This window comes from Fringilla coelebs (genome assembly GCF_963513975.1).
Source record: "Fringilla coelebs genome assembly, chromosome: 4".
NCBI lineage: Eukaryota > Metazoa > Chordata > Aves > Passeriformes > Fringillidae > Fringilla > Fringilla coelebs.
Window position 1 is genome coordinate 57,598,223 of NC_140032.1, and position 228,713 is coordinate 57,826,935.

The 228,713-nt window shown below is 42.0% G+C and overlaps 5 protein-coding genes across 8 annotated transcripts; 3 read left to right on the plus strand and 2 right to left on the minus strand.

Annotated features, from left to right (window-relative positions):
- The first annotated feature begins 14,370 nt into the window (after positions 1-14,370).
- Positions 14,371-20,323, plus strand: LSM6 (LSM6 homolog, U6 small nuclear RNA and mRNA degradation associated). The gene is made up of 4 exons (XM_084205235.1): positions 14,371-14,418; positions 15,361-15,473; positions 18,492-18,605; positions 20,121-20,323. The coding sequence occupies exons 2-4, from the start codon at positions 15,380-15,382 to the stop codon at positions 20,153-20,155; spliced, it is 243 nt and encodes an 80-aa protein (XP_084061361.1). The 5' UTR covers positions 14,371-14,418; positions 15,361-15,379; the 3' UTR covers positions 20,156-20,323.
- An 8,039-nt stretch (positions 20,324-28,362) lies between these two features.
- On the plus strand, positions 28,363-35,721 carry REELD1 (reeler domain containing 1; the record flags this gene model as incomplete). The annotated part of the gene is made up of 6 exons (XM_084204022.1): positions 28,363-28,582; positions 29,377-29,599; positions 31,224-31,375; positions 32,107-32,392; positions 33,055-33,118; positions 35,128-35,721. 6 exons carry the CDS (start codon positions 28,363-28,365, stop codon positions 35,719-35,721), a joined length of 1,539 nt encoding a protein of 512 aa, XP_084060148.1.
- A 6,500-nt stretch (positions 35,722-42,221) lies between these two features.
- LOC311152719 (acrosin-like) lies at positions 42,222-45,220 on the minus strand (the record flags this gene model as incomplete). The annotated part of the gene is made up of 6 exons (XM_084204023.1): positions 42,222-42,375; positions 42,733-43,226; positions 43,708-43,853; positions 44,087-44,352; positions 44,727-44,933; positions 45,150-45,220. The coding sequence occupies 6 exons, from the start codon at positions 45,218-45,220 to the stop codon at positions 42,222-42,224; spliced, it is 1,338 nt and encodes a 445-aa protein (XP_084060149.1).
- Positions 45,221-52,533: 7,313 nt separating this feature from the next.
- Positions 52,534-192,169, minus strand: SLC10A7 (solute carrier family 10 member 7). Of its 4 annotated transcripts, XM_084205183.1 has the most exons (12): positions 192,052-192,169; positions 188,543-188,625; positions 184,589-184,725; positions 180,323-180,398; positions 145,855-145,893; positions 100,596-100,631; positions 89,627-89,710; positions 79,232-79,397; positions 76,275-76,326; positions 74,674-74,747; positions 59,344-59,489; positions 52,534-56,082 (listed from the first exon to the last, which is right to left on the minus strand). In XM_084205183.1, the coding sequence occupies exons 1-12, from the start codon at positions 192,149-192,151 to the stop codon at positions 56,038-56,040; spliced, it is 1,038 nt and encodes a 345-aa protein (XP_084061309.1). In that variant the 5' UTR covers positions 192,152-192,169; the 3' UTR covers positions 52,534-56,037. The 4 variants fall into 4 exon arrangements, with proteins under 4 accessions (XP_084061309.1, XP_084061310.1, XP_084061311.1 ...); XM_084205184.1 differs by lacking the exons at positions 188,543-188,625; positions 192,052-192,169 and adding an exon at positions 186,240-186,332; XM_084205185.1 differs by lacking the exons at positions 52,534-56,082; positions 59,344-59,489; positions 74,674-74,747; positions 76,275-76,326; positions 79,232-79,397 and adding an exon at positions 83,092-83,596.
- A 27,171-nt stretch (positions 192,170-219,340) lies between these two features.
- Positions 219,341-221,034, plus strand: POU4F2 (POU class 4 homeobox 2; the record flags this gene model as incomplete). Its single annotated transcript, XM_084205230.1, has 2 exons — positions 219,341-219,640; positions 220,093-221,034. 2 exons carry the CDS (start codon positions 219,341-219,343, stop codon positions 221,032-221,034), a joined length of 1,242 nt encoding a protein of 413 aa, XP_084061356.1.
- Between the last annotated feature and the right edge of the window lie 7,679 nt (positions 221,035-228,713).

Genomic DNA, 228,713 nt, shown 5'->3' on the forward strand with positions numbered 1-228,713 from the left:
CTGACCTCGGGCCCACAGCCTGGACAGGAGGCGTGCTCATCCTTGATGTCAGTCATGCTGTCCCGCAGGCAGCTCAAAGGCATGTTCTTTTCTCGGATCTGAATGATTAAGAAAGGCACCTGAAATACAGCTATTGCTGCCACTGCACTCTAGAAATGTAGCAATGTAATGCAACCCTTTCATGCACCAGAAACTATTCTATCACTAGAAAAAAATGTAGGTGCATTTATTCAAACATCTAAAATCAATCATCAGCTACCAGGAATAGATCATGTCTGAAAAGCTATTGCTTATCCTCCTCAGTTTCAGTAGTGAGTTCACTGGAGGTCTGTCTCTAACGTGCCTAAGTGGAATGGGAGGGTCAGAATGAAGAGGTTTACAGCATCAGCATATTTTTCTTGCTGTGAACCTCCCTCCACCAATTGAAACTTCTTTCCAGTTTTCTCAGCTGGCTTTTGGGCTCCATATGGATCTTTTGCAGCCCTCTCCATTGTACTATACGCAAAAAGATGACTGACACTTCCCAGATATTTTAATTTAATAAAACACATGGTTATTAATGATACTTAATTATGGAAGATATAATTGAAATTATATTAGCTCTAGAAAAATGCACACATATAAAACCAGGGCAACATTTAACACCGACACACTACTAGTCCATTTTTGTTAGCGTATCAATAGGACATTGACTGATGGGTCTGCACTGGCCTGCTCTCCAGGCACTGCCACACTTGTGCTGTGGCTGCTGCTGTAATTTCAATCTATACACAAGGGAGGGACTCAAATGATTTCAGAGGGTGCAGAGGGGCTCATTCATTAGTCTGGCCTCATAAAAACTTACTCTAGTGCAAACATTGAACTGGCTACACCTATTTTAATGCAATTAAAAGACTGCATAAATCAATGTCACAACAAGTATTCCCCTTTAGACACCCACTAATGATCTTAGCTCTTAGGAGAGAGCTTTGCTTTCCTTTCCTGACTGTTAGGTCACCACATCTGGTTGGCCTTTCAGAGGCAACAGAAGTCAGATCCTGGATAGCCAAGTACTACAAGTACAGGTACCCTCTGGCATCACCAAGCCACTGCAGCTTTGGAAGCTGTTCAACAGACTTGCTTCTCTCCACGCTCCTGGCAGAGCAGGTGTGCTGGTGTTGGCTTCAGGAGCTCAATTTTTTCCAAAGTTAGATAATATGGTCTATGTTATTGGTTTGTGCTGGAAACAATGCTGATAATACAAGGATGTTTTTGTTATTGCTGACAGGGCTTACACAGAGCCAAGGCCTTTTCTGCCTCTCACCCCACCCCAGCAGCGAGGGGCTGGCGGTGCACAAGGAGCTGGGAGGGAACACAGCTGGGACAGGTGATTCCAACTGACCCAAGAGATATCCCATAACATATGGAGTCATGCTCAGCATGTAAAATTATGAAAGAAAGAATCAGAGGGGCATGGTCCCAAGTCCCCATTACATGTGATGGAACCCGGATTTCCTGGGCATGGCCAAACACCTGCCTGTCCTTGGGAAGTAGTCAATGAATTCCATGTTTGGCTTTGCTTGGACCTGTGGCTTTTGCTTTACTTATTAAACTGCTTTTATCTCAACCCATGAATTTTCTCACTCTTACCCTTCCAATTTTCTCCCCCATCACACCAGGGAGTAGGGCTGAGTTTCTGCTGGGGTTACACAACAGCAAGCACTGCTGACAATTTCTGTATCTCACTGCTGTACTGCCTTAAAGATCACTGCTATTGTTACTGTAGCGAAGAGGCCCTGGCACTGCCTCCAAGCCCTTTACAATGACAATATATGTCCCATTATGCACTTTCTACAAAACAGGAATCACAAAATGTTTAGGTGGCTTATCCAGGATACAAAGCAACATCAAAGTGGTAATTCTTATGTAACTCTTGGGGAAAGGAGCATATTTGACTGAATGATGATGTCTCCCAACCATAAATTATAATACTTGGATTCAGCACTTTCAAATCTTTGAGCTGCTTGGTCTCTGACTGATGACTAATGAAATAAACTGCTTTTATCCTCCAAAACCCGATGAGAAATGTGGTATATTTCAAGCCTATTTTAGGAGGGAGCCTGTTGTGGAACAGATAAAAAGGTGGTGGTTCCCAGGAAACTTTTCATTATAAGCCTAACCAGGTAATTTTCTGGAGACACGCACATGATATTAAAAATAGAAATGCCAAGGAAACTGAGACTGGCAGCATCACACCATGCAGAAGAGGGCTAGGTTAAATTCACACATCCCCATCCACAACCAAGAGCCCCCCACAAAGCCCCATGGGCTGTACATGAGGCAGGGCAGGGCTGCTGAGGTTTGGAAGGAGGTCTGTCACACAGACAGGTGGATCCCAAAGCACGGATCACTCCAGCTTCATTCCTTCCCTCTTCACCAGCAGCACCCCAATCTGCCATTCAGAGAGGTGAACAAGGGAAGGGCACAAAGTCCACTGGGCACCTTCATAAGGTTTATGTTTATCTGAACACGGTTTCTATCATTGTTTTATAGTCTGAAGCATGTCAACAGGAGATAAAGAGGAAAGATGACTGAGGAATTAAATTATCTGTAGTGCTGAGCAAGCCTTTTTCAGCCCACTGTGGTTTAAATTTGTCACCTGACATGATAAAGTAGAAGAGGTTATGTCACACTTCAGCTCAAGATGCAGCTGCCTGGGAAGGCCTAACATCCCTCATTAAAGGGGACAGTGCTTGACCCAGCACTGAGGTTAATACTGAAGTATTCCCCTGGAGCCAGGACTGTGGGGCCTCATTACCACCACACTCTGTTGCTCTAAACACGGGCACCCTAATTGATAAACAGAATCAGTCTGTTTCACACCTCAGAGACAAGCAGCTAGAATTTGAGAGGGCTATCTGGTAGGCAAATAGGGCTTTTTTTTTTTTTCTTGTGTGCATTATGTGTCGGCAGAACTTTAATCAATCTTCATGTGATGCCAATAGTTCACAGACAGAGCTGCAGTGCTTGAAGGAAATAGGTTATCTTTTCCCACTGTGAGCTGCTAGGTCTGAGGAGTGCTTGATGCAAGTCTAAAGAAACTGCACACTCTGAATTTGAAAGGATCATTAACCAGGAAAAATTAACAAAATACTTAGAAATGACTGAGCTTGGCTGGCCAGTTTTCCAGCAATGACCTTTAATTCTCCATAAAGAGAAGGTTCTTTAAAAAATCAAGCATTCTCACCAATCTCGTTAATTAAACAGAATGTTACCACATGTGGGGAAGGAATCCAAAACCAGTTTGGGTAGAAGACAAAAATTGCAGTTATAACCCAGTCTTTAATTTAAAGAAAAAATAAATATTTAAGCATATGGCATAATATTTCATGAACCTGTGAGAGTAGTGTAAATATATAATTGCACTAAACATATATAAATATTGCACTAAACATTATAAATAAAAATAAACTGGGAATGAATTTTTTTTTCCCTAAAAATTTTTATCAGAATACTGAGCATATACATATATATATTTAGGGAGAGACACTAGTTACAACACTAGCCAAGTGTTGTAACTTGTAAGCCATATTAAGTTATTTATACGAGACTCACACTGATTAGTGCAGCTTATCTAGGTACATCTGACTGTCCTGGTCTAGCAAGGATGTTGTCTGACTGTCCAGGCCAAGAGCAAATTAAACCATAGGCACTGCCAAGATAAGATGCCAGCACTGGATTCTCTTGGTGGCTTACTGTCTCTAGAGGTGAAATCTGGAAAGTAAATATTAAAAAATTGAAGCTTTGGTACAGGCAAACCATGGGGTTTCTGTTGAAAATAAGTGGCTGCCAGCCTGTTGATCCTATTGATTATTTATAGGCACAGGTACAAACTGAGTGCCCCGTTCCCTTAATGTCTTCAGAAGGACAACAGGAATACAGTAAAAGAAGCAATTGAAATTGGCTTATTTACAACCATTGCCCTTAAACCCGACAGAGCAAAAAGATAGGGTCTGGAGGTCCTGTCCCAAATCTGATATCTCCACATTAGTACATCAGTTAGCGGTGTTCTGTAGTGGTTCACCATGGCTAGTGTTCATAAAGAAGTTGTGTTTGTAGAATTTAATTTCTATTGAGATTATTTAAGAGATTACATGATAACTTTCAAAACTTCACGTAGGACATGATCTACTGCTGAACTGTAAAAAATAAGTCCTGCTTCTGACTGTACCCTCACACTGCCATGGCATCCTGCTGCTAATACTTACAGTGCTAAATCTAAGTTTAGGCTTGAAGAATTAGATCATACTTCCTTTTCCCTTTCATCACACTAGAAGGTGTGTCCTCATTACCTGAGTACTTGGTTAAATATCTCCTGGCTGTTCTCTTTCATCAGCAGGAAATGATGAGCTCCTGGTACAATACACAATTATTTAAAAATTGTATTGTCATAGCATCTAATGGTCCCTTGCACTTGGCACAGGACAAGCACGTTGCAGAGGCAAAGAAAATTGCCCAAATAATTTTCAATTCAGTTATGAATAAAGATACAATAGAGGGCTACATCATGGAAAACACAAACAAATGAGACTGGTCAATGTAAAACAGAAGATTGAAAAATGTTGTTTTGATGTAGCTGTTCTTCCACAATTCAGTCTTCCAAAAATGTTTAAAATAGCTAAAATCCCTTAATTTCTTCCCTAATAATACTTTCCCAGGTGACCATATGCCACAGGGAAGCTGCATGATCACAAATGGGAAAAATACCAAAGATTGTAAGGAGAATGAGTCATGAAGCAGCAAGACATGTTCTAAAAATATTTACAAACCCTTAGTTAGAAGGAAGAACAAAAAAGGCTGCTGCAAATAGCACTTCTTGGACAACAGGATTCTTTGTATGGACAAACAGCACATGTAACATAACAAATGGCAAGCTTTTCATGCGAGACCAGTTTTTGAAGAGCTTATGAATGTCTCTCTCCTGAATTTCTTCTTCAATTTCTGCTTAAACTATCCTGAGTCTTACATATGGAGAAGGAAGAAGCTTAATCGGGGCAACTGTAAGCCTTTCATCAATTCAATTATCCAGTAAAGGGCTCACTCGTTGAACTCAGCCATAAAATGTTAGAGTGGCAGCGCTGCTCCTGTCTATCAGCTTGTGTCCCTGAATTCTTTGCACCCTTAGGGATGTTTTATCTTTTGAGAAATGTGACAGTCTGCCTTTGGAGACTGGCCTCGGCGCAGCTCCATAACCAATATATTGACAGATATAAGGCAGCGTGGAAAGCGAAGCAGTTCATGGCTTGTGTCTGTCAAGCTGCTTTCCTCTCCAGACATAGGACCTTTAAAAGTTATTACAGGCCCTTTCAAACCATTACCTTATATTATTGACATCAGATTGATTTTTATAGGGATCTATGGATCTACAGCAGTATCACATTGTATCTCATTTCCCAGTATTTTTACTTTTTGGAAAATATAATTAAAACATTATCATAACTCTAAGCATAGAGAGGGCTTATCTTCAAAAGGTACTTCTGCTGTTGGAATAACAGGCTTAAAACGGGGTGAAGAATTCACTGATACTGCCAGTATTTCTGACATTTTCTACAGAAATGTAACTTGATTTTTTCTATATGTAAACTTGAATTTGCAGTTTCTCTTCCCTCCATTTTGAAGAGGGAGGAAGGGAGACCGCTGTTTCAAAGTAAATGAAAACCAATCACATCACCCCTAAGAATATACTAATCTATAAAAATTAAATTCAAAAGAACACAGGACTAGCAGTGGGATATTACAGGCATCCTCATGAGGTCAATCATAATTTCTGATTTTGCAGGACACAGATACACACAGCTGTATTGACATGAGTGCATCATGTTGGGAATAACACTGTACTAATTGTTCAATGCTGTGATTTCCTCCTTGTTTTACCTTACCTGACTGTCACTGTTTCTGTGCCCCAGCACCCTGGTTAAGAGAACATGATGGTTCAGAGGCTCCTGAAAACCATTTTCATTTAAAATCAGGATTTCTGCAAAGATAATAGAAAACATCATAATTACTTCTTATGTTGTTCTTTTCCTCCTTATTGCAATCCCTTTAAGATCAAACTGCCAAAATACCAAAGCCCATAGTATCCAAAGTTGATTTTCTGAAATTTTAGTTTGGAGGAAGCAACTGTCTTGAGGAGATACTGTATCTATATATATGACAATGTATTTTAATTTCCTGTCTTTAATCAAAGTCACCAGCCCAATGCTAACACAATGTACTTACTGGACCTTGAGATTTCTTGCTATTTTATGGCCTTTTAATCTTATGCTCTTGTATATGATGTTTAAGAACAGTGCATCTTCAGAATGACATGGTAAAAGCCTTCAGTCAGGAGCTGGGAGTGCATTTAAGAAATGCACATTTTAGATCAGCCTTTAAAATAATTGGCAAATATTTCCTAGACAAAGTAGTAAATTCTCTGGTCTAATGTAGAATGAAATAGGTTTTTGGTACTGGGCTCCTGTCCTTTCTCTCAATGAAATAATCATGTGTCCAGGTAATGGTGGACTATATTGCTGTCAATATCACTTTCAAGTTATTAGGTCCAATCAATGCTGGATAAAAGGAAAAAGGGTGGTCAACAGGCAATCTGGCTTTCAGTTTAACACTCCCTTGAGGATTTTCATTATCCTTTCCTTTTCTGTTCTCAAGGTTAGCTCAAGCTAGACTATTTGTAGCTTCAGCTTCCTGGAGATAATGCACATCCACAATAGCCTTGCTCCTCCAACGTCAGAGTGCCCTTCCACCTGAGTAAGCAGAGTCCTGTCTTTTTTCTATTATTTGTGACCTTTTCCTGGGTTAAAAGGTGACTCCTGAAGCAGACAGGTTTCACTTCTTATGGTGATTGCAGTGCAAAAAGCACGCTTCTACCTTGTTAGAAGTGACATCACTGTACATTAAAGACATCATATCTCCTTTCATATTAAAATGCCTGTCAGTTCTGCTGCTCACAGGCTGTAAATCTGCCACTGTATCCTGTGCTTGGGAGCTTTCATTATGAAAATATGGAAGATAAGCACTCTGCTTTACTGTCAAAAGGAAGAAGTAGTCTGGTAGTAATGAGGTTGCTTTAAAAATAAATACACAATTCCTTAAACACAGATTTCTTGATGTGGGGCAATTTTCAAAAGTAATCTTTTTATCTGAATTCCTAAAAAAAATCAAGCTTAATATATAGTATGAGTAAAGCATGCACATACAGTCCTGTAGAATTTATTAATGCATAGATAATGTACAGCACTTGTTCATGCAGTAAATCATTAGATTTTCCTTTGACTTTGGCCCTCCAGCCTTGAGAGAAATGACATACTAGAATTTAACCTGTTTTCCATCTTTATATAATATAGATACAAAAAGACTTGTATGCCCTGCAAGACAGTGACAACATTCAGCTCTTGTGCACTTGACTGTAGAAAATACAGTCAGTAGAATAATACCTCCTAAACAGCAAAGGAAAATATAAATAATTATTGATCATTTTTTCCCATGGCATCATTAGGATCTTAATAATACCTTCCTACTACATAAAGTTTTCATCCATTGATCTGAAAGCACTTTAGATATATCATTCTTGTTGTTTGACAGAGGAGAAGGTGAGGCACAGAGAAGTGAGATGAGCTGCCTCAACATTTGAGAGCAGCTCAGCAGCAGAAGTGAGAACAGATTCTCCCTCTCTGGACTAACTTGTCCCACACTTGACTTGCTCGTTTCCAAATTTCAAACTGGTAATTTGCACTGTTTGTTGGTGTAACCCTGAGGTGTTTACACAGCATGTGATTATTCATTTATTATTCATTGTTCAGGAAAGGGATAAATTATCACAGATATTTCTTTGTTATTACAAAAAAAAATTTTAAAATCTCCTTATCCATTTTGTGCAAGACCACTAATTCATTGTTATTCCCCATTTCCACCAGAATTCCCTCCAGCTGAGGAAACTTCAGCATGTGAGCATAGCATGTGTATTTTCACATTTCATCTTCCAAATTATATCCTCCATTGTTGATACTCTGTTTGAGGAGCCAAAATGAGCAGTTTAAGAGTTATTTATGGGTGATGATGCCTTTCACCTCCCAGGCATTGATTTTAATGTCCAAACCCTACATCCAGAGACAGGAATATATATTTAGGTGGTCCTGTGTGCATTATGTGAAATCAATTGGTAATGTCAGTCCCAAACAGAGAAGCAGGTGAAAGCCATGGGGGAAAATAACCCCAGATAAATACAGAAATACATGTATAAATACCCAATAAAATACATAAATAAAAACAGAAAAAGGGAAAAAAAGAAAGGATATCATTTGAATGAGGAAGGTGAATGCACAGGAAAAATGTAGTAGCTGAGGAGGTGACACGGTTGGGACATGGTCTGATGAGGCAGGACCAGAGGATTGCACACGTCATGGAGGAAACCAAGAACATGTGCCACTAAATGGAGTGGAAGCAAAATGAAGCAAGAACCAAAGAAAAGCAGTGTGAATGCAGTGTGCTTCTTCACCTTCCACTTTCTCCTGGAACCAGAGAGGATTTTCTTCCTCTTTGTAGCATGAAACCCTCTGCTATGGAGCAAAGCAGAGAGAGTAATGAGTGCTGTAGTTCTTTAATGATCCAAGTCATAAGGATTTATAACCCGTTTTACAGCAATGTTGCCAACACCTTCCTGGCCACAATAGCCTGCAAGGACTGATCAGGCTTCTATATCATCTGTCTTCTGCTCACAAGGGGCTTTTGAACCTTTGCAGTTCCACTGTCACAAATCCTGTCTAAGCTGAGAGATTTTGTAGCATCCTCCACTGTTTCCAACATCCATGCAGGTCCAGCAGCAGCAGCAAGAGTGAGATTTCTAATGCCAGGTGGTCTGGATGGCTACAGGCACTTTATGCTACTGCCCTCTCAATTTTCCAGGTAAGATCAGGTGAGTGAGAAAAAATGGGTGTTGTTTTTTGCCCTAAAGCTCCTACAATTCCTGGGAGTGGTGGAGCTGCACTGATGGCACAGATGGCAGTTTTGCCTGAAAGGTGTGAACCAGACTGTGGAACAGTGAGTCAGTTGCCCTGCATCATTCCCCTCTCCCAGAAGATAGCATTCCTCCAAACCTGTTATTGCAGATCTGGAAGAGTTAGTACCTAACCTTCAATATTGTTTTATGTAATTTTTACAGGAATATATTTTTTCTTGTAAAAGCAGACAAGACTAAAGTATAGAGGAATAATTTTTGGCATGTGTGAACACCAGGGAATCAGATCTGAACAGTGTGTTTCAGGTTACACTACCTCAGAAACTGCAGGCCCTGGGGACTGGGTCACAGGCAGCCACACCAGATTGACAGATCTCTATTTATAGATAGAATCTTTATTTTCACTAGTGTATCCATTGAATTTATATTAGAGTTCAAAAGACAAGAGAGTTGTAAAATGTGTTCTGTGAAAAATAAACTTTTGACTTAATATGGAACTTTATGCTATTGTTCTATGCCTAGCAAAACAGTTTATTTCATATAGATATAGCCTTCTAGTCTTCCCTTTTGATTTTATCCATTTTTGTTGTTACATTACAAAATAACTGCATTCTCCTTCATTCCCTTCACAAAATAATGACTTTTTAGTCAATAGCCAGAAATTTGGGCCTATTGGAAAACACCAGCCCACAAATGCTCTAGGAGTGGCCTAACATTGACATTAAATTGCATTTTATTTCTAAAGAAGTCAAGCTCTCCTGTTAGTAAATGGTGATGGTAACATAACCCCCATTATTCTACATGCTTAATGTGGCTGAACACACTTTAACCTTCCTTTTTCACTGAAATTCAGGACAAGGTATGTATTATCACCACACTACAAATCTGACTCATGCTTACCTCATATCCCCAAGTAAGCATCAGAAGCATTTCTAGGGAGCTGGGAACCAATTTGCAGAAGTTTTGCACCAGAGGATCTGTTTAAAGTTGCTACTTCAAGGCCTTTCTGTGCTTAATCTTGATACCAGTGTTTTCAACCTGAAGTATTGAATCAGCTTCATCAAACTGGATGTGGGGAAGTTTACATGGAAATATCATCTGGAACTGATACTCCACAAGCAAAAAATATAGAATGTGTTTTTACCCTGATGTGAATATTCTATAGAGTCTAAGCACAAAAGACGTTGCTCCAACTCCATCATATTTTAGGAAAAAAATCTAGCTAAGTGGTACAAAAAAGGAATTAAGTGGGGCTTCCAGCCTTTGCTTAATAGAAAGCACAAACCTGACATGATCTGTCACACTATATTTTAACTGGACGGAAAGCAGGAGAGACAAATGTGTGACAAAAGGTCATTGTGTCACTTATGCCATACAGGAGGAGATGAACATCCCAAGGTGGTGAGCACAGTGTGAGAAGTTGAAGACAACAGAATTTTCTTAGGCTCTTCTATCTAAAATCCATAGCTCAAACCCAATACTTTTTTGAGTAAGGTTCCATTCAAAAATACATTAACTTTTTAGTTGAGAACATGGAAGGAAATCAGTTCTGATGATCCTAGCACAGCATGGGAAATAATGCTGGATAACTAAGCCTCAGTTTAAGGAGAAAAACATCTTTGAAATTTTACTGTATAGGCACAGACAATCACTCACATGCTGAGAGGCTTGAACTCTCCCATCTAAATGCATGCAAAGGGGAACATCAGACTTCTTAATGCTCAAGGAAAAGCCAGGCCCTTGGGAAGCCAAGCACTCCCAGGAACTCAGAGGGGGTTAAGTGAACTCTGAAAGCTTCTGAGGCTCTTCCTTTCCTTTTTATGGAACTGAAAGTGCAGGAGACAGAGAGAAAGCCTCAGGCTGAGTTCTTACACTATTCTCTCCAGCTCCCTGGAACAACTGCTCACAGTTCCTTGTCCACCAGGAAGTTTGCAGAGGAGGAAAAAGAGGTTCCAATACCTCCTTTCTTTCTCTTGCTGCTTCATGCACCCTTCAATTCCTTTTCCTATTCCTCACACTCAAAACATCAGAAGAAGACAGTTCTAAGAAGCATAAATCACAGTGAAAGAACATAGCTCCAGAAGGAAGGCCTGAAGAAGCACCTGAGACCTCAGGTGTATTTTCAATAACTTACAGAGGCATCCTAAGTAATTAGCAAAACTTCTGCTGGCTTCAGTGAGTGCAGAAATTTTGCCTTCCACCCCTCAAACCCCAGAAATGCAGTATCATGTTCACTTGAGGGTCCTCAGGAAACCCTGTAATAGCAGTGCTTGAATTGCAGAGCTTCTCCACCTCAATGCTATTTCATGGAGGCCGGTACCTCCTTCTACCTCCCCATTCTCAGAGGTTCTGAACAAGAAAATTTCCCTGGATTTAGAACTTGATCTTGGCGTCTTACTTCATTGCATAATTTTAAAAAATGCTTTTCCCCTTTTTTCTAACCTAAGAAGGCACCAAAGTTAATTGCTGAAATCATGTAATATGCTGTGATTTGGGCAAGAATGGATTTGTTCTCTCTGACACAAGTTTCGGGTGAGAACTGTTTAAAGATTGAGGCTTTTATTCATCTACTGGGTGTTGCTGGGGATTGTTCAGGCTGAATGCAAAATGTGCCACAGACATTCTTTTGTCATCTGGATTGTTGTTGATCTGCACTTTACTTATATAAATGATGTGCAATTCACAGGAAAAGGAGAAACTGGACACTCCTTCTGACCCATTCTGTGTTCTGTAACCATCTCACTCTGAAAATGCTTTTATTTCAAGTAGCTGGGAGAGAAAAACCTTCCTAACTTTGAAGTGGGTTTTACTGCATTGATAGGAGAAAGAGAGATGAGTGAGAGTGAAATCCCATTTCATTTTTAAAGTTAACTGTAAAGTTTTAATTAGGTCCTCTGAACAAGGATTCTGTGATGCTTTATGTTTGAGAGTTAGCAATAGCATACAATCCACAGACTTCCATCCTAAAGTTCAGTTGACAAAGGCCAACACAACTCTTTACTTTGTAACTCTGTAACCATTTATGTTTGAGGTGAAGATGTTAATATGGAAATTTTGTGAGCTGGGAACGACTACGAACTCTATCATTGTAATTTATGACCTTTCATCTGAGGCCAAATGTAAAGGCAATTGCAATTGTTCTATATCTCAAGGCCAGCACATAGCAGATGTGTGAAATTTGGAGTGCTAGACATAAACTTTTATTACCAAATTATAAATAATTTCTATCACTTACAATGTTCACCTTTCAAGTTCATCTTGATTAAAACACAAGGGCAGTATCTCGCTGATTTCCATGAGTTATACAGCTGAAAAAACTCTACCATGGTACGCTAGGAAAAGATAAAGCAATGCAGAATTTAAAACAATCTACTGAGAGCCAGGTATGCAACGTTTTAGATCAAAATACTTTTTCATCTAGAGGACAAGCAAACAAGAGGTAATAATTAGCCAATGACATCTGAATTCTATTTTCACTCTTGGAGATTTTGAATCCTTAAGGAGTCCATTTAAGGCTAATTTACCTCTAGGAACAGCACATGAGACTGCTTTGAGACCTCTGGCAAACCAAGGAAAATTACCCAAGATTTGGGTTCATGACTTGGTCTCAAAGTATGGAAGAAGGGAGCTAAGGATACAGAACTCACCAATCTCAATGCCCATGATTCAAATCTGATGTGTTTGTGAGGTTCACAGGCTGTGAAGCAGGAAAGCACAAGGATTTTGTTGACTGACAGCAGACAATCAAAGTATCCACACACATAGAAACTGTAATTAAGTGTAAGCCTCAGCTAGCTAGAAAGCAGCCTATTGAGCAGAAGGCAAAACAGCTCATCAGTTTTTGATGGCTTGGGAAAAAAAAAAATACAAGCTCTGAAGGCAAACTTGTAAGAAATAAAACAAAGAGGAAGGCTCACAAAACCAAGTGTCCCTGGTTGGATTTGCAAAATTGCCATGCAAATTTACCAGCCCAGACATGAAAGTTTTATTTGCCCAATCTTTATACTGGAGATTGATAACAATGAAAACAGGAATATTCCCTTATCAAAGCATTACTCACTGAAGCCAGGGAAGCCAAATAAAACTTTGCAAGTCTGCTCCCTGGAGTAACTATTTTATGCTCCTTTTCTGCTTCAAATACTAGATATAATCAAGCACAGTTGGATGCTCCTGATTAACATGACGGTTGCCTGGAAACACAGGCACAGTGTGGCCAAACTGCGGCCAAACTTCCCTGTCCCTGCCTGGGCTTGAACTCTGGGACAGGCAGGTGAGTAAGGTCAGGTTTGCAGCTCTTGCCTCTTAAAAGCCTTTTAGTCTAAGAATTGGAGAAAAAATTGTTACTGGACACGGGTTCAAAAAGAGAAGATAAACAACTCTAGAAAGAAGCAAGAATACAAATCTGTGCTCTGAAAAGCCACGGTACATTTTCCCTGTATCATGAGAATTGAGAGGTTTGACAAGATACTAAATCAATACTGGACAGATAAAAAAACCCAACAAAACAGCCCAGAAGCTTTCACAGATGATTAACTCTTGTCACAGTACTAAATCCTAAACACAGCAAGACAAAAAAAAAAAAAAAAAAAAAAAAAAAAAAAAGAAGAAAGAAAAAAAGAAGTATTTTCCAGACATCAGGGGATAGCTGGGGGAAAGGAGGAAAAACAAGTGAGATGACAGAGAGAAGTAGAAGAGTAGAAGGTGAGTTCAGTTTCTTCTCGTGCCAAGCTATTCCCAGGTGACTTAAAAAAAAAAAATCTCTTATGTTTCTATGTTTACTGATTCCTCTGTGAAATGACCTTCAGCACTTTCCTGTCTTGTTCTGGACCAGGACGCCTGTGAGGTGCTCACTGTGTCTCCGATAAGGACAACATCATTTGGGAATTAACAGGCTCTCATTGGAATAGAATACAATAATGAGTAGCGTATGGGACATCGGGAAGAATTCCATCGCAGGAAGGCTGATTAGACATGGGAATGTGGAGGTGGTGGAGTCCCCACCCCTGGAGGTGTTTAAGGAAAACCTGGATGAGGCCCTCGGCGGATGGTCTGGCTGACCGGGCGGGGTTGGCTAATAGGCTGGACCCGATGATCTCTGAGGCCTTTCCCAATTTATCTGATTCTGTGGGGATTTTTTTTCGACAAAACATCCTGTAAGATTTTTTTTCCACAAGACATCCTGTAAGATTTCTCTCCGATGGGGTGTTATTTTGTGTGGAATCCCAAGCAAACCATAAAAAACCCGCGCACCTCCGTGACGGGGTGGGGGCCCATCCTCGGCGAGGCCCCGGGCAGGAGGGGCGCGTCCTCAGCCACGGGCCCGCCCCGCGTTCGGGCGCTGCGCGGGCTGTCCCGCCCGGCCGCCGTAGCGGGGCGGGGCGGCGGCAGGCGGGGCGCGGCGGGCCGGGCGCGGGAAGCGCCGGGAGGTGAGTGCGGGGCCGGCCCGGGGCCGGGCGGGGGCTGCCCGGGGGCTCCCCGGTCATGGAGCCGCGCTCTCCGGACGGAACCTCCCCCAGGGCGCTGGGGCCGGGCTGGAACGCGAGGGTTCCGCACGGGGGGAGCGGCTCTAAAGGCGTGCGTGGTCCGGGAAGGGGACGCAGCCCTGGGGCGCCGGCATGGCTGGTGGCGGTGGGTGTTGGTGGGGAGACACTGGGGATCCCTGGATTCACGGCAGGAATTGCCCCTTGCGATTTGCCCCAGGAAGCAGCGAAACGAAGTCGGCAGCGTGCGGGTGTTTTCCGCCTTTGCTTAAAACGCAGAACAAAGCGATGTTAGAGCAGAAGTCAAGCACTGAGAGCGGGTCTTGTACCAAACTGGGTGCGCCTGCTGCGTTTTTAAATCGCAGCATCTTTCCTCTGTAATTTAATCACGAGCCTTAACTTAGTCTGTTTTATTATCTGAAGGCATGCTTTTAAATTTATGCTTTTCTTCTGTTTGTGAGCTGAGGTCAAAACTACTCTTGCTGTTCTCGCACAGACTTCCGTGTATAGAGCGTGGATGGGTTGCTCCGTCCGCCCCTAAAGACATGAAACACCTATTTAGGCTTAGCCCGCTAAAAGCATTTTAGCAAAAGGTTTTAGGGTTGATGAGGCCTTTGGCACTGTTGAAATTTCAAAGATACACAGTGTGGCAAACAAGGATTCTCAATAATGCTTTCAGAAGTAGTAAAAATGCCAAAGGGAAGGTTGAATGCAATGGCTTTAGGAGCTCTGTCTCCCCACCTCAACTCCTAAAGTTTTGCTTTCATCTCCTTCAGTATTTTCTCCTACTGAAAGTATTACAAATCAGGGGTCTGCCTGTCTCTGCTGAGTATTTAAAACAATGTGGAGGCATGTCTCTTATCCGAATGTTTTCTCTTCACTTCTAAGCTTACCAGGGAAGATCAAGATGAGTCTACGGAAGCAAACCCCCAGTGACTTCCTAAAGCAAATCATTGGAAGGCCAGTAGTTGTAAAATTAAATTCTGGAGTTGATTATCGAGGTAAGTTCTCCATCTGTCTCTCACAGTGAGTAAAGTAATTCATTGAGGAGGCTGGAATAGATGCATTGATTTTGAAAAGAAAAGCAATGTGATCTAGAATCATGGAGTATGAGACTAGAGATCTCAGAATGGTAACAGTAAAAATGGAAAATCAATTCTGGAGAAAGTGATAAAAAGGGGGGTGACAACAGTAGATTTAGAGATCTAAATCATTAGTGTCCTTGGTCACCAGTGATTAAACTGGAGGATTCTGAGTTTCTAAACTGATACTTGGAAAGATTGTCTGGAAATTACAACTCCTGAAATGGCAGAAACCCCCCTTGTTGGAACTACAGTTTTCTTCACCTTTTTTTTCTCTATTTAGGTAATACAGATCTTGATCCAGGAAAGCTCCAGAGTAAACTCTGCTGTCAGTCATAATAGAATTCTTACACGATGTAAAGCATTCTTGACATTCTTGGTTAAACAACTGCCTAGATCTGTGTAGGATCAAGGCTCACAGAGATACAGGAAAAGTTTAGTGTAGCTTTTGCCAAGTCTATCAGTATACCTTCGTGTATATAGGATTACAGTTTTTTTTAAACCAGTAAATTAAACTTCTCTGTGCAGTGAAATGTCCTGGTCCTGCTCCCATTAAGCTAACAGTATCAACCTGACCAATTTTTTTAGCAGTATCCAAACTCAGTCAAAACTAATCATGTATCTTCTGCTGTGGTCAATTTAGAAGTTTTATTCTGTACTGACTTAAGCATTATGGTTTTTCAACAGACCTTTTCTTCAGAGAGGTTTACTTCAAGTGGCTTAGCTTGACACTTGTGGGAGGACACTTGTTTGTGCTGTGACAAGGAATCCTTGTGCTAGGACAGTTTTAAATTGTTCACTGACAGAGCAAGCAGTGATTTCTTACTCCTTCCTGTTTCTCTGCAGTGTTGCTCGGCTGACAAAATTTGCAGTCTCTCATTTCTTTGAGAACCACATTGAGCACTTCAGGTGGGGTTGGGGGCTTAAAAAGTTTGCTGCCTCTTTGTAAATTCTTCAGTGCAGGAGAATGTAGAGAGAGCTCGTTAAAGTCAATTAAAGCAAGTCCTCATTTACCTGAGGGTACACACGCGGCAGGGCCAAACCAGATTTGGGTTTTGCTGCGCTCCCTGTTTTCATTGAGAGCATTGCTACCCCTCCCTTGGTAAGATCCATTTGTAAGTGCTGTAGATGAACCACTCAGCTTACCCCTCAGCAGAGCTAGTTTAACTTGCCTACAGTCTGGCACCACATTAATTGAACAAGAGGTCCCTGTACTTTATTTATCACTGGATTTCCCCCACCCCTTCCCTCCCTTATTTCCCTCACTCTGATCTTGTGACAGAAAATGCATGTAGTGTTTTTGTTTGAAAAATATGCATTTAGTTTGTTTTCTGCAAAAGTGTGACCAGCATTTGTAAAAGCCAAACATTTCCAAAACAGCATCTCAGACTGTTGCTGCAGATCTGCCCAGATTCTCCCCCAGGCTGTTGCTGATAGTTTTGTTGCCTCCACACCAGCACCAATGTGGCCCCGTGCAAGTGACTGAACTGTCTTCAGCCATTGCCAAGTGCTGCAAATGTCCAAGTCAGGGAGCCCAGGGAAATGATCAGGGGTACATTAATGTATGGTTTCTGCGTGTAAATATGGATATGTACGTTAAAGCATCTTTACATACAGATAAAGCAGGTAAATTGCTAGCCAGGATGGGCAGTGATAATAGTTGATGTCATTAGTGGTGTAAGAGTAAACACAAAGAAAAGTAGGAAGGGAATGAAACAACCATGAATGCATTCTAGGAGCAAGAGAGTTTGAAAATACTACATTTATGGCCTACTGAGTTGTACGTAGCTGAGGTAAATCCACATGGTCCGGTTTTAATTTTGTACAAACATATTTTTGTTTTCTGTTCCTGTGTGGATACCTCAGGATTACTAGAGTGGAAAAGAATCCCGACTTTAGTTTTGAGTCTTTTTGGTGCATTTAGTGGCACTTTGTGAGCAGTTTTTCTGTGTCTGTGGAAACAGAGGAGAGAAAAACAGGAAGGAAAATAATAACCTTTAAGCCATGACAAGTTGGCAGAAGAAGTTGAATTCCTGAGTATTAACTAGAAGATCCTGCAGTAACATTTCTGAAAAATGAGAGTGTGTCCTGAGTTTTCTCCCTCTTCCTAATTACAGCTAATATATTATATTTCATGTCTTACTGCTAGGTAAATAGCTAGATGTTTTTCAAACAGAGGAAAAAGTTATTTCAGTAGTATTGTCTGTGCAAGGGTAAAGTCAGGAAAACCCACATGCAAGAGGAAGATAAAGGAACTTGTAAAAAGCTGTATTACCTCTGTTCTACTAAAATGTATATATTCCTGATCCAAAAAATCATCTAATATTGCAAATGAAAGATTTTTTTTTTTCTTTAATTGCATTATCAAAACAGTGTAATTTTTTTTGTGGGAAGATTTCAGTGGCCTTTGTTGAAAAATGTGTAGAGTTTTGTTGACATCAAAACAGAGACTTGCAGACAGTGTTCTCCTAGCTCTGTAAACATGAAGACAAATATGTGTATGCTGTCCTGTATTAAAAGGGTTGTTTTTCAGCTATATCCTTCACAAGTTTTGTGACAACTCAGTTTACATAGCTTTATCCCTAGGTTATCCAGTTACACTTAATGCCCCAGGTGTTTCTTGGTGTGGGCTTAAAACACAAGTGAGAAGGGACAGCATAAACTTTCAAAATGGAAATTGTCCATCTTTTGAAATAATGCCTTAATAACTTCTTTTTTTTTACTCCCACAACTCTTACACCAACTGATAACATTGCTACCAGAGTGCCTGGGATTCCTTTCTCCAGCTGAATTCTTTGAAGACATCTGTCTTAGTTTGGGTTCTTAGTTTGTTATAAGGATACAGAGTGGGCTTTTTTCCTGGACTATTCAAACACATTTTTGTTTATTTTAAAATAAGTCCAAGCTGAATCTCTTTTAAACTGCCACTGTTTTCAGGTGTCCTGGCTTGCCTGGATGGATATATGAACATAGCTCTGGAGCAGACTGAGGAATATGTAAATGGACAGTTAAAGAACAAGTATGGGGATGCATTTATCCGAGGAAATAATGGTAATTCCTACTCCTTCTCTTACTACACATTAAAAAATTGTGTTTTGATAGTCTTAATTTGAGGGGTGGCTGAGGTGTAAGTAAGCTGCTTGTAAGCCTAAAACTAATATTCTTTCTTGGAAATCTTTACAATATTTGCTTTTCACAGTTTCACTTTCCAGGGTCTGTGCTTTTCTGCATTCCTGTGGTCCTTTTTTCCTTGAACTTTAAGTTCATTTAGAGAAGCATGCTCTTTTCTTGCCTTATTGGAGCTTATTTTCTACTGTTTGACTGGCTTACTCTTTTGCACTTACTGCTTGCTTAGATAGCCTCTGCACCATAAGAGTTTGTGTTTTTAGGCAAGCTACTGCATAAATTTATGCTACAGTGCAGATATTACAGTGACACAAATATTTTCTGGTTAAGCAGTTTTCTAGGATGCTTATCCTTAGTCCTGGAGGCTATTTTCATCTTTTGAGTAAAGATTTTACCACCAGTCAAAAAAATCACTCATGCTTTAATATTGAGCCTTTGAATATCCAAGTGCAGTAGGTGGATTTTAGTGCACTTCAAGGACAATCCCAGGCTCCTGAAATGAGTCTCTGGTATCAGGCTGTAATAACAGGACATGCCAGGGAGAAGAGTATCTAAAAATAGAAAAGGTTCACAAGTCGGAGGTGAAGAGACTTGTAGAGGAGGTAAATGAAGCAGAGTTTCACCAAGTTGCTTGTGAAGAAAATGGAGCTCAGCAAGGAGGGATGGAATAAAAAGACGCAAGGACCAAACCCCATGTTAGAAAAAGAGTCAAAGAGAGTGTGGCACCAGTGTAAAAGAGCATTTTGGGTGGAGAAATAATCCTTGAAACGAGGCCGACCCTTGCTTTTTGCAAGGCATTTGGACTATTATGCTAAGGACTGGAGTGACATTTCAGCTGGAGGATCAATTAAGGAAGTAATCTGTTATGAAAATTAAAACAAGGGGATGAGAGGCAGAAGGCTCAAGAACAGGCTGAACAGAGAACTGAAGACATGTGGCAGGTTTAGGAGTACAGTATCATTTTATGTTGTGACTGGATCTGTTCTGGGGATATCATCAGCCAAGCCAAGAGGAAGATGTCTCTTCCTTCATAACTAATCGTAGCTAGCTTTGCCTTAAGTGCTTGGGATTTCCAGCTTTTATTGAAAGATCACAGCATTAGTGTCTGACACCTGTAATTCTGCTGCTGAGGAACTCTCTAATGCTCCCCTCAGTAATACTGCAGGGCACTGCCTTTGTTCCTGCTCTGTTCAGCTGCATCTGCTGGAGCATAGTTGGGCTATGAATAAAATAAATACTGAACCAAAGTAATACATAATATTTAGAGCTAATGGCATTTCTTGAAACTTGGACTTAAAGGTTGCCTGGCTTTGTTCATGCTGAATGGGATCTCTTACAGTGTCAATTTATATGCCATGGAAATTAGATGTTTAAATAAAAAGGCTTCTGCATGTAATTTACCAGGGCCCTCTTCTGTGTGCCACTTTCTCTTTTTCACAGTGTTGTACATAAGCACCCAGAAGAGGAGGATGTGAAGATGCCAGAAGGAAGCTGTTTTTTTGTACTTGTGAGCCTCTTTGAAGTGATGAGCCCTATTTGATTTGTAGTTCAAAATCCACAGGTGAAATACACAAGTGTTTAAGTATTTTTTTAAAATAAATGTAAATGTGAGTGTAAACTGCCTGAATGCTTCTGTTTCAAAGCGTTGCTTTGTTCCATTGTACAAAAGAAAAATAAAAAGGAAGCTTGTAATAGTGCTGCAAGACTAATTTGAAGCAACAGCTCATTTAATTATACTAACAGTTACAAAAGTACTGATTGAAAGGTAAGCAGGCATAGAGTAATTGCAAATCAGAGCTCTGTATTAATGGCAAAATAGTAGTTTAACTGATGGTGGGAAGGGAAATGCTAATGGTTTGGTGCCAATGACCTGTCCCTTTTGGAAAACACAGGGTCAGCTTTAAATGCCAGGCTAGTAAGAGGCATCGGCTAAAAAGTTCAGCTGTCCAAAAAATCTTGAATTGTGGATTGAATCAAGGAATGTAACAGTGACACTTCAACAGTTAGGGGTGGGGAAAGAATTGAATCAAATGGAAGAAAAGCCTTAAGGGTGAAAGAAAGCTTTGTGCCAGCTGAGGAAGTCAGTCAGAGGTGAAGAGCTCTCAGTTGGTATGTCAGTACAGCCTAGTAGCTACTTCACCTCCTGCCTGTGTACCCCCCACCCTTCCTCTGCTTGGGGTGACCTTTTTCTTGTGCTTCTCTACCAAACACAATGGACTTCTTCAGTAAAAAGCAATTTTAACTAATACCTAAATCTACTCCTGAAAATACACTAGGAATCTGAAAGCTTTTATAAACATGCCACATGTGTCCTCTCCAGGCAGTTGCTTCTTTCTCCCATCCATTCCCCCCACAACCTGGTACCATCTCTATATTCCCTTTGTCTAGCCAGGAATGAGAAGTGCATTAGAGTATGGGGTATGCATTTGGGAGGGGGAACCTCTGAGCTGACGGCAGAGAGGGAACTTGTTTTTGTGTATTTTGCAACAATGCTCCCAGATAATCAAAGCACAGTGAATAAAAGCAGCTCAATTTTACATGGATACTTATTCTAATTTATAAATGTATCTTCTCCTTTTATATGCAGTCAGCCAAGAAGAAACCCAAATCAACTCTGAGAATTCAGATACTCCTTCACCTGAGTGATCCTGTGCTTAACATCACACACTCAGAATGTTTTCTTGTTCTTCATGATGAAGTTATAAGTTAGGCTAATGTACCTCTTGGTGAGGTTATTGAACCATTTTTTTACATGAGCTTTCTGAAGCCTGGCTTTATTCTTTGGACAGTTTATAATTCCTCCAGGAACAAAAATACTTGTAGTTGTGGATGGATTAACACAAGACAACTGTGTGAATATAGCATTGTCCCATTCTTCCAAGTACCAGTAGCTGTGATGCAAGCAGGAAATAGTAACATTCCAGTTATCAAACAGAGAGAATGTGAACTGCAAATTTTAATTTTACTGGTTTTTAAGATGAAGAAATCTAATTATTTTGCAGTCAGTAGTTAACCTTTCCACATTAAGCACTTCAGAAGCCATGATAGAACACACAAATAGAGTTGCTACTGTACAATATGCTTCAATAATTTATCATTTTCTGACAAGGGTTGAAAAAGGTCCAGGATATAAGACAAATCACCAACTTGCTCTTCTGTAAGTGACTTTTTTAAAAAATGAAGATGTACCTCCAAGTGGGGCATGCAATTTTTCATTTGCCTTGTCATCTATATGTAGCTGGCAGGTAACTGTCTGCTTTCAGTCCTGGAGACTGTCTAGATTTTGTTGTTTGGTTTTTTGTTTTTGTTTTAATATAGGACTAATTTTTTTTCCCTCTCCACCTTTCTCTCTTCACACAGCTACCCGTGTATAGCAACACATTTTGCAGACTTTGATTTAATGTCAAAAGTTTGCATCGTTAACTTTTTAACTATGGTTCAGTTTCTACAAATCTAGTTATAGAACATTTTCCAGTTGTAATCTGCTACTCCTGGTGATCTAATCACATAGTAAACTCTATGTAAATATAAATACTATGTAGTTTACATGCCAAGGGGTTTTTTAATGTATTCTAGGTCATGAAGTCATTCTTACTATGTGAGGTAGAGAGGAAGATTTGCATTGAAGGTCAGCTGTTGTAATTCATATTTAAATTTCAAAAGTAGCAAAAGAAATGAAGCATTTACTTCCTACAATCACTGGCTTCTAGTTTATTTTACAAATTCTCCATGTGACATCATTTACCATATCCTGATGCTCTTGCCCCAATACCTGTGTATAAAAGTTTCACTTGGGGATCGAGCTCATTGAGATCAGAACTGACCATGAAACATAGGTTAATACCTTGAACAACCTGCAAGCATGTGTCCATTACTTTACTTAGAAGAATGTACCCAAAATAAAGTAATCCAAAACTAACCAAATTTACTGAATTTCAAAGTCTGAAGCTGCACTCATGTTGATAGTCAGTACTTTTATGCAATGAGATCACAGTGTGAAACGATGGCCATTCAACCACTACCCCCACCCTCAGCAACACATTCAGTTCACAGACACTCTGTAAAGAGCAGTAACTGTAAATTTGCTGCACAAATTTCTTGCACTGGAAAAGCCAAACTGAGCCACATCTCCTTAAACAACAGCCTGACTGGGAGCAGCAGTACAGCATACCTCATGGAAACTAGAGAAAGCCTGGAAGAAGGAGAAGGAGGCAAGCCAGGTCTCTACCAAAGCCTGGAGTGCCCTGGAGTTGCCCTATATAAAGGAGCAGAGCATGCTAGGAAGGTTTTGTTTTAAAGATGTATACCCTGATGACCACTCACTTTTATGATTAGTTTCCACCTGTTCCCTGATGACCACTCACTTTTATGTTTAGTTTCCACCTGGTTCCTAGTTCAAAGGGAATCTAATACAAACTATGTTCAACATCATTCATTTTTCTTTCTATCTTTTTTGTGATGTTATGATGACAAAACAGCTACTGAGAGCCCTTCTGGGTATGACTTAGCCACTAGTTCCTCAGGCTTTTTCACAGCTCTAAAAACCAGCAGTGCCCCATAGCTGTGTTGTTCCTGGGAGATAAGAAAGCATGAAAGTGTTTGCAAAGTGACAGCCTTGCAAACAAGGCTGTTTGTGTGTGACTGATGGTGCCAGAGCAATGCCTGATCTTTCATATCCCAGCTCACAGCCATGGCCCGCTCAAGCCCTGTGTTGGTTTTGAAAACAAGCAAGCTTTGGAGTCAGCAGTTTCAAACTCTCAGATTCCTGTGCCAAACTGTTCTCCAAGGCCTGAAATCCAATGGGAGGGAGCATTTCCTGGGCTGCTGTATTGACCCTGAGTGAGGGACCCTCAATCACAGGGTCCCTCTGCCAGGTCACCCTAATGGAGCTCACAGGCAGCTCCCACTCAGTGCCATGATCACACCACCTGCCTGGCCTCCCTTGTCTAACAGAGGAGCAACAAGAGATCATCCTTTAGAACAGAGGGTTGGTTTTGTGTATGGAATTTATAAAATAGCTCCAGTGGTGAAAAGGGAGAGCAGCTCTCCATGGATGGTTTGCATCTGCTCTGTGCAGCGCACTGTGGGAAAATCCATGTGGGCTCTGACTGATGCTCTGTGCATGTGAGGAGCCCAGCATCTGAGGGCATGTTCATTTTACCTGCTGTCTATATTCCTCATCTCACTCAGTCTTATTAAAGCAATCATTAAGCTATTTGTCACTAGGCCTTACCTCTCTTTTTCTCTCTTCCCTCCCCTCAATCCCTGCTCTAGAGCAGAACAGCTGCCCAGGTTGCAGTAGTTACCAAATAAAATAAAGGGTTATTTTGGTTTGAATTTTTAAGGGAAAGAGGCTCACAATGCATGCATGTGTATGTGCCAATTTGTTCCCAGCAGTGACATTTTAGTCACTGTCACACTTCAGGAAGTGACAGAAGAACAGCAAGAAGAGTCAGCTGGCTAAAAGGGGAAGGACCTGCCAGAACTTTTGCCAACCCTAGTTTTGCCTAACTACTATCAGAAAAACATTCTGGTCTCCCCAAACACAAGCACAGATGTGCACAGGTCAACCCCCTTGAGATGCTAGTTTGGAGATAGTTTTCCATTCTCCCTGTAGGACTACCATGGGTTTTTAAATACTCATCTCACAGTGGACGCTGCTCTTTGTTTTAAAGATGACTTGAAATAGTCTTAAATAAGGTGGTGCTGCCAGCTCTGCTGGTTTCATGATCAGTTCCTTGTGATCTGAACTCAACTGTTGCCACCTGCAAGCTCTCTACTTGATCAACCTGCCCACTCGAACTTTGTTCACAGGACTCAGGTGGCTGCCAGGTGACCAGGAGGAACTTCTAACTCATTAAAACCCTTATTATCATGCAGCAGCAAAATATTTCCCAACCTGTCAATGAAGCAACCAGCTTGCTCTGGAGTATCAGCTCTGAGTTTCTTATGTCCATGCCCATATTACATACCAATCTCCACTGCACCTACTCCACGTCTGCTGGCCCTGTTGTGCCTGGTGCTGTGGAGATGTAGAAGCAGCCAGCAAGAAGAATAGAGTTTCTGCACCAGAGAACCTGCAATGTTATGGGGTTTATAATCCTTCTGTGCACTTATCAGTGACATGTCAAGTTATATGGTTTATACTTTATCTTAATTGTCAAGTCATTACAGAGCATGCACAGTCGTCCTAGTGTTATTTCAAATTCCCAGCTGTGGTCTGTGGGGTTCTTTTCTTCTAGAAATCCAGTACACAAACGCTGCTGGGAAAACGATAAGCAGGGTGTAAGTTGTCTGATGTCCCCTTCTCCTGAGAGCTCCCTGCTAATGAAGACGTTTGTGACAAGAAGAAGCAAACCTCTCTCCAGTTCCAGCAGTGCCACGTGGTCTGTCTGGGCCCCATGGTCAGAGCTGAGCGCGGCTGAGCTCAAGTGACTCCAGCAGGTCACAGCTCTGGCCAGAGAAGGCTGAGGCAATGCTGTCCTGGTGGGTGATGCAACCCAAGGCTCTGAGAGGGCTGTATTTCTTCCTGGAAACATCTGCCTGTCACTTGGCATTTGAATGAGCAGTTGGAAGCTGCTGGTAGGTGCTCGTGTCACGGTAATGACTGTGACAGGCTTTTTCCATCTCTGAGGAGGAGATGGTTGTGACATTTGCTTTGACTGTGGCTTTGAAGCCATGGAGTTCCTCTGGTTGAGAGCAGGCAGTGAGGATAAATGCTGTGTAAGGCTGTATTTCAGATCAGCCCAGCAATTAACACTGTCCAGGCAGTGCCATCTGACTAGTGCTTCTGAACCTGTGAACAGCAGCATGCCCTGCCCTGCCCTGTCAGAAGCTGCAGCAGCCTTGGAAGTGAGTATGGACAGTTCAGTCCTGCCCTACACCCTCTGCTGTTACACTTGGTTTGGATCTGTTTGAGCCTCTTCTCCCCACAGCTCTGCATGGTGCTCCAGGGAACACCAAACACTGCTGTTTCAGGGTCTGCACTTGGCCGCTTTTCCCTCTTTTCCAGGTGTGAGTCAGTGGAGAAATGGCCCTCACTGATTTTAGGAATAAGTTATGAAGAGAAAACCATAAGAGACTAGCTGGTTTCAGGAAAGGATTAGTCATCAATACAGCATACAGGTATTCTCTTTTGTGTATGAAGGATGGGCAATTACAAGCTGGAACAGAATCAAGAATGCAAACTTGTCCTCCCTCCCCCTGAACTCTGCTCTGCTTCCCCAGAGTAAAGGAAAGAAAACTACAAGACTTACATTATATCTTGAAATTCAGTGATTTTAAGGCATCTTTCAAATGCAGAGGAGAGCAGGCTGATGAGAACCCAGTACCACCAGTTTCCATACTTTCCAACCAGTTTGACCACTGAGAGCTGGGCTGTCAGCAGCAGAACCTCAGTGGCAGCCTGGCATTTTGTGTCTCTTCCAAAAGACAGGCTGCAGAGCAGGGCAGGCTGATGGGAACAGTGCTAATAAGTGAAGCTTCTGCAAACTTGTCCCCAGTTTTTGGGGGTTGCCCTAGGCAGAGGTCACCAGGATGCCCCCTCTGGACAGCCTCACACAATGGTCAGTTCCCAAGCAGGATCACAGATAAGGCAGGACTGGCAGGAATGAGCCACTGGCAGGGGGCAGGGTGAGCCTGGTGATGGAGGCCAGGTCATCAGCGAGCCCTGACCACCAGAGCAGTCTGCAGTGATGGGGGACAGGATCAGCTCTGCCACCGACTGCCAGCACTGCTGCAGCAAAGCTCAGGCAAGGAGCAAGGCTGACAGCCTGGATATGAATACAGCTCATGTGCCAGGGGACAGTCACACTTCTCACATGTTTGGTCCCCTGTGCCAGCTTCGGGGGATTTGTGTGATGTTGATGGCTCCTTCTGGCAAGGCTGGCACATGGGGTGAACCTTGCCAGCCTTTGTAGCAAAATTCTGCTTTTACTGCCAAAATTAATCCCATGTAAGCATAAGAGACAGGGCACACTGCTGGGGGCACATGGAGGGAGCTGATGTCGTTTGGCTTTGTTTTGCTTCAGCATGAAAGAGGGGATGTGTCTGTGGAGAGGGTAATAGGGGAGAAAAAGTCCCATCATCCTGCACCTCTGCAAAGGAGTTTCAGGGTGTCCTACACAAACCCCATGATTTGCTGCGTCTCCCCCTCCCTTCCCTGCTAGTTGCCTTTGTTTTCATTGAAGAAACTTGGACATTTGACACACATACACACACACACACCAAAAAAAAAAAAAAAAAGAAAGAAAAAAAGAAAAAAAAAAGAAAAAAAAAGAAAAAAAGGGGTAGAATGTGAAGAAAAACCTGATATGATTAAAGCAGGATTTGGGCACTGGCAGAGTGCTGCCGTGGGTGGTGGGTATTAGCAGTAACAGCTGCTGAGCTTCTCATTAGAGGAGCAGGCGAGGAAGGTCCCTGAAAGGATGGGTCTTCGCAGGCTGGCAGGGCAGTGGTGGCAGCGAGCCCGGCAGCGAACGTGTCCCAAGGTAAGCGCCGGCACCGGCAGCCTGAGCCCGGGCAGCCCCGGGGAGCAGCGCTGCTCCCCCGCGGGGATGGGCACAGCAGGGCGGGATGGGAAACGCCGCAGCCGGGGCAACACCCAAGGGAAAGAGCTGCTGCTGGGGGCTACTTCCATGAGCTCCTGCGAGAAATCTTATCCTGCAAGGACTGTTTAGGTGTGCCCAGAAGGGAGGCTGGCTCCATGAAGAGGAGACATCCTGCTGCTGGTCCAGCAGGGCTGGGAGAGTTAGCAAAGGCTCCCGTGATTCTCACGAGCATCTTCTGGCACACGACTGGTTGGAGTGGCAGGATGCTTGGCTGTGGAAGGTTAAACTGCATCTATCTGCGTGCTGCTTTAGGCTGGGCATGAATTGTTCTGCTTGCAGTGGTGCTTCTTTAGTCGGCTGGCAAGTTTCAGAGGTGTTTGAGGGGGAGGTGTAAGCTAGACCTCCTCAGCCTCTATTGCCTCTGATTTATTTACATTTACTCATTGACTTAGTATAATGACATCTAAGGCAGGCATGTTGAAAAGAAGATGGTAAAAAGTGCTACATTAAAATCAGAAGCACCTGCTTTGTGAGACCCATTACAATAAATGCCACACACTTATCCTTCATCTTCACTTTGAAAAGTGCATTTTGAAAAAGCAGAATGGCACAATACTCTGTTCAATCTGGAAATGCGTTTTGTGCTGTCACCGCAGGGATGAGGCTCTGTGTTGGCAGGCAGGGACAGGCTCTGCCCTGGGCATCAGCCCCATATGTGACAGGGCCTGCAGCAGCTCTGCAGGCCCAAAAGGCAGATATTTCCCCTATTGATCAGGCTGCACACTTGGGCTGGGAGTGGTGGAGGGTGCTGAGTGTGGCTGTACAGAGCCTCCTCTGCCTTCTAAAACCCACAAGACCTTTTAGAGCAAATCTTTTCTGGCTGCACCCTCCATGGGCAACTTCACAAGAAATACATCCTCTTGTGGGGGGCTCTTCCCTCTCCCAGCCTGAGCAGTTCACTTCAGAATGTAAATGCTGTGGTTCCCAAAGTGGCTTCAAAGTGCCACAGAGATCACTTATTCCCTTTTGTTTAAAGACAGCGGTGAGGGTGGCTCTGGAGAGCAGATAAATCAGTGGCACCATTTGGGAAGCCACTGCTTTGAAGTGAACTCTACATTGTTTCCTGCCGCAGGATGGAGGATGGTGGGAGAGTCCACACTGCCATTGTTGGCTGGGCCTGCACGACCCTGTGCTTGGTCTCCTACGCGGCCGCCTTCTCGCAGGGCGCCAGCCTTTCCGCCTGCAGCGACATGATGCCCAGGCACCTGAGGGTGCAGCTGCACAACTCCAACAGCAACTACGTCACTGTGCACACCAACATGTCCTTCTTCTTCCCGGGAGACAAGGTGCCAGGTAAGGAACAGCTTCTCACTCCTGCATCTGAAAAATACACAGTGACTTCTCTCAAGCTGTGCAAAGAATCTCTGTGAGGGCTGGGAAGAGGGCTAACTGCTCTGAGTGAGCTACAACACCTCTCTTGTCATGAGGACGTATTTACAGAGGAATTCTGTTTGCAGCACAGGGGCTTTGGGTTGGATTCATTTATCTCAACTGTGTCTCAACCATACCAGACACACCTCATTACATGCAATGGCTCATGAGAGGCACCTCCAGTGCATAAAGTCACCTTCCCAGCCCCCCTGCACCACTCAAAGAGGTCTGGGTGACTCATCTGACTCTTGGGCATGGTTGGCAGCATTTCACATCCCTGGCATTGCTGCTCCTCAGGCAGATGCAGACAGAGCTGAGGCACTATTCCTCAGCTTGGCCACTTGCCCGTTCATCCCTGTGCAAAACAAAATCCCTTTGAGAGCAGAACACAAGCCTTTGCTCACATACAGAGCGGTGTCCAAACCTCCTTCCTTAAAAATGGCTGCATGCTGCCTGGTCCAATGTGGGTAACAGCTCGTCATCAAGGAGGGATGGAGGGGAAGTCTCCGGCAAATCCTGTGTGCAGTTACACATTGCAAAACCAAAGGTATCTGGCCTTCTGTAGCTTGCATGTCCAAGACAGACTGTGAGGACAAAGACAGTAAGGTGTTGTCAGTAGTGCTGCCCAAGGTTTTCTCTGGGAACTCCATTGCAGGCAATTCACTCCATAACAGCAAGACAAATCCCTCTGTGTCCCGTGTTTTGTCTTCCAAAAGTGACAGTAAGAAGCACCCGGGATTACATGGGCTTTATGCTGCAAGCTCGCAAAGTGTCCAACAACGAAATCGCTGGCACGTTCATCTTCCTGCCTCCCGGTTCCAAGCTGCTGACTTGTTTTGAAGATGGTGACACTGTCACACACTCAGACAAGTCACTGAAGAGAAACCTGTCCTTCGTATGGAAAGCACCAGACCAACCCATTGGAGACATCAAGTTTTAGTAAGGACGTGCTGGTTCCTAACCAGAATTTGTGTCTTCTCAGTTACAGGCTGTCCAGCACAGTGGTTTATATATCTTGAACCCAATATAGCTGAATCCTTACCAAATGCTGCTACAGTATCCCAGCAGGTACATAAAGCACCATTAACATCTGCTGCATAGTGCTGCCTTTTATTTACATGGTCACTGTTTTCTCAGAATAGATACACTGGAAGATGACAGCTTAAGCATTTTAGGAAACAGAAATATTAAGGCATGAAGAGACAACTGTGACCATGTTGCTTGTCTTTGTAAATAATACAGCCCATAGGACTTCCTGGCTACAGGATAATCTTGTATATCACTTCCTAAAACAAAAAAAGACCCAAAAAAAGTAGTTTTAAAAAAAAGTTGAATGTAAACAGAGTTACTCACAACAGAAAGAGAGTGAGCACTGTGTCAAAACTTGACATCTCTGTTTTGCACCAAAGTCCCAAACTGTCCAAGTAGCTTGGTTCTGATTTGGAATGAAATTAAACATCTTCTAACTGACTGCCTTAGAGGAAGCACAGCAGCTTTTCATTTCAAAAGATATTAAATTGTTATATTTCAAATTTACAAAGTCACTTAGAAACTGCTTGGCCAGATCCTTGGCTGCTTCCCAAAATCTAAGTGTCCTGCTGAGTGTTGTGGCTTGAGCATCTCATCGTGATTCAAGAAAAATTCATTGAAACAGAAATATTGCTGCTTGGAATTTCCATATTTTGGCCATTGCTTTATATCAGAAAATACTATTACAGTTTAAAGGAATACTATTAAACTCACAAAACCCCCCAAATAAACACAAACAAATTCCAAGAAGACCTAGTCCTAGCCACCCACTCTGATATTTCCTTCAAGTCTGGCCTTTTACCCTCCAAGCTGATAGCTGATAGACTCTTCCTTTTTACCCTGTCAGAGCATCAGGAAAAATGCCTTTTTAGGCTTAAAAATGCCTTTTAAGTGTCATCTGGCACAGGAAAACCCAGGTTGGTTTCCCCTTAGATAATTCTGAGAAGCAGCTGAGCAATCTGAGCTGAAATTTTCCCAAAATCTCCAGCTTAAATAAGGCTCTCGGGGTGCAGTTAAAGGTTGGCCAAAACAGTTTTGGCACCTGACAAAATCAGAGGATTAGGCAGGCTCAAATATCAGAGGGCTGAGAAGAGAGACTTTTTCTACCCCTTACCTATTCTGCTGTTTGTACAAGTTACATTGGCTTGTTTTAATTAATAAATACCACTGTTGTTTCCTTGCCTACAGAAGATTGTAAGCAGAGCTAGTCCAAGTTTTACAAATGTACTTCTATCAACATGATGAATGTAATACAACTTTTTTAAAGTGTTTTTTGGTTTTTTTTAAGTTCCCACACATTTTTAGGCTGAACTTTAAAATTCTTTATGGAGTGATGATTCTTCACTCCAAATCTTTCTTATGGGACCTGGTACCTTTTATTTGTAATAGAAAAGGTATGCCAGGCTAATCCTTTAAAATACTTCTGCATTGGTTCTCTCTTCAGATTAAAGCAGTCTTTGTGATTAGCTAAACAGTCAGATGTTTTATTAATGCTATAGAGCCAGTGAATTCTTGCCTGATTATGTTTTAACAGCATCTCCATAGTCCAGTCATACTTTGTTTACTGGGCAAAGATTGAATCTGCTGTTGTGGCTCAGGGAGGGCAAAACAAGACTCTTGCTGACAAGAAGCCTGATGCCACAGTCCCCACGCCCCTGCAGGGACCAGCTGACCCTCACCCCACAGGTATGGTGAGCAAACCTTGTTGTTTCTTACCAACACCCCCTGCAGAGTAGTTTTACAGCTCAGTCTGTGCAAGTGTCCAACACAAGTGGCCCAAACAAGCTGGGGGAGACCCATTTAATCCCTGTGTCTGTCAAGGAGATCAGTGATGGCCATGGTGAACTCCTTGAAGGTGTGGGTCAGTATTTGAGGAGTCAGTTCCAAGGAGGGCACCAGAAAGTTAAATGGGGTTGCTAGATCTTATGATTTCAATGCAAATCTTAAAATACTTTGCCTAAAATCGCAGCTCTTGAAGAGAAGGAAGTGCAATCAGCAATGTTGCCTAAACAGAGGAACATATTTGTCTCTAAATGTGATTATTGCCCTCCAGTTATATATTTAGTTGTATTTATGCAGCCTCTGGCCAGTAAGATGCTCCAAGAATTTACTTTTACCTAAATCAAATGTATTTCTCAGCATTTTGGGCATGCCACCAAGGCTGAGTTTAAATTTTTTTACTTGATCATTAAAAAAAAATGGCCCACTAATTATTATTTTACTTGACCAGTACATAGACAGCAAGCTTTAATTTCCATGTGGGTTCCCTCTTAAAAAAAAGTGACATGAAAATAAAAGAGTCACTGTTACAAACCTTCCTGGCAAACCTTGGCATGGAGTGGGATTTGAAATAAACAAACAGAAGAAAATAGACTTCTGCTCCTCTCTCCCTGATTTTTGTCTCCCTGCTGGCCAAGGTCCCATCTCTCCTGCAGCTTCCACTGGCTCCCTGCTGCCTGCCAGCCCCACTGGCATCGTGGCAACACCAGCACCAGAGCCAGGTTTTGGTGTGCGGTCGGAGACTCGTCCCGTTGCTGAGCCAAAGCAGCTGGCCCGGACTCTGCGGGCTGTGTCCGGCAGGAGTGTCCGGTCCAGAGGCCGGGGGCTGGAGCCGTCCCTTCCCACCCAAGATTTTGGACTGATGGATGCCTTGCAAGGTTCCCTCTCCCAGGACAATGCCTCCAGCGACAGCACCTTCAATGGGTAAATCTAGGCGGTGGGAAAAGCTGTTTCTCCAGTCCTTGCGGGGAAGGAAAATAGTAATAGCTTCCCTGCAGATGAAATGTAAATGTAGGAAGGTGCCTGCATGTAGGAAGGTGTCTGGGGAAGGTGAGAGGGTGTTTGTTTGCTGAGATTTTGAGAAATAATCCTTTGGATATTGCACATGACAGACAGTAACAAGGGGAAAATCCCAAACTCCTAAGAGCCCAACGATGCGTTGCTCAGCACAGCGGCGGGGCTGGCCAGGTGCTGGAAAGATGTGATAAAACCCATCGACTTCTATAACATTGTTCTGAAAGTGCATACAACTATTCAGTGAAACAGTGAACTTAGCAGACCTATTTCTCCATTTGCAAGGAAAAGGGGAAAAAAAAAAGGATGCAAAGCAATTATGAAATTTGGCCTTGAGTATGTCTGCTCAGAAATTTTAGAAGGTTTGGGCTGCATAAGCTTTCATGCAACATTTCATATTGTGAAAATGATGGGGATTGGAATTTCAATGATCAGGCATAATTCAAAATACAGATTGTATAATCCACATTGACTGCACGCATCCCAAAACCGCTCTAAGGAGCAGCACTTCTTGGTGGTGCGAGCCACAGGTGTCACTTGCTAACCCTGCCTTTCCTCTGTCCATATTTCAGAGCAGGAAGCATTGCCAGTGCTGCCACCCTACACTTGTGTTTGATGTGTACAGGCAACAGGAAGGTAAGCACCAGGGCTGGGGAGGACACCCTAGCAGCCCATGTAGGTGTCATAAGTGGCTGAAACTACACTGAGACTGTTGAAAGTTTTAGATTTTTTTCCTTAACTGGAAATTGGGGGTTATGCCTCTTTCTAGTTTGTTTTTTTTTTTTTCTTTTGAGCCCACTGTCTGGGTTTTTAAGAGGCCCACTGTAAAAACAATTGCTTTCCCTTATGTAGATGTGACTACAGGCTGCTGGAAATGTGTGTGCTTAGAGATACAGGACACAGAGTTAACAGGGTAAGTCCACTATGCAGGTGATGGAGATAAGAAAAATACAAGGAGAAGAAAGAATAGATCTGGTATCCAAAATGCCAAAGGAGAAAGAGAAATAATCTCACAGAAAATAAAAGAGAAAGGGGATGTACAGCACAGAATGAGCCAGAAATATTTAGGAAGGAGCAGAGGACAGAGAACAAGTAAAGGAGAGATGCGTACCATGAGCACCTGGCATAGCCATGGAGAGAAGTGGAGAACTGGCAGTAGAGGGAAACCAAAGGGAAGGATGAGCTATTGCACAAGGTAGGATCAAAAGAGCATAATGAAACAAAACCACTGAGAAATTAGGCAAGAGTGGGGAGAAGTATGAAAAGAAAGGAGAAATGAGCTGAGATAGGGCAAGGACTTAAGAGGCAGTTCCATTTTCTATCCCAAAGTCCCAAGTCCTGCAACATATCCTTACAGTATGGTGTTTGCACTTTAAGGACAAGTGATCCATACACATGCAGTCCTAACTTTGCCAGCCTGCTACTTTATAGTTTGCTGTTCAGCCACTGGAAGTCTTCTATTTACTACTGTATTTTAATAGCACCTCCAGAAACCATCCCTTCCACAAAGGACGCTCTGACCCTCCACTGCTTTGCTTCACAGCTTGCCAGGGCTCCTACCTCAGCTTTGTGCTCCTGTCACACTGTCTTCCCAGGAAGCTTTAGAAATCACTAATGATGGTAGAGGGTGAGAGTTTCTCTGGTGTAATTAATGGATGTGTGAAAAAGCCTTCTGGGCTGGACAGGCTGGAGAAGTGCCAGCTACTGAGGGCCAGATCCAAATCTCAGTGGAGCCAAATTAAAAACTCCAGTACATTTTGCAGGTTTTGGATGGGGGCTCAGGTGCATAGTGGGAATGGAAGAATTCATTGGGGGCCTCCTAAATTGCATGCTTGTTTCCCAGTTAGTCTTGGATGATACTTGCAGCAAAGCCTGAGCTGCAGAACTGGCATAGAGCAGCTGGCATTTTGCGACAGTTAAAATAAGGTGCATGGAACCAGACAGTGCCCAGAAACAGGCCCAGGCAAGAGCTGACATTCCCACTAAAATGGGTGGTTAAGCAACACAGAGGGGCAGAAAACTGGCTGTGTAAACTGAGAAAGCAAGACAGGCTTTGGGGAAGTTTATAGGTTGTATGTGAATGCCCCAAAACTGCTGATGGCAAAGGCCTCCCAAGTCTCCCATGTGTCCACTCTGTAGCCTCACAAGGGGAATACTAAATCCCAGTGGGTCCATGTGAGCCTACACATGCAGCTTGGCTGGGAAAATCACACCTGCCCTTTCAGCATGACCCTGGTGCCACTCAAGGTGGGAATTGTTTATTAAGTGATATTATTTTGTGATAATGATGCCTGTGAAAAATACCACCACCACAACAGGAACTGCAGACATTTAGTTTGAGAAAGCAGTGACCTTCCTCTCCACCTGTGTCCTTCACCTTTGCCCCTCCAACCCACACTGCCTTTGCCCCTGGGACCAACTCAGGTGCCTTGTTCCTCCCAAGGCAATTCTGGTATGGAGGGTTGCATTGGTTTCATTTTCTAAAAGCTACTTAGTAAACAGGGAATAGCGAAGAGTTAATCCAAAGCCAGAGGGACACAAGGGCATCAGAAACAGAGTTGAAGTGTTACATGAGGTAGGTAGTGAGAACCTAATCAGCCCCCTTTTCTCTCACTGCACATTTTGGCATGTTTTTGCTTTCAAAGGGCAGTACTGAGAGCGGGAACATCTTGAAAGCCTCCCTACATGTGACAGCGTCTCCCTCTACCCTGCATGAACACACTCACCTGGGCAGCGTTGCTGCAACCACAGCCTGGCTTGGTGATGCCAGCACTGCTGGCAATTTGTCCTCGGCCTCAAGGCAAATGGCAGGAAGAGAGTTGGCACTGCAGCCAGAGGGGACAGGCACAAGGGCTGAGGAGGACAGTGATGAGCAGGAGGCAGCTGGGAATACCGTGCCATGGGTGACCAGACCAGCTCCCGAATCTGCTGTTCCCGGGGTAGGGGAAGGCTCTGGCAGAGGAACCCGACTCCTTGCAGCCCAACTTGGCATCCTCCTGGTCTGCACGGCCGCCCTGGGGCTGCTGCTGGCAGCTGCCATGCGCTGTGTCTGTGCCCAGCACTGCCACAAGCGGGCCGAGGTGTCCTTCAGCGAGCCCGACGCCGACATCATCACCATCATGGAAAACGGGGCGGTGATGCGCTTCCGAAAGCTCCGGGACAACAGCTTCGTGCTGGTGCCAGCCGAGTGCAACTGGGTCAGCCCCTCGAGCAGCGCGAAGAAGACTGCGGTGGTTTAGTCCCTCTTCGTGCTGCCATACAGGCAAACAAACCCAAAGCAGCCGGTTCAAGCAGAGGTGTTAGGCAAAAGTATCTAAACCACAGCTGCTGAGAAAATTGAAGCTGATAGATTGCTCAATGTGTTACACTTACTGCAATTAATATTGTATATCTGCTCATTAGCTGTCACTGTGGCAATGACATACACTTCTTCTGTTGCCTTAAGGGTGTAGCCAAAAATAGAAATTCTTTCTCTGCACTGTGGTATTGACTCCTGTTTAATCTCAGAAAAAAAGTTTCTAGTGTTATATTTCTTTCTAGGAACTACAAACCCAACCATTCTCATTTAAGACCTTACAGGTTTGACTCCGTGCACTTGGTATCCCTCGGATGACAAATATTTGCCACAAGATTTCAAGTTGCAATCTGAAAATAAAAAGCAATAACTCATTAGTGAAGAACATTGATCCCAAGAATGCTGAATTGATCCATGGAGTGAAACACAGGATGGCAGACACCAGCTTTTGGGGGAGAAACATGCCTCCTCATCAGGTGCAAATGGAAGAAAATCTTTCCTGTCCATTTGCACCTGATGAAGAAGCTTGTTGAAGCCTGACAGCCAACATTTATTTAGTCTTTTACTTTGAGTCAGCTCAGTGACACTGAGCAGAAACACAGACTGAGAAGTACCCTTCCCAGGTCACTTTGGAGATGCCCTGCAAAGGCTGCATAGGAATTTAACAGCATCCTTGTGTTCTGAGTTTGTGCAAACTTCTCTCTGACCCTGTGGTTTTCTACAGAAGACCCCTAAAGCAGCTCTTGGAAAACGGCATGGTCCTGGACACCTCCTAAGAAGGAGAGGTGACAACAGCAAGGGTAAAGTTTTATTTTACTGCAGCTTTAAAAGAGCCAGAAATAGACCTGATAATGATTCTCTTGAGATGTACATTTGAGAGCCTTTCAGAGAGCAGGAATTAACCCCTCTGGTGTCCTTTTCTAGAGTGGATCAGCTCAGAGCTGATCATTCCCAAGCCATGTAGTGGGGGACAAACTTACATTTTGGTGCTGCAGCCCAATTCACAGCCCACAGCAATCCCCCTGAACAAGGCAGATAATGACAGGACTCTAATGGTTCACCCAGCCTTCTGGTGACAACTTCCCCTCTGTCAGGAGGGCCCTGTGGCCATCTCCAGCTATTGCCCCTCTCCACGCTGGATAGTCAGTCAAGCCCTGCTCTCACATCCTCCCTTGCCTCACCACTGACTTCAGAGGAGACAGGTGGGACATGAGTTTTCCTGCTCCGGCTCCAGCCTGATGCACAGAGTGCAGCTTTTACTAACCGTGCCTTCCATTACCATTCAGAAAGAGCTGGTTTCTGACCATACTGCTGCACTGTGATTTGTGCTGCACACATGGACAAGGTTTTAACAACTCCACTTCTGGGCCTGGGCAAAAGAAATGAGTAAGAAAAGAAGTGTACTCACAAATGCAGCTTGCAGAGATGAGCTTGATGCTCTTAACCAGGGCACTTTGACGAGAAGGGCAACTGCACCATAGCCCTTTGCTGCAGAGGAAACAAGAGTAGTGCTGTAATTGAAAAGACAAAGTTTGGTTTAGGACTCAGAAGAATGCCAGGTGAATGGTTTTATATTCACTAATTGAGCTTATGCCCTACCTACTAATAAGTCTCCAGGTTTTTAAGCACACATCTAGACACTTACAATGGCATTCCTCTCCTGTGTATGTGCCTTAGAAAGAAATCATGTTTCTGTAACCCAGTGTAGCTGAACTGTGTAGTGACTAAAACAGACTGCATTCAAGTCATTGTTAATGCAGCCAAAAAAAATCCTAATTAACTGAGAAAATAGGTCAACAAACTCTTAAATATTTAAAGAACTATCACATATTATTTTAAAAAGTTTCTTATGATGGCATAGCTCTTTATAAATAAATTACAAATACCTGTGGCCTCTTTCACTGTTTCTCTAGGATTAATGTTACCAGACTGCTCTGGCTGTAAAACCAGAACCTTCCTCTCCTCAGGTCTTTCCCCACAACCCAGCACTGCTTCTTTCTAGGCTGACTAGAGCAAGGGAAGGCCTCATGGAGGTGTTTGACTGGGAGAGTGGCACTTCAACACCATTCTGCCTTCTGCCAAACTCTGTTAAATTAACTTTTGTTAAATTGATGTGCTCCAGTATTATTAGTAGTATGACCAGTAATGGTGAGCTCTGAGGGATACAGCTCCTCTGAATTAGTAATGAGTTTTGCTACTTTGCAGCTCTCTTGGCTGAGACCTAAAGTGCCTGTGTCTTTTTCTTGACTTCTGAATGATGTTCTGTTTGTTGTAGCTGCCATGACAGGAGGAATGGAGGTCTTATCTCTTCTTAATGCTGTTAAAAACACGAGCACTGGTTCATTTTTTACAAGGCACACCATTCAAACATCCCCATTCTTAACTGACTTGCCTTATATGGAAATTAGTCTGTGCTCATGCTTGTAACAGATTTCTGAGAAAAAATTGTCAGAATTAGGAAAACAAAGCCACAAACCATTCTAATATTTATTGAAGAGACAAGGAAAAGTCTTGCCTTATTTCCCTCTCTAGGTGCATGACTGGGCTGGTCACAGACATTCTGCTGGAACTGGGGATTTCAGTTCCTCTAGGGCAGCTCAGCCTGCAGCCACCTGTGGGCCACACCAGGCTGGCATCCCTCAGTGAAGTGACATGGTTTGGGGTGAGAAGTACTGAAAGCAGCTAATGCACACCTATCCTGAGCCTATCTCCCCACCAGCCAAACATGCATCAAACATAGTTTTGGCAGTAAAAATGTCTATGGCTATTGCAATGCTTGAGCTATACTTACTCAAGAAAAAAAAAAATTAGAAATAACAAAATGTAATGTGGAGAGCTTGCACTAAGCAAGACAGCTGATCCAAAGCTTGGACGTCACAGACATTTCCAGCATTGGTTGAATTGTCACTAGTATGCAAAAAAAGCCAGACATGCACCAATTTGGCCAGCTCCAAGAAGGGTGACAAGACTCATAGGAGAAGCCCCAGGGCCCTTTTGGCCCAGCAGTCATGGTCAGCAGGGATGTGTGAGCTCAGGCCCTCCCAGATCAGTGTGGGGTGCAGCCCGAGGCATTTCAGAGATCTGGCTGGCTGACTTGGACAGCCCTTTTGGCACAGTTTCTGCAAATAGTCAGGAGCACAAAACCAAGGAAGGCAAAGCAGCAAGGTCAGGAACCCAGAGAGTAAAACATTCAGCACATACATGTGTTATTTATTCACTCAGATTTAAATAATAATGACAAATGCCTGTAAAAAGGCAACAAGCAAAGGAGAAGATCCAAAAATTTCTGCAACGTTCAGCTCCAAAAAGACAGCTGCTTAGCAGCAAAAGCAAACGACAAAGCAGCAGCCTGACCTGCAAAGCTGGTGAACAGCAGAACAGACCTCTCACTTCTCCTGGCAAGCTGGATCCTTTCACTGCCCCTGCCAGGCCCTTAAGGCTCATTGTGTCTGGATGGCTCTACAGGCCCCCCTTCCTTCCTTTGCCTTCCCTTCTCTCTCCTGCCAGCTTGTCCAAGGCTAGGAGAAGGCAGAGAAGGACTTGGGGAGTCAAAACTTGCCCTGGACCAGGAGCTGCTCAGAGATCTCTCCCAGCCCCTTCCTCCCACGGAACTGCTTCTCCTCCACAGGTCTTGTCTCGGCAGCCCTCCTTCCTCATTAGTGTGCGTGTGACTCTCTCAATAAAACATTTTGCTACATGATGTATGAAGGACCGTGTCTCAAACCACATTTTACTGTATATTTAAGTGCATGTTTTGCTGATTTACTACTGTTCTAGAGAACGTCTCTCTCCCCGAGCAGGGCAGGCCCGTAACGGATACATCAGCTCTGACTAATGATTATTAGTACATCCCAAGGTTATGTCCCACAATCAAATAATGTGTAGGAGGGAAGAGAGACTCCAGCTTGCTCGGCTGAGGACAAAGATCACAGATAGTCTCTTTCAATCTTCAGATTGCAATATCCATTACAGATTGCCACCTTCTAATGTCAAAGTATAATTTGTTGTTGAGAAAATGTGTTGCTGTTCCAAAGGTGAGTCAAAGATCAGCCTGGCTGTATATCAGCGCATGTTGATGTACATTAAGAACTGACGGCCAGGTACCAAGGACATCGGGCAGCTGGTGCAGAGGGAACGGCAGCAGACGTGACTTGCTGATCCTTCCTGTGCAAACACACGGCCCGGAGTGGGAAAATATTTAACCCGGTCGAAGTGAGGTGTCACCAGTAATTGCCAGTGTCTAAGGCAGCACCGACGCGACGTGTCAGAGGCAGCGGCTGCCTGCAGCGGTGGCTGCCCGCGCGGCTCGGGACAGGAATCGTGCAGTAACCGCGCTCCCGGGCGGATCCGTGCGGGCACACGGGGCCGCGGGATCCATCCCCAGGCATTCCCCGGGACAGCGCCGCGCTCCCGCCGGCCGCCGCCAGGGGGCAGCGTTGTCGCGGCGATGGCGGCCCCGCGCCCCGGGCCCGTCCCGGCGCGGAGGGGAGCGCTCGGGCGGGCGGAGGGTTTGTAATGCTTCCCTGCACTTATCAGTGACATTTCAGCTTAAGTGGTTTATACGCTATCTTAGTTATCAAGCCACTATAGAGCATGCACCGTTATCCCCAGTGCTATTTTAAATTCCCAACTGCAGTTTGTGGGGATTTTTTCTTCTAGAAATCCAGTACACAAACGCTGCTGGGAAAACAATAAGCAGGGTGTAAGTTGTCTGATGTCCCCTTCTCCTGAGAGCTCCCTGCTAATGAAGACGTTTGTGACAAGAAGAAGCAAACCTCTCTCCAGTTCCAGCAGTGCCACGTGGTCTGTCTGGGCCCCATGGTCAGAGCTGAGCGCGGCTGAGCTCAAGTGACTCCAGCAGGTCACAGCTCTGGCCAGAGAAGGCTGAGGCAATGCTGTCCTGGTGGGTGATGCAACCCAAGGCTCTGAGAGGGCTGTATTTCTTCCTGGAAACATCTGCCTGTCACTTGGCATTTGAATGAGCAGTTGGAAGCTGCTGGTAGGTGCTCGTGTCACGGTAATGACTGTGACAGGCTTTTTCCATCTCTGAGGAGGAGATGGTTGTGACATTTGCTTTGACTGTGGCTTTGAAGCCATGGAGTTCCTCAGGTTGAGAAGAATTTCTTCCTAATATCTATTCTAAACTTACGTTCACTTTAAAGCCATTCTTCCTTGTCCTATTACTACTTGCCCTTGTAAAAAAGTCCCTCTCCAGCTTTATTTTAGCCCCTCTATTTGGAGGGGCTCCCAGAACTTCCTGTTAACAGCTTCCAAGAAAACACCCTGTGTGGCATCAGGTTCTCTTTGGGAGGTTCACTGCCACCCCACTCTCTGCAGCTGCTTACCAGAAGCTCCTTCCCAAAAACACCCCCAGAGCACGTGCAGGAAACGTGGATGTGGCACAGTCCATGCTGGCCACGTCAGCCAAAGCAACACCCTCTGGGAGGCTCCCTGGCCTTGATGTCTACAAGGACTAGTGCTGTTCTGGGTCCATGCTGACATGGGCAGTTGTGGCACCTGGAATGTGAGACCAAGTATGCAGCTTGTGTCTGTGAGACCAGCTCCTTGATCCTCATTTCTCCCTATCTGCCATGCTTACACATCCCCCTCATCTTCCTTGACTCCTCTCTGACCTTCTCTCCTCCCTGCTATCTTTTCCCCCTCAATCCAAGGTGTGTCCCATCTGTGAACAGACTTGGTGTTGTAGGTGCTGTTAACTAGCTCACCTTGGCCTTCCAGGGCAGTACAGATGCAGTTTCTTGGGTCCTTCTGCTCCTACCAGGTTCTCCTCCCCAGAATGACCCCAACTCTTCCTTTAAACATCTCTAAGTGTGGCCACCTCCAACATCAATTTCCCTTTGCTACCTTGGAAATCTTGCTCTTCCTTAGGGCACTGTAGCTCCTTTCAGCTTCTCCCTGTCTTTGTAACAGTCAGAAATTTTTCAGGAGCTTCCCAGGTCTGCTCCATTAGCTCAGGCTTTTGCCAGGCCCTAGAGTCACCAGCTTGTATGCCTCAATGTGTCCCTCCCCAAGGTGTCTGCATGTGGCATTGTCTCCTGTCCTCTTCCTAGCCTTGATGTGTCAGTCTTCTCCATCCTGTGGTGGCTCTGAGCACTCTTCTGTCTGACCAGACACAGTTCCAGCCCTTTAGAGTGACTCCCTTTGTGCCCAAGTCGTCTGAGGCAGCCTCATGTTGCAGGTCCTGGGCAAGGAAGTCCTTGCCTTGCCCAGGAAACGAAATTGGACTGAAAGCATGGTTAACCACAAACACAGGCAACTTTATTTCAGCAACTAAATCAACATTAGCACTTGCATACATGTAGAGGAGCAACGTGGGCAGGAGCAGGCCTTCGGCACTGAGGCAGCCTTTGGATCAGCAGGCATTGCCTCAGCAGAAAACAGTCACAGTCCCATGCAACCTGCACTGGATCCTGTCCATTCTGCTCAAACTGGAATCCCTCGTAGGTTCTTCAGGAGCTCCTGCATCTGAGTGAAGAATTCTATCAGCTTCTTAAGTGGAAGTGGGCAGCTCTTAATCTCTTCCACTGGTGTCGGTATCGAACTTGGCTTTGGAGTGGGCAGTGTTGTTGGCAACGGCCTTGGAGGGGGCGGTGCTGTTGTCCATGGCGTTGGAGGCGGCGGTGCCGTTGTCCATGGCCTTGGAGGCGGCGGTGCTGTTGTCCATGGCGTTGGAGGCGGCGGTGCCGTTGTCCATGGCCTTGGAGGCGGCGGTGCCGTTGTCCATGGCCTTGGAGGGGGCGGTGCTGTTGTCCATGGCGTTGGAGGCGGCGGTGCCGTTGTCCATGGCCTTGGAGGCGGCGGTGCCGTTGTCCATGGCCTTGGAGGCGGCGGTGCCGTTGTCCATGGCCTTGGAGGTGGCGGTGCTGTTGTCCATGGCCTTGGAGGTGGCGGTGCTGTTGTCCATGGCCTTGGAGGCGGCGGCGCTGTTGTTGGCCATGGGTTTGGAGCGGGCGGTGCTGTTGTCCATGGCCTTGGAGGCGGCGGCGCTGTTGTCCATGGCCTTGGAGGCGGCGGTGCCGTTGTCCATGGCCTTGGAGGAGGCGGTGCTGTTGTCCATGGCGTTGGAGGCGGTGGTGCCGTTGTCCATGGCCTTGGAGGAGGCGGTGCCGTTGTCCATGGCCTTGGAGGAGGCGGTGTTGTTGGCCATGGGTTCTGGACGGGAGGTGGTCTTGTCCATGGTTTCTGAGTGGGCCATGGGGCATTTGTCCAGGCTGGTGAGGCGCTTGTATATTGACCCCATGCCCGAGAAGCCTCTACTTGTGGAAGCAGTTCCATCTGGAGCAGAATCCAATCATAGAAGTGCTGAACAGAAGTGTATATTCCAGGCCGTTTTGCTCTGGCACAGCCTCTTCCCCAGCTGGTCACTCCAACAACCCAGAAGAAGTCAGCGTTGTTGTCTTTGCACATGAGTGGACCCCCACTGTCACCCTGCAGAGAAGCAGAGAGGATTAAGGTGGTGTTGGGTGGCCCCTGTCAGCAGTGGTGCTGACTCCTTCTCTCTCACAGCCCTTGCCAGAGCTGTATTCTCAGCTGAGCAAGGCTCTGCTCAGGTGCTAGAACCCCCAGAAGCTTGTGTGGGAGTGGTTTGGGAGCCTATGAAGTCAGGCTCTCTCTCAGCTCTGCACAATGATCCTGGATGTGCAGAGGGCAGCTGTTCCAGCATTGGCATCTGGATGTCTCGACTGCAAAGAGCACTAGGAGCAGGGCTTTCTGGGCAGAGTGCCAGGCCTCTGGGGCAAGGGAGGTCCTGGGCTAGGCCCTGCACATGGGGAATGGGTGGGAAGCCCCAGCAAAGGTGGGGAGCCAGGGCTGAGAGAGTGGCCAGGGAAAGCAGGGGCTGGGCTGTGTTGGGGAGATGCTGCTTGTGCTGCTGCGGGCTGAGTGACTTGTCACTGAGTGACGCTCTTACCTGGCAAGTGTCGATGCCACCCTCCGGGTAGCCAGCACACAAGTTGTGGCTATGGATGTCCCCCTGGTACCACTCACTGCTGTTACAGACCTGGACATTGATCAAGTGGACCTTGGCCTCCTGCAGGACATCACTTGATTTTTGAGCTGTGAGCACAGAAAGGAAGGAGGACCCATCAGCTTGCTGCCCCTTTGCCCATCTGGAGGTGATCCCCTTCCCTAGGGTTTGGCTGTGCCTCTACAGAGGAGCTGGAGCTCTCTGTCCCTGCTGTCTGCTTTTAGGGAGTGGGCAGCCTTATTCTGGCTTTGGCCTCTGCTGTCAGGAAGCCTAACCCATCTTCCCAGTGTATTGAGCTTGCCCTCCATTTTTGGAAACTCACATCTCGCAGTGGTGGCCCCCCAGCCAGCGACGTAACAGGTTTCCAGCAGTCCCACGTTCAGCATGGCATTGGGCACACACACCAGCTGGATGTAGGAGTTGCACTGGACAGGCTCGTCCAGTTCCAGCAGCGCGATGTCGTTGCTCTGGTCGCCAGGACCGTAATCCTTGTGAACCACCAGCCGCTTAATCAGGCGCACCTGGGCCTCAGGGCCCGGCTCAGTCAGCTGGGTGGCCCCGATCAGCAGGCGCATGGCGCTGATGTTCCTGAAGGCACGTGGAGAGAGGGGTGAGAGGGAGCAGAGCCTGGAGCTGTGGCAGCCCAGCAGTGACCAGCCTTCTGCCCAACAGTAGCCCGGCAGTGACCAGCCTTCTGCTTCTCAAGGCAAAGGGGAAAGCGGCACTATGGAGGCAGTGACTGCTTTAGCACGCCTCAGACTCTGGGAATGCCAGCTGGAGGCTGCTAGGAATTAGTGGCATGTGCCCAGCCTTCTCCTGAGCAATTTCTCAGCTGGGCATTGCGTTGCCCAGGCACTGGGCACACTGCAAAGAAATGAGATGGGAGAAGCGTATGGCACTTGCTGACAGGGCACCTGCTGATGTTGTGGGGCCATCCATCCCTGTTTCCTGCTCCTGCTTACCTGGACTCGGCAAAGCAGTGGGCTGCCGTGAGGACCCACTTTGTGCTGATGAGGGACCCTCCGCACAGATGCCCCGTGCCTGAAACCAAGGGATCTTGGATGCTGACAAGCCAGGGCCAGGCCCCTGCCTCGGCACTTTTGCCACCCACGACGCGTGTCAGGCCTCGTTCCTCATCGGAAGTCAAGGGCCGGATCCCGCAGGTCCCTCTGCAAGTAGAAAGTCATTTCCATCTGCTCCATGGCTTGCTGCTGCTCCAGCAGACGCTCCCCACGAGGTGTGGGGACAGCACGCCAGGGAAGGCCACAAGGAACTGAGGCTTCCCCGTGGGGTTCAGGGAGCTGCGGCCTGGCCACGGGGCAGGCCGTCTCCAGGGAGCCCCCAAGTGCCGCCCAAGCTCCCTCCCCGAGCCCGGGGCCACTTACTCGCAGGTGTTCCAGGCGCCCTGCACAGGCCCGCACGTGGCCAGCAGCGCGAGCAGGCACAGCAGCAGCATGGCTGCCCGTGGCTCGTGCCAGCTGCAGGAGAAGATCTCCGTGTGCCAGCACAGCCGCAGTGCTCACAGTGCCAGTGGCACCCTCAGCCCTGGGCTGATGTCACAGAGCAGCCGTTCCATGTTCCGGGCCCTGCAGCCTCTGGCACTGGAGCAACATGGAGCCATAGAATGGTTTGGGTCGGAATGGACCCAACAATCATCCAGTTCCAGCCCCTGCCACGGGCAGGGACACCTCACACCAGCTGCTGCTCAAAGCCCCATCCAGCTGGGCCTTTTCTAGGGATGGGCAGCCACATCTTCTCTGGGCAACCTGTGGCTGTGCCTCACCACCCTCACAGTCGAAAATTTCTTCCTGATATCTATTTTAAACCTGCTCTGTTTCAGCTTGAAACCATTCCCTCTTGTTCTATTGCCACTTGTCCGTATAGAAAATCTCTCTCCAGCTTTTTTGTAGGCACCTCTTCTTGCAGGATGAGGGTGGGCAGGCCCTGGGGCACAGGGAAGCACAGATCCATTTGTCAGCAAGATGGACAATTTTGCTTTCATTCTTTAAAATATGACAATTTGACTGCATTTTTCTATCATGTAGTACCTAAGTAAAAGTCACTTTGGTCATGTATGTGTGGTATTTTGGCCTGTGATTCTAAAATGGAAAATACCTGAGTCCCTGCTCTTCAGGATGACTTCTCAGCCACAGTCAGCACTCTCTCTGAAGGACTGTGAAGTACTAAGTGCTGCCTATAAAGAACAAGGCATAGAGAAAAAACTGATGAAAGCACATGGTGTTAGGAAGCATTGAGATATATCTGATAGAATCTAGCTTTGCTTTCCATGCCAGCCCATATAGACTGAAAACCTCCTGAAGATCCTTAACCAAACAAACAAAAAAGAAAATACGTCATCAAAATAGTATCTAAATATTAACCTGCTGACTGATACAGATGTATACAATTAATATGTGTACATACACATATTATTCTAGTTACACAGTGCTTTCTACCCCTTTTTCTGTTTTCAGACAGAGCAAGGAAAAGACACACACAAAGAAGAAAAAATAAGAAACTTGAAAAAGAGTGAAAATCTGTATTTGCAAACCAAATTAAATTTTTGGACACCTCAGTGTTTAAGCACTTTCTTTTCAAGCTTATTAAAAGTGTCCAATTTTCACAGAGTACCTGTCCTCCCAGAGTGATGGTTACCTGATGTGTCAGTGCCAGCTGAGCATCTGCCATCATTTCTTATTTCAGGAAATATAGCCCCCATGTGCTTACACTTCTTCAGACTGTCAGTCTCTTTTAAGGAGTTGGTGAAAGGTTTGTATTTGCATTGGTTTTACTTATCTGAGTTGTTTTCCCATTCTTATGCTCACCCTTTTTCTCAGTGAGAGGTTGAATTTCTGGTGTAATGATACCCATCCACATAAAAATGAGGGCTCAATACATTTTAAAAGGGAGAGTCATTTAATCATTGATGAAGGTACAACATTCTGAGAAAGTCTTAAAACCACCAGAGGTCACACATGGGTTTCTTCCTTCCCCTTTTCCTCTTCCAGCTTTTTAAAAAAATTTGTTTGTTTGCCAGTACAGCTGGATTTTTGATACAAAAAGGTAGCTAAATATCATGTATGGAAAATACTGAAAAATAACTGTATTCAGTCTTTGAGCAGACCTAGTGATTCTAAACACATATTTTCTTGTGAAAATTAATGGTGTGCCCAGAATATGAAATTGTGCTAGTTTGCAAGACTTGACAAATTTATAATGGATTATTTCAGTGACAAACAGGAGAAATTAAAAGGATGTGGGTGTTTGTTTTGTTGTTTTGGGGGATTTTTTTTTGTTTGGTTGGTTTTGGGTTGTGGGGTGGTTAGGGGTTTGGTGGTGGTTTGGGGTTTTTTTGGGTGTTTTTTGGTTGTTTTTCCCTTTAAGATGGAAACAGCAATGAACACATTTGGAGAAATCTCATACAATGTTAATTGAGAAATATCAGCTAGAACCACAACTTCTGCTGGCACAAGGGTCACCTAGAAAGTTCTCTTTTTGATGAAGATACTGAAGAGATAAATATTTGAATGGGATATATGTCTCATGCTGATTTGAAATTTACTAGAGAAATACAGACTTTGGATAAACTACATTGCTCTTGTCTTCTAATTTCAGCCAGTAGCAGCATCCTCTGTGTGTGGGTACAAACACTGGGATCTAGGACAGATGTTAAGTACACATTAGTATTTGTTAATTCATACAGTTTTGTGGTATTATGTCTTGCAATTAGCTGAGACATATTTCAACTCCAATTCCCATACAACAACAACAAAAAATAATGAAGGGTACTTAAAAAGTAGTGGAAGTGGGTGATCAGACTTTTCCATTAATTAGGAAAAAATCAGATGATGGAATGTGTGCTGCAGAAGCACCAGTGATTGCACAAAATAAGCTGAAATCAACAAAGAGCTAATTAAGTTAACATAATAATTACCTACAATGTATTCTTGAAAGATAGGAGGGGCACAAAATATCCACAACTTCCAGAACAGAGGGAACTGAAATAGTGGAAGATGGAGTATTTCAGAACCTGACTAGGGCCCTGGGCCATGACTGACACACAGGCAGATACACAGACACAAAGGGTGTCCAAGTTGAAGATGATCAAGTCCACTGTCAGCTCTGGCTTCTCAGGAGGCTTGGGGTGCTCCATAATACTGGGGAGGGATGAATAACTGAGGCACTCATTAACACAAAGCAGTTACCTCCAGTCTCCAGGTGTGCTCGAGTTCCCTAGAAACTAGGAATCCACACTTCCCAAGAATCCATGCCTGCCAGCCCTCTCATTTCCCAAACTGCAAGAAACCAAACAATAATAAGGCCCAGGACAACCATCAGCCCAAATTTTTCAGTTCAAGTCAAAGGACTGATTTGACTTTTGATTTTTAAAGGACAACTATCATGGCTTTTAAGAAATAATCTGCAGAAGAGATGAATAGCACACTTAGGATCTGCATGATTTATTTGGCAAAGCCTATTAGTTCCTTCTGGAGAAAATCAATAATAATTCTTATCTGTTTGTCAGTGGGAATTTAATGTAGGCTAAAAAGTCACTGAGAGTTTTATTCAGATGGAAGTCTGCTTAAAACAGAACAAAAATATGAGTTTGAGAAAAATGCTTAATAAAGTCTTCTTTAAATGAAAACTACTGAAGACTTGACTGTTCATCAGAAGAATATTACTTAACTTCCTCAGCATTGCCGAACCAAAATCTGGCAGCAAGTTTTAAAATGGAGCCTTTTTCTCTTTCTTTACAGTCACAATTTATAACAGCTGAATTACTGGCTATAAATACTCTTTTCTTTCTACTAATGCTTCTGGGATTATTCAGAGCAATATTTTGTTACTAAGAAAATAAGCTCCTAAACTGAGGCTTCTGGAAAAATAAAACACATTCAAAGAAGCATCTATTCAAAGACTATCACTGTGCCATCTTTACAGACTAAATTTTATATTTCACTAGCATTAAAAAATATTGAAATTTCTCACTAAATTTATTTTTTAAACATGGTAAGCTGCTGCTTGCCATAAACCGGAGCATATTTATGCATATACCAAAATCAAGGTTCTTATTCAATTGAAATATAAAAATTCAAATGGGATGAGTTAGCAGAGGGAGTTTGCTGTTGAAAGCAGAGAGTTAGATAAGCAAAATACATTCCTAAAAATATGTGATCAAATTATGGAACATAGAGGATAATGATTTAATATACATAGTGGTACACATGGAGGAGTTTTTCCTCACATACTATGCACCTTACTTTAAAACAAAACAAAAAAAATCCCTACCAAAAATCATCTGAAAAACTGATACCAGCAAGATCTGAATTTTGTTGGGTTTTTTGATACTGCCCTGATAGATAATTACCATGAGATTATTTGGGACACTGATATGTGATAGTGCAGGTACATACAGCTCTTTCTGCCTTTTATAATCCGAGGGGTTACACTGTTTGTGTGACAAACAGGCAACCCTGAGCGCAAACGCAAGTCGGGCTCCGCTGACTGCGGCGCTTCTGTTCTGCTCCCTGACTCACACAAAATCTCACATATCACAATTCCCCTAGGTTTTTACACCTGCAGAGGCCAGAGGGAGGAGGTTTGTGAGCACAGGACAGCGCAGTACTGTGGGATTTGGCTCTGGCTCCGGGGGAGATCCATGCGCGATGCTCACAGCCAGCCGGACTGGAAAGATACAGGCTTCTCACATTAACACTCCGTGAGCTGCAGCAAACAGAGTTACCAGATTAGCTGGCTCAAATTGTGTCATACTCTTATTTTTAGCACCCTATTATGCCTCTGGGATATATTTTATTTATCAGGGAATTGGACCAGATAAACAGATGTTGTAGCTGTTTTCTAAAAGAGGGCTTTATGCAACTCGCTGTGAGGTACCTGAAAGACTATGCTTTGGGGAAGGGGCACAGTGAATGTGTGAGGCAAATATAGTAGTCTTGAGCCACTTCTGGGAAATGAGTTAATTTTTCAGGCAAACAGAGACCTAAAATAGACCAAAAAAGGGGTTTTTTTAATTTTTAGAAAGAAAAATAGAGGTTCTCCCCAACATTTCTCTAATTTGAAGCAATATTAGGAAACAGAACAAGCAAGAATTTGCTGGAGAACTCGGCAAAATATGTCAAATGCAGTTTGGGATTGCCCAGAGGACTGACAGTGACTTTAATGGATCCAGCAGTGAGCTTCAGGTCTGCATCATGTGGGTGTTCCCTTCCAGGGGAGCTGCGAGTCCCAATAAAGAACGTAAGAACCGTAATTTGCATGGGTTAAGTTGTTCCGTGTCAGCACAAAAAGCTGAGTTCTGCTTCCACAAGCATCATCTTGGAAAGCTGCCCTGGTTTCTTGGCTACAGCACAGGGTCTCTAAGAGAGCTTGGAGAACAGATGAGAGCATCATCTTTATGATGACACCAGGTTCAGTTAGGGACAGCTAACTGGGAGAAGCTAAAATAAAAAAAAAAGGGGAAAAAGACATTTTATCACTTACTTCATCAAGCACTGTTGACAAGAAGTGGCAAAACTACACAGGGAAGGCACTGGGAAATAAAACAATTTTGTGACATCTTGGGTATGGGCTGTACAGCAGAGAAAGGATAGAAACAGGGAAGGACTACAGTCACAATGCTAAAGAACAGAGGGAGCACAGAGCTGCAAAAGCTTTTGTCAATAGAATTTCATACCCAATTATTGTCACAGGAGTATCAAATTTTATTTCCTGCATTTCTCCTGGCAGAATACCAGTTCTTACATGACCTCCATGATACTTTCAATCCTATCAATGAAATTGTCTTTCCTTCAATTTCTTTTCAGTTTCATTCTTTCCTTCAATTGACTTTCCTTTCCATTTTCTTCCCTTTCCAGACAGCTGATTTCCCTTAGAAGTTGGAATTGTTTCATAAGAAAACTCACCATAAATAGTAAGTTTTCTCTTACAGAGATGAACCAGCACCAATACGCTAACATCTGCAAGTCTTTGATTTTGTGACTATTATACTAGATGTAGTCCTCCCACACAGGATGCCATCCAGAGGCTCTTTTCCTTTTTCTTACCTGGGTGACAAATGGTTGTGCCAGGTGGCAGTTTTGAACCCAGGCAAAGAGCAGATGAGATGTCAGAGCACTGGATCCTTAGAAGATGCACGGCCTCTTCCGTGGGCTGCAGCTGCTGGCTGTGGGTGTCCCTTGGAGCATGGGTCACAATCTGTTCCCAATCTCACGCCTGTTTCTGGCTGGGGCTAGCAACACAGTCAAAGTTCATCTGAACCTCCCAGGCAGCCCAAGAATTCACAGGTTATTTTGTTACTTAACAAATCCAGGTGTTCCTAGCAGCTCAGCAGGGCTCAGTTCTGTTTAATAATTCCAAAAGCCTTTGATTTACCTGCCCTCCCTGCCCCTGACTATGATCAGAAGGGTAGGTGGCAGGGAGCAAAGCCTGATTCAGCAGCAGATATTGCTCATTTTCTTGCCACTCTATAGGTCACTGGCTGGCAGAAATCTCTGTGCAAATGCATCTAAAAATATTTTGAAAACTTGGCCTCCACTGATGAGAAAATTAAGTGGTGACTCATGCTGCCATCAGCTCCCGAGTCGATTACTGCAGTTTGGGGGACTGAGAAGCTGATGCTCCACCGAGACTGCAATTTGCTTAGGGGAGCAGCCGAGAGGCGTCATTGGCATTCATTGTTTCCAACACCTCTCCCTTGTCCTTTTAATCACTTAGAAATTTAATTTCACTTCTCACTGAAGATCTCACTCCACCTTTCTGGCAAGAGGAACAATCCAGAGGCTGCTTTCATGACCTCTGCTGCAGCTTTAGATGCCGGCACAAAGCAGACTTGCCTGGAGCAACGCCTCCAACCTGCATTTCCCAGCATTGCTTTCTCTAGTCCTTCACAGCTTGTCCATGCAACTCCAGAAGATTCCTTACCATCCTGCAGGGTGCTCTCTGTTGAATGAGAATTTTACAGGAACAGGACACATCAACTTGGAGGAATTTAAGTCAAAGTGCCTCCTCATAGAAGCTGCAGTCTAATGATCACAAGCAATAGTGTGGTTGAAGCAAGAAAATGGCAAAGAGGAGACCACGTCCCTCATCCCTCTCCTGACACTGTTCTGACAGGATGCTGTAAGTTTTGGTCTGGGAGACTGGGGCTGCCCCATGGAAATAGGGACAAAAGGTATTTGGTTTGTAAGATGCTGGAAAGGGCAGGCCATCAAATCTAAAGCAAAATACTCTTCATTTAGTCTCATCATGTGCTACATTATCCCCGAGCTTTGTTAGAACGATGGCAGGGCACTTCAAACAGCTTCCCTGGGGAGACTGCTCTGCAGCTTAACAACCTTGCACTGGAGATGTGCAAGTGTAACCAAGGGCAGAATTTAGTCTCTTGTCTATTTAACGTGTTTGCTAGGGACTGCCTGTGTTCCTGGCACTTTATAATAATAGCAATATAAATGCATTTGGATTATAACCAAATGGAGAAACTATGATTTAGCCCTTTACTGTGTTGTAATTCCCAAATGCATCAACATCTATTTAAGTGCAAAACAGTCTACAGTTTACAAATACAAAGCTGCGATTGTCTGCTTTAAGGGTTCTGTAGGAGATTATGATTCAATACAAAACACAATTCAGTGTCTGAAATTTCATTTTTAATGGCAGAATAACATCAAAAAAAGTAGTTCTTTTTCCATATGCAGTCTTGCAAAAAAAAATTTATCCCAGGGACTTGGCCCTTTCTAGTCATTTCTACATATATAACTGCTCATCTCTTATGCACGTATGCACTCGCACATAAATCAATGTGCTTGCAGACAGACCATATTTCATCTTGCCTTCTAACCTCCTGCTGTCAAGATATTTCCACAAAAAATGTAACAAATAAAACTAACAGCTCCTTTTTCCTTGACTGCCAGAGTAACGTAGGGGACTACTTCTGTACAACCAAGCTCCTTCTGCTCTGTGAACAAGAACAACTGCGCAGCTTCTGCTGAGACTGCTTTTCTACCACATAACCTGCTCACACTAACTAAAGGATCAACAAGAAAAAACACAACCACATCTTTGATTTTAACTACAGGAAAAATTGTTTATCTTGATAAGTTACTGGAGTTATCAAAAGCTTCTCAATTTAATGCACAGAAAGGGAAATAAAATGTTTCATTAATTCAGCAGAAAGTGCTAACATTGCCCGTGACCTCTGAAGTGCTGTTTTATTGTTTGGGTGGGTTATTCTCCTCTGCTATCACTGGATGGGATTATAGAGATGCAGAAATAGAAAGTGTTGATGATCAAGAGAATCTTCATGTTGTAACATGGGCAAAATTCTCATTTGCCACCAGTTTTGCCTGATTATGTTTAATATCAGTTATATTTAAAGTTATATTTAAAAGAGTTGTTCGAACCCTTTACTGAAAAACTCTTTAGGTTCAATGAATTAATTTTCAATTGATGACAGTTAGCAGCATTCTGAGGACTTTCTTTCCCCGAGTTCATAAAATATTTCCAGACAGTTAATGGGCTTTTGTTTTAAAAAACAAGCAAAAAGTTTAAAAGCGCACCCACAAAAGAATAAAACAGACAACAGAGGTAAAAATGTGACCTAAAGGATAAATAACTTTATCTTGTTTTCCTTTTAACAAAACTGAATTCAAAACCATTCTGTTTATTAAAGACATATAGCAAGTCATAAAACAAACATCTTAACAGTTTTAACAGAATTGATGTACACAATTCCGTTTCATTAAGTATGAATTTAAAATATGTATTTCAGTTTAGCTTGATATTCCCTTTAGACCAACACCTCCAACACTCATACACAATATTTAAGCTGCCCCAAAGCAATCAACAAGGACTTTGTAAAGAGACTAACAAAACTACATTGTAAAACAATTTGAAATAGTCTTAAATGTTGGAAAAAAAAAAAACAAAAACCAAAGGGTGTGTTCAATGGAATCTAAGCAAGTTGTTGGAAGTACTGAAAGGCAGAGATTCAGTACACAGAGGTAGCTCAGTAAGGGTACTTGCAGTGTTCTGATTATTAAGCGTTGACACAACCACAGTCAGCTACTGTCTGCTTGAACTCCTGCTATGTATTTTGAAAGGGAACACTGCCTCTGGGCCTGTTGTCTCACCATTCAAAACCAACAGAAAGAGTCATTGATTTCAGTTGGACTAGGATTAAGTCTTTATATTCTCTGGAAATTCAGGTTTATGGAAGTAGAACATAAAGAAACTGTCCTGAGTCTGATCGCTGTCCCCTGCTACAAGCGGTTTTTAAACCCAGAGGAATTTTTTCCCATATGGAACCAGTTACCACTTAGAATGCTTAAGGAAGTGGAACCTTGAATTTGGCCCAGGAACTCTCCATTTCCTAGCAGGCCTCTTGGTGGATCTGCCTGTGCTGCACTGATCAAACTGTGAGCTCACTGCCCACTGCCCAGTGGGAAGAGAGCAGAGCCCTGGGGACATGGGCAGTGGACAGTGTCCCTCAGCCCTCTCGCCTACTCAGCAGGGAGAGCTTGATCCCTCCTCCAGGGAAGGAAAGAATTCAGCATGTGCCACATCCCATAACTTTGTCACATGGTCCTTTTATTGGTGTGCCAGTTCTGAGCAGGGTGATGCTGTCAGCTCCCTGCAGTTTCTCACACAGATGGCAACAGGGAATGGCCATCAGATAAAGCACTGAGGATTGATACCAGATTACTTTTCTCCTGTTGTTCACAGGACTGGAAGTAACAGACTAGGTAAACCAAGCACATTTTTTGTTTTTCAGTAAGGCAAAAGGATATGAATTTCACATGCCTATTGTCACATAGAAGATCTTCAGCTTGTGTAAAGGCTTACAGCCCTATCAGAGCTCTGAAAATCTACATTTGCTACAGACTTGCTGCGAGGTGTTTGCACTCAGCCACACCTTTAGCTGCAATGTTAACCATGACACACATGGAAGCTCTGCATTTATATCGATCCCACATTGACCTATTCCTTTCCTTACTTAATATTTTAATGCACAATTGCCAGCACAGTTTTTGCAGAGGGGCACACACCCCAGTCTGAACTAGAGCATGTTTCTGAAATCTTCATCTCCCAGACAAGATGTAGTGCTGGCTGCATGTTTAAATATATGCCTGCATTCCTTCCTCTTCAACACCTAGAAATAGTATCTTGTATTCTTTTTTTACCTAAGTTTATTAGAAAGAGTAATATTATTTTTTAAAAAGTTGTGATTGATTGTCAAATGAGCTAAGATAGCATTTCTGTTACTATAAGGATCCTTTTAATTAGCAAAAAAAAAAAAAAAAAATTGTAAACTTTCTTGTCCTCATAAGCTACTATTCATTACCAATGCAGTAATAGAGAAAACATAGCTTGGCTTACTACAATAAAGGCTCTGTTTCAGCATCCTAAATTCTCTGTGCAGGTTTCTGTGCATTGCACAGGGGGAAGGAGAAGAAAAAAGGAAAACCAAAAATTCATGTTCTTTAGGGGTAAATGATAAAAAGATCTCCTAGCTGCAAACACAAATACTTCACTCATAACCCAAGCACCAGACCATTTCTTTGAAGAAGCTTATGAGGCATTTAAGATATACAATGGCACAATATCATACAATGGAATTGAAAGAATTTTCTTGAGATACCATTAACTTTGAAGGAATGTCTAGACAACTGTGTCAACAAATGCAAATAATTCATGCTTTTCAGCTTCTATCCATTGGATGGCCCCATGCTGAGTATACACAAACTCAGAAGAAAAAGGCATGTCACAGTCATATGACTAGGGAGTGTAACAGAGTCACACAGAAATTCAAGTCAATCTCAGAAAAAAACCTTCAGAAAGCTCTTCCCCCAGAGAAGAGCTGGTAAGCCAGCAGTGGGGTAGGCTCCTGGTCATTTTGGCTAGTTTAAAACAGAGACTTGCTGCTGGTGCACCCTGGCTTCAAAGCAGGGGCAATAGAAGAACCAGCTGTCAGTCATGACCGTTCACTCAGTTAGAAAAATAAACTAATGGACTCCAAAATACTGTACAACCTCTTGCAGCAACCAACAAAGTGGCTTCTGAAAACAATGCTTTTGCCAAAAATGCATCTGTAAGGCACTTAACAGGTATCTTTTAATATATATATATATATATAGATATATATAAAAAAATAAAATATGCACTAAAGCAACATTCACAAAACCCAGCTGTGTCAATTGTCCGTGTGTACAGTATAGTACATATATACATTCACTGGGACACAGGCCATCTCCACAGTTATACCTTCACGGGTGCTTTGGGCTGCCTGGTTAATTTCAGTGCCTGTGAACAGGAAACAAAACAGTCATTTTTTTATACCCTTAAAAGATAAGCAACAGCACAACAGCCCATTTCTAAAGGGCAACAAAACACGGCGTGTACTTCTGAGTGGCTGAGAGAGGAGTCAGTGTGCAGCTGACAGGCTCTGGGCTCTGAGATGATGCTTGTGTCTCATGGCCCATCACAACCTCCTCTAACATGGAGAGCCTTAACAGAGGAACCACAAGGACCATGGCTACAGTGCCAGTGAAGGAAGCAGAGATGGGTCTCAGATGCCTTTTACAAAGTGACCATTTGGACCCCACTCAAATCACTGGTGGCACAGATAGAAGAGCTTCAGACCCACTTAAGGAAAGACAGTGAAGAAAATGTGAGCCAACACCTTTGTGTCCCTGACCTCCTTCCACATGGCAAAAGCCTGCTCAGAGGATAATCACTGCTGCAGTGGTGGATGTCATGCACCTTTGATGTTTTTACCCTCCTTTCTGAGAAAAGGTAAGAAATAGCCAAAGTCCATCAGTCCAGAGGCGATCTTATGCCAGGGGACATCTGACATCTTTGTAGCTCCATTGTTGCTGAGGAAGAAAGAAACCTCTTTCTTTTTTGATGGCAGGGTCCAGCTCTGTGTTCCTCACAGGGCTGGCCAATTATGGAGGCTGAGCTATTTATTCAGTGTGTGACAAAAGTTCAGCCCAGTACTCATGCTTCCAGTTTGGCAGGAAGCAGCCTTTCTAAGTAAGGAGAGAAAAGTAATAGGCTCAGAAAGCATTAGGTTTTCAGCTGCTCCTGTGCAGCAGTGTGGGCACTGGGAAGGATGCTGGCTCTTGATATGTTCAGCAGCAAAAAAAGCTCTGTGCCTTCTTAGGTGGGACAAGTTGGCCCAGGTGAGAGGAATTTAGACAAATTAGCAAATTCCTGAGATTTGGAACCTCTGTTTTTCTGAAGGAAGTCTTTTGGGTGAATAGCCCTGACAGACTGGCATTTGTCTGAGTTCTTGTTTCCAGCAGGTTGGCTAAACAAGCAATTTTCAGTCTGAGAGATGCCTGATGGGGCTTCTTATTGTAGATATTAACCTTTAATATTGTACACTTAAAGCTTGTAAGCACTGCTTGAAAATCACTCCAGCACAAATGTAAACCCTTAAAAAAACCCCAAACCTTTAAAAATAAATGGGATATATTCCCCTCAGAAACGCCAGCATTTAACTATTGTTAAATCCAGCCCTTTGAGATTAGTCTTTTGGATATTATTCAGCAAGAGACTTTGGAGAGAGAGACATCATTCCACACTTTGTTTGAGGAAACAATTTTTTAACTTTGTAGTTTGGCAGATTCTGCTGCCATATTTACAAAGTAGAAATACCTTAGTGTAGATGAACCTCTAAATATTTAAATTCAATTTCATACAACCCGATCACATGTACTATCATAATTAAGTAAGAATGTCACTGCAGTTGAGTACTGTGACTGGATAACTGCCTCCCCCTGCAAGAGAGATGCCAAAATGAAGCCAAGGTGTTTGTAGAAAATAAACATCAAGGGTGATGATGACATGTTTATTTTCAAAGCAGGAGACCATTATCCAGTCGCAACATTCACTTCTATTATACTTTTTGCAACTGTACCAGACCCAATCTCATTGATTTTTTCAAAGAGTAATTAAAATAACATTTGTGAATAATACAGAAGACCAACTGAAGAAACTGCAGCAACAGAACAACAATCCCCCAAAGTGGTTCTGCAGTGGCATTACAGTCTGCTTAGCACAGGAGGTTTATTTGATGCTTAATGAATAAGAAACTAGTGCTGGTGAACTGTAAATCTCTCCAGTACTGGTTGACTGTTCTGATGCTCTGTTTAAAGGCTGTTTTAATTTGCAGCAGCTGACAGCAGCCCCTTAAGGCCATTACTGCCCTGAGAATCAGGGAGGTCTGGATGAGCTCCAGCCCCACTCTGAAGATGCTGAAAAGAAGTCAGCATTGCAGGGATTGTTCTGTCACCAGCAGCATAAACTTTAGGCTGTCTTCTACAGGAATAGCATGGAATTTTCTTTATACCACCTGTAAAATCTCCTGATAATTTCTGATGAAAAGAAAAACCATCATTTTCAGACTGATGGATAATTGCTACTGGATTCTCAGATTTTCATTTTCAGATACTCAGGTTATTTTATATTAATCAGGTTTGATTTCTGAACGCAGTTTCTGAAAACGGAGAGTTTTCCTGCTTTTTACAGTTCAGATAACACATGAAAATCACTGATTTGGGATTTTAGCATTCAAGATAGCAAGGTTACTTCAGTGGTGTGAAGCTGTAAAATGACAGCCACTGGGTTTTGCTGCAAATTGGAAATATGAGTGTTAGCAATAAAATTTCTCCACTGCTAAGTGGAGAATGCAGGGTGCTGATGGAGCTGAGCTTCTCACAGTAGTTCTAAACCATCACTGAAAATGGCTGCCAAAGGTTGCTTCAGTTGCTGCAGCTTCTTGATCTTTATTATCTCAGAACATTAAAAGACAGCATTAAATTCGATTTCATGGACTAGCTTTTTGCAGGGTGGTTATTCTGAGAACCTGACTAAAACCACTGCAATCATTTCACATAGATGACAGAATGGCTGTCAGATATCAATACCTTCAATTTGTACTGAAATAAGCATAATTTGAATCAGTGATGTTGATTCCAAACCCTCTAGGTTATAGTCTATAATCCTACAAGTTATCCCATGCCTTAATTTTGGCATGAAATGGGATGACCCAGACTGCTGTAGACTTCTTGCTATTGTAAAGGGTGACACAAATAGGGGGGAAGGGGGGGGAAAAAGTTTTCATCCTGCTTCAATCCAGTTCAGAAAGTGTCCTTATTTTACCTCATTTCCCCAGCTCCCATGCCAGCCAACATATCTTTGTCACTTCTCCATAAAGGAGATCCAAAGCTGTGATTATTAGTCAGCTAATGGGTGGAGACATTCTTATGGGGCATATTCTGAATTCATAATTTGAATGAATTTGTAACTTGAATTAACTGCAGAGGTCTAACTTCATGCTTTGAACTTTGTTTCAGAGTCTCTTCAATCTCCTTTTCAAGCGGGATAAAGTTCTGCACTTTTATTTTGATACTGCTGTGATTATCGCTGTTATAGAGGAAGCAAGGAAATGGAAAAATCCCAACCACAGAAGGAACCCCAGGAGTTTAGGACATGTGTTTTGGTATTTTTCCCCTCACAGTACACTTGCCATTATAAATCAAATCCAGCAATCCTTACCTTTTGCCTAGAAACCATCCAGGATTTTATTGTTGGTACCAACAGACTGCCAAGAAGGATCTGAGCAGGATGATAGATGAGCAAAGGGACGGAAATTAAGGACAGGTATTCATAACCTGCAAATACTATCTTCAGCATGGGAATCCCTGCAGGCAGAAAAACAGGAGACAGACTCTCACCTCAGACTTTGAGCTCTAGATAAAAGCAAAGCATTTTATGTTGCACTGACATTTCATTAAAAAAAAAAAAAAGAAATCCCAAAATGAGCTGAAATGTTTCATATATTAAAAATCCAACCCAAATGAGCAAGAACATGAATACAAAAAATACATGGCAGAGAAAGTTCTGTGGCAGAAAGGGTAGAGTAGGAAATTCCATAAAAGATCTTTTCTAATGATGCTAATATTGCAGTAAATAAAAACTGCCACTTAAAACTTGATATACAATACATTCTGCTATAGCATAATGTTCAGTTGCTGACCACAGTTTCTGTACTGCTTCTTTACTACTTCCTCTCACTGGGAGGTTCTGTGTTCATGGGATTGTCTTCCATCCAACCTGCCCAACTCCTGCTTGTAACCTTCGCAACCATTCTTTGGCTGTTCTCCACTGGAGGAGGGTCATGATTTGCTTGTACATTCCCTCCAGTTGGTGAGCATCCATATGAGAGCCTTCTCTGCTTTGACTGATCCATGAGACAGAAAAGATTTAGTCAGCTGGGTGAGCAATATGAAGTGATCCTGCCCACAAAGAGTTAGGCAGCAGCTGGAGTACAGTGCTAGTTCCTGGAAGAAGTGAGTGCTAAGACCTAGAGATGGGCTGTTTTTTCCAAGAGCTGGAATTTGCACTCAGCAGCGCTAATTCTATCAGATATCTCCAAGTCTTCCTGCTTGATGATGTGATATGTAAAAACATGGCTTTTTCACTTCTGCAGTAATGAAATAAATTATGCCTTTGCTACCATGCTCCACAAAGTGCAGGTGTGGACAAAACCCGCAACCAGTTCTGTCTTGCCTGACCAGATATTTGCACAGCTGCCAACAGGAGCAGCTGTGATTCCTCAGGAGCCTCCTGTGAATGCACCTTTATTTCCTCTCTCATCTTGAGTGTCACTCTAGGAGTCCTCTGCCAGCACCAACCTTGATGTGAAGCAGACTGCACACGGTTTTCACAGAGCTCACAGTGTCTAACAGAATCACTTGGTTTGGGTTGGAAGGGACCTCAAAGACCATGTTGTTCCAGCCCCCTGCCACAGGGACACCTTCCACCAGACCAGGTTGCTCCAATCCCCATCCAGCCTGGCTCTGCCTTTTCTCCTTTCCCAGCAATGACAAAACAGTGAGCATTGTGCCACATAATCTCCATTTCCATTTGGCTTCAGATCAGCCAAAGCTGTCATATTTATGGAAACTTGTCTTTATATCTTCGATGAACTCCCATTTTCAACATCATTTCAGGCTTCCTTTAATAACCTTGACCCCTCCCTATGTGAGCAAACAGCTTATTTGTTGAATAATACCACTTCACCAGTGCCCCACTCTTGCTGACGTGTCTGGGCTCGCTGAAATCTTCAGAATGTTTCACAGCACCATTTCTTGTAATTATTATTATTATTAACCTAATCCCATTACACCACTAAAAATCTCGTGCCTATGCTAGTAGCCTTTACCTATGTGTATATTTGCAGGGATGGATTAAATCAAATAAATAAATGCTTGCATGCTTTATTTCAGTATTATAATTGCCTTCAAAACAACATTATGGACCTATCACACAATTGCTTATGATTAACACTAATTTCTGGGGCTTGGGAATAAATAGTATTTAGATAGAAATTAAATGGGCATTTGCATTATATTAAGGCATGTAATTTACCTCAAATGCCCACCATACTGTTTTTTCTAAACAGATAAAGTTTTATTGCCTGTTTCCACATCCCAAACTGACCCTCGTGGGTCCTTTTCTATTTTCTAATCACAGAAAAATACACTAGAGTCCCAAGCTATGAACATGATGTATTTCTGTTCGTAAGACAGTACCTGGTGTTTTGGTAGTGCAATTTCATCCACAGATCCAAAAACATTTTAGAAAGCTGAAGAGGGCTCCTACAGAGAATCAGAAACACTACAATGACTAGCCTAAGATCACACAGAAGCTAATGGCAGAGACGTGAACAGAATGCATCCAAAGTGACTGAGACATGCTTTAGATAACTGTACATTTTCTGAAAGAAATAAAAGAAATTCCAGCTTAAAAGGTAAATTCTCTAGAGGAAAACTATTTCTGTAAACTAGGAAAAGAAAATTAAAGTTGTCAAATATAAATACAAAATGCTATAATTAGCGTGACAATATAATTAGATCACTGGGTAGAAAGAGGTTCTTAATTCACAGCTCGTTTAAATACATGTCACAACAACAGGTTCCTGGAAGCTACTAATGTGCAATTAAAGTTCCTATTATTTACCAGGAAATGCTAACTGATGAAAAGAAGAAATAATCATTTTTGCAGGTAAGGACTAGTCTAATGGAAAGAAAAGAAACCCAACCTTGTTGCCTTTTCATGCACTTTCTGATCTTTATAATTCTGACTTTGCCAGTATGCAACCCTCCCAGAAAATATTTCGTGACAGAGATCCCCATAGTGTAGTCCCAAACACTTGTGCCAGTAACATTACCGCAAAGCTAAACAGCATGTGTTATTTATTTTTTAAAATACCATCTAAACTTTTTAGTAGCAATATGTAGTAGCTGCAAGCATCAGTATGACTGCTAATGTTTTCCAAATATATAAAACCCATGCAAATTTCTAATTAGAGAAAACATGCTCTAATAGTTACTTCTACCTCTTTTAAAATCAAACACAAAAACAACTACATTTTTCTCATATATTTATATATATATATGTATATAAATATACATATATAAACACTTGTGAGAAAAACAAACACTGAAGGCTTATGCCAAAAACACCCATTCATGCTGCTGTGGTTTATGGAGTTGCAAACTTCCAGCAATCTGGTTCAATTCTCTGCCAAAGACCCTCACTCACTAAATATCATGAGACCTGAATAACAAAGTTATCTTCTGTGCTTTGGGGCTAAGTTGGTCAGCTTTGCTCAAAGTGGGGCTTTAACAAGCTTCCCATCTTTCTCCAAAGATAGGAATGGGATAAGACAGCAGCACACCTGACTAGAACTACAGAGAGCTGCAGCAGAAGGGAGAAAAACCAAAGATTGTTCTACAGGTATCCCTTTCAAACAAGATCATTGGTATTCCCAGCTTTTCACCCCAAATTTCCCTCTTCCCCTTTGTTTGGGTATGTTTCTCCTACCAGTGCTCCCCCAAGTTCCCATGTTCCTCCTTGCTCTTTGGCTCTTGGTGTTCAGAGGCTCTTTTTCTGTTTGTGTTTTCTCCCTTCCTCCTTTTCCCTCCTCCACTCCCATGCTTTCAACCTCCAAGGGTTTGCTTCCCAAGACCTTTGATTCTACTCATTGCAGCCATGTAAGTTTTGGGTACTTCCACTAAAATCACTCAGCTCCACTAAGGGCAGGGGCACCAGCATCACAGTCCCACTGCAGCTGAGAGAAGACAGGTCTGTAGCAGGCAGCACATTGCAGTTTTCTCCCTTTTTTGTGTCCTCACTCAGCTCTTTTTTTCCACATTAAGCACTTTGCAAACCTGAGGAAAGCAAAGGAAACACTGCTTATCCTTGACCTTCAACAGCAGCAAGGAAGAGTGAGAGCACTGCTCTTGCAGCACAGGAAAGCCCTCTTTGCTCCCCATTGCTCCAGGGTGTTCCAGCTTGGCTCCAAGGCTGTAGATTATCAGCCCTGGCCAAAGGCCACTGCCTCTCTAATAACCTGCTCAACTGAAAGCTACTTAATCCTTCCCCCAGTTTGCACCCACTATAGCCTCCCACATGCTCCCCTTTCCCCTTTGCTATTTTCACATTTCCTAAAAGGCCCATGAAAATATTATGCTGCACTTCACTACATTTAGTTAACTGTAAAATAATAATAATAAAAAACCCTAAAAGATTTGAAGGTATTTTAAAGATAATTTAAATATAGGACTCTTTTCATCTAGCTATCACTGCAGTAATATAAATGAAGCAAATTAATTTTAATGCTCCAAGGTTCTGATTCTGTGTCACTGTCACTGACAGGATCCAACTAGACTTTATGAGATGGCATTTGACTTTATGGAAGTGAGCACTATGCACGCATTTACAATTTTACAGGGACTTTAAGCTGTCATGCTGAAAAATGTTTATAAAACATTAATCAAAAAATGCCTCTTTAATACAATGCATTGTCTGAAAGATGTTAGAAGGCACATATTGTAAATGGATTCTTTTTCTGACTAAAGTAATTTCTACCAAAAGCCTTTCCCCACTGCTATACAAGTACACAGTGTGGAGAGATAAAGAGCACTTTCTCAGCACATTACTACCTGATCCAAACACTTGGGAAATCACTAATGTACAGCATGCCATATTTCCATGTCACACATGACACATTTGTCTAAAATTACCCAACAGAGTTTGACATTGCAGCATATTCCTTAGCAGAGCTTTCAACTGACATCTGCCAAGTAAGAACTTCAAGTAGGAGCTTTCTTCTTCTAACAAGCAAGTAAGAGTTTTCTTTTATCCTATACCCATGATGGAAATGATAAAACAATAAGTACTGGAAATCAGGGGGGTGTTTTTCTATTTTAATATGTTTATTTTATGCTTGCTGGATGTGTAAGCTCCCCTTAAAGCACTGTTTCATCATTTGCTGTTTTCTATCACATTGCAATGGGTTCAGAGAACTTAATAGAACATTTTTATTACCACCAAAACACAGGCCATTATCTCTCACACCCAAAGCAGAATTATTCCTAGTGCTCTACTTCCATACATCACTGTATAGGTTTTTTCCCTTCAATGTCTTCATAACAAACAATTTATCCTAAACCTTTATTGCCTACATTACTGAAACACATTCCACATCACAAAACGCTGCAGCATTTCTTCTCAGGAAAAGAGATTTGGGGCAAAACAGAGAGGTCATCCTAGGGCTATGGAACCATTATGGAACCATTACAGGAATCAGAATGCCAAAGAACCCTCACAAAGAGGCACTGGAAATACTTGGAAGAAAAGCTTTAGCCTCTGAATTTTTCCCTCTCCCTTGTACTTGTGAATGCATTTCAGAACCCTCAATTGCTACAATCTTCAAGTGCAATACACAAAATGAATCAAGTGCATGATAGCAGCTTCTCTGATGCTCTCCACACCACTCTCTTACTGAAGGATCCTCTCAGGGATTGATGTGAAAGGAACATTTTTGGTCCAACAGCTATTTTTTTCTTCATCTGAGAAAAGGCCTGTAAAGAGGGGCTTATATTGTGCTGAACCTCTCCCAGGCTGACAGAGCAGGGAGGGTCTGAATTTATGCTGCAAAGACAGAGCCAAATGAGCACCTGAAATTTGACTGCTGAGTTTCAGAACAGCTCTGCTTGGAGCCCAGTGACTGCATGGTGGGAAGGGCTGGTAAGATTCAGCCAGTGCCCAGTTTAGAGGATTAGAAGAGAGTTGTTCATGCAGAGAGCTGCCAGAACAGCAAGATACTGCTCATCTCACTTGAAAACTTTCTTAAGGGTTTCCCTGTTTCTTCCCAGGCAAATCATTGCTGTGGTTAGTTTTGAACAGACAAAGTCACACACTATGCCTGTCCTCAGTGAAGCCAAACCAGGGATAGAAGTTTCTTGCCCTTGTTCAGACTGTGCTATGACATACTGAGATCATGATAGAAAAAGATGCTTTTGACAAATTAACTGGATTCCTTTTCCTACATCCGAGCCCTCTCCAAAGCACACCCTAATTCAAGTTAAATGCTTTTCCCTAAGGACCAGTTTCTTTCAGGTATGGGAATAGCTCAATGATACCTGACAATCTCTAACAATGCAAATATTTGTTGGTTACTGAGTTCCCATTCCAGCCAAAGAAGGCACCTTCCAATGTAATATGAGATCACATTACATTGCAGGGAGAATTCTGCCCTTTTGCCCACATACATGCTGTATAAAGAAGACTCATGCCTAAAATATTCTCAGGGAAAAAAAAAAGAATTTTTTTCAGTATGTTTTCATATTTCAGGTCAGTGACAAGTGTAATGGAAAGCAAAAACCAGGCTCATGGAGTGGTACAAATAAAAATCCGAGGGGGAGATTACACAAGGGACTGTGGGATGTTAAGTGACACTGGAAGAACTGCAGGGGGAAACTGCAAAATGGAGGCTGTCCTCGCTCAGCTTGGAGGTATGGACCCTAGTCTTCAAAACCATTTCCCTCTCTTTGGGAAAGAACAATCCCCTTGCATTACATTAAATGATTTACCTCTTTGCAGGGTTAGAATTACTGGGACGGCTCTGCTCTTAATCAGTGATGTGGCCACATACTAGCCATACACTTCTGTGGGATGCAAAAATTTATGCTATAAGAGACTGGACTGGTACAATATTTAAGTAAAGTAGGAAGAGAAATTAATGAGAAAGAGGATTTTCCTTTTGCTGTAACTTTAACAAGAATTTAAAAAAAAAAAAGAAGAAAATTAACGTGCTTTGAATGCTTTTGCTCATTCTTTTTCTTCAGGTAGCTGGCCCACTATACTCATAGAGAAATCAGGAATTCATGTGCAATGTAAGTACAGCTACCAGGGAACAGCACATCTTGATACCATCAAAGTTTTAGGGAAATAAAATTGCAAAAGCTGGGAGGAAGAGAAAGAAAGTACAGTTTGTCTGTTTCTGTGGCTTCAATGGGTGCATTCAGATTGGAAGTGATGTTTAATGAACAGCATAAGCAATCTTACCAGCTGCTAACAATGCAACATTTAACACCAACAACTGAAGACTGGTGCCTGAGACTCCCGAACACCTCCACCTGGCTGACAATATGGTGGTAGGAATTAGTTAACAGGGAATTCAGGAATGATTTGAACACCCTAAGTCATTTTTCATATGTGCCTTATTCTTAATTTGGCACCACAATGGGGATGTAGCAATGCTGTAAGCCCACACTCACATTTCAGAGCTTTTTTTTATTGCCTGGTTATCAGCTCACTCTTCATACACACACCCCCTACTCAAAGCACAGGCAGCAAATTGATAATTAATTACAAATTTGCTATCAATAACTAAGCTACAAAGTTAAAATTAATAGCATTTAAAACCCTTTTTAGAGGTTTAGTACAGGAAACCTACTAATGAAAGGAATTCTAGACAAAGAGATGGACAAAGCAACCTAAACCCACAAAGCTGAGATTTGATTAATTTGATTCTTTCCTTGAACACTACTGCCTTTCCACACACAGCTGAGGCTAAGATTTCACAGTATTAAAGTTTTGATTATATCTACACATATTATTTTAAAAACCCCATTAAAATTATATTTTATAGTTTTTCTTATTAATTTTGTAAAGAAAGGCAGGAAAAGTTTATGTTCCAACCTGTTTCATACTATCTTTTCATGAGATTTTTTAAAGCTTTTTCTCTACCTGGAACCTTGATGCAAAGGAAAACATGATACACAAATTCATTATAAATAGTAAACCAGGAAAACCCTTCTTTTCCTAAAGGAAAAATCTATAATTTTTCCTTTATTCATCTAATTTCTGTAGCCAAAAAAAGAATACATGAGGCTGGAAAATCTTACTGCTCCATTTGGGAAGGCATTTTGAGAAAACAGCTCCCTACACCCTGAAATCCTATGGGAAACAATCTCCTATTGTAAAACTCTGTGGATAGGGTTATGTGCTCCAATGGTCATGGCAGCTTTTAGAGCTGGATCCCTGCTCCAGACTCCCAAACTCTCCTGCAATAGGAGATTTCCAGATTTCACTGCTGCTGTTGATTTCTCACATCTTTGCACCCACTGCTTTAGAAGTGTCTGGAGTCAGCAGCTCAGACTGGCTGCCAGAAGGTGCACTGAGAGAGCAAATGTAGATACAACTCTCTCAGGGAGACTCAACATCATCTTCAATAGTCACCAGCTTTAGTATGGGTGACACTCGTAGCCTCTGCCAGCTTGAGGTAAAAAAAAAACCAACTTGAGTCATGTCCAAACATGGATCTTCCCAAGGGTAACCTGTCAACTGTCTGCTGAATATAATGCAGTTTCTTAAAGCAGATAAATTAACTTTAACTGTTTTAGGTGGGGAGGGAGAGCTCCTGTGTCATTATCATTTTACAGACGGATATGTGTGTTTACTTTTTTTTATTTCATTATAAAGAGGTATGAGCTTGCTGTCATTAAAAACCTGCAATCTGGTTTTTAGTGTCTGATCCAATTACATGTGCTTCTGGAAAGACACACAACCAAATAAATAATTGGAGAGGTGCAACTCTGAAATGACAATTGTTATTCATTGATCCCTTTCTGCAAGTCGAGATTGAGAGATGTAAACTTCAAGTGAATGAGATCTCCTGGGAGAGATTCTTCAGTTCAAACACAGTAAACAACTGTTGTCCTCTGATGCACATTTTAGTACTGCTGCAGGCAAACTTTCTAAATATTAATAAAAAACCTATACAGATGAAAAGGAAGCCCTGGGAGCTGGTACAGAATTTCTTGCCACATTCTAGGTCTAATCAAAGAAACATATGCTTCGGGTCAGAAAGGAAAGGAGATTCCCTAATTTGCTGTAGTATTTCCCTTCTAGAATCACAGAGAGGTCAAATTTGACTAAATTGCAACAGATTAAGTGTACTAGATTGTGATAGCTGTGGTTAAAAAAACCAAGGGAGAGCCAGGTATTCTGTGCCCAAAAGCCACCATGACTCACTGGATTATGCCATTTCCTACTGTCAGACTGGCCTGCCAGCACATTTCCCTCTGCAAAGTTCAGACCCAGGGGTGCCCTGCTCTGAAGGAGGCAAACAGGGGCCAGCCACATATGAGTAATGAGAGAAGATAAGATTGATGCTCTGACACAGACAATCTCAGTGACCACAGCCTACCCAAAACTGTCAGTTTGACTTCCTGGGCAAGATAGTGATTGGTGTGTGCAAGCAGGAGACACTCACCCTATCCCCAGTTACAGAAATCTTCTGCTTATATTTCAGTTTGCTAATGTTCTGATACAGATAACACATCTGTATAAAATCTTGTATTATATATATCCAGATATACATGGTTTTGCAGCTGTACTGGAAATAGGTAACAGCCTTTCCCAGGCATTTTTGAGGTCTGCAGAGGGAGAAACCATGACAGGTACTTGGTGATAACCTGACTGATAACACTGGTGAGTAAGAACCAAATGTTGGCTCTAGAAGACTGCCAGGCTAAGAAATGTGACTCACCTGCCTACAAAAGAAAGATGCTAACATGAGAAAAGTGCAGTAGATCAAGATGCTTCTGTTCTCACCACTGTCATCTCATGTAACACAAATCCCTTGGTTCTTATTTTTCCAGAGAGAGAATTACAGAGCTGAGGAAAAAGCCCAAACAATAACCTGCTGTTCCTTCCAAGCAAATGCTGGGCAAAGACTGAAGTGATGAGAAAAATATTTCATTTTGGCCCAAAGAATCACCAAAACTTAAAAAACTTAAACTTATCAAAACTTAAAAAAGCTTCTAGCAGTCACTAAGCCCACTCCTGAGGAATCTCAGAAGCAGAAATGGGAGAGTTCCTAACTCTGGGCAGCAGTGAAGGGTCCAGACACAGCCTTTAGAAGACATTCATTCTTTGAAGCATTCTCCTGCCATCAGCTTCCCTTCTGCCCCACGGGACAGCACCCACCAGTTCCAGGCAGAGGAGTAGCTGAATCATTTTTACTTACATCACCCTATCAGACACCTGGGGAAGGAATGAGACTAAAAGCCTGTAAAAGTTATAAATGCAAATTCAATCACTACCAACACCAAGAGGTATGACAGGATGTAGTAAAGTCTCCTGTCCAACACTCATGGGAAAATTCTGAAGATAAAAAACAGCATCAAAAGTCTTACTCTTGAAAACTTTAGAGAGCAATTAACCAGGATTATTTTCTATATCTTTATGTGAAAGGCAGAGGACCTTGATGAATAACTGCCTTAGAGGAAAGTTCTCTGCCAGGAGCAGAGAAAAACCACTACACTCCAAAAATACCAGAGAATAGCCTCAATACTCGCTTAGGGCAACACACATGACTTTGCCTTCTTACCTATTCTATTAGAATGATTAAGAAATGCCTCCTTTTTAAAATCACCCACCTCTTATCTTAGCACCAGTTAGAACATTTTAGCATTTTTCCATTTAAAGGAGAAAGGTGATTATCACCACACAATAAAAAGAATCAACAATGGATTAGTACAGCATCTCAATATATTATTTATCCTGAAAAACCTTATCAGGTGATATCTGTAGAAAGCATGACAGAAAACTATAGATACCTGGGAGCAGATTGGAGCTATCTGTCAGCATGATGCCCTCTGTCCCACTGTGCAGCTGGGCAGCTCGGGGGAAGGCACAGGCTGATTAATCCACAGCCTGGATGATCCCCTCGCAGACATTCCCCTCTGAATCTACTGGTGCACCACAGCAGACTTTTAAGAATTGTTCAAGTACAGGCCATTGCTCACTTTACTTGAGCAGTAAGAGGCTGAGTATTTAAAAAATAAATTTGAATTAAATTAAAACAAGACAAAAGTAAGTTGGTGGTTTGGCTTTTATTTCTAGAATGAACTCTATTATTGCCTGAAAGTACTTGGTAGGCTGGAAACTTTGATTGTATTACTTGAAGGGCCTCATGGTGAGAGAACTGCTACATTGCTGAATCCAAATGAGGAAAAATACATCCTCCATCACAAATGACATCCCAATCTTATTATTAGGTACTGTTTTGTTTTATCAATCTGCTGTTAATCATACCTCCAATATTAATGTTTGCCCTTGTGGCAGCCAAAATAGGTAACGGTCCTTTAATTTTTGCTGATAAAATAATTTTACACAGTAAATACCAAGAATTAAAGCAAACATATATTTTTTGACAATCCTGAATTTTCCTTTCAGAGTTGTAACTTCTAGCCAGCAATTCTCTCTCTGAAAAAAATCAAATAATGTTCTGCATTTGGCTGCAACTTTTGTGTAAGTGCAAGCAACAACTGTAGTATTTTTTTAAATGAGCCACAGTGATAGCTTTGCACTTCCTTGAGGCCTCTTCTCTTCTCACAGAATGAACTCCAGGGAATGGCATCATGTCGGGCTTTCCAGATGGATTATGTGAAGCCATAGCTCAATGTCATTTTCAATAGCAAGGCTCATAATTAAAGGTCAAATAGTCACTTCATCTGCAATCAATCAATAGAAGAAGTACTAATACTAAGTACTAATCAATCAATGGCAAATGCACTAATAAAAGCCATGCATCAAATGTCTGCATATGTGTGTGCTCACATGTACCATGCATATATGTGAGCAGGGAGAAGGAGCGAAAGGGAACAATGTGGGGGTGAAAATGCCAGAGGCCATTGTGGGTACTATATTTATCTTGGCTTCCTTGCAAGTTTATATCCTGCTTCACTCTTTAGGTGAAATGCAAATAAACATTGGTTTTTCTGCATGTGTGATGCCCTTTATTGAAAACCCTGCTGAAGCACCCACCTCCATGCAGAGGTACTGGCTTGTTCTCCCGACTAAAGAACACAAAGGCACCTACCCTGTGTAATTTGTCCTTACACAAACACACCCTGCACTCTGATCTTTGAGACAAAAAGTGTGTCAACTGCTCTGTCTACAAAATAAGACCCAGCATATGGGAACAGCACTCATCTCCGTGCAGAGCAAGCACTTACTCATGGATGCAACAGTGGAAGTGGCAGTTGGCCTCATGAGCATGCACTGCATGGGAATTAGTTGGTTTCATAATATGGTGTGGGAGAAAGTGACTTACAAAAGTCTTCTCATGCCTCTCCTATTACCACTTCTAAAGCTTTAAAGCTGTCAGCTCTTCTCCCACTTTAGTTGGTGGCATTCTCAGCTCCCCAGGGAACGGGCCAGACATACCTATTTGGAGTTTCACCTGCCAAGCTGAGAGAAATCAGTTTCAAAGTGAAAGTACAAGTGTTGGGGGTCATTTATACACTACCACTGGAATCTTGAAGACAAACAAAGCAGAGCTCCACAACAGATGTGAAATGAGAGCGTGAGCCGTGTTTGTGCTTTCAGGCATCGCAGCGACAGAGGGGGAAGGAAAAACTCTCTCTACCATAAGCGAGCAGAAGATCTCTCGTTGCATGATTTGTTATAAACACCTAAGGACAAGCAGAAATGTGCCAGAACAGCAAAAGAGTAAGGGCCAAAATGCTTGTGTTTGTCTCGTTTCTGCTAAGACCAGGGTGGACAGGGAAAGATTTAAGTGTCATTCAGAAACAGCTAATCCTTTAAAACAAATTAGACCTACTCTGCTCCAACCTTCAGTGAAGGAAAAAGTGCTGCCTGCTCTGGTTAACATATCTGTTTGCATCATCAGCTCAGGCACATGCCTCATCACACCCTGGCTTTGTAAAACCCAATACTCCTTATTTTCACAGAGATTTGTTTTTATACAGCTCTACATTATCTGGAACTGCTACTAACACCAAACAGAATAAAATATCAATGGTCCCAAACTCGGCCAGCTGGAATCTGATACACAGCAGGCACACTTGGACACCCATGGAGCAGGGGTGCACACAAGACCAGCAGATACTTCAGGCTTACCAAGGACAGGCTTCCAGGGGATTGCCAAAAGGAGCATTTCCCCATTCCTCTCCCAGGATGACTGGAAAGCAGTCTCCCCAAAGCTGACAGACAGAACAGCCCACAGCCGAGAAACAGCTCCACAGTACCATGTTCCACTATCTACCTGTTCACTTCAACCTGCACACTTAGACATGGGATATCTGGACTAGGGGAAAAAGGTATTTATGGCTGGGGAGAAGCTGCAGGAGTCCTTGAAGTCAAGCTGTCCAAAGCATTTTTGCCGGTGTACTCGGGCAAAGAAAGCTGCAGAATACCAAAGCTGGCTCATGACGCTATGCTAATACAAGCAGCAACTTGGAATTGGGAAAATGTGAGCCAAAAGGTCAAGGGAGCTAGGAACCTCAAACTAAGTTTTTCTAAAAAAGAAAAGAGCATAAAAAATTGAGAGGGTAGTAGCAGAAGAAAAGTGAACTGACTCAGCTGTGTGCACAGAGTCAGGTCAAGACAGGCTGCATAAGGATGCTTGGTAGAATGAGTAACAGAAACAAACAGTCCTCATATTTTGGGGGGTGATGGCAAGCCCCTTTAGGACTTAAATATTTAAAAAGGCTTTGTGCTTATTTTCTTAGTGTCATGGCAAGTTGGCAGAAATATGCAACAGAGCATATATTAAACTATTCTCTCTGGGGAGAGAAGGGGAAACTCACACATTTGTGCTGTTAAATACAACCAGCTTGCCCAGCTTTTCTTCTGTAGTATCACAGTTGTGCCCTAAGTTCATACACTTCCAAACAGAAAGCACAGCAGTGTGTTATGACTTATGTGTGCAGTTGCTTCATACAAATACAAGAGTAACTGTCCTGAATACAAGCTCATTTATTAGTCCAAGCTCAGTTTCATAGAACATTTGGCTGGAAAAGACCAATGTCATTTAATCTATGTTCTGCTCCAAGGCAGGATCAACTCCAGCTATTAAATTCCCATCTGAGGCTTGTCTACAATGATAGGAGATTGAAGACATCAATAGGCAACATATTCCAAAGCTGAACTGTTTTACACTAGACAGGTTTCCCTGATTGTTAGCTTAAATCATCATCACTGTAACAAAGTCCTTCCCTTTACAAAGTCCACTGTGACAGAGTTACTTTCTTCCTTCTTTGCATCAACCTTTTATGCATTTGAAGATCACTGCAGTACTTCAGTTATCTTCCCTCAACAATCCCAACTGCCTCAATCTACCTCTGGGGGTCACGTTTTTGAGGTCTATGATCATTCATGGCACTCTCTTCTCATTTCTTTTCAGTTAGTCCACATAATTTTTGAATTGTGGAGCCCAAAACATTATGCAAATATCAAAAGCCATAACACTGTCAAGCCACACAACTTTTGCTGCTTTCCTGCAACCCACAGGACCCTGTGTGAAAGGAAGGCCGGTTAGTTTAGTATGCTATGTATTTGAAAAAGCTATGGCACTGTTATTCATTTCCTTGTTCTTCCTACACTTTAAAAATAATTTATTTAATGACTTGGTTCAGTTGTTTTCTACACAAGGAAGTTAAAACTCACTGATCTATAATTTCTCGTCCCCTCCTCATTTCCACTGTAAAAAGAGACATTTTGTTTGACTTTTCCTTGTCTTCCAGGAACTCCTCCACTTCCCACAGACTTTCAAAGGCATTTGCTATCAGTTCTGCAGCACAGGCCTGGCTGAAGCAAAGAACCCTGAGGTGAGTTTTGCTCTATCAAACCAAGCTGGAAAACATCTAAATCCCAACTTGTTCTTCCCCTGTTTCAGGCTGAGCTCTTACCTTTGTCATTGACACTAGCTGTGTTCCTCTTTCACAGATACATTCTCGAAAAGAGTCAGATATTCAGTCATATATGCTTTACCAAACATCTGCTTTTGTGATCTGAAAACAATCCAGTTGTGTCCCTGACTGAGCATAATGGATGAAGCAGCAGCAAGTGGCTGTAAGCATTTCTGATTTAACAGTATTTTCTGAATATCCATCAGAACATTCTATTATCACTACTGGGTCATAAGTGACAAATACCTCTGTGATGTTTTGATATATGAATGCCAAGAAATAAAGCTATCCAAAGTATCTGCAAACTTCAACACATACATTTTGCTCATGTTAAGCAAAAGAGTATTGTCTGTTTGTGATTTCTGAATACATTATGTCCTTTGATTTTCCCTCGAACATCCCAGCTTTTAGATGTAAGATTTTACTGTCAAACTGGGCAGATACACCTAGCCATCTCTTCAGAAACAAACCTGAAATTTTAGCTGGTTTCCAACTTTTAGCAAATTGGATTAGGCAACAGAAGAGAATAAGAACAAAAAGAAAAATACAGCTTTCCACAATCAGGTGGTCTTACTGTAAAACCACTAAAATCTCAGCTGAGAAGATTGTGTTCTCTGCCCTGTAGGAAGCATTAATTTCATCTGTGAAAGAGTATTAGTCTACTATTAGTATCACACTGGTAGCAGTATTTGTCACACTAAACCCAAAACCATTTAAGCAGAAAAACCAGCAACTAAACCAATTTTTTTTTCAACACAGCAAGGCATGAATCTTACTGTTGATTTGCTCACAAGCTTATCTCCTGACTTACCCAGGGTGAGGGATTTGTGTGTGGAACAGAAAACGATAGCCACTGTGTCTGCTGGTGTGAAAGTAGAGTTATTCCTACAAAACAAAAGAGATTTAATAACCTCTGATAGCAAAAACCTTCTTAAAACAGCATCTATCAAAATTATTACTTTGAGGATCCATATACACGTTCACATCACTTTGATCAGTCTGGTGACAGAAATAATTCCACACATAAATGAACAGCAGTGCTTGATTTATTTTTTTTTTTTAGCAGAATTGTTTCTCTATTGTGGCAAGGTCTCTAATGAATACACTCCCATGTGAAGGATAGAAATTTTGAAGACCTGGTGTGTAGGATACAACTTTATTCCAGCCAAGTTTATTTTGTCAAACATGCAAAAATGTCACAGCAGAAGCCACTTGCCTCCACAAAATAAGAGAAAACGACCTATTATATCTTTTTCTAGTATGGAACAGTAACAAAATGCTCACTTTGGACAATATATTGAGTCTATACTAAGGAGTTAGCTTCCACTACAGAGATAAACCACATCTAAGGGTTTAAACACTGGGACTAAGGCCAGGAGGGGTGGGAAAATGGCATCTATATATATATAGAGAGAGAGATGACTGGCCAATGGATCACTCTTTGCTCCAAATCAGGAGTAATTCTATGAGATTCTAAATATTTACCATACAGAGTTGGTTACTGCTTAAGGTATTTTAGATTTCACAGCTGGGTCATATTTTCCCCCCAGGTTAGGTCTAGCAGTTCAGAAGTTATTCAAAAATGCCTTTTAAGGCTAGGATATGATCTTGTCACAGAGAAATTTTTTTATGGCTCTAAAAAAAATCTTAAGTAGCTCTAAGACACTGTACCCTTCTTTGTGATTCTCCCTTATGGCTATTGTTTAATTTATACAAAGCATATGCTTGGAATCTGCTGTACTGTGGCACTCCCCTTTCAGCAGAGTGCTGCTGAACAAATACTCCAGTAAGCCTAAGTGAGAGGACAACTGTGGCTACTCCAACCAGCACCAGTGATGCCCTGAGCCACTGGCTAACACTATTCTTACAGTACTAGTTTTTGAGAAGTGAATGTACAATTGCCCTTCCTGGTTGAGACTTTAAAAAAGAACCAAAAAAAAAAGCTCTACCAAACATCTGTTCAGGACAGCTGTCTTTTAAGAATCACCATATAAATGTAGCAAATTTGACATATATAGAGGGGAGTGAATTGCCAGCACAGCAAATGTATCTTGAGATGTAAAAAGTCAAACTGAGTTCTCTCTCTCATATGTCATCAGCATGTCTGCAGGGCAAATTATACCTTCAGTGACATCTGTGCTAATACATTTTTTTCAGTGGATGAGGTATAGCAGTGATTGATTGAGATTTAACAACGCTGTAATTAGCACACAAGAAAGGACAGAATTCAGGTCCTGCTCTCTTAGCCTAACTCTAACAGAGCAAATGCAGTAAGGACAATAGGAAATACCAAAATGAGGTCACCCCTATTCAGAAACCTGCCTTTACACATTTGCATAAACTTTATCACCCAAACCAAAGATACTGCACAAAAGAAATAGTCAAAGATTGGGATTCAGCACATCCATTTACCTTGTGGAGAAGAGGAAAGTCAAAAACATGAAGCTCATCTGAACAGAAAATACTGAAAGAGAAACAAGCTAAAATTAGACCACAATTATAATTACTGTGTCCATGCCTTTTGTTCCCATACTGCAGGGCAGAAATGAGGCTGGACCAAGTCTATCCAGAGAAACCCACTGCCAGACAACCTTTAAAGACTGCCTGGAAGAACAACAGATCATTATATCCAAGGCAGCCAGAATTATGGTTATGGCTGCACAAGTTCTTCTTGGGGTAGATCCTCTGAATCAAGTATTTCTTGACACAATGAATGGCAGGAAACAGTGCATATGCTGCACATCTCTTTGCATGAGTTTTGCTTATTGGGTTGATAACATAAAATATGTCAGACATGCTCTGCTTGCTGGGCATCTAGACTTGCTATTTTACAGGAGAAAGTGTGTAAGGATGGTCCAAATAAATATTCTCAGCCCTGGGTACATTAATCATGATCATTCATGGGGAGAGGAAGAGAAGAGCATCATAGATGTTTGAATTCTCTTTGAGACAAAGGCTAATTCCTGGGCTGGGCAGTGTGTGTCAGACATTTCCTTCAAGCTCAGTCAGCTCTGTAAGTGCAGGTAGTTGTGAGCATCCCAAGGGGAGCTCTTCTCTCTGCCAGTTCTGCTGACACCCCAGGGGCTCTGGGGGGCACAGAGCCCACCCCTGGACTGCAGAGATACAATGAGCAGCCAGTGGCTTCCATGAGTAGCATCAGCCCAGAGCATGGGGAATCCCCACAAGGCTGAAAGAGAGACCCCGTGACCTGCACAGGCCTTTTCTGAGTTTGTGGGTTTTGGGGGAAAGGCTTTTACTTGCAGCAGGATCTGGGGTGGGTCCTCTCCCCACTCCTTGCAAAATTTGTGAATGCTGTAAGGCTGACATGCCCCATAGGGCAGTGCAAGTCAAGACAATGCATTTGATTTTCACCCCAGTTACAACTGGAAAACATGGCAGGGATATTAGCTACACCAGTGACATTTTCTATTCTCCTACATACATTTCCTAGAATGTATAAATGTCACCTCAGCATGCACTTAATTCCTCCTTCATGAACTAAAGGAGCAATCCATTGTTCCTGAATTATAATTTTTCTACAATGAAGTACATTAATTTAATATGAACAGAAAAAACCAATCCCTTATTACACATAATTCTGTAAAGCAAAAAGCATGTGTTGCTAGCAATTATTCCTCATGAATATTTTGCTGTGGTTAGAATATTAGCATAAAAATGACATAAAAACATTAATCAGCAGAATAACAAACTCACTTTCACCTCAAACTCCTCGTGCTAATTTCACTTCCTGGTGTAACACAATACACACATCCAGCTGACACATCCAATGGTGATACAGAAACTTCTTCTAGAATACAATGTGCGTAACCATCTCCAAAACTTCCCTGGTTCTTGGTTTTGTAAATATTCCAGAAAAAATCTCCAACCAATTGTCTAATATGTTCCAAGTAGTTCCAATGCTTATGTTAATGTTCTTACTGAGAAATTCCAGTTATGCACACTGGCAATGAACACATAGATATGACTTTCAGTGTATTCCACAGCAAATGGTATATTTGATTCCACATGGAACAAGTACAGAGTTGTCTTGAAGAGAAATAAAGGCCAAGCAAGGCAGCAGAAGCAAACACAACACATCAACTGTTCTAGGAAGAACATGTCTTCCTGAAATAAAAAAGAAGCATTTTTTTTCAAAGTAGTGGTCAGCAGAGTACCATAAAATAACTTCATTCTGAGTTTCTCTGTGCGTTGAGTTGAAAATCTCTGTACATTCTTTTTTGCTGATAATTTTGCACTGATCTAAGTGCAAGGTCCTTCTTGGGTGCCATTGCAAAGAAGTATTGAATTCATTTTGAAAAAAGCTCCATAACATTGCTTCCTACTCCTTTGCTTTCAGAATAAAACATTTATATTGTACCACTTATAATTCCATGTATTATTTTACACAGGTATAGTGTTTAGTATAGTTTCATAATCCATATGTATAGCTTCATAATCCCAAAAAAAGCCACAACTAGGACAGAATTAAGATCTGATGCACAAAGGGCAGGAGCAAATTTCCTACTGGCTTTAGTAGAGGCCAGATTTGTAGAAGATACATTATTTTTATTAGACAGAAGCATATGCAGACACACAACTCAAAGCAGGTGATGGTCTGGTCTCCTGAAATCTAACAGTTTAGAGTATGAGATGTGATTTATACTGAAGCATACTGTAGCTACCTCTCCTCCATGCAAATTGAAACTCCTGTCTGTGGACAGTCTGAGGCAGGATGGGAATTCCCTGCTGGGAGAGGAGACAGTGCCTGTACAGCACTGCCTTTCCCCGAGAGGGAGGGATCTGCAAGTGTGTTTTCAGCTGATGGCAAGGATACCAGCAGCCTATTCTCACGTGGATGTTATTTAAGGCTGAATGACTTGAGTGCTTCTAAAAGAAACTCAAAGAAATGTGCTCATCCACAGAAACAGATCAAGACATTCTAACTCCCAGCTAGTTCCCAGGTTTATAATATGCTAAGGAAGAGCAGTTTAAAAATGATAACTGTGCTTCTGAGTAACAGTTTGACCCCAAATCTTTCGTTGCTGTTTGGAATGAGACATTTGTGTATTTTATGGCTGTTCAATAACAAAGAAGCCAAAACCAGAATGCCTATAAATGCTTGTAAAGTACTACTATGCCCTTTCAGAAAGGAAGGGCCACCTCAGGCCCACCTAAATAGCAGGGTTCATTCCTCTCTAAATGCTTACTTGACCCCCTAAATGCATCCAGCTCCTAAGAAGGCAATCTGGTTTACTAGATTCTTTAGAAGCTCTAACACCATGCCAGCACCCCCAGAGCTCCCCCACTACATGCAGCTCATTACAGACCTGAAACACACACAAAAAAAGAGTCATTAGGGCTGAACTTACTTATGAACACGATTATAATCAAGCTAAATTTATCCAGGTCGATATTTGGATTGGCAAAAGTATCGCAGAACGTCGTGTAGATGATCATCAGGAGCACGCAGCTGCTGATAGCACCAAATGGAGGCTTCTTCCTTTCAAGCCAGTCCTTGATGTATCTTCGGACAATCTGAAACACAGAAACCAACAGGTTGTCTCTTTTCAAAGATGCAGGGAGCCAAGTTGGGCATCACAAAGCGAATCTGACAGCGGAAAGACACAAAGAGAAGAGAGTAATTTGGATGACGGCCACAGTGGATTTCAAAGCTTCCCTGCCACACAACTCTTCTTCTGGGGAATTTAACATTTGTAGTGCAACTTCCACTGGGCGTCCATAATGAGAGTATATTTTCAAGTGCATTCAAATCCATCCTTAATCATGCCAAATGTTCTTTGCTAGCTGTCACTGAGACATGCCCATTAAGCCTCCCCAAAGTTTATCTCCTCTGCTGATACTAATGGATGTATGTAATTATCACAGTCCCCTTTGCATCAACAGACAATTCCAAGTGCAACTTTGGGAATCTTAAAAATCTGACATCTTCAGGAATTTCATGACGGTAGATAATCGAAAGTGATCCATGGAACATTTTAATATTTAAATAGCTAGCGATGCACCAGAAGTTTTTAATTAAATTATAACTCAAGCTTGAAAAGCAAAAGTGCATGTGTTGTGGGAGTTTAAATAATTCAAACTCTGAATATCTGGAGTTTTTGTAAATCCAAAGACAAATGCCATTTGCACGCTTTTAGAATACCAGAATTAACACATGAAAACAAGGAAACCTACTGTACTTAGCGGAACTTTTGCACTTTCAGGAAACAGAATATGAAGCAGTTTTTCAAAATTTTTTTGAAAACAACTATAAATTTTAAAGCAACCTCAACGTTCAAATTATGCTGAATACCGTAGCACTAAGCCTCACCAGATACAATGCATCCATTTTAGTCCTGCCTGGGGAGTCGCTTTTAGTTTTTCTGTTTACTTTATGTGGTTTGAAAAAACTTTTTAAAGCTTTCATCGTACAGCTGCGACTTGTGTTAATTTTTCAGCAATCACATTATCTTGCCTAATTTCTCCTGAGGCCTCCTGATGTTCTCTATTACCACACTCTTTTGGAAATCACAGCCCAAGATCCTGAAGCACTTCAGCCAGAGGGCTCCAAAGGTGTCTCGTGACCTTCCCTTAGTGGTGCCACAAGCAAACATCACCTCCATTGGTTTAATGGCACAGAAAATCTTAGAGGTATTCAAGGTTAATATCAGGCCATCATCACCAACCCTACCACAGGACCCTTTCACACAACAAATGCCAAAGCCATGGAATCAAGCTACTTTCAGTTTTCCTCACAGCTCACAGTTTTCCTCATTGCTTTCCTGGCTCCTTTGCAAGCCTCTCAGCAGGGAAGTCCTGGAGCAGCTATCCCAGTCACTGCAGCAATGAGACTCCATCAGGGCACACAGTAAAACTTTGGCACATGGGCTTCGTGCCAAGCTAAGCAGGCTGAAGATCAGCACTCCCCTCCCAGCACTTGTGGGCTTCCTGCTGCTGAAAAATAGCAAATTTGCAGGAAAATATCTAAGGGAATGCTCAACGCCCCGGTGAAAACACTGAATTTTAAAATGTCACACTTGCCAGATGTTAAAGAGAGAAAATAACAAAAAATATAAGGCCAGACTTCTGAAAGAGCCTCCACTGGAGCTCCTTCAGCCACTGGGTAGGATAAGACAGTGCGCTGATGAAAGAGACACAAGAAAGTGAAGCCATGCAGAGAGCAATGTGAAAGACATCTATTGGGAAGTTCAGATAAGTCTAATTCTGAGCAAATTTGGGACTGTAATTATCAGAAGCAAAAAGTAAAGCCTTTCACTTCTAAAGTGAGCAGGTTTTTTTAACAAAGTTTAAAAAAAAATCCTATTATCCCTTAAATTGTCACACTGGGGAAAAAGAAAAACTACTTAAGGCCACCTATTAATTTATGGTCCTTCCAGAAGATTTATACAGAAAGTAATGAGATGTTGAAAAAGAAAAGTGATGGCTAATTATACCATGGTACAATTTCTAGTAGAAGTATTTAATCCAAAAACAACAACCCTGTGTCTGTTTAGGGTCTGATTGTAACAGACATGACAATAATAATATTATACACATATTTATCCTTGACTGACATAGAAGAGAAATAAAAAATATTTAAAAATTGAAACTGCAAGTATTTCCTCAGAATCTTCAATTGAGTGATACCTTCTTTAAATATCCACCTCTATCTATCCTGGAATTTTTGTGAATCAATAACCATAAATATCAGTACAGCTTCTTACAGCACATTATATTTTTTTTTTTAAATTACATATTCAGACCCTGAAGAACTAAATTGTGGCTTCAGGAAATCATCTAATCAACCCAGTGTCACGCAAAATCTGCTCAAAACACAGACAAAATAAATCTTCTCTAACACAGAATCCCATACATTTTGATCTTCTCACAAGGTTCAACATGATCTGTAATTTCAGAGGTCAATTCAGCCTATTATCACTGATTCAAGGTAACCTAAATTCTTGTATAACTTGATGGGAGAAATATAACCCTACAGAAGCTCATGTCAGCTGATTCACTTTGACTGAAAAACAATCCATTTGTTATTCATGCCTGGCAGAGTTGCTTCAGGACAAGGATGCTTTGAAAGCCTTTTAATTCTTAACCCAATTCTATAAGTTTTCAGGGTAAACAGGGAACTACAAAAGACCAAAACTGTGAATATTTGTAGTGAAATAATGATAAGTGCCACAAATACAAGAAAGAAAACACATTCAGAGCCCGGGCTGAAATACTAAACCTTAATTTGTCTGAATTGCAGCGAAAGCTCACACAGTCATTTCTGAATGTTAATATAAACCACTGGTACCCAAAATATATGCACCCTACTGATGGAAAAAAACAAGAGGAGGATGTATTGGGTTTTGTGGCAAGGTTTGGTAGCAGGGCAGGCAACAGGGGTGGCTTCTGGGAGAAGCTGCCAGAAGCTTCCCTTATGACTGATGGAGGCAGTGCCAGCCAGCTCCCAGGTGGATCCAGCCCTGGCCAAACTCAGCAGTGATGCTCTGTAAAGATTTTCATGCAGATTCAAATGCCAGCCCCAAAGAGCAGGGAAAGGCTGACCCACAGGTTGCACATGAAAGAACATGAAGGTGAATCCTTCCTTCAAACTGCAGTTTAGTGGAAAAAACAGTGGGAGAGAAGCAAAACTTCAGAGTAGGTGATATTTTATAAATAATCTGCCTGATAAACTCACAGAAAAGTTAGACAATAAAAGAACATAAATGTGTCCAGCAGGCAACCACCACTACATTCCAGCAACCTCCAAAGGTTTTGGAAAGGCATCAGCTCAAATTTGCTTCAAAACACAGTTTCAGGCTCAAACTTTCCTCTTGCCCAGGATTTAATTTTTAACAACAAAGAAATGTAATTACACTTGAGTTAACAGTAGTGTCCCCATTTCAATTTAGTTCTCCTACCAGAATAGTTCTATCCACAGTATTTTTCCTACAGACTGCTCTGTATCCTGCCATAACCTTCTTGTCTAAACACCAACCTTCCTCAGCAAACAGGCTCACTGCTCTAATGCTTATTTCACTTAACATCCTTGGGCAAAGAAACATGATCTGCTGTTCCAGGAAAGCAGGTAAACAGTGCTCATCTGTTATTAGATCACATATGAAAATATACAGAAGGTGTGTAACAGAAAAACAGTTCACTTCTCTAATTGTACCTTCTAAACAGTCACACTGTATACCCAGAGAAATCTGTCAGTAAAACACAGCTAGACTCTTCCTACCTGTCTGCCCAGTGCTGGACACACAAGGTAAAAAATGCAATAAACAATGTAATACATTAATGTTCATCATTAATTGAGCTAAACAGGGCAAGGAGCTCCCCCCCCGTTATATGGAATGGAATAATTTCTGACAGTCATGCAGTACATATCCTAAAAATTATCTAGATCTGTAACTTATTTATTAAACCAAAGAACTGAAAAAGAAAAAAAAATCAAATCTGTAACTTATTTATTAAACCCAAGAATTGAAAAAGAAAAACAAAAATCAAACTCAAACAACCCAAACCCAAAAAACCCCAAGGAAATGGATAGGAAGTCACCTTTTCTGTTTCCATTTTACACAAGAGTCTCTCTTGGTATTTACATAATTATGTAAAATAGATTTTTCCTAATTCTACCAATTATTTTGGACTTACCTCCTCTTTAACAGAATTTACAGTGGTTTTACTGCACTTCTACTCCTTTTCATTGTGTGTTGGTACTTTCTTCTAAATACCTGGGAAAAACACTTGGGGCTTTACCATCTCAACAAAGAAACACAAGTCACCTTTTCCTTGTGTTCAAACACATGAGTAAACCAGCTGAAACTGCTGGATTACCACCACACCTAAATGCAGCAGTTACCTTACTTAATTTGTCTTCTAAGGTAAGATTCCTAACTCATTCTTAATTAATATTACTACTACTTATAGCAAGACACTTATACAATGAAGTCTAAAATACAAAATTTCCCATTGAAAATCTTTGAGTCAGGGTAGATATTTTCAACAGTCCTGTAATTTTTTCCATATCTCTTCTTATATAGTTATGGGAAACCAAAAAAGACAATTGCAGGGAATATTGGGAACTAGGTCAGTGAAATCTATAAGACACAAAAGGTGAGAAAATTGGAAAAAAAAAAAAGAAAGAAAATCATCTAAGATGACAGCTCCTGTAGAAACCAGTGTAAAGAATCAAATCTTGGATAGGAAGAGAGATTAATTCTGTTGTATAAAAATAGAAATGAAATAAGATGCTAAGATGGACATCATTCACAGAATTCTATAGCATAATCATACACACAAGGTCTGCATGCCAGTTCAAATGCACAGACCCTTTTATAAAGCAAAACTTGCACCACCTCAGCCAGACCCTATATTTTTAGAGGGGTTTTACCTCTGTGGAGGCATAAATTCCCACCTTTTCAGTTTCAGATTTTGTGATGGCTCACCTGCTTTCCTAGGACATCATCAAATGTCAAATCTATCCTTATGCTACAGAGTGTACAATCTAATGTTTGTTTTCTGGAGACAGGGTGCAAAAAAAAATAATTTTGCAATCCGAGGGAAAAAAATCTTTTTCTATAAGCATCTTGCTTTTTTTCCCCTCAGCTTAGCAAACTCCCCTAAAAGCTATTTTACTCCATTAAGTCAGTCAGCTTACTCCCAAGAGGTAGCTCCTGACACATATACACCTTTAAAGCAAGGTATAAAAACCACATGAGGCCATTTTCAAAATGAAGTTTCACAGTTTGGGGTAATTTGCAACTGTTGTTTTAAAACCTTATAAACAGGTGCAATATGGTAAAAATGTGGTGTCTGCAGCATCAGTACCTTTCCTTCATATTTTGCATTCTGCGGAAAGGAGGCTCTGTTCCCTGCTGAGTCTGGTCCTAGTAGGGAGTGAAGTGTGTTTTGAAGGCTGTTTATCCCCTCCTTTGGTCCTCTGCAAAAAGCTCCTGGAGAGCTCATCTCCCAGGGCACCTCTCCTCCCTGCAGCTCTCCTGGACTTTGAAGAGAATAAGGTTTCCTTCTATGTGGATTGCATTTACAAGAAGAGACAGATTGTACACTGTTCCCACTCTTTTTTTTATAACAGTTCTGGTAATTTTTATTTCCTCTACCTTAGTTAAATAATTCCTTCTACTTCGTATCAACTTCCACCTACCTTCCATTCTTTAAAAATAAATACCTTGCTAAGCTTTTTAGTTTCAATTTCACTTACAACATGTATTGCAACATAGCACCCTTTTAGACTTGTGTTGATAAGCACAGCTCCCAAATGCTGATAGGGCTCCTCTGGAACATTTTGGGCAACCATGCAGAAGGCACTTAAGATCCTTTACTTGTAGGACATCAAGATTTTTTGTGTGTGTGAGTGACTAGATTCAGTGAGGATTTCTGTACAACTGGTTTCATTTTATAGATTTGGGAAGAAGAACTACACAGAATCATAACATTAATTTTAGCTTTAGTTAAGGTCTGTTTAATGTGAAGTGCCCACTTTACGCTGGCAGACAAATTACCAATGGGGCAACTAGAGAATGCATGAATGATAATGTACAGACAAGCTTTTTATTATTTATTCATAGAAAACAGTGGGTTTTGGTGTGCTGCTTTGAAAAATGTTCAAACTAGTAGAATATAATGAAAGCACAGTGAAAATTCTATTTCATTAACATTTAATCATAAATCGCTCTTTAATATAAAACATAAAATAAAAGTCTGTCATAAGCACTTAGGTGTAGGGAATGGGGAAAGTCTGCAAAAAGGGGAAAGGAAACATTGTGGTGGGTTTCACTGTTCCTGTTATCTGTCACTTCTGAAGAAAAAAATAAGCAAAGAAACAACAGTTGCCAGCTAAATCTCACAACTGGTCATGAAGAAACTGCTTGGATATTTCTCAAAACCTTACCATTTGATGGCTAAAAGTATTACCAATATCTATGGGCAGGGAAACGATGATTGTGGCAAAATCACAACAGCTCAAGAGCAGCAATCTTACCCAGGACTCTGCTACCCAGATAAAAAATAATCAGAACTTCAAGCTGCCAGGGCAGATTCAAAAAATCTTTTCCATGAAATATCTATTACCATGTTTATTGTATAACAAGTATTCTCAAATTCCCCTTAGAGGTATACAAGAGTGATGCACAAATAACAAGCTCTTAACCACTACAGATCTTCAAGGCTTATAGGAAATTAGATCTTTATAAAATACTACAGATTATGTCCCTTTTTGAGACCTCTTGTCAGAGGGGTCTTATTCGTTACTCTACAAATACAAATACAAATGTAATATTGTACTATCAATACTGATTTGAGTAACACCAGCCTGTCAATTAGCAGAACACATCTGTAGACACTGAGGACACAGGCTGCAACATTTTTTAGGTTCAGACAACCTGCATGACTCTGACAAAGAACAGAGCGATTCTTATTGGGGACCATCTATCAATCACTGCCATCTGTGAGACTCTGTGCCTTTCTGATAACAGTATCTTCTTCTTCCTTTAACAGCTCTTTCTTTCCCTAAAGAATGGTCCACCACCTGAGCAGAGCCTGTACCTGCAGCCCTTTATACATTTCAATGTCAGCAGCTAGGCTAGAAGAGCATGCTTGACTCCTGTCAATAGTAGTCCTAAAAAGCTAAAAAAACTGTTCAAAAACCAGAAAAAAAGTGCATCAATTACACTATTGTGACTTCTTTCTCCCAGCCATCATCAAAAATTCTGACAAGCCAGCCAAGCAACCAAAACTCTTGATACATTTTGCCATAAAGCAAACAAAAAACCCCAAACAAAACAAATCTAAAAGCACCTTTTTATGTGCTTTGCTTATATCCCAGAGGCTGCTCAAACAGCCAGCTCTGCAGCCTGCTCAGGAAATGAGCATTTAGGCAACACAGGTTTTCCCAGAGGCAAGATTTTTTTAAAGGAAAAGAAAGCCCTTGGAGAACGCTTCTTTTAAGCAGCCTCCTCTGTTTTACACTGATGCGGTTCAAGGATAAAGCCCCTGTTGATCACAGATGAGTTAGGAAGGCTGAGGAGAGGCAATTCTCCAAGCAGGCAGGTTTCAAGCTTGAGGGTTTTCCCCCCCAGTCAAGCTCTTTGATACCAGGTCACCTTACCAGGCATTTCTCCACTGACTTTTCTGCTGAACAGTGTGGCCTCATGTGTTAAGGAATTGATGTTGTGGGCATGAAATGATAAATTTGATTAATTGCTGAAGGCATCATTCAGGAATCATGGGCCATTATCCCCTAACACACCTGGAATCCCAGAGTGAGTGACTTGTGATTCACAAACATGTCTCTGTGCCACATGCCAGGCAACACCTCAGTGAAGAGTCACTGGTGGTCTATGAACAAAGGGCAAAACTTCCCGTTGAATTGGAGCAGATGAAGGGCAAGCAGACCTATCACTGGGTCTCTTTGTATGTATCAGTCCTTTTCTTGCTTGTTGCCTTCCCTGACTCCTGCCCACTACTTTTGGATATCCACCTTCAGAATTGGCTTCCATTCATTCCTCTCTGGGCAGGTTGGTTTACCTTTGTACAGCTCCACCTAATCAAGATAATCACTGTAAACTACTGGCATTTCTGATCTGTAGCTTTCATTAGCATTTCTTCGCTTCCACATCCTCTGAACAGATATAGTCAAGTGCAGTAACTTCAGAAACAGTCTTTATGCTTAGAGCTACTTTTGTTGATCTTTCACTTCCAGAAACTGCTTCAAAGACTTTTAAAGAAGAATTACCTTACTTCTTGTTGAAGTGTATTTGTTAAAACCCAAACTATTAATTTGTCATTGGGTTACACAAGCTTTAAGATTCTGTATTTTTTCTTTCAGTCTTTACCAGAACTCCTAAATCCCATCTCAATCAGAATCACAATTCTGATTTCAATCTTGTGAAAGATTGAATCACACAGAGCACTTATTTCGTATGCCTACTGCTCCATTCATGATACCCAGCCCTATCACTTCTAACAGCTGAAAGAACACCCAACTCCACCAATTAGCTGACATACCAACTTCCTGTAACATCTTTCCCAAGTAACATTCCATTATATATACAGATGAACACTCTCTTGAAATTTTGCCATCACTTTTTCCAGCAATCTACCATCATCTTTGGGCTTATTACATTGCAGCACAGATGCTGATAATCCATGGCTATAGGACACTTTATTGCTAAATCTGCTGTCATGCATTTGTTTCCTAGAAATTTCCACCTAAGGCTTACAACTAACAGTTTCCAGTGTTTGGACCTTTCAGAAGAGGATTCGAGTACTTTTGCTTGTCTGATTATGGTGGACACTTAATTTTGATGAGGTAAGAACACAACACAGAGGTAGGTTAATCAGCAACCCTTTGTCCTAATTAATAAGGAAACTCTTGGCATTTAATTCCAAGCATGAGAGCAGTTCTACAGCCTTCAGGGACACAGGGCTAATGTCCATTTTCCAGGTGATATGGCTGCAGAGAGGCTACACAGGTACTGATGCTGATGACTACTGTCATGCTTATCATGCTCTTCCCTTTATTAGACTTCAATGTGTGTTTTTAATCAAAAGAAACTTCACCAGGAATTTGTTGAGTTTCAGTACATGCCGATTTTGAAATGTGCAGTTCTAGTTTGATACAAGACTGATTGACTGCTCTATGTAGCACAGGCAGTGACAGACATTCTTAACCTTGTGCAGGGTGCTCCTTTACGCTGCTCTCATTTGCCTGTATTTTAACCAAGCCTTCCATTTCAAAGTCTGCTTTAGGCTGACAAAATTCAGAAGGTTCCAACTGAACCCAGAGTTCAGCTGGGGGGTAGAATGAGCTGCAAATCCACTGATATTCCCTCTGTGCATTCTGAGTGCCCGAGAACAACAAATACTTATAAGTAAGTAAAAATTAGCCTTAAGGTGTTATAGTGTCCAAGAGCAGTGACAACAGTTATGACAACTTTTGGTCTTACTATTGTGATTTCCCACCATGACATGGGAGAAAAAAATAACTAATATTAACATTTGTGAACAAACAGACACTACAAAGACAAGGATCACAGAAAACCTTAAACATGCAATTAGCATTTTTGACATTCAGAGGAAGTTTTCTATCAGAAGTCATGGAAAATAAGGCTTTGTGTGGACATATGAACAATGAGTAAAAAATCAAATGTTGAATAACTGTTCATTTCACAAATACCTTCCACCCAGTGTAACACAATAGAGAAGTAATGTAAAAATAGTTTGCAGTTGTGCAACTAAACCCCTTACTGCAAAGCATAAGCAAAACGGCTCGAGCAGCCTTAATTTGATGATTTCTTACTTGTGACCACTTAGCCTTTATATGTTTATTAATGTTGAGATTTTTTTAATTCCTGTAATTATTAGTAGATTCTACACAGGGAGGAAGGACTTCCTTCAGCCCCAGGCAAAGGGCATGTGACAAAAGGACTGTGTAGTATTCTCAAAGCTCATTTGTATGGGGCTGGAATTTCTCCCAGCCTGGGCTGCCATTTTTCCCACTTTATGTTCACCAGCTCCCTCCTCTCTCTGCAGCAGTGTGTGTTTGTGGAAGTGAGGGACAGATGCTCCATCTCAACAAAGATCAATGTGGCTCCAGGGAGCACTGTAGCATCTTTTCCCTGATATTAGACTTCACTATCCTGAGGCTGTTCCTATGTGGCAGCTTATCAGGTTGCCAGTCTGTCTTTAAGATAGCTCTCTTTATCTTGTTTTTTTAAATAAGAATGTATATTTAAAAGACATACCTGTCCAATAATAAGAGGGACTACAACAGTCATAAACAGCTGCGAGAATATGGATGTAAAAGGCACAGAGGAGGATGATCCAAGCTAGAAAATAAAGATATACCATTAACATTGCACTTTTTCTTAGTATCTGCAAATTTCATACACAGATATCACACATTAATATGCATTTTATTTTACACATATAAACTGGGAACTATGTGCACTGGAGGTAGCTGCACATGTTTAATAGTTAAGTCACAATAAAGCATTTAGTGTTCCACAAAACAGAGCTAAATCAATCTCTGATTATTTTATAACTTAGGATAATATTTCCATCAATATTCATTTAATTGAAAACCTGCTACACATATATGCCAAGTAAATTATATAAGCATTTGTAGGATGATAGTCTAAAGAGACAAGGGGTGAATCCTCCTAACTAAACAGTTAGCTTGACTTACTTTACCATTTATACAAACATCAAACAACAGAAGTCAGTGTAGTTATTGCAATAAATAAATGAAAATAATGAAATAGTGAAGAAAACATTCACATGTTCTATTCAGCGCTGTCTAAAAAGAGATATACTGGAAGTATAGAACTATTCTTTCGTTAAGACAACTGAACTGATAGTCAGTCTTCAAATAGTTGATCTCTCTAACAATAATTGTAAATGCTACAAGTTTGTTTTTTGTTTTTTAAGATGCTGGTAGAAAAGAGGAACACGCACAGTCAGTGGGATTTTTCAAACCTGCTTCAGAATGTTTAGGAAAATATACAGTATTTTTTACATTCTGGATGGACTTGTTTTAGTCTAGGTAATTAGAAAGTTTCCTTTAATGCAATTTAACATCTCTTTAACAACAATGGAACACACGTTAGGAAACATACACTAAGGAGACTGAATAGCATTGTCAGAGCTCCCATAGACAACCACTTGCTTCACAGTGAGGCAAAAGACACAACATTAAGGTTTTCACAGATCCACTCTATTTTATATTTTACATGTCACTTTAAAGATTCTCAAAACGACAACAGAATACAGAATCTCTTCAGCACCATCTAAATGATGCTGATTTCCTAAAACATCCTTACATACATCATTCTCATAAATTATATTTTTCACACTTACCTTCCTTTCCAAGCTACCTTCATGACAGACAAGGTGATCATGCAATCTAGTAACTTTCTATAAGCCTGCCTTGAAAAATCAACATATGGCCATACAAATGGCTTTGGCATAAAACAAGATTCTTCATAAATTTGATGAACAGAAAAATCAGAAATTTCATATAGTGAAGTATTTTAATTTATGCAGAAATGTATGACTGCGCTGCTTTTTTGTACCTGTGCATTTGTACATGCACTGCTTGGGAAATGGGCAAACACAGCTGTGGGGGGATGTCTCTGGGCAAACTGAGCTTTTGGTGCAGGCAAATGGCCTCAGATTCCAGATGTCCCTTGCTGAATATGTTCCTCCTGAGGTGGAGCCCTCAGGAGGAACATACAGGATTTGGCTGTTTCCTGTACCTGACCTGGCAACATCAGCTACGACTCAGCGTGACCACTTAACAAATTACAACACCTCACCACCATCACCTCCAGCTTTAATGATGTGGGCACATGGGAGGAGACCTGAGGATGATGCCACAGCTATGAATTTTGGTCTGCAGGTGGGGACTCAGTGAGCCTAAATCTCCCAGAGAGTCAAGAGGGAGAAGTACAAGCTTGCATAGGAAGATTCAGATCACCCACAAGTACCCAAAGTCTGGCAGTGCAGGCACATTCCCAAGGGACAAAGGGCACTCTGAGTGTTTCCCTACAGAGAGCACAGACTCCCATCATCACACTCATCACCTCCTTGTTGTTTTAATTCTTGTAAGAAGCTTCTGAAATTTTAAAAGGTTCTTTGTTTTTCAAATTGTATTTGGACTTATTCTTATGTGCTGAGGAGCTAAAAGCATTACTAACTGTGTATTCCAGGAAGCCTTTTCAAGTGAAAGTGAAGATTTTTAAACTTTAAAATCTGCCTGGGCCACAGAGGAGTCAGTCTAAGCAAGCCAGGACACTTGAACAGCTTCACAGAACTACAACACTTTGGCACTGACTCCTGTGCTTTTCTATAAAAATGTTGATTGGACTTTGCTCACTTCTTTTAAGTTTTATGCTCAGTGGATGCATAATCAGTTTCTAAGTCAGGAATGAAAAACTATTCAACAGTATTCAACAGACTGCTGAAAAAGGCATAGTCTTGCCAGCTTTTTAAAATGCTACTTCAAACATAGTGTCTTTAAACTGTTGGGAATTTTTAAGCACTTTGTGTATATATAAGGATATGTTCTGCTTTGGATGTGGGGCTTTTGGTATTTGTTTTGTTGTGTTTTTTAAATAATTACAAACTGAATTAAAGGTACTGATAGTACATCTTCAAACAGACTTCTGAACTTCATTTCCCTTCTGTATATTTTGACAATAATTTCAGTGGGCTGTTTTTTATCAAAATCTATTGGATTATGTCTATCAACTCTTATATTACCTTACCCTTAAATCTATTTCTTGAGAAAGATGCAGAAGATAAGATACAGGCTGAAGAGAAGGCATGAATTTCTCAATCACATAGAAAATAAGGACATTTTAACCCAGACTCTGGACATATGGTAGCTCACCACAAAGAATCAAAAATACTTAAGAACCCAAAGCTAATGGAGGCTTACTTTGACCAGGGCCTTCTCAACATTTTTAGCATGAAAACTCATCAGGCTCACAACTCTAAATGTCCCATGGACTCCCAGACATTACCTGAGCTCCAGAGTTCCCTTGAACATCTCTTTTGGATGTTTGCCACTCTTGTTTTGAGAAAGAGAAGTGAGAATTGAGGAAACAAAAACCTTGATATAATGTTAATGAAAACTTCCTACACACTTAAAAAATGCAAATATTCTGTCTGAATGAATAAATAGGATTTCACTCAGGTTTTAGTTGGATCAAGCTAAGTTCTGTGCTCCATTAGCTGCCATGACAGTTTTTTTAAAGAACTATCTAGAAGATGTGCATTGCACAGAAATTAGAATTAGGCTAATTTTATTAGGCTGAAATTATTAGTAGGCTGATTATCTTTGGCTGCCCTCCTTGTTATAATAATCTCTATGCCTAAAAATGAACCTTTCTTCAATGGCAAACAGATGTACTGTAAGAAGTGGCATAAAAACATCATAAAATCAAACTGCTGACTTATAGCTGAAAGAAACACCACCCCTGCCTGATTGGAATGATGTGTGGAAGATAAAATGTACCACTTAATGAAAAAGGAATCAAAAATTTCATGCCACCATATTTTCCATGCTTATTTAGGAACATTTTTTAAAGTTTGATATTGTGAAGAGATTGTTACACACCGTTCTGAACAGCAGCCTTTCAGTTAAAGGTTTAGTAATAAGCCAGCCCTGCTTTAATGGACTCACTATTCAAGAAAAGACCTGGAAAAATTCTTGACTGGGGAGAGACACTTTTCACCTAAATAATCTGACTGATTTCAGCAGGGTAACTCAGATAAGCAGAAAGATAATCCCAGGCAAATCTTCCCAAACAATTCTGTCACCATGCAGTACTTCAAACCTGACCTGCAGCATTCTTGCTAATTTAGTCCTAGACCTTTCTTCTCAAGAGACTGCCTGTTTTATAAAAACCCAACAAATAATTTAGTGGGTTTCTTTATGAGTTTGTGGTAGAAACACTGGCTTATCCTTAATTAAAAGGCTATATTTAACTGGATATGGTAAAAAACCAAAGAGTAAAACCCAAACCGCCTTGCATAAAAGACAAGACAATTCCATCTCCCAGCCTAGACTGTCTCCACAAGCCAGACACTCCATTCTCATCTTTCTGGCTGACCAGGCAGGTATCACAGGGGCTGTTCCCATGTCTACACTGCCATGGACTCAAGAAACACATCATGCCAGTGCCACCAAATTACAACCCAGTGCACACATTGAGTCCACTTTGGAGCAGACTGTCCTTGGGAGGCAGTTTTTACCCTCCCAGTGCTCTCCTGCAATGAATGCCTCCTCAGCTTGTGTCCTTGTGCTCTTCACACCATCAACCAGCTTCAGCCTCACCAGTTGCTGAGCACAGAGGAGGAAGTGAGGCAGGGGTGAAAAGAGGGCAGAACTGATGGGGAGGGGCACTACTGGCTGCTCTTTTACACAAGATATTCAACTTTAAGCTTATCTTTTCTACATTCTGGTGGAAGGCTCTGGCTACTCTGACACCCCCTTTAAATTTTGCATTCAATGCTGTTTTGTCACCGCTTCTGGTTCCCCCCATCCAGCCCACACCCAGCTGCCTCAGAGGCCTGTCTGGAGCACCCCATGCCCCAGTCCCTTTACATCCTGCTGGGGGAGGCAGGCCCATTACAGAAAGGGCACAGAATGCAATGCACCTTTGGAAAAGAGGTGGATGGCATCCAGTTTAGTGATGAAGGGCAACGAACAAGAGTTTGCAGCTGCACAAAGCCCTTCCTTGCTCTGGACTCCTTCCAGAGCCCTTAGTCCGATCCAGTTATGGCAGCATGTTACAGCACAGCAGGAAAACAACCACGTGTCCCTCAGAAACCCAGAAATGGAACTGCTGTGATGGGAACTGCCATGGCAGTAATGATGCTGAGGCTCTGGGAAGCAGCAAGCACTTGGAAGAGCACTGATGTCCTCCTGTGCCCACAGCGCCCAGCTCCAGATTTCAGGCAGGAGGTGGAAAGAGGTCTTTCCTACCCAACACCTAAGAAAGCTGACAAGTCACTGGGGTGCCTTTCCCACCCCCCTCTTTACAGGCAGTCACACGCACAGCAGTCGGACATCTCGGAAAGGCACAGAAGCCGTGCAGGAGATGCCAGCTCCCAGCCACTGACCCAAAGTCATTGACTGGTACTGAAATAATCCACCTGGAATAGGTGGAAGGGAAGGGGAAGCATATCACTGAGAACAGAGTTTCTACAGCACATGTTTAAATTTAAAAATAAAGGTTTTAATTACACCTGTCAAAAACTTCAAATTGTCTCTTGCCTCAGAAAGGGGGGAACAGAGACAATATCCAATGCTTTGGCAGTCATATATTTTAACAAGGAGATCTTTCACTATTATTCTTAAAAATTAAACTTAAATCCCCCAGTTCTGCTAAATAACTACATCTAGTTTGCAAATTCTTGCATATTCTATATGCTTGTGTGGCTGTGGGAGCTGATCTGGCACAAATGAAAAAGCATCTATTTGTCTACATACACCCTCCAGTTCTCTTGCCAAATTAAAAAAAAAAAAAATCAAAGGTTCACATTCAGAAGTATAGAAAAACAAAAGCTGACAATCTTGACTTTTTTTTTTATTTCCTAGGTTGGGCAATGAGACTGTATATTTCAGGTTTCCCTTGTTAAAGTGATCACAGATGCCTAATCCCCTTTTGGGTTCCCCTATGACACATTAAACACCAAGCCAATCCAAACACACCTGTGGATTTTAAAGCCATTTATTGAGCTATAAAAATAACCATAGGTATTCTTCATCTGAAATACACCAGAGCTACTCTTCCACTTAACCGTGGTGCAATGATCTGGAGGGTTAATGTACAGAAACAAGACCAACTTTACAATCCAGAAACACCTAAATGGGAATTAGATTAATACCCTTGGAGATCAGGGACTTAAGGACTAGCATCCAAAAATTCTGCTGCAAACAAGGGCCTGACTAGCTGGAAAGACATAGATTAGTCAATAGAGGGTAGTTAAGAACCATGAATATTATTTATCCATGAAAAAGAAAACTGTGATGTACCAGAAGTAACAAATCAGTGGAGATAGGGGATACTGGAGACGTTGCACAGGCCTGGATAAGCCCTTGTGAAGCAAATTGCTCAGCTGTGCAGGATTTGTATTACCTGGGCTGAAGACGGAATTAAAACTGGAGCAGGTGCACAAAACACCTCAGATTAAGGGATTTTTTTTATGAATTCAAAGATTAGAAATGCATGGCTTGTTTAGCCTAGCTGACTGAAGGCTGGCAAAGAAAAAGTCAGAGCCAGGGTGATAAACTTCAGAGAAGTGCTATTCAGATGTATAACACTGGCAACAAAGACAAATGGATTACACATCTTTAACCAGGACTTACTAGAAATTAGTTTTCTGTTCATCAGAGACACAAGTTTCTAGCACTGCAAGGCTGGATGGAGAGCAAAAATGCTTATGTTTAGGTTGGATCATGCTCAGTTCTGAGGTGAATTGCAGGAAAAGAGGTGGATTGGGTGAGTCAGGATGGGATTCTCCTGGCAGCCTGGTTCTATGAGCCTGTTCAAGATGTGTGGTTAACTTCTGCCCATGTTGAAGCAGGGCTGCGCATTTGAAAGGCTCCCCTAGTTTTACATAGATGAAAATCTCAAGAGCAGTAACATGTAGAAGAGCACCTAGAAAAACCTACAGTATTTTGTGTGTGAGTCAGGAACAAGGAGGGTCCCTATTATTCTCTTGTTCCAATTTAAATAACAAAGCCATAAAAGGTGCATGTGAAAAAAAGCAATAAATTATTGAGTATTTCACAGCAGTCATTGAAAAGTTCTAGTTAATTGTAAAGAGTTTGGATCAGATCAGAGAATTTTGTTTTCCCAATGATTAAAGAAGAAAGGAAACAGTGAGGTAAATAACCAGGTAGAAATAATGATGCACTTTAAATCTTCCACACGAATGAGTTGATCTGTTAATAGCTAATGCACTGTGCTGCTCCCCCTCCCTTCCCCCCCACTGTAATCAGCCTTTTGTCACATACCAGTGAAATCCATTAGCTGCAACTTCCTTATCAACTTCCAAGGCTTTCCAGCTACTAAGATATTTGCATATTTAACGATTCATTTGACTGATATCAACTCTCATTTACCAAGTGCATGAGAAGAAAAACAAGGCATAGTGTGTACAAATTCTGTTTAAAAGCAAAAGAGTACTGACAGCTCCTTTCAATAAACAGATTTATCTGGATTAATGGGATTGGAGTAGACTTGGTAAAAAATCTGAGAAGTATCAACAACTTTTGGACCTGTACTTTAATTTAAAGATCGTGAATACAAGTGAAAGCTCTTCAGCATTTAAATCAGCTTCTAATTTCACTCCCTTTTTTTATTTCACTTTTCTCTACACTACTTGTACCAAATTCCCTTCACTTGTCCACTCCTGAATTATTTCAGCAGTGCTGCTTTCTAGTACTCATGACATCACCACTACAACACCAACATAAAAATGAAAATTCAGAAATCAAGAATAGGAGCAAGCTGATAAAGCCTTAGAAAGATCCTGTTTTGACACAAATGTCATGGTAGTTTTATTGGCAAAGGAACTAATGGGGGAGTAATGTCAGACAGTCACACAGAGGGTTTGCCAAGTGTATCTTTAAAAATGAACATGAATTTTGTACTGGGTCTTTAACTGCACTGTAGGCATGCTTCTGAAGAATGTGAAGTATATAAAAGTGTAAAATACTGACTTATCTCTAACATTTTTTGATGGCTTTCCATAGAAGTACATAGATTCACACACTTAAGACTTCTGCTATTTTGATAACTAACCTTGGAGAAAACAAAACTTCTTTTTCTGCTTTAAAAGTGTTCATGATTGATCTGTTACTCTCTAAGTGTGCAAAGTGACAAGAGGGAGATGGACAGCCTCACTCTGAATGCTTTGGTACACAGCCTCCTAATCATTGCTAATGAAGCATTGCAGAATGCTGCAAAGAAATATCAAACAGCATCACCTCATGCTAACTTGAAACTGATTTAACTTGCTTTGTTTCTGCTCACCCCATATATGAGCTCCAGTTACATACAGCTCATGGGACACTGCCCTTTGTAACATCTTTGCTGGGAATATGGCATATTGACTGTTAATAACAAGGGTTAACATGAGGATGATGATATTGCTGATTAACATATCTGGGAAAAAAGATTCAAGAGCTTCTTATTAGGCAAAATGTTAATCAGGGGTATCTGTGAGAAAATCAGATATTCTTTATAAAGTTTAGCTAAGCATCCTCATACAGTCCAGTAATTACAGGCACAGTACTTAAGGCTCCTATAAAGTATTCTGAACCTCTTAGAATGTTAATTGTGAGTAAGCTTTACACCAGAAGTTTCATAGCAGAAATATACTTTTCAGAAATGTAACTGACTTCCTCTTCAACACCATTCACTTAAGATGATAAATTATTTGCATTAAATGCATTATTTATTACAGCTTCAACATGCCTTTATCAATGTTGTTTAGACAATTTATATTTACATTACTGGGCAATTATGAACAAAAAGACAGCTCAGAACATTATATTCTCTGGTGAACACAGGGCAAAATAGAAACAATAACTGCTACCTCAGGTTAAGCTATATAACAAAAACAAGCTAATAGACAACAATGTATTTTATTTCTGGCAGCACTAAAGGTATTTTATGCACTGTACACAGGGAGAATAACAAATATGAACATTCAGACTATCATAGCACAACTCGGTGGAAGAGTTAATGCTCGAGAGTACCAGATTCAGGAACTAAAATTCATTGATGACATTGACTTGAAAGGCCCATGAATAGCATTCAGCAGCTCAGCTCAGTTATTGCAGAGGTAAATGGAAGTTTCATTTTGAAGGTTGAAAATTCCACCCTGTATTAATTAAGCATTAAGGCTAAGTTACATGACTAAACTGCTGAATGGTTCAGAGAATAAAACCAGGACTTTTCTAGTCCATGTTTCTCACTCCACAGTAACTCCACAGTACCACGAGGAATGATGGAGCTGCAGGCTGTAAGCAAGCATACAGAAACATGTGAACTGTGTGCTTGAATCCACTATGTGTTCACCAGGCCAGATACATCAAGGAAACTCAGAGGAAAACTAGAGAGGTTCACATGAAAAAAAGGGTTTCAGCAGTCCAAACCACAGATGGTCACAGGACATGGAAACTTGGACTGTGCATATTCAGCTGCCCTAAATATACATCACAGGATAAACTGAACCTTCAGAGAAGGCAGACCTCATTTAGCAGGGCTGACCAGAATACTGCTCTTCATCTGTGAAACCCTCAACAAAGACCTCAAGAAGTTTTAAACAGTTACATAGCAAAAGAGAAGTCCTCAAGTTTTGGGCTCTGTGACAGAAATCCACAGTTCTTGTAAATCCCCTCATCCCCAGACTAGCTTCTTTATCACTCTGATGGCAAAGTAATTCATGTGTGTATCTTCCTCAAGAATAACAAGTCCAAGTCATGTTACAAACCACCCAATAATTAATGTGAATTTTACACACTTCTCATACAAATGTTTCCAGGGCTGGTAGGAAGAATAGAGACATGATTTGCCTTCCTGCTCTTGTACACATGAAGTTTTACCACCTCCTCTGGGAAGTAATAGTGAAAACTGCAATTTATGGGGCAGAATATCTTGTCATCTGCCTATAAAGACACCAAAGAAAAGAACTTTATCTTGCCCAAAAATATATACAGATCTTTCCTTAACATCTCAGTTTCTACAGAAAATACCCATTTTGACTATTCAGTGCACCAAACTCAGTGAGGTAAAGCACAGGGAAAGCTGCCAGTGAGCAAAAGTAAAAAGAGCTGAAGTTTCACTTAGAAACAAGGGAACAGAATGAATGCCTGTGGAAGAAACACTTTCTACATATAAGAGAGAAGAGGATTGGAAAACAGTGAGGTAGACCATCCTGAATCAACATATTCAGTGCAAGAATAACAAAACACCTGTCTTTTTTTAAAGGAAAGTTATCTTTTTCAACCTACAGTAAGTCTATGGTCCCAGGTGTACTGAGAAAGCTTTGCTGGTGTGCATCAATATATAGAATATGGTCAAAGCAGTTTGTGTGTAAACACAGCTACATCAGTCAATTACAATTTGTTCTAGTAAAATAAAACTCTTCCCACAGTTACTGTGAGGCAGTAGCTGATGTTACAGCCACTCTCACAGTAGTATTTATCCCGGTTTATACAGCTATATTTGTATATAGCCCATATGTTGCTTAGGCATCCCTGCTAAAAACAGTGCCTCCCTTGCATGCCACTTACAAATTGTTTCAGACCAACTTCCCACTTCCCCCCTTTTCCAGTGTGCTGACTTACATACAAAGCCAGCAGTAAGACAAACATAAAAGAAAATGTATGCCTTCCTTGAAATTCTTAAAATGCTTCAGCCTATATTCCCTGCTCTTCACAAAGCCCCAGCTCTCAGCAGCTTGCACCACACCACACCAGCTGTGCCAGCAAATCCTCAAGCACCAAGACTTCCTTTCTGACCAGGGATTTACTCAACACCACCACCCACCTGCAAAAGCCTCTCCAGTGTATGCTACTATCCTTGCCTTTATAAAACATGAAGGTAGAGCCTTCTCTCCTCCCTTTCTCTCTAGCTTAAGCTGCCAGGACCCAAGACCCTCACTGAAGGGTGACAATTGAATAGGAAGGAAGCAGCATTACATTTAGTGTTGCACAGCAGCTCCAGTAATCTCTCTTGTCTCTATCACAAAAATACCCATGAGCTTAGTTGCCCAAAAGCAAGGCTCTGTTTATCTGAGTAGTGCTTTTCCAGTTCTTATCTGCTTCAGATCAGTGCAATCCTGTCCAGCTCCTGCAAGTGTAAGCTCTCCAAGAGCTCTCCTAACCAAGTTATCTCCTTACCTGGCAAGTGTTAATATTTTACCCAGTCTGACTAACAGCGTATGATTTTACACTTCTGTAAGAGCAACAGCTTTTGGTCATTTTGGAATGAAGTGTAGGTGGTGTTTGCATTCACTATGACACATTTTGATGGCCTTCCTGGGAGGCAGCTAATTACAAATATTGACCAGAAAAATCTTCTTCATTATTTATGCATTGTGAAAACCATCCAAACTTGGATCTTAAACATATTGTCTAATAGGTGCAAGATTACCCAGTAAAAGATATAGTAATATCATGATACTTACAAAAAGCAAAAGCAGAAGTGGAGTTATAACAATGCCCTGGAAGAAACAAACAAAAACAGTCTGTTAGTCAGGGAGGCAGAAAAATCTTTACTTCCTTAGCTTAGCACATGGAAATACACAAACACCATTTAACATCATAGAAATTAAGTAACAAGCTCAACTTTGCTCTTCACTGAGCATGTTCTTTAACATTTATGGAGCAATCATTTTATAAACTACACTCAGTACCAAGTACCCTTTTTTTTTACCTTTTTGCATCTAAGTCCCTCTGTTCTAAAATATACAGATATATATTCTGATATACAGAATATGGATCATTTATTTTTTAAAAAAACATATTAAAGCTCTCCCCTCAGCGTGCTGTATCTCAACTTCACTAAGCAGCTCCTCTTTAGGGAGAGGCTTGATCAAGTCCCATGGCACCCAGTCCCAGGTCCTCTTCTGAGCAGAAGCTGCATCAACTGTGATGAATTAGGTGTCGTGACTGTGTAATGTAAGCAGATATTCCCCAAGGAAATGAGCTGAGATCTCAAAACTCATTTCACTTGATTAGACTTCATGTCTCACTGGTAGAAGGCAAGTCTTTCATCTAATTTAATCACACAGGACCACCTCAGCTTTCCACATCCCCCAGGCAGATGCAAGCAAAAAGATTTGTTGTCTTCACTGACAAGGAACAGGTTTAAAGCTGATGATTGGACAAAATAGAGGATTTTAAGTTTCATGAAAGCAAATCTTAGAATGAGTTGTTTGGGTTGGGAGTTAACATGACATGCATCACTTTCATAGCTGCAAACAGCAATTCCCCATCATCTTTCTATCTGACTTCAATATTTTATTATTGCTCAATAAAATGATTCCATCATTTAATGCATGCTAATTCATAGAGCTGGCTCAGAACTTCTCTAGGCCAGGACTATTCTTCATCCAGGTAAGTCACAAGAATAGCTAGCTTTTCAGCTATTCACAAACTTCATTTAAAAAAAAAAATTGGACAAAGGTCCAAAACACACTCACATTTATGTAAAAGGGTGCTTATTTTACATTTTATTTAGCTACAAGTGAAAAACCACTGAACAAAAAACCTAGTTGTCGCCTACTTTTCACTTAACCTTGAGTAACATGGCTTTACTTTAATCTCTTGGAAGAAAATATAAAGAAAAACCTAAACAACTAGTTTTGTATTTGCTTTCTGGGTCCACAAAAAAATCACAGATTCTGACAGACTATCAGCCACAGAGAGTTCCTATTGTGTTCCTAAAACTAAATGCAACAAATAAATGCCACAAATTATAGCAGACAGGAAGGATCAAGGAGGCAACAGTTAAGCTGTGCAACTTGAAGCCTCTGCAGAATTTAAAAACATATTTCAAAATAAATAATATATGCCATATCTACTGCCCCACAGCCCAGATATCCATAATAATTTATCTTTTTGCAAATGTCACAATTGAGATAGATCATAAAAGACTGAAAAGAGAAGTAAAAGCAGGAAGAATTGCTTCAGGGAGACACTCACTATTTACAGGAGGTTTAGACCAAAATGCAGATAACAGATATGAAGAAATATAGGTGTTCAAGTACAGCAGCTGGAGAGGAAGAAACAAAAGTTGGGGAAGGCAGAAGGCATCAAGGGCTGAACTGACACTTGCACGCAGCAGAATCTGTGAGGAAGAGCTGACTGCAAGATCTGTGTAATGCAGGGACAGGACAGTCACTGCATCAGCGACCAAAGCCCAGCTCTTAGGGGTGGCTGCTATGAGCACATGAGCCAGACCTTGCCCTTCTTCCCCTTTCCCCACTGACAACTGCATTGCACACCTCAAATGCTACCAGACATTACCAAGTGCCCGAGTGTTCCCTCAGCCTCCTCTAATTTTGGGATGCAGAACACCACTGCAGCAGGGCTCCACCTTCAGGCTTTTGCACAAGTGAGGAGGATGGAGCAGGAAGTGATCTGAAAGCATCCCATACTCCTACTGAGCACAGAGTGCAGGGAGAAGAGAGCACAGTGCCAGCTTGAGAGCAAAGCCAGCTCTCCTCTGAACCTGAACAAACTCATTGATTCAGCACCATTAGCTATTTCTTATGTGCTTCATGCCTCAGCATGGTTTTAGAAGTTACCAATAAAAAAGGCAAAAGTAAAAAACCAAACCAAACCAACCTTTCTCTCTATCTTGTTGATAAATCAAGATTGTGTCCTTCTTCCTTGGGATGGCAGCTGTGACTTGCTATTTAATTACTTCAGAAGCTTGCTGATATTAACACAGTGGGCAACAGCCACTGCTAATTCAAAGCCACAAAAGGAAACTGCACTTCTGTGACAGTAGCACTTCTTGTAATTCTGTCAGTGGGGAGCAAGAGAATCCCTATACATCACAAAGAGATCCCTGAATGAGCGTGCTGCAAATCTAGCATTCAAAAGGTCAATTTTAGCAATTTGTTATTAAATTTTGCTATTTAACCTGGTGATCTTAATAATCAGAAGTGAGTTTCCTGTTGTCTCACCACAGAAAGGATTTACAGGGTTGAACTTTTCCATTTGCAACACACACACGATTCCCTGGAAAGCTAAACAATTACCTGACAGAACAGACAAGTTCATATTAAAAAATAGATGCTGTTGCTGAATCAGAGTAATTTGATGTTAATGTTTTATTTTGATAAGGAATGCTAGTTTGAAAAACCACAGGGTTTACATTAACACCAAAGGGGTTTTTTACTTCAGTCAGTAGTGCAGTAGTGGCTGATGGTTTACAGGAGCAAGCAAAGCAGGATTTATTCAGGGAGGGAACCTCTGTTACCCAACCAACTGATGGAACTGCTGAAGAACAGACTTTGGGGATGTAAAGCCCAATCTGTAGGTTAACCTGGGAACACCGATGTGCTTTTATGAGCTGAAGCCCTTCTCTTCAAGTTCCTGCCTCAGATATGAAGAAGGCTTGCCCTACCATGGTGCATGTGTCTAACAAAAGGCATTACCTTTCCCTGCACACAGCACCTTGCTTTGACACATTACCCCTTCATTAGGAACATGCTCCTCAATGTGCTCCTGAGCATTATGTGATGCATCTCAATTCATACCCACTAAAGAATAATAAATAGAGCACTTCGAGTCTAAAGCCTACTGACAGAAAATACAGAAGACAATTTACATGTTGAAGGTAAAGCCCAAAGTCTGATTCACTAAGAATAAAGAAAATGTAGAAGAAAACATTTACTCCTGTGCCCAGCTCACTCTCCAGCAGAGGCTTCACAAAGATGAGAATACTCTGGTACTGGCACTGTAGCTGCTTTCTGAGATTACAACTGGCTGAGAAGCACAGAGGAAGCTAAAAATTAAAATAAAGATGACCATTTCTAAGTCAATTGGACACTGAGACCATCAGAGAGGAAAATGGAACTAAATTTGACAAGGCTTTTCCCTGCTTTGCTTTCCAGGCAAGTGCTGTCAAGTACACAGTGTATGGAGATAAACAGATTGTAGATTAGCACTTCCAGCAAAAGCTGAGCATCTGCCCTTGAGAATGCAAGGTCATTACACAGTTTTAGCATCTCCAAAGTTGGGGTGGAGTGTTAGGCTTCCCAACTGCTGCCCACAATGGAGTCAGAGTTGTAAAGTGACTGCCGTTTGCTATCTGCAGAAAAACTTTCAAGAAATCCATTTACACCTCTGATGTGAAAGACTGACTGAATATATTTCAATGATTTTAGTGGAAAGGGCAGGAAAAAAATCTCAGCCTGACATGAGACACTGATACAACGTAGGAGTCTGAAGAGTCAGATACTTGGAACCATCTCCCCACAGTAAAGATCATGAAATGGATTTTATTTAAGAGACTTTAAATACAGGTTTGTGTGGGCAAGCATGTACATAAACACACATGTAAACAGCAAGGATGTACTTGGAGATCCATTTAATTGTTATTTGCTTTGATTAGATAAAATTGCTAAGAGGTTTTCTATAGGTTTCATCCAGTACAGCTCTGCTGTAGAGCAGGTATTAGGAGGTGGTTATCCTCCAAAAGAATATGTAAAATCAATACATGGAATTGGCTGCCAAATCAGACAGGGAAGGGAAGTCACCTAATGAATTTGAAACTATGGTGGCAAATCATTAAGAATGAAATTATGCAAATAGGAAGAGGGAGGTGGGCACAGATCCAGAGGAACACATGGTAGAAGACAAGTAGGGATTACTGTAATGAGGCATGAAATACATGTGAACTTTCCTTAGTTTCCTTTACCCACAAATTTCCCATGCAATTTTTCATCATTCTTACAGGTCATCAGTACAACACACATGTGGCAACTGCTAGAGAGAAAAGCCTTAACCAAAGTCATGTCTGATTTGCCTAAAGAACCAGGGCTGGAAAGGAGAAAATGGGGTTTGTAATCAAAGCTCTGAACAAATGTGTATTTTCTGAAATCTATTACCTACTTGTGCTTAGTGCTACAGAGGTTCCTGAATGCTCCATCAGAGCAGGACACAAAACAAGCAGAAGTGTAAGCAGTGTTACATAAAAACTGACAGGGCAGCATTTCCATGCTACTGATAGGGCAAGGTGTGAGAGAAAAGCTTATGAACACTGGATAATTTCATCAGAAGACAAGCATAAATGAGAAATGAAACTCAGTCTTCTTCTGTGTATGGCAGTATTTCTCAAATTTAAGTATTTATTTCAAGAGTTGCTGACACTTTTAGGAAAAAAAAAAAGCTCAATCAAAATAAAGATGAGCTCAGTTGGTTAGAATATGGAGTTAATAACATCAAAAAACCCCAGCCTGCACATGCCACCTCACCACCCAACAAACAAATAAACAAATTTTCCAAACACAAAACTGTAGTTTTTATTATTCCAATGAGAGTGAAACTTTACGTGAAAAATATGTGTTATTTCTATTTCTTTTGTCTTTTTTTCCCCTTGATTTTGTGTGTGGAAGTGTGTTTTCAAATTTTTTTTCCTTTATTTTTAACAAGTTTGCGGACAATTTCATAATGTTTTACATTTTAAAAAGAGAACCTTGCCTCCAGAAAAGTGCTTCCAGGTCTGAATTAGGCGTGCTTGTGAGCAACAGGACAGCTAATACCAAAGTTCTGACAGAATACAGATATTCTCAAAAAAGAAAAAAGAAAATCACAAAAAAAAAAGAAAGGGGGCACTCCTAAAGATAGAAAAGCTGATTGTTCAGTGTTTTCACTAACATGACAGAAATTGTAAAGAGCACAGCAGCACTCAGAGCCAACTCTCAGTTTATTCAAATCAAGGAGCACAAGACTCCCACCACCCTCACCCCCTCAGACTGGTCACAGCTCCACAGTTCCATTTCACAGCATCACCCCTGAATAAATACACTGTTTATTACCTGTGATACCACATTGTTCATCATCTCAAATAAACTGATTAAAAGTATACTCCCATGTCATACTGCTTTGCAGTACTCTGAACATTAGATATCATATACAGAATGATTCCATCTGCTAAGACATGGCTTTCACACACCAAAATCCTCAGCAATTAGCTGTATTCTCCCTTTTTCCACCTGTCCCCACACAGCTTTAGAACTGTGCAGAACCTCTCGACAGACACCACAGATCAAGGAAAAAAACCCCTAGGCTAAAACCCCTGTGCCCTTCTGGTTCTAGCCAGAAGTCAGGCTGGGACCAGGCAAGCTCTTGTGAAACCACAGGTAGGCACTGCAGGAGTGGCATAACAGAAAAGGGCCTGATAACAGGTGCAGAGGTAACTGTGAATTTCACATATCTCAGTTTTTAAGTACTAAGTCATTTGAGGATGAAGATTCAAGTTTGGAACTGAAATTATTCCAAAAACATTTCAGTGCCTTACTGTTTGGATCCAGTGGCTGCAGGAACCTCCTTGAGAGACTATCTTTTTATGGGTTCTTTAAATAACTTTTAATATTTTTGTAAGCATGGCCATAACAAGCCATGTTGTTCATTTGACTTACTTAAAGATGGCAGCAGACATGACAAATTTCTGTTGATTGTAATGTTGAAATTGATTTTCACAATAAAACATGTTTGCCCCCTGTTTCTAACGTTGTCCCCATGTAAATGACATAAACATTAGAATTTATCTCTTGCAATCTCAGAGATTTAATTACAGCTTTCTCATAATCTTGTAATTTCAGTAATTTCCCCAAGATGCAACTTGTGTCCCTGTGTTGCTCCCCCATGGACATCACAGAAGTTCGTGGTGTCAGATAATTACTTGCCTTTTGTTTTCAATTCAATTATTTTCAAAATAATTTCAAGTGTAAAACTCCTACAATACATCCCTCTTCTGTCAGCTGCTCTAATGACATTGTTGGTTCTGAGAAGGCTTATACAACTGCAATTATTCAAAATAAAATCTGTAATTAAGCTTTTTGTCTTGTTCTATATGAAATGACTATTCTGAAAGCTAGGGAGAACAAAGGCTTACGAACTGAAGCTTTTTGGCATGCTTAATACACCCATTCTCCCCATAATAAATAATGGGAAAATCTGAAAATATATTGAAAAGAATATGATGTTAAGTTCACGCATTTTTGGTAAAATGATAAATATTGTACCCTACCAAGATTACAAACTACAATACAAAATTGAAAATTCTATGTAACCTTAATTCAACTATAATTAGAAATACACACCACAGCAATAGCTGTAACTCATCCAATTAGGCCAATATTAGATTTTAATAACAAAACTGTGTGAAATTAGAAGCACTATGTCAAAATGGCTTTTAATTTATCAGTGGGGGCAAAATAAACCAGATTTCATATCAACTCTGAGACGATGCAGAGGACTTTGAGAGTTGCTCCAGCCATTGTACCACCTTTGTTCTGTTGCATTAATCTAGTGCCCCCAGTTGTGGGAATGGACAGCCATTTGAAAAAAAAAAACAAAACAAAACCAGAATGATGAGATGATATTAAAAACTTTAGCAGCATCAGATAACAGTAGAAATCAAAAGCATTTCCAGTATTTATTAATAATTACTATTTGCAGATGCTCCTCTTGCCTACATTTTATACAAGCATGAAAAAACGGAATCAAAACGAATGTGAGCAGCCAGAGTTCAGTTCTTTCAACAAAACAGATCAGAGAAACAAGAAATGCCATGATCTGAACTACCAGCAGTAACACTACCACACTTGTCACAGATGAAGTGTAAAGAATAAAACCAAAAGGAAGGAACATTTTTTTCAGTAAGGTAGAGGGGGGAGTTTCTGGTATCAGATTGAGTGTTAAGCCAAGAATAAGAAAAGAGTATTTTAGAAAGGTAAAACTAGAGATAAACCCAGTTTGCCTGGCTTTCCCAGCAGAGGGCATCTTAAACACATTAGAAATGTGTTTCTTACTCAGCCACAGAATAGTTCAGAACACAGCAGTGAGGACCCTGAAGTTTTAAAGCAAACAGGAAAACTGATACAGGAGTAATATCTGGAATGATGCGTAAAATACACCACAAGTCTCAGTCAGAGGTGGAAATGACCACTTCCAACAAATGACCTGAAACCATCAGTTAGGGGGAGCTGGCTGGCAGGGGGTGGAATAGCTTCTACAACAGGTGGGATCCCGGGTGCTGCTTCTGGCCACACTTTGCAAGGGCTGTAACCTCTCTGCAGCAGCTCCACAGCTCTGTGTGTGGCCAAGGAGATCCAGTGGGCCTTTGCTCACGTTTCTGGAACAGGATCAAGCCAGATCCAGCACACATGTAACACCTTCCTGCATTTTTTTCTTGCCTCTCTCTTGTGCAATGCATTTAACCCAGCTGTCCTGTTGATATCTTCAGTGAGTTCAAGGATACTGCTGAGCCTGCTGGAGCTACGTTTTTCCTCTTCCCATTTCCTCTCCAGTTGCTTTTGCTGACCATCACTCCTGGCCTCAAGACTTTATTCCTCTCTACTTTCCACCTCAATGGGGCCTTTTAAAACTTCATCCTATGCATATATTTTTCCTAATTCCAGCTGATTAAACCATTGTCTGTTCCTATTCAAATAAATTTCTGCAGAGAACAAGATCATTAAGGTTCTGTGTGTCAGGATAGGGGTTTGTGCACTAAATGGACCTTGGTTAGAGTAGACATAAAAGAGAGAAAGGAACTTTTCAATCATATACACCATTACCATTTTCAGAGTGACCCCCTTGCCTTTGCAAAAATCACTTTGACATTGTAATCCTGTAATTTCTACCAGTGCAAGCAGGCTCCACACCCTATGAGCATGACCTCAGTGGGACTGAGGAGGAAAGGCACAGAGCTTGTAGGATTAGGGTGCCTGCAGCTGTAAGCACAGCCCTTTCTTGAAAAAAGGTTTAAGATATAATAAGGATATAATAAACCTAATTACATGTGTAGTGCAGTGTCAAGGATGCACCACTATTTCTCCTTTGTTTTGTACAGAGAAAATAAAAATGCAGCAGAAGTAACAAACATGTTTCACAAGAAAAGGTAATTTTGACCAAATTTTCAAGTCTGTTTTCTTGAAGAAGAAAGTTCTAAAGAATCTAAATTTCCCCTGTATTTGGATCTGTGCCAAGTCACAGGCAAATCTTAATTTAACTTACTAAGAAGCCATTCCCAGCAAAGCATGCCAGCCTAAGCACATCTGTTCCCACAAAGCCACGTGGCGCTAGGACAGGATGGCACTAGATGGTGCTGTGGGACCTCCCAGGGAAAACAATCTCCTTATAAGTTATTGTATTGTTCAATTTGCCAGAGAGTTGATTCTGTATTTTGAGGAGTACTAAGTCCCAACAAAAGAAACCAGAGCCACAGAAAAAGAAGGAAGACACTAAGTAAACATCTTGCTTTGAGTGACACTGCTTTTTGGAGTAGCTGAGTGCCAGTCTTCCACTGGAAGGCTTCTTGCCTCTCCTTGCCAAAGGAAAAGGATGCAGTTTTTATGCTCTACACCAGCCTTGCTTTAAAGGTTCTACATGTAAAACAGAATTGAAGAAGTCCCAAGACACAGCTCCAACAGGCAAGGTCCTCACAAGACTATCATTCTTTGGGACTGAACCTCACTATCCTTTAACAGACACCATTTTATTCCAGTCAACGTTTAAAAAGTTATTTTGACATAATAAGCTTTGAATCAATGCAACTTTCAATGAACTAATCTGTGCATTTACTTTTCCTGCCATGATGATCAGTTGTGTAAAAAACCCCAAAAGCATAAAGGAATGATTATAAAAACCTGAGAGAAAAGCTATGGGAAATTCTAGAGAAATTAGCAGTTTTAGGCCATTATCAAAATTGATTCTACTTATTTCTTTCTATAGCTTTTCATGTAATTGAAAACTATTGGAGTAGAACAGGTTCTGTATAGAGACACCACCAACAAAGCATATTTTGTTAACATAAACACTATGTTTAAGTAAACTCTGATCTCCTTCATTCTTCTTCAAGCCAAGAACCTCAAACAGTACAAGTATAAACACTGTAAAAACCCTCTTTGACACATGCAAGAAAATAAAACTTTATATAATGGGCAGGAATGTTGTTCCAATAAAAACCCATAAGGGTTAATTATGCATCAGTAGTAGTAAAACACTTCCTTAGCACTGCAAAGGTCTCTTGGTGACCTGCTATTCAGAAATACCACCTTAACTTATCACTAAAGTGCTGGCATAATTCTCCACTCCCCCAAAATACAGGTTTTATCTGCATTATCCATGAAATAAGATACTATCTCCCTCACCCAAATCAAACCAACAGCACAGTTTGTCTGTAATTATTGTTATGAAATAGATAAGCTACATTGGCTTTATCAGAAAAAATGTCTCACCAGCCAACATCCTACCTGCACTCTGTAAGGGGAGAAATGACCTCCAAATCCCCCAGGTTCCTTCAAGATCATTCCCAAGTCTGCTGGAAAGTTAAGCTATTATCAATTAGTTCAAGACCAAGCTCACTCATACATTCCCTTTTTTTTTTATCTTTAGTCTAAGTGCCCTGAATTGTTTTAATAAAAGGTATGACAAAGATAATTTATGTTTCCACTGTTATTCTCAGCTAGGATTTCCACTCAGCACTGAGTATTTCCAAGGCCAAACCCAACCCAAATGCACAGAAGCCCATGCATAGACACAAACCCCCAAACCCAGCCCCCAGTATGGTAATCTATATTGCTTGTGTTCTGTGCTGCCTGCCTGGCCCCAAGTCATCAATAATGAATAGAAATGTACAGCTACAGCAGTAGCCTGTGTCATGGGCTTGTCAGGGATTTTTGAAAAGGAACAAAAACACAGGTCTGCCATTTGATTGTGTCTTCTGCAAATGCAGGAAGGGCAAAGCAAAGTGGTATTTAAAAAGGGGTAATATGATTAACCCTTTTTGAATGAAATGAACAATTTTCCTCAGCCACATTGATTAGAAAATCACTTGCTTGCAGCGCAACCAGTATTCTCCTAGGCCTGAGAACTCAACAATAATGTTAACTCTGAGCCCAGGGAGGAGAGGTTTTTTCTATTTTAAGATAATGAGTACATCCTCAAGAGGAGTCAAATACCACAGTTTACATAGAGGAAAAAAGGGTTTCTTTTTTTAGGAATCCAGTAAGTTGAGTATCAAATAAATTCTGTACTTGAAGAAGAAACTTAACGTGTGCAAATGCATATACACACAGTCAGTGAAAGGAATGGCATTATTCAAAAAGATACAGATCCTCATGAATGGGCTAGAAAACATGAAGGGAAAACAAAAATGTGGTACTTGTATTTATTATTTCTTTTCAAATATTCCCAAATACATTTCTACAGACATTATGACTGTGGTCTTACAGGAGTGATTATCTCACATTTTACAAACAGAACACACCAGCTGGTACACTACCAATCCACCCCCTGGGGAGGGTGGGTGGCAGACTACAAAATGTCTACAGGACACACACAAACTAAACTGATTGAAAGCCCAGTAGTAAACCCAAATCTTTCTTGCTTTCTACATCTGCATAAATTCCAGAAAAAGTCCTGCATTAATATATTTAGTTAATAGAAGCATTAACTTCTGTAGTAGATGAGTACATATTCTCCCCTTTGGAAGACTCAACTGAAGATGCACCCTTGTCTTCAAATAACCTGGAACTAGACAAATTGAGATCATTTATATAAGAAATGAAACTATATAAACATGAACTTCCATCCTGGCATCAAATGCAGGACATCTCAATTCAGATTACATTGCCAGGCCTTCTTTTCTAGAAGCCAGCAACAAGAATAAGCACAGGTTTTAAACACAACTGAGGAAAATCTTCAGAAAGCAGCAATCAATAATACAATTTGATCAGGCTGCTCTGGGTTCTGACCCAATGTTATCTTGTGATAACTGTTTTTATGGCTAGAGTGGGATGTTATAGTATTCAGCTGAGCTCAAGTGTGCATAAATCGCTGAATGTTCATTCATGGGTTGAATATGTTATTAATGAGCGTGAATAAGGAAAAAGGACCATAAACCACCTTTCTGTGGCAGATAATAAAATAACTGCCACAAAATCATAAGTACACACTGCAGCACACTAAGGTTAAAAAAACCCCAAACCACAGAAATGTGATTCTGTTTACACTAACTGATTAAATTGAGATAATTTACTTACAAAAGAAATTTTATCCTATTTAAAGAATTCTAAAATTATTTCATAGCCGAAAAAGTTGCTTCTCAATCCTAATTCCAAATGCACTTCAGCATGACTACACTACATAGATTTCATTTTGCAAATTCTACACAGTCAGTAAAAAGTTCTTTTCTCCTAGTGACATCTTTTTGTGGTTTTTTGAGTGCTCAGATCCCCTCCTCCAGCCTACTGCCCAAACACAGTTTGGCAGCACAAAACTTCTGCCTTGTTTTGAATATCCCCATGGAACACACAATCCACTTAGCACACATTTTAATGTGCTGAATATGCACATCTGCAACAAGAAAATGCACGGGGGGGGGGGGGGGGGGGGTCTCATATGTGGTAGAATGGGCCAAAACCTCATTCTTGTTATCAATGCCATATGACCCTTGGAGCATTTTGTGATTTTTTTTTTTTTAACCCATCTGCTTCAAACATGTTCATTTTTTGGTGTGTTTTTCACTAGGTACAGATCTCATGTTCAATAAAGGACCAGTGTCTTGTTTCAGTATCACACTATTGCTCAAGTGACAGTGGAAAGGTAAAATGTCAGGCAGAAGCATCCTAAAGAATTGCTTTAAAAAAACACAACAAAAAACCCAAACAAGAAAACAAACAGGAAAAGGGGTGGGGGGGGGAAAGGGAGGAGGGCAACAAATAAAACTTGGCTTTGTACTTCCATTTCCTGTATGGGTTGTGCCACTCCAACTTGCCATCAGAAGAAGGCTGCTTTTCCCCTCTCTGATATGATTACTGGCTTTGCATTTAAATCATCTGCCCTGAAAGGTGGGTCTTTGATTCAGTAACATAACAGAATATTTCCAGAGGGGGAAAATTGTTTCTGAAAACAAAACAGTCCTAGTCTAGCAGAGACTGTCTAGGCAGGGAAGGGAGCTGGTGTGTGAGATTGGAGCAAAAGAAAGAGAAAATATTTCCCTCGCAGCCCCACAACAAAGGATTTTTTTTTTTTCAGCTCTTAAGAGCTCAAAGAGCAAGACAGTGTTAACTTGGAAGGTGTTTCTATTTTACAGGAGGTAAAACTAGAGAACAACTAAAATATGTTCTCCAAGATTTCTATCTTCCTCTTCTCAGAGCAAGAGTCTTCAGTCTACTTTATCCTCAGGGAACCACAGCTCCAGAGGTGGCTCCTTTGTGACTCCTTCTCAGGCTTTGCCCCAGCTCTTCCCAAAGAACCACTGCCAAGGCTGGAAGATCACAGTATGGGATCAGACCATTTGTGTACTTAAATTTACAAAAGCCTCAGTCCTCTGGATGCAGAATAATTCTCATTTTACAAGAAGAATATATTCCTTTAGAAAGGGGAATCCCTTCTAATTACTCTGTTAAATGACACGCCACACACATCCACAGAGCCTCGTTAGCTGAAGGGACAAAACATATCCCTAAGACCTTGGAGTTTTACTAAGGGTTTCTCAGATTTTTTAACCAACAAGAGATTTGTTTGTGCCTATTTTGTGTGCCTAAAACTTTCCATGAACTGTTTCACCTGGTGGGTAGCAGATTGGACTTCTCCACAGAAGTCATGCAACACTAAACTGGATCACTTGCTACCCATCCCTACCCTGAACATGGGAATTGCAGGGAGAGCAGCAAGATTTAACTCTACTAAGATAAATGACATAATTTTCAAAGCAGTTCTCAGATGCTCTGTTTGCCTCATTGATCTAACATAAATCAGTGATATGCAGCCTAAACACATCATTGCAATCTACCGCTGTGAAAATCAGGAAACCAACTCATCACTCAGCTCAATATTAGCTGCTAATAACTAATAGTTACCCATTACAGGGGAATTTCAATACCCACAACATGGAAGAGTTAAACAGCCTCATCTTGGGGTTAAATATTGGTTCTGATTGAAAATGAGAAACACACCTATCTGCCTAGGTGTGAAAAGTATGTTTCTTCAGAAAACAGATCCACATCCACCAGTTAATTCATTACCAGTTTCTTTTCAGCCCTTTTCATTTTAAGTGTAATTTCCATGTGAAAAAGCCACAATTTCGTGGGGTTTTTTGTACTGAAGTCTTACTGTATACTCTCACACAAGTGACAAAACCAAAAATAACTGGTTTTGTTATTTTCAATTACACACAACCATTTCATTTCTTTCCCAAAGCAGTTTCAGGCAATGCAAATGCACATAATACAGATGGACACAACACCCCAATGGGCAAATCAAGGCCCTATTACTAAAAGGCCACAATGCCATCATCCCACTCATTTCTGGATCAGACAAAAAGTATATCAGGCTACCTCATACACAGAGCAAAAATAACCATCCTGTAAGGCTAAAAGTAACAATAACTTGGGTTGGTTGTTCCCAAGCTGCAAACTATTTAAAGACATACTCTTAATTTGGTATTTTTTTTTAAGCCATGCTGTTTTACTGAGAAGATACATGAAGTAAAGAGTTGAAAGATTGCTTGCCAGATGCCTACTAAAGCTTTACATGCACACGCACAAAAGATAAAACTGCTGAGTTATTTTTTATATAACTTATGTAAGAGGGGTTTTCAAATGTAAATATTACACTTAAATTAGCATTTCTGGTTTGCCTACAATCAAAAGCCTCTAACATCACAAATCATGACAACGAGGTGGCCTAGCAACCTAGACAGACAGACACAGGAAGTTCAGTCAGTCAGTAATAAAAAGCTTTGGCTGTCTGGCTTCAGGGAGAAGAAAATTGCTTGGATGATCACTTCAATACTCTACTAGGTGATGCACTGTTTTATTCTTTCTGATAGCTGCAGTTTAAAAGAACTCAAAACAGGAAAATGTACACGTAAAGGCTGAGCAAAGATGTGGACTGAAGCTTTATTTTGTTTCAGATTCACACTTTTGATAGAGCCTAGGGAGCCAGAGAGAGAAGAAAGGAAACTGTCTCCAGTGCCTGACAGTAACAAAAGTGAAAACAGCTGCTTGAGCTACCTGCAGAGTGGCTCTAGGAGCAAGGGGCTCTGCTGGGGGGGGCAACAACCTCTGCAGCATTAACAGTGTCACTGCAGTGCACCTGCCAGCAAAGCAAAGCCTACCAAATCACAGTCATAATTTCATTGCCTATCATGATTCACTGAAAATACTCTGCCACGCTACTCACCAGCAAATCTACATTTAAATTTACCTAGTGGTAAATTTACAGTGCTGCTCATCAGGGACCCAAGGCTGACCATGCTACTGAGCAGCTGCAGCTCCTCCCAGAGAAAGGAGGCATTCTGCCCCTAGCAGGAAAGTGTGTTTTTTAAAAGAGGTGTTGTCAGGGCTGAGGATTTTTTTCTCCACCCTTCCTCACTCTAATTACAGCTAGGCAGTAACAGTGCTAAACTCTATGCTAATGAGAAGCCTAAAATTCTTCTGTCAACATGACTGGCTTTTCCCTTCCCTAGCCTTCTTGAGGCTCATTCTTTTCTGTTCCTTTCTGTCTCTCCTCAAAATCTTTTCCAAAAAGATTAAAACTACAACCCTTCAAGGAGCTGACTTCCAAGTGCCTAACATTTAAGCCTATATACAGCAGGACACAGAGGTTCTCTGCATTTTTGTCATATATATGTTTTTTCAATAACTCTTACTTAATCATGAGACCAAGAAACACCTTTTAACTCCATTATTAGTATAAACACTGAAAAAACTCCCAGCATTAGCTTTTCTTCAGTCCCTCACAACTACTGGCAACTCACTCAGACAACTGGCAAATAAATCTGCTTTGGTCATTTATCCAGCAAGCAGTGATTATCAAGGTGAACATTTCCAGATTTGACAAGTAATTGCTGTATTAAATACCATAAAAGTACATTTCTCAGAAGTTGATGGCCCATCCACAGAATTCTTATAATTAGCAGCAATAACCATTCTGGGTAAGTGACTATTCTCTTCTAAGGGTAATAGCATCTGCTTACATAAAGGGGTATTTTTGGCACATTCTCAAGGTCTTCTTTCTTCTGCCCTGCTGTCAGAACTCTAATCAGGTATGCACAGCACCTACACTGGTCCTGCATAGTCCAGGTAATTAGCCTTTCCACTAATCAGAGAGCATCTCTCATTGCTGCAAACACACAGGACACTGATTGTTCCTTAACCCTGAGCTTTCCTTTGCTCATTTCTCAAAGAACTGACTCAACACCAGGTACCTTGAACTACTTTTTCAATGCACACAACTTAGAGCTTTCCAAATAAAATCATTTCTGAGTATTTTGCTGGAAGCTGAATTTAAAGACATGAATTATCAATGCTTCAGGTAAAATGTATCCCTGATCTTTCCCTTTCTTCCTAATAGATAAGAAAATAAAAGCTTACAATGCGTTTCTCTGTGACCATCTTCACATGCCTTTCTGCTTGAAAAATTGATCACCTTAGATGAAAACTAATTTACACCTTTGATTTATTAAGACAAGAAACTCGTGTTTAGAGGAAAAAAGGCTGCAGTAAGTGTCTATGCTCTGACAAATGGCAAAAAATACAGCTGATTTAACAAATGAGCGATCAATCAATGATGCACTGAGGCACATGACAAAGGGAAGTCAAAATCCATTACATTCAAGAACCTCCTTTAAATTCCACTTCAGTGCACTGACCCTGTTGCTCAATGCTAAAGACTTTACAAGGTTTTCGGAAACATTTAGAGAAGCTTTTGTTTTGGCATTCACTCAGCTGCACCTCACAATTAACACTGCCAGACTCCTCTCTAATCAATTATTCATTAAGATTACTAGCATATCTTTGGAGTGCCTTAACTCCACATCAGAAGTGTGTGAGGGATGATACATCCGTGTGTACTTAGCAGAATAAAAGGCAGACTCGAAGCAGGTTTTAACGTTAAATGGGAACAAGGCTAAAAGGAGCGAAATCAACACTTTTAGTCAAAGTTGAGCTCCAGGCGAGCTGCAGGCAGTGCACAGCGTGAGAGAATTTGGCTCCAGAAAGTGCCCATGTGTTGACAGCTGAATAAGAGTTTGAAGGCTTAATGGTAAGAAATGTTCCGTCAGTGGTAATGTTACACTTTACTTACTCACTTAACTACTCATCTTCTCCAGCCCTGACAGCTGATGACACAAACCCCACTCAATTCAACTTTTACCAGTTGCTATACAAACATGTTTATTGTGGTCCTCATAGCTAGTATTTTTACCAGTCAAACAAAAAAAAGCAGGAAATAATTTTCAGGATATAACTGTCAAATACAATTGTGCTGAGAAATTAGGAATGCAAAAAAAATCTGAGAAACTGCTCAACTATAGAAAAAACCCAAATAATTTGAGCCTATTTCTACAACTATAATAACACATGTAAAATAAGCCATTATCAATTTATGTTGTGGTAGAACCTACTCTATTAAACACCTGTGTTGGTGAGGAAGATATTCGATCCCTTAACATAATTTAAGCACATAAGTTAGGAAGGTTTGCATTTAAAGCCCATGAGAGATCTAACTTGGGCTGTGAAGTTAGAAGGTATAAATGGCTCTCCCCACAGCACACAGGAAAACCCTATTATCACAGAATCTTTTAGGTTAGAAAAGACCTTCAAGATCCTATTGTCAAGTTGAAGTTATGAAGTTTTCAATCCTTGTTTGCATACACCTGTTCTGCCTGGCTCAGAATGAACAGCCAGATAGGACAGTAGGCAAGATGCGCCTAGAGTTACCTAGAATTTTTTGCATTTTCTAAACATCACAGCATGAGTAAAGTCTTAAAAACAAACAAACAAACAAACAAACATTTTAAAAAATGAGAAAATAAAAACATTACCAAAGACAAGCAAATGGTAGAGCCATAACTGTTCCAGTGTTCACAGTGCTACCAGAGCAGAATTGAGTTTTCTGAATCTGAAGTGGTATTTAATAAAATCTCAATCTAAGTGTGAACAAGTCTGTAGCTGCTACATAACATGTCAGTAAAATACCAGAGGTGCCTAATATTCCTCTATTCTATATGCCTACAGCTGCTGCCATCCTGACTGAGAACAGCAGCTCTGTCTTTACTTTCTACACATAGTGATAAGCATGCCACTTACCAAAATTTGGTAAATTTTTGGTCTGGTAAAAAAAACCAGCTCATTTACCAATGACTGGGTATCACATTCCAGAACCTGATGTTAGATTACAGAAACAATTAAAAAACCCCAACTCATCAGCAGCTGGAAGCAAGAGTCAGGCAATGCCTTTAAGCATCTGCAACAGATCCAAGCACTTCAAAATGAAGTGAAATTATGTTCATCATGACTACACCTTGCTCCTTAGGTTATAATTTCCACCAACTGGATTTCTTGAAGCTACCCAATTCACTAAAAACAAACAGAGGTGCCTAGAAACATTTAAAACAAACAAACAAAAATAGAATAAGGAGCTTAGAAGTGAAACTCCCCTTGAAACCAAATTAGGTACTTTGAAAAGTTTGAAAAGTACCTATCATGACTTTACAAAGGACACAAAAAGCTAATAGCGTGTTTCAACAGACAACTGCATTCCTGAAATAATATTCATTATCACACATACTGTAAATATGTGCAAAAAATCTCAACGTATTGAAATCTTGACAGCAAAAGAACTTCGTGTTACCAGACCAGCATTACTGTACCCAAAAGATTTAAACTGTCCTTGGAAGAGGTCCACCAAAAGGTATGAATTCACTGTAGAAAACACCAGCTTTTAACATGTCTTTTGTTCCTGTTACACTTCCAGTGATTTCACAGAACTTGGTTACTCAGAAATAATTGTTTCAAGCGGAAATAAGATATTATGATATCTCCCAGCAAATAGTCTGATATTTCAACTGAAGTACAGTCTAAATCCTTACACAATTTCCTTTACTATCCTGATTTGTTCTTTATGTTCAGAGGTAGCATTTGCGTATGTTATCTCAGCTTTTCAAAGAGAAAATAATCATTTAGATTCATATGTAAATTCCATGTTCCTTCATGGATTGTCACAGCAATGCATGACAGACTGTACAGTATTATCACTGAAAATAAAGTTATCTTAAAGGAAAAGTAAAAGAGAACAAGACAGAAAAAACCTAGTAAAAGCATTACCAATTCTCTGTTTAGCATCAGAAGCCTGAACACCAAGTACACCTCTGCAGTGTAAATCTTCCAAGTGAGAGCCCTTTTGGGCAGTTGGGTGTCACAAATTTCTGCTGTAACACAGGTCTGTGTTCAATGACCAGCTTTGCAAATGCCCATTGTGGAGCTCCCCATAATTTGTAAAACAGATCAAATGGTCCCACTGAACACCCCCACCCTGTTTATCACCCTGTCCTCAGGGTGTTTATGAACAATGTTTAAAAGGCAGCAATATGCACAGCTGATCAGACCAGCAGCTGATCAGTATTTAATCACCAAATCCAATAAGGAGACAAATGAGGCAGAGCACAGGGGTGGAAAACAAAGGTGGGTGGAAAATGTTGAATGAGCCACCAATTTATGGAAGATAAAAGCACTCTCAGAAACAATTTACAGAACAATTTTCTTTTTACACATTTAATAAACATTCTGTCAGAGTAAACAAAATCTCAGAAGCTAGAAGTTAAAAAAAAAAAATCAATTAAAATGAAGTCACAGGGAATGGTGGGGAATTGTTCCTGGCAGTTATTTGATATAGTATGGTTAATATTTCTAGTCAGGCAAATTAACGGTTTGGCTGCTGTAGACTTGCACTCACACAATACATAACCTCTGAGGGTTTGTTCTAAAAATTACAGAAATATATGCATACATACTGTTAAATAGCTACATTTGAGATGTACAGTAACAGTTATTTACTACAGAGGCTCTAATACAAAGGAATTAGTACTGCTAAAACCAGCTGAAAAGAATGTCTGCAACATAAAAGTAAAAAATATACCATTCATTCCACAGGGTCCCATTTCACCTGTAAAAAATATTTTGAAAGCTCTTAAATAAAAATCTGTTTCTCTAGCCAGTTGTATGAATAGATGAGCTTTTCTTTAATACCATTTTGCTGTATAATTTGTACTGTGCTGCACCATATTGATTGAAGAAAATTCCAGCGAGGCAGTGTCAGTTTCTGTTTCTACAGGGAAACCACTGAGCTGAACAGCAAGGCTCCTAAGGTCAAATCAGGATGCAACTTGTGTGTTGGTACTTTAAAATTACATGGGGCTAATCAGGAAAACAATGGGAGGTTTGCAGACATAAGAGAAACATCACTTTTTCTTTTCACTATCCTGTTGATGTAACTAGAATCACCATGTAAATTAAGGATTTTACTTTTCCTACCTTTTCCTGAAAGAAGTAATTTATATTTGCAAGCAGAACCTGTGTTTTCTTCATATGCTTCAAGTCATTTGCTATCTCTACTGTGCTGCCAAGTGTGGCCATAGAAAGAAATCCATTTATCTTCCAGCTTATCTTGAGATTCTGCATAGGAGAAGCTGCTGTTCTTGGCTTCTGTAGCTCATGTTTGCACTTCAGGGGCAGGGAGGGAGAGAGAAAGCAGCTTCTCTTTATCTCAGTGCTCTTTGCAAACACATTCCATTCCACATGGATGCTGAAAGTACAGATAGGCAACTTGATGCAACCTTGGCTTGTTCAGAGGAATGAAAAGGGGAAGAAACAGGAGTGTTCCACATGAAAGCTCACACTCATTTATATCTGAGCTGCACAAAGTGAATAACTAACTCTCAGCTGTGACAGAATATCTGCCTGCAGACACCAGAAGTGGAATACAGAGTACCTCTAGTTTAGGCATTTGGACACCTGTGAGTCAGCAAGTAAAGGGAATTTCAGTCCTGCCCACTCTTCAGAAAAGAAGATTCCCTCTGTCCTGAACCTTGGGTCCCTGGAGCCACAGCTCCGCTCTGATCCTTGGACATCCCAGGTCTCTACCCGACATCCGCGGTAATTCTGGATCAAAACACTGGGCTGGTGTCATGCTTTGGGCTTTGCCCATCTTTCCTGAGCCTGGCACTCCCTATCAGTGACACTCTTCCCCTATCCTGCAAAGATCTCAGAATTACACACAGGTTTGTAATACAGAACTCAGAGCCAGCCCGTGAAAAGCTTCCACACCTTCAGGCTTTTAATGTCTAACGCAGAGTTATGAAAATTGAGCCGACAATACAATGAAACAAAGGAAATATATCAATAAAAACAGTTGTATTTGAACTAAAGAATGTGCAGACTAAACAAACTTTATGTTGGCCTGAGGCATTTCAGATATGTCACCCTTCCTGCCCTCCCCCATAGATTATACAAGATATTTATGAGTTCTGTTAGCAAGCACATGCTCAAAATAGTGAGCACAGAAAGGATCAGCAATAGTTTTTATAAGCACTGTGTTTAATTATATCTTACTTTTTTGTGGTGACTACTGGATTAAAAAAACAAAAACCAACACAACAAAGCTATTATCTCAGCTTGCTCAGTGCCTCAGAAAGGCTAAATAGGCACAAAACTGAGAAGTATCTCCCAGCCCAACACCAGCATCAAGAATGTCAGAAGTAATACAATTAAAAGAGACACCTAATAAAATAACACCATCTCTCAACTAGCTAACTTGGATTTAACAGAGCAAAATAATTTAGCAGAGAGCAACGCACACTTGCTAATCTTTCATACCATGTTAACAGGTGGCAGTGCATTTTTCTTTGATGTTTGTTGTGAAGTCACATGCAAAGAGCCTGTTCAGTTATTCTTTGTTACATTCATATTCCCCTCCACTATCAACAGCTACATTAAAAAAAAAAAAAAGCCACATATTTTGAACCTTATGAGATAAGCCTGTCAATGCACACAAGCATCCTGTGACCTTTTTTTAAAGCTATACTTGAAATTACATGCTTTTGACTGCTGACAGGTACAGTTTTGTACAGAAGTTTTGTTTACAAAATCAAGATATATGGCTGAAAATATCAGAATTAAAGGAACAAATGGACAAAGCAGAGTTAAAATTGAGTGTTACAAGGAACAAATGCACAAAGGACAGAAGGCTTTGCGCAACCTGCTCCTGTCTGTTCCTTACCCAAAAGCCAAACATTAGACAAGTCTCCTGAAGTCAGTGATCTCAGTGAGTGACAGTCCTAACCAAGCCACAAACCAATGCAAGTTTTTCTGATGCCCCTCTCTATCAAACTATTATAGCTGTGCCTTTATCCTGTAGTATTGTTTATTTCCAAAGATTTGCACTCAGTTACCTGTTTTGCACTTGATGTGTGAGACACAGAGATACCAACACCCTACTATTTCAATACAATGCCTCAAGGAGCAGCAGGTTAGCACAGCTAACATATGGGAGAAATGGCAGAATCTTCTGGCAAAATCTAATGGAAAAACCCTCATTCCAGACATCTCTTTCCTTAAAATTATTATTTTACTACTGGATGCATGTATAAGGGTTGAAGAGAAAACAGGACAAGCTCACAGAAGATAAACCTGTTGAAATTCATTACATATACAAAAATTATAAGTAATTTAGGAAATAGAGAGCTGGAGAGTGTGAGAACTTCAGGGAACAATGACATATAAGAATAACCTGAACTGTACATACAGTGCTCATTAACTATCTGCTCCAGGCCACTGATAGAGAAGGAATATTCAATCAGTTCCAGGACAGCAGATTTTGTTTGCTGCAATACAGTTGCAGCCATTCATGAATAAAGTTATTTTCATCAAAGGAATATACTTTGTTTGTCCCCAGACTCACAATACAACTGAGCAGCCATGGAATGTCTCCCTGTTGTTTTATTACCTACAGACTAGGAGAATTTCAGAAATTAAGAAGACAGATTAATTACACTGTACAATTTAATTAAGTCTTTGAAGAATAATGGATCCAGTAGAAAGCTCTGTAATAGCATGATAGGACTGTGAAGGAAGAGTGAGTTCTAAAAACAGGCTAAAAGGCCAAAATGGCACAGAATCTCCCTTTCCACTGAAGTTCCCAGAATGTAGAAATAAACACCTCCACAGCAGCAGCCTCAGTGACCACATCTGCAGCTGCCCTCTCCAGGACTGCTGGGTCAGTGTGGATTATCTCAGTTAACAGAGATGCCATCTCTGTTAACAATTAGGGCCTCTTGCACAGCCAAGAACCACAGTGGCACAGAGTGAACATTCCCAGGCTCCAGAGGGAACAAAGCCTGGCCCTGCCTTGTAATGAATCAGGATGTACTGCTGGTGGCTGAGGGATGTCCAAGGGCTGGGAGAACAGCCCCAAGCTCTCCCCAAATGATGCACTCTGGTATTACAGGCCTGCTAGCAAAATGTATCAGATTCTTCTGTACATGGAAGTTATTCTTTTGGACAAAGAGGACAGATAAAATAAATTGTAGAACAAAATCTGATACCAGTGGAATAATAAAGGTGTTCAAAAGGGAAAGGTTTTCAGGCACTGCAAAATTCTGCACAATTTCAGATGGCAGGACATAGGCACAATAAACACAAATGCATTCACTCTCATAAAGTGTGGAAAACTTGGAAAAAGAAGATTCACTACTATAAACATAAAATCTTGTTCCAAGTGGCCTGAAAAGCTAACTATTCAGTTAATGGGTTTATGAAAGACAAAACCCCCAAACTGACAGAATTTTTGAAAATGGCATTGTGAATGAGGCATGACAAAAAGCGCATTTTGAAATGGTATGGACATCAGCAGTCAACAAGATATAAAAACTTGGTCATCTGTTTGTTGAAATTATTTATCCCCATCCTGCAGTGTTTTTAGTCTCAAAATGAAGGACAATAACAACTTGGGCTGTTTGTTGGTTTTTTTAAAATCCAAACGACCCCAAGTACATGAGTTATGGCATCAATTAGTTCTACATTAAGGCATCTGGATGAGGTGGAATTCTGTAGATGGACATATCTATCTTACTGGTATCAACACATTCCCATCCAAAACCAGGATTTCACTTATCATATACTGGCAATCCTTTGAAAGAAAAACTGTGAAGAGCTTTCTAGTAGCCATCTGTCCTTCTTATGCCAATACAATGTAGACAATTACAGCAGTATTCCTTTCAACCTCTTGAAGAAAGTACATTAAAAAGGTTTGATAAATCCTCTTTATGCAATATATGTCACATTCAGCGAATACAAATTGATGACCTTGCCCTTTGCCCTGGCAAACTCTCTTTTTCTTTCCTCTATGAAATGGCATATTTGAACACAGTATTTTCAAATGTTGCCATGATTGCATATGGAGAGAACACAGGCAGCTAAATGTTAATCAAACAAGTGAATGAGGTTTCTTAAATGCTCTTTTCATACCCAATTTTAACATTCTCCCATCCACCTCAAATCTTCGGTATAATGAAATACCAGACAGGAATATTATGCAAGTGTGTAAAAAAAATGGCATAAGCTCAAATTATTTAACAGTACAGTGAAAACATAAATCCTCCTTTTTGTACCAAAGCACCAACAGATGATCTTTAAAGGGAATACTATAAACTCTTTTTAAAAAAGCATGAGCACAAATTATGTTTAATAACTTCTATAGCTATGGACAATTCATTAGGCTGCTGTGACTGAAACAGGCTAAAGAGCACCTCTCCTTTTTGTTCAGTTTAGTATGCAAATGGTTGTCAAACTGCCAGAGTAGCTGGTTGCACTGATTTTTCTACACTGCCAGTTAATCAGTCTCCTATTTCATCTGTATGCAACCTTCATACACACATACAGGAGAAACAAAAACTGAAAACACCCAGATAAGTGCTTACCTACAAATTACCAGGGAAGACTCAGCACTAGCACAGAGTTATTTATGTTATTTGTTTTACAATAGCACTAAATGGTTAGATGAACCAATGTGCAGTGAACTGCATGGTATTTATCAGGCAGTCTCTTCCTCCAAAAGTCTATAACCTGGCTTATGAGACACACATTAGAAAACCCCAGAGGACAGAAAAGGAAGCCAAGAGACAGATAGATATATGATGGGGTTTGTCTGGTTTTGTTGGCACCCCCTCCCCCTGCCTTTTTTTCATTCTAGGTTTTTAATAAAGATCCCTTAAGAGTCACAGAAGTTACAAGTGATGGCACAAAGTGAACAAACACACCTATCTGCTCTTGGGCTCCAGAACAGAATGGATTAGCTAGATATTTACAGACGGAGTTCAAGGCATTGAGACAGAGCTTTGTAAAGTGCACACCCAGAGCATTCAAAGCATTTAACACAAAACAGCCTGGCAAAGACAACGGATTAAAAGGAAGTGTTAAATACAAAGTGCTGTTGTTGTGCTGACTGCCATTGCTTGATCATCAGGAAGTCAGGAGGTGGCATTTGATAAAGCTGGTTACTAGAAGGAGAAACAAAGAACATTCCATCTGCGTCACACGTACGCCACAGCTCTTACCAGCAATGAAAAATACAGAGGTGATTGTTCCTTTATTTACATTTTAGGGGATAAGAAGACCTGGCTGTGAATAAATAAGGACTGATAATTCTTCCAACTTTGCTTCACTGAGCAGATCAGATAGAGCACAAGTCTTCTGGAGCAGTGTAGCCCACAATCAACTGATACATCGCTGGTACCCACAAAAGGCATTTCTCCTCCAATTTCTTACACAAAAAGCAGAAGAGTCCAGGCTCCATCTCATTTGGGTACTCTAGCAGACTCTTCTTTGGATTCTCTTGCAATATTTGTACTTTTCAGAAACATTACCAAGTCTTAAGTTTGCTATCAAACTGTGTGACATATCTCGCAGATATTCAAAAACTAATCTGGAAGCCTTAAACAGCTTTAAAAAAAAAAGCCAATGTCAACAATATATTAAGTGCTACTTATACATCCATTTGGTACTATATATATTTTACCTAAACTCTTCAGCATTTGAAAAGTAAATTATTTCATGTAACTTTATCTTAAAAATATTTGCAGTTGTTCCATTCAAGAAAAAGGCATTTGAAAGAAGTAACATTTGTCCAGCTGGAAGGTACTCATCCTATTTATAAGAAGACATGATATTGTGTACATGATTTCTTATTTGGACCAGGGAGGGAAGCCAGTAGAATCATGAGAAGGACGTTATCAGAAAGACTGTGTAAGGATAAGTGTATCAACTTACAGCATTTCCACTTTTTTAACCATAAGAATGGAATGAATTATAGAATCACTTAGTTTAGAAAAGACCACCAAGTTCATGAAATCCAACCATAAACTCAGCACTGCCATTTCCACCACTAAACTTTCTCCCTCAGTGCCACATCTGCGTGTCTGTTAGGTGCCTCCAGGGATGGTGACTCCAGCACTTCCCTGGACAGCCTGTTCTAGTACCCAACCACCCTTTCCTCTATTAGGAGAAGAACTTTCTCCTAATATCCATCTCAACCTCCCCTGGTGCAACTTGAGGCCATTTCTTCTCATCCTATTTTTTGTTTCTTGGCAGAAGAGACTGACCCCTACCTGGCTATAACCTCCTTTCAGGTACTTGTAGAGAGATAAGTTCGATATGAGAGCGATATGAAACATGCTTCATTGTTTATTTTCTAGCTGTAGCTTGGAGCACTTCAATACTTGACACGATAAACTTCAAAATATACTACCAAAAAAAACCCCAGAAGAACAATTCCACCAAAAAAAGTAACTGCTTCTTCTAATCCTTCTGTTTTGTAGCAAAACATTACTTTAAGAAACCTTGCACTTTGGCACCAGACCAGTCCTTTCCATTGATTTTCATCGGGGCAGAATTCCACCTTTTAAGTTTACACAAGGCACAGTTTCACTTCAATCTCCTCCAGCAAAAATTGTCATCTTTAGCCTCCTCTCCTTTAGCCCCAGTTAACCATCTTCTCGTCTTCAGTCACACATGAGACCATTTCTAAAATGGATCACAGACATGATCAACTGGGGGAAATAAACCCCTGGTTTTAGTTTTAGAACTCAGCTCATTTCACTGTTCTGGTCTGAAACACAGCCCAATAAACCAACACGTTGGCACCTTTTTTTTGCAGCATGAGAGGAGCATAAAGCAGGGTTGTCACCTCTTAAACTGACTTTGTCACCAGTCTGTGAGGAATTGCACCTCAGATTAAAAAAGGAGGAAAAAAAGAAAAAATCCCATTTTATTGGATCACACTTTCCTTTTGAAAGCGCTGGAAAAAAAAACCCAGAAGTGTCTACAAAAAAACTGACAGTTGCTGGACAAAACATCTGTCCTTCTGAGCACCCTGCTACTGTCTACCAAAAGATCCTCAGAACCAGGATCACTAGAAGTGCACTATTAATTAGGAAATTAATCCTAATTTTCCTAAATTTCACATTTAGGAAAATACATGCTTTATTTGAAATATAATCCCTCACAACTGCAGCATTTGAAGCACATTTCTTGCTATAAGCAGCAAAGCTAGAAGTTTAGTGAGCTTCAATGTTTCCAGGCATCAGCAGAGAATTGAGACCCACTGCGATGTCCTTACCAAAACACACAGAACTGCCAAATGCCCATTTGGAACCCCACTAACATCCATTCTAGTGCCACAATTTTTCTCCAAAGAAGGTTAGTTCCAAATTCATAACATTTTTTTTAAAAGGCCTAGTTTGCTTTTTGACTTGCTTGATGGTTTTTCACTTTCATAATTCCACTCACCTGAACAACCTATAGAAATCAATGCAGTTCTAATGATCCCAAATAAATCTTAAAGGTACTCTGGTTTGACTATCCAAAGCATTCCATGAAATACCTCTCTCCCAGTCATTTAATCACTCTTCAGGGCTGTACAAAATAATATATAATAATACCACTCAAGCCTCCTGCAAGACCTCAGAGAAAGAACTTACTGTGGCGTGCACCATAAACTCAACAATATCTGGCCTAACAATCTCCAGTTACACTGACAAGCAAAGAATAGACTCTCAAACCTGCTCACCAGCTTGATTCCTGAAAAGGCTACCACATCTTTGTTAGACAAAACCAAATTTTTATCCCTCCAGTTACAGGGAAAAATTTGACAGCTCTCTAAAAAAGGCATTAGGCATCCAAGATGCCACTTCCAGCAAGCACATTTACTAACTCCACTTACTGACTTATTTCAAAGTGTTTCTTTCTGGTCAAAGAGAAAATCCCTGCCTACTTTTTGCACTCAGTTTTACTTTTTCAGACACATTTTCAGTGCTCCTTAAGAAGAAAACGTCCATTAATCAAGGAGAAAAAAGCAATTCAAGCATCTCAGTACATGTGTAAGTTCAAAAGTTTATTTCCTCCCTAATACTATATTGTCCTAATCAGCAATTTGCCATCCTCCTAGTGGTTCTCTAGTCCATGTGATACAATTGTTTGCCTGTTCATTTGGGATGACAGTGAGGAGAACTTCCATTGATGATCCATTGCTACGCTGACCTCCACCACCACCTTCTGCCAACACAACCAGAAACGTCCCTCTGCTACCAAGGGCTGACCTCAAGTGGATGGTGTGGCCACCAAGCAAAGAACACACACCAGGGTGAATCCTCTCCCCTACAACAGCATATTTTCCACTAATTGTGGCATGGACTTTGAATTACTTAGATGTTGGAAAAGGAGTACTGGAACTGAAGAGACATGGGGTGGGAGTTGAAACCACCACTCCACGTCTTTTGTGGCACATTAATTGTCTTGGGAATCAGTCAGTTTTGAATGGGCTGGTTCTTTTGTAAGCATGAGAAGTCAAACAATGCCAAAAAATAAGCCCACGGAGCCAAGATGGCAGGAAAAATGGCTTGGCACAAATGCAAGATTCCCAAAAGCAGTGACAGAAGAACAAAAGAAGAGAAGCCTCTGATTTTACTGAGGTTAAATCTCTTGCTGTGTAAGACTTCTGGAAAATGAACTCACTTTCTGAAGTCTGTGATTCTTTGCTTTCCTGAAAATGATAATTAGAAAATCAAAGCCTCAACTCATCACTAAGTTAGAGGGGGAGAGGTAGGGAGGTGAGATAAACTAAAAATAATCGGCATAGAGAACAGGTTAGCTAAGCCTTGGACAAAATCCTTGTTCTCGGAGGCTGCATTTCCAGCAAGGCTAAGCTTGCTGGCAGAGATACAAGCCTGTTCAGAAATTCAGATGTCCAGTTCTGTCCCTTTCCTATTTTAGTGTGAGGTTCTTGCAGTTTCAACTAATTGTGAGTTTTACCAGGAAACTGAAAGTGGGGGATGTCACTTTTCACAGACAGTTCTTGAGAGGCTGTGCCTGCCAGCACTTTCCCTTGTGTTTGCCATTTGCCCTGGCACCCGTGTTGTGTATTGTTGTTCCCTGGACTAAGCTCCCGGTTCCATAGCCCAGACTCAGGTTTCTTCTACTCACAAGGATCAAGCATAGCCTAGTGCATTCTCTTCTCCATCTAACCTCTTACTTCTGTTCCTACGTTCTGGAATACCATCTTCTCACTAAGACAGCTCTCTGATAAACTAGACTGCTGCCATGGTCAGGATTTAAAAACAGAACAAAGCACAAGAAAGCCATGCAAATATGGAAAGGGAGATTTTAATACTCACACTGGGTCTGTCTCCCAGCCCCATCCCACTGCTTTTGCTTCCCTGGAATTACAAGAAGGCTTCACTTCCCATATTAAAACAAGACTGCCAGCAGCAAAAGCCAAAGCAAAGAAAGATATCCCTAAACCACCTAAAAACTAGCAAATGAAAGTGAAAGGGAAAAAAATAATCTTTAAACAGTCTCTTCTGCACAAGTGTAAAACTGCTCTTTCAATTGATATCTTGCTTTCTCAAGTGGCCTCTAAACTGGAAGCTGCCCAAATCTTTATTTGTATTTCAAGACAACAGCCACGGAGAAGTCTCACAGCCTTACTTTAAAAAAAAAGTGAGCAGGCCCCTTGCAAAGCAAGTTTGCAATCTGGGACTGCAAGTGGAATCACTGTTTTTCAACAGTGATTTCAACAGTGAACAGTAATTTAATCCAATTGAAATGTAGAACAAAGATAAAACCTACTCCAATATAAAATCAACAGCCTCATATTAAAATGCCATATATACCAGTATATTAAGAGAAAAATGAAGCTTTTGTAAATGGACTTGCTTAACATGGCAGTGAAATATTCAGAGTGAAGCACTTTTATCTTGTTACCTAAAACAAATGCAACTTGTATTACATCACTCCAAATACTAAATTGCTATGAAAAAGAACATGGGAAAGTGCCTAGATGAAACCAGAAATAAAAAAAAGTGAAAAATTATATCTTCTGAAGTGAAATTAACCGAACAAAAATTATCTGTGGCAATACTTTAGCAGCCTCACCAGTCAGCCTATCAGTGGAGAAGGCTAGGGGGCAGAAAGGAGAGATATTGCATAAAGTGAAAATACGAGTCTTCTCTTATAAAAGTCAATACATCATCTTAAGCTAGAAGAGAATGGTCCCTAAACATCTGTAATTACAATCAGTAATTGTCATTAAAAGCTCTCATTATACAGAGTAGGTGTAATTAGAGCATCTTGCCCGCACAGGGTGCAGCACACAGAGAATGCTGGAAGAATTCATAAATTAGTGCCAAATCAGTCTCATTCCCAGCTACTACACAATCTGCTGTAAACCAGAAAAATTGTATTTACACACATTAAGGCAAAGCCCACTGGCCTCTACAAAATTAGCCTAAACACGAAATGCAGTTATTTGAGGGACTCCCTATTTCATTATGTGTCTTAGGAATAAAGGGATAAAGTTTGCCATCAATAATGCTGAACATATCTGCTGAACCCCGCAGATTCCAGAGCATTAATAATTTAAACTCTTCTGGGAATTTTGTCATGGTGGAGATAGGACTTGTCTGCAAACGGAGCTCAGGGGATGTTCAATATGATCTATTCTAGTATACACACACAATTGCTACATTTATCATGATGCAGGGGAAAATGGTTCCTTCTTAAGGACTTCAGGAATGTTTCTTCTGTAATCTACACAACAAAAACTCTGAGCATTTCTAATAAAAAAAATCCCAGGTCCTATAAAGACATTACTGTAAAAATTACACTGAAAGGCTTCTTTTCTCCCTCTCTATTATTTGTGCATGTACAGTGGTGTTTTCAACACATTATAAAATGGGATGGGAAGAAAGGAATCCAGCTCCTGAGAGTAATGTTGTTTATGCAAGATGCTACTGCCAACACAGACAGCATGAGCTTATGGCCTAAGAAATAAAGCTGTATGACTCAAATATTTATACTGGTGCAAAGCTAATAGCTCTGTATACAACACAGTCAGTTATGTGCACAACTACTGGATGGCAGAGCAAAAATCCCCTTTTGCACATGTCATTGGAAAGCATGGAAAGAACAAATCCATTTGAAATTCTTGTGGTATATATCTGTGTAATACAGGGTAAATTCAGGCATTTCTGCAGTAGCCAATCTAAGGTAAACTCTAGACATGGACACATTCACCCAAACAGGCTTTGAAATAATTAAACAAGAAAAACCTTCCTTTCACAACCAAGCCCTAATTCTTAGACTACAGTTTGCAGAAAAAAAACTTCAAAACCATTTCTGTCCACATGCTTTTAATGTGCCCACTTGGTACCTTCACTATGCCAGGAATGTACAATGTGATTTGTACATTCACAGCTACTGAGTGGCAGAAGGACAAATGTTCCCCTACAAAGATCAGGCAGTAGGGAATCTAGTGCATGTGAACACCTCAAAATAATTCCTTAATTTGCTAAATTTGCTATATTGGCATTGAAATAATCTGAATATAGGTGATCAGAAAGAATCTTAATGGCACAAGGAATGCCTCAACTGATTAGCTTAGTCCAGCTGATTAGCTTTTCACCATGATTTAAGATAGTCCCTGTAAAACCTAGAGAACATCATCCAAATCCTCTACAAGATTATTGCCTGATTGCCCATGAAAACTGAACTTCATCATGTAATATCATAAACCAATTATTTTTCTGTTGGGATATTTGTAAACACAATCACTATGGAAAAAGTAATTCAAAAGTTTTTCACCGTAGCAGCTTTTACTTGATGTTAACACCTTGAAGAGCTACGTTCCCATCTCAGCATAAAGAAGTTATGCTAGTGCTGGCTCTCAAATGATTATTTGGATGAGGCCTTCTGTGTTTCTGATGAAAAAAAGAAGAAGAAACCTTAGGAGTGAGAACAACAGGTAGGCAGAGGATGCGTGGCAATGGTGCAGAGGGAATAAATCTGCAGGACAGTTGAGGTGTGTGCACCCTGCTCCTGAAACAGGAGCCCCCAGGTTGGGGCTGCCTCAGGACAGCCCTGGTTCAGGCTGAGCCAGAACTTGCTGTTCTTCCTTCTGCATGGAAGCCAGCACAATCCCCAGAGACCTGCCCATCCTCTTTCACTTATCCAGTGGATGATCTTAATTTAGACCTCCTGCTCTCCAGGGCTCTCCTGTCCCAAAATCCTGCTTTGTCACAAACCTCTTTTTAATCTGCTTGGACATTTCAGTGCTTGACCGAGCTCTGATGTCTGATGGATCATCCCCTCGCTAGTTCTCCAAAGAGAAAAACTTTTTACTCTGACAGGGTTTTAGGAAATCCATGGCCCAAGTACATGACCAAAACATTTGGACAGCCTAGGGACAGCAAGCACCCCTGCAGAAAAAGATACACCTACAAGTCCTAATGCATATCTCACTATTCCAGAGTGTTTGAACAGCTTTATTGATAAGATTGTAGTGGTTTTTTCTATCAGCCATGGCCCTTTACTGCTCCTACAGGAAAGCACAGTAATTATTTAGAAGAGGCTATGGAGGGTTTCTAACTGCTTACAAAATAATACCAACAGCAAATAAAACAAATTATACCTCCTACCATATATTACAGACTTTATAGTTCTCTGTGTATTATTTGATAACACTGGCTTGGGATGGTCTCAATACAAGTTCAGCTGGCACTGGACTGTGCTGCTGTCTGAATTAGCATAACAATTTTAATCCCAAGAGTTAAGAGAAATCAGATTGAAAAATAAAAAAGGATCCAGCATAATGCTTTGTAAGCATTTATGGTGCAATAATTATGCCACAGCTTGATGTAGTAAGACTCTCATAATATATTTTTCCAAATGTCTTTGGAGTGACAGATCCCAATTTGACAGACTTTCATGTACATGGGGAGGAACAGCCCTCCACTAACTCTGCTTTGGGGTAAGCAAACGGAAATTATAATAATGATGAAATTCTGTTTTAGTTCTCTGACTTGAATTCATGTACACACTGACCAGATTCTGAAACTGCAAGACAAAATGGCAGATGGGCCAGTTTTGCTGGGAAGCCCACACTGTAATTAGGAAGGGAGGGGGGAAGAGGAAAAAGAAAAAGCATGCAGCAAAACCACACTTTTATTAACTGAGTGACTAAACGAGGCAGTAAGGCAGTACTCTATAAATATTAGGCTTCATCTAGATTTTATTATTTTGCAAGCTGTTTGTGTTACAGTGACGCTCTCAGCTTGTATTTTAACTACCTACTAAAAATATGGAAAGCAATAGTAATAAATATATTTTATACATGAGTTCATGTACCAGTTCTTTGTTGGGGACACTACAGAGTCTATAAAATGAATCTGTAGTCTTTTACTCTGTGTTAATTGGCCTTCAAAGTCAGGATGATGGATAGAAGCTGTTTCTCAAAGTCAATGACCACAAAAACCTTACCAAAATGCTAAACAAGAGTTAAGTCTACAGTAAAATTGACACTGTTATTTTGCTAAATGCTTCATTGTCGTGCATTATCTGTGTTACAATTGCACCAAATGGCTTTTCTGGGGACTGAATACAACTTCATATCATTCTGTACCCATTGTAGGGAACTCCATTCTGTAGTACAGGGAATGATCCAATGATCACCACTGAAGGAACAAAAGCACCAGTTATCAGAAATTAGAAAGGAATTGAGCTATGTCTATGTGCTTATGGAAAGCAGTGCAACCTCTGGGATTTATTTGTTCTTACGGAAAAAATAAAGTACATGCATGTAAAAATCTTAGACCCATTTGTAGCCTTTTCAAATTTCCAAAGACTGGTTTGCCAGCTGCATGCTGTCTACTTCTCAGGATCCACTGGACGGACTCTTGAAAATTTGCTTTACTCAATACAACCAAGCTTTCACAACCATATACAGAATATTTACAGACCATGGACTAGTTCCTCCAGTCAGAGCAAAACTGCTGCCAATACAAATACCATGCCCTGTGAACTGAAGGACAAAACAGTACTGTCAATGTAAAAAAAAAACCCCAAAACATAACAAACAAAAAACCAAAATCAAAGAGGCAGATCTTGCATAACAGCATACTTTCAGAACCAGCAGATCCAGGGACTACTTAAGAAATAAATCCTGCAAAAGCTCTCCTTCCCTCACAGTCATTCTAGGTGACAAAGGACAGCACCATGTCCCTGTTGCTGTCTCCCCTGCTAGTCAGATGCTGGGCTACTGTGGGATCCCACCAGACTCTTGCAGCAGGAGTTCAGAGTGAGAACAACCCCGGCAGGGCCTCAGTACCGCTCCTCACTCTAAGAGACTCTGTCTTCCAATCCACTTCCAATTTTAATTTGTCCAAGAATTAGACCTCTTACAGATTGATTACTAGCTCCAGGCACCTGATAAGTCATGACAAAATTAAATTCACAGTCTAGTACAGTTTATTAGCAGGTTACTGAGCTGTTGGAAGGAAACACCCTCACTCCTCTCCCAGTGCCTTCCTCCCATGCTTCACACCACCCACACAATGAGGTGCCTGTACATCACGGAGCATAATGTCCACACAAAAAAATGAAGTCCAGAAAAGACTGACCTGCAAATTAACACCTTGTGCCACTTTGTGTGGAAGGACCAGATTCAGATTTCCCAGTGTCTGCAGGTTTGTACAGCAACACTGCTAACATTCAGTCTCCTTCCTTTACAGAAATTGCATTTACCCACACCTGTGTATTTGCACTGCGTGTTCCTGTAAAACACCTAACTGGCAAATAAACCTAGAGTGTGGAATTATCTACCTGCATTATGTATTCCCTTTCCAAGCAAAACTCAACATGGAAGCAAATTCTGTCAGGTGCTCATCACTTAACATTAAAAAAATTACAAGGGAAAAGTTAAATCATAAATGCACAAGGACCTTCTCCCTAACTGCTGCACTATCTCACACAATAAAATTAATAATTTAACTATCTGAAATTTCACATGTGCAGAGCGTTGCAAGTAGACCAGTGGCATTTTCACTTCAAATTTATATAGTCTTTAGTCAGTATACTTAATCTGCATTTCTAACACCTGCTTCAGTCAGCTGTGAAGTGCAATGTTATCTATAAAATTTTCTTTCATCTTTGTACTGTCCATCCAACAAAAAAAAAATCATGATATTGGATAATCATTCGACTTTTAAAAGGATATGAAATTTTTCACACGTTTTTTGATCACTGCTTGAAAGACATGCTCATATATTTGACATTCCATTTTATTAAAAGGCTTGAGTTTTTCAAAAACCCTTTCCCATTATTCATGTTATCTAATTCTATGTAATATAGTTCTCCTTCAAATAGTTAACATTTGCTTTCCATATAGTAGTAAAAATGTGGTTAAGAAAGTAGACCACAACTAAGCAATGAGGCATAGCAAGGTGTGCATTTTCAGACTATCAGAACTTGCCTCAAATGCACCAGGGGGAAGAAGCCAGAATGACTTTTGCACTCAGGTGGGCATCAATGCTGGCACCTGTAGCAACCACAGTACAAGGGCATGTGGAAAAAGTAGGCAGAGGGGGTGAAACCATGTGCAGCTTTCATCCAGCAGGTTTGTGTGAGGCAAAAAGCTGTGCCCAGTCATGCACAGTCTGAGCCAAGCTAAACACTCAATACCAATAAATATATCCAAGGAAAGTGTCCCACACAGCTTTCAGTACACTGGTTGAAAGACAGAAAATAATATTAAAAACCCATCTTCATATATCAATGGGCAAAATTTTCTATCTGACACGGTCACCTAATTTAGATACAAGTATAAATAATTCTTTTTCTTGGAAAGCAAAATATGACAAGTTTTCAATCATTTCACCCTTTGCAGAGAATACTGAGTTTGTCATAAATAAAGCCAGATGTTCATCTAGTCTGATCCTCCACCAGCTCCCAGGGAAAGGACAGCACATAAACATCTTTGCAACAAGTTACACTAGAGCAACCAAGAAGGTACCATCAGAAAATAATTTAGGAAAAGAATTTTGTCATACAATCTTTTTTTAGAAAGTAGAAATAACAAATGCAACAATTTACTTATCATTGCAGGAAAGTAATCTGGAGGAGAATTGGGTGGAGAATTGAAATGAAGGTGGAGGAAACAAGATGGTGGGAAGTGCATTTGCTCACATGCCATGCCCAAAAGGTGATAAACTGTATAAGCAAGCCTGAGCCTCATTACCTCCAATTGGTTTGGATGTTGCTGGGCTGGTGTTTTGGAGTGCTCTTTTTTTATTGGGCATTTATGTTTGTTTTTTTTACAAGAAATTAAAATGAAAACTCTATGCCACTGACAGAACAGTGTTAAAAGAAGCCAAATAATGACAGATCATAAACTAAAACAGTTCCCTCCCTCCTCCACAATCACTGGTCTTTTCAAGTATGTGCCATTAAGGATGAAAACTGAAGATTGTTTTGATACCTACAAAGAAGATAAGGCAAAATAATAATGAAGGGAGCCTCTCCACAACAACACAGGTACAGCTATTAAAGAAAAAAGAATTCATGAACTACTCCTGGCTCATGCTGAAGGTCATGATGGTTTCCCAAAATTGACTTTTAAAAAGCCCACAATAAAGAATAAACACAATTTCCAAAGGAAGCTCCAGTTTTATAACCATGCCTTTCTTGCTAGTTGAGCTAAAGACTTTGCAAGAGCTTTTGACCTAACCTCTGGCACCTCCACTAAGACAGTATTTGTCACCCTGACAGCGCGGGGAATGATTTCCAGCCCCTCAACTTAGAGTAATAATGACATCCGTCTTGTTTTCACCCCTAGAGACTGAGGACTGCCGAGTTTGGAACAGGCACTGTGCAGCCTGAGAGAGAAGAGCCACAGCAAAAAGAAACCCAGGCAGAGATTTAACCTGTTCTGGACCAAAAAGCTTAATCAATTAATGTGGTTTGGATATGTTCCTCCCACAAAGAGTTAACTAAAGGTAAAAGGAGGTTTGTATAGAACAATGCAGCACTGTTTGTACTACATGCTAGAACTCAGCTCTTGCTACCTACTGAATCCATGCTTGGTGGCTAGAGAAGGAGAAAGAGCTCTGTGCTCCCTGATGGATTAGCGCAGGTGACTGCTCAGCACACCTGCTCGTGTTTTACAGCACACACACAGCTGCTGGGTGAAACAACTCCTTGCAGCAGCACTAGTTCAAAGTCCTAATCAAGCACAAAACAGGGGCTTAAATATCCCTATTCCCAAGGAAAGGATGATTTCTCTCCACTCCCTCTCACCCCACAGACACTTTTCTTATGCAGGTGACTAAAAGCTGCAGCACAGAGGAAAGAACATTGCTCCATTTCAGTCAGAAGCTAAAACTTTGGGGGAGAACATTAACAGCAGATTCTAAAAACATTTTCATTTCCTTTTGATGAATTTTTTAAAAGTGAGGAAGAAAATTACATATTTTGTGCATTTCCAAATCTGTCTGCAGGGAACATTTACCCTTAAATCAGGCCAAATGACTACATGTTTGTGTACAACCATAGCCCTAGAGGAATGCAGAGGAATGCTTCTTCTAGTATTAAAAGATGCTAGAGAGGGCAAAATAAAAACCAAATTGTCTTTCACAGTGTCTCCCTTCTCAATTTCTACTTGATGCACCAACCTACCTAACATAAAGAACCAATAAATTCAAACATTTGGTTCCCACAGACACAACTAAATTCTTGCAAGAATTTTAAATCTCTTTCTTTACAAATAAACTGTTCAAAGTTTTGTAGTGTACATTTTCACTTTTTTTTTTAAAAAGCACACATATATTTCTCCAAGTAGTTGTCAGAAGCAAATAAAGCAGCTTTTCAATGCAAACATTTTTTAGAACTAATTTTAAGTGATGTGACACAGTCCCACGATACAAAGTTCAGTGACTTAATTAGAAGTCAGACACCTTGCTCTTACTTTATAACAGAACAGATGAAATTAACAGAAAGAAATATCACTTTTGTTATTTTGGAGTGAAAAAACAGGAAACTATTCTAATACAGAAGACAAGAAAACATCACAAACTAAACCCAGGACCTTTCAATATTATGATCTGTACACAACTTCAACCCTGGGACAACTGTTTTTATTTGTGGTTTTTGTTGGTTTTTTTTTTTTCTCCTTTCAAGTTCTGGCCAATAACCATAGTAAGCAAAACCAGAAAAAAAAACCAGCCCAAAACAAGCATATTCTTTTGACAAAAATGCGATATTTTTACACCAGAGAGGACAATGATAAATTGCTAATTATGACATGAGTAATCTTAGACAAACTGATTTTATGCTAAAACTGTATCAGCGCAGATTTAATTTACATACTAATCCAAGTGACCACCTGATTATATAATATTAAACACATATAATTCCTTCTCTAGATGTTCTCCAAAGAATAGTTACCAAAGAGAGGTGCTCTTGTTTCTCTAATTCATTAGCTTCCACTTAAAATGGAATCAAGCTTCCTGTAAATTTCCAGCGTTCATTCTCCATAACAATGATGACTCTGGTGGTGACTGTGGTGATGGCTGCACCACAGTCACAGAGACATTTCATTTTCAGTTTCCCCACTCTGTGTGATCAGAAGAAAGATGTCAGAACACAAAGTTTAAGAAGACACTTTGAGTGTCCATTCTTGGCTACAGAACCTTCTCCCCCTTCTACCTTGCCGTTCCCGAAGTGACAATTGGACTGGAAGAGTGAAGCTGCTTCAACTCTCACACCATCTTTCCAAAGTGCAACAAACACGCTGAGTTCTGCCTCTGAATCTTCTCCAGCAACATCCACTTTTGCTGTCTGTTTTACTAACTCAAGAAATGCTACTGGCACATATATCCTCAGCTCTCTCTTTTCCAAAAACCTGCTAATCCATGGAAACAGTAATGATGGGGGAAGGATTCAACCTACTGTCTCAAAAGCCATCACTGAGTACCGTGCCTAGCAAGTGCACTAGATGAGGTTGCTGACCAAAAAAAGTAGGTGCAAGAAAAAAAAAAACCTGTCTGCTGTCATATGGGGAAGTGGGAAAAGCAGAATACTTATCTTTGGAAAGGTAGCAGTTGCTTATTTTTTGGCCTCAAAGATAATACAAAGAGATGTATTTAATGGCCTACTTATTGCTATCTTTAAACAAACTTTTTTTTGGCAGAACTGACTGCTTGAGTCCCATAAGACCAAGCAAGATGAATTAAACGATCAGTAGCAAAAGCTAATGGGAAAACTAAGAAAGCCCTGAGACAAGCTACAGCCCACATAATTTCTACACATTTGACAGCTAATGGTTTCATTTTTTGTTATTAGGTAGATTTCAGGCATTTTCCTCTTGACCACTGTAAAAAAAATAAAAATACAGGGACTAATCATTGGCCCCTTCTAGAGAACACTCTTTCTAGAGACCTTGCCAGCGCATTTTCTTTCCTCTTGGTTACTGTTACCTCCTCTCCTTCTCTGTAACACATCAAAGATAATCACCAGCAGTGCTGTTATTTGTTAACTGGTTCTCTGTGCTGGCTGACTCTGCAAATCCCTACTGACTTAAATCTCTTTTCAGACCAACTGTGTCATCAGTGAGACCACACAGTGGGCATTACAATACTCACATTTTCAGTTATCCCTCTACCTCTATCTCTCTGTCCCTTGGGAGGAAGATCCCATTTACTTCACCGGCACATTTATACTTTTTCTCTTTTTATAATTTTTTTAAAGGAGTTCAGCATTAGTCATAGACAGGAAGATTTTTTTATTATTGTTTTATTTGGTAAAAAAATCTACATCTCATTCTATCTGACACCCTCTCTCTGTCAGTTTGGCATTGGGAGGGAGAGAGATTATCAATAAAGGAATACTGGGATGGGTGCACATGCCCAGCAATCCCTGAAAATAATCATGTATGTCTTTAAGCCTGTGCTAAAGGCTGTCTTTTACAGGAAGCTTTGTTTTTCTGCCTTGCTTGCACCAAAAAAGTAAAAATTAACTAAAGTTTAGGTATTCAGCTGAGCATGCTGTACACTGGAACTTTGAGTACACTGTGAGAGTGAAGGTCTACATGCTTTGAGAAGTTACTTGGCAAAAACCCTAGAAACAGCCAATGATGCCCAAGCTTACACTGAGATTTCAGCTCCAGCTAGCAGAAATCAAAATGAGGATATTAAACAACAACAAGAGACCTGAGCATCAGCCATGAAATATGTAAGGCAACATAACTGGCTCCCAAGATTATTTAAATTATAAACTTTTCCTGCCTGGTCCATACTATCTGGTCCAAACACTCACTGCTGCAGACATCTGCCATCCCCTTCCACTCATGCAAGAAACAATCCTTCAAGGATAAGGTGCCTTCCCTAGTGTCTGATTAAGAGGGAGAACTTGCTCAGGACTTGGAGAAGTTCCCTGATCAAATTCGGAGTACAGACCCGCAGCATCACTGTACTGCTCACAGAGCAAGAGGGGACACTTCTGAGAGTGCAGTGGCTCTCCATAAAGAAGCTCCACTTTGAAAATAAACAGACTGAATCTAGAATTCAGCACCTGTTGTGAACAGACTTCCTGGCAAGATTTCTTTGTAAACAGCTAGCAGAGTAAAAAGGGAATCCCAGATGACTGCTCTGCCCCCTTTCATGCTGCAAAGACACAATTAAGATGGAACAAAGGGGCATACAAACATGTGCCTGATTTTAGAAAAATATTTACAATGTTTATACTAGAAATGCTTAAGACAGATAAGGATATTTATTCTAGAAATAACTAAGATTTAAAAAGTGATAATAAAAAAAGCCTCAAATAAACCTAAACCATTCAACATCCATTAAGGTAAAATAAAGTAAATAAATTCAGCCAATTGGTTATTTCCATATGGTTGGATTTCTTTAAATGGTAATGAAATCATTGCTAAAAAATCCATTGTTATTAAAATAAAAAAGTTGGCTCAGCCTACCAAAATTAGATTTGTAAGTTGCTGGTCATTCCCATAATTAAATCTGTGTCACAAATTTGCAAGAAAAATGGACACTATGACTAATGCATTTACTTGCAGCACTAGTGCTGTCAGGCTGTGTAAATCATTATGCCTGCTAAAGCAGACTAGATAAGAATTCCATACATTTTCATTAACCAGCTAAGCTTTGGGTATATGTGAGAAGCTAACTTTATTCTCTGCTAGCTCTAGCTTGCATTTAGAAGACAATGTAAATAAAAATACTAGCCTTGATTTGATGAGCCATGTGGCGACTCCAAAAATTATTTGAGCTTTTTGAAGGGCATGAACCAGCTCTGTCCCCTCTGAGAGATGGCCAGATAACAAAAAAAAAACCCACATACTTAGTTTGGACAAAGGAGATTAATGGAATGATGGGCACCTGACAAGTGTCCCATTTCATCAACTATGTTTCAACAGAGAAAGAAAAGCTAATCCATAGCAGCACAGGAGGAAGTCTTAAACAACGTTTTGCTGTTTTCTCAGGAGCCCAGTGGTCACCAGAGCAGAGTCCCCAGAATCCTCTATTTTCATCTCAACTTACTGTCACCACAGACCTTCAGATCTTTGTTGTGGGCGAAGCTGGTTCCTTTCACACTGTTCATAGCCCCAAGGTACTGAAGAACCAGCCTACACTGACTCACACCACAGGCTGGATATTCTTATGGGATCCCCAGCCCACAGTCTCAAGCAGAAAGGAGATTCATGACAGACAGATTAGACAAGACTGGTCCAGTCTAGCAGTGCAGAGAATTTTGTGAGGACACTGTTCTGGAAGTCCATGTCCCACACACAAGGCATTACACTGTCAGTGCAAACTGAGTGCAGCTCTCAGCCAAGCATGTCTCCAGGGCAGGAGCAGCCTCAGTGGCAGGTGGACAAAGTCAAAGGAGCTGAACCACTCAGGCCATGGAACAACCTTCAGCACAGCATGTTTTGCAGTCTCCTGCCTATTGCTCTGTGATTTGCGCATTTGCAAGTATCTGTCTTCCTCTTTTAGAAGCAGAATAGAAATACTTAGGAAGCATGGCAATGTACACAACATTAACAATTCCAGTAGACCCACACTTCACATTCCAGGCAATTTCTTCAGCCTTTAGGGGCAAAGGATCCTCCCTCCTCCAAGTGGAAGCCGCTAACACAGTGCTTTCTATCTTAGCATGTGCATACAACCTTGGGATAACCAACCACTTGGTATGAGTAAAACACTACCAGATTATATTAAAACCCCATTAAGAGGAAAATCTGAAATCACTTCTTATGTTCCACAATTATTGTAAACCAAACTGCTTAAACGAGGGGAGGAGATAATGATATTAGCTACCCAGCTCAGAGCAATCCTCTGTGGTATGAGCCTAAATATTCTCTTGGCTGAAATTTATGTAAATTGAATTCATCTATCGTTACTTATTACTAATCTAGCTATATAAAAACACTTTTCTGTAACAATTAGTTTTTTCAAACACTGGGTTTTAATTAGACCTGAGACATTATTAAACTAAGTCAATAAAATAATGTAAATATGTAGTGTATCATTCCATGTACTGTTTTGTCTGTATATTTATAGGAATATGGACTTTGGTGGAGTTAAAAAGGAATTACTTTGTGGTTGGGCTGGCAGTTTTTGTAAATCTCTTTACCAGTGGAAACACCCCCAGGTACATAATCTAAGTGCATTTCTGCTCAGCAAGACATATTTGGCATTTCTACATCTTGTATATCACAAGATGTTCCATTTCATCTAAATAAGCTGATCTCAGTATCATTCTAACATTACACCGAGTATTTTCCTGCAAACATTTTGTTCCACAACTTACTTTAATTTAACTTCTCAACGCTATTTCCTAGTCTTAAGGGAAAAAAAAAGGTGGTGGGGGCAGGAGAATAATCAGCACAGCACATCTTTCAGCCCTTTTAAATCAGCCTGTTTGACACTATCACACACAGGCACTGGCCCACAGGGCATAGTCTGAAAAGAGAAAACACTGTCCTGGCTTTGTCACAAGCGCCACAACCTGCCCACACGCTACACATGGCGAGACAAGAAACATAAGAAAAACTTCAGCCTTGCTGAGATCAGAGCCTTCCAAATAATCCCCATAAAGTTTTGGTCACAAAGGTCTGTGACTCCACCTAAGCTTGTCCACATACAGCTCATCATTAGACACTCCTATGAAATATGCAGATGTGATTTAGATTCATCCTGAACTGAAGATACAGGAAGGACATAGGTTCTCCACCCATAGCCAAATCCATAAGATAGGCACCAATATAAACTGATGGATTCCCAAAACCACTTCCACCAGGACCTTCCATTATGTTCTCAGAAACAAGCCAATTATTTTTATATTTTATAGAACGGTTTTGACTTCAAACAAATGTATACACACACACACATACACACACATGTACTTAATGTCTTGCCAGTTTTTCAACAGCAAGCTTTCTTTGTAAGTGACCACATGCTTGCCAGTGGAGCAGCTCAATTCAAGGTCATGTAGACCCACACCACTGTGAAACTACTGGTAAACAACTCCGTCTTCTTACTACTGACCCTGGCCTACTATCACATGTCAACCACAAGATCTATCCTATCAATTTCATGACTGGAAAAGTTTTTAAGAGCAAAGCACTCAGTAAACATATTTGTGATTTGATTTGTGTCATACACATGTATTCCCTACATAATCATGATTTCAAAGCAGAATTACCATAACAAATGCTTAAATGTGTGGATATATTTGTAATTTAATAGCAACCAGTGTCTTTACCATGTTATTCTAAAAAAAAAAAATTTAAAATCACTCATTAGAAAAAATCAGCTGGTACTATGGTTTCATTCTAGCTGATCTTTAATATTTTTGAAAAGTCTTTTCTGGGAATTTTGTAAGAATAATGTTTACTGCAATGCTGCTCCAACATTTGCAAAAAGACCTGAAGGGAACAAAAAGTGAAATGAGGTAATTACATGTAAGCAGAATTTTCCAAGGATCATGAACTAAGACCAAAACCAAAAATAGGAGTATTACATGAAACAAAACTAACTCAGCTTCTTGAGCTCAGATTTCTTCAAAGAGCTGCAAACAGCTACTAGAAATTGAAAATACGTCTCTGTTGATTTACTAGGAGCCAGCATAGTAGTCAGATGCAGTGGAGCCTAAATTCATACTTGAAGCCAATAAGTATCTCCAAGTGGCAGCGGAACTGAGCCTTTGGGTATTCACAGAAACCTCTTGAACTGAAAGCTGGAAACAGCAGGGAAACCAGGAGCTCGTGCCAAGCAACAAGAGAAAATATCACGCACATGCACACACAGACCTCAGAGTTTATCCAACACTTCCACAGTTTGAGGCAGCCCCATAGAAGGAGAATATTACAGGTAACACAAAGGACAAGCAGTTGGGAACCGATATTTTAAATATGTGAGAGGTTGTCCATACGCAAAAAACTTATATCCACCTTCCTAACTTCAGCCTAGTCTCTGAAAAATGCAGCAGCACAACACAACTTCAAAATGCCATGTGACTTTGCCTCTTGCTAGTACAGGTCCATATACTTAAGGTTCTAAAGTCAGTTTTTCATAAAATAAAAAAAAAAACATGAATTAAAAAGTGAGTTATTTTGTACTCACAGTTTTTATTTCAATTTTGTAATTTGGATTCTTTTATCACTTATTCATTTTATACATCACAGTATAAAACTGGTACACAAAACTGGCATCATAAACAGTTACTTCTAAACATGCATAAATTTTAGTAAGAGCAAATTCAATTATTAGCTGCCTAAATAAACAACCAGTCAACACAAAATAATTTTTTACGTAACATTCATTAGTATCTCTCTAAGCAACACATCAGTAAAAGAAATCTATTCTTCCTAAATATATTTAGTGTTCTTTACTGTGTCCTTTCCAAATGTTTGTAGACCATCAGGACCACAAATACTGCTTTTGCTTTTTAAAGAAACAGTTACATTTCCAGCTGGATTGATTGCTTTCCCATATCCAGCTATTTTAGTGTGTTCCTCAGAGACATCCAGTGGCTTCACTGACAGTAAAATATGCTAAACAAATGACAAGTCACTGAGTAAATTAGCATCTACTCTCTGATCAGCTGGGTCATGTTTTCTTTTCAAAATCCATGGCCTCTTGATAGAAAATAATGAGTATTTGATGGGCCTTATTAGAAAAATCAATATATTGATGCCTATGTCTGAAACATCTGCATAATAATAGATTCTGTTAACCCATTAAGGAGAAAATTAAGATGTGTTTACACATTATTAATTTACCATGAGCAGAGACAATTTATTCACTACCTTTCTCAAGAGCTTAACAAAAAGAAAAGAAATTGCAATATCCGTATTTAAGGGCATGGTGACATAAACTGGAAGATGATTCAAATTTTTTCCATCTGAATGGCAAAATTCCACCAACAATAATGTGAAAAAATCCAAACACACCAATGATACTGCTAAAAATGAGACTATTAAAGCATTTGCTATAAATACTGCGTTACTTACCAAAAAACTTCCAAAAGCTGAATTAAATATTGCAGCTGCCTAGAAAGAAAAAAAGGATAAATATCACCAGTGGTGCAATAGCTACAGTGCAGGAACAAAATGTCCTTCCCCCACCCACCAGGCTATTAGATTCTCCAAATACACACATACACAGAGACCATTAGGCAGTTAGCCACTGCTTAAAAAATTGCCAGTCGCCTGTAACTTATGAAGACTGATGGATTCTGGTTTATGCATTCATAAATAATGTGCTGAAATGGACAAAAGCAGAAGGAGAAGAAAATCCTTGCCGATAGACTGAAGAGGAAAATTCACAAGAACTAAGAATATTACACAGAAGCTAGGTCTCACTACTTTGCCAGGAACATTTTCATATACTGACCTATTAATTAAAATAAACATTACCTGATTTAACTAAAATGCTGCATTTTTATACACTTTAAAAATTTTAATGAAATATTAATCTGGTAAATAAACTATTTTAATAGTTCATCATAATAAAGTGTTGACAGAGAGAATTTCCTGTAGCTTGACAAACAAATTTAAAATAGGAATAACAAAAAACCCAGCAAAAAGAAATCCTACAATCTCCCATACTTCTGAGGCCAAAATGCCATTACTTTTCACTCCAAAGTCTTTTAAAATAAGAAAATAAACAATTTTGATAATGACTTAAGAAGTGTTTGTGCTTACCTAAATATCCAGGAAATACAAGATAGCAGTATTATTTCTTAATATGAACTCATTAAATTCCAGGAAGTTAAAACTTGAGTCTTGCATAGCTTTCCCCAATTACCAAGCAAGAACAGAAACTCTTGTATGGCAGCCAGTCTGATGATGAAAAGCTACACAGCAAAGGTAAGAGGAAAGGGAGGAGGGAAATCTACCATTTACGTGCCGGTTTAGAGTCAAATTAATCACCCTGGACACTTCCAGCCACAGATTAATAACAAGAGGTTGTTAGTGAGTTGAGCAAGTTTGAATAAAGTCCAAAATCAGGGTAGGAGCTGTAGCTGAACCTGCCTTCTGCTCCATAAGAAGATGCAATGAAAATGAATGGGTAATGAGATCCTTGGCTCTAGAGAGCTTAGCTTTCTTATTCAAGTTCATAATTAATTCAAAGCTTTGATAATTTCATTAGATTCCTTCTCTGCTGGCCCTATCAATAAAAGATGGCACTGGACCACAGCTCCTCAGTGGCCCAAATACAAAAACAAATGCAGACTGGGAAACCCTTGCTGACTTTCTCACTAACAGGGACAATGGCATATGGCACTCCATGTTGTAGAGGGAGCATCTGAATAGGTACAGCTAAATAAAACATTATAGTTGACACTTGTAAACTACAGTAACATATTTTAACACCTCTCTCTCATCAGCATTTCTTTTTTGAACATTAAAAAAAAAAAAAGGAGGCACAAGTCCAAACAGCTTCTCTTGCCAGAGATCATAGCTGAAAGGAAGCGTGAGTAGTATAAACAATTTTTCAACAAGTGTGAATTAAATCAGTGCAACTGACACTTTCATGTAGCAAGGCAAAGAGACACTATACTCATCCACACAAACCTAGAACAGGGCTACCAATCCTGATTTGGGGATCATTGAGAGATATCACATTATTTTACTTAAAACAGGCTGCAATTCCACTTCCAGGAGAAATTCTGTCTCTGGAAAGGTGTTAAGGAGTGATACTAGATGATGGTATTTTGCCCATTATCAGACTTCTTTTATTCCTTCCTGATCCATCTGGAAGATATCTGGATTTTTTAAATAATCCCAAGCACATAACAGGGACTAAGACAACAACCTTGGACAAAATTTATACTTTAGTTGTTTAGCCAGTCGTGTGCAAGTCATAATTCACAACCAGTTCTGGAGTACACTTGTTTACAATTTTTAACTCCCTTTCTCTGAAGTGTCAGAAATTATCCTGAGCAGATGATTAAATACTCATTATAGGCAAAAGAAGAGAAAAAAAAAAAAACACAAAACAGGAAGACTGCATATTAAGATACAATCATCCAGATTATTTGCCTCAGCAAGGGAGGATTTACATATGTCAATTACTCTAGCTGCAGTTTTCTTTGTAAACATTTCCCCTGCAAAGCAAACTCAGAAGTAAATTCTTCTCATACTCACAAACCTGGGGCTTATATTTGTGATTCTGGTTCAATTTAAACAAACTGGTAGTAAACTGAATGAAGTGCTCCAATTTGTAATTAAACATACCTAGTAGCATAACCCTGTAGAATTTAAACACTTTTGTGCTTCCAACTCCCTTCTATCAAAGGGATACATACCTCACAGGGCATTGTCAAAATTAATTCATCCCTTAAAAAGCACTCTGAAATCCTTAGAGGGATGATACAAATAAACATTAGTGCTGACACATGATACAGCCAGGCTCTTCATTTTCTATTTGAAACATTTATTAGTCACTATTATTGCATCACTTTTTTTAGTGTTTGCTCTTTTTGTGCTTCGACAGATATCAGACTGTCTGCAGCCAGCTGAAATGAAACAATAAAACACAAAAACATTTCAATGTCTTTGTAATACTCCAAATTCAGATTTGCATGTGTTTGCAAACCATTCATTGCATTTACCATTAGTATGAGGGGAGAGCTCTCTATAAAATCCACAGTGAAGTCCTTTCAAAAGGTAAGTGCATAGCCATGGATTGAAATGTAAGGTCAGGCCATGTTCAAAAGCAGCAGAATCAACAACAAAACAAATTTTCTATGTTTGCATCAACCCAAGGGACGTGACTGAAAGTCACTGCCAGGACTCTTAACAGGACAAGTACAAGAGCATGGGCAGCATCACTTGAGTTAATAATTGTACATATTAGCTCCATTAAACAACAAATTCACTTATTATTGGGCAGGTACAATTTCAGTCAATTCTGCATGGCACTGGGCTTGAGGGAATACTGAGAGACTACATTTCCAAGGAGAATTCCAAATTAGAAATGACCAGGCCACCTCAGAAGGACGCCTATGTGGCAGCACTTGGCAGAAATTTTTCTCATACCAGAGTCTATCACAAAGCTTCAGCCCTTCATCTCTCCCCTTTTCCTGGAATATATGTATGGAAAACACTGCTTAGATTTCTACAGTGGCAGCAACAAGATCTAAGACAGTCCTCCTGGCAACAAAGGCTGGTAAAAGATGGAAGAAAAGGGCAAAGCCACTACCAAGGGGCTGAGCCTGTCCCTCCAGGTGTGTATTCAAATGCAGCATCAACTACATGCAGTAATAAGTACATGTGACTGGGCAGCAAATGAAACAAGTGTGCCCAGAATTCAAGAATTAAATAGAGAACACATTCTGAATTTTGTTCCATTGCCTTGTTTTTGGTAGCAAACTAAACTATCTTGGAATTTATTAGACTAGATATTGTTTTGATAATAACATAGCCAGACTACATTAAACAACAGGAAAACACAGCCTGGGCACATTTGGAACACCTGGGTCAAACAGCAACATTTTATCATTATCAGCAGGATTTCAAAGAAATTGTTATGCACAACTAGACTGGAACTTTGCTGCAGAGCACAGGGAAAGAGCAGTGCCTCACAGCTTTGTATGCAGACCTCAGAGAAAAAGTATGAGATTTTCTCACCAGTATGTGTATGGTGCTTCAATACCAAAACATTTGATTCTCCAGTGTCATTTGGCAGCCCTTAGGGAGACAACCTTCCTAGATGTATTTAAGCCTACACTTACCCCCAGGCACCCCACAGCTGGGACAGCACACCACATGGACACCAGGGCCTGGCTGGCCCCAAGTCATCCCTGCTCTGAGGAAAGGATACTCCAGGGTCAAGGCCACAGATGCAGAGTAATGAAACCAAACAGCCCCAGAACATCCTGGAAGGAAGCAGCCTGGGCATTATACAGAGCTGTTGTGGGTCTGTCTGCCATTCCCTGCAGTTAAAACCTGAGCACTAGGGGGATGTACTGCACACTAGTGGGATATGCAGCTCAAGCGGCAGCAATAAGACTAATTATCCTATTTGACACACAAGGCACAGCAAAAGAGAAAGGAGAACCCAGAAGAGGAGAAAAGAACTGGGAAGAGACAAGGACTCTCACAGTTCTAGTGCAGGATTAGGCAGTAGAGGACAGAGAACACAATGTGGTAGTGTAAGATTTTATAGCATCCATACTATTATTGCAAAATTTAATACAACCATGTCTTCTATTTGACAGAAGAAAAAAGGGAAAAAAAAAAAGAGAGAAAGGCTGAAGAAAGTGATGGAAATTATTTGACCAAACAGGACAGAAAAGGAAATTTTATCTACCCAAAAAGATCAGTGTAGTTCAAAAAGGTGGAAGAAGGCAGGACGTTAGAAGTAACTTGAATGAGTCGGCAGAGTCCCTTTAAACAACCCCTTCAATCTCCTATTTAAAAATAAAATCTCCTGTAAGTGTTACCACAGCTCATGTCTTAACTGCTGTTTCCAATAACAAGATGTTACATCTCTGTAGAAAGCTACTTGCCACAGCACTGTTACTGCAAACAGAATATAAATATACCTAATAAGGTTTAATCTGTGTTGCTGTTCATAACTATTCATCTGAGTTCAGACAGGAAAAAAAAATATATTCAAGTTCCTGGATCTGAGCACTAAATTGAATCAGGTGTCCTCTTCTCTTAAGAAAATTAAGTTGCTTTTGTGCAAGAGTGTTTTAATGAGAACAGAGCCTGCCGACATTGATAAATGGGAATGACACCAGAGAGAGCATGTAAGCAGGACAATATGTGCATGTTACAGTCTTACAGGCTATTTTTCACTGACTATCCTGAATGACTTCGCTGTTTCTTAAGGGGCCTATTAATCTCAAATTTAGTTATTACACAACGTTTATTTGAACATATATTCTGTGGATGATGACAGTTAATAAAGGAAATCTTTTACAAGCTGTATTTTTACATATTGTTCCAACTGCAGCTCCCAGTCGTTCTACTGTATTGATGGAATAACCTAGTTATGATGCAGCTTTAAAAAAGGCACATATATTCAGATTCCTTTCTAAGCATATGGGGACTCTTAAATAACTGTTAAAATGCATATAAAAATCCTGCTCCAGCATGGCAAAAATGAAAGAGGCCGTGTTAACGGCTCAAGCAAATCTCCAGAAGCCCAGTTGCCCCCTCCAAGGCAAAGCACATGCCTTTTTAACACTCCAGCATCATCTCTGGGAAACAAATAGGGTCTAGATTTGACTCTGATGTATGTACACTCCATCCTGAATTCTCAGAAGCTGGAGAATACATCTTACACATGACTCCAGCCCATGTGCTGTACACGTGATAGGGCACCACAACAGTTGCATTATGTTTACAACAAAACAAAAAACACACAAAACTACCAACCATTCAAACACACAAAATATGAAAAACACAAAATCCCCACAAAACAAACTAAACTCCACAAAACTTTGATACCAACTAAATTTTGAGTCCGAAGAAATCTTCCCCAAAAAGTGTTCTGATGTTCAAAAAGTCTCTTATAAAAATACCAAATAACTCCAATTAATTTAGTAGAGTAGATATGTACACAACCTTATGCTCTTATTTTTAAAAAACTATCAAAAAATCCAGAGAATCACAAATACACACACAAAAGAACTACACATACCAACCAAGAAGCCTCCAGTATACCAATAAAAAAACCCCAAAGTATGGAGGGGATTATGTATTTATCTACTGCCATTCCCCTGTGGTCCAACACAATTTGCTGACTGGGAAAAAACAGCAAAGATATCACCTAATCCCCAACCCACCCCTAGAGCTGTGCTGACAACATGAAAACATTGCTTTATTTCAACCATGTTCAAGAACCATTACTCCTATGGAAATGACATTGAAAAGGCACCAGAAAATAAAAACAGAATAACTAATCTGTTGTTTGTTTGCATTTCAGCAGGGGAACATCATCCAGAGAATGATGCTCTCTAAAACACGGCGCTGAGCCCTCTGTTCCAGGCTGCCAGAGGTTGCCATCACTTGAGTAGAAGTTGGTGCTGCTTCAGGCAGGCACAGCATTCTGCCATAAGCAGAACACAGAAACAAGCTGGGGCCTCTGCTGGCAGAGTTATTGCCTCTTACCAGCAAAGTTGCTTCAGTTGAAAATCAGTCTTTCATTCCCCAATTTTGGTAGTTCCTGATATCCATCACCACCTTTTGGTAAATAATATTTACAAATACAAAAACATCTGTTAAAAGGAAAGCTTCTTGAACACATTTATTCAGTTATGTTGTTCTTCCCATTGAAGGACTTCTCTGTTTCACCAATAATTTTAGCAATACTGAGGCAGATAAAGAAAACCATCCTGCTCACTTTATTTTTGTTAGAAATGCTAACTTGTCTTTACTGACAGCAACTGGGATGAGCCAAGGGAGTTCTGGAGTGCCAGCACGGTGTTTCTCACTCAGAGGCAGGAGAAGGTGAAGAAAGAATGAAAACCCAGAGAGTATATGCATTAAAGTGGGGTGGATTTTTTAGAGAGGAAAATCAGAATGTAAACATTTGCTAACATTCACATGGCAAACATTGATCATTCAGGTCTCAGGAACGTTTATGTGTCACTCTGCAAATTTCCACCAATTCTAATATATAGATGAGTAACAGGAAATCCATGTTTAGCAAAGGTTGGAAAGCAGCACTACTGTATCCCATTTTACTTGAGATTACTTGCATAACTGAGCTCAATGAAGATAAAGACTTTTGTCATCAGAAAGATCACCTGAATGAAGCCAGGAAGAAAGAACCTCTGTCAGGAGCTGGAATGTCCATTTTCACATTGAAAGAAGCAAGATTTGGTCTCCTCAGGTACAGAAGAAATGAGAGGCTTCACAGTGCACAGTGCCTGACTAGCCCATGCCATCAGCTGTACAATGCTGTCACTTTGTTCATAATTTCTTTGCTTTATCCTAAATGGCAAAGATTTACCCACACCAGATGATCCTGTGGCTGTGTGGCAAACAAAACTCGTGTGATGTTCACAAGAAAAGCAGAAAAAAAGTCATCTAGGCCATATTCAGAAACACAAAAGTAGGCAACATACAAAGTCTTGTCTATTCCTTCAGGTTGCCAAGGTTAAGGGAGTCTTCCTCTTTCTAGCAACCTTGAGCCTCTTCCTTTTGAGAAGGGCTGTGATAGAGACAGCCACCAATACTCTCACCTCATCTTGTGTGACAGTCATACCCCAAACCCAGCAGTACCCTGAAGATCTAATTTAATTTTCCAATCCTCCTGTCAGCTGCAGCTCAAAACACAAAATCACTCTCATAGGACACAGTTGTGCCTTCTGCTGTTGGCTCCTACATCACACACCCCAGTGGGGCAGTGACCTGAGCACCTACAGTGGACTTTTGAATACCAACATGAATAAACAGAGGCAGTTTCACTTTTTTTCCTCTTCTACTTAAAAATTGCAAATGCAAACATTGAGATGACTGCCCAGTGCCAGTGTAAACATTGGCACAAGCAGTGATTTAAAGCTGAGAGGCTGGTTACAACACAGACTTCTCATACCAAATACACACGTGCATAAACACCATGCTCCAGCATCTGACTTAGTCCTGCACAAACTTCATGTGGCTCTGACACACCAGAAAGCTCTGAGTTCCTGGAAAGACAACTAGCCAAACTTTTTGTATGTATTTTTCCCCAAATGCAAAGCCCATTTCCATCATTTTCCTAATCAGGGGAAAACAAGGTAACTTCTCTCTTGTACTCACATATTGAGAAGTGTAAGCCTTAGCTGCCATACATCTGGCCTGTGAAACGTGGTTAGAGGGCAAAAAGTTAAGAATTTAACCATTCACTGGCACTGTGGTATCAAAATTACCACAAACCTTATGCATATCATGCATTTCTTAGGGACTCCAGGTTTATCACTTCAGCAATGAAGACACTGGGTCTCACACCAAGACAAACAGATTGCTGAACAATGATTTAATAAAGGAGGCTCAGCTGAACAGTGGTAAACAAGTACTGCCAACTTGTTCCTCTCTTATGGTCAAACACTTCATAACTGTAAGAGACTCTCTCTCTCTAAAAAAAAAAAAAAGACTGTGGAAGGTATCCTCAAAAGGATACAGAGCAATAACAACCTCCCGAACACACTTTTATTTAAGTTCACATTTTCTGAGATCTTAAGCTGTGATAAAAACACTTAAAGGTCTTGTCCCCTGATTCTCCTGGAGACACATCATCCATAACATGATTAGAGGTCTAGTTAAACAATACATCCCACAACTCCAAAGAGTATTACTTCCCCGTTGAAGTGAAATGAAAGCACAAGGCCACTTTTTAAAAGGTGCCCTTTGCATTTACTCTAAGGCTGTGCCTGCACCAGTATTTTTCTATAAATATCCCACTCATATTGCTTTCTGGGCAGTTAGTAGCAGAACCAGACATTTTAACTGCTATGGCTTCAAAACCAGCTCAGAATAGCATTGTTATGGAAGTCCCTGTCACTACCACCACTGGCAACAGCTTCACTATCAGTTGGGTAATGCCAGGAGATAGGAAACATAACAGTGGTGCAAGGAAGGCCACAGCATGGGGAGGCTGGCTGAAACGGCAGCTTTGTAAAATATAAATTAAGTGTGGCCCACTGCACAGATCCATGAATACTGAGCTCTGGAGTTTGTGTCAGAATTTGTCATCTCATCAACAAATGTCCATATTTCAAAGAAGAACAATTTATTTTTCCTTAACCTAGCCCAAAGGTTAGGCTTTACTATAAGCCAGTATTATATGGTACTGCAAATTCCCTTCTTATGAGCCAGCCAAAATTCTGCACACTGCAATATTGTGGCAGAGGTAGAGAGAGAAGGAAAAGAAAAGTTGCATACAATAAGCGAGAGACCAACATAACAGCCATGAAATATAAAAAGGAACAATCTTGATGCATGCAACTGCATTCTTTGAAATGTTGCTCAGCTACTTTCACCCTCTATATTAGCAATTCATATAACTACAACTTACACATGCACAGAGTGAGAAAGTGCCTAAATGTGCATCTTTGTATATTATATATCCCCAAAATATGCCCAAGGAATTCAGCAGTGGATCAGCAACAACTGAAGGTCCAAGCTACTTTTCTCTGACAACAAAACTACAGCATTGGTATTTACCACCACCCTTCTTCTGAATCATGCCCAAAACATCTTTAAATTCTACTCAGATGGTTCCCTCATTTTTCAAGTGGACTGCTGCATCCTCTAATCCAAAGGGGGTACAAGGGGCTTGTCTTCCATGCAGTGCAAGGATTAATACTCAAATGCCAATCAAGTCTAGGTCAGGAACTTGGCTTCACAACTACTTGACAAGCAGCACGAGTACATCATGAACTACAAAGGCGCTGAAACTGTTCTTTAAAATTTTCCTTCATGTATGTATATATTTATTATGTAAACATATAAACAAAATACAAAGCACCTCATTAGCAAGTAAATTGAAGATATTTTTGTTACTTCCTTAAAGTAATTTACTTGACTCTCTAATGGGTCATATAGACTACTACATAACCACTACTTCTCTAAAGAAAAGGTGGAGAGAAAATCTAAAACCTACGGGTTTCATGTACAAAATTCTACTCATGCTCTGTGGAGAGCAGAGGATCACCAAAAGCTGTGATGGCTGTGAGTTTGTTTTACTTCAAAAAGTTCAAAACTTGCCATTCACATCGTGTAGATATTCTCAGTTCAGTCAACGGGAGAACAGGCTGAGCCTGGGAATCTTAGATGAAAGAATTCAAACAATTCTTATCTCTCCTTCTGTAACCATTGTGTATAATTAAGGTTCTTCACAGTGTGCTATTCGTAGCTACCAATAATGTGAGATGCTTCTACTTTGAAACCAATCTGATTCCACTTAGCGAGTAAAACTCACTACTTCTTACTAATAAAAATTCTTCTTAAACCTTCTAATCCACCTGGAGACTAAAGTCTTTCTTTCTGTCCCTGACTCAACAGTGACAACACTGAACATGCACTTTGTGACAGCATTCACCAGATTTTCCATTGACATCCAGAGCTGGCTGAAAACTGGAATATACAGCATAAGGGATGCTGCAGTATTTAAACATGTGCTTTAACCCTAAGGTCCCCTATCTTTAGAATCACTGCTTTTGGCCCCATGTTTGATATTTTCTGTTTTAATAATTTCATTTTGTCATTTTGCTACTTTCAGCTGAATTTCTCCCATGCCTAGTGGAAGATGGCTGTGACTGTTGCCACACAAAGCTTTCCAGCTGACCCACAATGTAGCACTGTTAAGAAATTCTTACAATGCACTGAGAAGACACAGCCAGGGAGATCAGTTCACCATGAGAAATGGAAACATGGAACACCTAAGTTGTACGGAAAAATGTGGACCACATGAAAATGATTTGTTTGCAAAACTGGCCAAAGTTAACCTGACCTGGAACAAAATATTTAAAAACATCTTCCTGAAAGAATCAGGAAGCATTTCTGCAAAGTCTAAGTTGCATAAACAGGGGAAAGAAGAAAAAAAAAAAAAAAGAATGGGTACATTTCCAGTTTGAGACAGTATGCAGATATAATGCGAAAGAAAAAGAAAAAGGGAATTTTTGAAAAATACACTCCTTCAACAAGAAAGCAATTCTTCTATATCAATGCTCCTACTTTTCACCATTATGTGGTGAAAACTATCTTCTCATCTTAACTCATAAGCTGTAGAGACGGGTACAACTGATTGCCTACAAAGAACACCAAGGACACCTTGATAAAGAAATCAATTATTTTGTGTGAAGTACAAAGGCTCTGGCAGGACACAGAATGTTACTGCCTGTTCTGTGATGGCTACTCATGGGCACCTGGCGAGGCAAGGGCTATAGAAATTCTCGGTCATGCACAGAACATCCTGTATCTGCACTAAGTCTGCAGAAGCAATCTAGATCCAGAGCTCTTTTTCACCACACAGTACTTCAGTAACGTAAGGTGCATAAGTGGACAACACCATGCAAGAAGAACATTCACAGCTGCCAGGTCAGAAGTGTGAGAGCTGCCAGTTTTGCTGCACAGCAGGAGGTACCCATGCCAAGACCTTAAGAGCAAGACAGAAGAGCAACACATGCAAACACAAAGATAAGTAGCAGAACTGGGATACCCAGACGTGTGAAGAGTAGAAAAAGACATCTTATACACTGGGAGCAACCAAAAATCACATCTTTGACAAACACCAAGTACCAGCTCCATGAGCAGCACCTCATCTATCAAACAACTTTCCATCTGACACACTAGCTGCATTTTGTAAAAATGGCTTTCACTTTCGAAAGTTCAATTTAGAGAACACCAATATCTTTGACTAGTCAGTGATCAGCACTTTGGGATGTAAAACAGACAAATAAAGATGTTAGAAATCCCACCTGACTGGTATTTTGAATCACATTTTGCCACTGATAGAAGCTTGATAAAAGGCAGAGAAAGGCTCAGTACATCAGGCTGCATCATCATAAGGAAAAAAAAAACCCAACCAAACAAACACCAAGCCCCCCCATATCTGTCTATGGAACACATTTTCATCTCTCACATACATTCATTCTAAAACTCACTCACTCTTTAGTCAATTGTACTGCGGGAAAGACCTCAGAAAAATATCACAACATCCTCACCATCTCATTGAATCAAAGCTCAATTTGCTCTAACACCATAACAAATGTATTCCTGTAATCTGTATCTATATCCTACTCTCGAAGTATCAACAAAATTCAGAGTGATATACTTATCTACCATACATAAAAAAATCATATCACCACTATAAGCTGCAGTGTAGCAATAGAGTGGCAGAGCATGAAACAGTAATCAAAGTCCTGAAAAATACACCATTGTCAGCACTGTACACTGGTACCAGTGTATTATAGCACCTCGGTTTCAAATAAATCAACCTAAGTGCCTGCTTTGGTAAGCACTTCAAATTCACTGTACATCAGCATTAGGGGGGTAATGCACAAAGAAACAAATCAGGGAATGGGACTTGTAAATAACAATTCAATTAGCAGATTTATATTACTCATTTCCTAATAAACTTCCTATCCACACCTACATACAAACCCTCCTACTGCCTTCCCCCTTTCATTTACATATCTGTGCAGGCCTGCTCTCTTTCCTTGCGAGCCCCTTTGCCCTTTCAATCATGAAGTATATTACTCCACTGTCAGAGCAAAGCAGTTCCTAACAACAGGGAGCCCAGCTGGGATAGGAAGAGGGCAGCAGGCTCAGGCATTAACATAATAATCCAACTGTGTTCCCCAGGCCCTTAGGGCACGCAGCATATTAGGCAGCCCTCCTGCGCCGCCTGGCCCAGCCTGCCGGATCACCTGCCCATCAACCTGTGGCAGCCGCCCCCACCTCGGCCCATCCAGCTCCTGCCAAGCCCCCATCCCAATTATCCTCCCACAAAAGACATTTCCACGCTCAACGTGCCTGCTGCACATCCTTACTCGCTCCATTCAAATGCACCTTGCCGTGCCATTTCCAGCTGACTGGCTCCCTGCCTTTTAACTTCTGGAAATTCTAGGGATTGGTACAGGACCTACTGCTGCTGCCAGCAGAATCCAGACCTTGGAACAAGAATTCAAATACAAAGTACTGCTCTCCAGATGCAACTATCAGCCCTACCTATCCTCTGGATTCTTCCCTGAAAGAGAGAGCAGGAAAAACCAAAGAGGCATGCCTTCGTTATTTCTGTGCTGTGCCATCCAAGGAAACCAGTTTAGGGTGGGCTCGCTTGTTCTTGCTGGGGTTTGGAATGCTGGAGGACTTTCAGCAGTAAAGTTATTTCACAATCTTTGGTACAAGGCCTGCTACCCCACAGGACACAGCTACTGATTAAGGAGCAGAGCCCATAACAAGATTTCAGTGAACAAACACACATACTAGTTATTTCCAAGAATCACTATAATGCTGATTTCAGACACAAGACCTATGAAAACACCCAATTTAAAGAAGGCTTAGAATATAACTACTCTTCCCAACTAACATTTCTTAACACCTAAAAAATATTCCAACATTTCAAATGCTTTCGGTAGCAAACTACAACTCAGAATATTAATTTGCACATACCCTCTATCAAGCCTTTAAAAAAAGCCCTTAAATAAATGTATTGTGTACTGCATTTCAGTGTAATTCTGTAAAAACCCTTTATTTACAGTATACATGCTGCTTGTACAAAGAAAAATAAACACACTTGCCAGTAAAAAGCAGTATTTTCCTCATATTATACAAGACAACCTCAGAGACTACTAGGAGAAAAGCTTTTGGTTCTAATACAACTTTTATTCTCATTAAAACATACATATTCTCTAATTACCCTTAACAATGGAAGGCACAACAGAAATGTAATACAGTCTTGTTAAAATAACATTTTGCAGACTGTGCAAAGCCCAATTTACTTGATCACTTGTGAAGCAAAATTTCCCTAACCTCATTAATTTTCATTAATCTAGCCCTCTCAGAGAAGGAAATATTCAGCAGCAAATGTGCATTTTATTTTAAATGCTTGGTTGTTATATTATCAGTACAAAGAAGTGTTAAGCATAGTAATCCATGTCACAATGGATGTCAGAGAAAGATCATGGAAAACAACATTAGCTATATAATTTAAATATTTTAGAAAGCAATCCTTAGGCAAGCTCTATTACTATTCCTCAAATACATAACACTAACAAAAAGTATACATTATGAAAACCGTGTCACGTTTTAAAAACATTTGTTTACAAGCAATTAATTTTCCCAACACAGACATTCTTTTCTGCCATCACAGCCATAACTTGTTAGCAGCACACCCCTCTGAGCTGGGAAGGGGGCACAGTTAAAACAGCCCTTTGCCTTGAATTTATGCTGGGTCACAGGGTCACCAATAAAACACCAGGATAACCCAGGGGTTTGCTAAGTACTTTATATAGTCAGGAGACTTCTTATATAGCCACAAGCTCATATGACTTGATTTAGATTTTTTTAGGATCTGAAATTTAGAGAGGAAGGGCCTTGTCAACCAGCTTCTGATCCTTCCATCATCTCTTCTGCCACACAAGCCAATTCCCATAATTGTGGGCATAAAACTGAATACACTTGGAAAATTCCCTACAGCTTTTCTCCTTCAACACCTCTAAACATAGATGGCTTTGCACATCCAAAAACCAGGAAAAGAAGCTGACATTTTTAATTACAAGAGATCATAAGAGCACTCACAGCTTTCTGGAGTTTGTTCTAAATAATTTCCTTTCTTCCCCACATTAGAAATCAAAAGCTCCACAAACTAAAGTAACAGCAAGTTGTTGTTGACATGATGGAAAACTGGATATTCTACAGCAGGAATTCTCTGCCAAGAATTTGAGTATAATCAAGTCACCAAGCAGCTCTTGCTTGTGATTACTCACATGTTGCCATGTGCAGACACTTTTCAAAAACTTGCCATGTTAGTTACACTCCTCATTTTTCCTATGAATTCCACTGTCATGAATGGAACATGAGACTGAAAATAAACTTGTGGATGGAGATAAAGAATTTTCCTATTTATCTCATTACATGAGCTTTAGATCATGCCTCTGCCTCAATTATGTCAATATGAGATTTTTTAAATTTGATTTTACATGCCCCAAGGTCCTAATGGTTCAGGTAAGTAAAAAGGGAAACTGTGGATTAAGTTTCTCATACAGCTTGGGTTGACATGGGCTGTTCAAAACAGTAAACAGCCCCAAATCCACTAAATATAACAACTACAGTATAGAGCAAAATATATACAGATACATTTCATTTAACAACATAACCACAAAACACCTACATATCCCCTTGAAGTAACAAACTACCAGGTCCATGCAGATGTTGTGTTTTAATTTTCTGCATAATTTGCCCTTCAATTCAGCCCTAAATTTCTTTTCTTTTCCAATACTCACTCTTGCTGACTGTTTGTAGAGCCTTTCCTCTTTCATAGTTCCTATGGCTTTATTCTTAAATACCAGACAGGAGCACATTAGTGACACAACTGTTTTCATCCCTACACAGCTGTGCCAGCAGGGCATCCCTGCCATCCCTAGATGCCCAACAGCCCTAACCAGGGAGCACTGTTCCCACAGAATTCCAGGGGACTTTACTGCCTATGTTTTTTTCTTCATAAAAGTTATTTCAAATTCATAGACTCTCTGGTAATAGAAGCACCCAGAATGAAGCAGTATTCATTAATATGCAATGTAACACCTTCATGTACTCAAATTTATTCAGCTTGTTGTGGTGGGTTGACCTTGGCTGGATGCCAGGGTCCTACCAAAGCCACTTTATCACTCTCCTCTTCAGCAGGACAGGGGAGAGAAAAATATAATACAGCACTGGTGGATTGATCCTAGGACAGAGGGGGATCACTCACCCATTTACTGTCATGGGCAAAACAACTCTAATTTTGGGAAGAAATAATTTTTTTCCTCTATCAAATCAGAGCAATAAATAAAATCAAATCTTAAAACATCTTCCCCTCATCCTTCCTTTCTTTCCAGGCTTAACTTGACTCCCAAATTCTCTAATTCCTCCCCACCAGAGATGCAGGATGATGAGAAACAGGGCTTATGGTCAGTTCATCACACACTGCCTCCTCCCACTCTCTCCCCTGCTCTGGCATGGGGTATCCAACATGAGTCCTTCTCACAGGCTGCAGCTCTTCACAAACTGCTCCAGCTTGGATCCTTTTCCATGGGCACAGGCCTTCAGGAACAGGCTTCACCAAGATGGGTCCCTCACAGGGTCACAAGTGTTGCCAGCAAACCTGCTCCAGCATGGGCTCCTCTCTCCATGGATCTAAAAGTCTTGCCAGGAGCCTGCTCCAGTGCAGCCTTCACACAGAGTCACATCTTCCTTCAGGCACCCACCTGCTCCAGCTGGGTTTCTCCAAGGGCTGCAGGTGGATCTGTCCATGGCTGGGCACCTCCATTGCTGCAGGGGCACGGCTGCCTCACCATGGGCTGCACCAGGGGCTGCAGGGGAACCTCAGCTCTGGCACCTGGAGCACTCCTGCCCCTCCTTCAGCTCTGACCTGGCTGTCTGCAGGGCTGCTCTTCTCACATATTCTCACTCCTCTCTCCTGGCTGCTCTTGTGCAGAGACTTCTGCCCCTTCTTAACAATGTTATCCCAGAGGCACAACCAGCAAGCACCTGCTGATGGGCCTTGGCCAATGGCTGGTCCACCCTGGAGCCAGCTGGCATTGGCTTCATTGGGTGTAGGAGACACTTCCAGCAGCTTCTACACCCTGTAGCACCCTGACTTTGCCACACAAGTCCAATACACTTTTGTAAGGCATTTACACCTGTTGCTGAGCCCACTCAAGGACCTGCATTGCTCTAAAGCCAGTTTTCTGTAAACCCAAATAAAGAACTGCTTTAGAGGTCCTCATAACGTTCCATGGTACAGAAATGTGCCAGATGCACAAGAAAGTGGGGGACAATATACTTGCAGAAGATATCAGTAATTTCACCAGTGCCAAACCACAGGTACTTGTTCAATAACAACAAGTGTCTCCTAACTCCAGCTCTCAATATAAAAAGTTGCTAGCATGTAAGGGAGAAGTAGTTTTGCAGTGCTTTGCTCTGCTCCTGTACTGCGTTGGAATCTCCCACATCACCTCAGATCCAGTCACCTTTTCACTTAAACTGGTGAGGTGGCACTAGTGATCAAAGTATGTGAATTTTACCAGCCTGAAAACACAGGAAGATGGCTGTGTCTCTACTTCTATAAACTCATCTAGTATTTGCTGACTTCTTGCTTCTCAGCAGTAGTGGAATGGCTTCCAAGACCTCTAGGCAGATAACAAAAGAGAATGAAGTTAAAGGAATTCTGTTTCAGATATGTTGCAAATCTATCCAGTAGGGCTCTCCCCAAAACCTCGCCTAGGGATTCTACACCTTCCTGGGAAGCACTCTGCTGCCTGTGTGAGGTAATTCACAGGGAGGTCACACTGACTGGCCTTCACAGACACCACTTCATGGACACCTGGATTTTACCTACTCCAGTTCTGACTGTAACCTTCAACAGAGCAGCGCAGACAAATTAAACTGCTGCAACACCTCCCAAAGGAACATCAGAGAAGGGAAAATAAGAAAAAAGCAACCCACAAGAGTTGTGCAAAACAGAACTGAAATGTTATGAAGACCTAATTTCTTTCTCTTAGGATAGCCAGGCAGAATCTTTTGAGCAGCAGGCAGCTGCCAAGCAGTCACAGTGCTTGTGCCTGGATTATGGCACAGGAATGGCAACAAAAGATCCAAAACCCAGGGTGCCAGCATCCTTATGAAAACAGCTACTGCCTGCAAACCACTCCTGTGCACCTCCGAGAAGCACAGTACCCGTCTCCATCCTATTCATGCTATGACACCTCAGTGAAATTTTCAGATGATGACTGCTATACCTGCTGGTAGCCACAGATTAAACAACTCTGGCTCACAGGAAAGCTTTTCCCTACATTTCTTTAGATGGCAATTTGCTTTGAACAAAGCTTTGGGTGTGCAGCTGAACAGGAATGGGGACAATGGAGCAGCAGTCATGGCTGTGTTGGAAGATGCAGACAGCACCTTGTCACACCACCTGTGACAGAAGTGAAAGTACAAAAAAACCCAAAATAGACTTTCAGACAGGTCAGCTTTTGGGGTTTCTTGCTCAAATAAAATGGTTTGAAGTGAGACTGTCAAGACTGAAACAGACAAATCAACTCAACCCTTTAAAGCACTCCAGGGATCTTCCCTTACTGCTCACTCAAAAACACCTGTTATAATTGTTAAACACCTGCAATATAGACATTAAACCACACAAATTCAGCGTGACCAGAAACTCACACTCAAACGTGCACATACAGTATTTGCCACACAAAATATTGTCTAATGTTTAAGATAGTGAAATTGTAGTGATCAGAACAAACAACAGGTATCTCTGATAACTATATATTATTACTTGAAAGTCAGGGAAAAATTTTTCAGTCCTCAATTCTACAACAACAGAGAATGTTATTACTTAGTAAAAGAGATATTCAACTCACAACCTTGCTATTTTTACCTGAGGATAAAAAAAGAGAAGCACAGAAGGCCACAATCAGGTTTTCCTCTCTTTTTTCTCTCTCTAGGACTCACTTATTCCTAAAGCACTACAAGAATTCAGAGTCAGCACTTATAGTCCCAGTTTGTTATTTCAGAATGTGTAACACAAGCAAGTGTTGATCACTAAAAATATTAATTGGCATTTAATTAGAAATACCAATAAGGGGGAAAGCAATGATATGCAAACATCCCGTCCCTGGAATTAGATACTAATTCGTTTTAGATTATCAGAAACCAATAAACTAAAATCACCACCCTGATTAAGTTAAGCATCATTACACAGTTCTGGATAGGAATGACACTAGCCCAAAGGATGGCACAGTAAACAAAGAGAAAGCATGCTCACTTCTGACATTTACAAACTACCATGATAAAAAACATCTGAATGAGTTACATAAATTTGCTATTATGAGAGTATTTAATTTACTTTTTTCTTCTTTTTATTTTTACCTAACATGTAATGGTATCAAAAAGAACAAATAGTTCTTACAGACAGGACTGTACTGGCAAGAAAATTTAACCAACAAAAGGGTTAATTAGGGATACAAATTTTCTCAGACTGCTAATAATGGGAATGACACATAGTATGTGCCCATAAGTAATTCTCAGGTATCTTTGATCTTCAGCCCCCAGCGATTACTGTTGCCTACCATACCCTGGCCTCTGGGACTCTCTCAGAACCAGACATCTGGCTACTTTGTTGTTTTAGACTAATCTCATCCCAGGAGAGCTCAAGAAATGACACCAGGCGAGGAGGGTCCTGGCAAGGGAAAAAACATTATGGTATCAGCAGATTTTTTGAGTGGACTAGAGTATCAAAATTGTCTGCAAATTTCTATAGGGATCCCAGGGCTTCTCTGCTCTCCAGCACTGCTTTCACACAGAACACCAGAATGCACATGATCCTGTTTTAAGGAACTGTTAATCTCTTTGGAGAAGCTAATGAATGATAATCCAAGCAAGAACATGTGACAAAGGCAAACAGAAGTAAAAAAAAAAAAAAAAAAGAAATTAAAAAAAAAATGCTGTAAGGTAATGGGTGGATTTAATAAAGATTTTATTGAAAGACCAACATGCTGCATGATCAAACAATGTATTTCAGACATATTAAAAAATACTCCAACACCTCAAACACTCTATTTTTGAGTCATTCACAGGTTTTAGCTGCCAGCAGTGTTATCCCTGAAGAATGACCCTCTGACAACTGCAACAGATCCAGACTGGCTGCTCTGGGCATACACTGAGCAGTTCATGATGCAGGGAGCCCACAGGGGTCAAATGAGCAGCAAACATGGACAAAGGAAGATTTAAGTCCAAGGCCAAAGGAAGTTTAAGTCCAAGGCCAGGCTCTCTCACCATCAGAGGCTACCCAGGTTTAACCACAAGCTCTAGTCCAGACTGCCACCCTGCCCAAATCACTGTAGGCACATCAGACGTGCTGCTGGCAGCTGACAAGAGCTGTTGCAGGGATCCCTGCGGAGGGCTCTTCTCCTATTCCCACAGTAGAGCTCCCACATCCCAGGTGCTCCCAGGGCTCACTTACTGCCTGCACTCAGCAACACCAGGAACCAGAGCATTAGACCTGGAATAAACAGAAATCTCACACGTGTTTTTCTGAGAGCAATTAAACATGCCCATAACTACGAACATGATCTGAGCCATGTACTTCCAATAGGCATTGCTTGTAAAATCCAGGGGTGGTACATAACAGCAAGAATTCACTTCTGTGTGGCTGTCCTTTTGTTTTAAATCAGCCACCACACCTTCTTTTTTCCCTTCTATTGGAAAGAGCAAGCTAAAAAGAATGGACACAAAATAAAGGCAGATTCTAATGCTTTTCTAAAGGCAGGCCCATATGATTTAACTTTCCCTCATTTCAGGATATTTTCAAAGTGCTCAGAACAAAGCTATGGAAAAACCTCTGAATAATCTGTCATATCACACCAGCTCCCAAAGAAAACCTTCAGCAAGCACTACAGACAGAAGCAGTCTGAAAATCATGTGCTTCACTGGTCCTGCTGTTACAGAGCATCCTACTCTCTTTATTTCCTCATTTCTCACACCACAGCTATCCTGCTTCCTTCCAGCCACAACATTCCCCTCCCAGTGGGACAAACAACACTAAAAAGTTACCCCAAAGTATTTAAGGAGTTTCCTAATGCACTGTAACAGCTGGACCAATAAGAAAAGAACCTGGGCACCCCTGGCTTTAGCTGCATTATATCAATAGTAAATTAACTCCTGAAAAATTCAGCAGAGTTGTGAGATATTCAGAGAGATGCTAAACTGTTTCTTTCTGAATATGAACGAAGCAAATTCTCCTCTGCTTGTATGGTATGTTGTTAGAGTGAATGTGGATTAGTCCAAATAATTAAATTTTAAAATACTGGCAGCACAAGGACAACATAAACTGGTTTTTATGCTCTACGTAACATGTGCTGAACAAATGTTTGTCTTAAAAGCTTTGCTATGATATCAGCCTGTTAGAGTTTAATTGATGACTTCTGTGACTGCTGTATCTTGCAAGTAGCTATGATGCTTCACACAACAGAAACAAGAAAAAGTCATAAAATATTCCACACCATCACAGTAAAAACTTGTATTGTACTTATCAATACATTGTCTACTGCAGAACAATCCAGGCTGCAGTGTAACAAGAAGAGTGCTGTAAGGCAGAACAGGTCAAAGTAATGTGTTTTAAAAAAGCATGTGACTTTATTGGTGAGTTGGCATCAATACAAGTAATGAAAAATGAAGTGCAAACCAGGCAGAATTTTAATTTTGGTATTTTATGCACTGTAGATGCCTAATAACTTCTGTCTTCACCAGCCATAGAATTCAAATAGTGCATCCCACCCACTTGCTTTTCTCTCTACTCCTTTTAAATCAACAATAAACAAAACTCCACAAAAAACCCACATTATCTATTTCACAAAAACTCACAGGAAAAGGCAGTCAAAAAGCAAAGAAATCTCACACAAATTCTAATATCAAATATAGTAAAATTCAAACTATACACATGTTCTAATGAACATTTCTCACAGTGCCTAAAGGCACATTTTTGCAGGATTGTGTTAAATACTGCAGTTACAGCCTAGACATAGGTACTACAGCCTTATTTGCAGGACCATATGCCATCACCAGGACTCCAACAGCAAATGAGCAAATGCTCCAGAACATAATACTCCTCTGTTGACTCTAAGTATTGATTTATGTTCTGTGGGTATCCAAACATCAGTAGCTAATGCTGCCTTGGCACTATCTATTACAAAATTACAGCTCTTCACTGAGGCTTTCTAATAGTGAATAAAGCTCCCCACAGCCCTTCTCCAAAAGCTCACAGCTGGAAGCAGAAAGCACTGTAGCATGACAGGAATGCCAAGATGTCCATACAAAAGGAAATAAAATATGAAAACAAACTCCAGAGAAAAAAGGTCTTAAAACAAAATCCATGTTAACACTTCTCCTAATTTGGAAATGGAATAGTTCCCATTTTGCTGCCATTACAATGGAACAGAGAGAGGCAAAGCTATTCTGGACATTAGTAACACCACCATGAACAAGAACTCCTCCAAGAACCTATTTAGTCTACACCAAGAAAAGTTTAATGAATAATATTTTAAATGCCATATAGTTCAAGCATTGATCTCACTGCAGAACCATTCATCCCCCTCCAAGTGCTAAATCCCAACTAGGATTCAACCTACATATTTGAAAGTTATCTATACAACTGGGACATGTTCTTTCCCTTTCCCAATCCAGGGCATTTAACAGTATAGCTCTGTAGTTCACTGCTGACTACACGTATACTGTGCACTTCTTCATGGTTTAGGTATTTTATTTCCGAGTTTCATTTCTGCCTGTACCAACAAACCCAGGAGAAAACATCCATAAACCACTTTGACTAAATTCTTCTGGGTTTTGGAGGCTGCCTTTGCCTCCAATGAAAGCTGGAGGAAACAGGCTTCTGAACGCAGATGGAAGAACTACACATTTCTTCCACTGAGCAAGGCTCTACTTCTTATCTTGTAATTAAGCAGTTTGTCAGCTAACAAAATGACTTTACAGCCCTGTAATACCTGCATAAGGAGATAGAAGAGGGAAAGCTTAGTGATGTTTCCTGAGGAACGTGCTTCCTAGAGATAAGTACAATTACTCTAACTTCAAGATAATGACATAAACTTAGCCCATAAATAAAGCTCCATCTCTAGAGCCATTTACAGCATGAGCAGTACTGATACTTGTTTTTACTTCTCTATTTTAAAATTACAGGTAGTTTTAGTTATTTGAAATAAAGACCATATTTTCAAAAATACAGTATTTAGCATGAGTGGAAAAAAATGCAGTGCTCTACTTATTTTTGCATCTGCTTGGCATTTATGTCACCTGCCCATTTTGCATAAGGAAACCACTTCAGACTAATTCCTGCCTCTGGAATCCACCTAGTAGAATCTAATTTTCCTTTGTGACTCTCACCTACATTAATCCACCCCATTGGTTTGACTTCAACAGAAGAATCCCTGATTTACACTAGGATAAAGGAAAAGAATCACACCCAAGTTTCCAGGTACCTTCACTAACAGCACAGGTGTTCTTTTGCTGGAAGCAGCTGGCAAGTGCTAATTAGAAGGAGAACCCAACTCAACTATTTTTAGTTTTGTAAAAACATCTAAGAAATGAGATGGCTCAGAATAAAGTCTTAGTATATTACAATATGTTCCGCAGGAGGGAAAAAACCTCACAAAATGAAATTTTCCATTGCCTTGCATCGCACAATTTGGAAGGAAATTGAAGCCTGAGAGACAGGAAATCTTCTTAAAATCTGCTTGTATGGCAGATCTGCATTAGGCTGCAAAAAATTATTAAAAAAGAAAAGTATTAAAAGATACCCTTGCCTCCCACTACTCACAAAGCAAACGAAAACACCCACAAGCTGATAAAGAAACCATGAACACAGGCTGCTGGAAGTGTTGCTAAATGAGCCATCTACCTCACAAGACACTGTGTGATAAGTTAGCACGACAAGTCATTTGTCTGAGTGTAAAATCCTCTTGCAATTTGGAAGAAACACTGACTGATATTAAAACCAGACAGTCAGGGAAACAGAAGACTGCTACACATTTACACTATGGTTTTATACTGTAGGGAAGATGACAAAACAGCATGCTGCAACTGGCTGATGATTTGGAAGAGGAGAGCAATTAAAATCAGTCTGATCACTTGGAGATATGACAGAATGCTTACACAATGTGCACAAGGACTTATACTATGCAAAAATCCCAGAGGGGGGAAGAACTGGGAGGCTGGTAAACATAACTGTGCTGCTAAGACAATGAGGAAGATTTTACACGTTTTTAAGGCAAACGTGCACATCTGAATCCTGATCACAGAGAGAGCACAGCTGTGAGACTCACAAAGTACATCAGTTATAAAGTATCCTTATGTTCTAAGAGTTCATATTTACAAAAAACAAAGTAACACAAAACTATTGCATAGGCTAGTGGTTTAACTTTGTATACATATATACAATGTTACCTACAGAGCTGAGTTAATTTAATGGAAGAGTCTAAATTTCAAGAATTTTAATTAAAATGCTGAGGAGTCAACTAAAAGAAATCAAGGTTACAAGGTACATATTTTGTTGTCATTTGCAGGAGAGGAGATAAATTGATTTTTTTTAGCCGGGAGTTTCAGGAAGGTTTGGAAACCCAAATGTAGCAACACGGGCATTTGTTACTCAAGGGGTCATGACAGCAGACCCCTTCTGAAGCAGAGATGCCCCAGAGCACTTGTTCACAGAAGGGATTTGAGGACAGCACTGTACAATACTGTGTATTTTTCTGTGTATCTCATACCTACAAATACCACCTGTTGTTCTGAGTTCCTCAGATCATAAATGACAGAGAGCCAAGCCATGCAGAAGCAGTCAGCACGGGTGCTGCAAACAGCAGAAACGTCCCAGCATCAATAGGTCACAGACATTTGTGACCAGGCTCAGAAACAGAAATGCCTCACAACTGCACACACACTGCTGGTTGAGAAGAAAAGGTATAAGAGAAGCCATCAACTAAATTATTAAAATATATGCCTTAGAGGACATAACCTACATGGAAAGTCCTATTCAACACTGATATTCCAGGCCATTTGGATAATGAAAGTACAGCAAGTGTTTTTGACATAACATACGTGATATTAACAGTAGAGGAAAAAATGTTATAGGATATATTTCCTAAATTGCAGGACCACAATTTTAAAACAGAAGCACAGAACACATAGAAGCATAAAACACATGCATAGATCAGAACTGAGATTTTATGTCTAATTCTAATGCTGCCATTTCTTGAATTCCAGGTAACCTATCAAGCCAGTTTATGCTCCCTCTTCTTACAGGACTTTTAAGTAATCTTGTAAGCATTGAATATATGAAAAAGTTTCCCAAAAAACCCATTCATTTTGAAACAAAATACTTTGCTCAAGTAGAATACAACTCAATAGCCACTCTTAGAGCTGACTTGTTGTAGTTCCAGTTACAAAATCTTACTACTGTAGAATTAGTTCAGAGAAATTTTTACTTGAATTTTTATTTTAATTTTATTTTAATCTTTATTTAATTTTAATTTTTCTTTTAATTCAAAGACATTAAAATAACGCTTGCCAAGAATATGTAATGTGCTTGTCATTTGCAGTTGTAACTTGAGGAATAAATACCTTTTCTTGAGGAGAGAGAAGGATTTAAGGAAACAAAACAGCAAAACATTGAATTTTAACCCAAAAGTGAAATGGCATAAAAAAAGGGCTAAGCAGACTATTCTGAATAAAACTGCAACAGCTGAAACTGTCTTGTAAATGGAATCACCTTCATGCTAGCAAAAGCACAAGTAGATTCATTTTTGGTGATGATTGTTTAATGCTCGCCTTTTAAACATCACTGGCAGATTTCATCACTTCTGCAAGCAGACAGGCTGAGCACTATAAACTCTGTAAGCAAGGGAGTGCTGCTACAGGCAGGGATATTTGCAAAAACAGTCCCAAAGCACAGGGTTCAGACTCTACTCCTGGGCAGGTTTCTTTTGCCCATTGGCACCCCTGGAATGCATGTACACATGTAAAGTTTAGCAAAATAGAACACTGTGTTGGATAAACAGGCAAACAAATATCCATTCCCATCAACAAGATAAAAATCTGGGTCTCTAAGAACCTTAGTTCTACTTATGCTTTTCTGCCCTGTTTCCCTTCACCATTTGTTCTTTCTGATTTATGTGAGCTATCAGCAAATAAGGACAGAGATCACGTCACTGCATGCACATGTGCTTTGATGGATTCATTGAGATCGTTCAGGTTTACTGAATTATCTTCCTACAGAAGGATTATTATTACTATTATTAATGTAGCCTGTGTGCAGTGGCAGAGACTGACACACCTGACAATCTAGGATATTTTTTTTTAAGTCTTCACAATATAATTTTAAAAAAATAATTCCCCTTTGCAAAGTTTGAAATAAAGCCATAACAGTAGCAATGATGACAACCATTCTGATGTTCAGTATCCAGATTACAGGCTGTAAACTCAATAATGTGAAAACCTCAGTGAATGTTTCACACCCCAGTGTTATGGCTCAGAAATAACTTTTCAGACTCCATTATGTCCGCCATGAACTTGATCTTTCACCTCTAGTGAAAATCCTCTTACAACTATAATTCTAAAGTTAATGATGAGAGATTTCATTTGCTTTCCAAGCACAGATAAAACCTTTTTGAAATACACTTTCACTACCATGACCTTGGTCTATGACTTAAGAGTTCACCACATGTAATAATTTACTTTGTCCCATAGGGCTCATTGAGATTTCCTTTTAAAAGGTTTTGGATATGCAGTTGGAGCTGGAGCACTCACACAGCATGCCTCAAGTATACATTGCCATATATATTAGACATTTTGCAACCATATCGTTAAACAAAATGAATTTAGATCATTTAAAAATATAACAAAAAATATAGGTCTAACTAAACAAAGTCATCCACACACTAAAAATTCAACATTTTGGGAATCCTGTTGCAATAATCCACAATATCTGCTAGAACAGGAAGTTGCAAAATTTTACTTAAGTAACACACGTAAATTGGCATACTAATTCACTGTTGCTCTCAACTTACCAGTTCAAACACAGTTCAGTTCAAGCCCAGTAATACTGCCTTTATCTCATGTGCCATATAATCAACAGAATTGCTGCATTAGACTCCTGGTTAGCACATGGCTGCTGACTTCTTTGCTGATAAGCAAAATTCTGTTTGCTTAGGCAGGTCTTACTAAACATGTCTTTACTGTTAAAAACAAATAGATAAAGTCAGACCTACTGTATCCACCTCAATTAAAGGCAAGTTTTTGTACCCCTGAATCTTGGGGAAAATTTCTCCTGGTGCCAACTCCCTGGGGATGCATCCAAGGGCTTGGGATGCAGAGGCAGACAGCACAGACCTGGGAGGTCAGCCTGAGGCTGGTGAGGGGACCCCCAGTGCCAGAGAGGCAAACAGCCTGTAAATGCAGCTTGTATAGGGGATATATACCATGAGGCACTGGATGGGCTGGCAAAGATTATGTTTAACAGGAAAACTTCTTACCCCCATCACACAGATGAGTTATCAGGGGCTGCTGTGCTTCCAGGGCACTCCTTCACCAGTCTCCTGCCCCTCAAAACTTCCATCTTCTCAAAGCAGCCCAGGTGAGTACAGGAGCTTAAGCTTCTGCACCAGCTTTAGTGCAGAAGTGCTGCTGTTTCCCTCTCTCTGCTAATTTAAAAATGGTAGCAGAATACTGGATTTCAAATAGGAAAGGACATATTCACAAGGGAACATGAGCAAAAATCCTGGCTGAGCAGGAAAGCACCTGAGCATGGAGTCTGCATGTCTGAAAAAGGGTTCTCAGGAAATACATGGCTTTACTTTAACATGTCCAGAAACAGTTTATCACCAGCTTGTTCTTTTCAGACTTCATCATAGACAATATTTTCCAGAAACTGGAAGCCAAAAAATGCTTTGGATCAGTAAAAATTTGCTGCTCTACTGATCTCCACACTTTTTGTCACGTGCTCTAACAAATGAACAAAAGGTCAGTTGAACAGAAAAGTACAAATGGAAAGCACTTCTAAAATATCCAAACTTCTCCTATGAAAGAATTTTAAACAAATTTGGGCTTATTCAGTTGTGCATAAAGTAACCTAGGAGTTTGTTCTGTCTTCACACAAATGAGGTTTTCCTCATAGAATGTAAAACACATTTTCTTAACACATATTGAATAAATTGACAAACAATTTTTAGAAGACAAAAACATTCACAATGTTCTTTCATAATCACGATGAATAAAAAAGAACAATAAACTAAATTTAATTTCCTTGAAAAGGAATGAAATTTAAAGAGAATAATCATTTAAACTGAAAATCCTGCTTCATGTTTCACAGCTTTGATTTTCACAAATCAGAACTTAATACTGCATGCCCAAAAAGAGAGCTAAAGAAATTATGTAAATGTTTAATTTGCATCTTTTCTATATATTCTTATTAGCCACTAAGCAAAAATATTCATGCCAGCTAAAACACTGCTTGGATAGAAGAAAAAATTTTCCAAGTGAAATATGCTGAAGATTTGATTTTAACACAAAAAGGGTAAAATCAAAAAAGAGGAAACAATGAAACATTATCTATTTACAAGTCATTGTTCAGAACTCTAACAGCAATGCTCCTTGACTAAATCCATCAAAAAAAATCCTAAATGACATTTTCTGTTCTCAATAGATTTAATTTTGATGTATCTGCAGTGAGCTGTAAGACAAAAGGTGAGGGACAGTGGAACCAGAAGCCAGCACGTCCCTGGGTTCCAGTGCCAGCGAACAACTGCACCACTCCGCCAAAAAAAAAAAAGGTTTTCATTAGAAAACCACCCTCACACAATGAATGCAGGTGCTCAATGGAATTTTGACTGCAAAAAGCACTCCACTGTGAGCAAATCACTTGTAACTTTTTGAATCATCTTTCCAATTTCCACTGCCCTCCAAAACATACTTATCTTCAAAAGCTGAGTTAGGAAGAACTGGCAACACTCTCCTTGCTAGTAAAATACCTGCTCTCTCTCAAACAGGCATAAAATTAAACAGCAAAGAGTACAGAGCCTGAATTTTAGAGCACTAGACCCCACTCTCTGCAAATACTTTAATATAACTATTTCTGAATTGCTCACATTTAAAAATGCGTGCTTTGCATATACAATGCATTTCATACAGCACTCACTGCTAAATAAAGGAAGCTCCTGCACAGTATAACCTCACACTGAATTAACCTGCAGACAAATACAAGACAAAGAACCCAAGACAAATTCTAAACCACCTTTCTTTAAAAGGCCACTTTTGTCAAGCGTGAGAGCAAGACTCTCCCTTCTGTCCTGGCTTCTTTATGCCACAAACAGCTTTCAGGGTCAGTGGCTGTGCCACAGCAGACAAAAAAACTGGCTTCTCAGCCAAGCACTGCAGAACAGCAACAGCAATGCCTCTAAAAACACTCTTACAAAGTCAGATCTAGGACAGTTGTGCAAACACAGCTGTAAAAACAAAAGGCTGTGATGATTCCAGGTAGCTTCCAGCCACAGCCCAGTTTAGTGCAATTTAAACAGGCTATTTTACAGCCTTCTAGATTATGGCAGAACTGCTACAAAGGAAAGCTGAACATGCACAAGACTGCAAGTTCTGTTTCATGCATCTTAACTGCACAGCTCTAAAAGTCTTGCACTTCCCTACTGTCTTGCACTCCCAGGACTTTTTCCACTGGACACCTTATGAGCCATATGAAAGACCCTCAGTTAGAGATAATGGCAACCAGAACCAAAATTAAATCTTATCCCAAGTCTAACTCAACCACTGACACCTTGGGTTAGTAAATCAGCTGCTTTTCAAAGGTGCTGGAGAATCCTTGTACAAAGTAAAGAGCTTGGAGCAGAAGTGCTTGACTGGGGATTTCACACACCTCATGTTAGCCTGGATTTGCTCCACTGAATTAAGAGCAGAGCTGTATGCCTTTGAAAATCCCCTTCCCTCTCAGCAGTTTGACTAGTGGGTTTGTATTAGAACTACTATTGATAAACAAAAGGAGATCAGTGAGAGAAGGGAAAAACCCCAAAGACTCACAATTGCTTTGGGTTATGGAAGACTTGAGAAGATATGAGGAACTCTAGAGAGAGCTAATGGAGCTGCATGACTGGGACACATTACAGTGATGAAATTCATATTGTAAGTAATAATTTGGGCTCCTCCTATGCATTGATGGATATAAAATGCACTCACCACGCAGGGAAGGAAAAAACCCTAAGTATCAATAAATAGCTCAATAAAAACCATCTGCTCAAAGCGCAGCAATGATAAAAGAAAAGTAAACTCTTAGGATACATAAAAAATTAGACTGTAATACTAGAATAGAGTTTAATAGCACAACAGCTCCTATGTACATATAAAGCTTATGCTGACACAGTTAGTTCTTTATATTTGTACATGTGAAGTACAGACATCTTGCTTAAATTTGTCCTCCAGCACTCTCATACTTCCAAGCAAATTCAGTGCAGTATCTAAAAGTAGAATTATCTAATTTTCATTTAGAATTGTTTAGTCTGTCTAGGCAGATAAAATTTACTACTTAGGAAAGGAAAAAAGAATCATGATATTTGTTTTCCTTTTACAGTATGACGTTTAAAAACAATAACATTAAATTACTTATCCTTTCATAAAGAAAACCTGGACACAGCAATATTTTAAGTGCAATCTGGATATCAAATTTTAGACAACACTACTGACTTACATTTAGAGAGGAAAAACCATATTCTAGAAGATAACTAAACATCATGACACAGTTGATTTGAAGATCTTAAAAAAATTTTGTTTCATAATGTTCATGTGTTCCCTTCCAAGGGTAAACACTCATGGTACACTGGTGCATCAGTCAGCGTATGAATCACAAACCATTAGAGCCTGTACTTCTTTTTATTCATTTTATTTTGTTTTCTAAAAGGTTAGTGTACATGTATATACAGTTCAAAGAACTTCAGATATTTTTAGAGAAATCAATATCTTTCCTGTGACTTTACAGTAGTGTTAGAGTTCACTTTTTCTTTATTTCTACTAAAAAAAACCCAAAAACACAGAGACAAACAAAGGAATTTTCCAGTCTCCATTTCTCAGAAACTATTAATGTGCTATGTTTTTCAAAATAGCATTTAAAACTATTGTATATAATTTGTTGGGTAAATGTTGCTGCTCTCCCTTGATTCTTCCTCCGAAAGGCTAGCTGTGGACCTTGCAAATTTGTACTCAGTTTTATGGTCTACATCTGCTTCAAAAAACAAATCTAAAAATCAATAATAGAACTATTTCTTTACTATATTCCTTATTCCATTAACACCTTTCTGGCTTTCTTCATTTTAGCTTATTTCATATTTCAAAATATTGTCTTGCACGTGCAACACCTTGTTTTACAAAAGAGCATATCAGAGCCACATTAAAGTTGAAAAAAAAAATATAGCAGCACGTTGATAAAGAGGTTTTGTACAAGCTATAGCTCAAGTGAACAATAACAAAAAAATCCTCAGTGGTTGTGTGGTGTACGAGATAGCAAAATAGCCAAAGTATTCTTCAACAAAATGAGCTGTCTGCCACGATTTATCTGTACAATTCCATCACAGCTCCTGCCTGTTATGTTACGCTTTTCAAAAGTATGTCATTAAGCTGCCATAAAAGTCATCACAAATTGCTTTTTCTCCCAAACTGATAATAGACTTATAGATCTAATTTTCAATCTCTTTTCTTCATTACTTTGATTCTTAAGGAGAGTATGACATTTGCTGTCTGAATACTTTGTAGTAATATCTGGCATCTCTACAGCACTTCTGTCTGAGTATCTCTGAGCTTTTAATAGGTTTGTCTTAACAGTGCCTTGAAATGATGACATATTTATTTGTCTCTATTGCAGACTTTTAAAAAAATTGTTTTTAAAATTTCAATGAAAAACTACAAGACTTGTTGAAAAAAAACCTGACACTACAAAGCCTTCAGTGCTGTCAAGCTACACCATTAAAATCCTGACCCTTCACAGCACAAGAGCAAAGAACAAATGTGAGGCCTTCTGGTTTTCATTCCAACTTTTTTAGCTTCATGGACTGTCCTCTACACAAAACATGAGAGCTGATTGACAGAAACAACTAAGTAATTGAGAAATTAAAAACAAATTAAATATTAGATTTTCATTCTTACAGTGATCTCTCCTCATTTTTCACCAGTCAACACATGAAACTCTTTTTTGTTCATATAGGCCTTCATATGTATCAAACTAACATTCAGTACTTGAAACTGGCCTTGCTAATGACCTGAGTGCATTTGTGACAAAAGCTAAGAATAGGCTGGTTTAGAAAGTTGCTTGCAGGGTTAATGAAAGTAACATAGGAAAAGATCACAGGAGCAACGATGGAAAATCAGGGTGAAGGACAAAGAGAAGAAAGTTTCCCTTTTATTATCTCACAACCAAATTTTCCAATTAATATGCAGCAAAATCCCCCACCCAAGTAGCCTCCAATGACGTAGGTCATTTTTGAAGCACTTGACCAAATACTTAATTACCCTGTCCCAGGCCAATAAAATACAGACCTTAGATTTTTTCAGCATTGATCTTCAAACAATTTACAAATGTACTATTGTGCATCACAGCCAACCCCAGAGACACAGTAACTCACCTTGTTTTACCCAAAAGATTGATGAGAGAGCTAAAAATAGAGAGCACATTTCCCCAGCCCCAGGGGTACTACTTCTACCATGACACAGGGCCTGATATTTCTTTGAGAATACCCCAAGTCCAAACTGACAATTAACAGTCACTTCTACTTAGACAAAGAAACCTAAACCCCTCTACACTGTCATAACACAGGCAACCACCACAGCTCTTAAGTGCTGTGTTTCAAGACATCCAAAGAGGTCTTCAGAGCAGTTATTGAGGGTGTGCCTGTACTCTACAGCAGCAGGACACTTCTCAGACTAATTACTTCACGTGGAGCTTCCTTGCTGTATTCCTTCTGAGCAAGCTCATTCATCTTCATATTCCATTATGCAGTGTAGATTCATCCTCAGACAAATCAATTTCTCTAGGTAAGGGATACACATTTGTTGAGGCAAAAACCAGTTTAAGAAGCATTATTATGAACAAATGCTCTCAACAGTATAACCATTTGTATTTCCAATTGACTCACAGGTTTAAATTCTTCATATATCAGAACAGATTCAAACTGAAATGGGAAAAAATGCAGTGTTCTGCTTATATCAGAACAAGAAATACATCAGTAAAGCTCAGCTGAAGTCTGGCAAGGAGAGATGTGAGACTGTTTTCCTCCCCTAGCATGAGGGATGTGATTTGCTGCTCTTCAGAAGAAAAATTAGTCTGAACAACAAAGAAACATCAAATTCCAAAACTGTGTTTGCGTTGGAAACATGCCCAAGTTTGGCAATAACTTTGCCACATGCTTTGTCTACACTGATCATGTTTAAAGGTAATTTTTCCTTTATAGACTCTCTTAGAGCCTGACTGAGAACCCTCAATTCCCACGGCCCAATTCTCGATTCACCCTCTCCGCTGCCAGCAACCATCTGTAAAACTTACTACAAGGTTTTTTACATTCCTCTAACACGTTTGGCGCAGAAGAATCAGAGTTCAAACTTTACCTTGTCAGTGATTTATACAACCACATAATAGAAAGCAGCCATTTTTCAGCTTTTTCAGGTATAAAATGCACACATCCTCACCACCCCTGAAAGACAGTATCATAAGAAAGTGCTTTCTAATGGTCAAGAAACTAAAGTAACTCCCTCCCTCCTGTACACTGTATTATATGTCTTTCAACTAACCAGTCTTACTGTAGTTTTTTCCAGAGGATCTTCACCCTGTACTAAGGATAGTACAAACAGTGCTGAATGAGCACTCACTCAATTAATCCTCACTGTTCCCTATGCAGTATCTTGCTGTAATTTACAGCATCTACATGTAGAATCATAACTGGAAAACCTCTCATTTCTCTGTTGATCACTATAAGGTACTTGAATTATTTCCTTATGGTAACTACTCCCCAGCACCTCCATCAGACAATTTTATGGTTCCTTTTTCAAGGTAGCAAACTGGCAGACAGTGATGTGCATCAGGATTGCCCATAATTAGAGATGGTTGACTTGAAATACTTTGGGTCTCTCTTCAGAGGATAAAGCAATTAAACAGCACTTTGTCAGTACAAAGTACAACTTCAATCTCTTTCAGTGCTATCATGTGTTTTCAAAGCTGACATTAATCGGTCCCAAGAGCCTGAACTCAGAAAATGAGAAGTTCACAACTAATGGCCATATTTAAAACATGTGGTTGAAGTGAACCACCCAACCTCACACAGGAGTTCTATGGCTGAATTAAGATTTGCCTTTAACCCTTCAGAATTAGCAACCAACAGCCCCAGGTGTAAATCCCATCTGTCAATGTTAATTCCCTCCTTTCTTCACCTACCAGGTCTCCTCCACCTTCAGCAGCTATGAGGAAGCAAATCTAAAGGAAACAAGCTCATTAATTAGCACAGCTGGATTAATTTTCTAAATGCCATTTATCTGGCCTTCCTGAAAACAGCATGTCCTTTGTGGATAAAGAAAGAGTCTGAAATTACACCAGAATATGCCATTTTAAGGCGGAAATTTATTATGACCAAGCTGAGTTTACACCAACAGCTTCTATTCCAGCATTTCCTATCTGTTAAGAACTTTGCATTGCATCCCTGTCAGAGAACTCCACATTCCCTGAATTTTCACTTCATGCAGTCTCAAATAACAATCTAAGATTTAAATCCATGTTTGTATTGCCATGCCACTTGATACAGTTGCAGCTTTAAGCCTGAAAAACTCCTACTACAGGATGTCTTGATACTGAACACATCCAAAGAATCTCTGCAAGGGCACAACTTCACTGTGAATCTATTGGTCTGTGCAATAACTACAACACTGCACAGGAACATTACAGGGTTAGGACTTCCAGTGTAGCAACCAGCAGAAATCTCTCAACACTAATTTCTACCAGAAACCTTTGCATCTCTTCAGAAAAGTGAGTTTCTTTCAGTTTCGCCAACGCCAGCATGTAACATATCACAGTTTTCCTTGTTTGACACCAAGACAACACCCAACCCCTAATTCCAGAATGCTTTACAAACCACAGTAGCATCACATTTCTGTCTGTGCTTTGCCACTTGAGTTCATCATCAATAAATACTTGTTTGAATGCCTGTTTAAAAAAGCCAAAATGCAAACTCACCTCATTCCCACCAACAGCTTTGGTTAAAATTACAGCAGAAGACACAGGAGGTGGCATGCAGCCCACAGTCTGCAAGCTGAAAACAACAAAAAGAATGTTACATTCCTTACAGGAGGCAAACACTAAGCAACCTGCTGCCTTATAGTACCAAATAGCCAAGTAGAAAGTCTTATCACCTGCGCAGTGCAACCAGTTTCCAATCAGTTACAGCCCTGCACTAGCCCAGCACTCCTGCTGGCAGCATTTCTGTGCCATCTCTCACCAGTCAAGCATGGTGAGAGTCATGACACCATGCAAAAAGCACAAACACTTGACCTCTCTGTGACTCCACTTCCCCATCTGTAGTACTGCAGCTCTCATTCACAAAGGTCTCTATACATCTATCACAGACTTTCAGATAAAATCACCCGGCTATCATCAAAGCATCAACAGCTTTCTCTTACACTTTAGAAATCCAAGATACCCTGTTATTATTGTCATTTTTAGCATTGTTTGTGCAACAAAGTTATTGAAGTGCACAGTAAATGCTGTTGCAAAGTAAGAAAAAAGTGGTGAGCTTTCCTTTGTTTTCAAAGACAGTCCACAAAATCACACCACAATAAATTACAAGTAAATTTGGGGCTAAGTAAAATAGGGCTTCTGAAGAAAAACTGCATTGACTTGGAAGGAATAGTAATGCATGGAATAAAATAGATTGCAAAATCCCCAAAAGTGTGGAATCTACATATGTTTTCAAGTATCAGAGCTTGAGATTCTAATTCAGAACAATCAATTACTAGTGGTGAACTACTTTGCATTTGTAACCATGTCAGCAGAATCCCTGAGAAAGGCAGCGCCAAAAAGCTGCAGCAAACAGAAGTATTAAATCCAGGCACCAGGGTGCACATTACAGTGCAATTGATATTCTGCAAATATACAAAAAGCTTAAAGAGAAGAAACAGGTAAGTGACAATGACAGCATTCCCTTTGTCAGCTACAGACTCTGTGGGAGAGGAAAGAGACAACCAATGTAAGCATGATATAAATCCAACCACAAGGTGCCAAGCACAACTTGGAAGCACAGAGCAAGCTTATAGTGAAATAAGCTATGGCAGCAGAGAGTTGTCAGCACATGGCAGAATAAGCTCACATTGAAAAGAAAAGAAATATAGGAAAAAGAAACGGTGCAGGGAAGTTTGGAAACATACAGGAAAACACACAGCAGACAAACAAAGACATGGCAATCCTAATGTCCATCTCCTACACTGTGATACTGTTACTCTCCTCCATGGCAGCCAGCTCCTCAAACTTCTCACCTGCTCCAATAAGTAGTGGATTAAATTCAGAGTTATCCAGAGAGGTACAAAATGCGTGCAAGAGCATTCATCTCAGCTGGCAGGAATTTTCCATACTATAAGGGAAAGATTTAATCATACAATCTCTGCTAACCCTCTCAAATTGAAAATAACACATTTGGGATTAAAAATTAAAACTCCTATCAAGCAATATTATTAAAAAAAAAACCATGGTACACACTAAATGGACACACTCTTAATTGAGTGTATTGAAACATGCACCTGTAAACCTTTTTTCAATTTCTATCAACCACACAATTCTATCAATATATAAACAGATTTCTCTAATGGCCAACAGACTACTAGAGATAAAAACCAACCAACTCATACATTCCACTGGATCAGGCCATGCTTTGAGTACTAACATCAGGGGTTCAGACACTTGCTGTTCTGCTGATATCACTACAGACAACTGAGTAGCAGAGTCTGAAGTCACGTGTTTTAGATGCAAAAGCTCCTAAGTCATATCTTATACCCAATCTTTGCATCTCATCCCTCACCCCCTGTGCTGTAAATGCTACATGCTAAAAGTGGAGAAGAGGTGAATCTGTGCATAAATTAATAGCCTGCTTCATGCTTCTTTTCAAATAGATGTTGTCAATGCAAAACCTGGTCAGCTAACAAAAAAATTAACTTATAAGACGCTTGGGAGGATGCCAGTTTCTCCTCTATTTTATAAATTTCAAAAGAATTGCAAAGCAAAAAACCTCCTAATATTATCCCAGACAGAGAGGGGAGGAAAGAAAAGAATCCCATTCAGTTGAAGAAACACGGGTGAAAAGCTGGTACCACACAAATCTGACCCTCAAATAACACTTACAGCAAAACAGGCCATTAGAGAGAATGGGAGAATCTACCATGCATTCTGAAGCAACATGGAAAAGGTTCTGTGGGCTGTGCCCTTCAAGCATAACCTTGTGTAGGGAGCAGTGGAGAACTGCAGTGCCCAGGGGAGCCAGCCTGCCAAAGGGTGCTGCATGCCCTGGGGAGCACATGCCTGTTTCTCCAGGCCTTTTTGAGGGCTATCAACCAGCCTCCACCACATGCTGTGCTAAATGTGTGACAAGGAAGCAGCTTTGCTGAAACCTGTCTTGTTCCCTTCCCTGTTTTCCTTAGGCACTTGAGAGTTTCTGAGGGAATAAAAACTACAGCTGTGGAGCATTAGGATGGACTTTAATTTAGACAGAGCTGCCACAGCACAGTCCCTCACATCAGCTTCTCACACACACTCAGGGACCTGCTTTGAAATGTGTTATTCTAAATTAGGACAGAGCTGGGTATCTTCTGCACCTGCGTCGCCCTGTACAGCTCCCAATGCCGTGGCTGCTGCTCTGAGTATGTCCTGCACAGCAGTACTTCTCAAAAAAGCACTCTTAAAAAAACTCAACCAAACCACCTCAATTAGACTCCTCAGTCCAATCATTCCTGCAATGAAGCTTCAATACAACAGAGTTACTGCACTAAAAGATAAAAAAGCCAAAGAAGCAGTACTCAAGGAACAAGTGCTTGAAAGGCAGCTTGAAGCATACAGAAGTACAGCAGCTCACTAGTAAGACACAGACACACTGTCATGACAAATGAGCCTAGTTTAGGCTCCACATTTAGAGAGATAAATGCACAAGTATTTCTTTTCTTTACAAAAATACATACATCCCAAGTTTTACAAACAGTTTTACAAGTGTGCATGCATATACATATAATTATTCTCCTGCATGCAACAGATCATGTCACTCAAGTACTAAGAACCAAAGGGGCATAAGACTCATAGGAAAGAAGGAATGAGACATGCTTCATGGAACCAAAAACCCCACAAAAATCTTTCACCTTGCACTTCAGAAAGGATTAGGAAGGAATTTTGGCTACTGTGGAAAATCACATATTTCACCTAGCTGAGAAAAAACTTCACAATTATTTTATTTTAAAGAATACCCTTTAGTACAAAGAGCTAAATACAAATGAACATCATATTGTTATTTCCTTGCTTTACTGACACTGTTAAGAAAAAAAGTGTTAACTTTTAATTTGATGCTGTCTCAGTGTCACCTTTTCACTATGATTTGGACCAATTCACACTTGATGGAGCATCAGGAGAAGCCTCTTACAAACAAAATGAAATGCTCCTTTAGGTTTAGGCCTTGTTGAAACATAAACATGAGCAGTTTTGTCATTAAACTTTTAAGACAAGGAACTCCCCAAGCAATGTTTCACCAAGCAGTAAGAAACAATGAGGATTCTTTCAGTACTTTTCTGAAATAATTGATTTTTAACATTCAAACAAACATTCCAGTATACCTGCATGGCACTAAGTATTGACTCCCATTTCAAAAAAAAAAAAAACAACCTTTTAACTTCTTTTTTTTTTTTACATAGCATCTATCCCTAGTACACCATCCAAGCAGCTTTGCACATTGGCAAGATTTAAAACACACTGTTTTCATGGTAACTTAGTTTCTGCTCATCACAAAGTTCTTGTCCTAAAAACCTTTACTCCTTTTTTTACCCATAATTTAGCTGGAAGTAGATACTGAACCCATGCAAGAAATGCTCAACACAACCTACTCAAAAACAGAAGACCAGTATGTGGCATACGCAATATTTATTCACTGATTTATGCTTTTCCTTCAGCATTCCTCTTCTTTTCTCCCCACCTTCCTTGAGACCAAACACATCACTTCAGCTGTGTTTTGTGTAAAATAAAGCTAATCTGTTGCAACCTCCCTACACATAAGACTGTCCAGACTTTCTGAAAATGAGACCAAGTTCCTGAAGGGATAATCTTATGCATGTACTTTGTTTTCAACAGCAAAGTGCTGAAGCACAAAAAACAACCAGCAAAATCTGCTCACAATACAACAAAACACCAGTTGCAGGATAAGCAGCCCTTTAAGATGACAGCTACAAATAAATTTCACTCCATTATACTTAAACATACCCTTTTAAAAGCCATTCATTTATAGGTGTGATTGATAACAGCTGAAGAAAAACCCATATTGCTGTTGGGAAGAACACAAGTGTAAAAATCTGGACAAAAAGGTGTAGTTTCACATGCATCAAAGCACTTGTCAGCTCCTGCAAAAGAAAAAGAAGAGAGGAAGTTGCAGTCATAACAGCTGAAGTAAGATCACGTTTGTGCTTTTAAAACCAGGATCAGCTTTATCATACAAAAGGAGTGCATGTCAAAAAGTCACCTTTAGGGATCATCTGATCTCTTTAATAATGAAGTACATCCAGGCAACATAAAAGCTGTCTGCTCCTGGGCATTTTTCCACAAGAATTGTCCAGCACTTCAATAATAGTGTAGCTCTCAGAACAGCAGCTTTTCAGCAGGCAGCCTTAGCACTTTGTCACGGCTTCAAAACCTGTGTTAACTGCATTGATGGCTGTTTACTTTACTGACTTTTGATATCAAGAATCATGAAAACTTGTAGTGAGCACATGAATTCAGGTTCCACTGTCTAAAGAGAGCCACAAACAGTGATTCTCATTTATCCTATTAAAAAAACCCAAAAAAAAGGATGTTTATGGATGTTTGTATCACCAACCATTCATTCGCGGTGCCAGGGGTTTTTTTAATGTTTGATATTTTTTCCCCTAAAAGCAAAGGAGCAGATTTTGATTATTTATTGTATCAAAAGGAAATTTATAGGGGAAAAAAAAGGCTGATGAAGAAAAACAAAGGAAATAATACCAAGACCATAACACGCTAAAAACTGTTAAGCCATAAATTTCAGAGAAATAAAGTCTAAAATACTACTGGAGACTCAGAAAACAGCAACAAAAAACTTAATTTTAAATAGTGTAAGAGCACTCCAGAGAGGTAATCAAGTACCCTTAAAGAAAAAAAAACTCTTCAGCTAGCTCTGTGTCTCTCTGTTTCTGCCTTTTCAGGCACTTCAAGGACCTTCCACACAGGTTTTTGAGTACAACAAAAGAGCCTTGCACATTTCATTTCAAATCTTACAGACTGAGAATAAAAATTCCTCTTCCTTTCTCTCACAGTAACTTGCACTCTTCTCAAGTAAACAGTGCAAAAGAACTGATGGCACTCTTATTCAAAATCTAATTTGCTGGGATTATCCAGCTGACACTCCAGATGCATTAAACATATCTAGCTATATCTCACATACAGAAGTACCCTTCTAATTTCATATTTTTACAATTGGAGAATGCCTCAAAACCAGAGGATTTTAAGAAGACTCTGTGATACTTCTAAAACCAAAACTCAAGACTGAAAGAAAGCATCATTGTAACTTCCAGGGAGCAAGGAAGGTGATACAACACAGCAAACCTACTGCATGGAGGAATGCTGTATTGATGGAACAAACTTTTGCAGATCTAAATTACCAGTCATGAAAACGTGTCCAGTGATTGCCTGTGAGAATAGTAACAGTAATTTAGAATAGTTATTATTATAATAGTATGCCTTCAACTGGATGATCACAGCATAAACACTGAGGCAAACAGCCTTCACCCTCTTAAACAACTTACATGGGCTTATCCAAAAACACATCTGCCACCTCAGAAAAGTTGCTGGAAGCTGCTAGCTATGACTCTGTTTCTGCACACCAGACAGAACCAGTTACCTTGTCTTCCCCAGTACTTCAGCCCCTTTAGGGGGCCTATCCCAGCCACTCCCTGGCTGGTGTGGGTCCCTGTTGCCATCCAGCCACTCTTCTGATAGTCACAGCTGGACTCCTCTGAGCAAATACCCACACAGAACAAACAGTGTTTTCAGTGGCTTGCCAAATTCCTTGTTGAAATGGATAACTCAAGTATGTGATTTAATTTCTGGGGCCCTGTGGGAGGTATTTGCTTTAAAAGAGCAAGCTGTCCAGTCACTGCAAACTGAAATAGCATTATATTAAGGTGGAATGAAATGTTCTTGTCAGAGAACGCTGAGTATTTCTACAAATGTAAGAGGACCTTGGTCACCTCTGGTTCTGAAAGTGTAACAAGGCCATGCACAGACAGGCTCTCCTTGAATGTTGCCAATTATTCTGTAAAATGCTTTCTGAACACACTAGCAAAATTTTTTGAGCATGTACTTACACAGCAGATTAAACCAGAAGTGTAACCTTAAAAGAGCATCAGTTATTTCTAATTTTGTCAGATTTATCAGATGGCCTCTGTTAACACTTACCAACTTTTCATCCTGTCATAAAGCATACCAAACACTAGTTTCCATCTAACTAGTGCATTGTCTAAGGTAGAACAGCTGATATGCAGGTCAAGAACAAATAAAGCCAAAAGCAGAAACCATATACTTTGCAATCCAATAAAAAGGCATATTGAGTAATAATACCAGCTTTATAAAGATTGTGCCTTAAACAACTAAAACATGCCTCAAACTATTTTAATAAAAACATAACCTGGCCACCTAACACATATAAGGATTTTTTTAACATACACTTTAGAAAGTAACAGCACAAGCTACAATGTGAGAAATTATTTTCTTCTTCTGGTTTCTACCCCCATGGCAGAAACTCAGGAAAGGCCAAGCTTATTCATGAAGCTGGATAACAGCACTAGCCCTAACTGCTGCTCCCAAAGCAATCTGAGATCAGCTACCTGAACATAAACATCAGCTCCTCTAAAAGCTTCATTTACATCCATATATTGCTTTTAATGCCATAGATGGAAAAAAGTTATGTAAGTTCAAAGTAAGACATGACACATTACCCAGAAAACTGTCAGCCACATCACCTTAACTGGAAGAAGTCAGATGTAAACTAGGATGGAGAATCTAATCAAGGTTTGACAATGCTACTGATTTCTCACAGCTGCTTTACAAATACAAGGTTTCAAGGATGCAAACTAGTGAAAGGGGAAATTTTTTTTTTTTCTCTGCATGCAAAGATACCTAAGCCTGAAAGAAGAAAACTTCACTCTATTAATACTACTCAGGTTTGTGTTTTGAGTTCTCTTCTCTGTGGGAGAGAGTGCCCCTCCACAGCTTATTTCCATTGAAGTTGAAAGGATGAAAGTTCACTACTATAACCATGACACAGGTGGAGAGACTTTTTTTGTTATTGACTGCACAGTGTTCACTCAAATCCCATCCACCAAGAGATAACTGGACAAACTTGTGATGATTCTTTCAGGCATTAGTACCATGCAACTTATGAATAGCATCCCCTGTTAGTCAACAGGGCAAAGGAATCAGAAAACCAGACTAGCAGAGATGTGCAGTGTTTCATTTCAACTCTGGCTGCTCCTTCTCTTCTTGGCACATAGCCATTATCTCCTTTCTCAGTGATTCCTTCACATGCCCCTTTATTTCTTCTGAATCCTAGACTGTTCCTCTTTGAATAACATGTGACACAAAATTTTAAACAAATCTCAGTGCCTGTGATATGCACCAGAGTGTAGGTACCTCAAAGCCACCTGTCCACAACAAAAACCTGTATGAAAACATTGCCAAGACTTTGCCCTTGTATCTGCATAGGAACCCTTCTGTGCTGATCCTAGCTGCTGCCCTGGCCCTACCAAACAAGGTGACTTAGAGCCACCAGGTCTTTGTTCCCATTAATCCAGCAGTGAACAGCTGCATCTCACCCTGATTTGGGTTTGGGCCACAATCAGGGTGTAGATCCAGCCCCCAAATTGTGCTCATCACTTCCATTTAGTTAAAGCTGTGCAGAGACAGACCACCCACCCTTTGTGGATGGGTGACATTTATTCCCACTATCGTTCTCATCATCTTCATAGCTTTGTGAAGCACTTGCTGAAATCAAGGAGGGTTATTCCTTAAACACCTAACATTTATCTTCTCTTGCTAGTCATCCTCCCAGTACCACCACCATTCCAATTACATTCAAATCTGATCAAAAAGAACACAAATTTTTTTAGAGCATAACAGGAATGAAGAAATAAGAAATTACAGTACCTCAGTTTTTAAGGAGAGTCCACTGTTAAAGAATATAGCTGAAACAGCAATGTAAGTTATGGTAATTTCTGGTTTCAGGGGTCCTAAAAAATACAGACATAGAGAACAAAGTGAGTTATAGTCAAAGAGAAAATGATATTCATATACTATATCAGAGATTTAAATGAGAATACTTAAATGCCTGGAGAAAGTCTAATCAGTAAAGTCTCTAATAAAAAGAATGGCATTTCTATCAAGTTACAGAAAGTATGCTATTCATTTTTAAATAAAAGTAAACCAGTGAGTGCAGAGTGAGTTAGGTCATCATATAAATTTGACTTCCATGATTAGAGGCCACTGGGAACTCACAGGCAAATTCTGGAAATTTGAAAAAGGGAAGCCTTTCACAGTTCTGCCATCAGACTATCCCTACAGCATCAGCAAACTCAAACCATACACTCCAATAAAAATATTAGCTGGTACCTTCACAGGGCCATTGACATCCCTCACATGGCTACCTCTCACTTCTTTCCCTGCAACACACACATACCTGTCTGGCTGCCTGCACACAAGAACCCAAATCACACTTTGCAATGATTTCCTCAGGGCAATACAATTCTGTGCTATTCCCCTCACAACAGAAAATGGTTCAAAATGGTTCATTCCAGGCCCACAATAACACATTTCAGACACTGCTGCAGTGAGAGCAGCAAGGGCAGATGCCTGCACTACCAAGGATTTCTCTGTATTAAAGGCCTACATTTGTATATATTTATATACTTTTTTCAGGGAGATTAAAATACAGTCTTTTTTACACTCCTATAAAAATGACAAATTCTCTTAATACACTTTGCCTTCAGAAGCCACCAGGCATAAAATATATGTGCTCATTTTTCCATAAGCATTCAACCAGATATTACATTAGAAAGAAAATATTAGCAGTCTACTTAGGACCAAAGTAATATCCTCACTCTACAAGTGACCCTAAGTTGTCCTGAGCAAAACTGCAGCAGCAAACAAGGCAGCCTTGACTCACCACTGCAGAAGAGAGGAACCTTTCTGCTCCCCTGGATGAATGATACATTGATGGTCACACTGGAGTAAAGTCAATGGTCCTTAAATCAGAGGGACTTGATTGTACAAGTCAAATTTGCATCTCAAGTAATTTCAACATGAATCCTACTCTCAGAGAGAACTCTGCTGACAAGACACTAAAACTGGGTGTGCCAAACACAAGAAAACACCAAAACAAACAAACAAAACCCCCAAATAAATAACCAAGAAACTTCCACCAAGCTAAGTACATGAAGACTAAGGTAAAAATAAGACAGGAAATGCAAGAGTTACAGTTGCAACAAAGCACATGACTAGTTGCAAAATTATGGCACGTTAACTGAATAGATGGGGGGGAGGAACCCAGAAGATTATAAATATACGTATAGCTCTACAGAAAACTGTATTTTATAGACACAATCACCTCTTTTTTCTAATGCTTTAGAAGATTAGAGTCTCTGTGTACATGCACATACAGCAGAGAGGCAGTGGATTAATCTGGCTAAAACAGAGGTTCTTCCAGGACTCAATTTTTTCTGCTTTTTCACTGGGCTACCTGAACTCCTCCCAGGAGAAGCCTCTACTACCAGAGCAACCACACACTCAAGGAGCACAGGGAACTCTCTCTGGCCACAACAGAAAAATTCTTTTCACAAAGGAACTAAATGGGCTCATTTATCAAATAGGAAAACACACAGAAATGGCTTGGCTTATGTCATGAAGGTGACAACAACACAAATCTTTGTTATTTATGGCACAATTTTCCACGGGTATGGATGCTGGACCATCCATACCATTCACTAAAGCCCTGCAAATTACCATGCATGGCTTTGTCAGCTGGAAGATGACAAACTAAGGTTTTTTCATGTGTTGATACTTCCCACTCCTCACCTCTTTCTGCTTTTAAAAAGAAATATTTTTCTTCCTCAGAGCACCAAGATGCCATAGTTTCAAAGGAGGGGATACCACCATGGAGAACATATGCTCACTCCTTTCAATCAATGCTTCCAAGATTTTTCAAGCAAGTTGTCCCAGGAACAATAAAGTGTCAAAGCTTGACATCTCTTTGCAGCAGGATAATTTAATGAAGTGCTCCATCATAGTGCTTTCATGCAGGAAGTGAGCCGAGGAACAATTATCTCCTGTTCTAGTTAAAAGGACCTCCCACACGGCTGCTAACAATTAGCACGGCACTCAAAGCAGAAAGGGACAAAACACCTGATACTATCAATTTCAAGTCGTCTCTAAGGTCTGAGGAAAGCACAGCACGGATCCTGCAAGAAGCTCCACGTGGGTTCTATTCACCCATGCAGAACAGTTCACCGATGATAGAAGGGATCCTTGCACAGCAGGAATTTGCCTACCCTGAACTCCATGAAGTACTGGAGCCTTAGTTGCCACAGCATTTGTTCAGAGCCATATTTTTTTTTAATCGCTTTCTTTTTTTCCCAGAACCTCTTAGGTGGGAAAAGTTTGACTCCTCAGTGAGAAGCTGTCTATCCTCAAACTTCAGCTCTGCTAAAAAGAAAAAAAAAATTAAAAAACCCCCTTTGCCTATAAAAGCACGGATAGATTCTTCCTCCTCTCACATAACATGGAACTGCTAGAGGAATCCTACTGAAGTGTTCTACATCCCTTTTCTCAAGCCATCGGCAAACAATTAGGAAGGAGAAATACAAAATTTAATTCGTTCTTGAAATCTGCGAACGTCTGGAGCTGAAGTTCCAATGGAAACTGGCCAGGATACACCCCCAGCGTTTATACTTAAAGATACATTGCTTATGTTTAAATAACAGCGGCTCTTTCATCAGCCCTTGTTCCGGACACAGACTAGCCCTCCCTGCTTTGCAAGGGACAGATCTGCTTTGCCCCTTGTGCACTTTTTTCACACTACCACTCCCCACAGGATCAGTTTCCCTGTTTTCCCCCAGCTTCCATGAGGAAGTAAGAGAGAAAAACAACTAGACAAAAAGAAAAAAAAAAAAGGCAAAACTTTAAAACACAGATGTTCTACTATAAAGCGAAAGAAAAGGTCTGGCCAAAACACAGCACCTGAGACTTTACCACAACACTCCTTCGCTACACCTCCGGGGGAGCTCCCAGACGGCAGCAATCCATACCCTGAGCCGCAGGGACTTCGCGCCCACAGCTCTGGAAGTTCTGACTTAGTTGAACAGGAGCACATTCCGAGCCAGCCACCACTTGGCTTCCATCACTCCTAATCCCAAAAGAGCAGGATGCTCCTCCAGCCGCCGGTACGGTGCCGAGCGAGGGCAGGGGAACACAGGCGGGAGCAGTTCCCGGGCTCCTGGGGAGCAGGGGCTGGCAGCAGGGAAGAAGAGGAGCCGATGGAGGGCAGGGACCCCGCACGGGCGGGACGGGGCGCGGGGGCGGCGCGGCCGCCGGGAGTTGCCAAAGTCCCGGTGCCCCCGCCGGGCTGCCGGGGCACGGCGCCCGCACTCGGCGCCCGTACTCACCGCCTTTGACGCCGACGCCGGGCTCCAGCCGCGCCACAGCGATGACCAGCACGATGCCGAGGATGAACCACTCCTTCCTCAGCCGCTCCAGCAGCCCCATGGCGCTGCCCGGCGCGGAGCGGATCGGCTCCGCCCGGCGCCGCTCGGTCCGGTTCGGCCGGGCTCGGTCCGGTGCCGCTCGGCTGCTCGGGGCTGCTGCGGGCGCGGGGCGGGGCGCGGCCCCACCGCCCGCCGGCAGGGCCAGCCGGATCCGCTGACGGGAAAGGTCTCACCCACCGCCGCCATCGCTACCACGCACCTCCTAATAGGCGCGCAGCCCCGCGCTGCCGCCCGCCCGCCCGCACGGCAGCGCGCAACCGGGGCCCCCACTGGCTCCGGTCGCCCCCGCCCCGCATCCCCTGCTGAGGCGGACACCGAGGGCGTCGGGAACGGGACAGCTCCGTGGCTGCCGTCGCCGGGCGGGTCGGGGAGAGCGCGGGCACGGAGCCGGCAGGGCGGGCGGGCGCGGGTCCGGGCGGCGGCGGCAGGGCGGGCGCAGCGCGGGATGCGCGCTCTTTTGGTGCATTACAACGCCCGCGTGACGGCCGGCGCTTGACGCGCGGGGGGCGGGCGCGAGCCGGGAAGCGCCGGGGCGGGATCCGGGATCGCTCCGTGAGGGCGGGCGCGGGCCGCGGCTGGCAGGGCAAGCACCGACAGCGGCGCTCCCCGCAGCCGCGGGGGCCGGGAGCGCCGGGCGGGCGGGGGCCGCCGCCTCACGCACCTGTTACCGGTGCGCGCTCCCGCCCGCCCTCACGGCGCTGCGCCGCTGCCTCCAGGGACACGTGGATCGGGATCGGCCGGGAGTTCCCATTGAGCGCCTGCCTGTCCGTTCTGGGCAGACCCAAAGGCACCTGTTCAGCCCCTGTCGCGACATGGCGACAGCATCGCCCGAGCCGGGCCAGCCACTTCCCAGCGGCGGACGGTTCCCTGGTTTGCCTCAGTGCTAGAACCACTTCCATTAAAACAGTATCGCAAAACCCCATCCTGGTGCTCCACCCACGCTTTCCATCCCCTATTCCCCTCTTGCGGCGCTTCCCCGATGGATTCATCATCCTGCCCGGCCCCGGCGCTCCAAGTCCAGGGACAGGGCGACGGCAAAGCAGGAGAGGCTCTGTCTGCCAGCGGCTCCCGCCGGCGCTGCCCCGTCCCGCTGGGCTTTGCCACGCACGGCAGCTCTGCTGCGCCATTCCTGAACACTTCGGGCAAGTTTCATCCTGCACAGGCTCTGGCGATGCATTCAGGCTTTAAGGAATAGCCCTGGCACGGGCTTTCTGCTACCAAGGAAAGAAATGGTTATAGCTGAAAGCTCAGCTGATCGCCAAGATGCGTATGCCCCTGCGTGTTCTGGAGGTTCACTTGTGTAACAGGGATACGTCAGAGCCGAAATGTTTGGCTATGGGAGGGAACGTGCCTTCTCCCACCCGCAAGCAGATCCAAATTGGGAGGTTTAAATTGATTGTACATTTCACTGCTTTACCAAAGTTTACTGGAGTACATGTTGAGCCTTGCTCCCTTCTCAGGAGGGAGAGACGGATGGCAAAACCTCACTGCACTCGCCGTGTGCAGCCACTGCAGGCTGGCTGTTTTGGGAGAAAATAAATGCATAATGTGCTCATCTAGAGCAAGCTGTGATTAGAAGGAGTGTAGGATTTGATTACTTGGAGGATTTGATTGCTGCACAGGAGAGATAAATCAGATGAAGAGGTGCAGTCAATGTTTATCATATAAACTACATTAAATCTCTCTGTGGTACTCACTCACAGGTGGCCCTAGTTCCAGGACATCTGCACTGTTCATGGATCAGAGCATGCACACCTTTTCCTGTGTGGCTCTGAAAGCACACTAGCAAAGGCACAGGCCCTCTGATCTGAACAGGAGACCGTGGAGATGTTCATGGTTTCCCTGGCAGTTTTCTTGTGAATTTGTACACAGTTCTGGAGCTCCTAACAGAGATGGCAAGGAGAATTTTCACCCTGTTCCTAGTGGTTCCAGCCAGGCTGATTAGTTGCAAGATGCAGTGGCCTCCCACTGCACTAGTAAGGCTAGAAGGCAGGAGCAGATCCAGCATAATTCAGGAAAAAATATAATAATAAATAAACTGTTTAGGTCAAAAGTTATGGACTCAGAAGTTAGAAGCAGCTGCATTTCATAGTGAATGAGATGCTGCAGTGTCAATTCCTGCAGAAGCTGCAGAGGGATGCAAAGAAGGGGCAGGTAAGGAGGATGCTCAGACTGGCAATAAAATTCAATCATGCAATTAAATAAAGACAGCAGCCTCACCCTACTTTTGCATCATACTTTTTTCATGGTAGTAATTCTACCACTCACTCTTGCAGGTAGATACTAATAATAAATTTCTAATCTTGTTTAGTGTTCAAGTTAATTCCAGTTAATTATGCCAACACATTTCAGATATTTGCTCATGGCAAATCTAATTGGCAAAGGTTAGAAACCTCAGGTTCAGTCCTAGGCTCTAGAAGGTACTTCTCGATTTCCCCCCCAAAGGAAAACTTCCTGTCCCAAGCTTGTTTCTCCTTCTCTAAAGAAGGATATCTCACTGGGTATTATATTTAGAACAGTTAAGAAAATATGTACTAAAAACCACAAACAAAAAAGAAAAGCCCCTAAAATCAAATGGTTATTAGATATACCAGAACTTAGCACTACACTCAAAATAAAAAATATAAACTTTAATGAGGGTCTCTTGCTTTGAGTGGATGTTTTGCCTTTAATTTTTTTCCAAGAGATCTGAAGTTTGTTATCAATAAGTCTTGCCATCTGAGTTACAAAATACCCCGGTTCATGAGGCTCTCTTCTTCTGTAATCTTTAAAATTATACGCAGATATTCTGAGCTGTGTGTTGAAGGACTTGTTCAAAGACGTTTTAGCTGGTTTTTGTTTGTTGTTTTTTTTTTTTAAGCTGTCCTGCTATGACTGTGGTAAGCATATATGTCTCTCAGATTAAATAGATGAAACTCTTCCTGCTTTTAAATAGGAGAGGACTCTGTAAGCCCTGCCATGTCCCACCAGAGTGGGGCAGAAGGGAAGAAAACACTACAAGTGAATTTTATAATTGGCAGGGCACTCACACATCCTAAACCTGCCTGCAAGGCAGCTTCACTGTTGCTATCAGGGAATTTATCATCCATATAGAGGCATCTGGTCCCTATAAGAGAGGGACAGTCCAGTGTCTGTTCTGTCATCCAAAACTGCCTCCTGCTACAGTTCACCTTCCTCCTCATGTTCCTATACAGATAATACTTATATACTAATAAAACACCAGGACTCAAACAGATTTGGACGGTCTGGTACATGTGTATATTTATTCTCTGTTACATTGTACAAAAACATTTTGGGGTATATTTAGCTGTGGCTTAGACATAGTATAGGAACACGAATTTAGCTTCTCTCTGATTTCACACGACCAAATTTTCATTTTTGTTCAATTGCAAACATACCTCGGGGCTTCCAGATGCTTTCCTGCCTCCAAAGGCTCTTGTGCTTCCTTCTGCATAATACAAAAGCTCTGTGACATGTGTAGCTACGTGGCACCAGGTCTTTGTTGCTCACAGGTAGCCTGCTGAAACCATCAGGGCTGATCGTGTGAGCAGGGACTGGATTTCATGTCTGCAAAGACAGAGGAATGGGCTGGATATTTCTGGGCTTCACATTTTGGGCTTCACATTTTGAACAATGCCTCTTGTGTGGTTTGAGCCTTTTCCTTTTGTGTACCACTGATCTGTACCACTTACCTCACTGCCTGATAACTGCACAGTAATTTCATTGAATGTGCAAGGATTTTCATGCTCCTGACTAGCAGATGTCATCTGATTGCGCATTTAGAAAGGAGAGATTTTAATATAAAGGAGAGGGGATCACCAGATAAAGGGAGCTTAAATGAGAGGAAGAGATAGTATTAAATAATTTAGCTTGAAAAGAACAAAGATGTTCAGAATGAACAAGATAAAGAGAGGTGTTAATTATAAATAGGAAAGTTGAGGAGAAAAAGTGGAAATCTATGGGAGGCGGTTTACAACACATTTATATTTCTCACAAGCACTTAATGCCACGATCTCAGATTTTCTCAGAGAAAATTGAAGAGATTGCTGTACTGATCCCAGTAGCTGGATTTCCTTGTGGAAAAGAAAATTTACAAGTCTTTATTGTGCCTTGGCCTAGGTGCTTATACCGCTTTAGGCATCTGCAAGGGATCTTTTGGTTCTTGCTACTGAATATTATTGAATACCTATAAACACTTAGGTATTGCCAGCTGCAGGACATGCTGCCCTTGGCATAATGCAGTAGCAGGAATTATGTACAAGTTCAATTTAGAATAGTACTTCATGGGACTTAAACACACATATGTAAGTGTGCTTTTCTAAATAGAAGCAATGAGATGATTAAAGGTTTTGTGAATATTTGCAGTTATTATAATCCTATGATCTTTTTTTCCCCCAGGGATTGTAAATGCAGAATATTTTTTTTTGTTTTTAACTTGTAATAAAAGGTCCTATTACATATTTAGTTATTCAACAAATAAGGGATTTTTCTTTTAGTTAAGAGCTCAGTGTGAAATTTTCATGAGATAATCTGAGCCATTAGGAAGAAAATCTAAAAGACAACAAGTGGGGGTTTTGCTGATCCCTTTCCTAGAACCTGCTTGTTCTTACCAGAAACAGAACCTGGTTTACTGATGCTCCACTCATTATATTCTCTTGACTTAATTCCCCTCCTAGACTACCAAGAAATCATATAATTTAGAGAAATTTTCTTGTTTACCACTTTTTCACAGAAATACAGTTTTCCAGTAGACAGCAAAGCAATAATGTATTCAAAAGGTTGCATTTAAAAAATTAAAAAGAAAAGAAAAGCTATTGGTATAATAAAGCTGTTGCTCTTGATACAAATTATGGGCTTCTTCAACTGCAATTCAAAAGCAGGAGACAAAAAAAATATTTTTTTAAAACCATGAAAATCTGTACATATTTAAACCTGAAAAATGAAAGCAAAACCAGGAACTAGCTTCCCTGGATAATTTCACAATGAGCAACCGCATTTAACCTATTAAATAAAAGACTTCAGAGACAACAGGGGAATACCTTAATATCTTTTTCTCCTTATGCTAACAAAAATTACTTTCTAATATTATAATAATCATACCAAAATACCTACAATGTGAGAATTTTCACTACAAAAGTCTGCTGCATTTTTACAGTGGAGAAGCAGGAGATTTATTCCACAGATGTGCAGATGCAAAAGTTTTACAATGCCTTGATTTTAAATTAACCACTCATAATGAGAAGAGTGTGTAAATCACAGAAAGCAGAAAGAGGAGAGCAGTCACCCCAGCCCTTCTAGTGCTGAAATCAGGAACCTATCACAAAGGTTGATTTTGGAAGGATCAGCCATCAGAGAAATCAGCAGCTAAAAGTTTCTAGGAGGTTTGTCTTAGGGTTGGTGAAAGCTGGCTTTTAGGAGCTTCAGCTTAATCTTCTAGAATGACCAGGAGGAAGGACAGCCCATGCTCCAAGTGTTGTATTCTCTTAGCTGGAAAGAAAGTGGAGCCTTATTTCTCTTGCATCTGTCCCATTTGATTTTAATATTACTAAAGAGTTTAAAGATTCAAAGAAACAGGGCCAATTCACCAGCTTCCCTGAGGGAGAGTGCCAGAGAAGGCCTTACACTTCCTGAGATTTGTCAGTTTGACTTCATCTCAATATTGGCACCTGTTGTTACACCTCTTAGATCTTTGCAGGTCATTGCTGCATCCTGTCTTCACCACAGGCCAGGACCCAGCACTCCATCAGTCTGGAGAAAAGCAAAGTACATTCCACAGGGAACTTACAGCCACATAACTTGACAATGCCATCATTTACCTCCCTTGAAGTAAATTCCACACTATTTACAAATATATTCATTTGATCCCAGCCTATCTGGCCTTGATTTTAAATGGACTAGGAAGTGATGTCACAGAAACACTGAGTGCTTCCAAATGCTGCGTATGTCAGTCCTGAAATGTCCTGGAACGTTCCCACACATCCTTTCCTAGAGAGGAAATCGTGCACATCTCTTTCCTAGAGATGTGCATGAGAGCACATTAATAGATGGGGTCTGATATGTCTGATATTGATCAGGTTGACATTTAAGTGAAAAAATGTCAAATGATAAAGCAGATGCAGAAGAAAAAAAAAAGTGGACCCAGGAAGGGAGATAAACTATGGGGAAATACATTAAATAATTAGGAAAAGTATAACCAGAGAGGAAGAAATCCTTTAAAAGCTATTTAATAACAAATCAGATATTATATCTGTCAATACATAAAAAATGAGGTTGCTGACAACTCTTCATCCCACAATCTGCAGCATTAATAAGTTATGAAGTATTAAAAAAACTGGGACGCTTTGTGCCTAAAACAGTATCACACAAGGACAAGGGAATAAAGCTGAACTAAAACAAAGGACACAATTTTGTTTTGCTGGCAAATAATGACATAAATGAAAAACAAAACCATGGAAACAAACACAACCCCTCCAACCATCAAATAGAAGGAAACATGACTGCTTCGGTTCTTTGGCAGTTAATCAGATACAAATCATGAAGTCAGCACTATCTGACAAAAGTTTTGGATGCATTTGTTATTCCAGGAGCGTTCAGCCCAAACTGCTTATTTAAACAATGAGAAGGAGATGGCAGGGGAGCAGAGAATTAAAGTGACATGGAGGTAGGAGCTTTGGGATCCAAGGTAAACAGCACCATGAGGGACAGAGCCTGAAGGGAAAGCCATTTCTATCCAAGCCTCCTGTCCTGCTGCTCTCCTTCCACTATGAATTAATTTCTCTCACTGCTGCCTCTACTAACCAGGAGGCAAGACTTTTACTCCTCTGTCACATCCAAGGCTCAAATATCCCCCACTTGCTTTTTTCAGCACAGCAAACACAGCTGCTACACCTTCTCATTCTCCTCTCTCTTATGTCAAGCATCAGCCCCACACCTGCACCAGGACATTACTGAATAGGTCCACACCTGGGACACTGCCTTCTCATTCCTGTTCCCAGGGAAAGCAAAGAGTTATTCTCTTGTCAAATTAAAATATTCCTACAACATAATCAGGGCCTGACAAAAATTTCCAAGCAGCACTATGCCCTGCCTGATATCTATCCAGCTTATGCCACAGAAGGCATCCTCGGGCAATTTTGTATTGTTCATTTCACAAGTCTCAACCAATCTCCCCCATTCCCTTCTGTGTAAGTGGCTTTAATGCCACAGCCTTGAGCTCCAGTAAGTGAGGGAAGGAGCTGATTTATTTTTTTAGTAGGAACAAGTCAGTCGGCAAGCACAGTAGGGAAGCTAGAGCAGAGATGGGGAGGGATTGTCTGGTTGGGGTTTTTTTCAGCAGAACCTAAAGAGGCTGTATGAGGTAGGGCCTTATATTTCCTTTAGAAGATGTGCAGCAAGCAGAGCTCTACCCTGATCCCTTTAGGAAGTGGGAGAATTACGATGGTGCCTTTTCCCTGAGAGCATTTCTAAGCTTTCCTCATAGGAAGCTTTCCTTGTGGTGCATTCTTAAGTAGATCAAATGTAAAGGAAAATCCCAATTCAGAATTAATTGGCATACATTTTTTCAGGAGCTGGAGGGATTTTGAATTTCTTCCTTCTAGATGAACTTACAACACTGTTGCATTTGATGTTGTACCTGTCTGTAGAAGGAGGCAATCACAAGACCTGCAGCAAGGCACATCACCCTGATTTTACCTCTCCACCCTGTTACTCAGAGGCGGCCCAGCCTGGTGCTCATAGCCCACATTTAACTCCAGCTCATTCTTGAAGTGTTTGCTTCTGTAGGTGCTGTTCTCACTCTGGAGAGAGTAGCATAGAAGGAAAGCCATGTTTGGAATTAACCATTTCCAGCAACCCTGCACAGCCAGAATCAGCAGCTGCTTGGTGGGGGAATAAGACTCCTTTTTTAAAGGGGTCCAGAGTAATAGTTGGCTTAAAATTTCTTAGCACCTTTAGCTCCAGGATCATCCGCACTGTGTGCTTGCCTTCTGTTATTTTGTGAAACAAAGCAGAGGTGTTTCTACCATGACACAGACCACTGGCCCCTTGAGTTATGCTCCTGCTCTGGAAAAATGGCTTTCCTCTAAACATGCCCAGCCCACTGGCACATCCAGTACTGCCTAAGCAGCTGCACTCTCCATCCAGACAGGTATTCCCTGTTCACCTCCCGTCCAGCAGCTCTCTGGGTGCACAGCAAGCTCCATCTGAGTCACACAGTAATAATCATTGCTTATATACAAGATCCCTTGTGTACTGTATATTAATGTCTGGCTGGTAATTTAATGGCACCTCTAGGCATAAACAAAAGTTTATTAAAACAGTAAGTAAAATGTTCCCAAAGACTGGCCTGCATTTTTAATTTTCTATTCAGCAAGCCAAAGTACAGAGCTAGCCTTCTTTTGCAAAAGGAAAGCTACAGAGTTAACACCAAGTCACTTTGCACAAGTCAGACATAGCACAATCTGAAGCAATAGGATGCTTCATTTATTCTCAAAAGCCCCTTTTTTTTCTGGTCCTCTTTAGCAATGACAGCCATGCAGAAATTTGAATTATTAGGAAACACATACAACTCCAGAAAGCAGCAGCATATTGATTACTACTCATTTTACTTGTCATTTCTCAACTAGGAAGCCACATAGCAGCTAAACCCTTAAATCCCTCAGTAGTTAAAAGTGCCCACCATAGTTAAGACTGAGGCATGCTCTGAACCTTGGGCACATAAAAGTAACACCATTCCTCCTCCATGCTTTTCATTCACCAGATGCTTTTTTTACAAATGATTTAGTGCTCTAAAACCACCTTTCTTTTCTCATAACCTAATCTCTTGAGCTCAGTAAAATGTGTATGTGCTTGCTAATATATGTGTTTTAATACATTTACAGTAGGCAGGTAGATGGACACATTTTTTAGACAACATTTAAGCAGAAACTTGAACTGATTTTCACATTTTAGATTAAAGTTATGGAGACATAAAAAATTACAGTAAAAAATTTATCCATTGAGAAAAATCACTGTAGAGATGCTGGAGCAAGCAGCTGTGCTTTTAGCAGGTCTCCTTTCAAATCCCCACTACATTTCCAGACTGCAGTGACATTGACCTCCACTCCTCCACTGGAATTTAGTGTACACTAAGGACCAGGAAGCATTTCTCAGCTCCCAGGGTACATCACTACCTCTCTCCACAATGAAACACGACCCCAAGGTGCTCAACTGGCCTCTTGGCTTCCACAGAAGGACAACAGGAGCATTCAGACTGGACAGAAGGTGCAAACACATGCTCAAACAAGTCCCATCAATGTTAGCATTCACACACTGGACTTTGGGAGCCTGGAAAAAACACAGCTGTTCCCAGCTCTTTGCTTGCAGCCTCAAAACTTTTGTCATAACCTAGAACACTTATCTACTTGCCACCCTTTACAGCTGCCTGAAAGGAGGCTGTACTCAGGTGGGGGTCACCCTCATCTCCGAGGTGATAACAGGAAATGGCCTCAGGTTTTGTCAGGGAAGGCTGAGATTGGATATTAGGAAAAATTTCCCTACCAGAAATGTTGTCAAGCACTGGAACAGGTGGCTCAGGGAAGTGGTGGAGTCACCATCCCTAAAGGTACATAGAAGACATATAGAAGTGGCACTTAGGGTGTGGATTAGTGGTGGGCTTGGCAGTGCTGGAGGAACAGTGGATGATCTTAGAGGTCTTTTCCTACCCAAATGATTCCATGATCAAGGAACTCAAGCAGCTAAGAAGTCACAAACAGCACCAGCAAGAATTAGCAAGAAGGAGAAAGATTACAACTATCGAAAACTATGGAAAAAAATGCCCAGAATAAATCCTTTAATGCCTACACAGAATAAAAACTTATTCCGTAAGAAATAAAAACATTAACTGTGCATCAACTGCTTTTAAAATGCACCATTCTTCAGCTTTTTACTTTTTAGAACATGTTTTTCTTATATTTAGGAGACAATCTAATATAAATAGATTTGTTATTGGCCTGTTAGCCTTAACCTGCAGAGTCTGGTGTCCTTTATTTATAGCAACATGATTTTAGCTTTTAAGAAAAAACACAGACCCTTGTTCAAGATTAGATATTAAAGCTTTGAGCATTCATCAGTAAGCACAGGACTCCAAGGCTTGCACAGAAATCTCAGGGGTTTTTTTGTCTATCAATATTTCGTGGCACTGCTCACGTGAGAAAAAGCAGAAGATAAGGGTCAGGCAACAATGCCAATGTAAGTGTGATGTGCACTTTGTGGTATTTCTCATTCCCAGTTACAGCATCAGGGCTGATATGTTAATCTGTCATAAAATGCTGCCACAAAATATTCAGACATCATGGACTAGATATGCAAACAAGAGCTTGCATGATCTGGCCCAGAACTTAAAATTAGGCAAATTAACACTGTCTTTGCAGCTTTCAGACTCAACCTGGCAGTAAGTCCCTGAAATCCTCACGGAGGTCAAGAGGTCTTCCACATGGGATGGCAATTCTTATTCAAACCATTCCCTCATATAAGACATTCAGTGTCAGTCTCTCTTTTCTTCTAGACAGGACTGTTTAGGATCCTGACCATTAAATACAAAAATTCCTTCCCATTTTAGCATTTTTAAATCTCCACAGTTGTGATTCAATCCATCCTTAATATCACACTGTCTGTGCAAGGTCCACCTTTTATCTCCCCTGCAGAACAGCTGTGAAGACACAAGAACTGAAATTTTAACCCCAGTTCAACAGAGCACTCACACATATTTCAGGTGCTGCAGCTGGTAAAGAGGCTGATTTACTTAAATGCCCTGCTGAGTTAGAGACCTGTGACCTTATATCATATGCAACTTTAAATTGAGCTAATGGCAGTTATAGATATATGCACTGACATAAACCACTGGCTTTTTCATTCCAGGAACTGAAGGGAAAAAGGAAAACGTTGGTCAGAGTCTGGAAGCTTTGCATATTCATACTTCTCACAGTTGTTAAGTGTTTGAAAATTCAGGTAATGAGCATACAATACTCAGGCTGCCTTTGTATTGCTTGGGGGTTTGCCATTCTAGTAATATCTCTACAGAAACCCTTCTATCAAGACAGGATTTTTTGCCCTCAAATTGAATTAGCACTTGTACATTGAAGTTTTCAACATCACCCATAAGATTTTTCAACTTGTCAAAAGAATCTGCATGGTCTCTAACCATGAATAAAAATGATTTCAGATATCATCTTTATTTCAAGTTTTATTTCCTGGGATTAATCTAATTGGTTGTGCTAGTGACTTGTTGAACAGCTGCTGAAATAAACAGGCTATTTGTCTTTCTATGTAAACATATGGGTATCTGGTCTAATTAAAGTTCATACCAGTGTTGAGGGGAAACACATCCAACAAAAAAAAAAAAACAAACCTGTTTTCTAAACTGACACCATACACCTGAAATTGCAAGAACTCTCTTAATTTTCCTCCTGCTGATTTTAATAAATCTTTTATCATATAGACAAAAAAATTAAGTCCAGTAGACCATATATAACCTCGTTTTTAAAATATATTTCCAGATGCTCATGCAAGGCATGCATGGTTTTCTCCCCTGTAAAGAGGAATAACCCCATAAACCTTTACTTCAACATAATTCTCTTTTTTTGCTTAGAAGACCTACCCTTGTTTTACATCTTTGATTACCATCCCATTAACCCCTTTTATGGCTTCATAACAGACCAGGGTCTACACCAAAGACTAGGTAAAGTACTGTGAAATGCAAATAGTTCTGGGCAGCTCCCAGCTGAAAATGTTCACATTTTTACTCTCCACAGGTACCTCCAGTGAACAAAATAGCATTGCCAATAGGAAATAAAAGGAATAAATAGTTCCCAGTAATTCTTCATAAACTCTTTTAAAAAATTTAGTTGCTTTTAGATCCTTAGGCATCTTGATTTCCTTTCTATTCTCATACACAAAATCAAAAAATTATGAGCTGGCATGGAGATAATCTAAGTAGGTGGAGCCTCTAGCATCAGGGTGGAATTGGGCAAAAATAATTGCTTCTGTAATAGGATGCTGGCAAATAATAGATACATACAGGATCAGTTATTAATAGTCTTTTCATGCATAGATAAGCACCACTAAGCAGTGTGCATGTGCACAAATGAAATATTTATAAGCAGCTCACAGTTTTGTCCAAACAGAAGTAAAGCTCCACAGATAGGACTTAGAATCACAGAATCACTAAATTATTTAAGTTGGAAAATACCTTAAGGATCGAGTCCAACCCTTAACCCAGCACTGCCAGGTGCATCACTAAAACATGTCCATAAGTGTCACATTTGCACATCTTTTAAACCCCTCCAGGGATGGTGCCTCCACCACTACCCTGGGCAGCCTGTCCCAATGCCTGACAACACTTTTGGAGAAGAAAATTTTCCTAATATCCAACCTAAACCTCTCTTGGTGCAACCTGAAGCCATTTTCTCTGGTCCAGGCACTTGTTACCTGGGAGAAGAGACTGGCCCCTATTCAGCCACAACCTTCTTTCAGGGAGTGCAGAGAGTGGTAAGGTCTCCCCTGAGCCTCCTTTTCTCCAAATCTATCACTAAACAGCTAAAAATTTCAGAAAGACAGCAAAGACTTCAGAAGAGGCACAACCAAGCTGCGGCTGCTGAAAGAAGTTATTCATTTAATGGCAAAAGTAAGCTATTCCCATTTTCTCACATCAGTGTATAATTTGGGGGGCTGTCTGTCTTGGGATAGCCTATTTTTACCCTTAACGAAGGAACATAAAAATTCTAATCAGTTTTCAAATCTCAGGAGTCCAAAGAGAATTTGCATATCTGCATAAAGAAGGACCTGGTACAGAAGAATAAAACAGGAATCTTTTGGATTACACAAATTCAGGTGGGATGCTGCTGTGGTCAGTTCCCCAACAGGAATTAGCACAGTTAGTAAGACCTACCTTCTTTCAACCCCTCCTCTGGAATTATGCCAGCTGTAATTATACATTATAATGAGCAAGAATCTTGAATTCACAGTAGAGCAGTGAAGTTGTTTCTTCTCACCTTCAGTAATGTATTTCTGCCCTCCTTCTTCATCTTTGCTGTGTTGTTTTGTAGTTTATGTCAAACAAGTCTCATTCTTCTCATTACAGACAAAAATCTCTGCTTGTTGAAGTGCTGAGAGAGCTAATTCTTGTTGTTCTCACTTGTTACAGAAAACCTCCTGCCAAAGGAACAGTTTGGCTTAAAATATTGTAAACAACCTCTCCTCCTTTTCCCACCACCACAGCTTGCTTTTAAGAAGTCTGTTTTCATAAACAGCGCGTCTTGTCTGCTCAAAACAGCATAACTGGGAGTTGCCATATCACATACATTTCTAGAAGATGGCAGCAAAGGAATACCTTGACAGACTAATGATGACCTCCTGCAAGTCAGGCACTTAAAAGGCTCATTTCCCTGGTTAGCAGATTAAAAAGTAATGGCTGAGTGGCACTGCTTCCACTCACTTGTCAAGGGTAATACCTGCCCTGTGGGCTACTGTGGAAATAACACCCAAACTCACCATGGAAGTGCCTACCAAATAAGTCAGTCTGACTGGGAGGTGTGAAAAACACACGTTAATGCCAGCTTCCAGCAGACAGCAGAAAAGACTGAAGCTAGACCAAAAAATACAGACCTGCTTTTTCTATCACGCACTTTGCCTTGGTAATGCCCATGGATTTCTACAACGTTTCTTCCAAGTTAAAAGCAGGGTGGGAAGGATCTTCGTTAAGGAGAAAAGCTGTCTTTGTATCTATCTGGGTGTTTTGCCTGGTGCCTAAGTGCTAGTGTCTTAAAGTACAAATGCACACAAGCACAAAAGAGATGAATAAAACTAACTGTAGTTGTTATTTAAACAGGTCTGTGTAATTCCTGAAGCAAGTAGAAGGAGCAGAAAATGCCTCGTGCCCATGACTTCAAAATTCACTGACCTTTGTCAGTGATCTTGCATTTAGATTACCACCACTCAGCCCAAGCATTTGAACTGGAGGTAAAAATGATGTCCACTCTTTGAATTTGATTTATTCTTGCAGACTTCAAAACTGAGCAGAAAGCCTTGGTAGAAAAGGTGAAAAGTAAAATCTCAATTCTATTCAGGTTAATAGAGAAGGTACTCTTGACAACTGAAGTTAATCCTGGATTTAGATTCCAAATTCAATTCCTGACCTCATGGGAGTCCCATGACCACTTCTGAAAGTATCAGAGACACAGTTCTGCTAAAATGTCCTCTGCATCTGAGTGCAGGGATTGCTCACATTGCCCACAGATACCAGCAGGTGCTGGGTGATGTTGAGTGAATTAAATTAATTTTGCCTTGGACAAAACATGCGCTAAAGCCCACTGAGCTCCTCCAGGTAGGAGGGAGCAAAGCCATACTCAAGGAGGTGGGGGTGTTTCCCAGAGACTGGGATGAGTGTTTGAAAATGGGAGAGCAGGAGGAATCGCCCTAAAAAGCAAATTGCTTTTCCAGATAAGCAGGAAAAAAACCAAAACAACAGAATAAACAGCAAACTTAAACCAGCTGGAATGATGCTAAATGAAGCTATGATTAGCCAGCATTGGGCTTGGTATGTAAGACACTTGCAATACCATCAGCTTCCAGACAGGTATTTTTCATTAGGGTTTGTGCTGTTTACTAATAAGAAGAAGGTTTTTGTCACCTTTGAGTGAGACACATGGGTATCACAGATTCACGTAATGGTTTGAGTTGGAAGGCGACCTTGAAGATCATCTGGTTCCACCCCCGCTGCCATGGGCAGGGATGTGTATGGCAGGATGTGTCCTAGAGGCTGTTCATTTGTGTTCCCCACCCCCTAGAGGGTTTTGAGAAGTTCCCCCCCTTTGTTTTCTATTTTACCAGCTGTGTTACCCTCCGTGTCCTGAAGTTGCACTGGGTTACTATTTATTCACCACTTTGCTTTATTAAGACGCAGTTCAGGTTTTCACCTACGTTGTATGTTTTGTAACCATGAAGTAAGGATCTAAAAGTTCAAAAGACACAAGAGTGTAAAGAACCTTTCAGACACCTTCTGCTTTCTGAAGAAGCCTCAGCAGATAGAGCAGTTCAGCAGTGCAGTGCTGTTACCTGTGACCTTAAATAGCTTCTAACGCAGCAAATTATTTTAGGTATCAACATTGTTATGCTGGAATAAATGTAGAGCTCTTTCTACATTTTTGTCATGTTCTGATACAATCCCAGCTCTGACAGGGTATCTTGACTAAAGAGTCCACATGAAATATGTTGCTAATTATTTATACACCTCTTCAAAGGCTCAGTGCTGCTACTTGTACTTCTTGCTACTCTTACCTAGCCAGGCCCTAAAGCTGTTTTTCCATCACTGAACTGAAACCCCTTAGAGTAACAAGTTTATAATAGAGGTTCATAAACGTGGCAGTGATTAACAGCACAGGTTAATCAAATGGGTGTAGAACAGGCTTTTCCTCCTTTTTTCTTTAAGGGAAACTGGCCCCAAGAGTTTTTGCCCTTTTTGCTATGTGGAAATAAATTTGCAATTAACTTTTACCTATTGGTGTCGTAGTGGCCTCCGAAGACCCCAGCCAGAAGCCAGCACTTGTTGTGCTTCTCAGCACATAAATGTGCACCAGAGGACAGCAGTCACTCTGAAGAGCTGAGAGCTCAGCACCATCCCACAGCTAAGCTCCAAGGGCCAGGGATGGGCTCTGCCAGGACCCACTCCTGCATGGAAAAGAGCAGGCAGCCTCATGCTTGTGTCACCCTAGTGACTAAAGCTGCTTGATGAGTCAAAATAATTAAGAGGAGTTGTCCTCCACTGACATAAGAAGTTGGTCAGCTTCTTATGAAAATCAAAATTATCAAGTCCACCTACTGCCAAATCTCCTGTGTTCAATTCACTCCAAGAGCAACAGGATGCCCCACACCCAGGGAATTATCTGATTTCAGCTGTTTGCAATTGGACTCTCACTGAACATGACAGAGTAAGAACAGGAAAAATGAGCTTGTGATGATTACCAGGCTGGATGGGCCTAGGAATTCTGAACTTCCCACAACTTAGAGCCAGTAAGGAATGCCAAACAGGAAACAGCTCTCAGTGGTTGATTTCTACACCCTGAACCCATTGTTTATCAGTCAGTAGCCACAGCATTTTTTTTAGGATTTTTTGGAGCATGATCTTGAAATAAATGGGATTAAAATCTTGATTCAGTTCCAATTGGGGAAAAAAAAAGTAAATTCCTGGACTGCATTAGCTAAGTGCAAAGACCAAAAAACCCTTTTGAATTAGCACTGAAATATATATTTGTTTCACCTCGCTAAGTCAGAGGGATTTTTTCCTTGTGTTAATTGCTCCTAAAAATTGCAGGCTCCAACCACCCAGAGCCTGGGTGTGTGACAGACTGAGCCTGAACACCCAACACCTTCTCCCAGGACTCTCCCTCACAGTTCTGCAAACCCAGACTTCCCTCACTACCAGCTGAGTTTATGATAACAGAACCACTACGTTGATCCAGAGCAAATTCATCCTCATGCTTGACAGCTCTGCCTCCTCATGAGGTCCTGGCAGCTCACAGGAGCAGCAAGCACCCCTCATCCCCTGCCTGTGTCCCTGGCCTGTTGGGACCTCTCCCTTCTCTCCAGATGTCAGTGCTCAGGACTGGAGCACCCAGGTGCTGCTAGGGGGGCAAAGTTAAACTGTGCAAGTAGCGACTGCCATGGGGTCACTGCTCCCTCACCCTCATCCCAGCCACTCATCAGGATGTATTTTTTTAATGCTTAGATTTATTTCTTTTCTTGCTTAGATGTTCATGTTTCTATGAGCCTTCTCTATTTCACTTTGTTTTGGTGATGAGCATGAGATTTTTGTACCAGCAAGTCAGAAGAGTGATTGAGACCTGAGCCAGAAGAGAGTTAACAACAGTCCCCAGTTCTTGGATGTGCTTATTCCATACCTTGGACCAGTCCTGAAGGAAGAATTTCCTTTTGCATAGTCAAGGATTCACAGAAAGTTTTAAAACCCCACCCTTTAGAGCACTAACTCTCACCACATCAGAGGAACAAAAGCCTTCATCCTGAAGAAGCAGTATTTTACTTTTTACCCCCTCACACCAAGTACTGTCTTGTACTGCTTTTCCTATAAAACACAGGCCATCCTAAATAATAAAAGTTACCCTCAGAAGGCATCTGCTTCCTTCTCATATCCTGCACTGCCATCACCTGTGATCCCATCCTCTACCTGCTTTAAAATGCCATTCCCACTTTTCATGACAGATTATAGCAATGGATTAAAAATGGATTAAAAAAAAGAAAAAACCTTATTTGCACATAAACAAACTATTGGTAGACTTCAAGCAAGTTCTGAACAGCAAAATTTTAGCAATATAAAAGAGACATAAAGACAAAGTTGCTTCTCTTTCCAATAATGGCTCAATTTCTCATTTATGCCCTGTGCAAAACTGTTGGTGGTGATTTATCTAAAAGGGGATATTTCCTCTTCCTTGCTCCTACTTAGACAAACTGACAGAGGGGGAAGAAAGGAGTTGGCAAAGACCTCACAAAACCTGAAATAATTTTTTTGTTAAGTTATATTTGGGGGTATGCTTCTTTGCTATTGGAAAGGTTTCAAAAAATGATATTACAGCCCTAACCTGAGCTATGCTATAACCTGAAATCTGAATATTCTGATGGGTGCCAGTATAGGATTTAAGGTCCAATTCATACATACATTTACCAACAAACTAGGGAAATGCTAACTTACATAGGAATTTCTGCTTGTAAAACAGAGAGGGACAATGATTTCAAGAGATAACTTGTGTGCACGCACGAAAGGACTGAGTTTTTGCAGTCTTTGGTTCATCAGCAATTTCTTTAATGGGAAAAATAAAGAAAAAATAAGCAAACATCCCTAGCAAAATAAGACTGCAAATTCCACTTAGCAGTTCCCTAGTTTTAGTACTACTAGCACAGCTTGTCTCTGCTCTAGGTTTGGCTCCAACTCTGATTTGATAGCTGGTCTTTGGCTTGGCAGGAGCCTTGCCCGCCAAAATTGCACCAGTCCTGCTTTCTTCTTTCATTTCCTTTTGCTCTGCAGAGGCCAGTGGCACCTTAAATCCCCAAGTTCAAGGAAAACCAGCAACTGTTCGTACAGATACAGAGATCTGGTGTTTTCTACTATTTTGCAGGGAACAGCTCAATTTGTGAAAATAAACTTTAAAAAAAAAAAAGAAGTGGATTATTGCAATGAAATCTTACCTTACAACAGGTAAGGCAGCACGACATGAACTCAAACAGTGAATTGCAGCCTGTTTTGAAGCCAAATGGAACACTGGACTGCCTCTTTAAAACAGATAGCCTTGCCAAAGAGCAGCACATCTCAGCTCTCAGAAGAAAGCTACCCAGCTATTCCCAGGTCTGGCTGAATTTTTAAAGAACACTGAAATGTTTGGAGCACTCACACGTGTGTTAATGCAGCAAAGATGCTTCCAATTCACTCGGTTTTTTCTGACTTAAAATGGAATAAATAAAAGCAAAACCTAGTCATGTACCTTTGCTGAATTGATGTTTCTTCCCTCCCCCTTTAACCAGGCTGGCTTCTTTATATATGGATAGTGGTCTTGGTTAGGGTGAAGGTTGTCACCATTGTCACCACCTCAGTGCACGTGTAAAATCATTGTCAAAATGTTACCAAAAAGATATATTGTGCAGGTACAGAAGAAAGTCTGCTATCCCCTGCAACATCATCCATTTTTATTATGCCACATTATAAATTACATTTTTCATCGTGTATCTTAGGCATGGAAAATAAATGCACTAACCCTCTAAAAATAAGATTCCTCGCCAAACCCCTCTATAGCAGATACCAGTCCAGAGCACACATTTACAGCTACATCATAAATCTTTGGTAAAAATGGGATTTATAAAAGCTGTGCTGACACAGCTATCTACAAGATTCTGAAAACGACAGCCATGTGTAGCAGCTCACCCTGCTGAAGCACAGCTGTATGAATATTGAACATCAAACCCCACACAAGTGCTCTGACCTCTGCAGCAGCTCCCAAACCACGCCTGCCTGCCTCCCTTCCCGAGCCAGGCTCCCACCCACAGCTGGAGCACAGCTGTGAATCAAACAGAGCAAAGCTCTTTTCACCACTTCCTTTCCCTCACTTGCCTGTAGGAAGATATTCTTCCTATCCACCTGTTCCAGGTGTTTCTCACCACCACCTTTTAGTGTCTAACCTAGCTGGGCCTTGCTAATTGATGAACTTCAGTGGCCTTGACCTGCAGGCACATAACCCTTCCTTGTCAGCTTCCTGAACTTTTCTGGTCTTCTGGCCCATTTTTAAGTATTCTGAGCAAAAACCTTCTTTTGCACTTGACACAAGCCCTGCAGAATACAGGGACATGCCATGGAACACCCTGCTGGGGACAAGGAAGGGCACCAGGTGTTAGAGAGATGTGAAGTAAGAGCTCAACCCCGTTTCACTCCAGGACATACCTCTTGCATGATCCCTGCCGTAGGTGAGTCCCAACACCCTGCTGGGCGCCTGAAGGAGGATTTGTTTTTGGCTCTGGTTGAGGAGAGGAATTTTCCCTATTCCCTAGAACCAGGGAGTAGGGCCAGGTACCCAGAAGATGCCAACACCTGGACACCCAGCCCAACCCTCTGGAAGCACTTCCAGGAGTCACCCTTCCCAGAGCAAACCTCCAGGGGCATGGGAACACAGATGAAATCAGGCTGTAGCTGGCCCCCGTGGCTCTAAAGCATCACCGGGACCAGGGAGGGAGAAGAGGGAGAAAGGGAAGGGCTGGGGGAATCCTGGTCCTGAACTCACCTCTCCAGTGCCTGGGCTACGTCGACCTCCCAGGAAAACAAACAAACAAAAAACCCCCACACAAACAAAGCAAAGAAAACCAAAACAAACCCCCCCAAAAGCCCCAAACCTTCCATTCACTAGCACAAACTGCATTTAATTTTCTGATTGCCCCAGCTGTGTTTATATGGATGGGGGCGGCGCGGCGCATCCCGGCGCATCCCATCCCGTCCCTTCCCACCCTCCCCTCCCGCCTCTGCCTTGGAAAGCCCCGCGGGACCTGCCTGACTGGGAGCAGGGCGCTCCCGAGCGCACCCGCTCACTAAAAGCCATCGCACAGCTGTCAGCACTTAGGGCAGACACCTTTTTCAAAAGCAGGGCAGTGCACTGGGAGCCCGGGTCTCTGGGAAAGACAGGGGTGCTGGGACCTCTTAGGAAGTTTCCCCCTCTCATGAGTGAGCAGCCACAAATTCACTTACCCAAGGAAACATGCTGGCCTAAACAAGGAAAGCAAATTGCATTTTACTCAAGTAAGTTCAGCATGTCAGGGCACCTACCAGGCAACAGAACTGCTGAGGGTTTAACAAGTAAAAATACTATTTGATTCTACATTTTCTATGTATTCACAGCAATGGACACAGAGTCACACACATGCAGCTTGATGATTTGAAAAGTTTCAAATGACAGCATCTTTGGGTTGTCCCAGGTCTCCCCCATCAAAACAAACACTAAAGCAGTTAAACATGAATTTAGTTCACTCCAATTCAGCAAAATATTTAAAGAAGGATGTGTGGATAGAAGCTCTTGTGAGTAAATGCCTCTTTGGAAGTTTGTATTACATGCTATGGACTGAGCTGTCTGCATTTTAAACTCTGCTTTGGGTTGGCTGTACAAACATCTGTCAATTATTAATCTACTGCTTGCTGCTTTTTTTTTTTTTTTCTGGGCATCATTTTTTTTCTTTCTTCAGTTTTTCTTTACCTTCACAGTACCATTTTCTGAGCTGTCTCCTTTCCTGCGTGTCTGTGTGTTTGCAGTTCTTAACACAGAACCATTTAATAAGCTTTGATGTTCCTGGCAAAACTCCCATTGATCGTCTTGATTGCCTTTGTAAGAGATTTCACTGGAATTCGATGGCTGTCTCAGGACTGGGGAAGACACGTGATAACACACTCCTAACCCCCTGCTTCCAACAGGAAATGCTGATGCGAGCTGCAGATGCATTTCACAACTTCATTTCACTTTATTAACATTTAATTTATAAATAATTTATAAATTAAGTATTAACAATACTTAATTTAAAAAAAGGGATAGGGAGCACAGGTGGGTGCCTGTCCATGCCCTGTGTGGGAAGGGAAGGGAAGGGAAGGGAAGGGAAGGGAAGGGAAGGGAAGGGAAGGGAAGGGAAGGGAAGGGAAGGGAAGGGAAGGGAAGGGAAGGGCAGGGCTTTGGTGTGTGCCCAGAGATTGTACAAAAGGTGGAAAGCATTTCTGCTGAATTTTAACCAATATAAAATGAAGAGGATTTGTGATTAGCTTTGAATAAAGCTTGGCCCAGTGAGTGTGCCCACAAGTAAGGTGGACACCCTCCAACATTATCATTGCTGTTCTGCACACATTTATCTACTGGGAATTAAAGCCTGGTTTTCAAGGACTAGGTCTGAGCTCAGTGGGCCTGGCCTTGCAGGGATGGGTGCTCCAGCACACATCTGATATTTCCAGGAGATGCTGGTCCTAGTGGGGCTTCCCCACCAGTCAGGTTCCAGTCCCACCATGCTCTGTGTGTGTGAATATCGAATCCAAGGGAGAAAACAGAATAATTCCCAGGCATTTTCCACCACACATTCATGGATGAGTCCATGCCAGACCTCACCAAAGCTGCAGAGACTGTGAAAGCACAGTCCGTGCAACACCTTGCGTGGCAGAACGGGAAGAAAAGCAAATAATAGTCCTGAAAGCACTGAAGAAGTAGATGGAAGACACTGAAAATTTACAAAGGCTAAAACCTCCGAGCTGAGGACGTGCCCGTGCTGGTGATCAAATAAAAACCACAACATTTTCCCTAAGTTAGAGCAAGCCCTGAAAGATATCTGAAATGCAAGCACCATCTTTCATTGCACCGAGTGCCTGGCACCAGCCTCCAGGCACCAGGCTGAACACACACATCCTCATTGCTCCAGTTAAATGGCATACAGAGGGAGGGAGGGGGGGAGAGAGGAATTTCATGCTTAATTAGGGAATGTGTTTGGAATATGATTTGTAATAATACATCCATAACAAGGGGAATTAATGAAAATAATTAATGAAGGCTAATCTAAGATACCAGGGTTTTGTCTAATTCAGCAAGAGTAGAGTCCCAAGGACATCCACAGTGTGATTTATAGGATTTTTTTTTAATGATCTTAATGTTTTCAATACAAGTAGGAGCTGGGGACATGGCTAGGGAGAGCTCCCACCTGTGAGACTGTTAGTTAGGTGTGGTCCTGTGGTCCTGTGAGAGATACATCTGAATTTGTATCATCCAGTGTTTTTTTCCTTTAGAAGCCACTATATGTCTGAATTTCCCTCTTTCCAATTTTATCTTGATCTGTAAGGAAGAGCAGTGAAGTCCACTGCGTAACCAGCTGCTCTGATTTGACAGTGTTTGGACAGCAGGTGTACCTCAAAAAAGAAAAACCCCATACCCAAATCCAAACAATCAGAAATACAAGGCAAAATCACAGCCTTGCAGGACACTCATGGCCCTTGAGCTACAAAGCATACAATGGAAACTTGAGTTAAAATGAATGTATCCAAAATAACTTCTGCGTTGTGCCATGGCAAGCCAAGCAGGTGATTGCTGTGCTGATCCCAGTGTTAGCCAAGGCTGTGGATGGAAAAGGCCTTTCCTGAAGTCTCCAGGGCTGGCAGAGCCTTGGAAGAGCCTGAGGAGCCGTGGGAGTGTTCTTGGTCTCCCTTGCCACACTTGGCTCACCTCAAACAGCAGCTCCAACAAGGAGAAGGGGTTGGAATCCGTGCCAAAATAAATGCCAAAAAGCCCTCTACAAAGAGAGGCCCTGCTTCCACCTCCACCTGCAAAAGCAGTTTTGGAATGGTGTCCTGGGTGCTGTGGGGAATGTGCATGTGTGTGAGCAGAGGAGAGGCAGTGTGAGCTGGACGGCTCCTGCTTAGCAGTCTGCTCACATCATTCTCCCACGAAGAATATTCAGCTTTCTTTGTCTAAAATGTTGAGTGGTTGTGAATAGTAAGGATAGACTATCTGTAATTATTTTTAAATTATTAATGGTTTTGTTAGATCCCTTCACTTCTACATTAGGTTTCTGTTAATGTAAGTTAAATCAAAATGTACTTCAGTTTCCAGGCAGCTCCCAAATGTATTTTTCATTCTTTCATAACATTACTTCAAGTTCTCGATGAGGTGTCTATGATAAAGTTTGCTCCCGAGCCAGCAGACTTCCAGTGCTAATGAATTCAGCGAAAGGCTCACCAGGCAGGGCTGTATGGCAAATGAGGCCACGGCTGCATCGCCAGGCAGGGTCCCACCCCCAGCTTCCAGGCGTCATACCCCGTCCGTGAGAAGGAGCATGGGATCCACGGCGGGATCATCAAATGCGGGGGGAAAATTTGTCAGAATAACTGAGTTACTTTATTGGCACTTTCCATCATGCTTAGGAGACGCGGCTTGTTACGCCAGGCACTCCTGATCAGAAAATATCCGTGGAGTGCCTGGCTCAGGGCTCAGACCCTGCAGTCAAGGAGGAGAGGTTCTCGCTTGCCACCCTGCCCCAGGAGATGCTCTCGGATGGGGGAAAAGAGAGAGGCCCAAATGCGGATTTCTCTTCCCTCCTCGGCCCTCAGCCGGGGCTCCGGGTGCGCACCCCCGCCCGGCCGGCGCCCCGCTCCTGCCGAGGGGGGCGGCGCTGGGGAGAGGAGCGTGCGGAGTCAAACGCGTGCATTCAACACAAACGCCACGAAAAAATGCCTGGATAAATTATGCAGAGGGATTTCTGGATTTCTTTCAAGTAATTAAGTTTCGATTTCTTGCATTTATTTTAGTGCCAGGAAGCACGAGGCGCCACGGACGGCAAAACTCTTCATTGATCGTTCCGGGCTTGAAGTTTGACTTCGTGACTTGACTCGGCTCGCGGCGGCGGCGCGGCCGCAGATTTGGGAGCGGGGGAGCAGAATTGGGAGCGGGGGAGCAGGGGCCGGTGCGTGCGGCGATGCCGGGCCGGAGGCACCGAGGGGCCCGGGGATGCCGAGGCACCGCCGGCGTGCGGGGATGCCCCAGCGGGACGTCCCGGGCCGGCGCATCTGTCCGCACCCGCGGAGCCTCCGCGGCGGCGGGGCCGGATCGCCCCCCGTGCCTGGAGCCCCGGGGGAGCGTCCCGGAGGCGGCGGGGCCCGGGAGAGGTGTGGGGCACCGGGCGGCAGGGCTGGGACCGGCGCTGCCCTGCCCTCAAAACAAAGGTAGAGTTTGCTCAAAGTGTAGCCCGCATCTTAATGGATTAAAAATTCATAGGGCGCATTAGGTTCGGTAAAATATGAATGCGCGTCTTTAAATTTTAATCGTAAATCAGAACATGGATACATGAGATGCGACAGTGATTTCTCCCCAGATGTCTGCGTGGGTCAGGGTGTGGGCGTGGGTAAGTTGGAGGGGGGGCTCTCCTTTTATTTAGGCAGCCCAGCGGCGCGCAGAGCCGGCTGCGGGGCCCGCGGGGCCGCCGAGGTGCCGGGGGGCGGCGGAGCCTCCGCGGCTGCTACGGCTCCCCCGACTCCCCTCCCGACTGCGGGCGGGGGGTGCGGATGGGCAGCGCAAAAACCCAACACCCAAACACAAACAAATAAAAAAAAATCACCAAGAAAGGGGGGGGGAAATGGGAAGGTGCTGGGCGGTGGAGCCGCGGGCAAGGCGCTGCCGGCAGCGGGCACAGCGGCGCTGCGCGGAGCCAGAGGTGCGGCGAGTCCCTGCAGCCGGAGATCACCGCGGGGACCCCCGGGGTCACCCCCGGGCCCGGCACCGAGGAAAGTTGGCCCAGCTTTGCGGCCGCGCCGCTCCGCGTCCCGGCGGCGGCCGTTCGGAGCGGGGATGAGCGCTCGGCGTTTTGGAGATCGGTTGTCAGTTGCTATTAAAATCAAGATTAATTCATATTAACGATATGCGTTCTCAATTCTCCCGTGTGACAGCATACATTAGAACAACTATTGCGAGTAATTAAACTCAGTGCGGGAGGGGTTAAATGTATAGCGGCGGGGGGGTTCCTTCTCGCATTTCTCTCCGCCAAAGTTGAGCCCGAGAGCCGGGCGGGCAGAGCCCCTTCCCCGGCTCCTCGCACCCGGCAGGCTGGCTGCCCTCGGACCTCCCCGTGCCAACGAGGTATTCTCTTCTTCTTCTTCTTTCCCTTCCTTCTTTTATTTTTTTTTTTTTTCTCCTCTTCCCCGGGAAGCGGGAGCTTTCCCTCCTTCTCCCGCTCACCTCCCGGCACGCCCGCGCCGAGGCGCGCAGCGCTGCGGCCGCTGCCGGGGAGGCGGAGGCGGGGGCGCAGGAGCGGCCGGGCGCGCTGCGGGGACCCCGGCGGAGGGAGGGGGGGACAGCGGGCTCCCCGGCAGCCCTGCCCGCCCTGCCCGCCACGGGCGGGCCGCACCCCGCGTGGGCTCGGCCCGCGATCTCCTCAAAACGCGCAAAATGTTATTGATGGCTCTTTCTTGGGCGTTGGAGATGCTCGATGCTTTAGACTAATTAGACAAGCCAAAAGCCTTTTGAAGATTAAGCAAATTGGACAACCCTTGTTAATTAGAACATAATTTAAAGTTTGAAATTATATCACTCATGAAGTAGCCTAATTAGTATGACGATATGTTAATAGCCTACCGAGACACGAAGCGCGGAGGTTTGGCATGAACTCCTTAAAGGCTTGCAAGAAAATCCTCTTTCCTATGTTGTCATTAATAAAAGATTTCTATAGACTTCAGCCTTTCAACGGTGACATACAATTTATAGTACACACAATGCATTAGCCCATAGTGCTGCTCAATTTTTTTACTATTATGAAAACTAATAAATTCGTCAAGCTGAATTAAGCATACAAATCAGATGAGGCATAACAGATTACATATTGAAGCGCCGTGTCTCCCGAGCCTAAATGAAATTTCAATCTAATAATTCCTTCCTGGCCCGGCCATAATTTGTTTAGAGATGTTGTTCTACTTCTTTCCAAGCGCTATTCACACCATAATTAAATGATACTCAAGCTTTTAACTTTGATTTATTTCATTTCTCCGAGCTGGCGACAGTGAGAGCTGATACAATGTAATTTTTTTTTATTTCCCTCAAAATTACCAAGTCTGCTGTTTAGGTGAGAAATTAAACACCTAAGCACTTATTTTAACCTTTCTGCTGCAAAGTGAAATTCATAGAAATAAATCCGACCACCTCCAGGAAAACTGACTTTCCCCGATTTCTTTTCTCTGCCTTTTCATTTTTTCTTTCCCTTTTCCTTTTCTTTTTTTCCTATTAGACAGGCGTGGGAAATTGGCGGGATAGCGGTGCGCTTTTGCAGGCGGATCCCTCCGGTTCCCCGCCGATGGGGGACGCCGGCGGGGGCAGCCCCTGGCCGCCGCTCCCGGCCTTTCCCCGCGCATCCCCCGCCCCTGCCACCCGCCGGAGCGGTGCCAGAGCAGCGGCGGGACACTCTGGCTGTAGGTGCGTGGTGACCCCGGACGGGACTTTTTTCCACCCTTTTTAAAAATTATTTTTTCTTTTCATGGAAGGTGGATTTCAGGCGGTGGGGTCGTCGCTTCCCCCCTCCTTTCTCTCTCTCTTTTTTTTTTTCTTTTTGGCTTTTTCCCTCCCCTTTCCGGGAGGCGACGGGGCGCGGCGCGGCGGTGAGTGTGGGAGCACGCGTGGGCGTGGGAGCGGCGGGGGGCGGGCAGGGAGCGGCGGAGGAGGGGGCCGGGGCCGAGGAGGCAGGCGCGGAGGGCCCTTCCCGAGGAGTTGGGCTGTAGTGACAGGCGAGAGGGGAGGGGAGGGAGGGGAGAGAGTAAAACCCACCGGCGCGGCGGCGGGGAGGGCACTTCGCGAGAGGCGAGGGCCGGCGCCGGAGCGGAGGCGGCGGCGGACAGCGGCGAGCGCCCGGGCGGAGGGCGGGCGGGCAGGCGGGCGGGAGGCATCCCGCGCATCCCCGGCTCGCCGGAGCCGCCTCTCCCTCTCGTCCCCGGCGGGGCTCGGGCAGCCGGCTGGGGGGCGAGTGGGAATTTTTTTTTTTTTTTAATTTTTCGGGGGGCGGGGGCGCGGGGCTCCTGTGGCTTTTCCGGGGGGTTCGGGCCCCCGGCCCCGCGCCCCTGCCCTCCTCCGGCGGCCGGCTGCCGGCGGGCCGGGCCGCGGCGGCGGCGAGCACCATGATGATGTCTCTGAGCAGCAAGCAGCCTTTCGGCCTCCCCCACGGCGGCGGCAGCGGCGGCGGCCTCCACGAAACCAAGTACTCGGCCCTGCACACCGCCTCGCCCTGTCCCTCCGCCGGCGCCGCCGCCCCGGCCGCCAGCTCCCCCAGCAGCACCGGCAGCGGCGGCTCCGCCGGACGCGGCTCCGGCTCCGGCCCCGGCGGCGGCGGCGGCTCCGGCTCCAGCTCGGGCTCCGGCCCCGGCGGCAGCGGCGGCGGCGCGGAGGCGATGCGGCGGGCCTGCCTGCCCGCCCCTCCGGTAGGTGCCCGCCGCCCGCCGCCCCGCTTTAAGGGGAGCCCCTCGGCGGCCCCCGGATCCGCCTGATGATTTTTTCATGGCCGTGCAGCAAATCACCCGGCGCCGCCGGGCGCTCGCCCAACTTATGCATGCGGCGGCTCTTGCCGCTCGTATTAATTTTTATGACCTGGGATGCTGCGTGCGGCTGGTGCGTGTGTCCGTCCGTCCGTCCGTCCGTCCGCCCGCCCGCCCGCCGCGGCTCCTCTGTGCGAGCGGCTGCGCGCCGCGCCCGCTCCCTCGCCCCGCTAGCTCCCTCTTCTCCTCTCCTCTCCTCCCCCCCACCACCCCACCCCCCCTCCCTTCTCCAGGATTTCTCTTTTAACATGCTGGGAAGGTTTTAGTGGCACGGCGGAGTGCGCGGGGAGGCGAATTCCCTGCTGAGCGTTATGTGTGCCTTCTATTTGCAATTGCAGAGCAATATATTCGGCGGTCTGGACGAGAGCCTGCTGGCCCGCGCCGAAGCCCTGGCAGCGGTGGACATCGTCTCCCCGAGCAAGAGCCACCACCACCACCCGCCGCACCACAGCCCCTTCAAGCCGGACGCCACGTACCACACCATGAACACCATCCCCTGCACCTCGGCCGCCTCCTCCTCCTCCGTGCCCATCTCCCACCCGTCCGCCCTGTCGGGCACCCACCACCACCATCATCACCACCACCACCACCACCACCAGCCCCACCAGGCGCTGGAGGGGGAACTCTTGGAGCACCTGACGCCGGGGCTGGCGCTGGGGGCCATGGCGGCCCCCGACGGCGCCGTGGTCTCCACGCCGGGCCACGCTCCGCACATGGCCGGCATGAACCCCATGCACCCAGCGGCGCTGGGCATGGCCCACGCCCACGGGCTGCCGGCCCACATGGGCTGCATGAGCGACGTGGACGCCGACCCCCGCGACTTGGAGGCCTTTGCCGAGCGCTTCAAGCAGCGCCGCATCAAGCTGGGGGTGACCCAGGCCGACGTGGGCTCGGCGCTGGCCAACCTGAAGATCCCGGGGGTGGGCTCCCTCAGCCAGAGCACCATCTGCCGCTTCGAGTCCCTCACCCTCTCCCACAACAACATGATCGCCCTCAAGCCCATCCTGCAGGCGTGGCTGGAGGAGGCCGAGAAGTCCCACCGCGAGAAACTGGCCAAGCCCGAGCTCTTCAGCGGCGCGGAGAAGAAGCGCAAGCGGACCTCCATCGCCGCCCCCGAGAAGCGCTCGCTGGAGGCCTATTTCGCCCTGCAGCCCCGGCCCTCCTCCGAGAAGATCGCCGCCATCGCCGAGAAGCTGGACCTCAAGAAGAACGTGGTCCGCGTCTGGTTCTGCAACCAGCGCCAGAAGCAGAAGCGCATGAAGTACTCGGCGGGCATCTGAGCCGGCCGCCGAGCGGCCCCGACAGCGTCAGCGCCGCCGCCAGCGACAGGAAATCCGATAAACAACGAGAACAACAAAAAGGAAAGGAGGAAAACAGCCCCAAACAACCCCAGCCCACCCCGCCGCCCGCCCCGCGCCCAACTTTCGGGGGGAACTTCCCCGCGGAGCCGCGCCCGGACCCGCCCCGGCAAGTACCGCTGGTTTTTATTCCTAACAGACCTCGCCCGGGTGGCAGCGGGGTGGCCACGATGCCATGGCTTTCTCGGGACCCAAACTTGAATCTAGAGTTGAGGCTTCGCACCGCGAGAGACGTCTAAAAATATTTTGATTTAAATAATAATAATAATAATAATAATGATTAAAAAAAAAACAGATGGCAGGTTTTTCTGCATTTACACTGCGTATTATAAATATATAAATATATATATATTTTTACTGTGGTTATTATCCTTTTCCTTCTCTGAAGTTATAACGCTTAGGGAAAGAGCTGATCCTGCTGTGTTCACTGGTCTTCAAAAGCTATTATTAGATTACTGCCAAACAACCCCTTGTAAATTATTAATTTATCTCTCTAGCAACTTCATTTTGTGCTCATTCTAATTAATTACACCTCTTTAATCTAAGTCTTGATAAAAGTAAAAAAAAATTGTTAGTGAGAATCAAATATTTTGTGTTGGTAGGATTTATGAACGTGAGCTTTTCTTCTTCTGAATGTCCCTTTTGGCCATTTGTAAATTGTCACCTGAACCTAAGGTATTTCTCTGGCGAGTATTCTTATTCGTACGGCGTCGGCACCCTATAGTAGATGTCTTACGTTATTTGTGTAGCCTGATTCACTGTCCGAGGTATTTGTTTACCGCGTTACATATTTAATGGGGATTCCCATATTGTCCCCACCACACGCTGCTCCCGAAGTCAGAAAGGACGTGGCCGCGTAGGTGACAGCGCTGGGGGGGGGGGGTGGGGAGGGGGGGTGGGATTGTCGCTTCGGGTTTCTTGCCAGCACAATATCCGTCTTTCTCGATTTCAAAGGTGTATCGCGACGGTATTCAGACCGGCTCGGTTATTTATTTAATTATCCGATTGCTTATTTATTTATTTATTTATTTATTTATTTATTTATTTATTCGGTTATTTATTACCTTTAATTGCAATACTTTTCCACGAAGGAAAGTCCCTTTTTGGAAGTCTGTTTGTAGAAAAGCCAAATTAAAATTTGTAGGGAAGGGGAGCGAGCGAGCGAGGCTGCACTGCTTGTAAATTCACAACCGATTTGGTACACTTCTTTTTGGAACAACAACAATAAACCGAGGGTACTTGGTTGGGTACCTGTATTTATTGTAAATATTTCATTGGCGTTGACGCACATATAGATATATTCTTACAGATTTCGCTGTATCGCTATTCTATCCGAGACTGTTTGAAGTCTTAAGTTCTGTACATGACGCGATTTCGTTGGGTTTTGTTTGGGTTTTTTTTATTTTGTTGGTTTTGTTTTGTTAATAGGAAACTTATTTATTCTAGTAATGTAATAAGTTATTTTTAAATGTTGTTAAAATCGTCTTTCATTAAAAAAAAAAAGAAAACAGGATTTTTTACGTTTTATTGGCAAAGCGCGTTTGCTGCTTCTTGTTTTTCCCCCGCCAGCCTCTGCCCGAGCTCCGCGCCGCCTCCGGGCAGGGGCAGCGGCCCGGGAAGCGCCGGGGCAGCACCGGGGACAGCTCCGCGCCCGCGGCCCGGCGAGTGCGCGGGGAGAGGGACACGGGGCCCTGCCTGTCCCCGCTCCCCGAGCCGCCCTGTCCCCCTCCCCGGCAAGGGGGAGCCCCGCAGGCTGAGGCGCGAAAATAACCCCCAAATTTGAAAAGGGAAAAGTAATTTCCCCGCGCGGCGCTCACAAAAGCTGGGGAAAAAAAACCCCGACGGCGGCGGGAGAGGGGGGGAGGGCGATCATACACGAACCGCGATTAAATATTCATATTTCCGCCCAGCCACCAGCTCCAGCTGCAGCTTCAAAGCCGCCCGGGCACGCCGAGGGTGCCGGCGGCTCCGCGGGCGCGGAGGCAGGGCCTGGTGTCCCGCGGCCCGGCGGGCACAGGCGCCGTGTCCCCGCCGCTGTCCGCACCCACGCCCTCCCGCGGCCCTGCCAGCCCTTGTCGCTGTCGCTGTCGCTCCCGTCGCGGCCCCCGCAGCGTCACGGCTCAGCCCCGCGGGCGCGCAGGGGGTCGCCTGCTCCTCCATCCGCCGCCGAGGCTCCCAACTTTTTGGGAGGGGGTGGCGCTGTCCCGCCCGCCCGCGGGGACCCCCCCGGGGGAAGTGCCCCCCTGCCCCGTGGGCTGGGCTGCCGCGGGCGCGGGGCTCCTTCCTAGCGGTGAGGGAGGGCAGGAGGAGCTGGGAAGCGGCCGTCAGGGCAGCAGGGTTAGGCAGCCCGGCTGGGGCAGGGCCCGGGCGGCCCCCGAAAGCAGCAGAGCCCCCCCAGACCGAGAGCAGGCGAAGGCGGCGAGCGGCGAGAACAGCCCCTGAACCGCCGCTGCGCCCTCTTAAATGAGCCATTCACTTAAAGGCTATTACGGGCGAATTAATAAATTACACAGCGAATTATTAAATCCAGATAATTACAAGGAATAAGTAAGTAATCATTAGTTATCTCAGCTAATTACTGTGGGTCAGAGCGAGCGAGAATGTGAAATCCTCCTCGGGAATTGAAATTAACTTCGCACTGTGAGTCTCTCTGCTTGACATCCCCAGTCTGTAGGCACATGGCAGCTCCCCTGTGAGCTCGGCTTTCTATTTAACTTGGAGAGAATGGAAATAAAATTAAGTGGCGATGTGATAATAGGAAGCTGCTTAGAAAGCAAACGCGGTGGCTTTTATTTTTTACCTTTTACTGCCTGGAGATAGATCGCTCTCTAGTTTGCCAAATTAAAAACCCGGGGCAATTAGCCGACTTCTCTCAGTACCTGCCGGTGCCGCACTTGCAGATGATTAACAAACGAAAAGGCACGGAAGAGCCGGGGGCCTGAGGGGTGTGTGCGGGTGCAGAGGTGCCCGGGATCCGGGAGAACCGGGCCGGGTGCCAGGGCAGCCCCTCCGCTGCCCGGGCCGAGCAGGGCTGAGGCACCAGCGCGCTTTGTCTTGGGAGACAATAAGCTGACGAGCTCTAATGAGGGTCCTCGTCTCTTCCGTTGATCTTTCGCCAGATCCTCCAGGAGCCCCCCCTCTCCCCCAACACCCATCTACAGCATCACTTCCCGGCTTTCCTTCACGTGCATCTTTTGTAAACAGCAGATCTATAGGCGGAGATGCTCGCGCTGCTCTCGCCGGGCTTTGCCCGCATTAAAGCAGCAACAACAACAACAACAACAAAACAACTGCTGTGCGTGCACGGCGAGGAAAAATATCTCGGCTTCTTTGCCTTTATCAATTGCAATTAGGTGGACAGTCTTCCCCCTCTTTCCTTGCTCCAGTCTGGGATGATAATTAAAATTTAATGAAGCCTGGGAGTAGCAGAGCTCTGTCTGGGGACTGTGGAATAGAATATTTTAACTGTACATTTACACCAAGTGTCTGGCTTCAAAGACGTGACTGCTTTTAATCTCGAATTAGAAAACCACAGACCTGAAATTAAATATTAGCCACCCTCGGCTCCCCTTCCTTCCCGCCACACGGTCACGCCTGTGTTCGCCTGCCTTGCCCCACGACACGCACACATCCGCGTCTCGGGTCTCCAATTACCCTTGCTTTAATAATAAATGGCTTTGCCGGGGTGCGGGTTTTCCCCTTTCTTTTCCTTTTTTTTTTTTTTTTTAAATAGGGTTAATGCAATATTAATTGCTCGTAGCTGCTATAAGAATGCGCCGCGTTTTTCCAGGAACAAATCGATGGATCGGGGCGGCGAGCGCGGAGCGGGAGGCGCAGCCCTGGGGCCGCCCGGGTGAGTACGGCCTCCAGCGGGGCCCTCCGCGCCCGCGCAACTCCCGCGCCCCTTCCCGCCCCGGCCCGCCGGTCGCTGCCCCGCTGAATCGTCGTTTTCCAAAACTCCCCAAATGCTTTCTCGGGGGAAACCCCAGCAGCGCCCGCTCCTGGGACAGCCCGGCCGGTTTGTGATCCCGGCGCGGTGACCCGGGCTGAGGAGGATGGGAGGGTCAGCGTTCCCCTCCCTCCCTCCCTCCTTTATGGTTTGTTGTTATTTTGGCAGGTGAGACCCCCGAGCCCTCCCGGAGGAGGGAGCCCGGCGGCGCAGGAGGGGAACCTGCCCCGCGGCTGCGGCTCAGCGCGCCCCGCAAAGGTAAAAGGAGGGGCTTGGAGGGAAGGCGAGGACACCCCGCAAGTCAGCGGGGCGGCGGGTGTGGGATAGGAAAAGAATCACAGCCCCCCAGCCAAAAAAATCCCCCAGGAAAATTCGCGGTTTCCCCCAGACAGCCGGGACCCCTTTCCGGGGCGGGGAAGTTGCTGACCTGCTGACACGGCTCCTCCGTGCGGGAGCATCCCGGAGGCCGGGCAGGGCCGGGGGTGGGCGGGCAGGCGCCGCGGCCGCTGCGCGGGGTAGGTCACGCCTTCCCTGGCCCGGGGCCGGGCCCTCAGCTGGCACTTGTTGACAAAAACAAGAAAAAAAAAAAAAAAAAGAGCAAGAAACAGAAAGAAACCAACCAAAACCCTGTACCCAAACTGGCCACGACCCTCGAACGAAAACAACGGAGAGAAAGCAGAGGCTCTCGCAGCGCTCTGGGCGGCAGCTGGGACACCCCGGGAGCATGTGCGTGTGCGGGATCCGGCTCCGCAGATGGGCCCCCGCCCCTGCCCGGCTCTCCGCGGGGCGCAGCGCTGCCCGGCCGGGTTGCTCTGGACCCCCGCGGGCGCTGGGCACTGACTACCGCAGCGGCACAGCCGCCCTCTGAACCCGCCACAAGCCCCAGTGGGATGAGCCTTCGGCCTCCTCCTCCTCCTGCCGCCCCGGGGAACCGGGGCGGCCCTGGGGCAGGCGGAGCTGTGCCGCCGTGCGCGGCTGGCGGAGCCCCGCGGAGTTTGCGCGGCGGTGGGGCCGGGGGCTGCGCGCCCCGTCGGGCGGCGGCATCGCTCGGCGGCGCGGCGGGGCTGGGCTGGGCTCGCCTCCCCGTTTATACAGAACAGGATCATTTACATAAAGTCCTTAAGGCAAATAACTGTTGGGGCTCTAATTTATATCTGATCGAAAATTAGCCGTCATTATGCGCTCCATTAGCAGCGTCTTTAATGTGCTTCTAAGCACCATTTGTCAAGCGGCTTGTTAATATCCTTCAAGTCTTTAAAGTTGAGAGCTCATTAAAGAGTGCGCTCTGTTATTGATGTAATTTAGATGAGTTTGGAAGAGCGAGTGCGCCGCGGACAACCTGGATGAGCGGGGAGAGGCTGGGGCTGCCCCCGGGGCCGGGGGAGCAGCACCCCGGGCACGGTGGCCCCTCACGGTCGCCCCTCACGGCGGCGCCGGGCCCGGCCCGGGGCCGCTCCGTGGCGGGGCCGGGGGAGCCTCCCTGGGCCGAGGCGGAGTAAACCCGGTTAATGATGTGCAGACGTGACTCCGCCGCCTCTCCCCCACTCCACTGGAAGAGCATAAAGGCCAATAAATTACCTCCGCTGCTTATCTGAAAATCCATCTCTCCTGTCGCCTTTCTTTTTTTTCCCCTCCTCTGGAGGAGGTCGCGTTTGTGCAACACGCTGAAGCCGCCCCTCGAGGGCGAGCTGTGGGGCAGCGCCCTCCGACTCCCCCGGGGGGCTCCGGGGCCCGGCTCGGCCCCTCCCCGCCCCAAATCCTGCCGAAACCAGGTGCTTGTGGAGGCAACCCCGGCTGAGCTCCGTGTCCCCCGTCCCCCCTCCCCCGGGCAGCGCGGGGGCTGGAGAGGAGGGTCCTCCCCTGCGCCGCCGTCCCCGGGCTTCCCCCGGGCAAAAGCAATAAAGCGGGTAATTAGAGTGCTAAAGACGGATGTAAATAACGGGGAGGAGGCGGTGGTGACAGGCGTGCGCCGGGGCCGCTGCCCCCGGGCATGAGGAAAGGAGCCCCGCAGTGCCCGCCCCGAGGCTCGGCGAGAGGGGCGCGCTGCCCCAGCGGCCGGAGGGCACCGGCAATTCAGGAGGGACTCACCACCCCTCAGAGAGTCCCCCTCGCCCCCGGAGCCCCCAGGGCGTGCAGGGCAGAGGGGCTGCGGTGGGGGAACGGCTGCAGCGATCAGCAGCCTTTCAAACCCCGCTGCAGCCCCCGCGCAGGGGCTCCAAGTGGCCGCGCACAGGCTTCTGTCAAAGGGGGGTCTCCTTCACCCCGCGGTCCCAGGGACACAGGGACACCCCAGGTACTTTTCCTAGAAGTGTGATGTGTAGACAGCCACATGTGTGATCAGCCCTGCTCAGCTTTGGGGCAATGAGCCCAGGGGTGCTCCCCATCAGAGCGGAGTGGGGCGCATCCAGCCCTGGCCCTCATGGGTCAGATGGCTGCTCCTGACCAGCTGGGCACATCTTTTCACTTTGCATGCTCCAGCATGAGGCCTCCTAGTCCTAGAGCCTAGAGGAGATGACCTTTCCTAGACCTTTCCACTTCTATATTGGTCCCCAAAGCTCTCTGGGCAGAGGAAGAGAAAAATACCCTCAAGGCAGTGATGGAAAACACCACCGTGGGTGGGCAAAAGCATGAGGCACAAAGAGCCACCAGGCGGCTCGGGGGGTGACGTGATGAGCTGTCCTTGCAGATGTGTCCTTAGTGATTGTCACCAGGAGCACACAGGAGCTGCAGCACAGTGGCACGTGGCCCTGAGCTGGCTGGCCTCTGTTCGCTGTGTCTCTCTGTGTGTGGCACTTGGGGACAGAGTCCTCTCGGGGTGTGTGTGGGCACACGGGGGTGGCCTGCTGGATTTGAGGAAGGCTCGCTGTGTGACAGGAAGCCTTTTCTTAGCCATCTTTTCACTCACTGATAGCTTTTCTGTTGCTGGTGGCACCACATTATTTTGGAGGGAAAACCATGAAAGTAGGCAGGATAAACTTTGAGAATACACATTTTTTAGGGACGACAATTACAGGGAGATAGCTTTGTCTGTATTGGACAAAGCCATTCCAAACCAGGATGTCAAACATAGACTTGCCCATGCCAGATGGGGAGGGAAACCATGGAAGAGTCTCATGTTACGGCCACACCAACATTTTATAGAGCAGTGGCTGCAGCTTTACAAAAGGAAGAAGCAGTTTCTTGCCATATTTTGTGGGCAGAACTTGTGGATGTGCAGCAGCAAATGAACCATGTCCTGTTCTCACCCTGTACACGCTTGTGGGGGGACTCTGGCAGTGACACATGTGGCAATGCCAGCTGGGCAGCAAAAGGGAGGTCCCTGGGCCAAAGAAGGGTGTGATGAGCAGGGTTTGTGCAAACCCTGCATAATAAAAGCCTCCAACCCACAGGTCCAGACAAACATACAGACACAGTAGATGTTAGGTAAAAAAAACCAAAAGGTGTCACCTTTTGGAATAGTTTTTACATCCTGAGTTGCAAAATTTCTTTCCTGATTGCTCTTCCTTTTAGAAATACAGATTCTTTAAGAAGAGAGTCCTAAAATGCAGCATCTTTAAAAATTACACATCTGGTGCTTGACACTAACCCTCCCAAATTTCTACCACAAAAAGTCTCACCACCCTCCTGGTGAAGCCGAGCGCATGGGAACCTT

Bases quoted from the DNA above. Each gene is read 5' to 3' on its own strand.
- LSM6 (XM_084205235.1), top strand. From the start codon at position 15,380: ATGAGTCTACGGAAGCAAACCCCCAGTGACTTCCTAAAGCAAATCATT. The intron at 15,474-18,491 runs GTAAGTTCTCCA...CACTGTTTTCAG, and splicing joins TTCTGGAGTTGATTATCGAG to GTGTCCTGGCTTGCCTGGAT. The intron at 18,606-20,120 runs GTAATTCCTACT...TCTTTTTCACAG, and splicing joins ATTTATCCGAGGAAATAATG to TGTTGTACATAAGCACCCAG.
- SLC10A7 (XM_084205183.1), bottom strand. From the start codon at position 192,151: ATGGGGCTGCTGGAGCGGCTGAGGAAGGAGTGGTTCATCCTCGGCATC. The intron at 180,399-184,588 runs GTATGTTTAAGT...TGTTGTTTTCAG, and splicing joins AATGAATGGCTTTTAAAAGG to CTTGCAGACTGTGGGCTGCA. The intron at 56,083-59,343 runs GTAAGGATTGCT...TCCTGTTCACAG, and splicing joins GGATGGTTTCTAGGCAAAAG to GCACTGAAATTAACCAGGCA.